General features: G+C 38.6%; 6 protein-coding genes and 1 long non-coding RNA gene across 16 annotated transcripts in view; 3 read left to right on the top strand and 4 right to left on the bottom strand.

Moving 5' to 3' along the window:
• Positions 1–67513, bottom strand: part of RGS12 (regulator of G protein signaling 12) — a 90141-nt gene extending 22628 nt beyond the window's left edge. Inside the window, exons 1-13 of one of the 2 annotated variants that reach the window (XM_085059696.1) lie at positions 67219–67513; positions 59604–61554; positions 46103–46222; positions 26192–26213; positions 17724–17893; positions 14439–14531; positions 13185–13328; positions 8772–8951; positions 7375–7528; positions 6086–6162; positions 4074–4274; positions 3183–3256; positions 846–972 (exon numbers count right to left, since the gene is read on the bottom strand). In XM_085059696.1, the coding sequence (XP_084915822.1) occupies positions 846–972; positions 3183–3256; positions 4074–4274; positions 6086–6162; positions 7375–7528; positions 8772–8951; positions 13185–13328; positions 14439–14531; positions 17724–17893; positions 26192–26213; positions 46103–46222; positions 59604–61460 (3219 nt within the window). In that variant the 5' untranslated portion in view covers positions 61461–61554; positions 67219–67513. Of the gene's footprint in view, positions 1–845; positions 973–3182; positions 3257–4073; positions 4275–6085; positions 6163–7374; positions 7529–8771; positions 8952–13184; positions 13329–14438; positions 14532–17723; positions 17916–26191; positions 26214–46102; positions 46223–59603; positions 61555–67218 lie in introns of both variants that reach the window. The other variant, XM_085059697.1, reaches the window with a different exon arrangement.
• Positions 67514–67614: 101 nt separating this feature from the next.
• LOC146438746 (uncharacterized) lies at positions 67615–71388 on the top strand. 2 transcript variants are annotated; one of them, XR_014851913.1, is made up of 3 exons: positions 67615–67857; positions 68162–68295; positions 69184–71388. It is a non-coding gene; the product is annotated as an uncharacterized LOC146438746 (long non-coding RNA). The 2 variants fall into 2 exon arrangements; XR_014851912.1 differs by having other exon boundaries at positions 67616–67851.
• Positions 71389–80356: 8968 nt separating this feature from the next.
• Positions 80357–102301, bottom strand: MSANTD1 (Myb/SANT DNA binding domain containing 1). 2 transcript variants are annotated; one of them, XM_085059695.1, is made up of 4 exons: positions 102218–102301; positions 101531–101795; positions 91442–91726; positions 80357–81412 (listed from the first exon to the last, which is right to left on the bottom strand). In XM_085059695.1, exons 2-4 carry the CDS (start codon positions 101782–101784, stop codon positions 81172–81174), a joined length of 780 nt encoding a protein of 259 aa, XP_084915821.1. In that variant the 5' UTR covers positions 101785–101795; positions 102218–102301; the 3' UTR covers positions 80357–81171. The 2 variants fall into 2 exon arrangements, with proteins under 2 accessions (XP_084915821.1, XP_084915820.1); XM_085059694.1 differs by lacking the exon at positions 102218–102301 and having other exon boundaries at positions 101531–101945.
• Positions 102302–138580: 36279 nt separating this feature from the next.
• HTT (huntingtin) lies at positions 138581–218723 on the bottom strand. 2 transcript variants are annotated; one of them, XM_085059692.1, is made up of 67 exons: positions 218392–218723; positions 212613–212696; positions 212034–212154; positions 208413–208472; positions 206375–206454; positions 205817–205955; positions 205442–205583; positions 203828–204006; positions 203140–203344; positions 202242–202289; positions 198626–198706; positions 197892–198256; positions 195961–196084; positions 195564–195682; positions 194521–194632; positions 193845–193985; positions 193046–193204; positions 192868–192965; positions 191190–191329; positions 190294–190357; positions 189793–189893; positions 188125–188271; positions 187004–187124; positions 186685–186761; positions 184371–184522; positions 183769–183971; positions 182813–182939; positions 182028–182155; positions 181244–181354; positions 180608–180685; positions 179729–179952; positions 179091–179169; positions 178796–178957; positions 177832–177887; positions 176908–177056; positions 176108–176244; positions 173979–174095; positions 172447–172569; positions 171685–171923; positions 170215–170357; positions 167183–167390; positions 165513–165654; positions 164081–164260; positions 162468–162644; positions 162145–162221; positions 160761–160899; positions 159230–159352; positions 158168–158381; positions 157822–157967; positions 157170–157347; positions 156787–156882; positions 156153–156340; positions 155400–155526; positions 154903–155003; positions 153014–153168; positions 152510–152649; positions 152259–152341; positions 151854–151984; positions 151539–151668; positions 150603–150758; positions 148074–148264; positions 147522–147636; positions 147086–147299; positions 146837–146942; positions 145339–145501; positions 144541–144701; positions 138581–143606 (listed from the first exon to the last, which is right to left on the bottom strand). In XM_085059692.1, exons 1-67 carry the CDS (start codon positions 218490–218492, stop codon positions 143393–143395), a joined length of 9291 nt encoding a protein of 3096 aa, XP_084915818.1. In that variant the 5' UTR covers positions 218493–218723; the 3' UTR covers positions 138581–143392. The 2 variants fall into 2 exon arrangements, with proteins under 2 accessions (XP_084915818.1, XP_084915819.1); XM_085059693.1 differs by lacking the exon at positions 202242–202289.
• Positions 218724–221305: 2582 nt separating this feature from the next.
• GRK4 (G protein-coupled receptor kinase 4) lies at positions 221306–259627 on the bottom strand. Of its 2 annotated transcripts, XM_085059691.1 has the most exons (16): positions 259354–259625; positions 249185–249271; positions 248510–248622; positions 244190–244267; positions 243010–243110; positions 241565–241657; positions 240134–240197; positions 239257–239397; positions 236777–236967; positions 234216–234253; positions 231622–231711; positions 230873–231081; positions 229940–230077; positions 229202–229339; positions 227157–227279; positions 221306–225739 (listed from the first exon to the last, which is right to left on the bottom strand). In XM_085059691.1, the coding sequence occupies exons 1-16, from the start codon at positions 259403–259405 to the stop codon at positions 225686–225688; spliced, it is 1710 nt and encodes a 569-aa protein (XP_084915817.1). In that variant the 5' UTR covers positions 259406–259625; the 3' UTR covers positions 221306–225685. The 2 variants fall into 2 exon arrangements, 1 of the variants encoding a protein (XP_084915817.1); XR_014851911.1 differs by lacking the exon at positions 221306–225739 and having other exon boundaries at positions 229932–230077; positions 259354–259627.
• Positions 259628–259746: 119 nt separating this feature from the next.
• Positions 259747–282708, top strand: NOP14 (NOP14 nucleolar protein). The gene is made up of 18 exons (XM_085059689.1): positions 259747–260360; positions 262018–262152; positions 262927–263068; positions 263622–263767; positions 264187–264324; positions 265528–265650; positions 266780–266911; positions 268113–268425; positions 269674–269804; positions 270019–270104; positions 271645–271780; positions 273328–273429; positions 274227–274380; positions 278946–279105; positions 279918–280065; positions 280948–281066; positions 281911–282066; positions 282415–282708. The coding sequence occupies exons 1-18, from the start codon at positions 260163–260165 to the stop codon at positions 282512–282514; spliced, it is 2619 nt and encodes an 872-aa protein (XP_084915815.1). The 5' UTR covers positions 259747–260162; the 3' UTR covers positions 282515–282708.
• A 4146-nt stretch (positions 282709–286854) lies between these two features.
• Positions 286855–288358, top strand: part of SLC75A1 (solute carrier family 75 member 1) — a 23064-nt gene continuing 21560 nt past the window's right edge. Inside the window, exon 1 of one of the 5 annotated variants that reach the window (XM_085059686.1) lies at positions 286855–286875. The gene's annotated coding sequence lies outside the window, so the exon portion shown is untranslated. Of the gene's footprint in view, positions 286876–287185; positions 287369–287418; positions 287663–287776 lie in introns of those variants that run through there. The other 4 variants (XM_085059688.1, XM_085059685.1, XM_085059684.1 and 1 more) reach the window with 4 other exon arrangements.

Genomic DNA, 288358 nt, shown 5'->3' with positions numbered 1-288358 from the left:
ATGGGCAATGCATTTTTATGCTTCAGGGTAGCTTCAATATATCCTTCTACCATTCTAAAAATTTTTATTCCATTGGTGTAAAACTACCTTGATTTCAATGAGTGTAACTACCTTGATTTCAATGAGAAAAAAGATACATGGGGAAGAAAAAATCATCCAATTTGTAAGTGTGCTCAAATACTCTAGGACCACTAGTGTCTATGTTCAGCAAATCATGTTTTTCAGAGGACATTTAAGCTTATTTTATATTCTAAATTGATTGTATTTTGTCATTTTTGTAATTTTATTAAATGAAGTTACCTCTATACCAACATGTTTTTCAGTTATCTTAAAAATTTGGACTGATTCAGCTAAGACAGCATACATACTAGAAATACCACAAAATTAACTTTACTTTCATAGATATCCCAGCATAATAGAAAAGAGAACATGCTATCCAAGAGTTTGGTAGTAGAGAAGTTGAATCAGTCTGCTTTCACAAAAACTTTCTGCAAGGGGATTTGTGGCAATTTTCATGATTCCCAGGATAAAGGAACAAAAGCTTTAATCCAACCAACTTTCCCTGGCTAATAATGAGAGTTGAGCTCTGCAAGAAGTTAAATTCAGACTTGCTTACTTAGGATGTTGGATTTATTCTGAAGGAAAATATAAAACAGATGTAGACTGAATATCTGAGGTAACTACTATTTAGCAGAATGGTTATGACTACAACACATTTTATCTCAACATGTAGCTATAGATATTTCAATGCCTAATTGTCAGGAGTGAAATCATTCCAGGGACTATCATACGATCTTCTCCAGACAGAAAATATTGCTGCTTGAATTACATCAAGGAATACTTACTAGTCTTGCCACAAGTTCGTTAAGATTTAAACCATATTTTGCAACCACAGGCCTTAAGACCTCTGTTACTGGTTTGGTGGGTTTTGCCTTCAGACCAACTGAGCGATTGATTGGAACAAGATCCAGCCTGAAACACAGCAATTGTAATTAAGTGTGAAACATTCCAGTAAATAAAGTGTACAAAAATATATAAAATCCAATCTACAGCAAACTCATACCAACTTACAGCTAGTAACTAGCTGGAACTGCAGTAGCACAAATCTATCCTAAACTGAAGTGACAGAGAATTTATTATTTTATTTTTATTTCTTTATTATTACATTTATTATTATTTCTATTTAACACAAATAAAAATTCTACTGTTTCACTTGCCAGAGCTGAGTGCAGGCATGAGTCAATCTATTTCAGACTGATGAAAAGCATTCCACAGCACTTCCATCTTTACAGTGAGATTACTCTGACCAGTCTGGTCCAGGAATGCTTCCAAAGTGACTCCATGCCTGGACTATAGACTTGGATGGAAGAAAAATATTTCTTCTCAATTCCACAGAGAGACTCACAACTTCTTATTCAATTACATGAGCTGGATTTTGACAAATATTTTAATTTTTAGACAGAGGGACAAACATAGTGGAATTCCAGATGATGCTACTTTTTTAGGGTTGGTGACACCACATGATGAAATATGTGGTATCAGAGAAACTTATATAGCAAAGCTGTAAAAGTAATTCACTCACAATTTATGGGCTAAAGACAGCTCTCTATTTTGCATTTTTGCATAACTTTATTAAAACAGCAAAGAATAATGAAATACAAAACTGAAAAAAAAATAATTAACCCAAACAACTAATACATTTGCATCTATTTCCCTGCACAGAGCTTTGCCTAGCTTTGGTTTGGGGTTGTATTTTTTTTAATGCTCTTCATCTGTGTCCTGAATCCTCTATAAGCCTCATTTGACTGTAATGGAACTATAGCATGAAAACAAGGACAGGCTTATGATTAACAAAACAATCAGAAGAAATGTACATCATCATCAGATATTACAATTATCAGTAATTTTGTCAGTCACAATTAAACATAAAGCTCATGTTTTCCATCACAAAAATTACTTACAATACAAGATGTTCAGTCATGTTGACTTTTCCCTTCCACAAAAAAACAGAGTAACTGAAACTTTATGTTTCATATTACCTTTTAATTCAACAGTTACTAAATTGAAATGATCTCTTCTAATCATTAGCTGGTAATTGATACAAAAGTGGCAAACATTCAGGCAACTAAGTATAGCCACATAGTATTTCTCTTATGCCTGAAAATGTTCCAAATATTTGACTATATTTGCTTATATAGCATCTACCCAGAGAAGGGAATAATGGAGAATATTTCTACATTTTAATTAACACACAAATAACATATGGTACTGCCTACTTAAAGTTCCTTTTTAATTTGGAAACTCAACAAGTTCACACCTAATAAAAGACTGCTCAATCTCAATTTCAAAACTGAATATGCTGTGCAGTATTTATTAACCTGAAGTACCCTAAAATAGAAACTAGCCCTGCTTCCTAAGGAAAAGTAATATAGAGCCAAAATGAGGAATGCCTGGCAAAATAAACTATATTCACTTCAAAAGTGTAGCTCAGTAATGTAATACATTTTACTTCATTACCTTTTCCTGAAATAATTATTTCAGGAGTTTTTGTAGCATTAGTTTGGATTCATTTTGGAAAAAAATACAAATGTTATTTGGAAAAAAAGTATGCTATCAAATATATTACATAAAACTAACTTTATAATGCACGGCATTATATTATATCCATACTAATAATTTAACATTGACTTGTTTAAGATTCAGGGCTCATCAGATGAATTTTATTTATACAACTAGTCTCACTGTAATTTTCCAGGTGGGCATATAATTACAGATATACCTGAATGGGAACATGTCATCAATAAATATATCCATTTAATTTTAAGACTAGGAGACTCACAGTTCAATTTCCATTCCTTTCTTGTACTTCTCCAACCTACTAAACACATCTCCTCCTGATGTGGAAGGTCCCTCTGGACCCACAGATCTGCCCAGTGCTTTCACAGCTGCCTCAGCTTGAGCTGTTAGACATCATAATAATATTTAAATGTCCCTGAGCTGGAACTGGCATCAAAAATCCCACTTGGATCCTAGGGAGCCATCCAGAAAGCTCCATCCTGCAGCTGCACAGCCTCCTGTTTTGCTGCACAGGTAACTGGCAACATCTTGCACTGCACTTACAAAAAGCAAAATGGAAAATGGGGTGGCAAATGTCAGAGGAAGTTGTTATTTTTGACTCTTACCGAAATAAAGTGCGTTTTTCTAAGCGCAGGTCCCGAGACTCCAGGATACTGCTGTCTTGGTGCAATACCAGTGGCTACAGAGCACATCAGGAATAAAAGAAGGGAAAGAAAATTAATTTTAAAATATGTAAAAAAGAGCAGCTGTGTTGTCAGTTTTTTTAAAGATAATTCAGAATATTAATAATAGAGGCTGCATGCATTCTAGTGATATTCGTTTACAACATGGAACATGATTTAAAACATGTTTTCTTTTGGCTAGGTGTGAAACAATGACCAAAATTCAATTTCCACTGCAGTCAGCAGGTATTCAGGAACTTGGTTTTTTAAAACAAACCTAGATTCTTCAACTTGCATAAATTACATACAATGATGCATTAGAAAATACAGCCAGCTAACAGTCTTCAAAAGATTTAAAAGCAAAAGCCCATAACTATGAACATTCATTGATTTTTGTCATTGTAATAATCTAGATGGATCAAAAGCATGAGTTTAAGACAATAAATACTTCATGTCCACAGCTTCTCTTTGAATTGGAGATTTTTCTGTTGGACTAAAAGCCATCACACACACACTGCCCCAATCCACATAGACTGTTGTCTTGGAAATTTTCCTCATTATTAAAACCTGTACCTTATTTCTAGCAGTAATGCATCCCATTCGTCTTTGAACAACAGACAGTCACCATGTTTTTGGGTTTTAATGCAGTAGCATCTACTGCCACACATTTGTTTTCTTCATGGATACTTCCAACTCTCCTTCAATTAACCAGCACTGCCAATGTAAAGCTATAGGCAGAACCAGGAGGTACATGCCAGTATTGACAGAACAGAATTCCTTGTTTGTAAAATGGGCATGAAAATGCTTCCAAAAAAGCCCAGGAATATGCAGTACCTTATCACCTCCAACTAAGAACAGGTCCACAGCAGCTATGTTAATGCCATGCTTCTCGCAGACCCCAGAGAGCACCTCTTTGATGGAGAACCCAGACTTCACAGCCATTTTGCTCGAGGAACCATCCGGAAGGTTTACACAGCAGTACTTGGGGGATTTGTCTTTATCTGGTACATATGCAGGCAATCTTGAGGTTTCAGACTTGAAAGGAAAAAGAAAGGTCAGTGCCCAGTGGGAAAATTAGGACTGGGTATAAACTTTTTAGAGTCTGCACAAATCAAACCAAGCCAAGAACCATACTTTCTACTATGCTTTAGAAATCCTTCCAAATACAACAAATATCAGATAAATTTAAATCCTGGGGAAAAAACATTTAGATAAAGATTACAATACTGCACAAATCTAAATTTATTTCAAGGACAGATGCCATTTTAAACAGCGGGTGTGTAAAACAGTTATGAGATTTACTAAAGAACTCCTAATTAAAAAGCATAAAGGTAAATAAAATCTTATTAAGCATCCAAATAGTTAAATGTCTGTGCTCAATAATGTCCTGCTGATGTGAAATTACCATTGGCACACTATGAATCAACATTTAAGTGAGGAGGAATGCTTTTAGACATCAGGTTCCTCAGTATTTCCTCTCAAAATTTCCTCTTCTTTTAACATAGTCTGAATTCTAGGCACAAATACACCACAGACAAATTAAAACTTTAAAATTATTCACTTCATGACCATTAATTGTTTTTATTAAAGGGAACTAGAACTACAATGTTATGGGCTAGGCACTAACCTTTATTCTAGAGTAACAGCAGAATAGTAACACTAAATATCTAATAGTAAAATCTAATAGTAAATCTAATAGTAAATATCTAACACTAAACACTAAATAGTAATACTAAACATCAAGGGCCTTTGAAAATTTAACAAAAAGCTCACTTATAACTTAAAAGAACACTAAAAAACCATTGGCTTTGATAGTCTTTTAGGGTACTCATCATGCTTTTGCTCTTTTCTTTAACTTGATGCTTCTCATTCAAATCACAGTAACTTTCTGACTTAAATCAGGTGGGAGTGGGAGAGAAATGAGGGGTTGTTGCTTTAGGGAGGCTTTGCATTTTCTATATTTTAAGACAAGACTTTTCTGCAACAGAAATAAACATGACTTCACCATGCTTGTTTCCCTGATCAATATTTTTAGCATAGGTAAAATTACCCAGTTATTAGTTAGTAGTTAATTACACAGAATCTAGTCCATTAGAGGGATATCAAAAGCACAAAAAAAATCCTTTAAAATTTCTTTTTTTAGATTCTTCCTCCATATCAACATAGCTAAAATAAAGTATTACATTTATGTTTTATTAATACTGTTTTAATTTTGCGTCTCATTAGTTTTACACTGTGAAGATAGAACATGATGGTTAGAAATCAGTGTCTTCACTTCTCATTTTCTTAGTGTGACAAAGTGCAACAAAATTCCCTACTTCTCAGATTTTTAGAACCAAGTTAAGTCATAATGACAAGAACACACAACTTCAAAAGAAACAAACAGAGAAGAAGCATGACAGACACTGGCACAACAAAAATCAACCTAATGCAACTTGTATTGCTCTTATTGCATAGGCCAAGAAGAGGGAAAGCTTTAACTTGTGGTTCTTCAAAACAGATTCTCTCTCTGGTAGGTGGAACAAACTCTTTATAAACAGCTACAGCCTTTAAAAGGGAAACTTTATTCTTGTAGTTCACTGGTGCTTGATGTTAAGACAGACAAGATGCAAAACATATCATTCTGTTACAAGGACAAAAGAAGAAGTAATATATGAATACAACCTCTATTACATTTCTAACATTCTAAAATTGCTTAATATTATATCTTGTGCTCCAACTGTATCACTTACAAACCCTTTCCCAAGGCATTACATCAAGCAAGCAGCACCACACTACTTAGAAAATCAGTAATTCACTGTTTTATCTGCTCCCCCATTTGTTCTTTAGTTAGAGGCAGCCATTACCAAGTCAAGACTAGCAGTGGATGACATGGAGCCTTGTGATTCCCGTCTGTATGACAATCCATTGGACTGAAAAGAATCTGTTTGTGGAAAGAAACAGCAATCAGTAAGGAGGATTATTTTATTATTTATTGTAATACAGATTAGCTTCTCTGGTCACAGTTTTTTCTTGTTCCATTAAAAGGAAAAAAACCACCAAATCTTCATACTGTGCATGAAAGTATGGAAACCAAAGCAACTTTTGGTCAAGTATTTCTTGGTTATTTAACCCCTGAAAAAAACCAATTGTTTCTACATTCTTAAAAAAAATCCTTTTAAAAAAAAATCTTAGTTTAGTTAATTAGATTCAACAAGACTTCAGTATTTAATCTTAAAAATTACTCTACCTCTTCAGATATTTTGAAAGGAGATAAATGCTTTAAAAGTGCAAGTATGGTGTTAGAAAACTAAAATCTAAGACAATGACTAGTCACTATCAGAAGGCTAAGTCTGTAATCTCAGCAAATGTCTCTGATGTCTTTTCACATATGAATCCTAAAAACACTCAAATTATCCATATGATCAAAGATATCTTGTGGGTCTGGGCATTAACCAGAAGCAAAAACCAGAGTAACAACACGGACCAAAGTTGGTGCTTCACTGGAATTTCTTCATTATTTTTAACTCAATAATTTACTGCAAAAATTTCATCTCTTCTAGAGGCCATGCACAGGTGCTTTCAGGAGGGAACTCTTCCTTAAACTCTCAAACACAATTAAGTAACAAAACAGCAGGTTACAAGGGCTTTCACACTTCTGACTCTTCTTTTTTCTTTTTTGTCAGGTAAGGTGAAAACAGATGGTGACTCTTCAAAAGTGAACTTACCTGTGTGTTACTGATAAAAGAAAGAAAAGTAGGATAATGCAGATGGAGACATTTTTAAATAGCTGTAACTATGACACTATTTGCTGTACTGCTCTTGGACTTTCCTGTAAAGATTTGAAATTATCTTTCTATAAATATCTCTGCTTGAAAAAGCACACAAAAAGGCAGAATGTACCAAAATGTAGAAAACAAATTCTTGTGGAAAGTCAGTAAACACAACTTTAAATATTGTCATACTTTCATCTATTTACTTGTACATCTTCTTCCACAAAACTGCAGCAGTACTAGCCATGCTATGGCCTTCTGCCTTGGCAGTGATTTTCCTCTGTCACTCCCAAGAATGAACTTAGATAGCAACTAATCATGGTGAGATTAGTCACATCTATTGCTGAAACAACCTTGAAACAAAGTGGAATGTGAATACTCACCATTTGGATAATCACCATTTTCTCTTCTCTTCTGTGATTTTCCCAAACTCTTACTTCTTGACCATGAGAAGAATGTTCCCCTCTTTTTCTTCTCAGTGTCCTCCTCTCCTGACTCTTCATTTAAAGATCTTCCTGACTTTGATTTACCACTTAGCTATCACCAAAAGACAATTAAATCACTGGTTGGATCACAGTTGTGAGTATATTGTCTAAAATAAACCTTCCCACACTTCTTCCTAAAACAAGAGTGTGATGGCCAGGTTAGCTGTCTTCTTTACCCCACGCACAAGTCTCTGTGCCAGCATCCCTCTCAGCAGCCATCAAAAAAACCAAAAAAAAACCTCACCAGTGGTAACAAAAAGAAATACATAGATGGAAACGTGCTACTTGGTAGGGAGGACAAAACAGTAGGTGGAAAGAAGCCACAGAGAGCTCCAGCAAATGGGAAAGAACTGTCCCCAGCTCACCAGTAATGCCTAAGCTCATGTGGAAAGGCCATTTGCCTTGCTTTTGAAACACTGAATTTCACTTTGGTAGTTTTCCTAGGCTGGGCTTGAACGTGAACAGCTTTTAAAGACAATGACAAAGTACTGTTTAACATTTACAAGTATAATCAAGTATTTATTAGAGTTGAAGAATACAAATGTCAGGAATGTTTGATATTAAACTAAACTTGCTTTTAACAAGCTAGTATTCTTGTTAGATTATTAGAATATTCCTTAAAATGCTACTTTTTAAAGGCTCCTAGTCATAAGAATGCATAATGGCAGATGGGGTAATCTCTAGTGATTGACATGAAAAATGAAAAGTTATAATTTACCCATACAGTTATGTAATCCTACGGTGGTATTATCTACAAGAAGAAAAAATAAACCCTAAATAATGTCAGGGGATCAGTCAGTAAGACTACTGGTCTAATTTTTAAGTGCACTTATTTAACACAGAATTATCTGAGTTTAGTAAGAGCTAAGAAATTTTAAAAACTACCCTCTGCAAATATGAGTTAGTTTAGGTTAAACCTTCTCCAAAACTTCTGTTAAAATATCTGCTCTCAGCAAAGGTCAAATTATCACATCTTAATTCCAATATTCAACTAAAATAACCTTCTGAACTGATGCACTGAAATAACCCTTACTTTTTATTTGTACACATACATTTAGGCAATAATGAAGATTTAAAATTATATTCAGAAAATCAATATCTAGAAAACTGAGACAAAGGCAAGGATTTAAAAAAAAATAAGTATTTTCCTGAGTACATAAAAATTTTGCAATTGTATTTGCCACCATCTCTAACCACACATTTTAATTTTATTATATAAATTACCTTTTCTTTTCTAAAGCACTTGAAAAACATGATGTAAAAACATGGTTTTCATATAACAATGCAAAGGTCACCTTTTTTGGTGTGGATATGTTGGACTTCTCTGAGCTGACGCTGTGTTTGGAAGTGGGGCTGCTGGGAACACGCTGAGGGTCAGGAAGAGGACGTCCTTCCACTTCAGCCAGGATGCATTCTTGGTAAAGGGGGGATTTGAGGAAGCGAGTGTAGCTATCAAACTTCATCAGGTTAAATATCTGAAATTAAAACGCAATGGATAATGGTTACATGCACTGGACTAACACATCAAGAACATGGAGTCACTTTGCAACAGCCAACTCCCACAAAATGTAGGACATTAGGCTGTAAACAGCAGTAGGTATGGCACTGTTTAAACCTGGTTAAACACACTGCACCCATTTAAAGTGAAACATAATTTGATCTACCTGTTTAGTACAGATTCAAGAAAAAAGGTATGATTTGTGCAAAGTGCCAACCTGAGATGCTGTAGAGTCTTGAGAACACCATCCTGTTTTACTTCATTGATACCATTCTATGTGCAGCATGTAGCAAGCTGGCCATTTAAAATGTTTTTTAAAGATTATTACACCAGCACTCTATGTGACTGAATTAAGTTATGCAAGTGTGTTTTAAGGCAGCTGTGAACTAGGAAAGTTTATGTTCTAAAATGCACAAATATGATACAATCACAATATGCAATAATACCCAATAATACAAGATACACAAAGTTAACTGCAGTGAGGAGAAGCCAAAAATCCTTTACATTATATATAATGTTCAGAGATTCATAGAACCATTTAGGCTGGAAAAAACCTCTAAGATCATCAAATCCAGCCATTAACCCAGAATTGCCAAATCAAACACTAAGCCACCGTCATGTGCCCAATCATAAGGGAAAAAACCATCAATATCTTTGGACAATTCAATAATCAAGGTGCTGCAGATCTTTAAAGAGAACAGTTTACATTAAACTATCAATATCTATCTTTAACCACAGAGGAAGAAAGCAGCTCTATACCAGGCTCTATACCAAAGCTAAACTTATCAAAGTGAAGAAGAGTTTTTTCTTAAATGCTAAATAATGTTTAATTTTTTTGTTCCATTTTTGCAAACCTGCTGTTTCAAGTGAATCCATACATTTAGCTCTGTATCTTCTCCTGTGATTCAGCTGATCTGAGAAAACAGTATGAACAGCTACTTCTTTGGACATGACAAATTCCCCACAAGCAAAGGAAAGTATACACCACCCAACTGGTTATGGCATTCCCAAGATTGTAAAGGAAAGTCAATCACTGAGAGAGAGTGGCCCATTTGCAGAGGGGAATCATGCTTCAGATTGTGCAGAGACCCTCCTCAACAAGCTGCAGCCCAAAACTTATCTTGTAAACAGCAAGATAGTGCAGAGACAACTGGATCCTCTCACAGAAACATAACTCAAATTGAATGCCAACTTCCCCGTTCTTGCCTTTCCCCTCTGTATATTCCCATTCCTGCTTAGGTGCTGCCTGTCACCTTTGTTGGGCCTTCTAATGCACTGTTTTCCACAAGGTAAGCTATGGAAAAATGCTTTTGTATTTGTTAGCTCTGACAGCTTGACATGCTGAAATGGCTCAGGGCAAAGTCCAAAGTGCCCTCAACAGTGTGACAAAGAGATCCTCCAGAATAAAAGATTTCTCACTTGAAACCTTGCTCACAAAGGGGAGTGAATCTCTTACACCATATCCTTCTCTGACCATAGGTACACCAGCAAAACTTAAACAGACAACAAATTTCAGAGCACACATAGTGTTCAGGCCAAGTCTCAGCAGACTATTGAATATGTACAACACACAGAGCTTTGAAACAATTCTTGAGTTCTGTTGAGCTCAAAGCTCTGGTGTATTGCCAAAACAGTGTAAAATCTGGGGGAGCAATTACAAGAAATCAAAATGCCTCAGTCTCAAGGACTCACAGAAGTACCACTAATACAAGATTACTGGGGGAAAAAAGTATAGTCTGCAGACTCCAACACAGACACAAAACCCAAATTAACTGAAAAAATACAAAATACTTCACCTGTCCTTGAGCTTTCTAAGAAAGCGAAACTTACAAAGGTCACACTCCTCAACAAATCACAGTATTTTAAATTGAATGCATTTTGTGCCCCCAGAATAGAGGACATGATTTATGGCACAGCTTACACAAATACCTTAAATTTGACACAGCTTCAGGATGAAAAACAAAGCTTTGCACAAATTGTTATTCCATGCTAGGTGCGAAGAATAAAAGCAAAAATTGCAGCGAACTAAGAGACATAAGAAAAGTTACTGCAGAGACGCATGCAGTCTGAAGATTAAATATACCTAATACAGAAAAAAAATTGCAACCTTTCAACTTTACTGGACAGAGTGATGAGAGCTCAACTAATTTACCTTGATCTGATTATCATCTGCCCTACTATGTTTCTAGCCCACACTACGTCCATGATTTACTATATTTAGCATTATTATCATATTTACATATCTTAATGACTTCTGCTTATTTGAAAAAGGCTAGCAGATGCTAGTTCTTGCTCTTACAAATTACAAATATATATTATAAAAGCATAATTTGAAATTTTCAGATAAACAAGAGTAGAAAAACTTACATCCATGATCAACTCTACATTAAGTACATATTTTATTTTTACTTTAGTATGTTCAAGTGACCTACACTGTCCCCCATTCAGAAACACTCAAAATGCTTGTTTGTATTCAATTTATAAAAAAGAACAACATCCTAACTAGGTATTTTGGCTGCAACCACACTGCCATTACAACTTCTAACAACAAGATAAATTTGTCCTGACAAATTTGTCATGACATGGACAGAAAGCAACTTCCAAGGCTCTTCCTAACAGGCAGTGCATGGGACAGAATGGCCTGAAAGTGTCCCCAAGGCACTTTTCCACACACTTCTGCAACTCCACTGCAGCCTTACAGTAACATTCCCTGTTCCCCACCACCACATTCATCCAACAACCCCCACAGAGCAGCACCCCTGCAGTCTGTGGTCAGTGTTCAAATCCAAAAACTCTCGTGAAAAACCAGAAACGCAGAGCTTTCGCTTTATTAAGGTTGTGTCACCACCGTGAGCTGAACTTTGAGAGTTTGTGGGTGTTTTGCAGTAACTTCACAACACACAGCTGTGTGTTCTCAGGGTGGTGCCATCCACCAAAACCACAAACTGACCTCCTGCAGAACCACTTGGTGAAACCAAGAAATTAAGGGCCTTCAAGCAGCTGATTGCCCAGTACTGACCTCAGCCAGAGGACCTCAGCCACACCCCCAGCACCTCAGACAAGCTCCAGGGCCACATCCTTCAGCAGAAGGAACTCTCATCCTGCTTCACCTCATTTTTCAGTGGTCTGACTGAGGGATCTGACAATTTGAGACAAGCAGGTCAGGCACAGACAGGCCTTGTGGCTGGGACTGGACCCACAGCAGAACTTCACACGAGTGTTTTCTCTTGCATTATGAGCCCTCCAACTAAGGAGATAGCATTTTCAAAGGGAGAAAACCTGCATCAGCCCTGTCTCCCGACTCATCAGGAAACCTTGCACTCTACCAAGCAAATGGGAGAGGATGAGGAGGAATTCAGGCAGAGTCTCCACAACACCAGGATGATAAATGCATGAAAAAATGTCTGGGAAGGTGGTGACTGGTAATTCCCACAGAAGGCTCAGGCTTGGAGGTGCATAAGGAGTAGCTATAATGCTGGGAGCTACCAGACCAGCAGTCAGACTTACCTTTTCACCTCCACTTTGCAGAAGGATGATAGGATAACCCAGCTGCTCAGATTGCCCAAAAGCATGTGGTCTGAGATCGTGTCCTAAGATTGTCACCTGGCTCATTAAAGCTATGGCCCTGATTTCAAAATGAGGATCTCAAAATTACTTCTACTAATAAATTGCTAGGGTAGAAGAAATTACTTAAGAGAAAAAATAGGAAACTTAAACTCTACAGGAAATGTAAAGTGTATCCTGTTGTTGCATAGCTGTTCTGAATATCAATACTTATTTAAAATACATCCACTTCAAAGGTCTTCAGATCCCAACACTTTTAAAATCTCTTTGCCTGACAATACCATTAAAGCATAAGGTAAGTACTCTTTTAACACAACTGACATTTTAAAAACCAAAAGTAGACACTATTTGCATACTCAATGATCCACTAAAGAAAAGAAAACCAGCCATATGCAAACACTCTAAGCAATGGTCCTGCAACACATGAAATTATTTCCTTGCACTAAACCCTCATTTCAATAATAGTACTTCTCAGATTATTTTTAGTTAAATGACAATTTTCTACACATAACAGAAAAACAGTCAAGCAGCCTTTTTCCTACACTTCTAACAGAATTTAAAGTATACAACACATTAAACTATTTTTATAGATTATAAAGGAAAAGATAACAGATAAACATAGAGCGTTCATGTTTGCTCTGGTTACCTGAAGTTGCTGTTCCTTGAACATATCCGGATGGGGAGAATTGAGAATATCATCTGCCAGCTGTGCCTGGCTGTCAATATTAACTGGGGTTGTAGCTTTGCTACACAAGAACTTACTGAAGATCTCCCGAGCTCTGTAAGAAAGCTACAAAAAAGAAATGCTAAATGTGTGTTGTTTTGAAAACCATATTTTTAGCTAGGCACTTCTTACACTGATATATTCCACCCAAAAATATATAGCCACTTCAGAGTCTTTGATATATGTATTTTTCATATATCAGCTTTTGGTTTAGGCACATAAATAGGGTTTTTCATTTAAGATTACAAATATTCATCAAATATTTCTTAAGCAGTAAAAGCTGTCCTCCATATAAAAGTTAAAATAATCAAGCAGTGAAGCACAGCAAGTATTTTTTTTTTAAAGGAGTGTAGATTTTTTTAGACTTGAGACCTTTTACATAACAGTTACTATTTAAATAAATCCTCTAAGATTCAGTTTCTAGAAGTGAGAAAAAGGTAAGTATATGTATGAATATTTACAGTCAAAACCACTCATTTTTAACTTGTTTACTTTGAAGCACCAACATTGCGAAAATAATGAGAAACCCACCAAGCTGAGCCCACAGCCCTTAAGGGTGGTGTTCAGAAAATACATTGTTTGAAGACAGAAGTAGGAGAAAAAAACCTCATTAGTAGACAAAAGAGTAAAGAGAGACTTGGAAGATGAAGCTGTTTCCACCACTAAACCTGACCAGATTTGGCTGTGGTGTAGACAGAAGTGCTGCCAACCTGCACAAAGTTCAGAAATCACCCAAACTGCCTGACCAACCTAGGATTCCCTCAAAAGGGATGAGATGGAGATTCTCATAATTTGTGAACAAACATGAGAGCACTGCACTTAGAGCAGCAGATCATCTAAGTTGTTTAGAAACACACAGTCTTGGTTGGTGGAGGCAGTCTAGCTCAAAAAGTGTAAGAGGCCTCTCCTTGACAGGTTTAATTAACTTGCTCTGCAGTTCCATGCACTGCTGGCCATTTCCAACATCCAAGATATCTTACCTCCTTCTTACAGAGCTACCTCTGCACTTTGCTGCAGTTTAAATATATGCAACATCTTAAATTTAGGTAATCCAACCCTATTTTAGTGATATCACAGTACAAAGACCAAGCACAGCTCCATTAATTTCAATGATCTTGAAGGAGTAATAATTTTTGAAGAAGCAACACGATGTACTGAAATACAGCACTGACTTACCTCTTTTTTATCATGTGCAGGTACATGGTTAAAGTATTCACAGGCCTGCCAAAATAAAATATTTTCTTCGCTAAATTCTTTCCGTAGAAATTCCTAGGGGAAAAAAAAACCAAATAAATAAATGTCTTAGAGAAAAGTTACTTGCCAATTCAAAAAACATATTTACAATGCTTGGAAAGTTTGTATAAAAGCAACTTTTCAATCAGTCTTACAGTCCAGTTTTCTTCTAAAGTAAAAACCAATATATGTCCAATACACACCTAGTTCATCCCCACTATCTCATGTCTTTTTAAATGAATATGACTGAGAAGAATCCATCAAGTTACAATCAAATAATTTGCAAGTACACAGTTTGAAATATCATGCTAAGTAGTGTATAAACTAGTGAATGAACTTTAAATAAAAATTTAAACAATTTATAAACTACATTTTTAAATTACACTGTAAACTGTCTGTCTTTAATTGCAGTTCTACTGACATAAGAGAGTAGGTGTTTATCTAGCAATGCCCATAATCAATTCTGGATTCATTACAATGTCTTTCTGCATTGCATGGCAACTACAAAAGAAAAATCTTTCATCACTGCTTGCTGATGTGGTTACATGGTTTCTCCTTGGAAAGGACTCATATAGAGGAAAAATATGTATCTCTCAGTACAACACACAATAATCAGGACATTTACACTACAGCATCCTCAAGTCCCAATGAACACTAGTACTGATTCAGTTGGAAAACTCTACAAGTTGTCCCATATTCAAATCTATACAATACAATATTCTCTCAGCATCTTAAAATAAAAGCACTGTAACCATCAGGGGAAAAATAAAAATATAAAAAAAAATTTGATCCTCTAAAAAATTATCTAGGCATTTAAGTAATGGGAAAAATGCTTGTTTATATTTTAGAGCCTTTAGCTATCAGTGTTTAATTGGAAATTTTATTCTAAGTCAGCCACAAGACAGACCCTTCACTCAATTGTCACATGAATATCACTGAAGCTTCTTTATTATTCAAGGCAGCCTCAGAAAGCTGTGTAAGAAGAATCTCCACAGAAATAAGTTTATTTATGCTTTTTAGATTTACATAGAGTTTAGGGAGTCAAACTGTAAGAAAGAAATTGAGATAAACTACAATACAGGGAATCTAAATCCCCAAGCAGCCCTCCAATCCAAATTAAAAGTTTTTCAGATACATAACCTGAGACACCAAACATATAAAAGACAATCCAGAGAGTAGTCAGGGGACATTTCTGCATTTTACATTTAATTACATATTAAAAGAGAATCAAATTAGTGAGCAGGAACCGGAACACAACCGCCTACTTCCCACTCAGCACCTTCCCAGTGAATCCAGAGTCCACCTCCCACTGTGGCTCCCTTGTGGCCACAGTGTTTGGGCACAGCTGTCCAACAACTCAGCTCCACCAGGATGGCCAAGTGGTGCCCAGCTGGAACACCAGGCAGCCCAGGAGTTGTCACCCACGGCTGGGAAGCTGCAGAGGTTGGTCTGAACCCCTCAGAGGGAACCTGCAAACAGCTCTCTCACCTCCCAGCTCACTGCTCTAAGCAGCAGCCATTATGCAAAGTGTGAGTATTTGCAAAACATGCAAAATCTCTCCTTCTCAGAGAGTAGTTCCTGCTCTGTGACAAAGCTGTCCCCAGGAAAGGCAGATGCTGGATCCCAAAAGCACCAAGACACTTACTGTGTGACCATGAATTAAATGCTGGTGCCTCAGTGTTCTTGGACACTGGCAGTAATCTGTAACTACACAGTGTAGTGACAACCAGGCTGCAAATAAATCTAAGCAATTGTTCTGAACATCTCCTGGGCCTCAAGAAAATGGTGGTGCAGATGATAAACTTTAACAGCCCCTAATTTTTTTTTTAAGTAGGTATTTCTCTAACACATGTACTTTTGCAGTGTTTATAAAAGGAACTTCTACTTAGAATAAAATGGGGGAGAAAAGTAAAACTTCCAGAATATCTGAGGTTGTCTTTTGCTGAAATGAAATGTACCTTTAACTTTTAATCTGAAAACATATTAAAATGAGCTACCTTTTAGGTTTTTAATGGAAGTTTTAAACAATCATAGCAGTTAAAAATTTAATGCAGCAATTTCCTAAGTGTACATAAGTTTACTGAAGGTTTACAAGTAATTGGAAAAGTCAACTGAACTTCCAGCAGCAGCCCCATGAACTACATCATTTTTCAGACGGACTCTGACACCAGATCAGTATTATAATTTTTCTTCCAGCCTGACAAGAAGTCTCAGTATGAAAGCAGAAGTGCTAATAACTCTCAGGCTACTCTGCTAAACAAAGGAACATAATATCTAGGATGTATTATTTTGCTTTCCTCTTCTTTGTTTCCTCAAACAGATGTTTACTGTTAATGTGGGTTTTGGGTTCCCCCACCAGTTAACACAGAAGTCTGTTAATTAACCATTGTGATATCTTAATACTTTTGTATCAAACAAGAGTCTTTCTGAGTTACTGCAGATTCCAATAATCTACATCTCCTACACTGTATGTTTCCTTATACTATTTTTGTGAAAATTATTTGGGCAGCACAAACTGTCTCTGTATAACACATTCACAATCAGCAACATACTCTCAGTGCAACAAAGCAGAAGTATTTACCCTCAGTTTCCTTGCATGTAAAAGAGAGATGTAAATGCTATTTACAACTTCCTAAATGTGCAGTGAAGAACAGCATTTATGTACTGCAAAGTATGCTTTGTGAATACTCAACATTATTCCTTCAAGTTGCAGCTTTAACCAGTGCTCTTAGCTACCACAACTACTTCCAAAAAGTATTTCTAAAAACCTTCTTCATGAAAATAAGCCACTCTGTCATTGAAAAAATCTTCTATGTGGCTTCCAAAGTTTCAGTAGAGATAGATGTGAATAATGACCCATTCTTAGGAAACCACCAAAAGTACTTCTTTCTTCTTGAACAAAGGCTACAGATACAAAAATAGCATTTTACAAAATGGGGAAGCTTTCTAAAAGCTCCCAGACAAAGCCAAATATAGCTTCCATTTTCACCTGAAACTTCTGCTATGCAGAAATGCATGGCAATCTCTATATTACTATGAACTCTTACTCAACTGTGAACTCGTGTAAATTTAGAAAGATGCTCAGATAACAACGGAGCACAAATTAACTCCTGTTTCTTGTCCTGTGCAAGGATAGCGTCAAGAAAAAAAAGGAAAAAATAATACAAGAAAATTACTGCAGCAGTATCAGGTATTTTGGAAAGCCTCTTATTGTCCCTCAGAACTCACCGAAAAATATTTAACCCCAACAGAATCCTGAAGAAGACGCTCAAAGGAAACAGCCCAGCTTGCAACTCTCCTTTCTCGCAGCCGCCGGCAGCTCTGCACGCTGGGAAGGCTGGCATTGCTACTCAGGCTGTTCTCACTGATGCAGTCTTTCAGTTCAGTGCTGTTCAGCTCTGTTAATAAAGGAAATGAAATCTGTCAATAAAGTAGTATTCACTTTTACTCTTCAACATTGTTGACTGGACTTATCACACCTCCTGATCAAGCTCACGATAGTGCAGACTTCTAAATATCCCTCTCCATTTTTATTAAGAGCACCTGCATAGAAAAAAAACCAACCCAAACCTCTCTCAAGTTTCTCCTGTTCCACTGCAAAGAAAATTAAATGAGTGTCTTAAAAGCAGTTCCCTGACAGAAGCAAAAGGGGCAGGCCAAAACAAAATCTTTTTTCTTGTTCCACAAAGTAAAATACATTCTCCTGCTTATATTTCTCACCCTATGGACTGCACTCCTTCATAAGATTATCCAAGGAAAGTTGACCTTCAAGAAGCCACTGTTCACCAGAATGTGGGCAAAAACCTTTTTGGACAGCAAAATTTCATATACACTTCAATTAGTAGAGACAGAGAATATGAAATTTTATATGGAAATACAAGATTCCTGTTAATACTGAAAATTTAGGAAAAGAGTCAATTGTGGAAAAGAACATTAAGGAATATGAGCTAGTAAGGGATGCCTTCCTTATCCATAGGAAGTAGAGGCATCAAACTATAGATCCTCAATTTATTACGGTTTCTGATAAAAATAGGGATCCCTTACAGACTCTAACCAACATACTGGGATAACCTAGACACCCCAAGATGAGAAATTACCAGATTCTTTAGATCTTGAAAAAAACAGAAGTGATTTTGTACTCTGAGAAACAAATTAACAGGAACCCACAGAAAATTCAGGGAAACACAAAAAAACCCCTTGTGTAGCAGCCTAACAGTTTCAAGTATTAATACCAGATCATCTTTGTCACATGTCAATAAACAAAACAGGCACACAAAAAAAAAATCTTAAAGTGACCATTTGTTCATAGAAGTAGAAAGGGGAAAGAAATGGCTGCTGTAAGTAAGAGAGGGAACTGCTTACAACAGGGTTCTATTCACAGAATTGTCTTTACTTCTTGCACACTCTTTTACAGGATGGTTCCTCCACCTCCTAGTGTACACAAATGTAAAACTGGTAAAGCTGAACTCACAGACAGACACTTCACAGAGGTGATGTAAGGTTCAATTCATTCTGAAGACACAACTAAAGCCTGAGCTCCCTGGTGTGATCTCCCCGCATTGAGCAGGTTGCACACACAGAGATGCCAAACTGAATGAGATTCTGTGATGAAGGGATGGAAAAAATGCAGACTTTCAACTGTTTGAAAAATTTGCAGTAACAGATGTGAGCAAATAATAACTTCAAATTGAATAGATGGTATATTCAGCAATTTTATGCCAAATGGAAAAGGAAGTGTGCAGCTCACGAGAAATGCAAGCTGTTTGAGAAAACTGAATTCACAACCAGGCAGAAATGGGCTATTCTTCACAGGGAGATTTTTATGATTTTCCTCAGTTATTCACTTGGTCTAACTAAAGCAATGAGTAATTTCTCCAAATAAAAAAAACAAACCCTACTTTGCAAGATCTCCCAAGGTCTCCTTTTATGTTAGAAGTACTTGAAAGCACTTTGCATTTCCAAACTTCATGTTACAAAGCATTATTGTTCCTCCCTGGAAATAAGAACTTTGAAAAAAAGGACCATTCAAAAACAGCTACAAGCGTAGGACAAAGTTACGAAGATAGTTGTAAAGATAAGAAAAAAAATTTAAGAAAAGTTCTGAAATTTCATTTTTAAATGTATTCTTAGCTCAGAAACATTCACTAAGATGTAACAGTTAACTACTCTGAGTTTCTGAAAGCAAAACTATATTTTGAGACAAAAATGAAACAAGTAAGGCAAAGATACAGAATTAGATGAGGGAACAACAAAATGTAACTTCATATTTTCAACAAGGATAATATATAAGAACACTAGTAACAAATGAGGTATGTAAATTATTTTCTTCGCCTAATGACCATATTAATCAAAGCTAATTACAAACACTCAGCAAATAATGCCAAATTTTCTTATACAAATATTTATTAACTTTCTCCTTTAAGACATATGAAAGAGCATAACCAAGTCAACTGTTAACTTCATTAGAGAATACCTGTCACCACAGTGAAACTATTGTGAAAGAAGTTAATGTGACTCTGAAGAGAATTATATCTAAATTTATTATCTGAAGTATTTTGCTTTAACTCTGCAGGTGGATATGTTCTATTTTACAGTCCAGGATATAAATAGACACCCACTTCTTGATAGATCTGGAACAGTTTCAGATAGTGCCTCACTCCTGGAGGGTTCAATCCCCAGCGTTCTCCAGTGATGAATGATGACAATTTCCTTGTTCCTTTCAGGCAAAGTCAGAAAGGCAAACTCATCCCACATACCAAACCCCTGAAACCTACTTGGCTGACAGAGAGAAATTCGGAGCAGCCACACCAAGTGCTCAACTCTCCATCCTGGAGTCACAGTGCCTTAGGACTCAGAAGGGACTGGGAAGAGGCAGGCACAGCAGTCATCAGCCAGGCAGCCTCACCTCCCTCCCAGTGGCAGGCATTCAATTTCCCTATGGCAGCAGGGAAACCAAACTGCAATTACAGCCTCCAGTGTTTACACCACTGGGTAACTGCTAACTACCTTTAATTGCTACCAGCTGCCTGCTCTCCCCAGCTCCTCAGAGATACACGCTAAACTACACTGGGTTCTCCCTCCTCTGATATGCTGCTGACTCTGGAGATCCCATGAAAATAAATGAACCAAAATAAGACTCTATTTCCAACCACCAAAGAGCTACTGGCACAGGTCCTCCAACGTGTTAACACAGCATTAAGGGATTACTCATTCCCAGTAAACGGTCTCTGTTCTGGTAGATTTAATTTAGGTAATTCAGACTTTTCTCAAAAAGAACTGTTTTAATTTAAACTTCACCCTGACACAGCTTTGGTTTCCCTTAATGAAAAAAATGCAGTTGGTTTGCTTTTAAAATCTGTACAGCTTTCTGCTGTGGTACCTGTCAACTTCAAAACAACACAAAACAAGGTTGTCTCCCAGAAAAGGCTTGGTTATTCTAGTTTCTTTTACCACCCAGATCATCAATTGCAATTCAAATAGTTACAGCCCAGTGCAGATATACCATTTAGAACTGGAGAAAAAGGAAGTCAGAAGGAAGGAAAAGAAACCTCTCCAACTAACATTAGTACCTAATTTATCCAAATCACACTAAAGAAAGACTGTGTAAGCCATAACTCCTGCTCCACTCCCCTTGCAGAGGAATGTTTCCAATGTAAGGCTTCAGCATCAGGTTTCCTGACTCTCACAGTTCATGCATTCCTAGGTACACACAGCCCACTTCGGAAAGCAGGAATGGAGAAACTTTCCAACCAGCTCACATATTTCATCTAATGAGCCCTCTGTGATGATCATCAGAGGAAACACAGAGCTCTGACTCCCACCCTCAAACGTTCTCACCACAGGGCTCTTGTGCAAAGTGGACTCCTCCTCCTCCTCCTTGCAAAGTATTTTAAAAAAAGAAAACAAGCAATTGGGAATCTCAGGATGCCAGAGGAGTTTAATGTGAAAAATCCCAGCTCTGCATGGACAACATGGACAACAGCAGTGCTGTGAAGTTTCCAAATGTCTGCCTTCCCTCGTCATCACTGTCAGAAGCTACAGCTCATCTTGCAATATCTATAAAAAGAGCCTCCTTGATCAAACATTCCAAATCCCAGGGACCTAACTTTACTTTTGTTCAGCTTGAAAGCAACCACACCTAGTGAGGAAAAACTACTTTCAGTGCAAACTCATTCAGTTTTATTTATTAGCTTTTGGAAATACAGAACTGTCACAGAATACTATCAAAAAAATCCTCAAAACCCAATATTTCATACCTTTTGTGTTTACACATTCCATGAAGGGTCTTGGTTTTATTTATTTTACAAAAACAGCATTGTGTAAGAAAATGCAGGCATTTCATCAACTAAATCTTGAAAGCATTCATGATAAGATGGTTTCAGAAGTTTTGATTTAAATAATACAAAGCCATAAGCCTGAATACAATTAACAAAGGATATTTTGTATGTATTTTGTTTATATTTATTATGCATGCATTCGTATGTATTTTGTATACATTTTTCAGCCTACAAATACATTTTATTGTTGTGAGAAGCTAAGCATACTCCTTGTAATCATCGGAATGCATACAATCATATAATTAAGATATTCTAGCTAATCACTAAATACATTACCTGGATAAAGCTGATAAGAACCACTGTGGTGCCACTTAATCAAATACTTCAAGCTCTTCACTGAAAGCCATCCTTCTGAATCCATACCAAGTTCAGCTGCAAAGTCCCGGAACCCATTGGGTGCTGATTAGTCTGACTGTACAGCACATTGTTCCTCTGCAATTTTGGGATGAGGGAAGCTAACACATTTCCCCACAGCAATTCCTGGTAGCCTCTAACACCATTCTAAACAAATTGATTCCTTACCCTCGTGGCTTCAAGCAGAGGGAAGCAATAGTATACTTAACACAAAGCATTATAAAATGCTACATAAATAATTTAAAGAAAAGACCTTTTGCCACTGCTGCTAAAGGAACTTGAATTATTTATGCTACAGTGGAACACAGCTACAGTGAGCACGCACCACCAGCAGAACTAGCAAATAAGTCATATACCTGTTAGAGGAAATAATCCATCTGTATTTATAATGCAAAAAACATAAACAGTGTTTTGCTTAATTTTATACTTCATTGCGATTTTTTTGCCTCACCTTCTTCAGTTACATTTTAAAATACAGTTTTACATTATTTATTACTGCAAACATCAGATTCCTTTCAAAAGGATCTTTAGGAATGCTTTTCCTCATGGAAATTCTTTCCAAGTGATGAACACTAACAGCAAAAATCAGCAGAAACTACAGCAAAGTAGTATCTTAGCAAAAAAGATGTGCATATAGTATCTGTTAGGCTGAACTATTTGGACTTAACAGACTTCAGCTTTGTGGAACTGATCTCTGCAGGGAATTGCAGGTAAGAACTGACTCAGACATTCTCACTAGCTCAGGTACCTCACCACCTCTGTCTGGGAGATGAATGATGATGGCACTTCTGTTATATATCCTTTGACCTTAAGCTTTTCCCTTTCTAAAGTGCCCCAGGTATAAATAGCAAAGCCAGACGTTAGCTGGGGACTATTGATCATCCCTGTGACAATCTGAGGGCACAGTGCTCAGCACATCAGGCGCAGCCTGCCTGCTGTGTACACAATCCCACTGCTCCCACAGCCAGCAGCAAAGGACACTTTCTGAGGTGGGAAATAAGAGAAACCTGCTAATTACAGGTCGCTGCAGTAACATGAAATGGTTCCTGCTATTCCTAGAGCATAGGTGCTACAGATTAGTTGATCTATAGCAGTAATCTTGCGTCTAAGCATTATTACAGTTTGCATGCTGATTGTCTGCAACTCATTACACAAATCAATTATAGTTAAGAGCTGCTACTGGTCAGCATGTCTGGAAACAACACTAATTTACACATTAGCTATGTCACAATGCCCAAGTGCAGAGTTTTGGCTGATAAAAACATCCCAGCCTTGCACAAGCTGAGACCCACGTAAAATTAACACAACAAGGGGTAGATGGGTTCCAGGGCCAGGCTCTAACATAATAAAAGCTGTATGACATAAAGCTTCATTGACTTTGGAAAGAAAATGTACAGAGAACTTTTGTGCCTCCTACCATACTGAAGGGATGTCTATAAACACATAACTGCTTTTTGCACATGAATTTTCTTCCCAAACTAAAGCTTAACAACAGTGTTTACAGCATCTAGCTATGTGTACAAATACTAATAATAATTAGTAATACAGAGCACAAGAGAAGGTTCTAGAGAGACCTTAGAACACCTTCCAGTACCTAAAGAGGTTGACAAGAGAACTGCAAAGGGACTTCATACAAGGGCATACAAAGAGTAAGGGTTTTAAACTGAAGGAGGGTAGATTTAGATGAGATATAAGAAATTTTTCACTCTGACCGTGATGATAACAGGCTGCCCAGAGAAATTGTAGATGTCCCATTCCTGGAAGTGTCAAGGACAGGTTGGATGGCAGCAGGACTGAAACAAGTTAGCCTTTATGGTCCCTTCCAACCCAAATCATTCTGTGGTTCTATGATGATAAAGATTTAGTCTAGTCTAGGAAGTGAAGCATGCAGCGCTGTACTAACAGTTCCACTGGTGAAAATTTCTCTAAACTAGACATATTCTAAAATGTCTCAGTCTGTGGATCTGTTTATGTATTAGTGAGATTAACGAAAACTGCGAAAATTTCAGTGCTGTGACACACTCAATGAAAGTAAAAGCTAGAAAATGTAACTCACACATGAATCATAACTTTTTACTCAATGCAGCTCAAAATGAAATGAATTAGGAATTTATTTAATTCCACTTTTTCTGGTTGCAGTCTCTCTGGCTCCTATTGTTCCAACCCCCTATCTTGGTATTTAAACATTGATTCAATACTATTCAATATAGTTCAATAACCACTTTTTACACTAATTATACCCCTTCTTAAGTAGCATTTAACAATGAAGAGGGAGTTCATGTAAAATTCTGAACTAGCTGAAAAAACAGAGAACACAACTCAGCAGAAAATTGCACATGTCTCCTCAGCTGCTCTTTCACCTCCACAACCTTACGTGGCCCTTAGATTTCGTGAGCTCAAAAAAGTGTATAAAATTAATTGTGAAAACAGTTACATACAGATTTGGAATAAGATACAAGTCATATTGGAAAGACTGAAAATAAGTGGAATTTTTAAAAGAAATTTTCAGCTGGAAGGATAAAAAGCTTGAAATTGTTATTGTATGAGTACTATCACAGGGATTTCCAAGTCTGGAAAAGCAACAAAACAACTTTCATTAACACAGAACAAGAACTCTCATGGAGACAAGACACTAGTATATTGCATGCTACCTAAAAAAAAAACCAACCAAATTTTTGGTCCTCAGCAACTACATACACAAAGTCTGTGGTCTGTTTTGATTTTTATATCAAGCAGGTAACGTGGGGGGAAAAAATATGTATTTTCTCAGAAAAACACGGGTTACATTTTCGAAATAGAAAGCAGAATAAGCACTATTATTTTCTGGTTTGTTATTTTGTCTCTTTGCAGACAAGACAGATACAACACAGTCTATCTTCTCATCCAGAGAGAAGTACTGCAAAGCAGTAGACTGTGTCAGCAGTAGAGATGAAAAATACCTGACAAAGTCACCACCAGAAAATGGTTCCAGCAAAAGGACCAAAACAGTAATGTTTTTCTCAAGTGCAGTTTCAGTCTTGCAAGGAATCAGAAATAAGGACATGATGAAGTTTAGTAAAGAGTATTGCTAATTTTGCATTTACATTTGCATGTAATATAAAAAAATTATCCTTACCATTCCAAATATTTTTTCCAATTTCACTGCACTGATCACAGCAACACAGCTTGTCCCGTTTCAACCTTGCTATTTAATAAAATTGTCTTGTAATGTTGTCAAAGAACAGCAAATGCAAAAATATGTATGTAAGCGAGTTTCTCTGCAGGATCAACTCCCACCAGAGAAGACAAGGAGAAAAGCCATCTCTTGTATACCCTGCACTATACAAATTTCTTTATTCCATTACGGAAGCATTTTTAAACTGTTTCAATTAACTTCAAAGCTTCAGAGAAATCATCTTTTAATGTTTAACAAAGAGTGGACATCCTTTAAAACATTAAAGGCATGTTAAAATCAAAACAAACAAGCTTATGTGCAATAAAGAGGAGTTTGCTTAGAAGTACTCCATAAGTGCAAAAGCTCCATGCTGGGATTTTACAAATATCAAATTACTTACCCCCTTCTCAAAAAGGATCACACTTAGGAAAGTTCAACCTCAACAAATGCACCCATACAGCTTACAACTTAGAAGGTAGAGCATCTCATCAAAAGCAAATAAGGTATGTAAAGGACAATAAAACAGAAAATGAGATTTTATCTACCATCCAATTACACAGAAGTCTACCAACTCTGCCTCTTTATTATGATGAATGAAGAAGCCTAGTTATAATAAAAACGTGCATATATAAATGTACCATGAAAAAATGCTATGCAAATAAGCCAGTGAAGGTATGTGAACACAATCCTGCAATATTTTCATTGGCACAGCTCCCAAAGCAGTCACAGAGTTCTGCATCACCTTGGACTTACATCTTGTAATATATCACATAATTTACCACATATTATGTTGCTTAATGTGGAAAATTGATTGTTTTTCTTTATAAAAGTAAAAACGAGCTTCAGCTTACCTCCATCAGAAACAGTTGCTGACTGCAATAAGAAAGAAAAAAAAGAAGTGTTACTGAAGTTTCATGGCAAGTATCAGAAATCTTTAAGCTTCACATAGTATTTGTAGTGTTAGCTACTTTTACCACCTTATTAATAACAGTTAACACTAGGGAGAAAAATCTAAAGGAACCAGCTGTTACTTTCTCATAGGTGTTTTCTCTCCACCATGAAATTCACCCCAGACTTTATAATCACAACTGACCAGGGACTTGATCTCACTGATATTTACTGGAAGAAGCATTTTCTGCTATGGTAGCTACACTGCAGAGACAAGCAGTTGGTACTTGTGACAAAGTAGATACCTAAAACTGACCTGCAAAGACTTAAAATGAAAACAATACCTCATGCACTTTAGTTGGCTGCAATATCTGGAGATGTGGCATTAAAACGAAAATTCAGTGTTTTGCCAGTCAGGTGACTCTGAAAACTTCCCCTTCCCCCCGAAGTCAGTCACTTCTGACTGCCACACGCACAAAAGGATGTTTAGAGTGTTTCAAATAAGCTAGGACTTAACTTCTAATAAGTAAGAACTCCTCACCACCTCCACATGTATTGTACATCAAGTTTTCAAGGACAATTAGTTCTCCAGTGAAATGTTGGAGTTTATACGCTTATCTGCCCTAAACCTCTCACCTTTGATCACAAATTACCTCAAGGCAGGTAACATCTCCATAAATCCAAGTAGTAACCATTTCCCAAATAGGTACTCCAATGCCTGAACCTTGGCACTCTGCTGAGTGAAGTCTGGAGGACAAATGCTTTTTAGAGATAAGTTTGCATTGACTTTTTAATGACTATTAGAAAATATTTTTATTTCAGTTTGGGGGATCTTTTCTTGGTCATTGAAAGTGTTCTTGAACCTTTAAGGAACCTTCTAAATAGTTTAAAAGAAACTCTCTTCTTTTGTACTGCTCCTTAAAAAGCTAGGAAAGAACACCTGACAATATCTACAACTTCTTCAACATTGGAAACACACAGAAGAAGAAAAGCACAAATATATACACAGTTCAGGCTAACAGCTACCTCTTCAAAGTTTTTATTTTTCAGCCTTGGCAACAAACTCTTCTTCAAAATCCACAAGAACCTTTAGTAATATCTTCTCCTTTCTTTCTCTATGGCACTGCAGGCTCTCACACTGCTGTTAGCACTCCCTGAAGAACATCACAAGCTGTTGTGGCCTCACCATTCCCATCAGCAGGAGAGGATCTGATCTAGTCTTTGACACAAGTATTCTGGGACTTTCAAAGCCTAAGATAACCTCTATTGACATCATTCCCCTGGTGCTAGTGCAGATATACAAAAATACATCTGTCATGGAAAAAGATTAAGAAAAAAGAAAAAGTGGTGGCACTTCTCCTTAGTTACACAAAAATAAATGCTTCTGGATCTGTGAAGCGTAATAATATAATAACAAGTATATCCAAATATCTCCCTCTAATAACTTTGTTTCAGGTATCAAAAGCACAGCTCTGGTTACAATTCTTCAGTGGGGCTTAGGACATCTTTCCTACTTCTATTTTGCACATAAGTCTAGTAAGTATATTGTGCATTCAGAAGCCATAACATAATTCATGTTTGTAATTTAGAAAATTTAATTTGCATTACTGAAATCTGGTTTATAAATGTGATTGCTTCTAATTTTTTAGTCACATCACAGTACAGTACAGCTAATGAATAAACAACTTCAATGTCATTTCTCAAAGAATGAAGAAAAGGATGACTCAAAGTAAATTAACAGTATCAGTTTACACATTAGGAAAAAAAATACTTTCAAAATATCTGTATTTTAGGAATGGTCATTTACTTTGTCAGCTTTCATTAACCTAGATTCAAACCCCAAGTACAATTCTTCATGTTTTTGAAAGGTATGAAGCAAAATTAATAGGATCTCATAATAATAGAATATTCACAGTACTTTTGTCAAAAACTGAGAAGTTAACAATTATAAAATATCATTTTATGGGAAAATGGTGCAATTTTATTTAAAAGCTCAACCATTAATGAGAGTTTTATCTCAATCCATTTAGCATAAGTTAATGCAGTGAACTTTCTACACACTATGGGTTGGTTTTGAGTGTTTATTTTAAATGTTTTATCTACTGCATGTTACACTACATGTATCAGCATCTTAAAATCTCTCCAAGAAAGGCCTTAGTAATTATTATGCTAAAACATGTTTAAAAAGCACTTATAGGAGGAACTATATTTTACATTACAGTGTCACTAAATCTACCTGTGGTGTTCCAAGCATTAATCATTTATTTCCGTAGATCCCAGAATAAAATCCGTTTTCAGAACATTTCTTTAAATTCATCTGTGTAACTTAATCCACCTAATTCAATAAAACAACCTAGAAACTAAAGCTTGTAATTACTGTGTAAGAATTCACAGTAATATGTTCAAACCATGTTTGTGAGTACTTAAAAATCTCAGTATAAACCTGTCAGAAATTGCATGCAGTCTACATTCAGACAAAGAAGTTTCTCTTCTAAACTGTTCAGCTGAAACTTGTCTAGATTTGTCTTTGAAAGGTATAAGTTGCAAGACCAGATTTTTTTAAATACTATGATGATCTCATTTTAAAAATACACTCCATGTTGGGGGCTGTTTTTCATTCTTCAGCACTCATGTTTCCCACCACTGGAGGCTCTTCAGGACAAAATTTGATCTACTACACATAAAAAGTTTGATTATTTGATGAAATTTAACACCACAGATGTATTAAGAACCACCTATTGAAAAACATATGCCTTAAAAAGCTATAAAATTGAACAGTTCCTGTAGGTAGCCATTTCTGAAAGGGAAGGAAGGACAGGGCATGATTCTGCCAGTAAAGGCTAATGTGAACACTTTTTTGAAAGTATTTAAGCATTTAATTCCAAATGAGAGAACATATATGTTGTGAATGTATATATGAACTATCATCCAGAGATAAAATCTAATTGCGTGAAACCATCAAACCTTTCACAACCAGATAAGAACTGAAATTAGTTCTTCAAATTGCCCCAGTTACCAAATTGGTTTAGGAAAGAACCCATGGTATATGCCAGGAGTCTGACGGCAACACATTACCAAAATTTAAAAAATAAATCTGATGTAGGAAAGCTAAAATGTCTTCCAGTATCTGTTCATGGGAACTCTGCTTGCTCATCTAGCTGGATTGGCAGCTGAGTTACACACACAGTTACACACCCCACAAAGTTGAGGGATGAAACTCTGCTCCAGGGACTTCAGGGCAGAATCTTGATCCCTGTGATTCAAGAGAGAAGCCCAGTGCCAGGGCCAGCAAGCTGAAAAGTGGCTTCCCAGTTATCATACAGCATAAAAGATGCTCTAGGTCTCTGTAAACTGGCAAATGCTTCAGCATATATTTGACAGCATAAAGTTCTGAATGAGAGAAAACATGTTAAATTTCCCTTTGCATCATCCCTCTTTGCTAGGTGGAAAAACCAGACGGGCCCGTGAGCTTTTGATGTTGTGTTTGGGATCTGCTTGCAACAAATCTAAGAGAGTTTTAGCTTACAATAATTATCAGGGAGAAAGCTACTTTGTGAGCAGATATTTTTTTTCCTCAGAATAGAAGCAGACAACATAGTACCTTGCACTGACAAGGTACAAAGGAAGAGAGGGCTTAGAGGAGAATAATTCATAAGGCTGAAAGTTCATAAGGTTGGAACAGGCTGTATCTTCTAGCTTTCATGGCCTATAACAGGCTGGATGTTTGCACCACTGCATGAAGCCTGTCTGATGACATCTTTCAGGTGACAGAAACTCTTAACCACTTAGTTCCATCTTACATGTTCCATTTTACATGGATCAGGTCCCAGGGAAGTGACTAGGTACTGCCAAATTCTGCCACAATAACATCATGCAGAAAACCAAGAAATACCCTACCCATAGCCCAGATATTATACTGAGCAAATAAATCCATGTGTACAGACTACCCAGGTAACACAATTAAAAAAATGTCCTTTTTCTCCACCTCAAGATTTGTCACTCAAGTCAAAGTCATGCTCAAACACTGGAGTAGAACAAAGGGAAAGAGGGGGATACTGGCAGGGGTGACACATAATGGGAAATGCCAGGCCTTAGCAATAAAATGGAGCAAAATGAAATCATCTGTGCTATTACAGTGGGGGTGAGTGCCTTCCTGAGTCAAAAAAGACATCTCTGTTTCCCACTCCTCCTGAGACACAGAGGGTAAAATCTGTAAGGAGAGTGAAGATGTATTTCTCTCTCCTGCTCTAATAATGACAAAATCACAGACTAAACAGAAACATCTATTCCCTTCCTGGGCATCCAGAAGGATTCAGAATAAAAGGGATTAAAAATTACCTCTCTGAGCCTTTCTAAAGCACACTTTCTTCCAATACATGCATCGCCTTCTTGCTGCATCCAAAGAATTCTCTGACTGCTGCCAGAATCTGTTACTTACCCAGTACAGCATCACTTTACACACTCTTTTACTAAAGTCCCTGTTAATAAGCCTTTCAGGTTAGAATAGCACACCTAGCTCCAACAACCTTCTAAACTAATTTTCTCATATGATTTCAATATAGAGAACAACTCTGGGAAATCTGTTGGGTTCTGAAGATTTGCAGGCTGAATGCAAAGAGCCAACTTTCAAACATTGTCACTTGTCTCAGGGAAAGCCTATCACTCAGTTGACCATCTGCTTGCATCTACCTTTGCTCAAACTACTTCTTTAATCACCTGAAGCAACTTCTCATTTTGCCAAGGTATGAATTATAAGCAGATCCCAAGGTCTTCAGTCACATTACTCCAGGATTTACATTATATACACATATTTTTAAATATATTATAGCATCAACATAGTTCATGCCATGAACTCCAGTGATCTCTGTCAGGGAGATCATGTTTCAAAAGATGGCATATAAATTTCTAACATTTTAAATAAAAAATAAAGCTATATTACTTATAAATTATTGCTAGATTTTCCTTCTAATAAATAGTCTTAAATGTACTTCTCACCTAAAAAGCAGCATAACATTACAGGCTTTTTATCCTCATTTCAAAATATTATTGCAATTAATTTCATTATTCAGAATCCTTTGAGAAGAGTGCCCCTTCAGAATGCCACTTAAAGGAGGACTATTACACAATATCACTTTTCAATTCTCTACCAACAAATTGCATTTATAATAGTTAACACAAAAGCATTCTCTATGTAAGAGGTTGAAGAGAAAGATACTGTACAACTACTGTACAATAACTTTACTGAATACATTCAGTATACTTTTGTCAAATATTTGAGTCTATAAAAACATATGAAGAATAAATGATGTGACATTTGGAATTCATTTTAGAGATAAATGTTCAACTTCTCACCCCGAATAAAACCAATCCTATCACATATAAACACAGTGCCTTAAGTGCCAAATTCCTCCCCAGAATTATATTTATAAAGATATATACAAAATATATACAGTCTTACCTAAAGATATAACATTAATATAATGGTACAGAAAGCATATACAAAAGACATTGCACATAATTAAAAAATAGGCACACATTATAAACACATTGGGTTTTTGGCTTTATACATACTAGGCATAGTTCGTAAATACATATCAAAATCTCAGTGTTAGTTGGTATAACAACACTACTTTTCTCTGATAATAAAACTCAACGTTTGCATCTACAAAGGAATTCTAACTCAAATACTTTAAAGTAAAAAAGCTTAAAGGCTAAGCAAAAAGCATTCTGAAGCTGATACCATTCTTCTCTAATTTCTTGCCAATAACAATAGCCTATTCTAATTCCTCACTGCAACGATGCCTTGCTTTAGCTAAATATAATTCATATCACTTACCCGCTCTTCATAAGAAACAGCAGTTATTTTTCCTAGCAGTACTCTTCCTAAATTCATCTTCACTTAATATGGAAAAAGCATTTCCTCAACACGTCGGCTTCTCAAAGATTAAACTAAAAAATTCAACGCTGTTCCATGCCTGTACATGCCAGTAAAGTTTAAAGGCATTTCGTATGAAGTTCTATTTTACTCCCTTTATGTTACCAATAGCAACAGGCCAATGCAGGAAGCTGTGGTTCGTCAGGGATTCAGATTAGATCTCAATTATCTCTCACCAGAAAAGCTCGATCATTTTATATAAATCATGCTGATTGTATTTTAGAACGTTTCCTATAACAAATCAGGAAAATAAAATGACGTTGGACTGTGTGATAGTCCTGTATTCAATAAAACAGATTTCCAAGACAGTTTCCAAAAAACACTACTTAATCACCCTAACATTAGTTATAGAAACATTTACATAGTAAACCACTATTTTCAGAGGTTTACATAATGCAAGCCAGAACAAAATAGGACCTCAGATAGTCCATTCTGCTTAACTTTTCAGTGGTTAACACTATAAACTGCACATAAAAATCCACAGTACAAGGCGACTTGGCATATTTCATTAAACCTAGGAGTAGCTTGTTGTCACTAAAGGTAAAATTCTTCTTTCAGAAACCAACTGCTATTCTGCCCTTCCTCCCTCACAACCTGAACCTGTGCTCAGCTGATGTCAAGAGAGTTCTGTGCACAGAGCCTCAGGAACAGAGAGCAAAATAGGCTCCTTGCAATGTAAGAGGGAAGTGCAATTCACTTGCCTGTGACAGTGGTGTCTTTGAGAGACTCTATATGGAAAGTACAGCATTTCAGGAAGTTTGCTGCTGTCCACAACAGGGATAGCACCTTAATCATTCATTGCTGTTATTTTTAAAGCCATCAGAACACGATTTTCTGCTAAAAATAAACACCAGAATTGCAAACCAGGAGTGATTAGTGGGCATTTTTATGCTAGTGGGATGTCCTTAAACCCTAGGTGGACGCACTAGTAGTCATTATGGAAAAAGGAACTTTCTCCCCTGTTCAGTGTGGCATGTGGAATTCCCCACATCCACACAGGTTCTAGGTTGAGCCCCTAATATAAATACAACCCTGTGAAGAAGGCAGATATTACTTGGAACTTATAATGAGAGAAAATGAGGCAAAAAGAAGAGCCTCTACTCAATACTTCATTGTGAGACTGACTTGCAACAGCCAGCCTGTAAAAGTCTGCACATCTTCCCATTTTGCACCTAGGATGAACAGACCTGGTTAACAGAAAAACTCAATCTTCTCAATTTAATTTAGAGTGATCAGAGAAGAAATTTTAAGCTAATTGCAGATAAAAATGGGGGAAGCATATTTTCACTAGCAGTTTAGAAACGTAAGCCAATTGCCGTGATGAACAGTTAATTTTGTGATTGATTACTTGCTTGAATAGGCACACCACTGCAGTTTTGAATGTTCCTACAAGTATTTAATACCACAACAAAATGCAATGGAAACAAATGGGTGGGTAGGAAGGAAGAAATGTGTTTTAAAAATTAGAGATTACACCCTCCATTATTCTAGGATTTCAGAAGCAAGTGCTCTATGATATTTGCACAGAAGAGCAGTTTTACTGTGTGTGGATAAGTATTAAAAATTTACACCTTTACAAAGAAAAAAATGCCAGACCAGAGCTGTTTAAATAATGCATTTTGACACTAAACCAAGTGGGATGCAGAATGTATTTTCATTGTCAATACTTCAACCAAATAGCAACACCATTACAAATAATCAGGTAACCAAGTGCATAATAATCCTTACAATGGATGAGTAAAAATCACAAATGAATCAGAAATGCCTAAGGAACCTTCCTGTGAACACCCCTCTGGGGTAACACGAAACAGGACTTTTATCAATAGCATTTACTTAACACTCAACCTAAATCTTCTAGGAATCACCTAGAAAGACCAAAAGTATTAGTACACCTTTAACAGGTGAGAACATTACCCATAAGGAGTAAGACAAAAATAACCTCACATGCAATAATGGGATGTAGCTGCAAGACCAGCAGCTCACTGGAACAACTGCAGTGAACATTGCTGGGAACACTGTGGGTGGGCAATGTTTTACACATTCTGGGCACTCACACTTGGTATTATAAACCTAATAATCCCTTCGTTTAAACAGACCTTTAGAACTGTTGATTTTGTTTCACTGAACTAAGCATTGCACATCCACGTTTTCTTCCATACAGCGACTCTACGAACACTGAAAAATAAGCTCTGCCAATTAGACAGCAGCAGTTAATGATCATGGCTATGAAGTGTCATGTGGCACTGAAAGCCCTTTAAAAAATTCATATCCCTCTACATTTTCACAGCTTATTTCAGCAGCTACAGACATAAAATCTTGTGATTTTCTGTAGCATATTTGTAAATCAGGCAGGCAACTCAGAGGTCAAAGGTCAAAAGCAGAAGGAATGTTAATTTGCAAAGCTATTAATGGAAAGTGTTAAAATATGGTACAACAGCTTTAAAAGCCTTATTCAGATACACCAAAGACGACATTTGTAAACCCACATCCATCTGCTTAGAAGCTAAACTGTGGGAAGGGGTAACGACCCCAGATAAGGTTGATCTGGTTTTCTCTCCTACCCTCCCTCTACTTCCTGCTCATATTTTCTTTTGTACATTTGTTTTCAGAGCAGAAAAAGCCGAAGAGAAAGACGGAATGACAGAGAGCCTGGATAAGTTTTAACTTGTCAAAAGATGAATAGGATTTATTGTATCCCTGAGTCCTAAAAGAAGAAAATACACACAAAAACCATCAGGCAACCAGAAAGAGGCAATTCCCTGGACCAGCTCCTCATCACACAGAGTCCTAAACTAAATGTGGCAGTGGCAGAATGCACCACTAAAAATCTTAAATCTCACCAAGTATTGATTTTTGTATGTGATATTAAACTAACAACTGCTTGCATGACAGCCACGTTTTATGAATGTGACTTATCTTGCTGACCCCAGTTACTGAAATAAAAAGCAGAAGCATCAAAAAGCCTACACATAGATTAAGAAAACTGTCATAAAATAAAATGGTTTTTTCCCTAATTCTCCAAATTTTCTGTAATCTGTCTAAATATATTTTTGTCAATGATTTGTCAGCTACTCAACAATAAACAGACCCCATATGTGCTACTGATGAGAAGAGGAAAGATTCTCTCATTTACAACTTTGTGGATTTCCTCTATGAATTCTGAAATAGGAGCCCTTCCTATTCCAGTGCAATATTAACGAAAATATTTTGAAGCCAAACTAGCTGGAATTTGCTCGAGTATAAATAAGTGAATCTCTTGTCAGGCACCGAGACTTCCCCTACAGCAAATCCCGCGAAGCAAAGGGAACGATGCAAACGGCTGTTCCGAGTGCCCTCTGCTGTCTGTGACACTGCTCAGGCTCCTGGGCACGTTCTCAACTGCTAAGTTCAAAGTTTGCCAGCCAGAAATCCACTCTAAAAACAAATATTTGCTTCTACAAGCCGCATGGTAAACTTTGAAAAATAATTCCATAGGACTGCAGAGTGAAAATTTAAAAATATACTTTTTAAAAAATGTTTGTAAACAGTTGATTTTTATATTTTCTCCTTCTGTTGATCAACATTCTAAGACAACTGAATTCTCTCCACTAATAAAAACATGCAGAAACAGCATAATTCGCACATCCAGACAGAAAGTGACTTGCAATCTAATAGTAAACTAGAATGAAAACACATATTAAAGAGGATATGATTAAGTGACAGATGACTGGAACACATTTAGTCACTTCCAAATTTCCTACTACTGCAGATGTTGACTCTAAAAATCAATAGATTTTGAGGAAATCAATGTAAAACTGAGCACGAAAACTACCGTGTTTTAAGTAAGTAATGCTTATAATATCTTCCTACACCTTGCAATTACTTATTTCCCTCCTCATTTTAAAATATTAAAATTTTGCTGCCATACTTTTATCATTTAAGGAAATTTCATTCTGAGATATGTAGACATAAGGAATCAGACTGTAATGTCAAAATTTGATAATACAGCTGGGATGCTTACTTGCAAAATAAGTGTTTTCTGAGCAACAAGAAGCCAAAACTGATCTGAAGTCTCTACACCTCAGAAAATTTGTATTCTATAAATACCTTTCATTTATTTTCTGTTATTAAAATAACTCATACCATCTGGATTCTGTTTAATTGGATAAAAATCCAGCTGGAAGAAGAAAAATCCCTTTAGCTGCACAGCTTTAAAAAAAAGTACTGTAACAATTAAAAGGTAACATATCTGTAACAAGATATTTTTGCTTTACGGAAAAACGTGCAAGTATAATAAAAATTAAATGAAATATTTATAAAAAAACTTAAAGCAATATCTGTATATCTACTACACTCATTTTAAAAACAATACAATGCTGCAAAAGAATTTAAAACATGGCTATGAAAATGGTGTATTCTTAATTTCATAAGAGAGGTTATATAGAAAGTCAACTTAAATACTTATACTTACGAACTTTGTCTCTTTAAAACCTCATTGAATCCTTAGAAGCATAATTTATCCCATTTCACTGCAAGATTTCTTAGCTCGGAAGACTACTCATTAAACCATATTCCTGTTTTCTGCTCGCTTTAGACAAACAAAACTTTATACTTACAGACACTTGACTATCAGTAAAAGTTTTCTCCATGTATAAATGGTTTAATATCTCATTGTTAAGAAACAGTCCCTTCAACTTTATTATTACGCTCTTTCTGAACACATATTTACTTCTTCCAGAGTCCAGTAAAAAAATGAGGCTTCTCTGTGTGTTGCCCTATCAACACCTCTCCCATTCTCCTCCCTCCCCAGCACATTCCCCGCCCTCAATACTGGTTCTGTATCTTCTCATCAAAAGGAACAGGCAGCTTTCAAAATGGTGTTTAGGCAGGTCCTGCGTAACAATAAAGCTTCTGTAAAGACAACAGCACTGCTGAGGAATCTGCTCATGTAAAATACATTCACTGAGGGCCTACAGGACTCTGCCGTAAAGGTTTGTCCAAACTTGTTTAAGCATTGAGTCAACATCTCTTTCTCATCCCAAGTATTCTCTTTTTTAATAAATTCCCCTTTGATGAGCATATTACCTGAACGAACTAGGTCACCAAAATCCACTAAAAATAATTAAAATATAATCTAAAAATACTTTTAAAAAAATACTGTTTAAGCACGTAAGACTCACAGCAAATTTCTCGCAGTTTCTGGCGTGTAGGTACGTGTCTCGGTGTGATTACAATCACATGTATGCATATTGTGCAACCTATCTCGTCCTACCAAAACTCTCCATGTTCCTGTGAGTAAGCAGAGCATTGGCATTTACAAGGATCATGTTCCAAGTGAAACATTACTCTCATAATTTTCAATACCACACCTACTCTCCAGACAGACCTGCAATATCTGTGCATTTTCAGAAAGAAATACATGCACTTTCTGCCCAACAATAATCCTTAAATATCACCCTTCAGCAGTTCCTTGGTCCAGAGGAAGGTTGAGGATGGGCTTTTTACTGTATTTTTTAGGTTTCAGAAGTACTGGTGAAATGTTTTAATGATTTAATAGTGAATAAAAAGCAGTAGTAAATAAATAATAAACATCTAGTAAAAGTTCTAGGTGACTCCTTTTTCTTTCTTTTTTAAGCTTTATTGGACAGAGAAATGCCTGAGGATAGTGAAAATTAAGTGGTACAAACTCCTGTCTAAAATCCCCATAGTATGAGAGAATCAGAAAAAATTTGCTATTATTTGTGGCCTATGTATTCTGTGATTATACTCTAGAAATACCAATTCAGACCATTCAATCAAGGCTTTATTCATCACCTAGGATCAACCAGGTCTCACCAGAGCAAAAATCCCTCCTTAGTTATTATTGTGTCATGTGATGTGACATAAAGACATACCAGGTAACAGGAAGAGCAGCGAGGAAGGACAGGGACAGAGAGGCACCTAACCAGTCCCCCAGATCCTCATTCCCACCCAGGAACTGCCTGGACAATCTCTTCTGCAGCAGCAGCAGCTCTCAGCAGCCAGAGCCATGTCTCACAGCACTGCAGCACAAACAGGGAATCAGTGCTGCCAGTGCCCAGGGCAGGCACCCAGCACAGGAGGTACCACAGCCAGCCCTTCACAGCAGCCTTACAGCTGTGAAAGGGAAAGGCAGCACAGCTTTCTGTGCCAAGAGGACACCCACAGCCAAGGAGAAGCACTGTCCATCCTCGAGTCTACAAACATGATCAGCTCAGAAGATGGGTTTATCAAACCCAGTGTTATATTTCCAGTAGTGGCCACACGTGGAATTCTACCAATGAGCAGCACAGGACAGCACATAAGATGTTTCCCTGATTACACTCTCCCAGACTCCAGGTATTTTTAGTTCAAGAGATTTCCTGAACCTGGCATGGCTTGTCTCCTTAATAATCCCCAGTGGCTCTCTTTTCTAAATACTTGTCCACTTTCCCTCCAGGACATGCAAATTTCTTGCATCTCCAGCACTCAGTGGTGAGGCATCCCACAGACCGACTCACCTCCTACATGAACAGTCGTGTTCTCCTGTTTGTTTTGCTCCTGGCTCCAGCTATCTTTAATTAATGGTGCCGACTTCTTGTCCCGAAGGAGAGAGTGAGCAATCAATCCCAACTACTTTTCCTATGCCACCCACGATTTTCCACTCTTTCTTACACCGTTCTAAATCTTTTCTTCTTCTAATATATCAGAACATTTTAAAATAAAGAGACCAGGTATGGAAAAACAAACCACACTTGTATGCAATGGAATAATCTATTCCTTCTGTAATAATCCATAATAGAGGAGTTTGCTTCTTTGCTACTGTACTGAGCTGTTGTTTACATGCAACTCTCCCTTACAACTCAAAGGCCTCACTTCTAAGAAGAAACAGTCTGCTGACAAACATATATATTGTTTGTTATATGAAGCTAGGACTATTTTTTCCACATTTGCATTACTTTACATTTATCTGCATACATTTTCATCTGCCATTTTGTTGCCCAGTCATTCAGTCTTAGAAAAGCAGCCTGGTCTTCTCTTCAGAGACTGCTCTCTTCCTTATTACCTGGAGTAACTTCACCTCACTGATCACCTTTTTGGGAGGAGTCTAAAAGATGCCCTTGAATCAACTAATGTAATATAAGAAACTGCAGCAAGGATCAGCCTTAAGCAGCAAATAGTTCTGCATTTCAGAATCAGACCCCAGTGCAGCAATAGTATCATTATTCTGCCTTAATGTCACAAGTCTCAGACCCAGCAGAGGGAACAGTTTCAGTTCAAAGAGAGTAAGCCCAATTTTAGAAGAATGCTAGTTTAGGGAGAAAGACACCCCTGAGAGGTTGCCCACCTACCAAGAGCTCCACTTGTGTGAGCACTGACTGTTCTGTCACTGCTCAAGGACACCAGAACCAAAATAACAGAGCCACTGCCAAAGCCCAATACCTCACATTGCTGCACTAAGCAACACAACCCCTCTAGCTTCAGGTGGTTATTTGAACTTGCTCACTCTGGCTGATCCTTGCATTTCCAAAAACTGCAGAGGTGTTTACAGCATGTGAATTCACCTGTGTTCCTTTAATCACATATTTTAGGAATGGCAGTACTGGCTAATACAAGAAGATTTATTTATACAGAATACAAGTTTGTATTTATTCCCTGAAAGCACATATTGTGTCACTGGTTCTGTGGCAGAAATGGGCTTGTGCTGGAGAGCCAAGCCTGGAGGCAATAAGGCTTGGACAGCACTTGAGTGGCAGGGTCAGACAATCTACTGATTGCCTCAAGAAGAAGAAATTTCCCCATACAGTGCCAACTGCCTTTGCACATATGGGGACCTAATTCCCTAAGAAATCCATCCTAGGCAACACTGTTGGTTTCTTCTCAAGCACCACAGCATGGGGTGAGCACTGCCGTGATGAGCACTGCCATATGTACCTCACAGGAAAAACAGAGATGAGATCCAGCTCTCAGCACATTCTCAGACTACTCTGCTTTTTACATGCAAATTTACACAGCAAATTTCTCCAGAATCTGAAGAAAATAACACAAAAGCAGGGAAAACAATAAAGAGTAACACTACTGAAGGACAGTCATTTTACCAATTGCAGTAATGGAAAATAAATCCCATTATTCTCAGTGTCTGGGGAAAAAAATCATACAGTTTAACATTCTGGGTTGTATCTAGGAATAAGTATCTCAAATTCACAATAGAGAGATAGCACACAACTGTATTCATCTGTTGATCAACCCACCTTTGTCAGATACTTTACAAAAGAGTGTGAGGAGCACAAGAACTTTCCATGAAAAAGTCTATAAATGTAAACTTAAGAGCAGATTGTGACAATCTTTTTAAAATTACGATATAGTACAAAGTATCAGCAAAAGCTTAACAGTAGTCCTAGTGCACAATCTGTGAAGAAAAATAAAATGCATACTATTGATGTTTTCTTCTTCAAAGAGATATAAATAAAGTACCTGATAATATCCCACATACCAAAGTAAAAGCCTGAAGATGATCCTCCAGAGAAGGCTGGAGAGTCTGAAATTCTTAATAGAGCAGTCAAGAGAACTAAATGTGAAACCAAATGATGCTGCTGGACAGTGTGGCAGTGCAGACAGTGCAATCCCCTGCGTGCCCCTGTGTCCTGGCAGTGTTTCACTTACCAGCACAGCTATGTGGCCACTGTGCAGCTCAGCAGGTGAACAACTCCAGCCAGGACTGTACCAGCCTGGGGTCTGAACAGAGCAGAAGAATGCCTGGCACAAACCACAGGATGCTTTCAAAGTCTTACTGATCAGCTCCATGATCATAACAGTAATTCAAGGCAAAAAAAACCCCAAAACAACATGTAATTTCATGACTAACTTTCACTATTTAAAGCTAGATATCATGGTTTAGCAAGAGGGTGTGAGCCAGTATAGCAAGGGATTCTGACACCATTAAGCACAGCTCTCATGTTTTGCACTGCTCCCAAAGCTGACCCCTGGTGCAAAGGGAAAAGAGAAACAAGAGCCTCATCTGTGGGCACAGATCCATGAGGCTTCCAAAAGAGCAGTGTCAGGGGTTGGTCAGTATTCACTCACAGACTTCAGAATATCTGTATATGAGAATGGATTAAGCCTTTTAGAACTGTTATCAGCATGCTAAAAATACATTGCTGCCTTTTACATACAAAAATGGACATTTTCTCATGGATGCACTGTTTTTCACAACTGGCCTTTCCTCCACCCTCATGAAAGCTGACAGCAAAACTACTAATTAGTTGGTTATATATTAGATAAAAAGTATGACAAAGTATTGCCAAAGATGCAGTACTTAAAGGGGGTACACAGTAAAATACATATATACTGGCAGCCCATGGCAAGTTGTCATAGCTTCAATAAATTGGTGAAATCTAAGACAAAACTGTACCTTCTTTTCCAATTTTAAATTCACTATTAGAAGCTGAGAATGAAGAGGCCTTTTGATTTAAATCATGTGCTTATACTCGCCATAGCAGTGATGTTGTGGCCATGGTGATGATCTAAGAACATCAGTAAAGCAATCTCTGCAGGGAGAGTTAATACTTTTTATTAGATCATCTGAGAGGGTGGCAAAAGTTTGGAGCACGTTTAGATCTTTTTGTCAGATTTTCCTAGTATACTAGTTGCTCTAATATAAGCTATTATTTCCCTGTGTAAGCTTTGTCTGATTATTTAAATCAGTCAAACAAAAACAGGTACCCACTTAAAAACTCCTTATTAAGTCAAATGAGCATTTAAGGGGTTTTGCCACCCACAGATGCCAGAGCTAATATCCAGCAGAGACATGTCACTCATTAGTATAAAAACCTCATACCAAAAAGATGTGTTGTATGCTTTCAATTAGCAGATGAAATGCAAAAAGAACTTGATTCAGTGGAATTAACAAAACAGAAAAAAAATCAAGCATTATTATCTATAATAACACCTAATAATACTACATTATTAATGGTTATAATTAAGATGGAACATTCTAACAAAAGTCCTCACACTGATTTTTAAAAAGAATACATGATACATTCCAACTTTGAATAGATTACTAAACTCTAGAAATTTGATACAACAAATGTTCTTTTTCATATACGATATGGGTTTCCAAAACAGGATGAGAACAAGACAAAAAGCTGCAACAGCCATCTTTTTTTGTCCTGATATTTAGTTAAAAGAATTAAATCATCTTTATTTTTAAATATTTCTCTACATTAAATTATTATTTAAATACTTAGATCTTGACACTTGTTTTCTTTATGTCTCTCATTATACTACTCTGCCCTATTTTTAACCACCGAGAAATACCAAAAGTACAAGCACCAGAATGATTTTCAGGAAAAAACAGCTTTGAATGTTCTCCTTGGTGAGAAGGAACCTAAATTTTTTGACTTCAAGAAAATACTGCAAGGTTCCCCCATTCTCACAGACTTCAAGAAAAATTAAAATTTTAGTTTAATGGGCTACAGTTGAAAGTGCTATGGAATCTGTTTCCAAAATTGTTGATAAGTAAAAGAATTACAATTACTGTGTTTAAGGTAAATTTTTACATAGGTAATATTCTACTCTCTGCAGTCTCACAGAGACACCTTTAATGTGTTTATAAATTTATAAACATCTTTTCCAGGACAGAATTGTGCAAGAGGATGACTAGTGGCATTTAACTACAGGGAAGAAAAGCGGGAAGAAAGATGGGATCATGCCCTCTCATTAAGCCAAATATTAAATAATCATAAGGTCCTTTTAGCTTAAGTTACACCTTGAAAATATGAAGCAGAAAATATGCTAGAAAGTAAAATTGGTGCAAATCATGAAATTTTAACATGACCATTAATGGATACTATTTCATAACAAAAAATTATTCACACAGGAAAATCTATTGCTAGATAAAAGATAAATATGTTCTTTACAAAAACAGATTTCTTGTTATTTAATAAAGAAAAATTTCTAGATACATTTCTTGTGAAAACATGACAGAGTGACACACTAGACATACTCATTTTCTGAATTCAGTTCTAATTTACACGATAATTAATCATAATCAGCCCTGCTGTGAGCAAGCAGAAAGTCCACAGTTTAGAAATAAAACTGTGCATTTTCTGTTTTGTGAGACATTTTCCCTACCACAATTGTAGCATAAGTGCCCCATTAATTTTGATCCCTGCATATTTAAAATTATCTTGTACACAGGTTCTGTTAGTAAAAACAGCACCTAGACATTGATCCCACAAATTTGTCTGGTTTTTTCTATGTATAATAGAGCTTCTGCAGGTAAGAGGAAAATGCTTAGAGAGGGGCAACTATATAATTAATTCAAACATAATAATAATAATTCTGCATGCATTACTGTGCATGCATAGTAATCTAACAATTTAAAAGAAAAAGTGACATTTTCTCATGAAATCATGTATTTATTTATTAAAATATCTATGAATATTCTCAGACAGATCTTTTTAAAAATAAATAAATAACAAATTACAAAGAAATCACGCCACCTTATGGCAGCAGTCAGCAACACTGACAGCTGGTATTTCACACACTGTTCATGCTTCAACAAAAAATCCAAATACAGCCTTTTTAGACCTGTAAGCAATGAACAGTGTGCAGCAAATGCCATAAAAGAAACTCGATGGAACCTACTTACATGGCTCAGTTTAGAAGATTGATTTGCATGCCAGAAGGAATCAAACCCACAAGCTCAGGGAAGCATATTAACTTCCAAATTTCATGTTTGGAGTATTACCTAATCCATTCTGCTAAGATAACTGGAAAGAACACAAAAGCAAGCAAGTAGCCTATACAATACGGTCATGGTCATTATTCCAAAGGTGGAGTCTCTAAGAATTTCCTGGTATTGTTATTTCCTCTTCCACCAACCCTAAATAGATGCCCCGAAATAAACCAAACATGCACTAACAACATTGTGTTCTACTACACTTAGTGTAAGAGTACTTGGGACAAGTGCTGAAGCAGCAGTGTTAAAGTTTGAACCAAAATTAAAACACCTCAGTGCTATTTTATTTTGACATAGGAAGCTATTGAAATTCTTTTCTGGATTTCCTGGTGGCTGGGGTATCTAGGATATCATTCTCTTACAGCACACAGAGCGAAAAAAAGAGATTTCAAAGTGAGAAGAAGTAGTTGGACATAGAACAGTCCACACCCACATGTAGTAAGGGCATTAATCCAAATACAGATTTTAATATAGATGATTCCTCTGTCCAGTTCATATTGTGACCTAGAATGAAAGTTTCCCCTTCCAAAGTAACTGCTGTAACAATTAGGATGTTGGGACACAGATTGACTCTTAAACTCTCCTGTTGGTGCTACTCAGTTTACATACACTAACAAATACCAACTAGGAGATAATGAGAGAGAAATGGACTTTTTAGGCCAGTAATTATGACATTTTTCTGAAATTAATGGGAAGTCCCAAGCCCCAATTTTAATTAATATTTCTGCAATGTAAAACAGCTCCAACAACAGAAATTAAATTTCATTCTTGATGTTTTAAACACTCAAAACAAGATGTGCAAAAAACCTGCATAAAATTTCAGTCTGGAAGACTGTGGAATGAACCATGTTTTTCCTGTTGCATGTGAATTACTAGCACTAGACTCTTTGGTATTCTGAGAGAATTCGCTCTTACTGCAACAAGAAATTCTGTCAAAACTGGTAATATATAGCAGCAAGCTTTTTCAATTTAGAAGAATCACCATTTTCTGAGTAAGAAAGATGTAGGAAGATGGTTCCCAAACTCCTTTATCCCGAAGTTCTTTCTGTGTTTAAGTTATGCATTTACTGTATTAAAGTTACGAGTGCAAAGAAATTAAGTATTTTCCATTACTAGGAAAAAAACAAAAAAAGCAAGACATTTATAAGCTTCAGATATAATAGAAATAGAACGCTATGAAAAATGACCTTAAAAATATCTGAGAAATAATTACAGTTCCTACCTGCATTCCCTAAGCATGCCAGAGGCTCCTCCATATATTGTGCTCCCTAAAAATCCACTGCACTGAGCTCCCTTCTCCTTTAGTTCAGAGTCAGCAAAATGCCATTCTTCCTACATTTTCCCACAGCACCAAACTCAGAGTGTCTCCTTCTTTCCTCCTCCAAACTCAAATGTTTTTTAAACACCTCCTTCCCATTTAGAGGGCTCAGTGTGCCACATCCCCTCCCATGCTGGAGAGTGGTGTAGCATGTATTCCATGGCTCTTGTGCCAAGAGCTCAGCACAGATTTTTGTTTCTTCCCAACTTCCTCCAGATAAGCATGGTAAAGGGGTAAGGGAAGAATCTCTCCATTCACCTTCACAGCACTGTGGTCAGGTTTTCCTGAGGAGACATGCTAGGAGAGAAGGTATAATGGAGCAATATTCCTACAGGTGGCTCCTACAGCAGAACAAGAGGATGGATTTTCATTCCTTGTTTTCAACAAAATCAATATGGTTTGGCCACTGAGACCCAGATATTTGCTGATGTTACAGCAGATATAAAACAGCATAATGTTGCACTTAAAAGGACCCAAAATAATCAAGTTGATGAGGAACTTATTATTCTCAACTCCTGTCAAAATTCATTAGCTGAACAAAGACCAGAATATGATGAACATTCGATTTTTCTATATATCATGATAAATTAATTTCTGAAACATTATGAACATTTTGATCAGCAAAAATGTATTGTTTGTATTTACACAGGACCAGGAAAAATAGGAAAAATAAAGTCAGAATTCGCCACAGAAAGAATGGCCACTGCTGGCACCAATGTAACCTATTAAAGAAATATTGAAAGAACCAGTTTGATAGCTGAAATCTGTATTCCTCTCACAAAATTTATAATAAGTAACTCTATTACAGTAATACATTACTGACTTTCTTTCAACAATTATCAGCATTATCTACTGGAAGCTCTCTAAGACTCACTTCTAAATTTTAAGTGAAAGTTAATTACCTCAAGGTCATCCAAAGAGCGAGTAATACTAAATCGCTTAGATCTTCCAAATGATCTTCGAGCAGAAGAACGTGGGGGAGCAGCCTGATTTAATCCCATAGAATGTCCAAATTTTGCACCCTAAACAAAACAGAAAATGTATATTAATTTACTGCTTTAATTTTAGTGCATGGCTGATCACAGTGACAACATCTGAATTTTAAGGAAATGGATTTGCAAACATGTAACAGGACCATAATTTCAAAACAAGTTGGTCATTTGCCATGCCCCTGGCATGATAAAACTCACATACTAAAATTCATTAAAGTTGGCTTTTCCAGTCTCAAGTCAAATACCCTAAACATTCAGCATTAAGTTACTGTATAAACATGAGTCATCAGTTAGGTTGCAAAAATGTACACATGATACATGTCAGTAATAAAAGCAAGACGATCCTAGCTCTTTAGAGTCTGAACTGGAAACTATTTAACTACAAAATATTTGGGTTTTCTATAGGAAACTACCATCCTAGAAATCATCTCACCCAGCTTCTGTTGGAATGTTTCTCCACATTTTTGAAAATCCTACTTTCGCTGCTCTATTTTTAAAGCCTTGCTGCTGCGAAGTCCAACTTTTTAAATCACACAGTACAAAATTGCAGGAACTTTTGTTCTGAGGAAAGCAACTACCTCTCTTGGATGTTCCATTACTAGAATTGGTGCTGCAGTAATTAAATCTAATGGTTTTCTCTTGCCCCCATAATCACACTCTTTCTCCTTAAGATGTCACCAGATGTTGGTTAAGCTACTCTGTGTGTACATAGCAAGTTTATGCCAAATGGCAAAGTGTAAGCTTAAACCTAAAATTAGGCATATGGTGACTGGTGCTAAGCAGATGTACAGAAACTCACTGCATTACAAAAACTTGCGATTATGTGCCTGAAATTTTGGATTCCTTTCACTGTAACATTCAATGTGGGGAAAATTCCTCCCTGTCTACTGATGCTTTTTTGCTTTAGAAAATAAAAGACTTTGAATCAGAGCAAATTCCCTTCTGTTTCATGTCAGCATCTTTCTTCATTATAGTAAGCTTAAAAACATATTTATTAGTACTTTTATAATTGCTCATTTGGCAGATTTGTAATATTTATTAAATTTTCTATTTGTGTTCATTTCTTCCTTTGGGCAAGTTTCTGTGCTCTGAGTTCTGAAATATTTTGGTCTCCCTTTGATCACTCATTGGAAAGTCTATACACGTCACATTAATCAAAAGAACAACCACAAATTTTTCATCCCCATAACCTCATGCCAACAAGCACTCATACAAAGCAGAGAAGAGCAGCCAGAGCATTATACAGCCTCAGAGATGTCTGCCTGTTTGCTAATTCCCTTGGAGACAACACTGTTCTATAGCAACTGGGCTCTAGCCATCACCAGTTTACCAGATTCTGTTTGCAAGCCCAAAGAATTGTCAAGACATAACAGGAATCTGGATCCAAAGTATGTAGCAGGGTTCAGCCCCTCAACAGGCTTGAGAGTCCAACTTCATTCAGTATTAAAATTGACCCATTTTTCTATTAAATCTCTTTCCCTCCCAGTTTTCAACTTTCTCAGGGTTTGGGTTTTGGGGTTTTTTTTGTTGGTTGAGAAGTAAATTTCTTTGGTTCTGCCAAAGAAAACTGGGAATCTGGTAACTGCAGATTAGCTTCCAAGGGTTTAAAGAGAGCATTTAAAAGTGCAGTATAAACAAGCTGAGATGGCTTTTGCTAAATGATCAAATAAATGTGAAGAGAGGAAAATTGCTCTCTGTAAATATTCACAAATAGCACCCACTGGAATGAGGACAGTTCTTGTCCTTTTGAGCAACTTTTAAAATCATCCATTTATCCAGGCAGGTACTGCTGAGGTGGTTCACACCTCACAGGCACACCAGTCTTTCCTCTATGAATGGAAAGCTTATGCCTAATGCAGTAATCTGTGCCACACAGTGAACTTCACCTCAACCCCTGACTGAATTCAGCAGTGTCCATTGTTATTGCTGCACAGCTGATCAAAACCTCAACCTGCTGTATTAATAGCTTTCTGTTAAAACAACACGAATGTAAGTGTACAACTATTCGGTTGCACCACTAGTCAAGTACAGCCACACTAGTTCTGTAATTTTGAGATTTTTTAATTTTCAATCTGAGAATTAGAGACCAAACTGTGAGGCTGCAACAACTCAGCAAATTAACAGCATCATTAGTGTGAGTACAAGTGGTATTTTGGAACTAAGGAAACAGTTACACAGTATGGATTCTGTTTAATGGTCTTTGATGTGTATCTTAAAAGTAGATGCATCCCTCAGAGAACTTAATCTTTCATTAAAAAAAAATGGTGAAAGGAAAAAAATTTAAAAACTATCAATAGCAGGCATATCTATTCAGAATAATGAATATGTTTTCACTGTTCATTCTATTTCATACCCAAAAAAGAATATAAACTATCCAGTATATATTTAAAGAGTAGAGACTGCCATTTATGATTCTGGGAGATTGAGACAAGCACCTAGAGAGAATGCAAAACATTTCTGAAACAGTAACATTACAAATTGAAGGAAGAGGAACCAACTGCCTAAAGACAAAGCTAATTGGAGTCCACTGAGAAGCAGACTCTAGATAAGATTAATTATCACCAGATGCCCTATTTTGGAAGTAAACTCTGCTTACCTATTTGTGGCCAGAAGCATAAGAAAGAGAAAGAGAGAGAATGGACAAAAACCACTTGCAAATTGTGTGGTATTAGAAAAGAGAAAGTAAATTAGTATCCAATCAAAGTTTTTATTTATGGTTTTTGGCATTCTTATGCAAAACTCACTACTGAGCCCTGGATGGAACAGTAAAGATAAGAGCAGGAAAAAGAAAAGAGACCCTGAGAATGAAACAGTGCTTAAGCAATGATTACAAAATGCAAAAATGCACTGAGCTAACCATTTCCCCAACCCATCTGGATAAAAATTGCAATTAAGAAAATGTTTTTAACTGACAAAAATCTCTTCCTTGCTCTGAAAAATCAAATTAATAATCTAGAAAATTAAAGAAGGCATTAGTAAAAAAAAAAAAAAAAAAAAAAAAAAGAGACTGCAATTCACAGGTATTTAATTTCCCAGGAAATCTCCCTTTTGATTCTGTTCCAGACATCAGACATTCAGACTAGGAAGGCAGACCTCCTTCTCCAGATCAATTAAAAGAATACACACAGTGTATGTGCTGTGCTGTGCTTACACACATGCACACAAATAAGAAAAGAATCACATTTCTTAACAAAAATAGCACCATTGTGGCAAATGTTTATCATGGGACCCTAAAGAGCTGGAAATAAGAGCATCCATGACTTGAACAGAAAACAGCCACTGAAACCAGAATGTATTAATCAGCATGGCTGAAGAAATCCACAGAATTTGAGCACAGAGATTGCTAGTGCAGTGACTGATATTAGTCATTTTTGCAGTCTGTTAGCCATAAGGAAATAACCATACTTCTAAAACCCTTTATTACAGTATTAAACAGATATTAAAAACCACTAAATTATCTACAAACATTTCAGAACAACACATGCAGGACCAACAAAATGGCCAGGTTGGAGCAACCTGGTCTAGTAGGTGTCCCTGTCTGTGGCAGAGCTTGGAACAAGATGATCTCAAGGTCCCTTCCAACCCAAACCATTCTATGAAAAATATGCTGTTTCATTCTCTGTTAGCTGCCAAACTAAAACACTAAAATTTGCCACATGAACATTAGCCTGTAGGGTTGTTTGGGTTTTTTTTTAAATACAGATTGCCTGTAAGCCCTAGAACTCTTTATTATCCTATCTTAAAAGATTCTGTTTTTAAAACAGTCTTGCTAAATACATACAACTCTAAAAATATCTAGATATTCAAGAAAATCTAAGAAATTTTATCAGAGAACAGAATTAGAAACTAAACACCACTTGACATATCACTAAGTACCTGCATTTTAGAAATTTTAGGAATCCAGAAGCCAACTGAAAAGCACAGAAATTTGTGAAAACAAATTGATCAGTTAAAAGCATGTACTACAGCAACACATCCTCTCCTATTTACAATCCAAATACTTACAACCCTGCTACTGCTATCTATCATGGTGAAAGCAAAAAAGAACATATCCCTAAAAGCCTTTATCCTGTTATGATTTGGCAGATGGAGAGGGAAAACAACAAAGGATTAAAGGAATTAAAGTACTGATGATCTAAAAAAATTCATTCCATTTTCTACTTCTATAAAAAAGTAAAAATTATGAACTAGAAAGGATTGAAATACCAGTTAAATGCATAATCACAAAAGAAAAAGGACAATGAATGGGGTCTGTGCATTTTTTTTTTAATAAACTATTAGATCTCCCCTTTTTCTTAGGCTAACAGGAAATGGCAAGTGCAAATGACAAGGAAAGCACTGAAAACAGGTCACCAGGAGAGGACTGATGTCGCTTCATTCTGTGAATGTGTCCAAGTGAGAATGGTTTATGTCTGAGAACAAGAAAGGTGTACAAGAAAGTACAAATGAGAAAGTGGAAAATGTTGCACTTCATGTATTAGCAAGACAGAGGGAGTGAAGAAGGATGTGATTCACGTTAGACTGCAAACAGATGGACAGAAAGAACAAAAAGGATCCCATATAAGATGATTTGCACAACTCTAATTATTTAAAGATAGTATGACAGGGCTCTTAAAAGTATTTTTAACAGATAATCAAGTTAGGCAGCAGTTCCATATAGCGTTTTTGGCAGCTGTGGCAGCTTAAGGGCTTTGCATGTACCTCTGACCACTCATGCAAGCTCACTAACTGCAGCAGGCTGTCCCCTCATCTCCACTAACAGTAACCTAGAGTTTACAAAATGAAATAATCCTGTTTCTAAGGCAGATCCACAGAGAGTCATGCCAGCACAGCTCGTGATATTCCCTGCCAACTCTGGCCTGAGCACGACAGGAACTCTTTTCAGCTGGAACTACTAAAGAAACACAACATGAAACTATGACAGCCAAGATGTGACTGTAACCTGGAGCCTGAGTGCACAGAAGCAAGTCAGTGAAACCTCATCAATTATTCAGAACATGAAGAAACAAAATACCTTTAGAAAACATCTTCAATTAGCTTAAAGGAATTCCCAGCTATAGCACAAGCTGTACCATGCTCCTTCATATTCCAGCAAATGCACTTATCGAGTATTGTAAGAAATTATCATACCCAACAACCTGAAATTTCCATTTTGTGCTAAATAGTCTTTGTGCCTCTCTACAGTTATTGTCTGGATATTACTAATACATTTCCTCTCCTCTGGTACCAGTTCTAAAGCTGAAGGTGCAGGAAGGGAGTAACGAGGAGGAACACAGGCAGCTCTTGGAGTACAAGAGACTAAGGAAGGGGGGAGATTTTTGTCAGGAGTTCAGGCATCCCTGACAACGAAAAAATACAGTGAGCTGGCAGCAGGAATCCAGAAAGGGGAGACAAGAAGAAAGAAAAACTGTGAGGCTTTAGGCCAGCTTTACAACTTCCAGTAAATTTACTCTTTTTGTGGAAAACACATTATAGTTTGTGGATCTTGAGAGGAAACTAAAGGGAATAAATCAGATGGGGCAGAGATTTTGCCTGCTCTATGGAAGAGCAGCAAGAAGGAAAGGTAAAATATGAGAGGAAGCTAATCTAAAAGGTTTAAAAAGCACTGACAACCCTGATCATCTATATTTATAGAATTATGCTTTCAAAACTGTTTCACAACAAAAGTTGATCTCACAAAATTTGTTCACAAGCGTGTGAGTGAAATAGTTTTAAAAGTTTAAATGTTTAATGAAAAAAATGTATAAGAAAGTAATTAAATGTCATGAGCAAAGTTCTAGGAGCTCTAAGACAAAAATATCATTACAGGTATGCACTAATTTTTATAGAAAAATGTTTTTCCTCCTGTTCAAGTGGAACAAGTACGCTATCCTGGCCATTTAAGAGAATACAAAAGGACCATGCACATACTAGAATGGTCACACAGAACTGCTTGCCTCAATTTAAGGAGCTCTCCTATTTATTAAGCAGCTCTACTAACTTATTAAAGAGCTCTACAGAATTTGGTACATTCTGTGTGTCACAGAAGTTAATCATACGAACTATAAAGTCATCAAATTTTAATTTGTCCTACTCCTATTTCCAGCTATTGACGCTTTTAAAAACTCTCACTGTTTTCAGGCTTCATTCTATGACTTTGTATGGTAAAGTGCATAACAATTTGGAACCCAGATACACTGATCTTGTAATTTGAAACTTCTGTGGATATTCAAAATTTGCCAAATTTAATCCCAGCTGTTGAGCCCTTCAGCAGAAGGGTCAGTCTGGACTGGCAGCTCATCTTTTAAAAAAATGCAGTTTAAGACTGCAGAAAGAAAGTTCCTAATTTAGAGCTTTCGGAAAAGGGATGAGAAACAGGGATGCCCCAGTAATGCCAATAAAGCACACAAAATCTCAAAAAATAGCAAAAGGATCACAGAAAAAAACCAGCTGATGCAAATATTATTCTGCCACCAATGTAAGTCTCAAATCCTGCTCTGGACTGTGCAGCTTTATCCTCCTTTCTTGTACACTCCCATCCCTAAGCATCCCTTCTCCTGACCACCAACCACCCGTCTGAAGTACAGCAGAGCAGAGCAGAACAGATCCTGACCCCTCTTTGCCCCTCATCCCACCTGCCAGCATCACATACCCCCCACCCAAAACTGACACTGAAACTGCAGTTCTTGTAAAATGAGGGTCTGTGGAGCCTGAGAACAGGATGGATTGAAATATGGATATGTTGGGTGAGGAATGCTCATATTCTGAAAGAAATGAAGGAATCTGGGGGTGTAGTGGGAAAAGAGCAGGCTGTGGTGCAGTTCCCTGGACCATAACAGGAACAGAAGCAGTCAGTCCTAGGGCAGAGGTATCTGTGCTGATAGAGAGGGCTCCAGATGCTATGGACAAAACCAGAATGAAGGGACACCCTTCAGGCTGCCATCATCATGGAGTGACAGCACCTGACAAAACCAGATTAGGTGAGAGAGGATTAATTTTAAAAAGTCTGTCATCATTCAGACTTTACTGTCAGCTTTTCTGCAGGCTTTCATTACCCTGCAATTCCTGCAATTTTATTTTTTTTTCTGTTGGGCTACACCAGCATGACAAAGACTTCAAATACTATTATTCACCAGTGCTGATCAACAGATTTGATGATTTTTAATAATACTTCTTTACTAATCAGATGATACTGGCACATTTCTTTCTCTTCTAACCATTACAATGGCATTTTGAATGCCAGTCTGGCCCATGATACAATGAAGGATGTTGTAAAATTTCATGTAAGATCTATATGGACTCTAGGAAGATATAGAAAAGAGACTGACCTGACATGAACATCCTAGTAAATTAAATTTAATGCTTGTCTCCTGTATTAAGGATATTAGGCTGATAATATTAGGATATTATGATTAGGATAAAACACTGACCCATCTACACTTCAGTACTATCCGAACCCCTTTTCAAGAAAAAAAAATCCAAGACCAAAAGAAAAAAAACCCCAAACAAACAAAGAAAAAAACCACCTCAAATGTTGAGGTTATTTATGCAGATTAATAAGTAAGATAATTTTCTCAGTATAACTAGATAAAAGTATTTTATATAAATTGGAAGCCTGGTAGTTGGAAATTGCAGAGTAACAGAAAGACCTTACTACACCAGGGGAAAATGTGTAGAAAAATACAAACACAGACATAACAACTGGTTTTAAATCATCTTGAACATTAGGTAGGCATTAGTTGGGAACATTAATTCACTATAGCCCAATAACCAGGAACAATTAAAACTCTGACCAGGAATCATCAGTAAAGCAAAAAAATCAAGAAATAAGCCTTATGAATACATTGCCTGCCCATACATTTTTAACACTGCTTATAACTCTGGTAACCCATCTCAAAAACAATATTACAGCAACCAATTATATTACAAATTAAAAAAAACTTTTGGATGGGAGAAGACTAAGCCAACTTCTGATTGGAAAGTAAGTGATTGGTGGTTGAGGTTTAAAACAAAATAAAGCCACCAAAAGAAAATACAGAGTAAGATTATTAGTATTTCTCATGAAAAATATTAGCAGGCATGAAATGAAACCATATGGAAAGTACAATTAATTAAGGGGTGTTTTCTTTCCACCCTATTGAACTGCAGAATATGTAAGTCAAGTGATATCAGGAACGCCAAAAGTACAAATTCAGGTAAGTTTTAGCAATTCCATATTTATTTCTCTTAATTAAAGATCTTTATTCCATATGGACCTATTTCTTCTCCAGTGAAAAACTGGTATTTTCCAATTGCTTTTCTCCTCTAAATCTTCTCAGCTGCAAGGAATTCATATCTTTCTTTGTACAGACAATAACTTCATGATCTCCCATCTCAAAGCTTTTATGTTTAAAACATAAAAATTAAGCCATTTTTCATTATTTCAGTTCATTCTGTGCTAATTATTTTTCTCCATGCTATTTTCTTTGTAGCACACAAATTTGAAATGAGGACATTTCACTAAAGTCAACATCGCTCTACAGATATTTATTGTCCAGATTTTATCTAATTTCTTTCTCAGAGAAATGCAACCAGCATTATTTGGGCTTTTTATACGCTTTAAATATCCTAGAAAAAAATTGAAAATAATTTTAGAAGACTACAATTCATATGAAAAGGCTGCATGAAATTACTAAATATCTAACTGCTTTACATTTTCTTAAATCAAAATCAGAGGACCTATTTCCCATAGATGCCCCTTTGCAGATTAATTCACATTAGCACATTCTCAGATCTAGTTTGGTGCCTGGGATTTTTCTTGAGCTCTCTTTTACATATATAGGTACACCTCAAATGTGATCAAAGCCTATAATTCCAAAAGTTAATATTAAATTGTACTGCATAAGAATAACAATCCAGCTGCCATTAATTCTGCTTTAAAAACAGCTGTGGTGGAACAATTTAAGCTAGTGAGCAAACAGAATTCTAAAGGAAAGGGAAAAAAACATGTAATTATACAACAAAAAACAAATATGGGAACCACAAAGCTTTGCCAACATTGTCTCTGCATCTAAAATATCTTCTTTGCAGTTAGTTCCCCATCCAGTTACCAACATTAAAAAACTGCAATTCTTGGATCTGAAGCAAATTCCAGATTTTCATTTAAAAAAAAATCATTTTTAACTTGAACAGAGTATCTTTTTCATTAACACTTGCTTTGGAAACAAAGACAACTCTGAAGTAGTTACAGTTAAACTTCTGATCAAAACAGAGTAATACTTACCCAAGAAATAATTAGAAAGGAAAGATGCATTAGTGAACCCCACAGTACTGCTTGTCTGTCTTCTCTCTTCAATATTTGCAATATTTTCAGTAGCTTAACTTATTAACATTACCAAGCAGTTGTTATATTTTATAGCTTAGAAAAATACATACATATTTGCAATACTATTGCCAGTGAGTCTGATACAGTAAGATTTTCTATTTTCTATTTTGTCTTCCTCTAAGATCTACAAATAGGATCCAACTACAAATTCACATTTTTCATTAGCACAAACAATGATGTGATCAAGATAGAAGTATAACAAGTGTGAAACAGTAAAGGATTTCTAAAAGTCAATACCCAAAATTTTTAAAAGCTCCTTAATTACATTTTAATACATTTGTCATATTCACTTGGAATAAACCTAGTACCCAAATGCTAGTTATCAGGCTGAGGTTGTAAAACCTCTTCATCTTCAATGTTATACTCATTACCACAACATTAAAACAGACTTGCTTTTTTTAAAAAAGAGAATGGTGAGAGGTCAATGCCTAGGATTCTGTCCTCGTGGAGAGAGAACTCAAAGACTAAACTGACTGTTATGAAGATTTCCAGTGGAAAAAGGAGTATTTTCCCAGTAAAACTTAATTTAAAACAGCAATGGGTAGACATATTTTTGGCCAGGCACTAGCCTGAAAACAGAGAGTGAGGGTTGAACAAAATCAAACGTATTATATTAATTTAATCTAGAGGGAAAGGAATGCTTCCCTGTTCAGCAATTTCTTAAGTCCATTGCCAATTCTAACATCCCCTGATGCTTTCATATTGCTTATGGTGCTTTTCATTTGCGTCACCCAAAAATCACGCAGAAGAGTGAGTAGGTAAGTGACTAGAACTTAGTGGGATGCTAAAGAAGGTGGAAATAGCAATGCAACAGCAAAGGCAGTACAGTGCAATTGGAATTACAGACAAAAAAGCAGGAATTATACCATTCCCACTGAAACCATAACCAGGTCCTTCACAGACCTCACGAGAGCACACATCCTACCCAGCATCAACCTTAGAGCAATTCAGAAGCTTCTTGTCACCAGAAATCTTCCTCAGTTGTTCTCTGATTGAAAGGCACCTTGCCTTCCGTGATTTGCCTTTTCAGGGAATTTCAGCAACATCAACAGGTCTCTCACTCCTTATTTTAGTCTAAGACCTACAGAAGACATGGATACCACCAAAAAATTCTCATTAGGTCTTTCAATAGAAATCTGTTCACATGGCACTTTGATGAAACACCAGAACTGTGAGGTTCAATACAGGAAATAGTTTGAGAGGTGCACAGGGCCCAAGGTATCTTCCAGTAAATCTCAGTCAGAAGAGGTGAACTAGAACCAAAACTTCCCTGATTTAGTTCTCCTCTTCCCATTTTAAAATGGTTTCTGTAACCTGAAATGCCATATCTATTCCTACTCACAAGAAGCACTTCCCAGGCTCAGTTCTGAAAGTACAATTTTAAATAGATATGTTCACTAACACTGTCTCACATCTGCTCTTGCACGCTGTACAATTCACAAATGTTTGGTAAGTGCAGCTATAAAAATCTGGAAATAGTTTATGCCCATCTTACCCCCTACTAGCACTGTACAGTACAGCATATTTTTCAGAATTACATGCTGTGATCATCCCTGTTTATCTGCACAGCAGCTCTGCTAGAGCAGAATTGCATCCAGGAACTCATGTGTAATGAAAATTCCAAGGAAGACAGTGTTTAATATGGAAGTACAGAGTCCATCACCAAAACCTCTAGCTCTGGTAGCCTTTTCTCCCTCTAGTGGCTTCTACATTCCCACTCCTAGGATGTATTGCCTTCAGTATTTGATCTGAAAGACAAAAAACCCACCTCAGTTAAAAGCAATTTAAGGAGTGTTCTGCCAAATGAAGACTTAGACTTAACCACTAGGTGGTAAAAATATGAATGTATTCCTGTGTGGCAACTTTATATCCTTTATTCCGTGACTGGAATGAGTCTGAGCAAGGTGTGTAAAAGAAGTCCTTTACACTTAAAAAGGTCACAGGAAGCTGAGGACATGTTGTTTTCTAGAACACAGGATCTAACCCACCTGAATAATGGTTTGGAACGGGAAGTTTCACCTCTTCCCTTCATACAAAGCAAAAAGAAAGTCTAAATGTATGAATTTCTCTCTTACGAAAACGAACTAGTGCTCTAAGGTGCAAATACAGATTTTCCCTATTTCTGCAGTACCTGAAGAAGTACAGAGATATATTCATCAGTAACACATCCCCTGCCTATTTTCATTAAAGATGTAAGAGGAGAACATTGTACAACTTCATCTCTATGAATTACTCCAAATAACCTTTATGAGCTTTTCTCACCACTTTTAACAACCTTCAATACTAAAAAATGAAATTAAAATGCAGAAAAGATTCTGTAACCTTAATGAGGAGATTAAATGCTAAAGCCATGCAGGAGCATTCTAAATGTGTCTTGCAAACAAATTTGTTATTAATCAAAGAACAGATTGCCTATTTTATTATCAGATAGACTTAAAGGGAAGATTGAGATACTTAGTGTTGGTTTATGCAGATCTGAGTGATACAGTAGGTGAAATATTATTACCCTTTACCCACAAATAGAATATCTTTCATCTTAAAGTGTAAAATTTTCTGTGAGATTTTAATTAGTATAATCTTGACTTCCATGAAATAAACGTTTCTGGAAAAAAATCTAATCCATATTACCATCACAGACAACACTGCAGACACAAACTTATTACAGAGACCCTGAAGGAATTTCAGCAGTATCCAGTGCAGCTGGTTCAGCTTTCAAAGAGCACTTGGGAGCAACAACATCCATAATGCACCTGCACCAAGTGCTGCATTTAAAGAGGTCTTTTTCTTGGTCCATCAGCAAGGAGATCATGAAGCCTGTAGACTTCAGGGCAGCAGACAGAATTGATTCTTAGGTGGTTTGGGTGGGCAATGTTCACAAATTTAGTGTTTCTGTTTGGCTAACTTCTATTTGGTTTTTAAAAGTGTGGATCATCTTGTATTTAAGAACACTTGAAATTTAATTTTATTGTGGGTCTGGAAGACATTGCTGCCTGTAGCAGTGTTCACCTTAACAATACACTGGTGTGTAATTATTATACATTCTGGTTTTTTTTTTTTTTCAGCACAAAAAGCATAGTATATAGCACAGTTATATACATAGTTATACACTAGTGTATTGTTAAGGTGAACACTAATATAAGCACAGATTGACAAAGCTTCCTGAAGGTTAATTTGGAGAATAAGATTCTGTCTTTCCCTGCAGACAGTAAACATTTCAGATACAAAACTGCTACTAATTCTTTTAGTATCAGACCAATGGCCTCCACTTGAGCAGAATTCCAGTTATCACCAAGACTCCCCCAGGATCAGTTCCCTCAACATCAAAATGTGTATGTCACAAAGGGTATGTAATCATGCTGAATACTCCTCCCACACCTTTTTTTGTTTTTTAAGCCTCCTTGTTTTGTCTAATTGTAGACAAAACAAGTAGAGGAAATAGTGTTTTGGAATAAAATTTTAATTACTGGCAGAATGTTAGAGTTGTGACTTACCACTAACAACTACTTTGTTATGTCACTTTTTAACGCTATTTGTATTCAGAGGTTAGCTGGAGTGAAGTTTTGTAATAAAATAGTCTTATTCAGTTAAAAGTGTATAATCCAGATTTTTGACTAATGATTAGACTACATCTCTATAAAAACAGATACCACTAAAATAACATTTTCAAGCCAGCCTTCTACAAAAAGGAACCAGACTAAAGATGCAGACTGTTTCCGTTCTATTGCAGCTGAAGGTCAGATGAAACTGAAGTTGCTAAAATGTCATGCCTCCTTTTCATTTCAGTGCCACTGCAACATTTGGAAACAATGAAGAGACAAGAAGAAAAGTGAGAAACAGACAACACTTCCAGCAGAAGTACAATTCCAGGGCTGCAATCAATTAAACAGGAATATGCAATGCCTCTGCAAATGAGAAACTTACTATTTTATTCATCTGAAACTTTGTAGATTATATAATGCATGTTTGAATTGCAATAAGCAAATATTATGGTGTAAAAGTACCATAGGTAGTTGGGTTTGGGTGGGGGTTTTTTGGTACTGTTAAGAACCAAAACCAACATATTCTTACCTTTTTATCTTCCTTAGATTTCCTGATACTGTGCGGAGGGCCAAATTTGCTCTGAATGCTAAACATCTTCTTGGACCACTCATTTTTGTGAGACTTCAGCTGCGGCTGCCCAAAGCTGCCATCGACTCTGTATCTGTCAGCTGGAATCTTGCTCATTGGTGGGGGAAGAGTCCCACAGTTCACACTCGACCAGCCATCCGTGGAGTCAGTGTAGGACTCCTGGTCACTGGCATTTCCATGCTGCCACTCTTGTAAAACATGCACAGGCAACCACCTCTGATTGCCCGTGCCTGCTGCATTTTTCTTTGATGGGGGTACTGAATTTCGGGAGGAAACCAGTGGAACTTCAATACGAGCAGAAGGGCTCAAGTGCTTGCTTACATTTTGGGACTTATCATTCTGAATGACTTCTAAAGGGATGCTTCCCTCTTGCTCATGACAGAAGCCATTCCAATGGGAAGCAGGCTGATTTTGTCCCCTTCCTACTGGATTGTCCCATATGCTGCTAGGAATGTGTTTACTTGGATTGGTCCCTAAATCAACCACCAGAACTCTGTTATTCTTTTCTTCTTGGTTGAAATTTCCAATTCCACTGTCACTGTTACTGCTTGTACTATTATTTTGATGAGCATCTGCATCACCATCAAGGAAAGCTCTCGCACGCATTCCCTCAATCAGTTCCCCCATATCCCTATACAGGACAGAAATAAACTGCAGGACAGGTAGAGATGATGTTGGAAACTCCAGACAGCCATTTGTATCTGGATCTGCTGTACATTCCAGTCCAAAACGTCTTGCTATACCCTGGTGAATTTTATGATGAAATAATTCAGGATCCACCATAAAAACATGGCAAGATGTCCTCAGGACCCCTTCATCTTCCTGAGCCAAGCTTGCATCATCATTTGTCTGCATTGTAACTAGTCCAAAGAATCTTCTGTCATCCGGGCAAACAGCACTGAAAGCCAGTTTCTCTGCAGGATATTCAGCTATGACACCTGATTTGTCGCTGCAGAGCTGAATACAGTCATGCATGATCTTCATCATCACCAGGGAGTGGATTTTTTGCTCAGCCCGCAGACGTCTCATGCACCCGCGAATGGCCTGCAAACTCTCCGTTTCCAAATTTGAGGTTGTTGAAGGAAGTTCAATTGAGCCTAGGTAACCTACAATCATGGCAACATTCAAAATGCTTGCATCTAATCCAAAGTCTTCTGCACTCTCCAGTCCAATTCTAAAAACTGAATCATCATTCAGAGCTTTGGCTATTTCTTCCTTTGACAATAGGTTTGGATTGCTTACACTTTCATTGCCAGTTTCATATTTAGTAGCAGCAGAAACTGAAAATGACCTTTGTTTTGGTGCAGAATTATCTGAGTTACCAGCACAAAGAGCAGGATTCTCAAAGATCATGTTGAAAATGCCACCAGACTGCATTTCTTCAACAACTTTCTCTGCTCGGTTTATGCCCAGAGCTTTAGAGTCAGGTTTGGGTTTCAGCCACCCCTTCCCATCATAAAAACCAACTTCTTCATCACTTGAACATGAATCTATATGACTAATCCCTTCAGCAATAACCATGTGCAGGACTCCAGAACATTTCCCTATAAGTTTCACTACATCTTCATGAGAGGCTTTCTTCACATTGATTTCGTTAACCGCAAATATCTGATCTCCTGCTTTAAGTCCAACATAATCTGCAGGGCTTCCTTTCATCACACAACTAAGAACACAAGGAGCTTGTCCAGAAAGGGTAAACCCATAACCTGCTCTTCCCCGAGCAACTTCCACACTTCTTATCCGTGGAGGAGCGTGCATGTTGAGTCGGCGCTTGACCGTTTCTCCTGGTCTATACATTTTGGATTTTTTTTTTTCCTGAAATAGGAAAACTTTTATTTAGTCCAGTTTTTTGTCATGTTTCAAGAGTATCGCTCCTTCATCTGATGAAGATCTAAAGAAAGAAAGAAAAAAAAAAAGACATTTTAATTCTCATCATATTTCAGGTTTTTTAGTAGCCACTATTCCCTTTACTGTTCAGAAAAATTCCTAGTGAACTCTACCAAAAATTATTGCCAGAGAATTAACAAAACACTCAAAACAGCTTGAAAAGAACAGGTACCACAGTCTTAATTTTACTGATGAGAAAAGAGTTGCAAATGCAAATAATGTGGCTGTCCAAACTGACAGTGTGACATAATGGCAAAGAACAGAATCTAAGTCTTTTGATGTACAGAGTTTTTACTGAGCATGTTTTGTCTTCCCCAACTTCCCCACATTACCTACAATTCAGTGACCTTCTGGCTTACTGCACCACAGCACGACCACTGCATTTTGAGCACAGAAAAGTTCCTTTTGATGATGATGAAGCTCATCCATCTTTTCCCAGCAACATAAAAATGACAGCTCGTGCCCATCTGCTCAGCTTCACCTCACCCCCTTTACACTTAGCATACAAAAACAGGTACTACATGTATCATGTAAAAATTATTAATTACCCTTAGAGTTGCCTGTATCTCTCCACTGACTATAAAGGCAGCTTAAAATAAGTATCTCAAACTTTAACTTCCTTACATACATTTCACTTACATATGAAATGACAAATGGGCATTCAGTCATGTATCAGACCAAAGGGATCCAAGATCAGATTTATTGTTACACCCATCAACTAATCAACTCAAAACAATTTGTCAGATAGCAAACACTGCAAAAATGCATTTCAGACCATCATTCCAACATCCATGTGTTTTAGTTTAGCTTAAAAATCTACGAAAAAAAAAAGGAGTGAAAAAGAAGGAACTCCACATGCTGCCCATATTAATCTAGTCATGACTTTACAAATAACATAGAACAGCTTTATATGAACAGAAGAAAGAGTAGATTTCACTGTATTTTGGTGTTGGCACTGAAGTCTGCATGTCTTGCTCTAAATATACTTGGGCAAACTCCATTGTTTTAGAGAGGTTTTCCCCACTAAGCAGGTTAAAATGCATAAAAATGTCTAACACAAATAAAAGAAATGAAAACTTGTTCAACTTTGAAACTATCCCCTTGTTGCATGATATGAACCATCACTTCCATAAGTCTGGAGGATGACTGAGAGAAATAACCATGGGACTAGAGCTACATAAAATTGCAATAAACTCCATCTGAGCAAGTGAGAACTAATCTGACAAGAATTACTCTGAGTTGGTCCACAGGCTTATTCTTAACTCAGTCACATTGTAACATACTAAAGCGTGTAAGGTACTTGAAAGCAAGTATCTTGTGTATGTAGACAAACGCAGGCAACATTTCAGACAAATATATTCATCTAAAGATATATATATACATATACACAGAGACAACCCATTTCTTTATCATACCTAAAGTGCTAAATTGGTGGTGTCCCACCCTCTGCTTGCATGGAAGAAAAATGACCAAGAAATCCTACTGACATTGCTCTCAGCTACAGAAATAACAAAAAATCCTACACTCAGAATGTGATTTAATCCACAGCACACTACTTTCACAGTACTATATTTCACAGTACTATATTAAATACTACTTTCACAGTATTTCTGCCCGGGTTAGAACAAACAAAGCAATACTTCAAAAGTTTTACCAATTAAAAATCAAACCAAAACTAAAATACTATTTAGGATGATAGTCTTAATGACTTAACTACATATGAGGTCTTTGATTATCAAATTTAAGAAACCACTGCTGTTTGTCAAATATTCTGCTAAATACTCAACTGCAGGATGTAATTCCCACAGGACCCTTCCAAACCCAAAATAGGACAGCCTTCAAGATACCAGAAGACCTCCAGTTGGCTTTACTTTTTGGGGTTTAGTTTTGGGTTTTTTTTTTTAACAAAAGGACATCAGGCTTTTACGTCTCCACAGTGCAGCTGTGACTACTCCATGTAGTGTGGTTTTTGCAAATTGTTTTAATATAGCAATTATCCAGCTTCATTAATGATACTTTTCCTATAATTTGAGACAAAAAAAAACAACTTGGCTTTAAGAAGTAATGAAATCTCACACTTAACCTTTGAAAGGAAATCATAACATAAGAAGTGCTTTGCAAACATTTAACCAAACTTAACCCTTACATTGCTGTAAGAAATCCCCATCAACGTGCATCCAGTCTCATATCTCAAACATTTCCTGATGGTGCTAAACTTTGGAATCAAGAGGTCACCATGCATTCAGCTATCCCTAATTAGGTCTGGTACTTTTTGAGAAAAATAATTAAATATTTCAAGATATAGTTTTCCAACAAAAAAAATGCCTAACAGTAAATAGAAATCAGCTATCTAGGAGCATGAATATATACATGTTTCACTTTGCCTTAGAGAGAATATTTCTGTTCCCAGCTGTCTGGAGAATAGCCTAATATGACCCCTGGGTACCCTCCAAAACTGTGCTGTTAACCTGGTTGACATAAAGCCCTGTAGTATCTGGCACCTATAACTGTGCTACTGGCTTGCAAGAGGAAAGGAAACAATTAGAAGAGTATGAGATTACAAATAAACTCATTTTAAAAATATAATAAAAAGCAGTTGTTACTTAAAAACTTAAGATTCTATATTGTAATGTTGAAGTGGCTGATAACAAAAACAAATTTTTCCAGTTATCTCTCCAATCAATAAAAAAATACCCTAAATGCCACTATAAAAAACACACAATGAAAAGGTAGTTAGGCTGCTCTTGGGAAGAGGTAAACCCCAATGCTGCCTCAGCTCACAATTCCACATTTGCCAAGAGAGGTTTTCCTTTTAACTCTATTCACAATTGAATTTACCTACTTGCCTTCCTAACCTATGACCCTTACACATCAAGCATTTATTTTAGATGATAACCACTGATAATGAAATGCCATTCAAAAACCTGACAATTATAAAAACAAAACAGCAGGTTGTTAAGCATGTTACTTTCCTCTAATAATGATGTTCCAGAGGTGTGAAGACTTTCAGCTATTAATATATTTGTGGACTTTTGTAGGTGTAAAGTCAGGAAATAATTCAACATTAAAGGGGTTTTGCTATTAATGTGTCTATACACAAAAAAACCCAAAACAAATTAAAAAATACCAACCAAAGAAAAACAGTATTACTTCACTAGAAAAGTCACCTCTTCTCTCCCTCAGTACCTGAATATTACTGTGCCATTTTCATGCTAATTACACCCATGACAAACAACAGCTCACTAAATTTATCTAAGAAATTTCAACACACAGGACAGATGTTCTTCTGCAAGAACCCTCAGCATCCAAGTATGTTTTACTGCAACAATGGCATGACAGACAAATGGAAAAATGAAGAAAATAGTGTTTCTCATAAGCAGAAATTAGTGGATTGTCAAACTGTTAACAGACTAGTTCAAATCTAAAATATCAAGTTATCTAATTGCTAACTTTTCTTCTAATTTCTTTAGTTCCATTTGAAACATGGAGCTAAAGAGATATGGCACAGAAGTGGCACAAACTTCCACAATTCCAAAGCAATCATGTCTGAATATCCTTTTCCTGAATTAAATTACAAAACGTGTAGCATATGCAGTGAAACAAAAACATCATTTTAGTTGAACCGATATAAAGCTTTGTAGCTTTATAACTGCAAAATATTTCACAAAACATTTCAGGCAAAAACACTAACATATACACATTAAGAGTTGTTCAAGTATGTGAAACAACATAATTTGCCCATACACATCAGCTTTGACACAGAACTGCAAAACAAAACAAAACGTTCAAGTTTTCTGCCAGCATACATTCTGGTCTACCATTTGAATCAATTATTTGTGGGGTATAAACCACCAAAAATACCAGTTACAGTTGAATTGTTCTGTATCCCACAAACACTGCACTTCTGTATGTAATGTTTTCACATATCCATGCTAGCTTTTCATGTCATTTTCAAAACCTCTACTCCAAAGAAAATAACATGTATTTGCTTACTTTCAAGGGAGAGAGGTGGTTTGTTTCCTGCTTCTGCTCTTGTTATCTCGTAGCAACAAAAAGAACAGAAGCAGGAGGCACACTCCTGCCATGGTCTGTGTTAAACTGTAACTCAACAGTTACAGAGGGCAACGAGCACGCCTGTGAAGTTTAAGAGTACATGACTGACCACCAGTTCTTTTCAAAAAGCCTCTGGAAATGAGCTGGTACTCAGCACTCCAGGATCCATGTTAATGTGCAGAGACACAGCAGAGAACTGTCTGGCTTCATTTTGTTTTTCCCAATAGTGGGACTGTAAGAGGATAAAGCATGCAAAGTGGAAGTGCACAGAGGAAAGAGACAGTTCCCTCATCCCTCACACAGGTCTTGATGTCATGCAAAAGACTCTTCAGCATGGATGCCAGTTGTTAAGGCAGAACAGATGCCAAGACACTACAAAGCTCAAATGAAGTTACAACATTTGAATTCCACTAATTATTCAAATGTGTTACATGTTTATAGACAAGTTACACAAGAAATGTAACAGCACAACCTGTAGAAGACAGCTACCAGTTGCTTGAGAACTCGGGCAGGACAATATTTTAATAAAAAAATCCCATCAGCATTTCACAATTGGCAAGACACACCATTATGTTCCCTTTAGTGTACCTAGTGTGATCATTTAAAAAATTCTGACTGTAATTAGTAGCAGCAGGATAAACAGTAGTTGTTAATAAAAACTCTTCTCCCACTGAAAACAGTGTATAAAGCTGTGTAAGGAACACAAATAGGGCATTTGCTGCTTTGCCCGACAAGACTCATGCGAGTGAGGACAAAGTTTTCTAAAGCTATTGTACAGACAGTCATGCGTCTACAATTCACACTAATTTATCTGCTGTATTTAAGAAGGTGAAAAGGTTTTGTTGGCAGTTCGGCATTTTTTCCCCCTTTCTTTTCTTGCAAATCCGTTCCAGAGCTGTTGGGACACCGAGCAGAAAGGGCGGCAGCAGCGACACCCCGGCGGGATGGCTCAGGGACAGCCGGCAGGGCTCGGGGCACTCCGCCGGGGAGCAGGAGGGGCACGGCGGGCTGGCTGCAGCTCTGCACAGCCGCTCACAGCCCAGCCGCCGCTGCCCCGCTCCCGGGAGGCTCCCGGCGCTGCGCTCGGCCGGAGCGGGGCATCCCGCGGGCACAGGGGCGACCGGAGCGAGGGGCGTGCGGCGGGTCCGCGGCTGGAGCAGCGCCCCGCGGGGTTACCACTGACCGCCCGGCTCCCGGGGCAGCCGCTTCCCGGGGGGTGGAGCTGCGGGGAGGGGAGAAGCGGCACCTGAGCCCGCAGGCACGGTTTGAAAAATCAAGCGGTAAAAGACGGGAGGGCACGGAGCGCCCGCGACCCCCCCGCAGGCAGAGCCGCCTCCCTCTCAACGCTGCGCGCCGGGGGTCGCGGGCAGCGCCGCAGCCCGAGGGGCGCGCAGAGGGGCGGCCAGGGGCTGCCGGGGGCTCCCGTCTCCCCCTCCCTCCCCTCGGCCCCTGCCGTCGCGCTCCCCTCCCCCCTCGCCCCCCTCCCGCCGTCCATCTGCCGTCTCCGCTCCTCCCGCCGCATCCCAGCGGGGTCCCGGGCCGGCCGCTCGGCTGCGAGGGGGATGGGAGAGCCGGGCGGGCTGCGGTGGGCGCTGCCCCGCTCGGACCCACTCACCTCTGTCCCCCGGGACTCCGACTACTCCGTCGAGGCAGCGGCTGCCCCGGTCACCGGGGAGACGGCGCCGGGCTCGGCCGCACGGCGCTGCGGCCACTGGCTGCCCGGCGCTGTCAGTCACCGCGCTCGCCCGGCGGGGTGGCGGTCGGGTTCCCGGACAGAGAAAGGGGAGAGACAATACCCCGCGCCGGAGGACTACAGGTCCCGGCGTGCCCTGCGAGAGGCCCGCTCGCTCTGGCCGCAGGGAGCGAACCGCGCGGGGCATGACGGGGCGCGTAGTTCGCTAGTCTCCCCGAGCCGCCTCGCCTCGCCCTGGGCTCCGGCGGGGCGGGCAGTGCGCAGGCGCGGGCTGTCGGCGGCCGTTCGAACGGGGCTGGGAGCGGGCCGGGAGCGGGAGCGGATCCCGGAGCCCGGGGATCGGAGCTCGGGGCTCAGCCTCGCCCAGCGGGCACGGCCCGTCCGGCCCCCGAGCCGGGGAGCAGAGCACTGCCGGGCCCCACCCGGACAGTGTGAGGGAAGGGACTGGCAAGCCGCGGCTCGGGAGCGCAGGTGGGTCAGGGAGGCGCTTGGAGGTGCCTCAGACAGGTGTGCCGCGCCTTTGAAGGCCGGGAGTAAAGCGAGACAGAGCGCCAGGTACAGGTACGAGTGGGAGGGAGCAGAGTGGCACTGCCTTTATCCGGGGAGGGCGAGGAGGTGGGTGAGGCACTTGGGAGTAATTAAGCACCCGAAGGGGAAGTTTTGCTGCCCGGATGGAGCAGGGCACAGGCAGTAAGTGCTCAAAGTGCACCGGGGACAGCTCTTCGCTTCAGAAGGGCAACGCTGGTAACCTTTATTTTAAATAGAAATAGGAAGGGGGGGGCAGTTAACAGCAGTTAAGAAATTTGTAAGGAACATGAGTCAGGAAAAGGGAAGAATTAACCAACTGTCTTTGACTTTCCTACAGAACCTGAAAAGATTTTGTGCTCTCAGCAGAAGAATGGGCTCGTTAATGTGCTTGCAAAAATCCTTTGTGTGTGGGAAATTTGATTTCATTTCTCTGTGCACAGGAAACCTAACACTGAACCTACCAGGTACAAGGTGAAGGAGAATTCTTACCTTTTTCTGGGGTTTTGTTGGGTTTTTTCCCAAGTCTCCAGAGTGGGATATCTATCCCACAACTCACTGTTGCTGTTATGTCTGTAAGACTACTTCTAAATTGTAATAGTGTGGCTTAATGGTTTGACTTCAGTAAGTTGTATAATTTTTATCCAGTCTAGGAAAATGTTTCTTAATAACTCCTTCATGAGCTGAAATGTTTACAGTATACCAGAATCTTCAGGAAAAACAAAAACATGGGGCAAAGGATAAAGCTCTTTAGAAAAGCAGAGCATCCTGCTCCTCTACTCTGGCCTTCACCTTCTCATTCTGCTGGTTTTTTTCTTTGTCAATCCATCCCAAGGAGATTTCTATCAGTCTGAGATATTTCAGATTGACCTAGATCCCAGTTTTGTTATCTCTCTCACCCAGTTTTATGGGAAAAGCTTCTGAAAGGAAAATAACCAGATAAAATAAGCATTATTTTCATCCTCAATGAAGAAATCATGGCAGATCAGTGTTACAGACATCCAAACTTTTTCAGACACACTGTGTCCTATAAAAGTAATTATTAATTCCTTAGGGAGGCTAAAAATTCAAAACATAAGGAAGAAAATTGAGTGGTTGTTTTTAAACCTCACAGTTGATTCTTTCAGATGAGGTACAGCAATTTTTAAAAATACTCTAGAGATTTAAATTTGCCCAAAGAAGCCATAATTCTTTGTCCTTTCGACTGGGAAGATGTCACAGGCAAAGAATTGCATTCCACAAACCAAAGGTGTTGTTTTGGGTTGCCATCCTTTAACAGCCCAATTATTTACAGCTTCCACATGAGGTTGTCAAGACTATATGTCTTTTGCCACTATTTCAGTTTCCATGTTACCTCAACAGATCTAGGACTAACTTGCAAGACCTTCTTGGCTGGAAGATTAATCAGCCGTGTATTTCAAACAGTCTGACCTTGTAAACAGCTGTAACTGAAGAAAATAATTTGGAAAGTGATAAGTGAAGTGGAATTTTAACTATTCCACAGAGCTATCTGCAGGTCTCCCACTGTGTCTTTATTGAGTTATTTCAAAGGAATTATGGCTTGTTTCAAAGAGGAGGGATGCTAAAAACTGCCATCAGCATAATTATAAACTAATTGCTCCATGGCAGTGTCAAATTACCCCTTCCAAATGTACTGAACCTGTTGTATTTGTGATAGCTAACAGAATTGCTTGGACTTCTGTAATAGCACAGGAGTATGTAATTAGTCTGACTTCACAGAAGGCTATTTTGTACTACAGCAGAATTTCCTATGTAAGTAATACTCAGGAAGGAAGAAGTGAGACCTGAAGGCTGACATGCCAACAGGTGTGCTCACACACTCTGCTGGCAGTCAGAAAAATCCCACTCATCCGGAATGAATTTAGTGCTTTGCTTCAGTGCTTTCAGAACTGGTGATTAAGACTTCATGTTGTAATCTGCAACAAGTTGATTAATGGCCCCTCAAAAATCCACACAAGGTCTCAGCTGTACCTTACTGTTTTCACCACTGTTGGAGACAATAAAGGAAGAAAGAGTGTGAAACAAAGTGATAAGGATTTGTGGCTTTGGGGCTGGAAAAGCTTTGGCTTATAAGCCTAAGTAGCTTAATGTTGGGCATACAGACATCTCAATCACACCGAGGGTGGCTGTCACAAAACAGCTTGTCAGGCTTCATCTGGAGAGGTTTACAATGCATCCTGTAATGGAGTGTGATTATTGCTGTCACAAACACCAGATGAGAAGTCAGAAAATAAACATAGTCCAGCATCTGATGCAAAGTCTGTGGTTTTAATTACCATTGTTTAATTACTTTAGTTAAAGGAATGGAAGTGTTGCTTGTTCCAAAAAGGTTTTTAGACATAGAGAAAAATCCTCACGTAAGTGTTACTTTCATCATTTAATGTTTTCAACCTGTTTAAAATAATAAAATTGTACATGATTGTCAGTATCAAATGCTTGTTCAGTTTACAAATGTGATTCCAGCTTTTCTAGCTTGACTTTGTTCTGAACAGCAGGAAAGTTTATGTATCATACACTGTAGTTAGCTTGCGTTGTCCAGTTAATATATAGCTGGGAGCAAAATCATCATTATAGGACTTACTTTTTAAATTTCAGAAGTCTTGTCTGCCTTCTAACCATTCAGTTCAAAAGATCAGCAGAGATCATGTTTTTGGCACTGAGGACTGGATGAACATACAGCCATCAGGATCTACTTAGGTTTACTAGTTTATCTAATATTTACAAATACTTTCCCTTTATTTTAAACATAGTTTTCTACTTGATGTGAAACACTCTTTGCAGTGGGAAATGGAAGAAAATATTTTTGTATAAATGCATTTGGTGTGGATGATGGTGTTTCCCACCTTTGCATGCCAATGTACAGAAAACCCTTACAAAGAGCTGTGAGGTAGTAGAAATAAAGGGGGATGGATACTGATCCTGTTAAATCTGGACTGGCCAATAGAGGACATATCCTCTCAAATCCTATTTAGGATTAAAAGGATTGATCCTTGTGCATTTACTTGGCTTTGTAATTGTGTCCTTACCTACTATGATATTTAATTAAATATTAAAATATAGTTAAATAGTTTTTTTGTTGAAAGGTTCTTGTGTGCACTTAAATACGTGAAGGATGCCACTTACAAAATTGAAAGTTTAGATGGTAACCTGTCTGGAACATTTTTTGTGTGTGAAAACAGGCACAACCAGGCTATGGTCCTGACTGTGCCTTTGGAAAGCACTGCAATATAAATATAATTATTTAATGTCTTTAAAACAATTAATTCCCCTATAATAGAATGTGCTGTATTTCTTTTCCCAAATTCACTAACAGAATTCAAATTAAACATTTTGCTGTAGCAAAACCTGAAAACACAAATTATTGCATATTGACATCAATTTTTCTTTCCTTAACTATGGCTACATGTTGTTAAAGCTGATGTCATGTTAAACCTTCAGTGCTGATGAACAAGCCTAATATATAGAATCAAAACATCTGCTAAAACATCTACTTCAAGGACACAGGCATACTTAATACACTTCTGTCAGGAACTGGAAACCCAGGAACTGAGTTTGGTCTTACTTGTACAGAAACCTCTACCCCCCTATTTCTTGTGAGTACAGTTTATACCCAAAATTCCTCAGTCCTGATAAACACTTTGCTTAGCCTAAATGAGTGTAAATTTTTAATTTACATCATGTCATGGATATCTTCTAATACTGTTAAAATACATACATCAAAATACAAAAATATTTCTAGTGTATTTCCCTTTTGTTTTTTTTTTTTTGCTAAAGAGATTGTTGGTTTTGTTGGTTTATTTGATCTTTAAGCCTTGAAGCCTTAATTTTCTGATTCAAAATTGCCTGAGTAATTAACCTGCCATGGCTTTGTGCTCCATTGGAGCCGTGTCCCCTGTCCCACTGGGCTCATTTAAGCAGAGTGTCTTTAGTCCCATTTGGCTTAAAAATGTGTATCATCCAGCAGCTGAATTTACATGTTCTGAAGAAGCACTATGTATTTTCGGTGCTGTAAGGAAACAGGATGTCTCAGGGAGGCATTCCTTCTGGCTCCAAGTACCATGCCAAAAAAGTCATTATTGTCTTTTTCTGCAGTACTCGCAGAGTGAGCAAGCTTTATCCTTGCATCTAAGCAGCAAGCTAAATTAGGATCCTGCATTATATCCTCCAGTGTTCTGCTCCTTTCTTCCTCTTTGAAACCATTTCCAGTGTGACTCTTAGGTTATACACCATACAAAGGTGACACATCAGGACTCTGCTGGCTGAGTAGTCACTGAGCACCTGTCCTAAGTGATGAGTGGAAATGCCTGTCTAAAAATGCCCCTCATATCCCTAAACCTCAGGAAAAACATGCTGAGAGTTCTTCATATTCACATATGATTCCATGAAAAGAAACTGAGTGAAAATATGACCCTGAGGCACTGAAGAGGTGACATGAGTAATAGACAGAGAAATTGACTTTGCATATTCCTGTTTAACACAATTCCCCTGATAAAAGACCCTGGCTCCAGGACAAACTATGCAGCATTAAAGTGAGGAGGCATGCTCTACTCTCAGCAGTTAGCCCAGGAATCAGAGAACACATTTTACCTTGCTTGAGTCATTATGTGACAATGTCGAGTCCAAGCATTTTTCCTTTTCCTCGTCCAAGCTTTTTACCTCCAAACTTTGGAGAAGACAGAAGGTCTTTTTGGACCAAGTTCAGTTTGTTTTTAGATACCTGCCAGAGACACAGCTCTGCTTGTGGTAATCTCTTCTCCTGAATTTCAGCTGACAAGGCATGACATGACTGCTGTGACACTTTGGTCCACCCTGGCAAATGCGGTTTTGGTATAAACAGCACCCATTCCTAATATCACAGAATGATGGAATTCTGCCTTGGCTCTCAAATTTGCTTTTCCTCAGGTTGACCTCATCTTCTCCCACCTCATAACTAGATTCTGAATGGCTTTTAAATTTAGAAGATACTTGGCTTTCCAGGTAAAAACCATCATGATTATTAGTATAACTTCATCAGTTAAAACTCATATAAAGTGCACTGAGATATACTTACATAAAAGAGGATAATTTTTTGTGCACAACCAGAACTTTGGTTTCATTTAAGACTAGACTTGCAGTTATTCTAAATGACCTTCTGAAATGACAGTTCATTTGTTAAGGGTCATTTTGGCCTTGACAACATGGGTGGAATTCTTCTCAGTACCTTCACCATTGCTTCTTAAGTTCCTCTCAGAACTAGGTTAAGGTCCTTCCTCCTACTAAAATTTCAGTTCCACGGTAAAAGTTGAATGTTGATGGATTATTTATTTGGACCTTTGGCAGCCAACTTCCTCTTCCACCTTTTTAAGGATACAACATCTCTGGTGACGTACATGAGCCAGGTGATCCAGGCAGTTCCTGCTGAGGTCTTGGTGATGATAGCTGGTCTTCCATAAGCATTCTTACATTTTTTCCTCAATAACTGGCATCCTCCAAGTTATTGCCTACCATAACATCCTAATTTCATCTGAAATAGAAAATCAGCCTATGCTTTTTTTCATAAGATATATTTTTCTTAATAGTGGACTTCAGCCACATACCTTACACATCAAATGTACTTTCTTTTCATTTGGAGTGGGCAAGGCAAGATGACAGCACTGCTGTGTCTCCAGCTAAGAGATGCAGAGGCACAGCTGGAGGCTGATGGCTGCATATAAGGTTTATCAGAGAGGACTTTTCTTCTAGTTCTGAGGAACACTGCACCAGTGTTCAGGCAGTTTAAACTTTCACCAGGCACCCTGCTGTTCCTGCTGTTTCAGCACAGGACTGTAAGCTGAAGATGCTGATACCCTTCTGCAAGCAAACCACGATGCATGTGGGATGTTGCATGGAGTTCACTGCATGAATGAACACATATACATAATCTTGCAGAAGGAAAGTCTGCTTAAGAATAAAGTTCTTCAATGTACATTGTACCTGTTTTAACCAGCTGCCTAAAGTAAGGCATGGATTATTCTCATGAGAATGCACAAACCAAATCACAAGAACTTCTTGGTGGCAAGGAGACACAAAACAAGCGCATCATTTCTGGTATAATCTTATTATGCCATTTCAGATGTGGTGAAATTCAGTCTCATTTTTTACTGAATGTTAACCAATGTGAACTAGCTCTAAATAGGCTTAAATCCTTGAGTAGATGAGCTGTTGATTTAAACTCTGTGTGGACAGTTAGTTTTGTTAAAGATTTAACACTGATGTATTTCATCTTCATTTAGTGAAGTTCCAAGTTAAGTTAAATGAAAAGGAAATATATAAAACCTTGTTCATAGAAGTTTAAAGAAAGCATAGACATTATAGTTAACATAAGTTCATGTGGGCAAGGTTTTATGCATTCATAAAAGAGATTGCATTTGATCTGATTATATTGAATTAAAGATAAATTATAGCTAAATCTCTAGGGAGAAGAATGAGGATCATGGAGAGTTTTTTAAGTAGTTTTAATTAAATTTCTAAATATGTTTACTTTGCAGTTCATAGAAAATTTATATTCCTATAGCTTCTCTCAGTGAAACAAGCCTTCCTCAAGCTGTGATAAGTGCTTCTCAACATTTAAATCTGTTGGAAATTTTATACCTTTAATGGTATGCACCAATTCATTTTTTTTTTCTTGCAGTACATAGCAATCCAGAATTTACTCTGAAGGTAACACCATACAGTCAGGAATTTTAGCAAGCTCAGAGCTCAGTCAGGTTTGATTCCCTGGGAAGCTTCCATGGAAGATGAAGGAACTTGTGAGGGCTGTCAGTGTTTCAAGGATGCTCTCCTGGAAGCACAAAACCAGTTCATGCCCTTTAAAGGTAAAGAAGGTAGGTGGAATACAAGACTCCCTTGGCTTAAATGTGAGTTTCTGAGTCTGCTCAAAACTGAAAGAGAAGCATACCAGAGATGGAAAACCCATGGAGAACTACTAGGGCATTGCCGGGGTGAGCAGATGGAGTTGGAAAAGCTAAAGCCCAGCTCAAATTGAAATTGGCTAGAGAGGTCCAAAAAGATAAGAAAGGGTTCTTCAGGTACATAAACAACAAACAGAAGGAAATACTGGCCCACTGTTAAGCAGCAGAGGTAAATTAGTCACCCACAATGCTGAAAAGGCAGAGATTCTCTACATATTATTCACCTCTGTCTTCACCAGGTCTGTTGGGCTGCAGGTCCTGGGACCAAAAATCCAGGTTTATACAAACACCAACACCATGAGTGAAAGAAGAGTTGATCTGTGAATGATTACAGGAGCCTCATGGCTACAAATTGATAGGTCCTGATGTCACACACCCAAGGGTTTTAGGAGAGCTGGCTGATGTCATTCCAAGGTTGCTCTCCATGATCTCAGAGAAGTGGAGATCAGGGGACATCCCTGCAGACTGCAAGAGGGCTAATGTCGCCCCATCTACAAGAAAGGCTTAAAAGAGGATACAGGAAATTTCAGGCCTATCAGTTTTACTCCACTCCCTGGGAAAGTTGGGGAACAAATTCTCCTGGGGGTATCACAAGTCAAATGAACCACATGATAAGGAAAAGCCAGCAGGGATTCACCAAAGGCAAGTCTTGCTTGACAAACCTGATCACCTGACAACACAATGGCATGCTCTGTTGATGTGGGGTGAGCAATGGATGTTGTCTCCAAGGCTTTCAATATGTTTTCCCAGAGACTCCTCCTAAAGAAATGGATGCATTAGGATCTTGACAAGTGATCTATGCAGTGCATGGGGAACTGGCTGCCCAGAGGATGGTGGTTAATATCTCCTTTTCAAACTGGCAGCCTGTCACAAATGAGGTGCCCCAGAGATAGAGTTTGGGCTCATGTCTGTTTAATATCTTCATAAGTGATTCTGAAGGATGAGATCAAGTGTATTCTTATGAAGTTTGCTGATAATACCAAGCTGAGGGGGAAAGTGGACACTTTGGAAGGGAGAGCCACCCTGCAGGAAGACCTGGATAGGCTGGAAGAGTGGGCTTACAAAAACTTTATGAAGTTCAGCAGGGACAACATTTTGCACCTGGGAAAATACAATCCAGGAGTGCAGCATAGGTTGGGATTTATCCAGCTGGGGAGCAGCTCCGTGGCAAGGGACCTGAGGGTCCTGGCAGAAAACAAGCTCAGTATGAGTGAGTAGGTTGCAGCAAAGAAAGCCAAGAGGGTGCTGGGTTTCACCAACAAGGGCATCACCAGTAAAGATGTCATTATCCCACTTGTCAGGCCACACCTGGAATATAATGTTCAGTTTTGGTCCCCACTATGCAAAAAGATGTGGACAGGCTGGAGAGGGTCCAGAGAAGGGTCAGAAAGGTGATCAGAGGATTGGGAAGCCAGCCATAACAGAAAAGGCTGGGAGAGCTGGGTTTGTACAGCCTTGGGGAAAAGAAGCCTTAGGGGAGAGCTTATTGCCATGTCCCAGTATTTAAAGGGTGGCTACAAAGAGGATGGAGATTTTGTCCTGAGACTGGACAAAAGAGGACATTTTTTTACAATGAAAACAGTCAGTTGGTGGATGATCTCCCCAGGGAACTGGTGGATTCCCCAACACTGGACAATTTTAATACTCAGCTGGACAGAGTGCTGGGTCATCTTGACTAGGTCATGCTTTTGCCAAGAAAGGCTGGGCCAGGGTCCCTTCCAACCTGCTACTATGTGATTTTATGACATCACTTTTAACTAGGATCAAACTGAGATCTTACAGGTAGTGATTAGTCAGCCCTAGATAATTGGATGTCATTCACTGACTGGGTGGGTGACTGGTCTGTTTTTTTAAAGAACATACCTGAAATTATTCATCCTTATTAGAAATGTGGTTCAATGAACACCTTCAAGTAAGCTGTAGCAGAATGAAAAATTTCCATCCAGAAAAATTATGCATAGGAAGAAAATTTCACACCCAAAATGGCAAAGTATTTCAAATGTTTCTGTTAAAACACTAAAAAAGATCAACACAAAAGTTTAATGATGTAGTCTCAAGCTTGCAGACACAGGAAGCATGCTACCATAAAATCAGGGGAAATAGATTAGCAATCTAGAGACCAGATGGCTAGTATTTACTTGCTGACATAACACCACCAAATGTTCCTAAATTTCTGTTTTAAATTTGTCTTTCACATTACATTATCAGCATAGGAACTGATCTTGCAAACATATACATAAAGATTTCAGTATATTTATTCATTTGAGTAGTCCCATTTACTTTAGAACAAAAGACTGTTTACAGAACCAGGCTGTCAACTTAGGGTAAGTCTACAGAGTTGTAAACTCTGCCTACACTGAATTGGGCAGGCTAAGCCTGGAAAATAATTAAAATCCTGTATTCATGTTTTTGTTCTGGTTTTGTTCTTTGCAAGAGAGGGCTGTTTATGGAGAATATGATCAAAGACATTCCCCATCCATAAATATATCTCCTGGTCTGGTGGATAACTGTTAAAGGTGACAGGGTCTGAAATAAACTGAAGTCTTAAAATGCTTCTCCAGTCTAAAGTCAAGGGGTAAAAAAAAAATTACATTTTTACCCAGCAAATAGTTAAAACCAGCATGAGGAAATGCTGTTTAATTATAAAAGGATCCTCCTACAAATTACTTAACCTCTCTCCTTTGTGAAAAATGCCCTTGCTTCCACATATTTGTTCAGAGGCTTATTTTACTCTGGTGGGAAAAAAATGTCACTCCTTGCTCTACACTGTTTATAACTTGTTTAAGTTACCTGTAGGAGCTCTCTATTCAAAATATATAGAATTTCACTAGTGTTAGTTTTTCATACTCTTACTTTTCTCTTTCAACTTTATGTTTTTTCTTTCATTTTTGCTTTCTAAAATGTTGTGTTCCCTCATCCCTGTCATTACTGGTGTTGTTTGGAGGCATTTACATTGCCCCTTTTCCCAACGTGTTTTTTCCCATCTTTCATCCAAATCTGCTTCTCAATTGCTTGCATGTTTCTCCATGTCTCATTTTCTTATCTGCCTCCTCAGGTTCCTTTTCCATTATTTTTACATCACTTACAAAGTCACCTGCCTCAGGCAGTGTATTTCCTCCCCTATTTAACTTTTCTATTTGCACCATGTGTGTGTGTATATGTAATACAAGCCCTTCATTTGGTGAAAGTGATATCAAACTGAGTTGACCCCATTACTGCCCTGAAAATAAGAAATTTTTTTTTCTATGCTATCATTTCTTTGCTGATCACACGTCTAGAAACTGTGAGGGAGTTCCTTTAATGTCACACTTAAAATTATAAACTTGGATAACCCCTCATGTGCTCCCCTTGAATACTTATGATACTCAACTCCCTCGTCACAGAAGCAGTGTCTGTGTTTTGCAAAACTAGGAATTCTACCAAGAATTTTAATTCTAGGCAGGTCTTTCAAGTTATAATTTGTCTGAATATCACAAACATTCAAATATCTGTACCTGCAGCTAACTGTCCCATTCAGATGAGAAAGCTGTGACTACCTTAAACAAAAAAAACAAAAACAAAAACACCAACTCCCCCAGAAAACGCTCAATATATTTGTTTAAGCAAATGTTCAGTCTTTACAGGAATAAAAGGAGCAGAAGCAAAAAGAAACTATGTGTAGGTGGGGAATTTTCAACCTATTGTCAAAAAGCATTAGAAAAATTCTGTCATACATGAAACTACTAATATTTGTCTTCAGCTTTGCTGTGTTCACTCTCTAGGCAAAAACAGGGCTAGAACACAGGTAATCTGCATGGATAGGAATAACGCCTTTTGTTGAAGAAATGATGATTTAAAGTTGAACTTCTAAATTTAACTACTAAAAGTGATGTTTTGTGTAGAAAAAAAATCTCACAGCCACCAGAAAACACCATTTCCTTTAATGCGGTTATGGAAGACAATGTTCAGAGTCTCATCTGGAATGCTGTGTATCTTTCTTGTAACTCACCTTTAAAATGGATGAACTTAAAATAGCAAAATTAGCGAAACAGTGATCAAAATCCTTCCTTATAAAAGAGTATTATCCACCAGAAGAAGGGTAGCATGGGACACAACCTCTGGTGCTCAAGAATAAATGCTACATAAAGCAGCAAAATCAGTGTTGATACAAGAAGAAATTGGTATAATTTAATCAGGAATAATCCCAGAAGCAATCTTATAAACTGCATTTACCTGTCTGTAATGCAGCTCTTCATATAATTCTGGGGACAGAACACCTAACTCATTTTAAGACACAGGTCCACATACTTACAAAAGGGACTATATGACATGGTTCCTTGGGGTAGCAGGCAAGGAATAAGATGATTTTCTCCATTCTTGTGTTCCTATAGATCTGGAGCTGTAATAACATGGAAGGAGAGGGGCTACCTACTCTACAGTACAAGGTTCAGCTGTGCTGTCATTGTTATTGCTCATTAATTGGATTTAATTGCTATGTGATTCAAGTAGATAGTAACAGTAAATACTATTAATTCCTGTGGAGTCAGGGGAGGGTTTCTTTATATCTTGCTCTAAACAAGTCAAACTGTCAGGAAACACTGAACATGTAAGCTACCTGAATCTGTGACAGATCTACATTTGCCATGTATAAAACTACCTTTGCAGAATCAGAACAGACACTTGCCATTTTTCCAGTCATGAAATCACTGTAGTAGAGGTGGAGTGAGGGAAAGTTACTTCATTTATATTTCAGCAGCCACCATTTTCTCCAAGTTCTTTCTTCTATTACATTTGCCTTATCCTGTTATCATTAATTAAACTTTGTAGGAATGGGCCACATTTAGATATTTAATAATTCCTAATCTTCATACCTGCAGGATTGTCTAAGAAATATTTCCACATATTATTAATTCGCTTGGTGAGTATAACCTTGATCCTGTTCAGCAAGTATAATTAGAGATTAATTTGTTGTGTCTGGGTTTTAAAATATTTTAGCTCACCTTACATAGGCAAAAACACATTAAGTTATATGGGAGAATGAAAACACTTTCAAAGACGAAGTTTTGAGAGGAGACATTATTCAATAGCAAGAATGGAAACTGACCTGAGTTCCTTGTACTAATTCTATAGTTTCTATACTGGAATCCAACCTTTGCTCTTGCCTATAGTAAAATCAGCAGAAATATGTTTTGTAAGGAGAACACAAAAGGAAGTGGCACATAGGGAATTCTGCCGGCCAATTTTCCAATTAAGTGAAAGGTTATTTCAATGTCATGTTTCATGGAAAAGCCAAGCAAGTGCTGGTGCTTCATCACCAGTGCCTGGATACAATCCATCCTCTGTGCCTGCGGCTCCCTCGTGTGGTGCATCCCTGTGGATCTGCCTGGCAGAGCCCCATCCAGGCGTGAACTGCTCACCAAGCTGTGCCCCAGGCTGATGCTGCTGGGGAGCTGCTCAGTGCTCGCCTTGACTGCCAGCTCTGCATTCTGGGCATCAGCACCGCGGATCCTTACACTGCAATTAATAACTCTCCACCTCTGGCTGTGGTTATCATTCCCAGTATTCTTTGCTGTCCCAAAGCATGCTATCTGCCCAGCAATAAGGAGTAGGTTTCTTCTTTCTCTTTATTTCATTTGATAGACATTATATATATGTATATACACACAGTACAATATTTTTCTTTTGGGATAGAGAATAAATGGAAGTTTTCATTGCTGGTCGTTTGTCAAGTCAACAGATTCCAGTTAATAATGAAAAAAAATTAAATGTTTAATATCAAAAGCAACTTCAAGTATCTTCTATACATTTTAGTATTCAGTATATAGTAAGGTGGTCTGGGGGGGGTTCTTTTTATATCAAAAAATGTATTTGAATAGACTATTTTTACCCTCACACTTTTGAGTACTATTCATATCAGGCATGGAGTTTAAAATTATGTATCTCATGGTCCCAACTAGCTCTTCACAAGAACCATAGGTCACTTATACAATCAGGCATATGTTCCAAAACAGGGTTTAATCATCAGCAAAGTCAAGGTGCAATTACCATGTTTAGAAATGCACTATTTCATCCTCCTAAAACAGATTAAGCAGCAGTCAGTCCTTGATGTGAAGCAATATACAACACCACTGTTTGCAAAACAATACCTGACCTAGGCATAAATAGTACTTCAGTTCCCCGAGCTATTTATCCCTTAACTTTTCCATATAAAAATAATTCAACTTAGGCATATATTGCACTAATTTTATCATACTGGATAGCTCTCGCCCTGCATTATCTGTTTTCTTTGCTGAACTAGGATCACACAAGGGTTTTAATTTCCATGGAAAACCTGGGAATAGGGCAACAGACACACATATGGTGTGCAATAAATGATTATCTATAATAGCAATAATAATCTCAGAGGCATTCACAGAGGAAACTACACATTAGACTTGGAGATCATTTTCTCCAGTAGATTCATCATTCTCTCCTGTAGCTGTAAGCTTTGAACTTGAATGATGTTCTGCTGATCCAGAATCCTGCGCACTTCTCTACAGGTTTCTTCCATAGCTCTACTCAACTTCTTTTGTTCTTCCAACATAGCTTCCATTAATTTTAGCTTCTTCTTTTGGAAACTGCAGGTTTGCATTTTTCTTTTCTTAACTGGTCTTTCTTCAGCTCTGAAATGGGAATATTTGTTAAAAATTAAACTCATATTTATTTAAAAAAAAAGTTAACCTAAAATTCTATAGCATATTCTTGGCAAAGCTACAACCCAGTCATATTTTTAAACGCCTGTGTTCTCAAAAAAATTTCCTCTCAAGTTTTTATCAAGACATAAGTATTTAATGTATTATTGCATAGTATTACAGATTGTTTAAAAAAAAAAAGTTTTACATCTTATTGTTTTTAATAAGAATTTAGTATCTACTTTTAGAACCATATGCCGGTTGTGCTTGTATGATTTTGTTTTTAATTAAAAGTATTTGTCACAAATGCAGGATCCTATGGCTACCTTCTTCTCATATTTAGGTTAATGACAGGTTTAATCAAGTAGGAGCTAACAAAACAAACCACTTTCCCCTTCAAACACCTTCCATTTCAGCAGACATTTCAAGCACACTATAATATTCAGCCTATAAATTTGTTTTCACCATAATATAAAGGCAAGACTGTGTATTAAATACAATAATTAATTGCTATTGGATTAAAGTTCTGAGATTCAAAAAGAGCATTTGTAGCCCTCGCAGAACACTAGATTGTTGTTTCCAAGTCTGTCTATGTAGCCAATATGTTGATATTCCTGTAGCAGGATGTCTCTGGCTCTCTCAGAATATAGACATGAGACAAGCCTGTATCAAATTGTACATCCTCATCTGAAATATGCAGAACTGCCCTGTGGAATCTGGGGACTATTTTAAGAATTTCCTCTATGCCTTATCCTGCTGAGTTTCTGTTTTGGAAGAGAGCTATCCATGACAATAAAGAGAGTGCTCTCAAGGTGCATTGTTCACATGGCTGTTCTAACTTGGGGTGACAGTGCAACACAGTTAAAACCCCCATGGCATACAAGTGAGAACACACACACAAATCTGTGTCCCTTAACCTGTCATCTAAGAAGGAATCATGTTAAAATGTGAAAGAGGAAGAAAGGCAAGTAGAAGGCATATGTGTAAGTGTACTACACATCTGAGAAACCTCCAGATAGAGCTGGAGAACTCCTTTCCTAACTTAAAGTGATAGTCCATGTCTTCATTTACTCTTTTTGTAGCTCCAGACTGGAGTCCCCAACATCAAAGTTACCTGATGATGTGTCTTGAAGTCCCTTGACACAAACAGCAATCTCAGTCGTGTTCTGCCAAATGCAGTATCCTTCCTAAGTGAAATGCAGTAATGAGGTAGTACAGTTGTGACTAGCATGCCATGTCAACATGCTGCAGATTTTAAGAGATCCTTGAATAAGGATAACTTGAACTCTTGAGGAATGTGTTTTTATTAATGTGAAGAAGGGTAGTGGGGGTGAGGTCACTCAGCTGTGGCAGCTTTGTATCATAATTTGATTTATGTTCTTATCCTACTTGACAGGCTTTGTGCAGCAGTGACTGTGACATTCAGATCTGTCAGCAAGAGAGATAAACAATCCTTAGCACCTGAAAGGCTTAATGCAAATATAAGAAAAAGACACAAGCTCCTTGACATTTAAGAGTGCAGTGACCCAAAAAGGGTGAGATCTATGGAAAGAAACAAGTAGATTAAAATATATGCTATTAAATTTACAGAAAAAAAAAATTAGAATTGGTCATGAGGGAAAGAGAGTGCTGTCTAGTCATCTGAATGTGCCATCCCCCTGTGCACAGGCAAGAAGGAAAAACAGTCTTCCTTCAAAAATGTACACTAACAGGGCAAACCAAAACCACTGGCTTTCAGAATATCCAAGGCTTTAAGGATACTTTCACAATTCAAAGGACTTCATGATCATTATACTGGTACAGTGATGCTAAGGCAAATGAGAACTCATCAACTTTATGCTAAATAAAACTTTGGAAGGTATACAATAAACTCAGCTTTGCAGATTCTATATAACATAATTGATTTGGGGCATCAAATAAATGTGCATAAAATAAATACATGCTGCTCTGCTCAAACTGTGCATCAAGCTTGCTGCTGATCACCAAAATTATCAGTCTCACAATCTTGTGTGAATGGGTCTTGGCTGACACAAAATTCTGTTTGTCCCCATCAACTCTAAGGGCCAGAATTACTTCAAATGTGGTTCTCAAAGAGGTCAAGCAGTCTAAGGACAACACTGAATCTGTCATTCCAAGGTTCCCATCACTGCACTCACATTCACAAAGAATGCACGCTTTCTGGTAGGCAGAGCAAGACACTTTCTGGAATGGTGGTATTATTTTAGCCAAAGCCACCTTTGGAATTTAAAGTTGTCTTCACAGAGGATTTAAATGTTGAAAACCTGATGAATCTCTATTTTCTTCCCTATACAATGTTAGAAAGTAGCTGTGGTAAGACGTCTTGAAACCAGTATGAGCTCACTCCACAAGAGGGCTTGTGTGTTGTCAAAATAAGCACTGGTGAGAATGGTCCACAATAAGGAATGAGAGGGAATATCTGAGGCTTGTCAGTGATACTGAGATACACTGAGTATTGTGTGGCTTCCTTGGTAACAGTAGACACCATTAGGTTTTTAATTTCAACTGAGACAATAACAACAAAACATAAAAACCAGAAATGAAGTGATTTAGATTGAAATATCTAAAATAAGCCTTATTTTTAAGAGAGAAGAAACTTTGAAGTGTTTTCCTAGAGTCTGTAAAGGATTTTACCTGTTTTTCAGTTAAATCCATCAAAAGACTGTAAGACATGAAAACATGCATCCAAGACAGCAACTGTCTTGCACAGCTTCAGAGAGAAAAAAGCAGCAAATTCTTACTGTGTCAGCAGTATCTGCAGTCTGCTAATAACTAAAAAATACTCACTGAAGAGTGCTAGCTCAGAATTGTGTTTCAGCACAGAGAAGGGCCCCCAAAAGCAACACCACAAGGATTCTTCAAGGTCTCCCAAGTACTCTCTACATTTGTTTACAATAACAAACACAACGTGGTAATTAGCCTTCATTGAAAAGAAAGACTTATTTCAGAAATTTTCAGAAACCCCTAGCTTTGATGGTGGTCCCAATCTCCTTTTCTTTCCACTGACTGACAGTGAAAGGGTTCTGTGGTCACTCACAAGTTCACACTAAGGACTCAACTCTCACAATCCTCTCCTCTCCTCTTGCAGAATAGCTCCTGAAAGGGAGCTCTTGAGAAGAGCTCTACAAAAGAAAGCTCTAAAGAATCTAATTTACAAGCAAAGAACACTCACAACACAAAACCATGTAAAATACCCAGTGATGCCTGAAGGAGTTATTTGAATCCTGAAGTGTTTCCTCAGGTACTGAGCCATCTTTCTTGAGAAGTTCTAGGTGTCCTGGGCAGCATGTCTTCTGTCAATCCTCTCTTTCAATGACTTTTTATAGCAAAGTCCTATACAAAAGGGGGAAGCAGGGATAGGAATACAGCTTCACCACCCAGATACCCACCAGCATCAGTATCCTCAAACATTTTCAGCCAAGAGCATGCCTAGTTTGCCAATGCATAGGCACGAGCACAAGAAATGACTGACAATTGCTGTAGCATCAATAGATTTCTGTTGCCCATTCTCCATGTTGCATTCCTGTGCAGCCAACAGCTCTGTGACAACAGAGGTGCAACAGATCCTGGCAGCATCCACAGCCTCTGCTGAAGAAGCACATCCCTCTTTGCCAAGCCTAGTCTCTGAAGGTAGATTTTGAGGAAAATCGCAGGAAAAAGGGGTCTAGGGAATTAATTACCTCAAATACAATCTGCTGGTACTCTGTGTAAGATAGGAAAAGGCTGCAGGCAACTTAGACCTTAGTGAGCTACAGCTGTGCCCCTAAACAAGCCAGATAAGCAACTTTGACAGAGAATGGAGCAGTGAACCGAAGGTGTATGACTGATTAGAGAAGGCACCCATGGATAATTTGCTACCTAACTGTAGTGTAATAAGAAACACCTGCTATGCATGTGGAAAAAAAAGAAAAAAAAAAAAGGGTATAAAAAGGTGCACCAGGAACTAGGAAGAGGCTAATGCCTGCTACTGTGGTGGGTATTAGCCATGAGTCCACTATCAAATGGCAACTCTGATGTGATGAGCGTCAAGATGGTGGATTAGAAAGCAACTGGTGGTAGAGCCTAGCCAAGCAAACAGGCAGAGTGAAAGCCTGAAGAAGTATGGATGATTTAAGGAAGAAAAAAATAAAAGAGACATCTGACCCCAGGTGAGCATCTGAAAACATAGAAATACAGATTCAAATGTCAGCAGAAGAAAACTTTATTTTGGACATTCTGCTGTGATTTTTTTTTTTAAATGTTATTTGTGCGAGGTGTGAAAGGGCAAGTAGAAAGAGGCAATAGAAAAATGTTCTGTATGTAAAAAAGAGGAATGCAATTTATAGTTCAGTAAACTGAACCTGGCATGGTGCAGCAAATCCAAACTGTGTGTCCAAAATGCAAAGACCAAAATGAAAGAACAAATTCAAAGGACAGATGTGATAACTGCAATGACTGAAAAGTTGCAAGAGAGAAAAAAATCGTAGCAGTCCTGTCTACAAATCTCCAATGGACTAAAACAGCCTGATTATCCAAATTTTGGTTCAGTTTCCAGAGCGCTACTAGCTTCCAAGAGAGAAACTGGTGGAAATAAATGTCATTTGTGGTTAAAAAGCAAAAAGGAGGAATTGTGGTAAGATAGGAAGAGGCTGCAGGCAACCTTCACCTTAATAAGCTACAGCTGTGCCCCTAAACAAGAGAGATAAATAACTTTTTAGAGCATGGAGCAGTGAATGAGAACATGCATGACTGATTAGAGAAGGCACCTGTGGATATTTTGCTACCTAACTGTAAAGTAATAAGAAATACCTGTTATGCACATGAAGAAAGGGTATAAAAAGGTGCACCAGGCACTAGGAAGGGGCTGATGCCTGCCACTGTGGTGGGTGTTAGCCCTGAGTCCACTGTCAGTGCTCTTGGGCTTCCAGTGTCTACAGCAGGGAGCCTCCAACGAGTGGCACTGGTATCCCCTGACCACATGAATGAAGTAGGGAAGAGCTTTGGCATTGGGACCAGTGGAGTTCCAAGGAGAACCCCCCAAAGCTGTTTCCATGCTATGCTCTAAAACAGACACAGCTTTCCAAGGAAGCAAAGCAAGGGAAATAAATTGTTCCATCTCATCTAGGAGACTGAGCAGAAATGACAATGTGTAATGGACATGAGGGGGAACAAAGCAAAACCTCCCAGTATAATCAGGCAACATATTAGGCAAGTCTCAAATGCATTTGCTGTCTGCCTACCTAATATCAGTTTAATTCACTGTTCAATTAAAAGTTCCTTGATTGATTGCTTACACTTATCCAATCCAGCTTTTTTCAGGGATGTGTGTGAATAATTAATGAAGCAGGAGTTGAATACTAAGAGTAATCAAAATGTATTATCTCCACAAAACCATAACAACAGTTCCTCATTTCTGACTATTTCACAGCAAACAGGTCTCCAGTACCATCAGTTCCTGGAATTTATGGCTTTCAACACCAAACAGCTGCTTCGCACTGGTTTGTGCTTTTTTTAGCTACATACAAATCTAAGCAGACCTCCATAACCCATGTCTTTATGAAAAATAATTAACAATGATCTAGAAATAAGCACTATTAATATTAGAGATGATACCAAGATCTTCAGAGCATAAGGACTGAGGATGAGGCAACCTGGATCTTCGGGTGAATTAGGCTCATTCAATCATTCAAATGCATTCAGGAATTAACGAGGCTCATCCTTGAAGTGAAGCACAGAAAAGAACCACAAAAATGGCTTGGAGCCTGGGCAAAGCACCTTGCTAGGATAACAAGTCTGCATAATGAGTTAAGATGCACTACATAATGCACATAGCCTAAAGCTCAAACTTCTTTGTAGATGATGCCCATTCAGATTTAAATAGCCGTGGCATAATTTTAGAAATAGTAAAGGCTTTGCCAGAGCTGCTGTTTCCCAAATTAGCATCATCACCAAGTTTTAATGGACTTCTTTTAATTCATATCTTGGCTAATTCATGTTACCAATTCTTATTCTTTCTCCCTGTGTAAAGCCTCTGTACCAAATTAATTAATCTATATTGAAAAAAATTAAAAATACCAAAGACATTGCAATCATGGCACACAACCACCTTGCCAGAAAGCAAAAAATACTGAAAGGTTCACCAGTATACTGAAAAGAAAGGTAAGAAGTAGCATCTGAAAGTTTCATTCACTAAATTCACATAAGCAAACTCTTGTTTAAACCAGTCCCTTGTTTCTAATCACTAGAAAGAAGAGTGAATTTTCTGTCTTCAGAATTTACCAGATCTAAACCAGGCATGTAGTAAAACATCTCCCAGGGTCAAACAAATCATAGAAACAAAGGAGTGGAGGACAGCAGAGACAGGGGGCTTCTGAGTGCAGCAGTGCCCTGCTGAGGGAAAGATGTCACAGAACCTCCTCCAGAACATTTCTGGACTCCACATCAGCATAACCTAATTCAAATGGTATCTAAACAAGGAGTCAGATTAGGTGACACAGTGGTTTTATTATGGTCTTTTAATCTATGAAAGTAAGTCTTTCACCCCTATTTTCAGTACAATAGAAATGGCAGAACATGTGAAATCTGAGCCACATTCACAGCCTGTATAATAATGTTCTGTCATTGCTTTACAATGAAAACAAAGACCATAAATTAATCCACAGGATGAAAAAGCACTGTTTTCAATTAGATAAAAAGTCATAGTGGTGTCAGGAATCTGGGTTTTAAAAGTTTAAGCTGCAGTAGAAGACTCCACCACAGTGCATTATATTTTATGACCACAATAGAATAATTCTATTATTGTCAGATGTTTTGTACAGTAGAATAGTGTTGGAGCAGTGTTAGAACAATACTAAACAAATAGCAGGAACCCCTTTAAATGGATTCCAAATGTTTTCTTCAGCTACACATTTGAAACAAAAATTAAAATTAATTTTATCTTACATTAATTCTATGATCACTAACAAGCAAAATCTGGGTTTTGTAAGAAGGTCCCAAACTCAAAATTTTTCAAACAGAATGCAAAGAAAACCAGTTTCAACTATTTTTAGCTTGAGAATATGTATGTACTGATTGAAGCATAAAACTTGACATTTTTTGCTATCATGAAAGCTTAACATTCAATTGAATTTTTTAAAGTTATAATTTATATAGCCAAGTAGCCTCCTGCTATGTTCAAAGATACTGTGGCAAACACAAAGCTGGCACTCTAAAGCTGTGTTGGAGAGTTTAAAGGAATAACAGGAAAGTTTTCAGAAGTTTAAAAGTTGACTTAGAACTACTGTTTGAAAGTTTTTTTTTTCACTATCCATTGTTGCCATAACATTAGGATTTTTATTACTGGAGAAAAAATTCCCTTAGTGTAAGTTGTAAAATATACAGTTGCAGAAGGCATCTGCATTTTACATATAGATGTGTGTATATTTTTCAAAATGTTTCAAAGTGATTGTTTTGCATAGCAGTAAAGTACAAAAATAGAAAAATTGAAGGCCTAAAATGTTCTTTTGACTTCAATACCCAGAATTGTCTTTAGTTCCTTTGTGGAATCTGTTGGATCAACCATCTACTGTTTAGAGGCAAGGGCATTGACAAAAAAAGCCAAGATGGACCCAATTTTTTAACGCTGATTCTTTTCTCTCTTGTTGGCTATTTCAAAGTGTTTTTCAAATACAGGATGACACAGTAATTGCTTAAGCTGGAAATTGCTTCCTCAGTTCATAATTTTCCATTAGTAACTCTAAAAGAATTAACTTCCTTGTCTAACCATGGCACCTCTAAGTGATTTTAACCCACCTGGTATCATTAGCAAGCACTGCATTTTCTTCTGGCCAAGAAAGGGTTCCCTGCTCTCCTCTCACTCATCAGGCTAAATTAAACAGATCAAAGCTGGACAAGCTTTTCAAACCCCCTATGACTAAAGGAATAACATTTTTTCTCCTTCCAGACACATGCCCCATTATCATAAGTGCCTTCTAATTTTTAATCCAATCACAATGCTCACCTGTAATATTACAATCATCTCTCATGTGGTATTTACTGCTCAACTTTTTTAAACGCAGTGGAACTGTGTTTTAACTTGTGAAAGTGTACCTGTATTGCTGTTAGATGATATGCACAATATTCTATTGCACAAAATTCTTCTCCAATAATGGAGACTGCGAGAGCATGGCTGCATTCCTAAGCTGGGGAACAGTTTTATGGAGGTCTCACCACCCTGAGAGCTGCCCTGCCCTTCCCTCCAGCTCCCAGACCACCCTCAGCCATGCAGAACAGCCACCCCAGCAGGCAACAGCAGCACTGCAAGGGCTAAGTGGCATTATCTGCCTCAGACCTGCAGCCAGCCTGTGCCACCAGAGGCTGGATTTAAATGAGCTGCAGTCTCTACACTGGCCAAGTAAAGTTAAAATAGTTTTTACCTGAACAGGTTAGGTAATTTCCTTGGACAAAGTTGAGGAAAAATAAACCATTAAAGCTGGCTAAAATGCATCATAGCCTAAATTTTCCAGAGTTTATCACTATAGCAATAATAATAATTATTGCTATAGTTTGGTTTGAGTGATTTAAGTCCACTCTAGCTGTAAATGAAAGCATCTACATGAGAGTGAGGGTCCATCTGCAAACAGCAGGCACAACAGATGTGGGTTTGGCATTGATTAACTTGATTTTTGTGAGGGTGTCTATGTTCTGCAGTGAAACCTGGTGTGGTGACCTCTGTCCTCCCAACACAAAACCTGTGTTGTCCTGGAGTTGTCCCTAAGCTGAAAAAAGTTAACATCCAGCACTTTTAAAAAGCCTGATGTTATCAAATAGTTGAGTGAATAAACTCCATGACATTTGCCAAAATGTGACCTTCTAATTAATATTAAATAATGTTATTGTAAATCCAGTTGGGAATAAAGTTATTGCATCTGAAATGTGACTGTGGAGTTTGCAAATCCTGAAGTCAAGCGAGCATTGTATCAGGAATATCAACTACTCACTGTGAACGAGGATGAAAAAAATTGTTGCTTGTGAACAAAAAGGTTGTTACAGTTCAAAAGTTATACACACTAATAAATATTTGGTTGCCAAAAAAGAGAAAAAGTTTTAAAAAATAATCAGCTATTCAAGGACTCTTTGCTTGAATGATTGAATGAATTTATGCTAGCTTTATTCATCCAAGAGTGGGTCTGGAAACAATAATTCAAACTTGTTAGGTTGGTTCCTCTTCCAGCTCAACATCTTTACAGTTCCATGACTGACAGGTAATTTCACTGTTACAGTTAAAGCCTCACAGACTCATGATAAGGATCTCTAGGATCAACTTTTTTCCTGCCAGAAAACTGTAATCAACTCTTATTTCACACCACTCTGGATGAAAAATGAGACCAGTAAAGTCTAAAGTATGTATCAAGAGTACAACCCTGCCTTTTGTTAAACTGCTGCCTTCCAGGGAACTCCAATCATATTTAAAAAAAAGGAATCACATGTTTGTATCTTAAACTAGCATTTACTTTGAAAAAAATTACATTCTCAATTGTATCTAAAATGTTGCAATGTACTTCCAAATTGCATGAGCAGCTTTTCAGTGTCCATAGAAATACTTATTTTGCATCTTTTCACCATTTTAATAATAACTGAAGCCAGAGAAATTTCATACTCATATCAAAAGCAAAATGAGAGCAAGCCAAAAATCATCTAAGCAGTATGTTATATCTCTGATTGCACCGCAGGACTCTCTTGAACATGCCTGTACTCTTTTTATGAACACTCTCCCTGATGTGAGCCGTGACATGCATGCTGAGTTTTGGCAATAATATACAACTTTTTGCCCAGTTCTCCTACTCCCTTCCAGTCTTTCATAAGGGAATAAAGAAAATGCCCTAATTCAGCAAAGTGGCTGAGATTGGGGAACAGATCTCATTTGTGATTTACAGGAAAAAAAATACAAGAGCTGTTAGGCAAATATGTGTGAGGGTGTTCCCTTTCCATAGCAAATCTGGTTCATTCTGTAAAACACTAAAAAGAGGGAAAAATAGATGCTACCTCAGCTTGTAAGAAAGTAAGCTTGATGAGCTCTCTGAATGTTCATCTTCAAAGCATTCTTCCCTTCCTTCATATGTAAACTGGTTATATGGCAAATACAGAGGTGTAGACTTAGCTGAAGGAGACTGTGAGGCCTCTGTCTGTGATGTAGAAGGACCTGGCTGCTGGTTTTCATGCATTTTCACATCGCTGTGGTCTGTCACTTTGGATAAGATCCTATCAATGGTTTTGTAGTAAGGCCAGTCAGGTGCCACAGTTTCACTGTCAGTCATGCATTTTAATTTCCTGTAAGAAAAGGCACACAACATTAAAGCTTGTTTTCCTACAAAAAGGACTTTTCATGCAGATCTATCTCAACACATTTGTTCTGGTCACATTTAGGAGTCGAACTGAATGCTTTTAATGAGAATAAAATTAGACACTTTTCTTCTTTAACCTCCAGTGAAGCCTTTCAGGTTCTTTTCCTAGGTTTGACCTGTGATAAAAAGTTGCATGTAAACCCCAAATGAAATTCAATACAAATAAAGAACAGTACAACTTCTGATGGGAACAGGACTATGTTGGTGGTTGAATAATTTTCTTCCCCTTACAGAATGCCCAACTAACCAATCTGACAGTAGTTCCTGACAATTGCAGTAGGCAAAACACCACAGCCTTTACTAAACTGTGGGCAGCCCTGTCCTTCCACACTTTGAAGAATGAATATTTATTTTCTATAATGAATACAAGTGGCTATAAATATAATGCATATCCTTTTTTTAATATTGCCTAAAAGCTCTGAATTGCCTTGGTAAACATCCTTGTAACAACCATGAGATACAGACATCTGTTCATTTGTTACAGAATAAAGATCAGTGTAGGCAAAAGTACAGAATATCATTAATTTACAAAAAAAAAGACACCAACTAAAACAGTTATTAATGCATTAGAAACAGCATGCACAAAAAAATTACAGTGGACTATCAACCATGACCTTGTCTTTCATATGTATCTTATTATGAGATTTATTATTCAGTCCTCAGACAAGTTCACTGCTATCCCAGTAGGTACTCAGTGTTATTTTATTTTCTTTAACTGAGAAATATAAAACTGAGGTATATAGATGAAGTATACCTCTCAAAGAAGTTCAAAAGCCCAACTAGAGTCCCAAACTTTCTCTTCATTTGCCTTTCCCAGTTCAGATCTTGTTACTCTAAATCAAAATGCAGGAAGGGAACACAACAGGAAAAGCAAGACCAATGACAAATGTTCAATTTTCATAAACCAGATTTCATTCAAATTAACAAAAAGCTGAATCAAATCTGATTCTCACAGCTAGAGGTTTGCATTTGCAGGAAAAAAAAAAAGATAAAAACTATTCCTGGACACCTGGCCCACCCTCTTTTCATTGAAGCCTTTCAGGTTTTTCCGTCTCAGAATCCATCCTGCCCACACCAGTCCTGCAAGGGATAGAATTAAATAACATGTAAACATGAAGAAATGGTGCCAAACTTAAAAGTGAGAACCTGAAGTTCTTCCTTTTAAACCGCTCTCAGCCCAGAGTAAGGGGAAATCCACTAGTGAGAAAAGAAGGCAGTACGATTTGCTTAGCTTTCAAAGCCATTTAAGGATTCTTTTTTCCCTGCCCTTGCAAAGTCTGATGAGCTTTTCCAGCTATTTAGAAATGCACATCATAGTCCTGCAAAGCACAGCCTTACAGCCATCCATACTTTTTATGCCCTCTATGCATTCAAAATTTTAATTTCATACATATTTCACAACCTACTGCTGCAATTTCATAGTCAGAGAACATCGAGCACAGCCTACAAATACATGCATATCCATCTCAGACAGAAAATAGCTAAACACAGGCCTGACAACAACCATCAATTAATACTGATTATTTTTAGTTCAATTGTTTAGGCCATTTGCATGAAAAAACATATCAACTATGACTCTAAGCTAGTAGCCAAGTCTACATGCCACATTTGTTTGCCTGTTTTGAAACCCCCAATGTGTTCAAGCTATGGGGGTTGAAACTGCATTTCAATTATGCAGTGCATTCACCGTGGTCAGTCATCCCCATGGGTGAGATGGCAAAAGCCAAGGGTGACACACCTCAGCCACTGCCAGGTCCAGCAGCTGCATTAAGACTTCACAGGACATGGTTTGAGCCTTCAGGACTGCAAAACGTTGTGTCAAAAAGGGCAGGAAGAGCTCAGAGCTGATATTCTGCTGACTCTGCTCTGGGGACAGGCTTGTATTTTGCCAAATGTCAGCCAAGAGCCCCAAGTGCCCATCAGAGAGCTGCTGCCCAGCCAGGCCATCCCCTGCCATACCAGCGCTGGGCATTCGGCCATCCCAGCAGGAGGACTTTGCACTTGTCCTTGCTGAATTTGATGGGGTCTCTATCAGCCTATTTCTCCAGCCTGTCTAGGTCCCTCAGAGTGGCAGTCCTGCTCTCACAGGTACAGACTGCAGCCCCCCAGTTTGGCATCATCTGCAAAACAGGCAACATGCACTCCACCTTCTCCTTTGGAACGCTGATATTAAAAACAGGGCATGTCGCTGTACAAAATCCCTGCAGTCCTCCACTGGGAATGAGTCTCTAGGCAGAATACAAGCCATTAACAGCTACTCTCTGTGCCCAGAGATCCAGACAGCCTTCTACCCAGCTGGGAGTCCTTCCATTTGGAATAAAACAACCCAGCTTGGATACAAGGTTGTTCTTGGGGACTGTGTCAAAAGGGTTTGTACTGTCAAGGTAGACAATGCTTTGCCCTACCCTCATCCACAGATCTAGGCTTTTAATCACAGGAAGCAAGCAGGTCAGTCAGATGGGATTCAGTGCTGGTAAATCCCATTCTGGCTATTCCCAGTCACCACCTTCTCCTTTACATGACTGGAAATTGCTTCCAGGATTGCTTACTCAATGATCTTCCAAGGAGTGGAAGGGAAGAATTTTTCACTCCTGTTCCTGTCTTTTCTGAAGATTCAACAGCTTTTCCTCAGTCCCCAGGGACCTCCCTCAATCTTCACAAACTTTCAGAGAAGATTCCTGACTCAGTCCTTTTCTGTGCTGGTATTTCTGATAATTCTGCAGCAGGCACACCCAACTAAAACATGTGGGCAGTGAAGGCTGAAATAAAGATATCAAGCATCCTCAGCCTCATTTGTATCTCCTTTCATTAAATCACCCATTCCTGTGGTGATTTTGGGGCAACCCAGAAATAAATATAGGCTGGGGGATGAAGAGATTGAGAGCAGTTCTACAGGGAAGGAGCTGGGGGTGCTGGTGAATGAGAGGCTGGACATGGCCCAGCAATGTGCTGGTAGCCACAAAGCCAACCACTGCCCTGGGCTGCACCAAAAGCAGCATGGCTAGCAGGTTGAGGGAGGGGATTCTGCCCCTCTGCTTTGCTCTCCTGAGACCCCACCTGGAGAGCTACAAAAATACTCAGAGTGCCTAAGCACCTCAGCCATGGAGACAGCTGAGAGAGCTGGGCTTGTTCAGCCTGGAGAAGGCTCTGGGGAAACTTTATTGTAGATTCGGACTAGATATAAGGGAGAAATTTTTAATAAGGGTGGTGAGCCACTGAAACAGGTCACCCAGGGAAGCTGTGGGTGCTCCATCCTGGCAGTGTTCAAGGCCAGTTTGAACTGTCTGGGCTTTGAGCAGTCTGGTTTAGTGAAGGTGTCTCTGCCCATGGGAGGGGGTTGGAATGAGATGGTCTTTAAAGATCCCTTCCAACCACAACCACTCTGTGATTCAATGGAAAGTTTCCAGGAGTAGGAATTTGCTCGAGTACCTTGTTCTTGTTGTTTGAGCTCAGCTGTGCACCCAGACCCCCTCTTTTTACCAAACTATGACAATTTTGAAGGAAGAGCTGTTGCTCATTGTCTGCTCACAGAGCTGTAGAGTTGCAGTTATACAAACCCAGGTATTTCTCTGGCTCTCAATGCATTGAATGGATACTAATTCTTCTACCTCTGACTGCTTACCATAGCTCTGAGCTAAATAAAAGGGATCACTACCAGGAGGTAGACAAGAGAACTGTGTTAGCTTAAAAGCAGCACCAGCAGCAGTCAACTACCTGTATGGAGTCTGGCTCAAACACACAGGAAAAAGGATGAAACAGAGGAAGAGATGAGAAGATAAGGGGAAAGGGAGTGTCAGTCTTTTGGAAGAGAAATAGAAATGCTGCAGGTGGAGGTAAATAGGGAGAACATTCACTGGAACAGGGTTGATGGTTTAGCTTTCTGGTAAAAACAAACTAAATAGCTACCTTCATAATACTAATATCAAGTTCCAGGAGTTACTGACTTCTAAGTATTTTTTCTACAACTGCCAGAAGTCCAGAAAATCTGGTGAGACAGTTGAGAGCTTTTGTCTGCATTGAGGTAAATGTAACCCTGGAAAAACTGGAGCCTAAAGCAGAGATTAATCTACTGCCGTCAGTCATTAGTGTAATTCATCACAGCAATCTTAGTTGCTTCCAAGAGGTAGGGTTGGGGTTTTGTTTGTTTTAATGAAACATGAGGATGTTAAAAGAAACAGGACAATATGAAGGCTGGGATGCAATAGTCCAGAAATGTGAGAGCAAGATGAGCCAAACATTAACACTTTGAAACTGGGGAAATCACTGCCTTACTGAGCAAGCCAGGCAGAAAAAATGATGTAAGAAACAGAGGTAAGTGAGAAAGTCAGCAGAGTTTGCAAAATAAATTCACACTGAGTTTATCTAGACCTGTTGCTGTTTCATGAGGCTCTATTAAAATCCAGCTGAGTGCAGAGGCAACTGAGAACTCTCTCCAAAAACTCAGGGATCAAAGTTAGATTTCCAGTGGACAAATACCCAAAGCATGCCAACCCAGTTAATTTGAAAGGTGATTGCTTGTCTTATTCCAGAGAAGTGAACAAATTAATGGACTTTGAGATCCCACTGCCAAAATGCTCCAATGAATAGACTGAGACAACTGTTGAGTCATTTGTGCTGCCATTGACCTTTTTCAGACTTTATTCTCTGTGCCTATTAATCCACCTTCTAAAATAAAATTATTACATTATTATGTTCTAAAGAAGGGTGTTTTAAAATCATCCTTATTTAGTCAGCAAAAAGCAAGCAATCTATAACTTGCTTCATTTTTTAGGCTTTGCTCAAAGCAGTATTGCTTTTTTATTATTATTATTGCAGCATTTGATATTACTATTTGCCTTAAGGGATGGATACAAGATCCATCTCCTGGGGTTTCTAGGAAAAGCTTTCAAAATAAATAATAAATAGCAACTGTTTATGAACCAATGAATGGTGAGGAAAAGAAAGATGTATGAAAATACAACACTAAGTTGTGCATCTGCTATAAATTATTGAGATTAATGAGAAAGAGAGTAAAATATTCAAATTCAACTTTTTGCAGTAATTTGGCTGCACTCATATTTTATCATTTGCTGTAACAGAGGTCAAATATTCCAGTTGCATAATGTCATAGAGTATAGCAACGGATTACACAAGCAAAAATGTTTAATTGCTATCATGTACACATGAAAATAAAAAATTAGACTACTCTTTCATTCAAATCATGAGACTGATTCAAATTTACCAATCATTAACATTAATTGACTGCAATTCAAATCAAAGAGCAACAGCTGCATCCTGTTTTCTAGGCTTTGGGGAGGGTGGTGTTTTTGAAAATAATAAATTTGCATTCACACAGTTCTTATTTTTAAACATCAGAAGGAATCAGTCAAAACTGTGGACCACTGTGCAAGCTGTGCAAACCCAGCTTCCTTTTATAATCCAGTGTGTACTGTGTCAGTGGCAATATTATAACAGCAGTTACAGAGCACTGTTCCACAGTGAGATCAGCACATTAGCAGTGACAGGACAGGGCTTTCTTTAGAGGGAATAATTACAGGTTCACATGAGCTGATAGCCCTGAGGAGGCTATGTAACACAAAGAACTGGGCAATACTCTCAGTGATGCTAAACCTCAAGAGCTAGCTCGCTAATCTCAGGAAAATTTTTGATGACCAGCACATCTGAAAGCTTAACTTTGAATTCCAGGAAGCTTGACTCAGCCCTTCCTCCTTCCAAGATGGATAAATGGGGAGGTTCATGCAGCTCACCACACGGGTGTCTTTGAAGTGGAACATTAAAAACCTGGTGGCTGATCTATCCACAGCAGATATTTCAGATTTCACAGCACATCCTAAAAGCAGAACTTTACTCAAATACACCTGCAAAAAGAATTTTCCTTCCACCTATGGTGCTGTGCAGAATTTTCCACCCAGTCAATTTCCACAGTGGATGAAATGGTCCCTTAATATACTGAGACTCCAGTAAGAATTACTTCAGGTCATGGTATATTTTTTTCCCTGATTAGTTTCCTCCAAATCACTTGGACTACAGTAATGCAGAGGAATACAGGAACCACTGCCAGATCAGTCCATCGTCTTGGTGACTCTCTTCTGACAAAGGTCAGTGCTAAATATTTCAAGAATGATTTTGACAGACAGCTTTTGAGGTCACATTCACCCATAAATATACATGATTATTTTTCCATCAACAGCCAGTAATATCCTGAAACCCAATGTCTTTCATAACTCTACCTAACTGGAAGACAAACGACATCTGTATTTTTATTTAATAAATTTAATCTTCAGTAAAAATAATAATACTAAAACAACCTGCTGCTCTCTAGGTGTCAATGATTTTCAGTGGCAATGAGTTCCACGTGCTTATTATGCTGTGCAATACAGATTTATATGACTTTAACTAGTTTTACATTTCTTGCCTTGCAATTCTAATAAATAAATTCTCGTATTATGGCAAAAAAAAATCTGCTTTACATCCTGAATAACAGTGCATATTTTTATGTACCTCTAAAACTCCTTTAGCATTCACAAACTTTTCCAGTTCTCTTAATAAAGATAGCTTTCCACATCTCAGCCTAACTGTTCTCTAAACATGTTCTCATTCTCTTTTCACCTCTCTGAAATATAGGGCAGGCAGAAATAAACACAAGAATCTGAGGAGGAAATAATGAGATAAAATAGATTTCTACATGGCATTTTAACACTTGCATAATGTTTTCACCTCAGATGTGGAGGAATGGGATATGATCACCCAAAATTGCTTTTGTGATTGATGCTCATGTGCCCTGAACTAAACCTGAACTTACTTTATCCAGCAGGACAAGACCCCACATAGGATCCAAACACACCCAGAACCGGGGTGAATACTTGGGGTAGGAGCTCCTTCTGAGCCCCCTGCCACTGCACACACCCACGGAGGCTGCATTGCTGCAGAAACTGCAATAATGATTGGCCAAGAAACACTCCTTCCCTACTTGGGCATATGTGTGTCTGACTTTGACACCTTCTACTCATAGTTAATGGCTTTCAGTGAGCAGAATAAAGAAAACAATATTTACTGAACTGCCCTTTAGAATCTCATGGGCTCCTCGAACTGGAGATCACCGTTATAAACATGTTCAGTGCTCTCTATTTCAGATCCTTATATATTTCAGATCATCAGTATTTGTTTCAACAGATGTCCCAGGGTAAGTTATGCCAGTGATAGCACTTTTAAAAATCAACTTGGTTAAAAAGACTAGTAGAAATATTCAAGTGCTGCTTTTTCCTTTTATGGAAAAAATATACTTTTTTTTTCATCCATATATGTATGTGTAGTAATTTGTAAGACAGAGGTTTTATGTTCCTTTATGAAATTGTGGCACATAGCTAAATAATATGATCTGATTAAATATTTGAATGCAGTTCATTTCTGACTGTTAAAGGAAGATGAGAGGCCACTCCACCTCTGCAGCACTGTTAAGAGTTGCCTAAAGAAGTAAAGGATCTTGAAGTGGGGGAAGAAATAAGCACTCAGGTACAGAACAGCCTCCTCCTCACTCCTGCCACTGGTGCTACGTTCTCCTGTGTCACACTCACTAACCCAATGTAATCATTACAAAGTATTATCTCAAAATAGAGCATTTTCCTGCTCTCAGGATCTTCTTTTCCAGTTTGTGCCACAGTGCAGCAATGATGCCCAGAAATACAGTGATGTAATGCATCTTCCTCAAGTGTCCTGCAGGCACCCAAATGTGGATTTAAACTCAGCTGCCTCACAGCAAAGCCAGCAGTCGGTGGCCACTCACATCATTTACAGTTTAACCACAACATTCCTTATCCTCACACACCACCAAAAAGTAACCCAAAATCTAGAAACTGTAAGTAATAGCTTCTGCTTGTCCCTGTTCTCCGTGGCACCTCACCTTGACAGCACTGCACACAGGCGTGTGAACAAACAATAAGATGCATTTCATATTCCAGAGCACAGAATGAAACAGCTCTGTGACAGCACAAGGCAGTTTTTAACTCTCCTAAATTAGCATCTCAATCAATAAGCAGGGAGCTGCAAAGCACTGCAAAATAGAAAAGCAGAGTGACAACATGCGAAAGAAGCAACCTTAGAAGTTCACAGAAATAGAAGGATATTTCTTAAAAGTGCAGTTCCTCACACACACACACACAGTGCATGTATGCGAGTGATTTTATTTCTTCCCTTCCCCCAATGCAACTTTAAAGTAAAAACATTAATTAGGGAAAAATGAGACTCTCTGATTGATGACAACACTGTAAATTTAGAACAAAGGCTGACAGAAATAACCTATTCCACTTGGCAATTACGGCACTTAACTATCGTGCAGCGCTGCTGCTACAGACACCTGTAAAATCTCAGTGCTGCGAGATGCAATTCCCAGCAGGGAGGACTGCAGATTTAGCAGACTAAGCAAAAGCCTGGTAGCCAGCAACTCCCGACTTCCAAATCTGCATCCGACTGCGAATTGCTGGGTGATGCTGGACGAAAATTTATCCTGCTTCCAGCTTGCTCATCTACAGTCTGGGTGAAGGAAACTGTAGGGATTACAGCAGGGTTGGTGAAACATTTTGGAGACGTGTTTGCTACATAACGTAAGGTTTAGTATTACGGCAAATGATGTTAAACATTATGCTTGTGGATCATAGAAATGTAGAAGGACATTCAAAGTTAAGGGGTTTACAAGATTTTCCCTAGTTTTCTATTTGATGAGCAGCCTCTGCATTAAATAGAGTAAGGGTGCCTTACAGAAAAGCGAGCAGTTTTAACATGGTTGCCTGCTGTAATAACCTTTTTTATTATTAATATGAGCTTTGAGGAGAGATTAAATAAAAGAGTCACATATTTGATTTTCTTGCATTACAAGCACATAGCTCAAATCACCACTCAGAATTTCCAGTATGAGGCAGTTTGTGCTTCAGACAGATAAGAATTAAAAAAAAAAAAAAAAAAAAGATACAAAAATATTTCTAAGTTCTAATTATTTTTCTCCCTGCAAACAACAAATGCACAAATGCCTCTCATTTTCTGAAGCCAACTTCCCCTCCTGACTGCTTGCCTGTTCTTTATCATCCCCTTGTAGACACCTCCGCCCTCCCCCCGACTCCTTCGGAGCAGTATTGACGGTGCACATTGATTCTCTCTGCAGATATAATAGTTCTTTCACTGCTGCTGCTTATAATTATAGCAATGTGTGTCACTCAGTAATAAGACATTCAATTATTCTTGGCCCCGTGAAGTGTAACCCTTCAACTCACGAGACCAAAATCCAGGAGCATCAGCCCCCCCAAACATCATCCTGTTCTAGTTTTCTTTTTTTCTCTTTAACTTTGCCTTGCAATTCCATTCCTCAGTGGCCACTTGAAGCTGCAGGAGTTTCACTGCAAGGAACTGGCTGCCAAGCTAACACAAGCAGTCCCCTCAGCAAAGAGCAAAAAAAAAATAAATCTCTTTTCCCCATTAAATACATTTCCATCCCTCTGCATCATAACAACGCCGGCTAAATTTAAAGAAACAAAGTTGTCCCAGAGTTTGACATTAAATGGGGGGAAAAAATTAACAATGACGTAACAGCACTGGCAAGAGAGAATTTTAAAAGCGATATGAACAATCTTTAATCTTTTATCGACAGATTTCCTCTAGGAGACTTCTTTCTGAAAGGCAAAAATCACTGCGCCATCCCTGCTAAAATCTCTTAAAATAAAAAGAATTAACTGAAGCTTACCTGTACTGGAATGTCATATTTGTAATTTTTATCTTTATTTCCTCTCCGTGGCGAATTTCTCCAGTCATTTCAAAGAGTTTGTTAGCCATTTTCTCATAAACTTTGGCATTCCTTTTAGTTTGTTTCAGCTCATCAAAAAATTCTTCCCAAACCAGCATTAAACCTCTCATTTCTGCATCAGTCCAGTTTCTGGCCCTCCTGTGTTTCTCAGTCTGAGAAGAGACAATGTAACTGGGAATTTCTGCTGCAGCCATTGCTGACTGACCTAAAAGGGTTTTAAAAGAGGACACTTAATATAGATTGAGTTTTTAGTTGAGGTTTTTTTGTAGTGCAAGACATGCATATGTGGATAAAGAATTTGAATGACAACAGAACATATGAAACCTTTTTGCAACAGCTTGAAGCTTGAGTGCACAAAATGGGGCCTACATCTGACAGGCAGGAATTTAGTTAAAAGCTTTTAAACAGAGAAACGTCATTTTGATGTCACGTTTCCATAGCAACAGAGCAACTGCATAAGCTACAACAACAAAAACCTTTTAACTGAAAGCCAAAGAATCAGGACAAAGTTGACAGGCCATCAATATTAAAGCTTTTAAACACTTTAGGTTTAACAAAAAAAAAAGATCTATGCAGCCTTTGAGAAGCTACTTTTAAGTTTCTACTTCTTTTTTAGCTTTCCCTTACCTTTTAGGCAGACAATCTGCTAGCAGGGGGTCATGGTCGCCTGAACGAGCTTTTAAGTTGTGCCTTGACAGACTCTCTAGGAGGTTGCAAGGACTGAGGCCATGTACACAAAAAAAAAAAAAAGCTTTTTTTTTTTTGCAAAGATATTCTGCAAAAAGAATCAGCCAGCTTTATGAAAACTATACATCTCTAAGCTAATAAATGTTTAAGCAGGCAGGCTCATTAAAAAGGAGCCTGCATCTGGGCTTTAGAACATGCAAAAAAATAGTATTTAAGTGTTTATATAGAGAGAAATATATACAAAATTTCAATATAAAGCCACTTTTTTTTTCCCCGAGATGTTTTGCTGCTGATAAGCACACACTGCAGTCCTGTCAGTATGAATTTGCCTTTGTAGGTATGTATTACTGTATGTGTATTTTGTATTCCTGGTAATTTAGATGCTATTTATGCAGTCTGTGTTCTGCCTTAGGACTGCAGCAGAAGCATTTCACCTGCTTTATGGGCAACCTAAAAGGATTATTCAATGAGTTAAAAAAAGGCTGTGAGATGCTTAGAACTGTGAATAAATTGCTTTGCTGTAAAACAAGCATTTTGAGCTGGTTTTTGTATAGGGCTAAATTGTGCCAGCAGTTATATCAGAGAAGCAGGGCTTATTCATTATATTAAACACTGCAATACAAGCAGTGGGCCAAATCCTGCCCCACTTACACTCCTGCAATCTGACAATAATCTTCCACAGGAGAGTGAGATGCAGGAACTGCATTAATTCCAGCAGTACGACCAGCTGAAGGGAAAGATGTTCATTTCCTACAGTCCCAATAGAATCGTGTTATGTAAAATATAAATAAATAATCCACGGACCTTCCTTATTATTATTTTTCTGTTTCAGCATATAACAGCAATAACGACCTCACTGCAGGGCATTTCCTGAAGATTAATGGCAGGCAGGGGTTAATGGCCTGAGGCTCACCCAGTCAGTCGTTAATCCCCAGGAAATGTTCTGTGCCTCAATCCTTAATGCTTAAGTATCCTATAAATTGTAAGTCTTCTCATAACCACATCCTTGATCTTAACAATAGTTTAAAAATGCTCGGCTTGGTTTGCATCCTGGAGATGGCAAAGAGAGCACAGAACGTTCCTAAAAGGTACACTGGTGACATTTGTGGTACCATTGCCTTCTTTCTGTTTTATTTATTCTACTGCATGTTACGAAAGGCACAACAGCATACCACAGAACAAGGTGGGGGTGTGGGGGGGTAGAATTACATATACTGCACACAGGAACTTCCACTGATCCAGCCCTGAACATGTCTCTGTCAGAAATATACCTGCTGAGTCACTGCCTTCCTAAGGGGAAAAAAAAAAAGATAGAAATAAAGAAAAAATCCCCTAGCTTCCAAATAACTGCTTTTAACTACTAATATGACAGCCTAGCAACTATTACCTTTAAAAATGTGTAAATAGCAGCATATGTTGTGATGATGATCTTGCATGGTTTGTCTCTTGGGTGGCCAGCTGGGAGACATCACATGATCAGGGGACAGATGGTGGTCAGAAGAGGATCAGCTGATGACACATTCATTTTATTAATTTATTGTTTTGTTTTGAAATTCCCGTCACTTAACCTTGGGCTTCAGGCAGCTCTGTTAATAAAACCATACAACCTTGGCTGCCTGTGGGCACAGCCAGGGGCTGGGGATCACCAGGACAAGTTTAAGGAAGCAATGCAGTGTCCAAGAGGAAACTATCATCACTCTGGGTCCAGCCTGAGACTAACACACACTGCTGCAAAGCCAGGCTTCCTTTTCAACCTTTAATCATCCATTAGAACTTTGTTTTTCTCCTCCAGACTTTAAACCACCTACGTTGTGAAAATGCCAATTAGCACCACTGAAATCCATACCATGATACACACAACTTGTCAAAACCCAAAGATATGTGTGGTCTCTGCTTTAAGGATATTTTTAATCCAGTTTCAAGTACAACAACCAGGACAGGGTGGGAGAAAACCTTTCCAGCTGCACCAAGTTCTTTCTGCCATAGTCCACAACTATTCCTTCCCCTCTCCATCCACATGTGCCTGGCATATGTGCTCCTGCTCCTTGTGCTCCACGCTGGCCCCCAGGCTCTGGGATCCTGCAGAAGGGGGGTGGCTGTTTCCCTGTGAAATTCACATCTCAACTATTCTATATGCTGTTTCCTATTAGTGTGCTTGACAGATTGATATAGTGGTATAGCGCTATTTAACATCTGTTAAATAAAAGAAATGCTTTCTAATAATGCCTCCCTTATTCCCCTCCTCTCAGCACCTGAAGGGAATCTAAGTTTCAAGGACCCAGGTTCTACCCCCTCCTCTGAGAAAGCTGTTGATATTAATTATGGAGACCCCACATGCCTCCTCTGCCTCGCCAAAGCACATGTGCCAAGCGGTTGATAAAGTGACTGTTTTCCTACGCGGAGCTGAAAGCAAGGAAAGTTTTTTATGCCCAAATCATTCTTCACTAGAGCCAGAGGAGGGAAAATACATTTCTCCAGGCTCTGCCTGTCTCTGCTGATGTTCAGCAGATCTGTGCAGTCCCTAGGAGTCACTAAGCCCTTGTCCTGGTCCCTGAGTTGGGACAAAGGGCTAAAACAGGAGCAGCAAACCTTCTAGGGGAAGAGCAGCTCTGTGGCAGCAAGGGCAGACCCTGCCCAGGACAAGGGCCTTGGGAGGAGAAGATCCATTAGCACTCAGCTGCATCTTGCCCCTCTCAAGTTAGAGGCCAGTCCAGATTTGTCATCTGCCTCACAGACTGGCTGGTCACCAAACCCAGAATAACTGCTGACACAACAAGCTGCAGCTCTGTCCAGCTGAAGGCACTGACAGCCTCCTGCACTGCCCTCTGAGGCAGGATGGCAGCAGCCTCCAGCACCAGCCTCCTCTGGATCGAACACCCCACAAACAACTGAAGCTGCAGCTGTTCTCATCAACAAAATAAGGTCATTAAAGTCTTGGACAGCACTGATAAACATAACAGGGCTACTGAGTACACCTTTGTGCATGGCTTCCCTCTGTAGGAGAAAGTTGTTCTCCTCCACTCTCCTGCTCACTCCAGCCCCTCCTCTGATGGGCACTGCTTTACAAGTCCAGAAGATATTCTTGTGAACACCCCACTGTGCTTGAGTATCTCACTCGTGTCTTTCCTCTCAATGCACCCCAGCTCAGAGGAACATGAATCTAATGATCCTCTTGCAAATCTGTTCTTCATATCATCTGTCTAAACACCCTACCTTTTTTGCAATCATTATATATCAGCTTGAACAATAGCTCTCACAGCTGTTCCACTTCTCATGGTGATCTCTAAAGACACCAAACCTCAAACAGTGCATAGGGTTTATAATTTGCAGATGTGGATCTAATGAAGTTCCCCTATAAATGCTGCTATCACAGAGATCAGACAACTCCATTAATCCCAACATATCTGTTGACTATACCTCAGGTGATCTGTGCTAACTGACTGTGTATACAGCCTTCAGCCTTGCAAGGGAGGGAGAATGCATGCCAAACAAAACTTCCTTTAGCCAAGTCTTACGGAATGGTGTTTTCCCCTGTGCCTGCAGGGGAATAACGGCTCCAGTCACTCCAGCACCAGAGCCCAACCCACAAATTGTGAGCTATTACTTTGTGATTACAGAAGAGCATGTCCAATCCTGCTGATGGGGACTGTGGTAGAAGTCAGGCAGAAACCTCTGGGCAAATCAGAGGAAATTTCTGCAGCTTCTCCTAAATGTACTTCTGTGTCAGAAATCCACATGGGAGCTGTCTACAGCGATGCTGACACACAAGTCACTGCCTACTGGGACTTCAGAAATGGAAGAACATTAGCTTTGGTTCAGGAAAGTCTTGATACCAATTGGCAGCAAACACCCTTTTAGGCAAGAACTTGGAGCAGTGACACCAGGAGGAGTTTCCTGCTGTAGGAGCATCACCCCTCAGAGACACAGGTCCAACTCTACAACACATGGGTATCTCAGCACACCATTTTGTAATGACTTGATTACATAAAACTAAAAAAAAAAAACCAAAACCCCACCATCCAAAAAAGCTTTCACCCTTTGTGTTTGGGGCAAACTGTTGAAAGCAAGATCATCCAAAGCACAGGCTGGTCACTGCTTGTTGAAATCCTCTGGTCTGGCCCACCAGGAGCATCACACATGTGGGTAATGACAAATCTTGCAGCTGGACAGTGACTGAAGAGCATGTGGTCATTCTCTGGGAATTTCAGTGCAGACACACCTTGATAACTCTGCTTAAAAGGGTCCAATACTGTGTTTGTGTTTGTGTTAAAACAAAGCATTTGAAGTTTGCATTGCAGTGGGATGCTATGCTAGAAGTTCAAAAAGGCTGCACGTGTTGGGATGCTGTCTTCCACCCCACTTTTAGCCATCCACTGGGCTGAAAGGCTCACTCTCTAAAGCCTTACTGAAAATTATGGGGTTTGTATCTCGGATTGCTGCCGACTGCAGTTTGCAAAGATGGTTCAATGCAGTGCAGTTCCCCAGTACACACAGGCTGGAGAATGAGACACTGGAAGCAGCAGCTGTGGAAAAGGCCCTGGGAATCCTGGTCAGTGGTGAGCTGAATATGAGGCAGCAGTGCCCTGGCAGCCAGGAGGGACATCCATGTCCTGGGGTGCATCCTTGTGGATCCCTTCCAACTCAGGATCCTCTATGACACAATGATCCTCCATAAGAGAAGGAACACTCTATGAAATACTCTGTGGGAGAGGAAAGTTTCCTCCTCTACTTCTGAAAAGCTTGGCCAGAGAAGATAGGCAGGGACAGATGATGAGGAGGAGAAGCTGCCTTTTTGTGTCCTCCATTAAACCAACAATGAAGCTGCTGTGCTCATCAGAGTGCTGGGGATGAGGAGCTCACCCAGAGGTAGGGAAGCACCTTGCAGGCAGTGGTGCCTGGCTTAGGATCTCCAGCAAGGTCCCTGCACTGTTCAGTCTCTGTGGGTGATGGAGTCATGTGGGTTTGTAAAGGCTCAGAAGCGACAGAAAACTAAGGCTGTGAACACAGAGCCACCAGGTCAGCGTTGTGGAGCTGCACACAGCTTGTGCACACAGACATCTCGTGCCATCCTTCTGCTTGTGAGGGAATTTTAACAATACAGCAGCATTTGCAAAGGAAGCCCAAAGCTATCCAAACTGCAGGAGGGACTATTACAAATACAAAATTTAAAAAAAAAAAAAATTCAGGCTGAGGAAAAACAGTAGGTGTCTCAAGATACATAAAAAAGGGCAATCCCTTTCCTCAGAGGGCCTGCAACTTAACTGGGACATGCCACAAGGGACACAAACAGGAGAGACCAGAAAGGACAAGTGACAGCAACACATCACTGAGCAAAGGACATTGCATGGTTGAATAGATTTTATGTACATCTAAAATAAATAAAACCTGCAAAGAAGTCTGACAACAGAAATGGGTACTGTGGAAGAGGCTGGCTGAAAGGAAGGCATCCTGGCTGACATGGGGCAGAGCAGATTTTCATATGACAATGCTTAGAACAAAAACAACAAGAAAAATAAAGGTTTCCACACAAAAGCCCTGCCACAGGGCTGTCTGAGTGTCTCCCTGATGGTCAGGCCACTGGGCAGCCTGGGGGGACTGAGGGTGCAGGTGAGCTGGAGAGGATTTTTTATTTCATTTTGCAACACAACATCCTCCTTAAATTTCACTGTATTCAGAACATTTCCCAAAAGCATTTTGATCTTGCTGAACTGGCAGATTCTGACCAAAAATATCTCCTTTGCCTATTTTAGTAGTAACCATGGAAGCCAGCTTTGCACCGACATTCAGTTGGAGAGAGGATGGCGAGAGACAGCGAGGTGAATGCAGACAAGCTGGGAAATGAGGCTTCAGCAGTTTTTGTGGTCAGATCAGGAAGCATTAGCAGGCAAGGGGGAGAACTGGAATTACATGGGGCTTTAGAAGAAGGAGCTCCTGGGCTGCAGGGAACCCAGAGAATTCACTGTTTGGAGAAACCAGCTTTAGACTGGTACATCGATAGTAATTAGAATAAAAATTACAATACTGAGAGAGTTTTTTAAATTACTTTATTTTTTTAAGTGTAGCAGAAACATGCACACTCATGCTACAGACCCTAGTTTAGCATATTGGAGGGGGAAAAAATTCCCTTACATCCAGAAGGTACAAATAATCATTGCCCAAATGTCTGGCACTTACAATATTATGCAGGCAGGATGCCAAACTAGATGGACTTTGAGTCCCACATGTTCCTAAATTTTCAGGCATACAGGGATAGACAGGCCAAATTTTTTAAACTTTAATTATATGATATTGAAAGCAAAGCACATCAGTTCTACGTGTCGTACTCCCAGTTCAATTTAAAACAAACAGAGAATTTCCTAGATTTCCTTACTCTTAAGAAATAATTTGCAGGTCCTTAGCATATGGAACAACTCTGCAGTACATAGTATCAGACATACTCCTTTTCTGGCAAGCAAGCAACAAATCATATTACAATGAAAATCACTCCGTTCCCAATGAATAGTTTCCCAAATCCCACTTGAAAGACATTATTTTGGCCCTGCTTACTTATTGGGGTTAGTCAATAAGTCCTTCTGCCCTTGTTTGGTTTTTAGCACATTTGAGCAAGTTACATGCTGAAAAGTGTCTAATTCATTAAAAACTGCTCCTACAATGCTGTGCAAATATTGCTTTTCCAGAAGTGAATTCCTCTGAGAACCTGTTCTAAACACTTTGCTTTAGACATAAACCACGAGTTAATCCAGTTTGGATTTGAGATGTATCACAAAAGAAGAAAAATAATCCCCACTGTGCACAAGTCTGCCCTGTGCCTTGTGCTGAATGACATTCCCATGACTCAGCAGGGCAGGAGGAAAAAGCTGTGTCACAAAAAACAGATGACAGCAGCTGGTTTGAGCCTGGCACTGCTGCTGCACACAGCATTGCTTGTGCCCCAGCAGGAATTAATGCTGCTGGTGTCCTCCTTGCTAACTGCAGCGTGAGAGGCAGTGGTGTTGCAATAAATGCTAGGAGGAGGTTATTGATTCATTGATCCTTTAGAGAGGAGCCATCCCTCAGGTGCAAGCAGAGAGGGAGCAGAGTGCAGGGAGCTCAGCACTGACACAGGGCTCCAGCTTTGCTCCAGCTGAGCCCCTCTGGGCAGCCTTGTGGCAGCAAAGCATCAGAGCTGCATGGATTAAGTGGCTTCTAGCTCGCTGCTCTTCCAGAAAGAAGAGCACTGTGGGCCCTTTTCCAGCAGCCTCAGAGGAGCTGCAGTGCAAGTTGCTGGCAATTCACTTCCAGAAGCCCAGCCTCGCTGCTGAGAGGCTGCTACTGGCTTGGCAGCCTGCTGCATCCACCTCACAGCTGTTTGCATCCCCACTCTGTCTCTCCCTGACTCCCTGCCAGGGCTGGCAATGGACACGGGAAGGTCGGATCAGCCCCTTGTCATCCCTGCCCTGAACCCACAGCCACGCTCCAGGTGAGCCCAGGAACACCAGGGAACACCTCACACCAGCTCATCTCCATGGGGGACAGCAGTGGGATTGGCTCCTGCTGTTCTGCAGTTAAATCACCCACAGGTTTTCAAAATAAAAGAGCATTAAAACCCAAAGGTGTCTGCCAAGTGGAGAAAGGCAGGAGCTTCTCTGACTATCCTGCACTTCTGCTTGGGGACCCCAGCCTAGCCCCAGCTGCAGCCCTCTCCCCTCACAAGGGCTCACTCAGCTCTCGAGCCCCTCAGAGGAAAATTTAAAGGTTTAAAAAAAATATTTCAGATAAAATATTTAGGGCACTGGAGATTTTCATATCAGTTCATAAAAGATTTAAATACTAAAATGTAAATGGTGTTTTGGGTATTACTGCGAGGCAGCCTCAGGAATGGAAATTCAAGAAAAGTGTTGCAACCTATAAAGTTCAGACAGTGCTTTTAAAAGTATTCTTAAAAGCCTGCCTCATCTGGGAGTTGCCAAAAAGGCAAGTAAAACCAAATTCATCAGCACCCTCATGCTGTGATAGCCAAAGAGCTTATCTGCTTAAGTGGTTGCTAATGGAAGTTGAGACCATAAGAGGCAGATGCCATTTCTGGGATTGGCTGACAGCAATGTCACCAATCCCACAGCATCCATGTCCTTACACTGGGAACATACACATCTTCCAAGGCACTGAACTACACTTTATTCCCAATGCCATGCTCATAGTGTTTCAGGGGAGTTGAGCTCCCCTGACAGATACTGATGGGGCCTGTGAAGTCCTGTGTGGTCTGTGTTTGCAAATCCTTCCCCCAGAAGGATGGCTTCTGCCTTTGTGCAGATGATCCACACAAATTCTTCAGCTACCACAACACTGGGTAGCATCTCCAAGACAAAGACAGGATTGGGAACTCAAGCATCAGCTCTCAAGTCTCTTGATAGGCAGGAGGATGACCTATCTCAACGCAGAAAGGTTTGTTGCAGTATGTACGTGTAACATTGCCCCTTTTAACACAGTAGTTTGCAGTATTTGGGGTCCTGTGATCCCTCTTGGTTAAAGGATACACAGTCTTGTTCACTGGACATCCCAGGGGCATCCAGGAGGGTCATCTACCCCTCTCACATCCAAGTGTGCCCCTCCAGCCCAGCCTTCTGCCTCAGGACCCAACATCTCCCCTCATTCCCTTCACCGTAAGCCTGGACTGCAATTGCTGTTACATTTCTCATTGACTCCTGGCTTCTTCCAGCTGTTTTCCCTTCCCATTGTCTCTCCACTGTTTATCCCACATTACTCTTCTCCAATCACTCTCCACCCACCAGGATTCAGTTTATATTCCAGCCTTAGTGTGGTGCTCTGATTCAGGCATTATCTTCCACTCTTCTGGCTAAAACTAAACCAAGGAGAGTGTCTTCACTTCTCCTCTTGGCTGCAGTGCCATGCTGCCAGCAAATCCATCAGCCCACGGGCCAAGGACACATTTCTGAGCTGCCCCAGGAGCATGCTGGCCAGCCTGAGGCAGCCCATCCACCTCCTTTCATAAGCTCTCCTCAACTAATGCACACCCACAAACCACATTTGGATGCAAACTTCTCCAGGTCCAAGACTAGTTGTCCAGCAGCACCAGTGGTTTTAAAATCCTGCCTGGTGCTTTTCATTCAAGGTGGCATTCAGTGTTGTAACACAGAGGATTTGCCCCAAGTGCAGGGAAAACATCATCATTTGCTTGGCTGTCAATACCCCCTTCAATGTGGTTATTCATGGCATCACAGAGTATCTCAAGTGGGAAAGGATCTTCAGGCAATCTTCATCTTTATCCATCAGTTGAAAACCCATCAGGATCTTCAACTCCCTGCTACTCACAGGACTACTAAAAACCAAACCATATAACCAAGAGCAGAGTCCAGACACTCCTTGAACTTGGCCAGGTTTAGTGCCATGACCACTTCCCCAGGAGCCTGTCCAGTGACTGACCACCCTCTCAGCAAAGAATCCCTTTCTGATGTCCAATCTGAACTTCCCCTGCTGAAAACAAAGCTAAGACACCAAAAAGAGTAACAGAGTACCTGCCACCATCCATTTCTCAGCTGAGTCAATCACGCAAGTGCAATCAACAAGATTAATTTAAATTATGGATTAACTGGCTTCAGTTCACTTGTGGCAGATTAGCAAGCACTCAAATGATTTTTTTTGGCAGAAAAGCTGCCTACAGTAGGTCAGCAAAGATTTTTCTGAAGAGTAACAAAACTGAAGAGCAACAAAACTGAAGAGCTATGGACCAGATTTTCAGTACTGGAGAGCTGAACCTATTTCTAGCCCAATTCCACAGGGACCAGGCATATGCAGTTTAAATAAGAAACCTAACCAGGATGTTTGAGGGGGAAGTGCAGACCTGAAGTGTAGGGAACCTAAAACCACACAGATGCAGGAGACATGCAGTGTGAAGATGCAAGTACAGACAAGCTGTCTGAAGGGAGTCCATGGCAGATGTGAATGGCAACAGGGAATTCTTATTTTGTTTCATCCCTTAACATTCAGTTGACAGATTTCTGCACAGCCAGATGGAGCACTTCTGGATCCCCATGTTCTTAGCAAGTCTTCAATTGCTCAGAAGGTTGGAATTCCTTAGTTATAAAATACAGCTTTAATGACTGCAGGACAAGGGACCTAAACAAGGAAACAAGGGACCACCATCTAATTGCAGAGAAACAAGACTAAACAATTTACAGAAAACCAAACCAGTTCTCAGCACAGTGTCTCAGTCTCTTTTAGTGGCCAGGGTTTTCCATTCTCTGTTCAAACAGAAGGACATGGTGTGTTTCCCAGAGGAGGCACTCTTGTGCAACTGCTATTAGAGGCAATTGGCCAACTCCAAAGGACTTGAAAGGTCAACCCTCTTCTCCCCCCACCTCATTCCCCTTATTATAAAAACTACTTGGGCTGGCTTTAGCTCCTGTTTTGCTGTGGTTTCAAAAGAGCTCAACAGCCTGATCCTGCCAAGCAAGGGCAGAAAAAGTACAATTGCCTCTTGTCAGCACCTCACCAGCCATACAGAAGAAAATATTCCCCAGGCTGACTTTAATGCCTGGTGGCAATGTCCCAGTGGCTGAAGCCACTCAAGCAGATCAACAATGCATCACAGGCAGCAGCCTAAAACATTCAATGCTTGTGTCATGGTTTTCTCCATTTGCAACTTCTTTCCTCTCTGTACACTGCGCTTCATGATAACTGGACAGGCCGATTATATTAAAGCTCATGCCTACTCTGTCAAATGATTTCTCATCAAGTCTCAGCAGGAACTAATTGAAGATTAAACTAATCATTCCTTAAGGCCTCTTCTGGAGTGTTTTATCACTTTTTGCGAAGCCATTAAGGAGAACTTCAGTGAAGTGCTGATCTGGCAGGACCATTGAACACACAAGCTGGAGTGACTGGACAGCCCAACACACATCTGAGAAACGAGGGCTTCAGACATTCTCTATAAATGGGACAAGACAAACCCTTATCCCTTTCTTCTGGCTGTGAAAACCAGCCTAGCAAAATGGTGATAAATGTTTTCCAAAATATCATTCCTGAAAACAAAGGAGCAAGTCTGACAACATCTGCTTGATGTTACATGAAATATTCCCGTGGAATTCTCTGATCTTCTCTGCCTCCTGAAATCTGGAGAATACCACAAGCAGCCACCAATTACCAGCCAGTGTAGCTTGTGCTGATCCCTGCTTTAACCTGCTTCCACAATAGCCAAATTCTTTCATCGATCTGTAGCTTCATCCCTGACCTCTGATCCGCCCAGCGCCTCTCTGGGTATTGTACACAGCTATCAGATAACAGCAATTGACATCCAGGCTTCCCCCAGCCTCGGGGTAAAAGCCATAACCACTGGGGCATGGCAGACCCCCAGATGAAAAAATTAATGTACTTTTTCTGCAGTGCCTTGCAGGGTTAAAGGAGTCATTTAACCAGAGATGAAAGCTGAAAGAAAGGTCTAAAAAGCTTTTTTAGTTTTGAAACAGCAGAAAACACCCCCTAGAATGGCAGAACCAGATGCTTCACTCAGTAATAAAATTCATGGTCCCAAAAGCAGGATCAGACTTCCTAGTGTTTGGTTTGAAAGGAATACACATTTTCAAGCCTCTTCTGCTGTAAAAGCAGAAGAGAAACCTGGATATCAGTCACCACAAATATAAGGAATATTTTGAGAGTATTTTATACATCTCATTACTGTAAATGTTTTAGAAACATTATTGTGCTATATTTTACTCTGCCTCCCTATGTTGTTTTTAATCTTACAAATGAGAACTCTGTAATGCAGGCATCACATGCAAGTTCCCATCTAAGCATTTAAAATACTACAGGTGGTGTGAGTTACCAAAGTTTCTGGAATCACTCTCACTTTTAAGACAATTTAGATGCCTCTCAATACTTTCAACATGCTACAATATGGGAAAGCGAGATCAGCTTTGGTTTAGATTATTAACATAATGATTGCACTGCACTCAGAAATGGTAAAAAAATCAACTCTCTTTCATTCCCAATTGCTCAATTCAGTGTGAAACCACAGTAAAATAGTAAGCAAATCTTGTGAATAAAGTTTTCATTTACACTTGACAGAGAGCCAACATCTGTGTTGCTATTTATTTATACACACACACACACACATAAATACACACAGTTTTATACTTTTATATATATATGCATGCACATTATTTTGCCTAGTTACTTTCTGAGAGTAACTATTCCAACATAAGTCTTAGAAGAGGAAAGAACAGCTGAAGCAAAACTGGGCCATGGCCTCACCACAGAGCCCAGGGAAAGGTCTCTACATGCACATTAAACCTGAGAAAGTGGAACAGAACTGTATTTTCCCTCCAAAAATTCAGAAATGTATTGCATGTCCTTACAGACTGCACCATTTCAGGACAAAGCCAAGACTACTAAAAGCCAAAACCATGCTTGGATGCCACAAGTTGTTCTTCTGTGTCCTGTAATGTTACATAAGAATCACCAAAAAGAGAAATTACTTTGTCTTTAAGCAATTTTCTCATCAGGGAATTCTGCAGGTAAAAGCTTGGGGAAATGGTAAATCCAATATGGAGTTGCAAGAAGGCATGTACTCCATGAGACACAAAAAGCTGTTGGACTCTTAAAACCATGGAAAAAAAAAAAAAACCAAAACATTAAATTCAACTCATTTTAAAATGCACCCCTCCAGCCTACATAAAATCCCCAAAATGGTCCATCCACAGAGCACCCTCAGAGCCAGAGCATCAGGAGGAATCAAAGGGGTTCAAGGACAAAGCACTGACCAGTCAAACCCTGTGAAAACCCAGCTCAGTGATCACCATGGAGAGCAGATGTCACCAGGGGCTCCTCTGCCCACAAGGTACCAACCTGTGAAGTGACTCCCTACAAGGGACTCAAAGAGTGACCCACTTGACATCCTCTGGCTTGAAGAGAAGACAACACAGCACCTTCTAAACACTCAGAAATTGCAGTCCTGAACCACTTGGCTCCATTGCCTTCCCCAGCTTTTCAGAGGAGGAGCAGAAGGAAAGCACACAATGCACAAACACACACTTTTTGTAGGAGTTTTGTGGTGTGGAAGAAAAGCTTCAGTACCTGCTGTCCTAGGAACAGAAGATCCTCCATGAGCCTTAAAGTCAACGCAGGACTCTGCAGAGCAGATCAACCCAGAGCAGAACTTTGTGTCTGGGGAGAGAGAGTTTGGCAGGACAAGGCACCATGTGGGGAGGACAGTGAGGAGACATTTCCTACCAGTCCATGGGAAAAGTCACCCAGGCTCTGCCAGGGGTATCTTGCAAAGGTCTAGTGAGGTGGGTTTGGTTTAGTTTTCAAACTCTAGCCTTTCAAACTGCACTGAAAAATGTCCTCCCCATGCTATACAGTCCCATTGTAAATATCCTGGATCAGCCCATAAGCCTTCAAGAGCCTCATTGCTGTGTGCTGAAAGCTGCTCACTTTAAGCCTAAAGAACATGACAGACATTCTCATCTGCACATCTTACCATTGCCAGCAAGGGGTGTCTCTTTAAAGAAATTCCAGTCTCACCCAGGGCACCAGCAGGTGTAATTTTCCCTGACTTTTCTCATCTGCCCAACTTTTCCATTAGCAAGTTAACACTCAATGCTCAGCCTGCTGTCCTTCAGAGGATCACAAATCTTTCTTTAACATATGGTGGGTCCTGAAGGTACTGTTATCTCTATTTTACACAAGAAGGCAGAGACAAGCAAAGGGGGAAATTTCTAAAGCTTCTAAATGACTGTGAAACTGAAGTAATTTTCAAAAGAGAATTGGATGCTCCAGAGCTGAAGTTAACCTTGCATGTCCTTCAGTCACATCTCACAATGAAATGCCCTCAATTCACTTCAGGCAATGTCCTCAAAGCCACACTGGGACCTGAAGGGTATTGCAACAGACATTTCCAAGTCTAAAATGCAGAGCTAAATGAGCCAGGACTTCTCCCCTCCTCCAACCTAACAGTCCACAGGAACCCCTCTTTTCCACCAAAAGAAGCTATTTGGGTACCTCAGGTTTTCTTTGCTCCATGCTGAGATCCAAACATTGTGGCCAAGCTGAAGCTCTCAGCCCTGCTGGCCCTGAAGCCCCCTCGGGAGTGGGGAGCTGTGAGCACAGCCAGCACTCCTCAGCTGGCTCTGGTGGCACTGGGAGGGAGCAGCCACCCCCAGCTCCATTTAAAGATGTGGCTGGAGGAGGAGGGTGGGGTTGGGGTGGCATCAAAATCCCACCCGCAGCCAGGGCAAGGTGGTTGCAGACTCTCCCTGAGGATAGAGGCACTGGCTTTGGACTCTGCCTCCAGGGCTGGTTTTGATTTTTATCCAGAGATGTTTTAATGCAAATTTTACAGTAAGCAGCCTTGGGAATGCCGCCAGATACCTGCTCCCCACCTCCCTCTAGGGAGGCAGCAGTCAGGCCCCCACTTGCTTCTCCTCTGCAGGTCTGAAAATCCTTCCCTGCGCCATGGCACAACTTCAATAGGAAGGGCTGAGAGGTTGCCTACAGCCTGGGAAGGGACAGGTGGATTTGAATATCCCTTGGGAGAAGGAGGACCCAAACCCGAGTTCGACCACTTCTGAGATGAGTATTAAAACCATTAAGTCATTATGTGAAAACCACCACACCAATCATTTGTATCTCAAGCAGCAAGTGCAAGGCTGTGAGCTGAGACCTCAGCAGCAGGGGCAGGTTTGACTCCCCTGTCTGGGTTTGGAGCTGGTAGAGTGTGGGAGCTGACTGTGGGACTCTGTGAGAGCTGCCATGGGGTACAGGTGGGAAAAGGGTCTCCAGGAGGCTCAGCAGATACCAAGGGAAGGACTGTGGAGAGCAGCAGCTCCTGCAAACAACTCCTCTGGAAATCACCAGATACACACTGTTCCCACCATTTGAAGTCCTCATCTTACTTAAGGGTTAAAATGTCAAACTAAAATCTCTCTTTATCACCACCAAAGTGCTTTTACCTTGAATTATTAAGCATTTGTTTAAGCTGAGGTTAAAAAGAGTCTAGGCTCCTTAACTGCTGAGCAGATCACAAAACTCTCTGGACTACAGGAGGCTATAGAAAGTTTCTGTAGTTTTCCCAATGATTACGTGCCTGCTTAGCTTCCTGCACCTTCTTCATCCTCAACCTGAAAGAGCTTAGCTGCAAAAGTTTAACTAAAGGCATTTCTTAAAGCAATTTTTAGAGCAGCTGTTAGCCAATGTGTTTTTATCACAACCCAACACAATAAAGTGTCAACTAGCTCTACATTTTATTGTTAGGGAAAAGGCTGTAATTAAAGAGCAAGTCTACACATGTGTTTTAAAATACTGTGAGACTGATTTTCTTCAAATTCGTTGTTTCTTCCAAATCTTTAAATATGCATTTGAAAGAAAAGAAGGGCAAGGAGCACTATTTGAAAGTTGCAAATAAGTATTTTGAGAAAATAAGAACATTTTAATCTCACAGAAACAGACTAACCACAAAAATAGGAGGTAAGAGGTAGAAAAGTGGCACTTTTTGACACAACAGAGGAGGTATCCCTCTAAATAGGGATAGATTAATAGGTTGAGTAAATGGAAATATTTGCAATTCAGTTTAGATATTTACCAAGATGATTTTGTAGGTAGATGTGTGCAAAACCTCCAGAATTTGTTTCAGGCCCATTCAGAAACAAAATCTGACACAAGACTTTGATTTAGGTTTCAGACTCATCTCAGTGACACAGTCACTAGTTAATCCAGCAGCACTAAAAGTGAACAGCAAGTGCCCTAAACCTCCTCCCACAGAATAAGAAAGTGAGAGGTAAAATTCTCTGTCATTCCACGCTGATGATTTTTAGACAGCAATTCCCACTCACCCTAGCAAGGTGATAATTAAAAAATCTCTGCCAAGGAACACAACCTCCTCACTGGACCCCCGCAGCTCTGAACACACCTGCTGCTGGAGGTTGATATTATCCTGTATGTGGAGAATCACAAAGCCTTAGGGAGACTTGCGTTAGGAAAAAGGACACACTTGCACAGAGATTAAATTCCTTGGAGTTCCCTTTTTTTTTTTTCTTTTTTTCTTTTTTTTTTTTTTTACTCTAAGGAAAAAGAAGAGAGAATCGTGCATTTTGCTAAGTCTGAACATGAGGACACAAACACAGCTTGTGTTCCTTCCAGCCAAGCACCTGATGGCTACAGAAGAAATACCACACACAAGTTGTGTCTCCACTGGCTTGCTACAGCTATTTTTTCAGCCTTTGCAGTGGTGTGGGAGCATTACAAAGTTTAATATTGGTTTTGTCTTTTGGAGAACAATGCCAGCCAATCCTCCTTGCACCATCACATTATTTCATTAAACATCCAAAAATTAATTACACCACCTGCCAATACAGAGAGAAGTCTTACCAGCATTACATCAGGGTCAGGTTTATGCTGTTGTAACTATTACCTCTCTAAATATGCTCAGCTTGACTGAGCTGTACCCTGTGCCTGTAGAGAAGGATTTCCCACGTGCACTCCACAGGATGGATCCACACCCCACAGGGGATAGCTGAGCTCAGGCTTTTGTTTTCCCAACACAACACCAAGGTGCAGATCAGAGCTTGCCTGATATCCACAGCAGTTGCTGTATTATCTATCAGTGTGTGTTCTGCACCACAAAGAAAGAGAATCCAGACTGCAGGAAAACCTGCTGCTCACACCATCACCCTTATCTGAATCCCACTGTGCAGAATGGCTTTGTGCCCACTGTGTCACTCTCCCAGCATGGGCTGCCACCCAAACCCACAGCTGGCACTGCCACCCCCTTGCTCTGGGGCAAGCAGGATCTCCAGGCTCTGTATCCTTCCTCCTCTTTATCATCTCAGTCAAGACTTTTCCCTCTTGGCACTGGAGCTCAGCATTGATTTCAATCCTCACACTTTGGCAGTGTTTGTTTCCTCAGACAGACTGCCACCTTTCTCCCAAAGCAAAGAAGGAAGCAAAGGTCACACAAGAAAATCCTACACTCCCATGTAGCCCTGCAGAGCTCTCCTACAGCACTCACCAGCCTGTTCTTCATGCCAGCCTGCAACATCTTCAAACCCTTGAGCCTCAGCTGCTGGCAGATATTCTTGGTGAGATGGACATTTCCTGCACAGCTTCATCAGTGACACAGTTGCTTCTCTGGTTGCAAAATGCAGCCAAAATCTGAAAAAAATATCCTGTCTGTTTCACACTTCTGTCTAGGTCAGTCACCAGAGATGCTCCACATAAGCTAGAGATTTGTTGGTGCAGTGCTCAGTGGCCCTAAGATGCATAAACTCCAAATTAATGCTAAAAAAGACAGCTTCTGGTCAGATTTAAGCTATGTCCCCAGACAGCAAGAGGGTGGGTCATCAGGAGACTGGTCTGGCCTCTGAAACAAATGCATCAAATTCTAAATATTATTTCATTTGTTTTGGTCCAAATGGATGCCTTTTGTGGGCCTGGCACTAACCAAGACAAACTTGTGTGCTTCAAACAAGCAGCAGCACCAGAATTGCAAATGTCTTTTCCATGGACCAGGGCAGTACCTCACCCCTTCTGCCATATTCCTAGTTTCACAGTCAGAGGCTAACCAGAGCCTTCCCAGTTCCCCTGACTCCCAGAGAACAGTCTCTAGGATGTACTGTGGTAGTACAGATGTAAAATGGTTATGTGGATCACTGAAGGCCTCTTCCACTGATTTGTGATGCATTTCAAGAACTTTACAGGCAAGCAAATAGCATCAAGCAATGAAAATGAAGGATCTTTTTTCCTGTGTAGATTAAATAAAAAAATTTGGCCCACTTAAAACAGACATCCTCAATTAAAATTGTGTCTGGCTATAATGAGGTAGTGGTTTTGTTATGACTGATTCATTGTTGAACAGACTTGATTTTTACTATGGAAAAAAGGGGGTTCAGTGGTGTGGAATTGTTTGTGAAATAAAGTAAGGAAAACTAACATAACAAAAGGGAAAATTCCTGTAACTATAGCCATTTGAGGGATTTTGTCTGCCTAATTATTCTGCAACAGAAACAACCATTAACTCTTCCCTCTCAGTGATTGTCTCATAACCTTCTCTCTGAACAGTACAAGGAAAAAAATCCTCTATACCTTCCTTCCTTTAATGAGGCTATGGGAAACAGCAGACATCAGACATTTTACATGCTTACCTCTCCCCATATGTCCCACAGATGCCAAAACTCAAAAATTTCCCTTCCCTGATGTCAAAATAAATATGAGAAAGGATTTTCACAAACATAAAAGAGACAGGGAAGGGAAAATTGGGCAGCTTTTCAGATGATATGATACCTAATTTAGATGTGACCCAAAAAAAAATTAGTTTTAGACTCTAGCTCAGTTTTCAAGATGAGTGACACTGCTGAACAAGGGGGGAATGCACAATAGGTGGTGTAACAAGAGTAGGACAGCTGTCTTCTGACATGTAGGCAGAGCTGAACAAGCTTTGTGCATTCAGGGACCAGACAACTCTCTGGCAGCGTTTGAGAAACACATGAAACACATGAAGAAGCTGTGTGCTGTGGTGCCAGCAGGAATAGAGTCTGGACACAGTGATCCCAGGGTCCATTCCAACCTGAGTTTAAATCTCTTGGCAGGGAAACCCTTCTGTGCCTATGACCATTCTTGCAGCTTTCATGTGTCCCATTTCTTCTTCTGCTCTACTCAAGACACAGTTATCCCACTGTGCAACACTTGGGCACATTGTGGATTTACACACAGACCTTTTTTTGGTTTTACTTTAGGTCTTCTTCAAATTCTTTTACATCCCATTTATCATCCTGATCACTACTAAGGATTAGCTGATACCTTCCAAGAGCTACTCACAATGACACCAAGATATTTTTCTGAATGCTGAAATATCTGGGGATGCATATGTATGGTTCTTTTCCCTTTCTTCATTACTTTGCAGATGTCTAGATTAGATGAGAAAATGGAGAATATTCACAGCCAGTTTTAATTTTAACCTACCTTGAATATGTCTTATTGGTGAGTTTGTCAACTCTCCTTTTTTTCCCTAAAGCATTAGTAGGTTATTTAACAATAGAGAAACCAACAGAGATTCTTGCCACCTGCTGATGTCCTGCAACTGGAAAAAGGATGACTCAATCCCTACCCTCTGTTTTATTATCTTTAACTAATTAGAACCATAACCAGTTCAAAACTACAGGAACACATTCCCTTTTATTTCTTGATTGTTAGGGGGTTTGATGACTATTGATAAGGGACCTTGCAAGTCCAGCTATGCCTTATCAGCTGAATTACCTCTTCACAAGGGCTGCTAGGCTTCAAAGCACACGGTTATGTGACAGCTTCCTTCTATAAAATTCATTTCTGCCTTTACCCAATATTTACATATATTTAAATATTATTCATAGTTACAAGTATTCTTTTTTTTTTTCCATAAATTTGACCAAGGCAGGCTCGATTTACCAGTATACACAGCCCTTCATACATCAGTTGCATTTGCCACCTTCACTTGCCACATCAATTATTTAGCTCATATCAAAGGAAACCATTAATTTAAGAACTCCACATTTGGGACTCTTGGGTGGCTACCATGGCTACCACCTATTTTTATCAATAGTATTACGCATTTATCCAATTGTTCTAAACCTGTTCTGCTGACACTTCAGTTTAAAACACACTTTGAGATGCTTTCAGGTACCAAAATGCTCCAGAAAAGTGAGCTCCCCGAGATGTGTTATAATGAACAGCAAAGCAAAGATTTATTTAGCCTTGCTGTAACAGCCCTGTGTACTCTGGGTGTTCTTATTGCACTGCAATTGCCTATCAAGCCTGCTGATGGACAGACTCCCTACCCTTTAGGTGTTTGAAGGGTTTTTCTCATTGTTTCTATGAGTTTAGCAAGCTGCTCCTCAAAATTGATTTTACCTGCCTTGTTTAACTTGCCTTATTTAACTTGCCTGTATGCTCTTTTCTATTTTCCCTGTTCAAACACAAGCTCCACTCTCTGGAAGATGTCTTTTTACTCCTAACATCATTCTGCTCTTCTGCTGAGCAACACCAGCTTTTCAGAGAGTCCTCCTCAATCCTTTGCTAGAAGAGGATACACACTTCTTGGAGCTCTTATTATAAAGTCTTCTCACCAGCTGCTTGTTCTCTGCAAGTATCTTACCCCTTTAGCTGCTCCTTTGAACAACAAAATTCATAGAATCATTAATATATTTATCTATTCCACCTCTTAAAAATTGTGCTGTTTGCACAGGGACAAGAGAACTGAATTTGTCATGGTCATTGCACATTGCTCTGGGTTAAAATCAGCGTTGTCTTTTCCTCATTACATTAAATCACAGAATCATAGAACAATTTTATATTGTTTCACATCCCTGGATTGCTTTCCCTGTTGTCTCTCACATCAAGGTCCTTCTCCTTTTCTGATCCTGTGTTCAGTGTCTTTGGTATTTCTCCATTTACCTCTGCAGAGAAAGGCTCTTTCTTCCCTTGTACTTCACAGATCTCTCGGGGTAACAAGCATCTCAAGCAAATACCAGTCTCTCCTGCAAATTAAATTGCTCCACTTGCCAAGGCAAGGGCAGCCCATACTTCCAAAACAGAGTGCTCATATTTTCTCAGCCAGCATTTTGATGGAGAATTTTCCCAACAGCTTCATGACTATCACTTCAGTCATCACTGTGCAATGACACCAATTACAAACACAATCAACATCAATACTGCCACCTCTACACCTCCCCGAGATAAGAAATGTATTCCTCTAGCCTTATTTTTCTTTGTTTCCCACAAGAGAACTGAAGTTCCCTGGAAGGGCAGTTTCTTCACACCTCCAGGATAGTTTGGATGACAAGCCTAAGAAGATTAGCTTCTGTAATGTTTTCTAAAAACCACTGTAAGGAGGATCACTGACATGGATGACTGATTTTCATCCAGGAGATTCTAGCATTGTTCCACTATCTCATGCATTTATTAGGATTTCATTTCCTTCTGGAGCCCCAAGGGAAATTTCATAATCAGCACACCTGGTATGTGTAGTATAAATAATTAAGGGGATGCCCTCTCTAACGATCTATGCAGAAAGGCTGTTCTGCTGTAAGAAACGGCCTGGATCAGCCTTATTAGAAAAAAGAACTAGGATTGTAACATCCTTTCCATTTTCAGACTCAAAAAGCCTCACAAATGTTTACTGAACCAAATGGAGTCAAGGTAGAGGAACCTACTCAATCAGTATGTTTATGAGTTGTTCCAACATTATTCTTTCTACACTGTCAGCATAAATGGCACTGTGTCACCATTTTTCTGTACCACAATCTAATTTACTGCTTGCCTTAAGAAAAAAGATCTTGACACCAATTTAGCTTATAATCACATCAAGAAAAACGCTTCATGTGACAAATTTGGCAATAAGCCAGCATTGCATTAACTGGTTTGATGACAAAAATACTAAGGGCAGATCATGTTGAAAAGGACAGAGATCATGAGATGCCCTCCACTATTGGCTTTACCTATTCAGCAATTTGCAAGGGCAGTAGTTGTTGCAGCCCAAGCTCTGGTGGTCTTTGGTGGTTTCCCCCCGAGAGAGTAAAAAGCACTAAAGTCCTCAAAAAGTGGACATTACTAGAAAAAGGAATTACTTTATTATCACAAATGGATAAAATATGCAGGACATACTAATTCATATCTGACAGCTCACACTGACATGTTGGTAGCATCTGCACAATTTTGATCTGAAAGGGCTCTTTTGATTGTTTTGGGGTTTTTTTTCCTGAGAATAAAGCCCCTCAATAGCTGGACACAAATTGTATATCTGGAAACTTTCACTTAAGTGCTTTGTGCCTTTCTGTGCCTTATCAACAGAACCCTTTGTTCTGAATTCTTCTTTCTGCTACCTTTGATCAATGCCTTGTCTTAATCTGTATTTAGTACTTCCTCTACAGATCTCTCATTGGAAATACACTTTTTTTTCTTTCCCTAAACCCAAACTCAAGTTTTACTTTAAAGCTTCTAAAAAAAGTTTTATCATATCATGTGCTTCCCTTTATGCTGGCATCTGTAACTAAAGTACTGCACAGTAAATGACATATTTGTGATTTGGAATCCAGTTTTGCACATAAAAGAGGTTAAGCAGTTCATTTAAATATGCCTCTTTGATACATAACTGAAATACATTCAAACACTGAGATTTGTTTACCATCATTACTCCCTTTTTCCAACACATTAATTGGATAGAGGCAGTCAAATCAAGAAGATCAGCTTCTCATCAAGGACTGTGTTCTAAATTCTGAATTTTTTTACAGCTGAAAGAATACTAATGAATCATTTGTGACCAGAATATTAGATCTGATATGAACAGCACCAGATATGCAACATTGTGTAAACATACTCTCACCCCTTCAACTTGCCCAGTTACCTCAGCTCCATCTAAAGCCCTTACACATTTTTCTAAATCAGATTTGAAAGACCTATGACTAATTAAATCTATTGCTATTACTGTGAGTAGGCCATACTTAAATTAAATTTTTAATGTGTTATGAACTGTAAGCACATTCATTACCAGGATTTCTCTTTTTCTAAAATATAATTGGAGATTGTAATTGGGCTGATGGGGCACATCCTCACACCTGTGTTGCTTCAGGGGGACTCTGGGTGCAAGGGTCCCTTAGAACCTCCAGTCACAGCCTGATAAAGTACCACAGGATTATAGTCATTCTGCCAAGACAAATAGAGACTCACCTTTATCTAACTTTGTCTTGGTAACATCAATACCTGACCCCTAAATTTAGAGAAAGGAAGAAGTTACCAAGGAAGAAGGATCCAGCCAGCCCATGATAAAATTCAGTATTTGGGTTCAGTGCAGCCTCTTCTCATCCTGCCCAGAGCAGCAGGGTGCACAGGGTGTGCTAAACCCATCTCAGAAGGTTCAGCAAAAAGTGGGTTTCAGTTTAGGAAGAGGTAACAGGTGGGCTCTGGGCATGTCTGGAGTGAAAAAACCCACTAGTAAATCTTCACAAGCTGAGCAATATTTCCCTCCCTTTGAGAAGTAAATGTGTGATTTGAAAAGGCACAGAATGGATTTCCTTCCACAGAACAAGCACTTGACAGCTTCAGGCACTGTGTGAAACTCAAGACTCACCTTTCTCCCCTGCAGGCTCCACACTGCCCCAGTGGGATCCCAATCCCCTGACCTGCTCCCCTCAGCCCCATTCCCAGAGCTGTCTGAGCCCCCTGACCCCACCGTGCTGTAAGTGCTCCCAGGCCGCGGGCACTAAGGGGTTAATCCAGCTCGCAGGCATCCATCAAACCGTGCTAAGAGCATTCCAGAGAAATACCATCCCGAGCCAGCAGCCAGAAGGAATAGCCAGCCTGACACACTCTGTGTCCGGGCAACAGACACATGCACTGCCTTTGGGGAGCAGAAGCACCAGGGCATTTTGTGGGGCACTCGTGGAAGCTTAGAAACCTGTGGGCATGGAAAATTAGCCATTGTATGGACAGCTGCATGGGGAAAAAAAACAAACTGGAAAGCCATTTGTGCAGCATTAGCTGGGAAAGTTGTACTTTGCTTTAAGCTGATTCCTTTCGAGTTCTACCACCTGTTTAAAAGGCAAAATACTTCCTCATTAATTTTAAAAGCTGTGGCTCTGTCCCCCCGTCTCTTTGCATAAAGATGTGCTAGAGACACACACTTGGAGAAGAATAAAGAACCTGTAGCTGTAAGTATCCCAGATATTGATCTCTATCAGGCTATATAAACCAGAGCTTTAGCTGTCTCTCAGGAGTTTGCTGTAAAAGCAATTGGAACTGCAATTAACAACAGCACATCTTAGGATAGGGAAAGACTTCTAACTAGAAGCTAATTAGGAGGGCAAACACTGAAGCTTGTTAGCTGAGATGCTAATGAGAATTACACTTGAGTGGCAGCAGACTAGCTATTCAGAGTTAATTAGAAACCTCGGCTGATAGTATATTGCTCTTAAGAGCTTTCAAAACAAACAAATGGAAAAACTGTCCTGCAGCTAAGGATCCAGCATGCCATGTTGAGTAATTCATGGGCACAGGAACAGCCAGAAGATTACACTCAGGCATCAGGGTAATTTAACAGCGTGTGGAAAAGGTAGAGAGGAGGTTTTTTAGGAGGTTCATGCTCTCTTGGGTTTTCTGCAAAGGATCTGCTCATCCGTGGGTGGCAACCCTGACTCTGCACTGCACACACAGCGCTGGTGAACACAGCATCCAGCTGCTCCACAGGGTGAGCAGGGGAGCTGCCACATGCCCAAAGTACCCTCACCAGCCTTGCAGGAGCAGGACAAGGACCTGGGCTGGCTCAACAGCCCCTGGCAGCTTTCCTATCCCATCCCCAGCCTCTCCCACCCCTGCCCTGAGCTCACAGGAGAGCTGCTGGTGGGAGCTGCACCAGGCAAAGCTGCAGCTGTGTGCAAGTTGCTCTCCCCATACCTTTGCATTCTGGGGCACAGGAGGGCTTTACTCTCCCCCTCTCTGTGCAAAGTGAGGGGGCAAAGAGTAAATCAGGGTACTTAGAGGGGAAAAACCTGTTAAATGTAACACAGCTGCAGTGGGGATGGTGAAGTGTGGCCTTACCTGGGCTGAGTTGCATGGCTGATTCCTGCTCTGAGCAGAGCCAGGGAGGCTAAGCAAAGGGGCTGAGTGTTTAAATGTTTCCTCTGTGCCTGATTGGAAGCACAAGAGCCAGTCAGGGGCAGGGGAGAGGCTGCTCAACTCAAAGTAGGCTGCTTGTTTCAGGAAAAGGTTGGATACTGGAGAACCTCCACACTGTGCACATGAAAACGTTTGGTGTCACGGGGAGAGAAATGCTCCAGAATAATCAGGGGATTTTCAGTTTTGTCGAGGTCCTGTTTGCATTAAAACTTGCAGCAATTTAAGCAAAACCTGGTTTTAATTCTATTTATTGAAACCAATTGCAAACCCATGTGGATACTCTTAAACAGACTCAGCTTTCCAAAAGAAAAACCACTGCAAAGCAGATTTCAATTAAAGCACAGAGTAGCATCCATGAACAGTTTTACACCAGTGTAATTAAACAGATTTCAAAGTTTAACTTTAGTTTAACTAAAGATTTCAAAGTTTAACTTAAAACAAATGTGACTTTTAATGCAGATGTGACCTGGCAGTCACTGGCTGTTAGATATGGGAGGGTAGGCAACTTTGCATACTGAAACCTCCCTGTGAGAGTCCTGGGAGTGAATAGGTGTAAATACACCTTTCACACAAGCCTTTTAGTATCTGCAGTGCAAAGTGTGTGAAAGTATAAAAATTAAGAGTAGACAGTAACACTGTCAGCTATAATCCATACATCCATTTCTTTCTTAAAGGAAAAAAATTCATTGTGCATAAGCCATATTCTGAAGAGACAAAATTACTTCACAAGAGCGTTGGGAACCCTCATTCTCACCCGATGTTTTTGAAGCAAGAGTCCTGGATTGTGGTTATTCAGGTTTAACAAGGCTTGGAAGTGCTGACTGAAGCTAGAGGCAAAATTCCCCCCACAGCAGAGTGATGTAGCTCTGGGGTTGACCATGCTGCAGCTCCCTGGAGATCATCCCAGCCACAGCCACATGGCTGGGCTCAGCAGACAGCAGTCCTTTGGTGACCAGGACGTGATGGTGGCTTTGGCAAACCATTTCACAAATCCAAACTCTCCAGTGGCTGCTGCCTGCCATCCCAGGGCTGGAAGCATGGGCTGAAGGTCACCTTACACAGCTGCTCTGGGTTTAGTGCAAAGTATAATAAGCTGCTCAGCAACTCAAACCAGGCTAAATAAAAGTAACAGAAGAGATTTAAATGCAAGTAACTTGTATTAATGCTTCAGAGAAGATTTACTAGTGGGAAACTAAGGGTAGGGATAGCACTGTAGGCAGTGCTAGCAAACTGCTCTCCAGCTGGTGCAGAGCCTGGACACAATCCAGCCAGCACAGCACAGCAATGAAAGGCAGCTGCTGTCCTCTCCTCCCCTCAGCACTTAGGGCTTCTGGTAGATTTTCTCTGTATGAAAGGCTGTGAAAGCCTTCCCAGAGCTGCAGCCCAGCTTGGAAGCAAACCAGGGCAAGGCTCTAGGTGTTTCCAGGGTTTGTGTTGCCAACAGCAAGCAGGTACAGCCATAGGAACAGGTGGGCAGAGCTTGGATTTGGCCATAGACTCGTTTGTGTCAACGTTCCCTTTGTGACCATCCCAGTGCCTGCAGTGGAAGGACACTGGTAGCAGACACAGCATCATCCCCAGGGTATGGATATGGATCTCCAAGGAGTACTGGACAGTAATTCCAGTGCCTGACTGTAAAAATGTGTACCTGTAAACTGACCCTTAAAAGTCAGTTTAGCTAAGACTGATCCTTTTCTCATAGCTAAAAATTGAGTTCTCTGGATATTTTATGTTACCTTACTAAGCAATCTCCTTGCTCCTCAGGCACCCTGAACTCAGCAATTTTCCCCCATGGATTCAGGAGGATGAGAAAAAGTCTTCACAGCCTAGCAAGTATATGCTAAGAACTCTTAACTTCCTCATTTGTTACATGTGCTTGTTGCCATCTTTCCTCTGCAGAGATAAATGTGCAGCTCTAACCTTGAATTTCATCTGTTTACTGTCTCCAGACTGTGAATCCCTTTCAGAATTGCTAACTTCACACTGGCTTGCACACAGCATCCAACTCCACAAGAGCCCAATTTTCCTTTCAGGCTGATGATCTCCTGCTGCAGCAGCATCAGCTCCCCCTGCCAAGGAGCCCTCCTTGCCAGCCCTCCTCGCCTGGCCCACGCTGTACACCTGCAGCAAAATGACACAATCCGTGGCAGATTTTACCTCTTTTTCTCCCCCAGAACTAGGCTGCTGCTTGGCTTGCATTGCAGCTCCCTAGGGATCAGCATTTTAGCTCTGCAGGACATACTACCCCAGGTCTCTCTCTTGTAATGGTTTTAATTTTTTATCATGCTCAGAGCACTGCCTGCTGCCTCTTAAGCTTTCATATGCACTGGGGAATTTCCCTTGCTTGGCAAATATTCCTGGGTTTATCAAAGATTATGTCTGGGTTTTCTAATAATGGGGTTTCTAGTAATGCCTCTGAATTGACTTTTTTTTTCCTAATTCGCAGTCTGATCTCTCACAACTGACATAATGCCCCAAAATTGCAACACTGCACCTTTAATCTTAGATCACTCACCAGTCCTCTTTTTCTTCAGGGAAGAAAAGAGAGGGAAAAAAAGGTAGTATCAGGAGCAGAAGTCTCTTCTTTGTTGAAGTCTTTGGCCTCAGGTCAAGAAGGCTTTTCATGGGAAAGCCCTGCCGTTCCCTGGAGAACTTGCATAAAACCCCATTCTCTGCAGCTGCCTTCACCTCTGTGCCCTCCAAAGGCAGGGGCTGTATCTGTTTTCCTGTGCTGGTTACTTCCCTACACATCTATTTTTTGGTAATCAAGTACAGCTATTGCATCACGTGGGAGGTGACTAAAGGAACTTTCAGCCTAAAGAAACTAGTGGATTGGTGATGCTGTTTTCACTGTTCTATGAACTATTTGTATCTGTTTTGTCTGGCTATGTATTATTAAAACAATTTCCCCACAGTTTAATATAGGTAGGTTTCTACTTTCACGTGTGTTAAGCAGTGCTGTATTTTCAGCATGACCTGTTATCCCAGCTAGATTTCCAAAACACCCTGTATGCCACTTATTTTATCTTTACCACACAACAGTCCCACTGTTGTTCAAATTTCACTTGGCCTCCTGCATGTTTCTTTTCTTTCACATGAGTCAGAGGAAGTCCCTGGACCCCACATGTCCATCTCTGCATCCCTGCCCACTGTGCTGATAGCAGCAGTGCTGCTGTCCCCAAGCACAGGGCACTGCTCTGCACTTCATTAATCATTTCTGCTGCTTTGCACTACTCAGACCTGTACAATCTCATTCTCCAAGCCACCACTTGTGTCTCAGTGCATTTCTCTTGTCCACTGACTATATTCATTGCATTTTACTTGCTCCTCTTGGCATCTTTGTGTCTTGCCTTTGCACAAACACAGGAGCACTATTCAAAGCGCTTTTCATTATGTCTCTGAGCTATCTCATAAATTTCTTTGCTTGCATACTTCCTTCCCAGAAGTTCTACATAGGTCCTGCAGGATGTGGGAGTTGGACAGGAGACTCCACATGTCATATTCTGGGCAGAGGAAAGTTTATTGTATCCATGCCCCATCAAACCACGGCACCAGTACAATGCTGGGGCAGAACTAACACATCCTGCTCCTCACTGGGACTTCTTATCCTGGCCTTGATTCCACAAGGAGGGCAGCACTTGCAGTGATCACTGGGCTCACATCTGCCCAGATTAGACTTGTACAAACATCATCATCAAGGATCACAGATATTAGTGAGCTAACAACAAGTTCAAGTACTCTCCAGCATTTTTGCTCAAATTTTTATTCCCATTAACCACTGCTGAGTTAATCTTTGAAGATTTGTGAACATCTTGCACAGCTTGGCCATTTAACTGTGACTTTTCCTGATTCTTGGTACTACTTGTCAATTTTCCTATCAAAACTCATTAAAGGATTTTTTCCTTCATTTTTCAAAAATAGGATTTTCCCTTAGCTTGGCAAGTCTATTCCTGTTACCATTCTAATCCTGCTAGAGAATATGCATTGTTCATTACCCTTAACAATGCATCTACTCTTTTTCTTGCTTTTCCTTTTTCTGCAAGTCTGGCAGTTCTGCAGCTTCCTTCTTATGAGCTGAGTAAAGCTCAGTTTCTGCACCCATTTCTTTTCCTACAAGTGCAGCTGAGGCAGAAAGCCTAGGAGTCTTCCCCAGCACAGGCTGGGATTTACCTGCTGGGCAGCAGCTCTGCAGAGAAGGACCTGGGGGTGCTGGTGGACAACAAGCTGTCCCTGAGCCAGCAGTGCCCTGGGGACCAAAAAGGCCAATGGGGCCCTGGGGGGCATTAGGAAGAGCATTGCCAGCAGGTCAGGGAGGTGATGCTGCCCCTCTGCTCAGCCCTGAGGCACATCTGGAGTGCTGTGGCCAGTTCTGGGCTCTGCAGGACAAGAGAGACATGGAGCTCCTGGAGCAGGTCCAGCAGGGTGTGACAAAGATGATGAAGGGACAGGAGAGTCTCTCTTATGGGGAAAGGCTGAGGGGGCTGAGCCTGTTCAGCCTCAAGAAGAAACAATGAGAGGAGAGCTCAGCAGTGTTTATAAATATCCAAAGGGAGGCTGACAGAGGGTGGAGCAGGCTCTGCTCAGTGGTGCTGAGCAACAGAACACAAGGCAATGGGCAGAAACTGATGCACAGCAAGTTCCACCTGAATATGAGGAAGAACTTCTTTACTGTCCTGAGCCCTGGAACAGGCTGCTCAGAGAGGGTGTGGAGTCTCCCTCACTGGAGATGTTCAAGAACCATCTGGACACAATTCTGTGCCATGTGCTCTAGGATGACCCTGCTTGAGCAGAGACCCAGATGCCACTCTGTGGTCCCAATTTCCAACCTCACCCATCCCGTGATTCTGTGAGTGTCCTCAACCATATCCTGAAAGGAATGTTCTCCCTCTCCAGTGTATAATCCTGTTGCAGCACTCCCTGTCAGGGTATTGTCATGAAAATGTCTACGTTTTGCCTGTAAGTTACCACATACTGCAAAAACCCCACTAAAGTTTGTACAGGATTAGCCCCAGAATGAAAGGCTCTGTATAAATTTGATAATAAAATGCCCAGTTCGTTTTTAGAATCAGATGAAAGGACAGATAAGAGCAATTGGAAACAGCTTGGCTATTGCAGCTTTAGCCTCATAAGACTATGCTTTTACCCTACTATTCTAAATATGCCTATTTTCAAAACAAAAATATTTGATAAGGAGTTTTATATAAGTGGGAGAGCTTTCATGTCCCATCTGAAAGGGCTCCTTGAAACAGATTTAAAAAGAAAACATCAAGGAAGACATTAGGACTGTACCTCACTCTTTCATCAGTATATATAGTTCATAATGCACATCAGGTGCCACGGGAACTGCTGTTCAAGGTTAAAGCAAGGTCCTTATGAAAGGGACAATTACTCTCTAGTCACAGATAAGGAGAAGAAAGTCAAAGCTAAACCATGTGAGTGGAAAGGCTGGAGTGCTCAAAGTTAACTGGAAAAGCTACAAAAGCCTTTAGCTCGGGAAGAGACCACTTCAGCAGCCAGCTGTGAATTCAGGTTTTAATCTGCCACCAATAGCCCCCAACAGGCTCTCTCTCCCCACAGCTCAAAGGTGGCTGGCACAAGCCCCAGCATGGAGCAGACCTGTCCCAGGATGGGAGGCCTGTGGGGCTGGAGGGCACCGTGGGGAGCAGTGGGACATGGAGCCACTGCTGCCCTGAGGGGCTGTGCCTGCTGTGCCTGCACTCCACTGGGCTGCTGTGAAAACAGCCTGGATTCAGCATTCTTGTAAAGTATGAAAAGCATAATAAAAACATGGTTTTGAAAGGAAAATGAAAACCAAAGCTCATGTCTAACAGCACCAAATTTGGTGGAGGATTCCAGGAATCCCAGTCACCCCCATGGGAAGGGCTGGAGCTACGAAGGCTCACCCTCAATGGAAGAGGATGAAATTGTGGAACATTTTGACAAGATGGGCATACACAGGTCCCCAGGATGTGGTGGGATGCATCCATGGGGCTGAGCAATCTGGCTGATGTCAGAGAGGCTGTGGCTGTCATTTGAGGTTCCTGAGGACTCGAAACAGGCATCACTTCTGTCTTCCAGGAGGAGGATCTGGGAAACTACAGGCTTAGTCGATGTCTGAGTAGGTGATGGAGCAAATAATTCTGGAAATCACTTCCAAACATATTAAGAAGGCAGTTGACAGTAATCAGTATGGATTTGGGAAAGGGTAATCACACCTAAGCTGAGAGCTTTGTTTGATGAAACAACCAGGTAGTGGACAAAGGGAGGGAAGTGCAACTCATCTATCTTGACTTCAGCAAGGCTTGAGGCACTGTCTCAGAAAAGCCTCACAGACAAACTGAGCAGGTGTGGCTCAGCAAGTGGGCAGAGATGAGGTGCACTGGAACGTGGCAAACTGCTGGGCTGCAGGGTTGGGCTGTGGCACTGAGTGGATTGTGGTTGCTCAGAAATAACCCAGGGTTAGCACTGTGCCCAGCTGTAGCAGGGTGCTCTGCCTAGAGCAAGGATAACAGAACTCAACCAACACTCTATTTCTCAAGCTATCAGTGATGAATAAGAAGAGGTTCTCATGCTGTTTTTGGTGTTAGAAGAATGCTGAAACCTTCCTCACTCATAAACCCCAGTTCAACATCCTGGGGAAGAGCAGTGCCTCCTGAACAATACTGGCACTGGTGGGGATGTGGCAGAGAAAGGAACTGATAAAGGAACCAACAGGTGATAGATAGTGCTGGTAATTTATCTGAAGCTGCTGAGCTAACACAGCCAACCTGCAGACGTGAGTGACAGTCTTGGTGAACAAATGAAACAGGAGCCAGCAGCCAGCTCTACTTGAGCTGCACACAGTGAGGGAAGAGCAGGGACAGCACTGCACAGATACAGCAAATGCTGCAGGACTGTGTGCACACAGGGCTGAGATGGAAAAGCTCAAAGATGGGACAAGATCAAATTGAATCACAGAAATAAGAAACCATCCCTTTCCCAAAAAGAATTTTGGGTAGGAGCCATCTTCACTTTACCAAAACCATTTTCCTGATGGTTTCCTTGACAGCAGCACTGCTAAGCATTACCCAGCATTTAAAAAATTTGTAATAAGCTGTGTCATACCAAGTTTCTATAAATGATCTCCAGTCAAGCTTTTTTTCTTTTTTACATCATTATGTCAAGAGGTTAGTTTACAAAACCAAAAACCAACCAGTTTCTGATAAGTCTTAATGTTACAATGAACATTGGTGCATCATGAAAACTGTAACTTAAAAGTAACATCTTTTCAAAGAAGAAACTTTCTGGAATGTGATCAAGAAACCAAATAAGGCAAGAATATTACCTGTGAAAATTCAAAACATCAGACTCTCACTAGAGAAAAATGCAGCAATATGAGGAGATGCAACTACAACAAGAAAAAGCAGAGAACTTTTAGTATTTTTGACTTTCAGGAGAGGGAAAAAAAGCACATTTGCTTTCCACAAGTGGATGAAAGGCATCTGCATAAAAAGAAGAAAGACAGTTCTGGCTGACTCTGGAATAGTAATTTACAGGGAAAATTGTAGTTCAAAGCACAAATAAAGTATTTATTATTTTCATAATCAAATACAAAGGAACACTCAAGTTAAGGTCTAAGTTTGAGGATAAAGAACACTACCAAGAAGTAGTTTCAAGTTCTGCAACCTTCCTTCAACTCACTATCACAGCTTCTTTTCCTTGCTGCTCTGTACACACCCATGGTGCAAGAGAAAACTAAACACAAAAACTAGGAGCAACCTAAAAAATTCTCTCACACCTTTAACAACAGGAACCTTTAACATTTTCAAGCATAATATGGTGAAGTAGGCACTGCCATTGAAGATGAAGAATGAGAAGATGGTGTTTCCTACCACTCCTTTGTCCCTGGGCTGTATCTTGCAGCCACATTACACAGCCTGGTTCTGTCCTGCAATGTCCTTAAAATGTCATAGGTGCTTCTCTATCCTTGGGTGCACCACACCTGTTTGGCCTCCAAGGAGAAGATAATCTCGATATGTCCAGGTGATAATATATCATATATTTGTTTGCTTATATATTTGCACAGAGAAAAAGTAATGATCTGCAACAGGCAGCAATGAACCATCCAACTGCTTGCAGTTAGGAATATTTTTTTTAACAATCATGGATACTTCTTCCTGTCCATAACTGGCCCTCAGCAGAGAAAAAGTCTTTTACTCATATATAGCACACACCAGGCTGCTGCACAAATCCTATCCTTCCTTTCTGCATCACATCCTGGAGCTCTAGAGCAGAAAAGCACAAGGGAAAAACCATGTCAGACAACCCTCATCACTACCCCTTTTTGGGCCCTGCTAAAATGTCAACTTGTAATTATTTTCTTTTGAATGAATGCCCATCTCGTGACAGGCTTTGACACTCTCTTCAAAATATGGAATTTAGGGCTAAATTCTTGTTTGTACCACCCAGCTTCTAAAGTTATCCTGTCTACATGAGATTCTATAGCCAGTAAAACATGACTGATTACACATGAAATAATAAATTTGATCTCCTGTCCTGATTTTTTTTTCATTAAGCTACACAGAACAATACAGTTTAATCATTGTTAGTTTGGGACAGGCATTTATATTTCATCCAGAGTTAATGCAGTCAAACTGAGAACAAAAGCAGCACAAAGAAGAGCCAGACCTCACTAAGTTAATAATTAATAACCACTCTGACGATATTTAACCCATCAGCAAAAGCACAAAAGAACTTTAAGCACTGTAAGTCTCACAGCAACAAACTGAGCACCTCATACTTCTACCAGTACATATGGTGCAGCAATCTTTTCAAGTGTAACACTATAACTCAACAGGACTTCTTACAACACTCCATCATCACCACTGGATTCATCATTATTTTCAAAGGTATAATACACAGTTTGGATCTTTACGGCTCTAAGAAATACAGGTTTGCTTAATCCTGTCATCTGAGACAACTCAAATCAGACCAAGTTTGGTGTATCTTTCCCATGCAGGGATACTCTCAAACCCCACAGCAGGCCAGTGGGAGAGTTGGAAAATTAACCTGTCAGCATAATACAAGCCTCTGTTTACCATTGATAATGTAACTTGGTTCCAGATAATGTTTTCTGAAGCCACAGGTCCTTTCACTATTACTGTTAGTGCTGCCTGCAAGTTTCCCAGCTGCCAGATCATGTTTCTCACTTTTTTTTTTTTAATATCATCAGATCACACTGCAATGGGAACACGTATTATCCAAAACGTAACATATAAGTTACATATAAGTAACTGCAGTATATAAATATGCTGCTTCAATGAGCACAGATAGAACCACAAAAGCAGTAAAGCAGCAAAAGTACAGACTGAAATGTCATTTGTGAAAGCATTTGATTTTGGTACTGATGAAGACAAACATATGAATAATATTCTTAGATTGCTACATTAAGTAGCAAAAAAGTTGCAGATTTATTTGGTCCCTGCCTTAAGATTCACTTCTTCAGGACTCACAATCAATTAATAAACTCCAGGCACTTTGGATCACTCACTCTTATCGTCTGTTACTTAGTCCCATACCAATCTATTGATGACATACAGTTTTTATTTTAAAGCATTCCACAGGTGAAATATTTACTCTGGCAGCCCAGGCAGAGGAAAGAAGGCAAGAGGAGAAGGAATGAGCTTAAGCCACATTACCAAGAGATGGAAGGATCAGAAGCCTCGAAAGCACTTAAAAATACCTCCCAGCTCTGCAGCTTCCAGTGTTCATTTACAACTGTGGTAGTTTGAAGCAGTTATGAAGGCAAAGAAAAATGACTATGAACAAAGTGTAATTAAAAGAGTATCTGCCCAAACTTGCCCGTAATAAAAGTTAAACAATGAATTGTGTTATTTTCATAGATGTTAAATCAAATGCCAAAGATGGTATTTGAAATGTCAACGTTAACAAGACACACCAAGAAAAGTTAAGTTAGCAAGCTTTACACTTGAATTTCATTGGACAAGAAAAAAGATGCTTGAATCCTAGAGCCATTTAAAAGCAAGACAGGGATGAAAACCTAGTGCATGCTAGATGCACCTAGTGCATGCTCCTCAAGGCAAGAAAGAGGTAGAAAAGACCATGATTTTAATTTCGAGATGTTATTTCAACATGAAGTTTTACAGTGCACGTAATTCAAGATGAGCTAGATTAGCAAAAACCTTTTATTTAAATGGTCTGACTTAACCTGGCTCCGAGCTCTGTGGGCATCTGGTGTATGGTCAAACCCAGCCCTCAGGGATGCATTTTGCTTGGAGCCCAAACACTGCAGCCTGGCTGAAAGAACTCCAAAATGTAAATAATGAGGTAAAACAATCAGGTTGCACTTGATCAAAATCTACCCATGACATTTGCAGCTTGAAGGATATGAAAACAGCACCTGGGGTAAGGACTGCTCTGCCATAATTGGATGAGTACACCATGGGAAAGATCAGAAACAAAATTAAGGCAGAATTACGGCTGCAATAGAAGAGCAGAAGGTTTGGCTCACTCAGAAGATAACATTCTATATAAACTGTATTAATTTTTCATGTTCTTACTTCCAACTTTTTAACAAACCTACAAGTTACAAATCTTTTCATCTCTTCAAACAGTTATGCAAAACTTATGGTATAATTATGTGTAATTCTACAGGCAGACAAAGCTTTTTGTCTTGTAAGTGGGGTGGAGCCATGCCAATTTCCAAATGATGGCTGCAATACTCTTACAGCTGCACTGCCTAAAAAGCAGGAAAGAAAGCCCAACACCTATGCAGGACAGGAGAGGCAGAGGGGAAAGCAGAAACATCACAGTAAATTAAAAAGTTCTAGTCTACAAAGTGCCATGCTTCATCTCCCTGTGCCTGGCAATTCATCTTCGGGGATAATATTTCCAGAAAATTAAATGGGTATTCTTCTCTGAGTGACAGAAAGATGAAGACTTTATTACTCAAGCAAGTCTCCAGCTCTGAAGACAAAGGCACTTACCACAGCACAGTCCTGTCCCTCGGCTCCACGGCTACACTAAAAGGTGACACAGTGGCTGATCAGTCGCCACCAACGCCGACAAGGAAAAACAAGATGTAAAAGAAGTTATTTTGACTAAGGACAAAACCAGCACGTGCTTTCTACATTAAGCTAAGACTTTAAACCTTATGCCAGAGTTTCCAGAGAACAGCCAAGTGCTGCAAAGTTAATCAAAACAAGATGTCTCCGAGCTGTTGAGTACTGCAAGAGATCCTCCAGTGTTCAGCAGCAGGACCACCCAGAAATTTCTTTTAAGATGCAAACCCAACAGCTGGGAAACCAAGCTTCGGCAAGTTAAACCATTTCTTCTCCTGTGTAACATTATCCCTCCCCAGGACTGCTGTGGATAAATACCCTCTCATTCACAAATACAGATGTACACTTAAATTTTGCCTTTTCTGATCTCATCTAGAATCCCAGAGAAGTTTTGGCAAGCATGACTATTAGATACAATTAAAAGCTCAACTGTGATAGTTCTTGGTTAATTGCAAATAGCACTGTGATTGTGCAGTGTAGCTACATTTGCAGAGTTCAAGTATTCTTACGTATCTTAATAATACTCAGTATTTGATGGTTGCTGAAGAGATATTGGGGAAAAACTAGTAAGAATGCATCAAGACCTTTTTTTAAATAACCAGAGGAAAATCACTTACAGTAATAGTTGCATTTTATTTTCTCTTTTAGTTTCAATGTGCAGTATTTTCAGCATTTCTTTTTTTAAACTTAAACATACATCTAAAATTATATGCTTTCCTTTTCCCTTGAGTACAATTGCTTTTCAGGTTGGGGCTCCAAGCTTTTGCTCATCATTGCCCTCAAACTATATACCCCACCACAGGGTGCATTACCTTATCCTTGTCAAGTTTATCCAACTGGATGGTGTGTATACATGGACTAATGGGAATGATAAGCTCACACAAAATGCACATGACAAAAAGCAGCACATGCTTCACAAATGCTCTGCAGCATTTATACCCAGTTACCTGAATACAGCTAAAAACTTGACATACAGTTGAAGCTCTCCTGGGTATGACTGTGGAATTCTCAAGATTTTTAAATGGATATTTAGGTAGCATGCACAGAGTTCACCCAAAATCTCAGTATTAGGTAAAATTAAAATAATTAAGTTCTCCAAAATTTTGCTACATTGCTTACCCTAGTTTCTACAGCAGCTTGTTTTCACTTTAAAATACTTAAATTACCTAAAAATTAGCAAAGTACTTTGCCCTCTTGTAACTTTCCTCAATTGTATCCTTATAATCAAAATTATTTTAAAAAAGCAAAGCACGTACCATTGTCACTTAGTTGATTTCTACCTTTAGCAGAAAGTTTGGTTGGGATTGTATATTGAAAAAGTCTGATTTATGCAATGAATGTACTCAGTTGGTCTCCCGTCTTCTCCCATCCCTTTAAACCACCAGGTAAGATCCTGAATGACTGAATTTAATTAAACTGCTTATTGCTATTATTTATTGCTCATTATACCCTAAAATTTCTTTTATTTAGGAAGCATAAATTCTCAGCCCTGACAGCTCCACAAAATCTGAAGAAAAACCAGGTCTGCTGCTCTTGGAAAACTGTCTTTGCAGTGTTTCTGACACAACCTCCTTATCTGCTATATAGTTAACAGCCATTGAAAAAGGAAAATGGCAAGACAGAATGCTCTTAAGGCAAATCTACTAAATATCAACAAATTACTTTTAACCCAAAAGGTTTCACTTGTTCCCCCCTTCATTTGACCTAAATCTGTTCAGTCATTACTCAGTGCTTTGGGAATGCTGCTGGTGGTTAAGAAACAAGCAATGTCTCGGTGCTAAGAAGGCATTCCTACCGAAGCAAAAGTAACACACAATCATTTACTAGATGCTTTAGGCAAGAAACAACATCTGAGTATACACTTTAGAGAAGATTTAAATAAATTCACATTCAATTGCAACTAGATAACAATATAAATAGTAAAGAAAGTACTTTGAATCCCGCAAATAAGAACTGGTTTACAATAGGTTATATTTTCCAACTCCTCAATCTTGCACTCAGTGCAAGGGAGGGGGCATGCTGAAATGAAACACAAAGCAAACTTTATTTAATGGGCCCATGGGTAGCTGGTCCAAAAGCTATTTATAACAAGTTGGCTGGCTTACAGTATTCTTAGGGGAGGGCCACGCTATAGATTTGGTAAAATAGGTTCTTTGACAATTGAACTGTAAATGAAATTTAAAACATGAATCTGTCCCAAGTATGCTCCCAGTCATGCCATACCTCTCATCTTGTAAGGCTGCAAAGAAGCCACTTTCACTGCAAAGCACGTTAGAGATGCTGTTTGCTTTGTTCAGCCAGGACACCAAATGTATGTCTTAAGACCAAACACATTTCTACCCTGTTCTCAATGAAAAAATGAACAGCCTGATTTTCAGAATTAGCTTTCTGTTTACAGCAAGTTACAAACACTCTGTGAAATATAATCTTGCATCAAGTCAATCTCAAAGGACAAGCAGTATTTTCATTTCTTTTAAATCCAACATCAGAATCCCTCAGTGGCCATTGTTCTGCTGTTGCTGCCCCTATGGCACACCTCGTGGCTTGTGTCACTAAAAGCAGACAGGAGTGATTTTGAGTACAATTTCACTCCAAAAGAAATGAGGGTGTGGAAAGAATGTCTAGGAAGAAGACAGGAAAGTGTGCTGCAGTGAAATGTCAGAACTGAAGCACCACTGGAGTATGTTCCCACACTAGGAAGACCCTTGAGCTACAATCCCTTCAGGTCACAGAGAACTTCCTAAGAGGAGGTGGTGCCCTTCTTTGGACACTTAGGACACGTTACAGGAGGTATATACACTACAACAAATCTCCAAGAGAGGTTAAAACAGATGAAGTTATTACTACCAGTGAATCTGTGTCAGGTGAGAACTGAGTGCATCAGCTCTAGAGCTTGTCTCTAAACAGGTAATGCAAATATTTGCTCTATGGCTGGCAAGAGGCATTTGAGGAATGGGAGTCTGTCACATCTAATGTTTTTCATCCAGCTGTGCTGACTGCTTAATTCAATATATTTCTTCACTGGCTGGAAAGATTCTACAGATTCTACAAGTCCCAAGCTGGTTTGGAAAGTTTCATAAAGGGTCCAGCTCCTGTGAATCCAAGGTAAAGTAACCAGCTAGTCTGTGTTAATCATGAGGAGCTTAAAATTATGAAGAATTTAACAGTTTCATAACACAACAGATACTATTATATGGTGAGAATTTGACTAACCTGATGCTTAAAAAATATATTAAAATCTATTTTAAATTCTGGAAAATAGCTTACAAAAATATCTTCACTTAAACTATATATCATACAAAAACTGACTGGTGTGTGGGTTTACAGTACAAAACGATTATTGGTGATTACAAAAGGGAAGAGTGATCTATACTACCCCTTAATGCAAACACAGGGTATTATATCTCACTGCCTGAAATTAGACTTTTATCAGAATTAAGATAATTTCCAATATAACCCAAAAACTTTCAAACAGTATCTATTTTATTAAACCTTTTTCTGAAATCCTGTTCAGTTTCTTTTAAAAACCACCACAGTGCTGTGGCCCAAGGAAGAAGAGTAACCCAACTAAGGACAGAAATAATTGCTCTAGATAATAAGACCTGTAGAGAGCTAAATACAGCAACATCTACAGTTGTTTCTACTGCCCATACTATCAATTTCCTCCACCAGTTTCTAAAAGGAAGTGACACCAGCGGACAATTCCTTTGTAATCCATTTATGGGCAGAAGCAACAATTTTTGGTCTAGATTGGAATTAGTTTAAATACATGGGTTTAATAAATACAAATATACACATCTGTATACATTAAATGTTGTCACATGTGTATAATTTCAACATATACATTATATACAGAAATACATACAGTACATGCTCCTCCTGACAACACTATCTCATTTTTCCAAGTGTCACCAAAAGGTGTGATAACAAAATGAAGAAAGGTTAAATGTAGGCTCTGACTGAGAATCAAGGTATCTTTTCTCTATAATGAAAGACTTATAACAAATACAACCAAAGACAAATGCTGTGCTAGATTTCCTCATGTAAAGCTTAGGAATCAATGGCATTCCCTGGGTGGTGAGTAAAAGCTAAATCTGGCCCTGTGTTGTGTCCTGAAAGTCATGGATATTTGTATTGTGTTTGTGTCTAAAGCATTATGGATACAACAGGTAATAAAAGAGGTTGTGTAATCTAACACTTTAGCCAGTCCCAAAGTAGACCACAGCAGCCTTCTGATTCTTTACTGCTACCATAAATTTGTTTACATGAGAATGGTCCAGATGACTCCATGGTCTCAGTTAGGAAAGGTCAAATGGTTGTTGATTACTGGGGAGCTTGCACCATTTTGTCTCTTAAAATGCTGTGCAGCAAATAAGAGCAGTTTCTTAAGTAGCTTAAGTTAGATCCAGAGTAACTAGTCCTCTTTTTTACCATTATGTCTCAAAATTCAAAAGAAGCTACAGTAAGGTGGTTCACAAGAATGCCTCCTTAGTACAGTTTCTCAAGACAAATTAATCAACATATTCCAGTTTTAAAGCACTTTAAGAAAAAGTGAGATGCAAAACAAGATGTAATCTGTACATTAAGATGGATTTCCAAAAGGAACATGAATTCAAGCACAAGGAAAAAAAATGAGGACAATACAGATGTCAAGACATTCAGTAGCATGGCTTTTGTTCATCTCCAATTACAGCACAGCTCATGCACCACACATCTTACAATTTTACATACTGTACATAATATAGAAATATTTAAGTTAAAATTTCTTTCACTGATATACCGTACTCAAATTTGAAATCCTGAGAAGAAAAAAGAAAAACGTGTGGTTACGTATGTGCACTATATCTCTGGTATCACCAACACATACACCACTGGGTATCAGAAAGTCCAGAGAGAAAAATTACATGCTGGAAGTGTAAATCGTAAAAGCCATTTTCTCTTTTCCTTGTTTGGGAGAGACATTAGGAAACAAACTCTATTCTGTACTACACAACAGTATATACAGGTACATAAAACTATGAAGTTGGCTAATGACTGCAGGTTGCAATAACAGTCTGTCAGTGTCTCACTGGCTGCACCACCGTGGCTTCAGCTGCACATTGGCAAGAAAAGGAACACCAGCTACCTTGCCTGTGGTACTTGCTCATATTTTACAGCTAGGACGTGTGGCTCATGTCAGTCCCAACACCACTTGAAAAACACTGACATACTTCTTTCCACTTAGAGGTGCCTGGTGTCAACAACAACTACACTTGACTTCTCAGGTGATTTCCAGTGCTGCAGAGCACTTGTCCATGTGTGCTGGAAGGAAAACTGACAGATCCGTATTTATCACAAATGCAACCCCAGGTATTTTCTTGATCTTGCATTCCCAGTAACTCATATTCCAACACTACTCATGCAGTTCCACTACACATCAGGATGTTCAACATGCTGTGACCTTGTGGACATTTTGCAAACAAGTCAGTAGGCGATGGTATGGGGTTCCTGGAGATGCTACCACCTCAAACACCGACTGGAAGGCCCTGCGATCCAATTCTTCATCGATCTGGTGTCGGTAGAAGTCTATGGCCACCAAACAGAAAATGTTAACATCCACTTGCTCTGATTTGCCCATTCTGCTGATAATATGTGGAAGACTGAAATATAAGTTAAGGTCATAAAATGACAGATGTTGCTCCTGTTTTGGTTTAGCAGTTTTAAACGGTTTATTCTAGAGTTCACCAACAATGTTCCAGTGCCAAATACTGTCATCTGGCAATTAACTGCTACTACATAAATCCTATTTCTTCATTAATGTCACATAATTTCTTATCCTCAGAAATTAATTTCAAGCTAGCAGTGGTTTTCTTTATCCATTGGCGCAAACAATGCAATCAGCAACCACTGAGAGCCAAAGAGCACTGCTGCGCTTGAGAGTCATTAGGATGTTTCAAACACAGCAAATGGCCACTTTTTTAGCTGGTCACAAAATGCAACAGTTATTTTTCTGTTTGTTTGAGGGGTTTGTTTGTTTGTTTTTAAATAAACCCAGCACTAATAGCACCTATAAGTATGTATCTTCTGTCTGTTCCAATTTATTTGGCTGATGCCATTCCATTGCCAAAGCTCAGTATTACCGCAGTGCACAGCCAGGGGGATAACTGCAAAATACAGTTTGTATGTAGAGGATAATTCTCTTGATTTTGAGTTTGTTGGCTTTTGTCATTTTTTCAATATATTTTATCTTGCAGAAGGAATATAGAGCAAAGCTTTTAAAGGTCTCAGCAGTGCTATTTTGGTGAAGCTTTTATAAAGTCCTTCAAAGTAAGGACTTTCCCAATCATCTTGCATAGTCAAAAGGAACAGATCTTAAAGCAGTAGTTTTAGATAACTTTGTTCTCATAATGTGTTTAGAGGTTCTTTTTTTTTCCCCACAAATCTGAGGTACCAACAGCACAAAGCAATATCTATCTATCTATCCCTATCTGCAGTAAAACTGCCTTTTTTGTGCGTTACACTTGTATTCTTATCCTTCATGGCTTTACACTATAATTACCCAGAAATGACACACATTCAGGCTTTTTAGGATACATTGCTGAAATCCATTGACTGGTGGAAGCACTGACAAAAAAACAGGAAAGACTCCACATTGCCATTGCCACAGGTGTTCTTTGTGTGAAATTAGAGAGAGAGAGCATCACCCAGTCACGGACCATCGAGGACTGCCCAGTGCTATGCAGTGTCTGGAATACCTGCAAAATATTGTACACAGGAATAAAGACAGGATAGATGAACATGGGAAAAAGTTCACTTTCTCTTGGAAAGGTTCTCTCCAGCTACAAAGCTCTGAGGGTCACAAACTGGATTCCTGGAGACAAGTCTGAGTCTAAAGAATTAGTGAACTGGGCTCATGACATATGTGCCAAACTGAAGTAATCTTATAGAAATGTAAGACTTGTCTGGTGTCTCTTTTTACAGATCACATGTGCTGTGCACATGCACTCTCCAGGGATACACAAGTCCAGTAGGTGCTGAAGAGCCAAAAACCCAGAAGCCTAACTGGGTCCACAGGGGATTGACTGTTGGGTTCACAAGGTGATGGCTCCATCAGATCTAGTCTGAGCACCAGGATCACAACTACTAATTTTCTTTTTATTTTCCCATTATCAGTGATTGAACTGTGCTGCTGTGAGCTTTGGCTTCCAAGTAACATGGCAATTCTAGCCCTCAATGCTGCCTGGAAGCCAAAGCTCACAGCAGGACAGCTCAATCACAGCAACTGGTTTGTTAGATCTATTTAACAAAAGTGGGACACTGCTCTTCAGCTGAGCTGTCGATTATTTAGAAATCTTCTGAAACATTTAAGAAAAATAAATGTATCAATACTACCTTATAAACTACTGTTGCCATGAATTGTGGGTATGGCTGCTGATTGGATAGAAATTCCCCAATGACTTTGTTCATTACATCTTGTGGGGGAAAGAAATCATCAAGGAACTGTGGAAGAATCCGAGCCACTACTCGAGCTTCAAAAGGAAATCCCTTCCTGATCCTGAAAGCAATAAAAAATAAAATATTTTATGATTGAATTCCAATACATATCTTGTTCTTTTCCAATTTAATTGACAATAGAAGGAACATTTTACTTTCATCTCTGAATAAGGAAGTTCTCAACAATGATGAATCCAAATCTTCATGTAATCTTAATAACAGACTACCCAAAGAGGTTACAGGTGAGTCCTTAGCCCCACACTCTCCCCTCTTCTTTTTTAAATAGTGACATTTTTTGAAGATCTGGAATTTCATCAGAGAGGAGACTTACCAACAGGAATGCTGAAAAAACTAAACAAGACCAAAAAAGGACAGGGATATCACTCCTAGTTATCAGAGAAAAGACCATTTATAAGCAGAACGTTAACTTCCATTCATGACATCTTTGTGGTTTTTATTCAAGATCAGAATGACCAACACACCAAACAAGAAAAGCAAGTTGCACTGCTCTGTAAAGAGAGGAAAAGGTACTCCAGCTTACAGACAATTTTGTTTAAATAACACTGATTGGAAAGTCTAATAAAGGCTGCATCTGTTGATGTGTCAAGATCAAGTTACCATCATGTGATTCTTCCCTGCGAAAGTTATTTTTTGCTTGTAGTATGCACATTTGTTTTGCTAACTCTTCAGAGTGATATATTCAAAAGCACTCAAGCACTGCTCTAGTTCTGTTCTCACCAAGTGCATAAGTGAAACCCTCCTCCAGTTTTATGGAAAAACCACTGAACACTTTAAAAAATGTAAACCATTACCCACAAACTACTAGACAAAATCTAACATGCTATACTCACTTAAGACAGCTTGAGATTGTCAGATCAAAACAGGAGTTTTAAAATGTTTCCATTAATGAGTTCCATGTGAATACAGAAGTTTTACTGTATCCTTCCACTGCAATTACTTAACAGCCTCAGAAAGAGCAACTCTTGGGGGCAGGGGGGGAGAAGGGGAGAAAACGTTTTAAACTCTTAGGGTGGTTTGAAAGATTATTTCCTGTAAACTGGATTTATATCCATGATTATGTAGGAGACATCCTGAAAAGCACTTAAGAGTTTGACCTGAAGGGAGCTGGAAATACATTTATGAAGTATTAAGGTTTGTGCAACACACAGTATCAGTTAGGACATGTCTGGTTTTCATTTACATTCCTGTACATTTGTGCTGCCTTCAGCAATTCCACCAGTTACTGTGTATACCAGGAGTGTAACTTTTAAGCAATAGTTAAGCAGAGAAACATCATTAATTACCTATAAGAACAGTCAGACACAGGAGTGACCACACAGTGACAAACAGAATAATTTCCCTCCCAGAGCCCCATTTACACATTTTGTCCTCTTACCTATCGAAAAGGACAGATACTCGTTCCATAGCTACAATCACAGATTCACTGTCAGGAGCACCAGGATTTGCATCAGTGATACGGCTGGGGCTGATTTTTTCCTTTCCTAAACCAAAATAATTTGTTACAAGTTTGCTGGGGATATTAAAATACACTTCTTTTACTCTCGGTAGCAAAAATAAATTAAGAAAATCATCACTGCTAGTAAGCCAGTCTGTCAGCATATCAGAAATATAAAAAAGTGAATACCTGTGTACATGCAAGTCAGCATTAATCCAAGGGCTGCCATTGCTCTGTGGGGGCTCTGCACATTCACCCTGTCAACACTCAGTTTAACCAGCGACTCACTATCCAGCCTGGAAAGCTGCTCTGAAAGAAGGAGTCGCTCCAATCCTCTCAGGACACAGTGGTAGATAATGGATGGTGTTGATTCATCACTTCCAGACACCATGACTCCACACATCTGAAATAAAGCAAAAAGACAACTGCCTGGTTTTGAGGTGTATATAGGTCAGCTTCTAGCACCACACCACAATAGTATGGAACGACATCAGTTATTGACAAAAACTGATGAAACTAAACCCAAAGCATACCTACACTGCAGTAATCAAGTCAAGTGTTAAAGAAAGCTGTGTGGTGATCCCAAGTTACATGACCACCCCTGACTGGAGGCATCACAACTTACCTGTATAATTCCTGCAGAGAATTCAGGCCCTACATCAAGTGGGTAATTCTCGATCAAATAGAAAGCAGCTGCACACATTACCAAGATGTGCTGTTGGTTATGGATATTCACACAACTGCAAATGAGCAAAAACACTCATGGTCACATCAAAGATGTCTAAGTCACTAACAGAGACACTATAAACAACTCTTAGAAACACAAAGTCTTTTTGCACGTGAAATGTAAGCCCTTTTTAAAATCACAGAAAGTATTGCCAAGATGCCATAAGAGAACACTGATTATCATGAAAACGACAGAAAAATGAGGTTTAAGTAATAGTTTACCAAAGACACAAAAACCTGTACTATCAAACAGTTTTCTCACCCTCAAATATCATTTCACTCCGTAAATTAAACCTAAAATTGGATGATATTTTCAATGAAAATGCCAAAACCTGCTTGATACAACAGCCTGCTTGAAAATATACTGGCAACTGTACACAACAGAAAGCCCTTTTGTTCACACATAAACATGCAACAGTTTGGAGCTGGGGGAAAGGGGGAAGAGTCTTACTGTGCTACTCCTCTCAAATTGGAGAGCAGATACTCGCTGATAATTGGAATGAGTTGCTTTGCTGTCTCATCAAGCAAGTCACACTCAAGGATATAAAGAATTCCATGCAGAGCTCCAATCCGACTTGGCATATGGGTGCTTCTTAGGGTTGATTCCAGCAGTCGACTTACTGGTTCAGCCACAGCTTTATCCTAATACATCCAACAAGAGTAGTCATTAGAAGTCAACACTGGTTTAAAATACTGGCAAGTCCTGTCATTTGGAAATACTTGGAACAAATTGAAGAGCAGAAAATAGGGAATGAACCACAGTCTAGTATAAAACTACTTTGAATCAAATGTCACAAGACTAATACAATCAGATAAGAGATGAGCTGCAGATTAACTAGTAAACTGATGCTACTTTGTTTTATTTGTACAAAGTTATGTCATGATTTCAAGTAAAAAAAACATAAACAAGGGTTAGTTCAGTAAACAGTATGTGCTATTAAGAATACAGGACTTGAATGATTGAAATTATCTGTCTTTCCAGCTAAGCACAAAGGATTGCTTCCATCTGAAACAGACTGGTACCAGACACCTATACTCTGCCATCTAGTATTTATCTACTCAGCTCATAGCACATTGCTCTATTTATTTGTTCTCTATTTTATTGTTCACTGGCACTCAGATTTACACATCTCCCTCCACCAATTCCATGAGCTGGATGAGGGGATCAAGGGCACTCTCAGATGGACAGGAAGGTTGATCTGCTGGAAGACAGGAAGGCTCTACAGAGGGATCTGGACAGGCTGGATCAATGGGCCAAGGCCAGTGGTCTGAGGTTCAACAAGGCCAAGTGCTGAGTCCTACCCTTGCATCAGAACAACTCCTGCAGTGCTACAGGCTGGGGAAGAGTGGCTGGAAAACAGCCTGGCAAAAAAGGCCCTGGGGGTGCTGATTGACAGTGACTGAACATGAGCCAGGTGTGCCCAGATAGCCAAGAAGGCCAAGGGCACCTGGCCTGGATCAGCAGTAGTGTGACCAGCAGGATCAGGGCAGTGACTGTCACCCTGTACTTCATAGAATCATTAAGGTTGGAAAGGACCTCCAAGATCACAGAGTCCAACCTTTGACCAAGCACCACCATCAGCTAAACCACAGCACTACTAAGTGCCACATTCAGTTGTTTCTTGAACACCTCCAAGGATCGTGGCTCCACCACTTCCCTGGGGAGCCTGTTCCAATGCTTAACCACTCTTTCAGTGAAGAAATTCTTCCTAATAGCCAACCTAAACCTCCCCTGGCAAAGCCTGAGGCCATTTCCTCTTGTCCTGTCACTTATCACCTGGGAGAAGAGACTGACCCCCACTTTGCTATCATCTCCTTTCAAGAAGTCATAGAGAGTGATAAAGTCACCTCTGAGCTTCCTTAGGCTCCATCCTTAGGGGGTTGGTTTAGTTAGGTCAGTGGTTAGACTCAATGATCTTAAGGGTCTTTTCCAACCTAAATGATTACACAATTTTATGTTTAGTATTCACAGGTCAAGCTGGTATCAGATACTTCATTCTCTGTTATCAAATACCACAAGTTACTGGAATATGTAAAATATATTCTAAATCTTAGTAAGGAAAAGACTTTCTGAAACTAAGTTAATTAGTAGAAATTACTTGCTTTACCTTGTCCCTTTACTCATAACGTATTTACGATACAGGCCAGTTTGACAGTGTCTGCTCTCTAGCTGCTCTCTTTAAGCAGATTTTCTACATAACTGAGCACAGAACAACAAGCCACTGCTGATGGAATCAACTTCTTGTTTTTTAACTCCTACCAATCTGTTATATTCAGCTGTTTGCCTGTGAGAAAGTGTTATTTAGTTCACTGAGTGAGAAATGACAGCACAGTCAGAATAAGCTTAAGTCTAAAACGGTTTCTGTATGTTTGCCATCACCTTTCCAGCCTTCCCTTGCACAGTTGCTGCTACAATAGCTACTGGAAGCCTCATCCTATAATGCCATTCTGAAATGCAAACTGGAAAATACTTCTGGTCTATGCATTTCAAGATAGAATGATGGAGTGGACGGAAGAGTGAGGGAAAGAAAAGGGATGCCTGACTATCTGGGGCTGTGTATTCATCACATCCACTGTCCCAACCTCCCATGAGATTACAGCCATTCACCAGTAATACAAATCTAGCAAAAGCTGTTCCATAAGTTGTTATTTCTGGCCTGAAATGTAACAAACGAGGAGTCCAGGGTAAAGGCAACACCACATTTGAGTAAGACACACCAAGAAGCACATTAAATTATGCTAAAATATCAAAAAAAAAAAAGGTCAAAATGTCTGTTTGTATACAGGGTAATTGGAGATAATGTCTGCAAACTCTGAAATCCCAGACTACATATCCTATTACTTCTTACAGCCATGCAGGTCAGCTAAAGGATATTTTAAGAGACAAACCAACCTTACCAAGTACACCAGGTTTTGCAGCAGAAGATGAGTTAGCCTAGACACTCATTAATTTGCAATAAACTTTCTGAGAATTTCTTACCATTCCAAGAACAGCAGCAGCTTTACAAGTAGCTGGTACCAAATACTGTACAAGAATCTCATCTTCTGATGGATGCACCTTTCGCAACTCTGTCAGTGTTGTGTACATCATCTCAAACTGATTCCTTTCTGTAAATAAGTCTGATACTGCCAGAAGCTGTACAGAAATAAAAATTGAATATAAAACAATCCCATTAGTAGACAGAAAAATAATTGACTCTCCCTTCTGTTAAAGTTGTGAGCAAAAGATTCCTCAATTGATCTATTAAATGTGTAAACATTTACTCAAGGGTCTGAAGTAATTATTAACTATTGTTGTCCAGAATTAATTCCACCATTCATCTCGGATAATAATGACCTCCAAGAGGTCCTTTTTACCAAAAGGTTTACAAAATCAAAGCCACTACAGTAAGTAACTCTGAGACATGAACAAACATTGCTATTTAAAATGTATTTAACTACCCCAAAACACACAACACATACTTCTCTTGCAAGGACAGTTTCATATTAAGTCTCTTATGATAGTGAATAATGCCTATCAAGACACATTCCACACCTGTATTCTTTAGTTTTGCTTCTACACTTAATAATCAATTTAATTCTCTAATACATTATTGTTCCATCTTCATTTTCTTACAAAGGGATAGGATAAGCAAATCTTGTTTTAGCAAGCAGTCAAGTAAAATATCAATTGTCATAAGTAACAATAAAGTATTTGTAATGGAGCAGCAGAATACACAATCCAGATGCTTATATAGCTTCAGTCAGCATAATGTTGTAGCTGCTCAAGTTATATTTCTGTACTGCCCATAGAATAGCACTGCCAAGGAAATTCAGTGTGTTCCATATAATAAGAGATGCTTTACAAATGCTGCTCAGCTCTGAACACTTGGTAACAGATACTCAATTATGACTCTGAATAATAATTCAGACTTACTGATCGCACCACTTCACTGATCAAGATGACTGGTGTTCTCTTGCTAGGGTTGGATGGCAATATCCACTGACTGTACAGTTCAAGCAAGAACTGAGAACAGGAATGGATATCTACGCCAGCCCGGTGTTTCCTGAAAGGAACAGTAAGTAAGTGTTAAAATGGCTATTCTTAAGCCCAGCTAAAATGCTTGATTTGAAATAACACAGTTATTTACCAGCATCCAATTTGTAAACCCACCTTATTGAACTCAACATGAAAAGATAAAAACTTAATCTTATCTAGTTTTTTGTCTTAAGAGACGAAAAAATAAGATACCTGGTATTTATAGGAGAAGTAGGAGGTGAGGAAGGAGCTGGTACATCATTCTCATCTTCTTCATCTTCACCCCACTCTTCTTCTCTCAATGGAGTGATATTATTTCCTAGCCATATGGAGTGTATAGAGACCTTGCAATGCACACAGAAGAGAAAAACAAATAGCAAGGAAGTGCATTTAACACCCCCACAGCCAGCCTAGAAAAATCTTAGAAGCCAAAAACATTTTTCATTTAAATGACAGGCACACAGTATTCTGGCTGAGGAGACACCCAGTTATGATCTACCCCACACCACTCAGAGATTTCAGTTTCTATTTGATGGCAAGCAGTGCTTCTTAACTCATTTTTCGGAAACTGGAAGAAATGTAATAAAAATCAAGTTTAAAGCTGAACTTTAAACAAACCTGTCCCAGTTTATAATCCATATCTCCTATTTCTCGTTCAGTATTGATCTGCAGTAAGAGTTTTTCATGGCTGATCAGAGCACCTATAATAAAAAACAGGATGAATTTTTTAAAAGTGCATAACAGAGCACACGTGAAAATGGCTTCATTTCGTGCAAACTGGATTTCAAATTTTCCTGAGAGTACCCTTCTTGCTTTTTAAATGTAAAAGAAATTCACTCTTCCCTTCTCCCCCACAAACAAGTACTTACCTGTAGTAGCAGGAGACAGTGATGGAACAGGGTCCCAAGCTTGGTATAAGTGATGAGTAGTAATATTATCTCTCTTAGACACCATTGCCTGGATTTCCTGTTCAACAATTCCCCTGATAACACTTAGCTTCCTCCCAAACCTGAAAGACCAAGAGAAATCAATTTTAGCAGATTTTTCCTTTACCAGCTTTGTTCAAGTCTGTCTGGCTTACCCTGCAATGTTATGTGTCTATGCTTATTTTCATTACTGGGGAAACGAAAATGTTGAAAAATACATTCTGCACACTGTTTCCTACATTTTATTAAGATGTTATCTTTTTCACTTAATCTTTTAACTCAGCAGGTTCACAATGCTAAATCCATGTAACTTCCATGCAAACAGATTCATCCATATATACTCAGAAAATACAATCTACACATATTTTTGCTACAGCTAGACTAAGCAACTGTCATTATGTATTAACCACAAGCATTATGCATTTGAAAACAAGTAGAAACAAATACCTTGTGTCCAGAGCTTTTAAAGCTTTGTTGCGGGGCTGCTGCTCCAGACAGCTAACAGCTGGATTGCCTGCAACAGGTATGGTCATTGCACTCAGCACCAGGGAGGTTATGGCTTGTACTGCAAGAACATTAATTTGGGTCCTCTCTGTATCTTCCTGTAAAATGAACTCACTGTAATTTGAACTGTTAAAGAAAAAAATCCCGAAAGTCCCGAATATCAGTTTGTCACCTTTCACTTAATTATCATTCAGAAGCCTGACATCTAGTCTTCTTCCCACCCAGAAACCTATCTGACATAAACAATGCACACAAACTACTGACTGCAGCAGCAACACATTATTCCTTCTCATCAGCCATTCTGCATGTATCCTCTCTTGTCCCAACAGCATTAAAACCTCAAGATGTCCACTTTAGAACCTTTAAAAAAGTGTTTAGCTTCCTCCTTTGCAGCTACCCATTAGTTAATTGTTGAAAAAGAGCATCAGACCATGAAAGAGACTGAGACTTTTTAGAAAGTGTAAGATGGTAACAAACGTTCAACTTAAAGAAAATTTGTATTTTTATTTTAGACAATATTGACAAACTGAAATTTGTAACAATGCTTAAAATATTTGCAATTTTGAACATATTGGTTTGCCTTGGAAGGCAAGAGAGCAGTATTATTCTTGTTCCACAAATACTCTCTACACGACAAATAACGAACAACCAATAGCTAGATTGCCCTAAGTCTGACCCAACATGGCCATTATGCAGAAAACATTTAAGTCAAGGTGTCCAAGCCTGTGTAACTAATAGAAAATGCTAACCCAGGGAAGAGGGATGATGATTCCCTATTCCTTTTTGCAGTCTGACACCTAGGAAGTAAGGGAAGCAAACCCCTTGGTCTGCTACCCAGGATCCACAGTTTGTAGGCATCTGCTCCCTGAATTCTTCAAACTGCTTTAGGCTCTGCACCTACCATGAGGACCATGAACAAGCCTAGGAAAATAACCTTTCAGGTCAACGAACCAGAACCTAGTAAAATCAGTTTGCTAGCAGGTTAAGACAGCTAAAGAGGGAAAATTTCTTTCATGATGGCCAAGTTCACTCTCATTTTGACTTTTCACAGAATCATCAAGTTTGGAAGAGACCTTCAAGATCGTCCAGTCCAACCGTCAACCTAGCACCACCATATTCACCCCTAAACCACATCCCTAAGTGCCACATCCAGACCCACCTTGAATACTTTCTGAGACAGGGACTCCATCACCACCCTGGGAAACTTATTCCAATGCCTAACCCCTCTTTCAGAGAAAATTCTTTTCCTAATATCCAATCTGAACCTCCCCTGGTGAAACTTACGGCCTTCCACTTGAGACAAGGCAGGAGAGACTGACCCCCACCTGGCCAAATCCTCCTTTCAGGTAGTTGTGGAGAGTGCCCAGGTTCCCCCAAGCCTCCTCTTCTTGAGATAAAAACCTCCAGCTCTGCTGCCCTTCTTTGGACAGAAATCTTTTGGTATAGGTATTGGTATATAAATACGTGTATTTTGGTATATGAATTGGTATATAAATTGGATGCAAATTTTGCTATAAATTTCTTCAGCTCTGATCCCCACATGTTGTCCACTTAATTTTGAACATTTACCTAAGCTAGATATCTGATATACAGTCTACAAGTGGGAGCAAGACACATGAACATGAGTCTTCAGGTCAATTAATTTCTAGTCAAGAATCCTACAAAACCAAAAAATCTGTGTTGAGTGATGTACTAATATAGAGTTGAAACAGCTTCATTAATTTTTATCCATACTATTTACATGCTTGCAGAGGCTCTAAGCCAGAAGATGAATGTGTCTGAAGTCAGCAGGATATGAAAAAAAGGAAATACAAAATTAAAAAAAACATTACCTCCTGCTGGTTCTCCTCTTGGTCCATTACAATGGGCTGAGTTACAAGCACACCAAGCAAAGTAGCCCAAGTCTCTTCAAACTGAGTACGGCTGATCCATCCTATGGAAATACTCAGAGATAGCCATTTATGTCTTCACACAAAGTTAAACAAGGAGCAGAATTCAAAAAATGGTACATTGTTTCCCTAGACTTCATTTCATACCATTTCCTATTCAATTTGGCTTTTTTTTTTGGAAAACAAGTGGTCATTCTGCAAGAGCACACTGAAATTTCCCTGAGTTGGAATAATTTTTGGCTTTATTTCCGTAACATATTCTCTTCATTGAACAAAATATAAGACTGCCACACAATTAGTAACCTGCTCTGAAATATTATCTTTCTTCCACATAAGCAACAAAAGTAAGCAAACAGTTCCAGATACAGTTATTCAATAATTTCAAAACATGGGTAAATGCCCGGTAACAACCAAGTATATTCATTTAATTTTGTACATACCGAGTGTATTAATGCGATAGATGAACTCCTTGAAGATTTCCTTTTCTTGAAGGAATTCTACTGGAATTTCAGGAAAAACTGTACCAAAGTCACCTAAAGGCTTTGGTGACCAGCCTAATTTCCAGACCTGAAGACATATAATGAAAGTTTAATTATCCAAACCAGATACAGATGACAGCTCTAAATATACAGGCACTATTCAAAGGCAACAAGACACCAGCAAATAAAGTAGCTCTCCAAATAAAAAATACTCAAAGAAAGATGGAACATCTAATACAACTTATATACAATGTACACTGTGTTTCTAATTTTAGGGCTTTTGCCATCAAAATTCCCACTGTTAATTAATTAATCAGTTTTATGATCCAAGTTTAGATGTAGAAGCAAGTAAGTTTCTGTCACATATTTCAGTTTAGAGATTGTGCAGAAATGATACTGAAACAGAATTCAAGAAACACAGTTCACATACTATTGATGTCTGAAAAAGAACACTGATACATCAGAGAGGGGGCAAAAAAGTTTTCAAGGAAAAAAAATTACTGTGTTTTGACATCTCCTCAAAAACAGAGTGCAGAGAAACAGAAATGGCCTTACATATGACGTTACTCAGTGTTCAAAAAGAGAAACTGATTGATCAAACCAGCCTAAGGTTGAAGTCCTACTGATACAGAACTTAAGATGCAGCACCATGTTTGGTTTTCAAAAATTTTCAATAATTTTTTAAGTCCTGAAAGCAAAGCATAATAAACATACCAAGGGAGGTACTCTTGTGTAACTGTTCACTAGAGGCAGCCTTGCTAAACTGATGATGATGTTCTTGAGGACAGGAGTGAGAAATGCAGGGATGCTGCTGTTCCTTTGGTGCCCCAGTGACAAGACAGTCTGTAAGCATTCCACCATCTCAGCTATCATTTCACATGCTGCAATAATGTGCTTTGTTTCTTTGTTGGGAGAGAAAGAAACTCAGTTTTATAAATCCATTCAAAAGGCAAATAATTTAAAAAGATAGAAACACGAAAAATTTTAAACAAAAGAATATGTCAACTAAAAAGGACAAAAACCACAATAAGGACACATACAAAGAAATTTAAAACATTTTAAATCCCTCAACATTTTAAAAAGCTCAGTTTGTAGCATGCTGCACAACTAAGAGAATCTCCCAAAAGAAAAATCTGCATTAATGTATAACTTTCAAGAAAAAACAACTATACCTGCCAAAAATATATCAACCTAGATTCGATAGACATACCAAATAAGGTCAAATGACCTTACCAAATAAAGTCACAGATGAACTTTTGTTGTTAAAAATAATAGTAATGGAAAGGATACCTAAAAGTATTACTTCAGTGAAATTTTAGGACAAAAGTGAAATTCACTGTTTACTTACTCTGTACATTTGAATCACCTTCTCCCTCACTCAAAGGGTTTGAAGTATTCTTCTTTCTTTCGGGACTAAGAAGTTGATTACCAGGTTCCACAGCAACTGAATTGGAGAAAAATATTTGCAAGATACAGCTATTACATATTTCATATTCCATTTTTTAAATCAACACCACATAGTAGTCATATGTTTGACATATCCGAGGCATTTGCCAAGTTCAAAAGCAAATGCTAAATTTTAAACGGGAAATTAAATTAGTAAAAAATGAATTTGTCAAACAAATAATTAATAAGGACTCAAAGGAAATATTCCAGACACACAGCATTTGATCAACGATGACTGGCAAGCTATTAGCCAAATTTTCTGCTAGTTGTTCAAACTGCACTCACCTGCTTCTATGATAAATCTAATGCAGTTAATTAAGGAGCAAGCATATGTCACATGAGCCGCAGAAGACAGCAAATTCCAGAGACTAGGCTGCTGTAGTGTCAGACAGCAACAATCCAGACCAGCTTGAAGATCTACACTTAATGGAATCTGGTCATGCACTAAATGCCATGATAGTGCCTGTACAAGAAGAGAAGTTTCCCATTAACAGCAAATTATCACAACAGAAAAATATCTAACCAAGGGTGATTTTTTTTCTTTTTTTGTTAATTTAGCAAAATGTAAAGTTTTAGTAACAAGTAGTATGGATGTTTTCCTCAGAGAACACAATTTATTTGAAGTACAAGAAAATTATGACCTTTATACACTGTTTATTAAGTGTCCCAAAAATCAGTGCAGGACCCACTCTCCCAAATGCCAGCACCATTCTGTCAGTCAATCAACCTCTCCTCGTATAAAGCTGTCCTTTTCCCACAGCCCAAATCTGATTTACTAGCACAGGTCAAAACACAAAAAACACTGAAGAAATTTCTACAGTTAAGAGAAAAAATTGCCCAGATTAAAAGTTAGTTACTCAGTGGTGTTCAGTTTAAGATAGAGCTGTTCCCTCTCCCAACATTTCATGACATCTTTAATTATGCCATAGTTTCTTACCTCTACTGACATCACTACGAATTTCAGGATATCATCCTCTTTGTCAGGAGGAACACGGAGACCAACTGGTAGTTTTGAGAGTAACAACAAATACTGAGCCAGTGCACGACAAAGTGTCATCATAGACTGATACATCACCTCATCTCCTATAAAATAAGACTGGATGAAATCTAGCAGTTTGAATTTTTTTCCCTTCAATAAATGTTTTTTCAGAACTATTTCATAAGCACTTTTATGCCAGGTATCTTGATTTTTTTTAAATAGTAAGTTCATGTATTCACAAGATATCTGTAAAGTATCTTTGCAGAGGAGAGAATAAACTTTAAAAGACCATTATTTCTATTACCAAAGATATCGCTTAGTTTTTTCCAGTAGGCTGATGGCTCAGTTGGCAATAGTGGTTGAAAAACCTGGTGGTTGGCTGGAAGGTTTTGTACAGCAGAAGACACATGATCCAGAGTTACCCTCCGAGCTGTTTCAAAGAGGCTGCTCTTCTGCTCCCTTGAGATCTCATTCATGCCAAGGCTTAAACAAGGTGCTAACAAGCTCAGGTTGAATTCCTGAAATCAAATAGTAAACAAAAAGAGATTGCTTTTAAAGAGAAACTAAGTAGCTGGTACTATTCTGGCATACTAATGTGGTGCTAAATTTACAGTTTATTGATTAACTTATTATTAGCACCTCTGCTCTGTAGTGTAACAATATGATTAAGCCCACACTGGCTCTACATTTAAATTCCAACCAGTACCATACTGAAAAGAAAAATCAATATGCTTATTGCTAATTTAGGACAATGTGTGAATAAAGCTTAAAGATGACATATACACACGGAGTCTTCAAATAATGAGTTTTCAAATAAACAAGGCAAATGCCTTTTTTAAAACAGCTTCCCCACTATTATTTCTGCATACCAGCAGCAAATACCATGATGAGAATTTGAACAAAAGACGTTCTTAGATACAGGTTGTCCCTCATGCCAGATTTACTGTCTGAGGCCTGTTATTGGCTTACTGCAAGTTATCTAGCACAGATATTGAAAGGTTACAGAAACAGCTGTCCTTGGAAGAGACTGCATGGCAAAACAAGATTATGTAAAATGGCAAAACTGAATTATTCTGATTGCCAGTATATAAATAAACCTTCGCTCCCACTCTATATGCTCCACCTGTACTACAAGAAAGTTAATATGAGTAATGTTGCTAGACACAGATATCCACTGTTTTAGACAAATATGTACTATTTTAGTTTCTAAAATTAAGTGAATTAGCATTATCAGTACATATTATCAGTACCAATATTATGTATATTTGAAGTGTTTACGTTTAAACACTTCAGAATGTAATCTATTAATACTACCAACAGGAACACTTGAACTAATTAGATCCTCATCCTCTGATAAAGAAGTTACCTTGCTGGTCATGAAGGAGTTCAGGTCAGGCTGAGGAATCCTATTTACCAGCTCTGCTCCTTCTAGCAGCGCTGAGTCAGACTTGATGTAACACTGTGACCGCACTAGTGACACATACCAGTCCTTCAACAATCAAAAAAAGGAAACTTATTACATACTTGTTTGCAGAAAACAACACAGTTATATGGGGGGCAGAGAGAGAACTGCTCATTGGCGTTGAATGTCTAAAATATCTGCAGGCTACATTAATATTGAAAAAACCCCTCAAATTAAAAAGCAAAGCAAAAAAAAATAAAAAAAATGGTGAATGGGAATGATACATTTTAAACTAGACCAATGGATGTTCACTGACAAGTTGTCTTTTTCCATAAAGTCTGGACAGAAAATGAGGAAAAAATGAATCTTTATAGTGCAGGTACTTGTATTAGGATCCTAAAGCTGAGTGCACTGTCTAGGAAAAAAACCAATACTATAACCAAGGAAGAAAAATCTTCAGATTCAAATAAATTTGCTGACATTAATTAGAACACAACTAAACCTGTCAGAGCTCAAGGAGCATCTGGACAATGCGCTTAGTCACAGGATTTATTTTTAGGTAGCCCTGTAAGAAGCAGGGAGTTGGATTCATTGATCCTTATGAGTCCCTTCCAACTTAAGATATTCTATGATTCTATGAATTATGCAGAAGTAGTAGAGGAAGCATACAAAAGCTACTTCCTTTGTTTAGAATTTACAGTGACAGATGAAGGAGATTTTTGAGGCAATTTGAAGACATGAAGCTATGAGTAAATGGTTTCTGGGCACAGCAATTTCTCCTGCTGTCCAGGTAGCTCTCAGTGTCTCCCCTAAGCCAAGGACAGCTCAGACTCATCCAAACTGTCAGCTAATAAAATAATTTTTGACATCTCAGTTACGTAAGTTTCCTTTAATGTGTTCCACTGTAGAACATGAAGGAATGAAAAGGAGAAATTATCTGTGCCATGGAACAAGCTAGAAAAAAGGAAGACACAGAAGGCCCCAAGACTTGCTCTTAGCCTTCCACTTTACTTGGAAATACACACATCTAAGTCCATGAAAAACAGAAATAATTTTCTTGATTGTTCTCTGGAAGTAATTTAAAGCTGAGAAGGGAAAACTGGACAAGCAATGCTTAATTTCCAAGAGACAGCCAACAACTTTCAGTAAATGAATAAAACTAATAACTGCAGTCAACACATCAAGAAAACAAGATTATTTATCTGTCTCTATTGAACCATAGATCTTTCCATTAAAGTTGAGCAAAGAAACCAAACATAGATTTTTCACAGCACTGTCAATATAACAAACATCTATGACTGTGCTAATTATCCATCCTAAGTTCAACAGTCAGCCAACCCACATGAAATTAATCACTGATCTACACTTGAGATACATAAACAATCCTGAGAACCTTATCTGCATAGTAAAAATAAGCTGCATTTAAGTATTTTGCAAAGAGCAAAGCTTGTTTATAGCCAAGGCACTTTTACTGACTCTCTAAAGATAATCTTACTTTGTCTAGAATCACATTCTCTAAAGGAGGTTGGTCTTCTCCATCTAGAGGGTGTGAGGTAACCAGAGGTGAAGGACTAGTTGTGTCTGGTGCTACCATAAGACGAAACCTATCCAAGAGTGAGTAAAGTCTTTGGTGTCTGAAAACAGAAGAACACAACAACAAAGCTTAGTTTTCTAAACAAATTAAAAATAGAAAGATATCCAGTGAGTCAATTCCAATCCCATGACAGAAAAGTAGTAGGGTCTTCAGGGTTTTTTTTTATATATGCAGTCATATGATGCAAAGTTTCTCCAGGTATCAGTGGCCAAAATTAATTAAGTCAGCACCACCAATCAATAAAGATTTAAATTTAATTTACTTTTAAAATTTGTATATACTTTAACACAAAATACAGGCTGTTCAGTTTTATTTATGCAGCAAATCTTTTAATGAGTAAGAACAATCAAAGTTAGTGTACAGACTGATTGCAAAAAACCACATTCTAACAGATGCTAATCATGAATCCACTAGAACTATACTTCTGTTTAAAAAAATACTATCCCTCATTATACTAAGAACTCCAGTTTCTGGATTTATGTCAGTGTCAGATTTTTACTTTTTTGGTACAGGTTATTTTGTTTGGTTGGGGCTTTTTTAAGTTCCACTACTGCTATCAAGAACTTGTACAAAGTAATTTCTTGGAATTTTAAAAAAAAATTAAATGGAACACTGCCTATGTAGGCACATTACTACTGATCCACTGCAGTCTTGGGTTTTATGTTCTTTTCCCTACTTATTTCTTATTTCAGTCAACAGGTATTAACCTCAAACAGCAATGATAAGAGGAGTCAATAAGGATCTTTCCAATATCAAATGAAAGTTTTTCCAAAATTAGTCATTTGCTCCTTTTTATAACAACAGTTTAAACAGACAGGAGACTAAACAGTTAAAACTTTTAACATAGTTGTCTGGGAAAAAAAAATAAATTAAAAACTCTCAAGCTCACTTAGCTAGAACTAACAATATTTTGCAAGTTTGAGGAAAATAAAGTTGGTTTTAGTAACACAGATTTTGTCAAGAAACTAATTTGCAGCTGCTGTCTCTTAAAAGTTAAATACTGAGTGGGATGCAGGAGAGAGAATTTGATGCAACCCTCCAGAGCTTGCTTTAGTTCTTAAGTAGTTCTTATTGCAAATTTAACAGAGCCAACACAACTGTCCCTTGTGCCAGGCTGTGCCAGCATCTTAGCAGAGGCTTTACTCCTTTTTTTGGTTTACCTCCAAAAAACAACCCACTATCTCACCTCTAAGAGAAAAGCCAAATTGTAGGAAAACACAGTTAACACAATTTGTATTAGAACATTGCTTAGTTTGACATTTTAATATATATTGGTATTATTTACCTTGCTGCTAATCCACTGTTTTGAAGGTACTCCTGAATTCTATCCAGTTCTTCAACTGGTAACTGAGCAATGCTGTTCTATAGGAAAGAGTCACAAGAAATTTACAGCACAGAAGTATGTAAAATCCCCAAAGATACTTTTAAGAGATGGACAAAGTTATAGGCAGACACAGTGAAATGCAAACATTCACACATCTACATATTAAATAAAAAGATTCGTCAAATGAAATCGCTTAATCACATTTTGATGTACTTTAAATCATCGCTCCTGGTTACACTGCTGGCCCTAGCCAGTGTGATTTGCATGCATGGGTTTCTCTGTACCTGCAGAGTTGCTGCCAGCAGCATCTCCACCCGGCGGCACGCCAGGGTGTCAACCATGCGAGCCAGCACTCGGAAGGGAGTGCACAGCAGCTTGTCCACATACAGGGTCAGCACAGCCCCAGACTGGCTCAGGTGGATTCCCTCCAAGCACTGCAATGTCTTCTTCAGAGTCGTGGGCTAGATGTTGAAAAAAAAGGAAACAGAGAAACAGACAAAAATTACAATCAATTGGAATACAAAGATCTTGTGGCTAAAGGGAAAGGCATTTAGAAAAAACTGTAGCAGACAACTAGCTGGTCAATATAATCATCTATATGTGAATAGGTTTGAGTTACTGGGTTATTCAATTAATATGAACACTAAGTTGTTTGATGTGTAACTGTAAAAGCTTACTCTTGCGAAGAGTAAGCAAAACATACAGAACAAAACTTTTAGGAGAAAAAAGCTACAGACCTAAGTGAAATTGCAAAAAGCTTTGAAAATAGTGAGAAGCTTCAACTCTTCCTGGAAGAAGGCAGGAATGCGTGCATAGCCAAGACAAGTGACAGTAGAGAAATCCAGACAATCACTGGGGATTCTCTGAGCATATGTTCAGAAACAGCAGTAGCAACTGAGGATTAAAAGGGTGTGCAAATAATTGTTTTCATTTATTTTTTTGAATATGAGCACCAATTCAGCACTAATACTCTAAACGGAGAAACACAAGAATAAATTCGTTTGACTCATGAAACCAATCTAGGTTTAGAGATCTCTGTCAATACCAGGTATTTTATTTTTGCTTTCCTCATAATCACCAAGCATTTCACACAGTCACTACATCTTCCATTAAAACACATTAAATTTAGTCTATTCCACTGATTATCAGCTACTGAAGCTCAGATTAATCCCATGTAACTTTAAAGCTGCCCTAGATTTGCACAGAGACAATGGAAAAGACACGAAACACTACTGAAGCTACTCAGGGTGCAGGTGGCATCTGCCACAATTATATCTAGAGAAAGTCCAGCAACTGACATTTCCCACCTGGTGAGTTCCCTAGATTAAGAGAAATGCATATAACTGTACATCCCTATAAAACATCATCCACTCATTTTAATTTGAACACTAAAATAACCAAGAGAAATAATACCCTGAATTCCTTGGTGATTTTCCCTCACCAAGTGGCGACAAATTTTGGAACAGATCAGTGAGGAAGGCATGAGCTCACAAATCATTTTCATATTGCCAGAGCCTATGAAGATGGAGTGGTTCCTATTCCTGCCTCTGCAGTTAGTAGTTTGCTATTTATACTGCCAAGGCACTGAAATCAAAGTTGAAAGTTACAGCTTTAATTTACCCTTCAGATATTGATTATGTGGATAATATCCATAAAGGAAGAAAAGCAGCTTAACCATCTCCACCTGAATTCATAGATTTGATGGACTGGAACACATCCAATACTGAAGTTGCTAATATAAGGTTCACTGTTTGCATTTTCAAGTAAATGACTTTAAAAATAAAATTGGAAGTTGACAAATGACCCAGAAATGTCAAACTTTGCATATTTATCAGTTAAACTTATGCTGAAATTAAGTGACGTTATTCTTTACAAGAAGTCAAAAAATTAAACTTACAGCTGCAAGATTCTCACACCGTGACTGAATGGCCTGGATGAAGAGACCACTGGCTGCTGAATTTCTGTGAACAGCACTGATAAAGTCTTGTACTGGAGGCTCATGGGACAGATTAATCAAGTCTTGAACGTGATTCACAATAAGCCAGGTCAGGTGTTCTGAATCATGTAGGTTTTGACACTAAAGGGGGAAAAATTAAAATTTGATTGCAGTAACACCAATGTTAAGATTTTAATTACTAAACATGATACAACATGAAGCCTCTCATATATAATTCTGGTAGCTACTTTGAAATAATGGCATAGAGAGTCCGTATCTTAATACATCCATCATTATTTTCACATGACAAATTTTCCAAATGTTTTTATCTTGTTGCAAATTAAGGTATTTATCGTGAACATGCAACTTATTTTTCTAAAAATATGAAAAACCAGGTTAGACACAAGTAAACGGAACAGGTTGATTCAAACAAGCTGCTTTTAATGAAATAAACTGTTTGAAATAAACATGCACATACAGAGTTGTAAAATATGATTTTCATTTAGGCATCTTAAAGATTTCTTATTACTGCTAGCCTTTAACACAAAATGCAGAATTTCTGGAAAGCAAATCCAAAGAGACCTGTCAATAATTAATGTCAAACCTCTAGAGGCTTGTGTATATCAACAAGCAGTGGAATGCAACACAAAAATATCTGTAAAGTTAACCAGGGACTGCTGAGAGGTTGTTACTCCCCAGTAAAGAGGTTTTGGAGGATTTTACCTTGGACCACCTCTAATCTGACTCTAGTGACTGAATGTCCATCAGTACTTAAAATGCTTCTTAAATAAAGCTTTTTGTTCAGTTGAACCTGAAAGGAATGCAGTTTGCCTGCCTCAAAACTGATCTGAGGTGCAAACCCAAGTGCAATACCAGACACTACTGAAGATTCACTTCAGAAGTTCCCAATGAACTAAACCTCTAACACTGAGGCAGCAAAAGGCCAAAGCCACAGAAATTGCTCACACTAGAAAACCAAAATGGAATTTCAAATGTTAATGTAAAACCTCTCTTAAGGTGTAGAGACAGAAATTCATTGGCTCCTGGACACTGTGCATTGCTACTGATGTTGGGAACTTAGTGTGCTTAGAACTACTTAGTGTGCTCCAAGCACCTCCCAAGTAAGGGATGTGATACCCAGAAGGTAATTCTATTGCCCACCAGGTAACCTTTACAAGCCAAGAGAACTCTCCATTTCGAATAGAAAAAAGTGCCAAATGAGGTCATCTCTAAGCTTATGGAAGCACCACCTGAAAATAAAATTAGTAGCTTCACAAGTCTTCATTTTTCACTTAACACACTTCATATTTCAGTTAACACATATCAGTAGTGACTGTTAGCATCATAAAACAACTCTAAACCGTAGTTATAAAAGTCATAATTCAAAACTTACAACATAGTCACAAAAGAGAATGAGTGCTCCTCTTCTCACTATCTCACGATTGCACATGCCACGCTTAGACTCCAAATCTGATTCATCACTGTCTCCAGATATATGAGGGCTAAGCAATTTAGTAGTAGAAAGGCTGTGTCGCCTGCAAAAAGTATATTATATTTTGTTAATATTTCCTTAGTGTGGCTACTGAAACATGAACAACCAAAGTTCCTGGAGTATCCTACCAATGTCCTTAAACAACATGCATTTTCCTATAAATTTCATTTATAAAGTGCATACATATATATATATAGAGAGAGAGAGACACTTTACTTTCCCTCAGATATTTGTTTTTTAATAATTGCAGTATTGCTTATTACTTCTTTGGACAGTCTAAAGAACTCAATGAGTTAATTAAAAGAAAAACATGGGCTGCTGCATCTCTGGTAGGATAACAGAACCTACAGCTGTATTTTCTTCTCAAACCAAACCAGTGCTCTTGAGCACTTCGTTTAGTGTCACATTAAAAGTGATGCCCAACCCAGAAAAAATACTGGTAAAAAAAAAAACCACCAAAAAAACGCTGCTATTTTAGTTCCTAGATAATCAAGGTTGCCTGTAAGATCATGAAATCCAACCTTCAGCCTGGCACCACATCATGGCTCGCCACTAAGCCACATGCTCAAGTGTCACATCCACATCCCTTTTCAACACTTCCAGGGATGGTGATTCCACCACTTCCCCAGGCAGCCTATTCCAAACACTAAAATTCCAAAGGCTGAGTAGTTGCCCTGCTTTGCTCATAATCCTGGTAACTCCATGTTTACACAAATTAGAATAATGTATTTTCAACTTGTAAGGTTGAACTGAAGCAACAATCTCAGATTTGAGAAAGTATTGGTGCACTTCAGCTGTACAGCAAGACAAGTCTGCGCCAACACTCACTGCACAAGCACTGTTCCCCCCTCTCTACAGCAAGCACAGAGGGTTACCCACCCTCATAGGAGGTACCTTCCTTATCCACTGAGGACAAATAATTCCAATGCCTGACAAGTGGGATAAATTCATTTCAGACCAAGAGAATACTCATTTTAGAACAAATCTCCAAATTTCAGAGAACTAATTTTAATTGATGTTATATCGGTGCTCAATGCTAATGAACCAGCATGGTGCTAATACCATGTTTTGACAGCACTTAGCAATAGACCCACTAAGAACAGATAATCTTGTAGCTACAGTCAGAGTTATACTGATCAGATTGTATTGTCACAAACACAACAGGGTCCATCCTCTCCACTGGCTGGTTATTTGCTAGAAGGTGAAATGTGAGTTCTCCACAGAAACATGAAACACTGAATATTTTACTAAAGTTATTTCCATAGTTCTAATAAAAAGAAGTACACAAAGGAAGTTTTCTTGCCTTAGAAGTGGAGAGATTACCTGGCTGTTCTTCTGAGGAACAACTGAGTGCAGGACACACTTCCTTAATTTGAAAGTCACACCAATATCAGAACAGACAATATGTACACATGTAAAGCAAATGCAGAACTACATTTCAGAATCCAAACAGTACCATTCAACAGGCTGACAGGCTTGGCAGAAAGCAGCTGGATTATTTTAACACAATTTTAGCAAATGTAATTATATGAAACACACTACTACTACTAGAGAACAAAACCAAAACTTACTTCGGGGTTTGATGCACTTCTGACCACCAGTTGTAGTTGGTGTAATTGACAAGAAGCAGGATTTGACACCAGAGGAGAACTAAAGAAGGATGAGTGGGAATCATGGACTGGACAAGGTTGCTCAGACTTTCAAGGGTGTAGAAACTACCATCAGATCCATCTCCTGTAAAAAGTCTGGTGGCTGCAGCTGTGATTCTTCTAAACATCCCTGGAAACAATAAAAGCACATTAGAGTAACAAAGCTCTAGTCTAAATTAAGTTTTTAAATTATTCAGGATAGAATTCCTGCAAGAAAGGTATATCCTAAGCAGTTTTACAAATTTAAGGCAAGTCATGAAGTTTGCCCAAGGGCAGTGTGTAAACCAGAAATTACCAGCTCTCAGACTCAATGTTTTAGATAGGTTTCATTATAATTCTAATTAATTTGATACCTGAAAACCTTCATTAAACTTAAAATTTTCACCTGTGGACCAGGACTAGTGTGTTTGTTTATAAATTAAGACACAGATGTTCTGCTTAAGAATCGTGAGGTAACTACTACTCTGCATGTTAGGGAAGAACAATTACAAGTATCCTACTCCAGAGGATGGCTTTCCAAATACATTTAAACTTAATTTATTCTCTTTCATCTGATTTCCAAAGTGCAAAAATTAAGTGTTTCTGCCATTACTCTGCATAGGGAACACTCAGCAAAAAAAAAGCAGAATTTTGCTTTCTGACTTGCTGATTCTGTGTTTGTATGCCAAAACAAAGGCTGGGAAAACAAGAAATATGGAAAGGGTGAGAAAACAAGAAAAATTGTCTGAAGGTTTAGGAGTTTTTGGGTTTCTGTGAGAAGATAAGAGCAGGGGGAAAAAAGGGTTTCTTCAGAGTCAGTTAGAAACCGAAAGCTAATCAGAATAATGAAGGAAATCTGCAGTTACTTGCTTTCCTTGCCAGATATACAAAAGAATGAAGCTGTAAATTCCACAGCCATGTGGACCAATTTAAGCTGCCCCCAGGGCTGATAAATACATAGTGCAAATAGCAAAGAATGGGGAAAATAACTGAGTCTCAGAACTCTGGTTTCATTTATCAGCAAACCAGTGCTAGCATCATCCCAGGTCCCTGCATGTGCAGCAACTACACCATCTAGTGACTTCCTGCAGTCATAAAAGCCACTGCGTGCTCATCTTTTTAACTTTGTCCATGCCTTTTATTTCTAACTTCAAAGGAGCACATTGAAAATGTTCACTTATAATCTAGTAGCTTCCTACAAGTGGAAACACAGGAGTCAGCAATGCTCACATTTTGAAAAAACTGGAATGGGTGAGAAAACAAAACATCGAAGTAGAACAGTGGTTAAAAATGACAGAATACAGCCTGGGTTTCCCCAAACTGCTATAAGTTACACCCATAGTTGGGAGAATGTAACTTAAAGAGAAAATAATTATGGAGGTTTTAACTGAACAAAAGAAAATTATTACAAATTCAGGCATTTAGTTAATTCTCAACCTGAATATGTTATGATGAGAAAATACAGCCCAGATGTCTGAACAACTCTGCTTTTACTCTGTTACACCATACAGGTACTAATCAGTCATAATATACCCGAAGTTACCTGCAGTTTTATATTAAATGAATTCCTAGAGATCATGCAATACACATACACCAATGCTCTGCAGGAGTATTTTAATATTTAATTTTTATTTTGCATGAAAATTTCTACATAGTTCCTGGCAAGACTCCCAGTGTAGCCTGAAAGTCAGTCAGCAGCTGAGCCTTCCCCTCAATGGTCCCTAGCTCCCACTGTGGAATTTCAATCACCTGATTCAATCACCTGATTCAATGCTGATTTCAATCACCAGCTTCATTTTCCCATTTCATCACTCCTGGCTTGACACTATTTAATCATTTATGCCAAAACACCTCGCCATAAGTTATTTGCTACAATATTTGTTTCAAATGTTTCTCCTAAACAGAAATTAATAATTAAAATATATATTACAATGATATAATTTTATAAAATAAAATTTTATTAACATGTATAAAAATCATTACTGTAACAGACACACAGGAGAGAACTGTCCCTCTCTACATCCAGAGTTCTGTGCCCTAAAGCACATCTATAACAGAAAGATTAATTTTGTGCTTCTTCACACACACTCCTGGAGTCTTTGCACCAAGAATCTCAGTTTGGAGGACTCCCATTTTACAGACCAAAGTAACAGAACACATGTTCCTTATCCCATGTCTGCAAGGAAGCCTATGAAGAACCAGGGACTTGTGCCAAGACCTTTTTTAAACTGCAGACAACCAACAGGAAGCCAAGGGTGCATTTCAGCTGCAAGCTGAAAGCAAAAAGGGCAATCATAGCAAAGAAAGAATGAAAGAAAGGGAAGATAGCACCACTATTCTGAAAATAAGACCAAGGAGCCAAGCTAAAGACTAAGGAATTAATGAAGGGCTACAGATTGGGTATCCAGTAGAAGAAACCTAAGGCAAAATTTTTCATACCTGGAGAAAGGAGCTCAAGACCAGCTAGCTGGAACAGTGCTACTTTTCCTGTTTTTCTGGGATGTTTTTTGTTTGGTTTTTTTTTGTTGGTTTGTTGGGGGTTTGCTTGATATATTTTTATGAATTATGGCAAAACCCAGGAGCCTTGCTTGTCATCAGTCTGAACTAGTGGTCTATAACTCAGTATTTTAAGCCTGGACACACCCACCAACCTCCAAACTGGGAAAAAACATGAGAAGCATAGCCACAAATTTGGAATGTTTTGTGCCTTTTGGACTTAAAAATTTTAAACAGTTAAAATTAGCAATAAAGAGTCACTACTTACATTTTGTTCCACAAAGACAGAAGAAATGTGAAAAATGGGTCTTGCATGCATGAGCACTGTGTTTGGGAAGTTCTTTATATGAAGTAAGATATAACATCTTCAGCACTTACAAATTCCTTTTCATTAGTTCAATGCATTCAAGAGTTGTCCTGGAACTTAAAAACCACTCTGCCACTGCATGCTATGACATGGGCAACATTTCAAGTATTACCTGATTTGAAGATATGTATCAAGCACATAAGCAATGTGCCCAGCTCCTGGCAGTAGAAGGTATGTTGCTGCTCATTCATGTCCACTTTTAATTGCTTGGTAACAATATCTTCCAGTAGAATGCCAACCAGTTGTAGTAAGAACCTTGAAAAAAACATGTATACAATCAATGGGAAAACTATCAATGCAACATCTTTCAGAACAAGATGAGCTTAGCCTATGAAACTTAGGTTTGAAAAATAAAATACAAAGTTCTTGTCTATTCATTCTAAATAACATACTTAGTGAAACTCTACAGAACAGGTTAACCTAAAACAAGTAAGCTGTTATATGATCACAAACACTTCAATAATTACATATTAAACCCAGATTATCTACTCATCAGCTACAGTCCCAATAGCATTCATACACTGGCCCAACTCACTTACAAAGCAAATACTAAGAATGCTGTGGTGTCTTTATAGCGATTTTTTAAAAGCAATCGAGCTAAAAACAAACTGACAGTTACCACAGCTCAGGTGAGTGGGGGTAACTCAGCAAGTCACAGTAATTCACCTGTTTACAGCCTCATCTATCCACACTCTACTACACAGGTTTATCAAACCTCCAGCTGGGACAACATGTGGTGTCAAAAGAAGCACCAAAAGAGGGCACTTGAGGAAAGCCTTCCTTGCTCCTGGCAAGTAATAACCATTACTCCATTACTTACATCACTGCTGTTGGACATAAGGTCCCAGTGTGGGAGTCCAGAACACCCTCTTCCCTCTACCCATCACCCTCACAGTGAGCTGAATGATATGAAACAGCATTCTATTCTTATCTGAAGGTCCCCACTTGAGTAAAATGTTCTTATTTTCTTAAACAAAGAGCTATTTCAAATGCATCCCACAACATTAAAACATACTGCCTTAATGACAAACATGTCAAAATAATACTGCTGCCATCTCTCCACACTTCTTTTGCCTTAAGTTTGTCACTCTCCAAGGACATCAACATGGGAAGCCAATTAGACAAAGCTGAGTCTTAAAAATAGGAAAAAAAGAGCAGGAGTAACTTAATAGATTTGAATCCCACTGCTGCCAAGTTTTTAATACAGAACCTGGGCTTCCATTTAAAGGGATGTCTCATCTTTTAGTTCCCACATGGAAAGGAAGGAAAGGGTTAAGCAGTTAAATTCCTGGACCTGATTTACTAAGTCCAGGAGTCACCCATTTTAACAGCTCCATTAGGTCCTCCACTTGGCCTGAGAAGAGGTACCAGAACTGTCCAAAGTCCTACTAAAATCTGCTCAACTTCTCCATCCCTGTCCATCTCAATATTCCTTCCTCCACATACTCTTGTCCCATATCAACTTACTAACAGACTTGATACCCATCAGACAGAAGCTTTATACATGTTAAATATTGCCCAATGTATTTGTGATTTCTCAGAACTCTTTACCTTTCCCCAAGTTATGCAAAAGACAATGTACCTGGAAAATGTCTCTTCAGGTGAGTATTTCACCTGTTTGGCTTCAGTGCGATCCTCTGGTGTGGACACACTGTTTTCTCCACATCTTAGTCTGTTGATTGCTTGACATGAAATCAAATATGGTGAGAAGGAAAGCTCCTGTATACGGGATAGAACGATGTCTTCTGTTGACTGTGAAATCAGAACCCTAAGGATAGCTAGAATGCCAGAAATCCACAGCTGGACAGTGCTCACTGATGCCTATACAAACACAAAAATACAGGAGATTGAATAATTTTAAAGTTAAATGACATAGAAATGTATTAAAAAATTAACATTTTCATTATCTTGTAAAAATCACACCATTTTAAGAACAGAGCAAACCAGAAATAAATTTTAAGTTCAGAGCTTACAAACTGCTACTCCTGTGGTAACTGTGAAGCTTATATTCATTCCATTAAACGAACTCTCAGCTTTAGAAACAGTACTAATAGTTGTATAAGAAAAATGTGATTTATCTATCAAATTGCATTCCAGATTTTATCATAACAGTACTTTCATTCCTGATCATCAAAATACAAAATAAAGGAACATAATTCATAAGCAGAATATTCCAGTATCAAGTGCTCCCAGTTGGTAAATCACATTAGTTCTAGACAATTTGTTCCCAAAAACTGCTCCAGGTACTTAAACACCATTCAGCAAATTAATAAAGAGAAACACATTCTCTTTTGTCTTGCATGAAAGACAGCAGATTCTCTTTTCCTTGGAAACAATAGCTTACCATTGTTTTAGGAGTAACAAACATACTCCTTAAAAGCATGTCCACAGGGCGAAGGGATGAAGGAGCCAAAATTTCAAACAAAGTATTCAATACTCCCAGAGCATCGTGAGAGTCTATATGCATCTGTAAAAAAAAAACCCACAAAACTAATTGCTAACTATCCACTAGAGGTAACTTCAACACAAAATGAACACTCCATGTTTTAAACATCTCTCTAACAACCTGCGTGTAATAAAGCTATTCTTTACAGTACAAAGTTCAGAGCAACCAAAACCTATGAAAGATAAATTGAGGTTTCATTGCAGGCCTTCCTAGACATGAGTTTTGAGAACATGGACAAAAATCTGTCTTATGAAATCTAATGTGCATATGGCATGTATTTCATTAGAAGAAACAGGCCTTATTCGAAGAATAAGACCAAAAGACTGACTTGTCATAAAATTTAAAGACTTTTCTCCTCCCTGCACAGCCTACCAGGTTTATTTATAGAGAGCAATGCTGGTCACGACTAAACTTAAGGAGGAAAAAAAGCCTCATCATCAGAAAAATGAACAGCTACAGTGGTATTAATGCAACAGAGGTAGGACAGCTTACTTGAACAGTTTTTTAGATAAATTATAAAACAATCAACAGCAAAAAGCAAAGAACTGGACTAGAAATCTAGATTACCCTATCCTGCTAAAGTAATTTAGAAGATGAGCATGTGCAGTCACACAACACATCAGCAATTTCACTTCACCAGCACTTTAGCTCTGCTCTAAAACTGCTGTCTGTTCCTGCCCACACTCCCCAACCATGACATCTCCTCATGGGATTGGGGAACTGCCATCATGGAGCAAAGAATATTTGGGGCAGGAGCACCTCTGTTATGGAAGCTGAGAGAGATGGGGTTGCTCAGCCTGGAGAAGAGAAGCTCCAGGGAGACTTCACAGCACCTTCCAGTACCTAAAGGAGCTACAAGAGAGCTGGACAGAGACTTCTTGCACAGGCAGGTAGTCATAGGACAAGGGGGAATGACTTTACACTGAAAGAGGATGGATTTATATTAAGAAGAAATTCTTTACTGGGATGGTGGTGGGGCACTGGAACAGGCTCCCAGAAAACTGGATGCCCCATCCCTAGAAGTGTTCAAGGCCAGGTTGGATGGGGCTTTGAGTAATGTGGTGTGCAATTAGATCCACTGTAGCCATGAAAAAATAATTTTGACATTCTGTCAACATGGGACAATCTTGACACCATTTAGCAAGCGTTCTGATTTAATCATGTATTCAAGAGAAACAGAATGAGCTTCCTCTGGAGACAGTCTTGATCACACTGCATAAACTTCGTGCATTTAAATATGAACTTCGTCACTTCAAAGGCTTAAGTCTACCTTGCAGTAATTGTTTTTTTCCAGATATGGCAACCACAATTTCAAGAAAACTTGTCTTCATATAAAAAAAGTAAAAATCAAATACCTAAAGCCACTACTGATATATACATTACAGCAGTTATTTAAAGTGTTTATGGAATTAAAGCAATCATATAACCACCTGTTGTTTCGCAAGCATTGGGAGAATGATGTCAGCTATTTGCCGAGACAATCTCTTCCATTTGTCTTCATTTTCTTTATGACACTGTTGCAATACTAAGATGAACATTTCTAACACCTAAAGGAAAGTCAAAAAGAATTTAAGTAAACACACTACCCATACTAACAGAAAACATTCAAGCAACACCATAGTAGGAAATATATTCATTTCAATCATCTACCAAAAAGATAAAACGTTAAAAAAACCCACATGAGAAATCACACAACGTTTTAAAACCCCATTTTCAGGTTAGAAGCCTGTTTTCAGTTATGAGGTTATTTTGTGGTGGTGATTTTGCAAGAATTTTTCAGATATTTTTATAAACTAGGAAAAAAAAAGTTTGCTTTGCACTTTTTAAATGGTACTTGTGAAAAGACTAACAACTGGAGAAAGAAACATAAATCTAAATATCACATCACTTATTCAACAAAAAGGGGAGGAAGAAAGACAACAATTTTCCAACATATGTACACTCTGTCTTGACTCTAGCTCCAATGAAGTTTAAATTTGGTCACGGAAACAAAACAGACATTTTCATGGAGCTCATTCACCTGGGATATGTTGCTTTCATACAAAAGTTTGTAAGAGACTTCATAATGGAGCACACCAAGCAAGGATGACTTCTGGTAGCTGGGATGTGTTACAGGTTTGAGGGTTACAGAGACCACACTTTAGGGGATAGGCACACCAAAGACACAGAAGCAAGAATGTTAATAATATATGGACTGGGAAGTGAGACAATCTGTTTCAGGAAACAAGTTAGAGCACTTGTAAAGAAGTTCAGGTAGCTCAGATTAGAAAGAGGGACATTCCCAGGTGACTTTCTTCCCAAAAGATTTTCTTATGAGAGAGGAGAGAGGAGCCATTCCAGGCTGAATGACTTAACTCTGGAGCTTTGCGGGCAGCAGCTACAGTTGTAACAGAAAAAAGTTTAAGGCTCCAGCACTTGAAACATCTCAAATGTACAGGGAAATCACTGCAGACCATTCCAGCCACAGCCAGGGAACAAAAAACAGCCCAAGGTTAGTTTATATGTATTGCACCAGCAGAACAGGGCAGAATAAGAACTACAAATGGGGTGGTGTGGGAAGAGCAGTGCATGGGTGGTCTTTAATAGGTTAAGTGTGTCAGAAGGGGATCTGCCAGCAATTGCAGTACCTTATGTAACACAAAGTTATTCACTATTTCACATCATGTGTCTACAGAGTGTCATTTCATATAGTTATATTAGTCATTTTATGATTATAAAACTACAAATTCAAAAGAAAATGTGGATACACAAAATTACCCCAATCTGAACACGCAGTTCTAACAAATTATTTTGACAAGATGTACTGACTTTTTTCAGAAAATACAGTGCTTACATTAGCATACACTAGAACTGCATTTTCACATTATGAAAGAAAGGCACATTAGGTTTGTTAAGCACCTGAATAAGCAGTAAGATCCCATGTTGATCATGTCACTTCTCTTAAAATTACTTTTATGTTTTTCTTTAAAACAAAGTGTATTGAAGAAAGTCATTGTTATACTCCTACAAAGCAGAAACATGTTTTCCAAATCCATGAGGTCTAGGTCAAATTAGTAAGTGATAACAAATACCTAATTATCAGTGTCATTACCTTCTTCAAGTAAGTGTTCTTCAATAAACTGTTACTGTACAACAATACCTAAATCATCTCTGTGCAGCATCTTTCCTAATTTTAAACTTGTCTCCTCTTCCATTTTACTCCCATTCTTTTAAGTTTCTTCTCTTCCACCAACCAATAAACAGAAGTTTATTCTGTCTGCAACACAGCCAAGATCATGATTCTGACTGGAGCTTTTTTATAGCTTTGTTTTCTAGGCTTGACTACAAAATTCTTCAGACGTGTTACTTGACTTGAAATACTGATTTGTAGTGCAGTACTTTTGCCATTTTCTTAAAAATATTTTCATAATCTCTCTATAAGGAAAGATACCACACAGAGTCCAGCTACTCCAGTTTTGTATAGAAAATTATTAATATTGTCTGAAGCACTATTAGCAGTCACAGCAATGTTACCTCTTTGATAGACCACAAAGAGGAACCCTTCATCCTCCTCTCCTACCTGATGGTACTGGATAAGTCTCAGCAGCATTGACACTACAACCTCCTTCTGAGTTTCCAGCTCTTTTCCAGCATCAGCTTTATTTGTTCCTCTTAAAACAAAGAGATCATGAACGATGGGCTGCAGAGCTGGTATTGCTGAAATGAGATGTATTTGGTTTGGTATGAGACAAGTCACTCCTGAACAGAGAATTCTTGAACTAACAGCTCAGTTACTAAAAGTAAACTAGGCTCTAGTTCATTAAAGGTTTTACCCATACCTAAAACCCCACGAACACCACATTTATAATGCATAATGACGGCTATATTTTACTTCTTGTAGAAAATTTAAATTAGGGACACATTTGCCCATTCTCATGGAGCTAAAAAAAGTTATTTTTATAAAGTATTTCTCAGCAGAATCACTGGAAAGTTTGAAAGAGATGCTTCTACTTAAAGGCTGAAAGTAGAAGGAAAGGGAAGTGGACAGAAATTAAAATCAAAGCCTTGAACATACTGCTAAGTTGTGAACTTGTTACTGAATAAAGTTTCAAATAAAAGCTTTGTTGCAATTATGCACAATGCAAAATGTGGGGCAGCAGTGTTAGTATGACATAATAAACTTCCCAAAGGAATTAAGTGAGAAGTATTTCACTTAAAAATTTAAAAGCTGGTGTCTTTTGTAACACTCAATATGATTACAGTTTTCTATAGCTTAGTAGTTAATATTGGTTTTATTGCCGAACTATTACTAATAAGTGTTGATGCCTTTTTTCTTTCTCTTCTTTTTCTTTTAGTTTGGTTTTTTTATTTTAGAATTACCATGTGTAACAGCTTTCCTCCCACTGGCCATGATGCCATCACACAGCTGAATGATCTTGGGAATTCCAATTATCTGTTTGGAGTGATATCGCTCGTAAGACAGCAGCACCAGGAAAAAGAAGATATTAGGAATAATTGCTTCAGACTCTCTGAAAACAAAACAAAAAACCAAAGTGTCACGTTTGAATTGCACCGTTTTTTTCAGTAAAACTCATCTTTTTACTGTCGGTTTTTTTAAGAACGTGTTGTTCTGGTTTCATACAGTATTTCTATAATTTTTGTGCCCTATTCGTTACTATGGGGTGTTTTCCCCAGGGATTTCTTTCAAGCTTTGATCATTACAGTTCCTAATATTGTAACATATTGTCTAATGCACATTGGATTCTTTCTGTAGAAGATCCATAGAGCAAAAGAACAACTTATCTCTTCATTTAAACTCAAGTATGGGAAAAACCAGAAATAACTGACAATAAAAATTTTACTGCCTTGCAGATGATCTATTAGGTCCTATACATGTGTACCAGATGAGCAGAGCACCTATGGATTCACTCCAAATCCACAATAGGAAGAAGCTGCTCTCCCTTAACCAACTGAATCTAGCAATGAAATGATGACTTTTGTAAGCATAGCTTTGGCAGGGGGTCCCAAAGGAATGGGTTTACAACAGAAAAATGGAAAAATGGAACCACACAGTTGCAGATTACTATTATTTTCCATGCTACTTCCTGACTTCTTTGGTCACATGGAACCTAAAACCCCTGAAAGGGTTACCACTGGAGCCAGAGAATAAACAAGCACATTGCTCAGAAGGGAACTCTGCCTTTCTGATAAGGCAGAAATAAGCAGCAAATCTAATCACTACTTGTTTCAGAACAAGACAGTTGCAAACTCTCACTGTACAAAAGATCTTTGCTAATTTCATACCTGAACTGTCCTACTTCAATGTATTCAAACTGCTTTAGTACAAATCCAATAAACACCTAAGGAGAGAATAAAGTGTGCATCAGAACAGAGACATTAATTCCCATTTGAAACCATTTTGACAGTTACAGACAGGCACTGAAATTCATTTGCACTACATTACAAAATGTTCCCTCTGCAGATACAGAAGATGGAGAATGCTGTCAATGTTACAGCTTATTACAGTTTGCATAAACTTATGCCACGTTTTACCTATAGACTGTATATTTGCAACTTCATCTTTCACTCATGGAAGATACTACTTGATGTATTACAGTCGAGAAGTTTAGAATCAGCCAAAAATCCAGCTCTAAACCAAGATAAAAGTACTTCTGCGAGTAAAAACTATCTCTGTATGAACTCACAAGAAAGTTCAAGTATTGCAAGTCACACTAGTCTATAAACCCAAAAACAACAGTAGTAAATAAAACACCTGTAAGCAAACCACTTAAATTTTATGTTACAAATCCACTGCTTATATGGACAACCACACAGACTACTCTATTTGCCACTAGCTCCCCTCACTGCTATTAACATCAAACAATAGTTGTCAACCATCATGTTGTTCATGATCAGTCATAAGGAAGTCCATACTGTCAGTATGGAAAGAAGGGATTTCCATTTGTAAATGAAATTTTATTTAATAAAACTGATCGTATTGTCCACATCATTTTATTCCTAAAGTCGATCTCACAAGCAGTTCTTAAATAGTAGTTACAGAACTCAGAAAGTAATTCACATGCAAAAACCCCAGAAGTCTGAAGCCATTTGTGGCAGGGGGGAAATTAAGCCTCACTCTCCTATAAGTCTTTGTTTTCCCCTATAGTACAATGCATGGACAGCCGGAAATATTTTTACAGCACCATGTTATTTGAGCTTGCAGCTGAGATCCCTACATGACAATTTGCAAATGTAGTGAGGTACCAACCTGATCTGAATCCAGCAGACAGTAGTTAACTCGCAGTTGAACCAGTTGAGCAAGCAAGTCTAGAACTTGTCTCTGCAGCTGTACCGACGTTGTTGTTGTGTATTGTTTCAATGCTTTTATGACAAGGGGTTCAAATAAACGAATGTGATTGTGAATAGCATTCTGTAATAGAGAGATTTTAAAGTAATCTAACATCTGAACGGGTCTCTGATTCAAAGCCAAATTAGTTTTAAAAGGAGGAAAAGTGTTTCAAATCTAAGGTACAGCTCTTTCAGGAGAACACAGATACAAGTACCTTATCAGCACGATGTTTTGCTGCACTGGAAATGCTAGTTTTCAGCTGTGTAGAAACTTTCTGCAGCACATCAAACCATCTGTTACAAAAAAAACCACAAAAAAAAATCCAAACACATTAAAAAAAATAACAAATATACTGTCCTTAGATGCATTTTATTTTGCCAATGCCAACTTCTCTTAACCTACTTGACTGCTTTCAGAATCTTAGTAAAACCAAAGATCAGAGACAACCTACAGTACACTTTGATCAGATCACATGGATCTGAAGACAAACATGAAGTAGAGAAAGATTTTTCTGGTCTTTGCTTAACCATCCTTCTACCTTTCCCTTAATACTATAGGCTATTTACTGTATTTAGAAATTAATTAAATACTTCGGAATACAAGCATTTAAAACCACTACACTTTTGAAAATCTTTAATGATTTAAGCAAATTCAATAAGCAATTTTAATGACAACTTTGCGTTGGAAAACACATTAGTGATAATTGCGTTCAGGATGTCCTCACCAAGACAAGTTACTCTGCTTAAGCCTGCATCTCCAAGTCACACAGCACCCAGTGATACTCCAATTTATGAAAAACACTAAAGAGACTCTAGCTCAAGTTAACCTTATAACAAAAGGGAAGAAAATTACCCTGAAGCATCATGTTCCTGCTCAGCCTGAACCATGTTCCTTAGACTGGCATCAGCAAGGGCCTGTGTAAAGTGTGTGTAGGGTGCCATGAAGCAGTAGTGGTAGAGACCAGGCCTCAGACTGGAGGAACCCAAGCGCTGAGCTTTGCCTTGAGCTTTGCTGGGGTTTGAAGACAAGCCGTCGTACTGAGAAGCCAGATTTGTCCCAAACAATGTTTTCAATAACTAGAGATGAAAATTGCAAGGAAAAGAAGAAAGTTTACATTTCAGGACAAAAAAACCAAAAACCCCTTGACTTCCCATTCTCTCAAAGGACTTTAGTGGGAAGGTTAAAATGCGAGCTGTGGATCAGGTAGCCTAAATACATGAAGACAGAAAAAAGAAACAATCCATACCTCACCCAAAAAGATATTATTAGTTTTGCAACTGAAGCTATTTACATGTGACAACTCAAAATAATCTACTGAAGCTTGCCTCTCACCATAAGTAACCTTTGAGGACTTGAACCTAAATATTTAATTGAAAGTCTGCAAGAAATCTACCACTAAGGCAGTCAGTTCTTTGCTTTCTAGAGTTTTTTGATGCAGTTAACTGGCTAAAGAACACTTGCAGTAAGGTAGAAAACAAGGTTGTTTTCTGAACATTAGCTAAAATAGTTCTGTGAATTGGAAGCAGTTCAAGAAGAAACCATATTAATCAGATATAGTATCAATTTGCAGAATGAAGAATGAAAATGAAAGAAAATATGCTCTGTTTGCTCTACCTGAGCCAAGGTTTCCTCATACCATTTCCCTTAAAAGCATGGCCAGTCTTATCCAATTCACATCCAAAGGACACCAGGATTAACAATCAAGTAACAAATAAAAAAATACCTCCTTACCTGCTGTACACACACTGTTGCCATTGTCGGTTCTCTGTTGAAACATGATTTTAGATATCCCAAAATTTCTTCTACACACTAGAAAATCAGAAAAACAAGTGCACTTAACTGCATTTTTCTTAATTATATAAAACATTACAGTGAAAACTGGTCAGTAGCACAGGTTTTTGTACTAATTAAAACTACACTAATTTAAGGGAAATCATGGAAGCAGGTAATTCTAAAAAAATTTCAACATTTGCTTCCTAATATTAAAATACTACGTCTCACACCACAGTTAAGGAGAAAAAAATACCAAGCTACAGGAGAGGGAGGAGGGCAATACATCTTCTGACAATTTGTATATTTAAATATATATACATAGGAATACAGGGGATGACTGAAGGTGAACCATTTGGCTGGAAAGAAAAATCCCCATGTAAAATTTAAAAAGTAAAAAATTATTTCACTTTTCAATGGCAGAAATTTAACCTGGAAAATCTGCTTTAGCACTTTACTCAACTTTGTGGAAGCACAACACTTCCAGGTCTACTGGCCCTTTGAAGAGCAGAAATCAGTGATATGTGCTATCTCCTAGTAAGGACCATGGATATCGGACAAGTTAACTACAAAAGAAAAAACAAACAAGTCTTATACCTTTCCAATGTCCTGAAGAGTAGCAAGTTCCAAGATTTGAGACAGAACATCTAAGGCAGACCGTAAGAAACATCCAAACTTCTCATTAGTGTTCTGGAGATCCAAAGTAACCTGTTCCGAGAAAACAAAATCACATTTTTTCTTAACAATTACTTGACAAGGAGATACAAATTACTGGAAGTGAGTATTGACAAAAAATGAGCTTTTGTATAAAATTTAAGTGTATTTCAATCAACATCACTGACAGCTTAGACTGCCTCATGAATTGCTGGAAAGGCAGGACTTCATTTTGACTAAGAAAAAGGAAGGGATCTTCTAGCTTGAGGAAGGCCTAGGATGTTGAGAAGCAATGGAGTTGGATACTGCACTTCTCAGAAACACAGTAGGGGTAATAAGAACACAGTCCTTGAAGTGTACATGTACCAACTCTCTAGGGAATGCATCATCTGTCACCTGAACTAATGAGGAAAAAGCTTCCCCATCCTGGAATAAAGCACAGAGACAACACACATGGCGATCTAATTGGCATTGCCAAGAAGCAAAGAGTCATTTGGTAGCAGTAGCAGTGACAGCAGAGAAACAAGCACTAGGGTGACAATGCCTATCACAGGCTCTTGTTTGGCTTTTATCGGTGGTAGCTGTGATCTTTCTTTAAATTTTTTTTCTGTGTGTATAAACTGCTTGCACAGGTAAACAATGAGTTGACAGAGGAAGAGCCTGTTTAAAAGAAACAAAGTGATTATCCAGCCCCATTGCAGTTCAATCAAACAATATCATGCAGTACCTTATAATTAGCATGGGTTGCTTTCAAGACATCATATAACTTCAGGTATGATGGAAGATGATAAAAGCTTCCTACTGAAGATGATTTACTTGTTGGAACAGGCCCTGTAGCATCAGTTTGCCTAGAAGCTTAAAAGAATATCATAGATTAGCACAATATGCCTTTTCTAGGTTGCTCATGACATGTACACTCAGCATAATTTACCACATCTGCATTATTAAACAGCATGATTTTTTCAATCCACACACATGTTCCAAACTGCAGAAACACACTGTGCATGACGAGAAAATGAACAGCACCCCAACAATCCAGCCTGCTGGGGTAAGAGAAATTAACCCAGAGGGCTTAGTACTGAAGTGCATGTACAATTTACAAAACAGAATTAACACGTGGTACCTTCATTCATTACTAAGAAAAGATTTCAAGATTCAGAATCTCAATTCCACAAGCAATGTCAGCCACTCCTGTCAAAAGCTGGAAGGCAACTTTCAAAGTTCTAAGTGCACACACACGTGCAAAAATTACTTTGGTCAATAGCTTTAGTCAATAGCTGAGTAGATTCAGAAAAAATAAGGAAAAAGCAGTGCTTTAGTTCTGATAAGCACAGTTAATTTTCATAAAAACCAAAACAGTAAAGAAGCCCCTTCCCACCAACACAGTACCCTGCCAGTCTCTTCAACAGCCTCCAGAAAGAAGGTTATTCATTTTTATTTCTCCTCCTTCTGCCATAACCACACGGTGTAGGGCTGGCAGATGGAAGGTTTAACAGGAGTGATTGTGCCTACCTGGACTTGCTTCACCACTCTTTTTAGGGCTCATTGGCACAGATGCCTGTTCCACAGACTCTCTCTCTTTCCCCTTTCTCCGAATCGGACTAAGAGAAGGTGGGTTTGTTAGAGAAGGTAGTGCTGCCTAGAATTAAAAGAAGCCTTATTAGTTTTGCAAGCACAAGTAGTTTTTCTTCTTCTACACAAATACTAACATATTCTTCTTATGTTTAAACTCCCCTTCATTTGACTGTTAGTTGAAGTACAATGTTTCAAGCTCAGGACATGAATTTCCTGTGCAAAAAGGAAATAATTTAATACACTCCCTACTTTATTTTCAACTTCAGCATACACCAATGAGATGAAATTGGAGCTCAATAACTACAGTTTCTCTTCATTCCAGATAAAGGAGTGTCAAAATTATATTCACACCTTTTTAAAATGTGAAGAAATTGCTGATCCTAATAATACTGTCTTAGACTTTCTAAATCAGTCTCTAAATGTATATGCTTCAAAAAAACCTCAAAAACCCCCAAACCTGGAAGTACTTCATACAAGCTGTTTCAGAAGTCAAAATATTTTACAGGATATTCAGAAGATAAAAGAGCTATTTTTAGTCCCAAAAGGAACTCAGTGCATTACAACCAGCCCAAAAGTCAACACATTTCCCAGAGCATGCAATCCAATACTCCACTTACTCTATATACTCCTCACTGAATTAATGTTTCAAGTGAAGTCAGCAGGAATAAAAGGTTCAAATTTTAAGGTAATATTTTAAACACTGCAGAATTAAAGGAAAACCTGTTACGTGGAAGAAAAATATGCAAGCTTTTCTCATGCTACTTTCTTTACTACCCAGAGTGGAGTCACATTATTAAGGAATTAGATACTGTATCAAGTCTAAAACATGGAGAGTTCTATCACACAACAGTATTTAAGTCACATAATTTTATTTATTTGTTTTTAATACATACCTTTACAGCTGGACCAGGAGTAACATCATCCATCACATGTGCACAAATATTAATAACCTTCAGCAGATGAGAAAAGAGCTGTTCTACTAATGTGACAAGAGTTCGATCTGCCAGAGCTGGCCAGGGCTCCTCCTGCTTTGCAGCTCCTTGGTTTGAATCTTCCTCAGCACTCCAGGGATTCTTTAAGCACTTAGGAGCACTTGCTGCGATTTTGGGAAATACAAGACAAAACTATGAAATCAGCACCAGAAAATTTTAGAGGAATATATGGTTATCATTTCTGTATGAACAGAAAATCAAACAGAATTTCAAAGCCAGGAGTAGCTGCACAGTTCTAAACCAAAAAAAACAAAAATTGAGCTCTTTGCACCTAGCCTGTACTGAGCATGCTGCACATGACCTTTAGCAACTGGAGGAAATTTGCAACTTTGCAACAGAGGCAGTTTCTTTTCAAACCTCCTGGATGCAAGTTCCTTCTTTATTTCTTCTGCCTAACCTTGCAAGTATTTCATTGCATACAATCAGAAAAGAGTGAGATATGGGCCTTCTAAAGCTAATGGCAAAAATATTAGGACAATTGTACTTTTTTTGTCCTGCCTTACCTGCAAGCAAGTTTCCAGTCAAAATCAAAGCATCCTGATGTGCTGAGAGGTCCAGTGGGAACCATGCTGATGAAAGGAGAGACAGGACCAAGCCAGCCATACCAATGGTGCAGCCCTTCTGAGCTTCATCTGAAGAACTTGGCTGGGAAACACTGGAAGTTTAATTTTGGAATGTCATGACTTTTTATTCCCTTTTGGCAAATTAAAAGTCTTAGGAAAAACAACAGTCAAGAAGATGGCTAATCTAATGAAATCTGTGCTACAGAAACATTCAAATACAACTTTAAAATCAATTTGCAGCAGAGAGCTGACAATACCCTGGTTTCTTTAAGAGCTATTACCTTTTTTTCAATAGCAAATATCAAGGCTATAGTGACATCTACTGATAAGCTGAAGAATTATGTATTTATTTGCTAACCACTAGATAGTGCTGAACTATCTTCAGTTAAGTCTTGTGCCTATGCAAGGGAGATGGGAGACATTAGTTGCGGAATTGCAATGTAACAAGATATTGCTTTAAAGTGACAAGAAATTAATTAAACAATTTCATTTCATGAAATTATCTATATTTTTTGAGTAAACACTATCCAAGATGGTAATTTTCTGCTGCACTGTGTTTTCTTTGACAATAATTATAAAACCAGATTTTTGCACAGAAGCCAAGTTTAAGAATGAGCAGGCAGAGATCACCAGAACATGACTGGCAGAACATGTGAATTACACATATCACTTCAAAGCTGTAACACTTAAATACTTCAGTTCCTTCATAAAAAGACCACTAAATAAAGGGAATCTTTCAAGACATCTTTTTATTTAAAAAAATTTAAAATCTTCTAATATAGTCACTCTGATCTAACATAACTAGAGGAATTTCAGAAAATTAAATTTACACTAACTATAGCTATTATTTTGATAAAGGTCCAGAGGTAATTACAGTGCTTTCCTTTGGTTTTTTTAGAAGTATTTTCATAGGCAAGTGTTATTAACTTCACATACAGTCAGAAATCAATTACTTAATCCGTGTTGATCTGTACAGAACTGGAATGCAGCAATTCCAATAACTTCTTAATCATAAGAACAACAATACTTAAACTAGGAAGGAATTTTGGCAAAATTCTCATGTTACTATCCATGTTATTATATTCTTATTATCCAGAATGATACATGTCCATATAATTCCACAAAAAACAAAATTCCAATCCAACTTTGTGCCAAAAATTTGTTAAGAAGGGATCAGAGGAAAGGGCAAAGGCTATGTCATTGCATCGCTCAAAAATATTAGATACATCTCAAAAAACACATTTTTTTGAGCTGGGAAGAAGAGAAGATATATTGAATTATTTTCCAGCTAAGTACTGCTCACATCCTGAATTACTTCACTTGTTACCACTGGACCTATTGTTCAAGACACCTTTTATACACATACAGAGCACACTACACTTAGGGTCAGCAAAGGAAGCAAGGGCTTGCTGACAAGAAAAACAGCTGAGGGAGGGTTGGTTTTTGGTGTTTGGGTTTTATTTTGTTTTTAAAATAAGACAAAATTTAGCAATCGAATAAGACACAATGACAGCAACAAAGAAAATCAACACAAATTATGTAATATCTATTTAAAAACCAAATAGCTCCACATGTGCACATCTCCAGCAGCTACTTTTACAGCTCATGTGGCACAGCACTAATAATCAGAGGCACAATCAAAGCTTTTAGTCTGCCACCTGTGCAGTTTCATCCTGAAGAAAGTCTTCAGAATGAAAGTACTTTGGACTATCATGTATTACCTACATTAACACTTCAGTATTACAGATATCCCATTTGCTGCTCCCACTCAGTGTGCCAAATGAGAACAATTTAAATGCATCTGACACTATTACAGAAGCCAAGTCGAACCAGGTTCCTTGACCTACCCTTTTTCAACATAAGCACGAAATCAAGATGAAAATTATAATGTTCAGATCTTAAAGAGATACTCCAAGACACAATATCCCAAAGATAAACACCCTTTGAAAAGCATGGAATATTTTCTCCTATAACTTATTTTGTAGATGCTGACTATATCTATCTTTCTGTTAGAGCAGTTGCAGCCAATCCCTGTGACAGACACTGTGGTTCCAGGGATGACAAAGTGCTGGCACTTCATATCCTGAACCCCTGAAGTTATATTCTTCTGTATTCTGCATAAAGTTCTAATAGAACTGCTAAGATAAGGTCAACAACATATACCTAAACCAGGACTTCCAAGGCCTAAGTAAGTACACTTCTGCTTCAAAAAACATGATTTACGGAAACTTGATTAACAAAAGAGGGAACATACCCACAGTGCCATCCCACACTCCAGGTGCAGACTGGAAATGTTGTGGAGAGAAGACACAAAGCTTCACAGCAGCCAAACTGGAAAGTCAACACCAAGAATTGAATTAGTTTCACCACAGGAAGGGTTAGCAACATGGTATCTGAAGAGTGAGAATTAAATCTATTACTGCTGCTATTGTCACAGTATAAAAGCTGCAGAGACAAATATAGCCAGGAAATAATAAAAAATAAAACAAGCATGAAAAAAAAGAAAAAGCCACCATAGCAAGAAAACTCAAAGAAACTCATATGTAAGAAGACTCACATATAAGAAAACTCACCGTAAGTGCTCTTGTAGTGGATATTGTCAATGCATGGGAAATTGCTGCAATAACCCTTGAAAGGTTGTTTTCCATAGTGACATCTGTTGGACTTTGCAGCATATTGTAACCTCTGTATGTCCTGAAATAAAAATATTTATACCCACTAAAACATGTACTTAAAAAGCCTCATCACAATCAAAAATTATTATGGCTTAAGTTACTATTATGTATTTCACAGACTGCTTATAACATACAAAGCCAGAGAACAGTCTAAATACCATCTTATATTGTAGTATTTTTGGGGTTACATTAACAAATGCTATTTAGTTTATAAATAAAACCCCTTTCTTAGCAAACAGAAATAGTAGATCAACTGTCAATATCAAACTAGATATATGAGAAATAACCACCAATTTACTATTAGTCTTTGCTTTTCCTCAAATCCATCCAACATTTTTGCATGTTCAAAAACCTTGGATTATTGCTGTAGAAAAAGTCTATTTTCTATCCAGAATAACATTCCACAAAGTTCTATTGCTTCCATATTACAGCATATAAATCCTAAGTTATATGATCATGTATCAAAAAAGCATAGATTTAAAAACTTGTATGACCAACTGATAAAAGCAAAGAGCTCCTATAAATATACACAACTCATACTGTCTGTTAGAGAGAACAAGTACAGGTGACATCAAAAATACAAGATCACACTATCAAAATCAGAATTTATTTTTAAATTATAAAGGGAGTACAGACTTCAACCACAATCATAAAAAAGGATGTGAAGAGTTATGAATCTGGATCAACATACCTGAAGAACAATAACATACATACAATTAGTTTGAAAAGCTATACCTAGTTGTGCAATTTAATGGATAAGTAGGGTGACTTCAGGATGGAGAGAAGAAACTATCTCAAAACAATGACTCTCAGTGTGTGAGCACATCACCAGTAACTCACACACAGTGTATTCTTTAAACAGGAGTCTGTCTGTGGAGCTTAAAACTACCACACTCCTGGAGACTAGAAAAAGAACTCACAACCACATGAATGTGAAGGATTTAACTATGATTCTAGGCATTACAAAGTGCAATTTGAGTCTCCATTCCTTTTGAAGCAAGGCCAGACAGATCACATACCTGGTGATGGTGCTCACTGCAAAGTGAGATGGGGGCTGTGTTTCATGCATGAGGAGTTTCAGGTAGACACTGCTTTGGTCTCGTGCTACTGCCACAACTGGGTCAGCCTGTCCTTGATCACAGTTATAAAACAGCTTTGGAACAAGCCTGAAAGAAAATTAAATGTCAAAAAGAAAAAATATTATTCAGACATTATTTAACACCTAATTTAAAGTACATTTCATATATTGTTCAGCAAGCTATATATGCTAATTAGACACATCAAATTGTAAATAAAAGCTGTTATCAAAATTCATTAAGCTGAATTCATCTTTATATAACTGCTCTTCATTACAATCAAGGAGCTCAAGTCAGGACAAAGGAACTGCTCCAAACATATGGTAATTAAAAAAAAAAAAAAATCTTTTTTGGAGATACCTCCTGATACATATTACAACAAACACTTACCTAGAGTACTTCTCTCTTGCTGTTCCCTTATCTCCCCACTCATTGTCCCCATGAATATCTGTATCAACTGAAAACTAATTTTTACCTGAAAAGAATAATTTTTCACCCTCTGATTTCTATGCGGCAAAACCTAAACATAAAACGAAATCCAGTCGTCTTGAATAATGATATTTTTAACTTATGTAAAAGTGAAAAACTGCTGTACACATGTTTTTGTAATTTCATTGAGAGTACTTCCAACGAATGCCCATACTGGGTGCTTCAAGGGGTTTTCTGCAAGCTTGTAGTAGCTTTATTGGGCAAGTATGTCTTTTCCAACCTCAACACATCTCCTGTCAGTCAGCCAGTAAGAAGATTGAAAAAAAACTTCAATTTGTTACCACTCAGTTAATAAAATAACTCAATTTCAAAATCAAGTCCGTTAGTAAAAGCAACAAGCTCTACGATGCAACAGTTCATGGTTCCTCTGCTGAGCTGCTTTGGCAAATTAAATACTTTCAAATGTCAGAACTTTATATGTTTTGTTGTCCTTTATTTGTTATTAGGAATGGACAGCAATAAATAGTATGAAAAAACTAGGAAAGAGACTCCTCTGATAAAAAAGTATACCAGGAATTTAGTATTACATGCTTCCAACTTCTTTAAACAAAAATTTACGTCTTTGAATTCTAGTAAAACTACCAACTAATCCTTACACTTTGGTGTATTTATCTCTGCAGCAGCTGTAATTGTAGTAGGTTACAGCAAACATCTGCTTTTTAAATAAAATTAGCTGCTGCACTATAATCACTGAGCACAAAAGTTTTAAGATCCACTATGCATGACCATGTGAAAACTACAACAGTTGGGAGTTAGGACAAATCTGTACAACTGCAACATTTTAAGTCAATCAGCCACTGTCAGGATACTGAACAAACTGCTTCAGCATGCAAAAAATATTCTGAAGAAGTTGACACTGACCCTCTGAATGTAATACAGTTAAATGTAATTGGATTGCTAATAGAAAGTAAAGTACAATTGCCTGATGAGTCACAATGATGCCTGCTCCAGGTACCATAAAGATACATTTGTTCCCCAACCCTCATTTAAACATATATATATATATCTACATAAAAAAATACATGTAACACCTAAGTGATTATTTTAGTTATAGGTACACATCAATACGCAAATATCTTTCCAAACTACTTTCTTTTCTATAAATAAAAATGCCACACATACCTCATTAATGAAGCTGCAGCCACGTGTCTCACTCTTGGATCTTCATCTCCAAGCAGACTTATTACAACATTTTCAAGTACTCTCTCCTGAAGTTTTAATAGCTAGAAAAGAAGTTAGCACAGTAAATAAAGTTCACTGAACATTTTTATCATTTGAGCATATTGCTAAGAGTTAACAAGTGAGATTTCACCTGTCATGCAAGTCTGTAAAAGACATCTTTACCTTAACATTGACAATCACACTAACTACACAATGCCAAATTTTTTTAAGTTAAAAAAAACAAAACCAAACCACAAAACATACACACCAGAGAACACTAAGATATCTGAACCCCCACAGTAAGGATATTCCCAATTGTAGTAAGTTTTGGAACATGAGTCTATTCACACAAAAAATACTTACAACAGCTACCAGTGTTGAAAGAATTTAAAAACAAAGTGATGACACTGCACTGGTACCTTAATCCAGAAACACAATAAACTGATTGAATTATTTACTTACACCAGTATAATGATGACTACCTCTGTGTAAGCTCTCAGTTTTTGCTTCCAAGAAGCTGACTAGCCTATGATAAAACAGAATTTAGAGTACATTAGTTAACATTGTGTGTTATTTCTCCCTTCAGTGCTTGAAGGGTTCTTTTTGTTTATTTTTAAAAAACATCACTGTAAGGGAAATCTAAATAGTAAACACTTTTTGCAACCTTTAGTAAGCAATTTGCTAAACAACTATCTGGCTAGTGTAACTGAACAAAAGTAGTCCTTCTGTTAAAAAAAACCCCATTATTTACAGACTGTGATCATAATTGTATTTTTTGCTCCATGCACAGAATAATCAGACTATTTTGAAAAGGTAGTAAAACATTCCAAACATCACTAGTCACAAAGAGTCCACTTCTGTATGACTAAAGATAACTCAAAGAATTTTCATATAAACATCTTTTGCCTTTCATCTTGAAAGAACCTACAGAGATAGAGGGAATCCAAGAAAAGGAACTCAAGTCACATTTATTTCAGTATTAACAGAACTGAGGAACTACAGAGAGCTGACAATAGAGAACAAGTCAGGGACTTTCTCTTTAAAAACACAAATGACAGAAAAACTAAGTTAGATTCCAAATTATGTGCTCCCTCTCTGATCACACATTCACAGAAGACTTAAAACAACAGACCAATGAACTAAAAACTCCTATACAGTGTTGCTAGGATTGGGCTTGGTTGTGAAGTCAGCAGTAACTTGACCACAGAAATTTGTACATTCTATATAGGACTGACTGGTCTGAATCAGTTTTTTGAAACCCATTAATGCTTCAGAAGAAATTGCACCATTACAGTTCCAGTTCCCTATACACCCCTGCACTTCAGCTTCTACACCCATGGAAAAATATAAACACTCACCGAAAATCTACCTCTGCCAGTGTTTCCAGAAGTTCTGTCCTTACAAGCCAGTATGAGCTGTTCTTCAGAGTAAGGAGGTCAACAATCAATTGCAAACCTAGTTCACTGTAACTGCTACTGCATAAGCTCATGATGCAATGCTGAGAAGAAAAAACGACTTTCAGTTACATTACAGAAGAGGTTTTCCAAGTAGAAGAATGAAAGCAATCAAAAAACTCACCTGTTTTATTTAGAATACCAAAAAAAGTTATTGCCTAAGAGCTAGGAGAAAGTACCAGAGCTAGGAGAAAGTACCAGAGCTAGGGACCTTGCAAGGCCAGAACAGCATCTCCATGTGAATTCTTAAAACCTGATGCTGAAATTAAACTCTGGAGAGGAATGCATGCCTCACAGACCACAAGGCAATCCTCCAAAGGAGGGCTCACAGGGCTTGAACACCACAAGCACTGTGTTCTCATCTGTTCAAAAACAACATCCAAATTCCCACAGGGTATATTTAGACACCTGGTCTGATTTCCAAAGTTTTTCAAAAAGTCATACCTCCATATTTGAACATTCACACACTATAGGCACAATGTGTGATCTCTGGAAAAAGTCATAGAACTCCCCACTTCTAAGTCTTTTTTCACTACACAAAATGTACTTTCTTGTTTGAGGATTAACAACCCAAAAGGCGTAGAACATTTCTGCCAAAATGTGTAAAGTCAGGCTACATTATATACCAAGAAAAAGCAACAGCCAAAGTTGACTAATATTGAGTTGCCTGAACAATTCTGGTGAAGTCATCTAAAAGGCCATTATCACAAGTGTAATCACACATGAAATCACTATAAACAAACATGAAGACTGCTGAACAAAAGGTTAAAAAGACAGCCTTATTTACCTAACAAGATTTCCTTCCCTCAGCTGTATCACAAGCCCCTCTTTTTTGCATATAAAATTGTAATTTCCATACACAAACTATTTACATTTTACTAAAAGCTATGCTTTGCCTCACTGGTCTTTAAGCTGCAATAGTCAGCCACCCTGTGCCTCTCCTTGATAAAATAATTTACCTTGGCATCCAATTTGTTCATGTCCTACTTTATGGGAAAAACCCTCAAAGAAAGCTCACTCCTTCACCGCTAATGCTTTTTCACCAAACACCATCCACAGATTTTATTATAGAAATAAAATTCACATGCTCTAAGTTCCACTCACCAATTCAGCTGCCATCTCTATTTCAACAATTGCCTGAGGGCTCTTTCAACCAATTTGAACTGCTTAGTTTCCTGAGACTTTTCCCACTTTTAAAAATTATTTCAGAAAATAATCACTATTTTACTTGTAGTTTCTCACACTTAATTTTTGTTCTCCAAATAGAGGTGTTACATGTTCACACTTTACTGTTTAGCCTAGATATCCTTTTTATCTAATGCACTCATCCTACTGTTGGTTAATGTAACATTACAGCTCATACCAGTGTATTTCTCACAAGAAATATCACAATTCAGCTATAATGCTACATGATCTAACCATGTAATTATTTTCCGTTTGTTCCTCTATTTCTGTGCCAATAAGGTTTTTGGGGAAGAAATCATTGTTTGCCCCATGTTTACAAATCTGTGCATAGCAGGATCCCAGTAATGAGTCACAACCATGTGATTTGTGGTGGTGCAAATGAATTGCTACTGCTTACCCTCACTGCTGTACAAGCCAGCTTGCATGTAACAGAGGACTCATCTTTCAATGTTTTCTGTAACAGAGGTATGCAGTCTATCAAGGAAAAGAGATTTCCTAAAAAAAGAAAAAAAATTTTTGAGCTATGCACATTGCAATGTTACATTAAGACAAAGAGATATCCTTAAAATAGTTACCTGTTGAGCTTCTGACATTTATTAGCCATTTTTCCACATCAAAGCGGGACTTAATTAGAATGGAGTTGACAATTGTTCCACACAAAATGGCAGTAGCTCCTCTAATCTGGGGATCTCCATGGTCAATATAGTTCAGAATGTCCGATACATACTGCTCCTCTAAGAAAATAAGTTACAACTACTTTATTTTAAAAATACTAGTATTAGACTTTACTGATTCCTAAAAATCTTACAGTGGAGGTCTCAACTATTGGACAATCCTATTGGACTATCGGCACATCCAAAACATGCCCACCTTAGTCTCCCTTTCTGAGATCCCTTTCTGTGCATGCAAAGATCAATCCCACCACTCAGACCAGTGATCACGTACATAAAAACTCTACTGATTTATTTCAATTCTACATAAAATGCTCTGGGGAAATCCAAGAAGCAAACCAGCTGCACACTCTAGGTCCCTGCGATTCATTAGTAAAAATGAAACTAATGGCTTAGAAACCATCTATAAGATGGACTGAATTAAATTAGAAGAAAACATTTGTAAAATAAACAAATTCCTTCCACATACTCATTGTATTAAAACAGCTTCAACTTGTCAGAAGCTCTACAAGCTCATCCACTGAAACTTAAATCTTACTACAAAAAATAAACCTCACCACACATACAGCACGTTCATTCCAATTTGTGCAGTATTTGTTTCATAAATACTAAATTAGGTTTGGAGTTTCCAGCACAAATGCTGCCTCCCTTATTTGAAAACCCAAACACACTATTAAAATGGAATATGTGAACTGCAACATACCATACTCTTCTCCCATTGCCTCCAGGGGTGCTTTATACAGTTTGCTGAAGAAAGACTCAGGGTGAAGTGCAACGGCTGCTCCAACACAACTTACTGCCAAGGCTTTTACACTGACTCTCACATCTCTATCAGGAACTAAAGCTGTGGGGAAGAAATAAAAACAAATAAAAGGAGGGTATTTAAAAGCTTCCTGAATTGTTTTTAATTTAATTAATAACACTGTAGAAAAGAAATATCTTAGCCTGGATGAAAATATGAAGCAAGCAGTTCTACTTTATCAGAGGCAGCAGTGATAAATGACTGCTTTCTTGTTTTCCTCATATAAACTGTATTTGAAATATATCTGAAATACTCTAATATAGCAGTAAAATGCTTCCAGCTCACTTCCTTCCAAAAACAATACATTATCTGGGCACATGAGCAAGTAATAGTTTAGAAAAGAGAAAAAGAACAAATATTTTAAATCAGTCATATATAATGACAGGAGAGTGGTTGAGTCCTCATCCCTGAGGGCATATAAAAAACATGCAGATGTGGTGCTTAGGGACTGCCACAGAAAAACCTCCAAAACTTCCAATAAAGCGAGATCAAAACCAAGACAGAACAAACTGACCACATTTCCAACTTTGTACACTGAGAGACAGAGAGAACCAATGAATCTCTAAGACAAACATACCTCCTTTGTCCCCAGTAAGCAGGAAGGAAGCTGACAGCAGCCTGACACAGTGCACCAAAGGAGCACAGTCTCTGTCAGTATAGTGCCCAATGTCTCCCTTTACCCTGGATGGCTATTGAAGGCAAATCACAATGTTTATACAGAGAAAAATTAATCTTCAATTTAAATAAAATATTAAGCACAACCAAACCTAGAAATGCTGCACATCCTCAAATGTATAAAGGTTTAATACAAAACAAATACATAATATTAATAGTTCAATATATACATATTCCAAAAAAGGCCTCAAAATTTAATGCTTTTGGGAAATTTATACCTATTATCAGAACTGGTTCACTTTTACTACAGAAACATTATCCTGTAGATTTTTCTAAACTACCTAGACTTGCTGTTTGCATCTGAAGAGTATGACAAACCACTTGTTGCCATCAAATTTTGGAAACTTTGTATGAAAAGCCAATTATTTCTAAGTTGTTTTCAAAGTTTGACAGTTTTCTGTAGCTTCACATTTAGAATTCCTCAATAGTCCAAGCTGATGTAATTCTGCCTGCCACAAATGAAACTTCTTTTGTCCCAGCTCAGAACAAAGTCCAAAGGGGAAGCAAAAAAAATGTAAGAGGAAATCAGTAGCCTGTGGTTGGAATGATACAAGGCCCAAAAACTAAGGCATACTAACGTGTGAGGAGATCATGAAGTTACCCACACAGCTAGCAACCAGCACAAAGATATTTCAAGTAATAATGTATCAGTGTGGCCTACTAATGCACAGGCAGAAAGGGTTTGTGATCTCAGCAGTGTGTTCTGCTATGGCTTTGCTTGTGATTGCACTCCAGATATCAACACTTATTTATTCCCCTTACGTTAAATAAAATTCAGGCTATAATTCAGATTGCCCATGCAACCTTAGTTACTTTGACCTATGATGAGGAACAACATGTAACACAGGCTTCCCACACTGACTAATTTATTTCACCATAAGTCTAATTTTTTTTAAAACTTCATTGTTTTAAACTTTAAAACTGACCACTGTGACTACGTCTCACCTTGTTTTCGTGATCACCAGCATCTGCTGCATCTTCTTTTGATGTAAATCGATCCACACTGCTATCAGAGGGCTGCCTACTATGGCTCATGGTTTTTAACAGGTGAGGCTGCTGAAGAGCTTTAGAAAAAAAGGCAATTCATGAAATATCATTTCAGATGCAATCTAAAAGCACTTTAATTAAACTTAATTATACAAAGATGAAAAATAAATTAGCAGTGATCAAAACAAGTGATTGATTGCAAGTGTTGAAATATATTCTTTATTTTACATATCAATCTAGCTGTTTGTTTTTCATATCCATTACATGAGTCTTCACTCCCTTGGAAGTGCAGATGCACCTGAACACCTAAGACAGGTGTCACCAGTCTGCCCCACCCCTGAATGTATCAACATACCAAGAGAAGAATTTCTGAAAGACTCTGATGAATCATCTTGGAGAATATTTGCAGCTTCATCTTCCTCATCTTGTAGCTGCCCAATTTGCATTCCAGAATACTGTCCTTCAGCACCCTCCAAAACCTACACAGTGCAAGGACAGGGCTTAACATAAATGAGCTTTACACAGAGTACTAAATCTAAAACGTGCAGTGTTAGTAATCTAGAAACAATCTGAAAGCAAATATGAGCCTGAAAAATATTAGTGTCCAGCTGTGTGCAAGCCCCAGAGCACTGCCCCTCCTCCTGCAGCACTGGGGCTGTTGGAGGCCAGAGCTGCACCTGACAGTCTCCAGCTGAGCCATGAACTCGGCTAGGAACAGGAGCCAAGTGGAACACTCGTCCACTGCTCCCCTGCAGCTCCCCTTGCTCATCACAAATGTCTCTTTCTCAGCAGTTACAAATCACAACCAACACCTTTACTGCCAAACTGAACTAGGCCCTTGCTGTCAAACTCCCCCATAACTTCACTTGTCCTGGATATGCGAAGTCAAACTGAGACAACACTGTGTAGGACAGGAAAGGACAAGTTTAGATGCATTTCAATTTCTTCATTCCAAACCAGACTATTAAAATGGACTCATCTGGAAGAGAGTTTGACCTTTAGAACCAATGCAATATATAGGCAGAAGGTATATTGAAAAATAACCATAAAAATTAATTGTAACGATTGTTTTTAAAAAAAGCAATTTCACTAATTTTATCAGAAAACAGGACACTTCTTCAGTTACTTCCTGTCTCCATAAGCACTTGGAAATTGTTCATTAAAAAGCTTGTCTGTCAGTAACTTGGACAACCTCTTAGTCTGTCAATTATGAAGAACTAATTTTACATGTAATTATTGCTTGTAAACAGTATGCAAACTGGCATATGGAACAGTCTGACAAGAATTTGCATAAACACATTGTGCCAATAAACATACCTTGTCAATGAATGCCTGCTCACTTTGGCCTCTGCACTGCCTTCATTTAATTCAGACAGCAATTATCATCACTCCTCTGGTTCTTGAATCCTCACACTTGCAGAAGTATTTTGCTTACCATAATTATAAATTTATTATTTTTTGTAGTGCTAAGAGACTATTACTCTTCCAAAGTTGCTATCAGAAAACTGGTCAAAAGTTTGGTAATGTTTGAAAAAGTCTTAAGAAGTTTTAAATTTTCCCCCTTTCGCATTTTCTCTCTGGCTCCCAGTAATTGTATTTTTGCTGTTTTTATTCAACCTCACAATACACTTGCCCAAGAGAGACAAATGTCTTAAAATAGCTATATTGTATGTACATTTCAGGTGTTTATTAGATATGTAACTGCTTCATTAGTAAATCATGCAGTATTTGCCCATTATAGGAGAAATCCTTATGATGGAATATAAAGGAAAAAAAAACAGATGAGCTGTGTTGCCAAGTGAAAAAGCACAGGCAGAAGGCAGTGTGAAGCATTATGTTCCAAAAGAATTATTTTATCATTCCAAATAAACTGTTCACCCTTTAACACTTCCATTAACCCTCCTGCACCAAAACAATTATTAACATATCTTTACAAAATTAAGGATGTACTAGTAAGAGGCTATATTAATGTCAAGACTTTGATATTGCCACTCTTTCAGTGAGCAAAATCCGTTAATGCAATGCCTTCACGTGACCTACCCAAGAAAACACCCTGATTACATATTCCTAGTTCTTCATTATTGCTGAAGTGAAAGTGTTAAAAGGAGGCCAAGCTCTCCAATAGAGGTGTGAGCTGCTGACCTTTCCACTGTTACTAGCTGAGGATTGAAAAGCAGAAGACGAGTAAGGAGACGAATCCAAGTCTGGGCCCTCCAAGGAAGAGCTCTGAGACATGTCGGGCCCCTCAGTGGAAGGAGATCCCCCCTCTGCCCGCTGCACACTTACAATTTCAGAACTGTCCGAAGGGGTTACAGCAGAGTCTGGACCTTCTGTAGTAGTCTGAGAGCTATCACTAATTGGTGAGGAAGCCTGTGTACCATCATTCAAATCCATAGTGGCATCTGACTGGACAGCACTGATCTGGCTGGAGCTTCGACTGAGCACTTCATCATCTTCCCCTTCAGTAGCTGTACTTGTCAAATCACAGCTGGCCAGGTCTACAGAGTCTGACTGCAGCGTGTGCTGGGAGCGCGGCTGCTCCGTGATGATGTCGTGTCCCGTGGGGTCAGCAGCTGAGCTCCCCACCGATCCAGCTGTTGACACACCTGATGAAGAAGCCAGTTCACTGGTTATCTCACCCTTCACAGAAGCTGCAAAACACAGGCATTTATGAGTCAATCCAGTGTCTGAATTTGTGTTTCAACATCGGCCCACAGACTAAGCCACATATTAAACTAGGCTAAGGAAAGTGTGTAACTGAACAGTTTATATACAGGTAGGAAAATGGGCCTCTTTGAAGATGCCACCCCATCTTGACCAGTAACTCCCATTAAAATCGGAATGCAGTCAATTTCATTGCAAGTCAGTTTTGCACTCAGCAGTATTTATGGTTTGTTTTGTTACCATCTCTTTTGAATGCCCATGCACGTGCTCATCACCATAATACATCACTTACACATCTTACATAAAGCAATAACACTGTATTTGCTGACTGCACTGTTACAGAGAAAGGCAGGTACCTGCAAATGATGCAGCACTGACATCAGATCGGGTTTCAGAATCATCATCCAAGCCTTCTTCTTCACCAAGAAGTACTTTACCTGAGATATAAGAAAAACCTTTAGTTTCCAAGAATTATAGTCAGCTTGAAATGTTGAACAGCTGAAGTCAGTTAAACGTGAAATTTATTTTTTAAAAAAAATCTGTTTGTTTATCCAAAGTTTATCCAAATAATTTTTCACAACTATGACAGGCAACAAATGAAAAAAAGAAGGGAAGGAAATGAATAAAGTGCACATCCAGTACCTCACTAATTCATCAAGAAAGAAACAGGCAGTACTGACAAGGAAACAGAGTTAAGTAATTTTATTTACCAGTGTAACCATTCAGGAAACTACCTATAACCTTATTACTTCTAGTTTATTTTTGTGGACTACATTTAAGATTCCACTAATTTCATCATGTATGTGCTGTTACTTAAGAACTGGATACCTGGCATCTGGATGTTTGCCCTCAACTCTGAAGGGCATTAATGCACCACAAGTAATAGAATAAATAACTTCTTCCTCCTTAAGGCTACAAAAATTATTAAAGGCTGCTTGGAACTCCAAAGATAACAGAATGGAAAATGCCCCAGGGGAAGAGCAGCACAGACTAGAAGCACAAGACAACACAAGTGGGACAGGGTGATGAACCATGGACAACAACCATTAAGAGGTAAGGATTACTAAGGCAAAAAATCTTCAGAAAGGCTTTTGCCATAAGAAACTTGAGAACCACTTCTAAAATAACCCAACCACCACAGAGTTCTCTTACTCACAGAGCATTATCTATTTAATTACAGGCAGTGGAAAGAAAGATACCTGCAAGTGCACACTGCCTGGAAGCCAACCAAGGACACATCTGCACTGAAAAGCGTCCATGGGACAAAATGCAAAGGGAGCTGCTGAGCCTAGACTTCTAGATGTTGCAAGTCCCTTGCTGAGATAGAGGGATTCACAGTAACTGCTGTGAGAAGGACCATTTTGCTTAGGCTACCAAGATGCACTGGTAGTCTAAAATTCACAATGCAAGATACTAATGTTTGGATAGCTATGGGTGAATTCCTTTGTAACTTATCCAAGTTATCTGGGGGTAAAAAAAGGCATTAATACACTTTTGTATGAATTTGTTTTTCTCAGCTGCTTTCATACGTAGCAGTACCACTGTAGAATAATCTTCCTCTAAAAAGCATGTTTTATGATACTCAAAACTGTAAGTAAGGCAGAAAAGTAACCATGGCATTTCCATATACTTTCTATATAAAATAACAGTAATTGAGAACTACACACTACTATGAATGAATGAGTAAAATCCTGCTAGGAGTTCCAAACAAAAAACATGAAATATAATATATTCTTCTCTATTGTTTCTCACATTTACATCCATTTCACTGACACAAACCAGGATGTTCTTCTGCTTTCCACAGGTGACCACCTCTAAAAGTAAGTGAAAGAGTAAGACTACTGAAAAATAGTCATTAGCATGTTAGGCTTTGTATGCTTAAATGAGTAAATAACACAAGCAGCAGGATACTTTCCCACTATTTGATAAGAAAAAAAATCCAGTTAAGTTGCTTTCAAAACATAGGCTTTGATTTCAAAAGGAGTTTTCAGCCTTTTTTGCAAATAATCTTCTGAAGCTGAAACATAAACAAAACAGTGCAGGCCAGCTGCTCAGAACTGAAGTTGGTCTGATGCAGTAAGATTGCAAAGACGTGGAAAATACACATTTCTGTAGATCAGCCTCACTTTACAACCCTACACACAAAGGAGCATTACAGCTTGAAAAGTTTCACCCATTGCCCACTACTCTATATGACAGCAGACTGTAAAATTTCTTCAAGAAGGAACTGGGAATAGGATTGGGTTTCCCCTCCTTTCTACAATGGAGAGCAGCAGGAAATTAACAACTCACAATCTGAAAATAAACCTGTACAAAGCACAAAATTGTGAAGTGATTTCTTCAAGTTAGTTTAGGCCATTGTTTTAGACCACAAAATCTTCATACCATAGTCTTGAAAAAGGATAAAAGCTGATGACTCATACATGTTTCCTCACCAAGTGAAGGAATGATTAGTGTTTTAACAAATACTTTAATTGAATTTACACTGTTATTAATACCTCAAAGTTACACTGAAGACTACTAACAAGACAAAAGTACCAAAATGATAATTTACCATTTTTTCATTTACATGATATGCATTTTTATTCTGATTTGTTGCATTCTGTCTCATCTTTTGTCGCTGTTGAGCCGCTAGCAGAGAAAGGCCCGAGTTCTCAGTGTGGCCAGAAAGAGAGAGTTTATTATTTTGATTTCAATATACATAGACTTTTCAGAGGTCGCCCAGATTGGTCAGCCAGAAACCTCCCCCTAGGCCTGATTGGCCAGGCCTGAACTGTCCAAATCTCGAGACGCTGTTTAAAAAACATCCAAATTTTATCTTTGTTTATAAAACACAGCGGAATGTTCTCATGAGAAAGACCTGTGCTAGCCACAATCTTTGGATGCTGCAACATCTACTTTCAGATATCCATTCTTTCAATCTGTCCTTTCTAAACTAGAAAGGATCACCGCATCCATAAGCACTATTTCATTCAGCTTTAACCACTACTTCACATTTTGGTGTGCTCTTAAAGCATACAAATAAGGTTATTTAAGCACTATGAGATTCCTTGCACATAAAGATTGAAGGACATGTTTGGAAAAACTGTAAGCTATAATCGTTCTTCAAGTTCATATAATCTTATTTAGTTTTAACCTACCTTTCCTTGAAGTTTTTCTTTTCAGCATTGCACATCTCATAGCTTACTAATGCTTGTAATGCTGCACTACACTCACACAGTTTCACTGCAGTAGCAACATTTTGCTTACCTAATGTAGGTGATGAAAGTGCTACACAGTTGTACCTAGATTGATTCTGTCATAATGATATGACTGGTTTTAATCAAAGTGTGAGCGTATAACTAAATATAAAGTACTTTCATGCACAAACTGGGGAAAGAATACTTCAGAGCAAAATGTATTCTTTAAAGTCCTGCTAAATGAATCACCTATTGAAGAAAAAATGAAAACATACACAGCAAGATAAAAAATGTATAGAATTAATCATCAAGAACAGAAAAAGAAATAAAAAAGCATCATATTGAAGCATGCAAACATACACATGCATTAGTGAACTACAGAGAAAAAAACAGGCCTAAAAAACCAGGAAAGTTAACTATTTTGCAAGTTACATTAATGGCTAAGTGTTACCATGAAAAAGAAGAATGCCCTGTTCAGAGAGATTATTTTTTCATGTGCTCTATAGAAGTTAAAACTGCATCAATAATCATCAACATAACTTTGCCAGTGAACTACAGCAAAAATAAAATTATATTGCTTTAAAATATTTTAGAATGTCTTGATCGCAACATCACAAATTGCATCAGAATTCTTTCATTATTTATAATGATTAAGCTCAGTTGATAACAAAGGCAGTTGTGAATGAAGACCCAAGTTCAGCAAGACAATGAAGTGGGGAGGGGGAAGAAAAAAAAACAACCCCAAAAAATCAGGAAGGAATGCAATTAAAGATTTGTTTTCAAAAATAATCACCTTTATGCTTTCTTGCAAGAACAGGGCTGCATGAAGACCCCCCTCCAGCTGCAAATCACAGAAAGTAACACATCAGGGCAAAGACAGAGCTAATGAAATCATGAAGGAATTCTAATAGCCATGAATGGGAAACAAAAAGAAAAAAGAAAAACCCAAACAAAAACCAAAGCCAGGAAGAAATATCAAACTTGTTGTTTTTGAAGTCCAAGTTTTTTTGACCATTCACCACCAAATGACTTTTAATATTCTATGCCACTTGTGCAAAGTTTGCTTTCAAAAACATTTGCTAAATTTCCCTGCCAGGATTGCTTTCAGCTAATAATTTACCTTTCAATGGCAGCAATATCAAATGATCCTTAGTTCAATACAGAATTCTTACAGAAATCTAATCAGACACTAGTTCTTTTGAAACAGGTAAGTAGCAGTTAAGAGAATTTTAGAAACATGCACTCCACAGACAAGAAAGCTAATAGCTGATTTTAACAGTTATCCATATAAGCTTAAGTCATGCTTTAATTTCATGCTGGTTTTGGTATTCAGCAAGGAGCTCTCAGTTAATAAAAATTCTGATTAAATCTGCTTTTATTAATCGCAGTTGTCAGATGATTCGTAAGAACGTTAATTTTGTGGATGAAAAAAGTCACCATATTTAACTTGCTTTGTGTAACGAAAAGAACACAAACTGTAAAAAAACCCTGAAGTTTATCCTTAATGAATGAATGTATACCCACTTAAAGAAAGGAGGGAAAAAACTTCCACTGCACCTGGGAAAAAAAGAATGCCATGCATAGCTTGATACATTTCATTTCAACCTTCATGCTTTTGGCTAACACTGAGAACTAGAGTTGATGATGTACATTCATTTCCTCTTACTCAAACTACCAAAAGCAGAGCTTACCTATAAGTTCCACTATGCTCCCACTGCGGCTCCTGCTGGCAGGTTCATCTTTGGATACACTGACCTGAGCAATGCCCCCGGAGGCAGTCAGGGCATGGAGCAGTTCAGGGGGGGGTGTTCTAAAGAGCTGCTGTAGCAATTCTAAAGCTCCAGTCACAACATTATGGTCCTGATGCTGGGTGTAGTGCAGAGTCAGTTCATAAACCTGAAAGCCAGCAGAGTACTGGAGTAAGTCTCTATGAAGACAGAACATGCTACGTGTGTTGTCCTATACCACCACAAATTTCAACAGTGAATTAAAAATAACTGGTGCTTGATATATCTGATCTTCACCACAGTCTTCCCAAGGGGAAAATGTCAATCAACTGGAGCCATTTAACTGCCTTTTTGGTAGAAGTCTGTTGTTTCTTTTTATTGTTATAGAAGGAAGGATCACATCAAAAGCACCATAAGAAGTTTTTGGCTCCTTTGGGCACACCTATCAAGTACTGCTGATTCATTTTTCTGCAATTTCTGGTCATTACTTATCAATAATTCCAGTAACTGGACCAACTATCATTTATCAAGATGAACAGCAATTTGAGAAGAGAATTCAGAATGTTCCGTATCAGACTAATACTGGATCAAGACTTATTTACTTTCCTCCCAATTAGTAGTCTTCAGGTATGGGTTATTATTCATATTTTACCTGTATAAGTTGTTCTGGTGAAGGTGAAATCTCTGTTTCTTTCCTTGTTACACCAAAACTGCCTTTCAGGCTGGTATCTTTTACTTGTTGTTGCAATAAAGGTATGAGATATCTTAGCGTAAGTAAAACACCCAGAATTAAAAGAGTAGGACGATCATCTTCGACAGGAACCAACAAGCCTGAGGGGGAAAAATGAAGTGGCCAAATAATTTACTGACACTGGTTAGTTTCAACACATGTGTTATTTCATGTAGTCCATACAATAGCTTCTTTAAATTAAAAAAAAACCAAACAAAACAAAAAAAAAAAAAAACCCAGAACATCCAAAACCTATCAGCAACTGGAGTGCTTTCTAAATGTAGAAACATTTTAAAATATGTATTTTATATTCCTAACAATCAATTAAGCAATGTGGGAGAACGATCAGAGGACCCTGTCTCACCTTTCCTGTTTCCTACCTCTTTTTATTCCAAAAAACCAAAAAGTTGTCTTTTTTTTTTTTTAATAGCTGATGCTTTTACCAAGCGATCTAGACTCTCTTGCTCCTCTCACCTGCCTCCTCTCTCCATTTTGCAGCTTACACCCAAATGTAATTCCCTTGCTCACAGATGCACTACTCTCCTAATGACAGATATTCACACTTTGCCCTCTTCCTCAACTATTGGGAACCTTGTTCCACATACCTAATTAACCCCACAGCACATTACCAACAAATATAGGTTATGGAAGAAAACACAACCTTCTGTCCAGGGAGGGAAAAAAAAATCAGAATCAATTTATGGAGCTCCTGTTAGTGCTTCTCTTTGAACTCTGCATCATTGCCAAGGATGTTATATATCATTTTAGAGGGAGGAAAGTCACAATGTGGTATTTGAATTTTTCACACTTCTTGAAAAAAGCAAGGCTAACATGATAATACCTTATGTATCTGTTGGTTTTCCTTGTCTCTTCCTTTGCAATACAGTCTACATAGTAAATACAGACTACATAGTAAATAACAAAACTGAAGCAAATTGCACTGAAATCCAGAGAAGCCTCTCATCATGAGTTGCAAAACAACCCAAAGACCATGTGAACTTCCCAGCTGAAGAAATATGGAAGCAATACCTGATACAAAGTCGTATGCTTTTAAATAAAAAAGCCCTTCTATTTCTGGTCTAGGAATCTATGTGGTGGTTCTTCTAAAAAAAGTTTACAGGGTATGTGATCATGGCCCAGAGCACAGCAGTCATACCCTCCACCTCAGACCTGCTGCACTAGTAACCAAGCAGATGAACCATGCAAGTCTTCACATTCCTAATGCTGCACAAGTTCTCCCAGAATCCTTAGATCTCCTTATCTTTCAACGAGGTACTTCCTTCCCAAGCCTCAGCTACTTCTATTCAGTATTACTTACTAGCATTGCAGCAGAGAAAGACACAAAGAGTTTTAGAACTATCTTCCTCTAACTTTAAACAAAATAGAGAAAGCCTCAGCAGTCTAACTGGTAGTCTAAGTATCTGTCCCTTTACCGGAAAACCTTTCACATATGTGAAGTGATACATATGCCTACCTGGAAAAAAATGCAACGTTATTTAGGCATAAAGCAAATTAATTTTTTCTCCCCAGTCTTACCTAAAAGTACATTCAATAACCAGGCATAAAAATACTGTGTTCTTCGGGAATGCTGACAGATGCTTACTGCTGATCCTGCTGCCGTTCGACGGATAGTGGGGGAACTGGATTTAAGATTAGCTATGAAAGCCTTCAACAAAACCTAAAAACAAGGACACCTTACTTAACTTTTTATCAGAAGTGAACTAAGAAGCCAGCAAATGCATTTTTCATTTATTCAAAGCATTACTTCATGTACATCAAGCAAGGGCAACTTCTGCCTTAAATCAGACTTGCAGCCGTAACACTGCTTTCTGTACCATCTGACTGATAATGCTGATAGCTTATCATGCTTTGGGATATAACAGGGAGCACTATCAGGGTAAAGAAAGGTACCTTAATCTCATTGTCGTTTGCAAAATTGCCAAACGCTGCCATGATTTTCGGTATTGCTGCAGCCAGTGTCTCTTGTACCGATTCCTCAGGTCTCTTACTTATCCGTGTTAGACAGGGCAACAGGTTCACTAAGTAGGGCCTAAGTATGGCACAGGAGGAAAACTAATTTGAGATCAGAACAACTGTACCCTTCAAATTATTTTTAATTCATACTCAAGTTCTGTGGTGTTATTAAATCATACAAAAATATACCTGTTAGCTACATAGAATGTAGGAAAAAAAGAAGAGTCTTCTGAATGTAAGAGAAGAGCATACTTTAAAAATATAAGTCATTATCTTCACAAGTTTTTCTCTCTTATAGTCATGTACACACAGAACTAAAGCTCCATTAAAAAAAACACACTAATCAAATAAAGCTACTTCAGAAAGAATAAGGGATAGGAATTGCTCCAACCTCCTAACCACAAATTTTAAACTTCTGAACAGTAACATTCTGTTAACATCTTTAAAGATTTCTTTAAAGATTCTCTGAAAAGTTCATTATTAGGACGTGTTTACCTGCACTTTTGAGGCCGAACTAGATGGGCAAGCTCAGCAAATCTCCAGAGTGCAGCACGCAGACTTCTTGAAGCACCATTCTAGACAGAGTATATAACTATCACATTTCATCATGCAAAACCACTTCCTACAAAAAACTGCCTATAATATACAATATACAATACGTATACAATAGCATAAATTTACTTTACCAGATAAAAATGTAAAGTGTTGGGAAACCATAAATTTCCTTTTGCCAAAAGGAAATCAAGTCAGTTCCATGACTACCTTCATTTTTCTAGCTCGTATTACAAATTTTCTGAGTAACTCAAAACAAATAATAAGGAACACCACAAAAAAAAGGAAGTATCTGAGATCTCCACTCTGCTGAAATCTGCTTGAAATACCACAGAGAAAGGCATCAGCCAACAAAGAAACACTGATGATATGAGAGTCTAAAAATCACTGGAACACTTGCAGAGATATAAATATGGCATAGAACTGACAGCAGTGAAGATATGCAAATAAACAACATTCAGCTTCTGAGCGCACCAAGGGAAAAACCAACATATTGATCTGTAGCACTTCATAAATGCTTGACTGCTGAAGTTTAGTATCCATTTGCCTGGATTGACACCTTCAGTTGAGTAACTGACTTGAGCCAGGATGTCCTTACATTAGTGTCTAGGGATATAGTACAATTCCTTAGCATTGCTGGAAATACAGAAAACTAAGGAAGTCAATAGATGCCTAGGAGGGTGTCTACTTCATGTAGTTCAAACCCAACCAAAATGCTTCTCAAATTGAGTACCTCTGAAGACAAAGCTGAGATGTTAAAAAACTGACATTTCTTTATTACTTTCTTTAGCTAGTGTATCAAAGGCTTGTGGCCTTGTTAGCATGACAAGTAAAAAATACTTGCATCTGAATTACAAAATATGCATTTCTTAGGTTCACAGCCGAACAACAGATTCTGGCATGGCTTCTAAAGTGATCCTGATGCACAAACAAAATTCAGTCTGCTGGGTGCTCCTGTTGTACATGCTACTTCTGTCTCACCTATCATGAATCCGAGAGCACCTTTCAAGATGCACACGCCAACTGAACAACAAAATATTTCCTCCCACACTTGGTCATAATGTGCAGAAACTTCAGAGCAATTTATATGTTGGTTGTTTTCTGTTAATTAGGTAGATGTCCATTTCCACAGCCTCAAAAATATTGCATGACGTTAAGGTACAGCAGTACAGTAAGATTTCCATACATGGCCCTACCCCTAACAGAAGAAAAGCTGTGCACATTGGTTTTGTGACATATCTTCTACAGTTCTATAATTCCCTCCAAAAAAACAGTATCATTTCTGTCTGACAAATAACATCTGTATTTTCTGTCTATACACTTATAGATGCAAGAAACATAATTTCAGTGATACTGTGCTAAACATAGCATTTCTCTTCTGCAGTTACAAACTTCAAAAAGATTATTACTGAATTTCTTCCTCTGGACATTAACTAAATTGTGGCTTTAATTAAATTGTGGCTTTTGGTGCGTAGAGAGATGCTTCAGTATTTTCCCTATACCTCTGTAAGAAGCTATATATACATATCACAGATTCATAAAGTAGTTGTATCAAATTACTTCAAGTTTTGATCCTCCACACAGTTGTGTCAATTAAGAATGTCGCTGTCCTCCAACTACTTTTCACCACCCTTTTAGTTCAAGTTATTCTTTCCAGCTTACTCAGTGGAGCAAACATCATGAACATGTCTTATTCCTTTGGGTAGGGAGTCAATAAGGTTAATTCAAACTGCTGTTCACACCAAATGCTCACACATTTTCTGCCAGATAAGCTTTCAGGAGTGTTAAATCTAAACAATGGGGCCAATAGTGAGGAATCCAGTAGAATAACACATTAAACAGTCACAAATCCTTCTAAAATGAAGCCTTGACCTTCATCTTAGAGGACAAACTATTAATTTAAACTAATGCTACATTCCTGTATACTAGAACACATACTAAATACCACATTTCAGAAGGACATGAAAGAAAAATCACTCACCTTTTTAATCTCTTTATAAAGTTCTAACTGTAACCTGGGAAGATTGGAATCCATCAAAGCCTGCAGTAAAATGCATTGAGAACATACTGTATCAAAGGGGAGGTGCTTCACAGGAACAATGTTACACTTGCAGTAAAACAGCTTCAAATAAGGCACAGAACTATCTAACAGTTCCTATATTTGATGTACAACTAAACAAGGGATAAAAATTGAGAAGAGACGCCTTTATCTTTCACACAAATGCAGACAAACTCCACAAACTCAATCAGTTATTTGCAGTTAATATTGACTGTTTTACCCACTCTGCCTGCAAAAGGCCATATGGGATCAGACTACAAGCAGAGCAAACCTATCGTGCTTTCTGGCAATCACCAGGAACAGGTATTCATAAATAGAATATTAAAACACAAGAGTAGTATTCATAAGCAGCAAGAGATATTCCCTGCTATACTCCCCCACTGTCAAGTAGGCTCCTACTATTTCTTAAACTGAAGGGGTATTTGTACCATTACCTTTCACAGCCCCTGAAAACCCTTTGTTTCATGAATGAGCCTATTCTCTGCATCCAGTTAGCACCACAAGGTGTTCTGCATACCAGAACTGTCACATCTCAGGATCCAATCAAGCATACAGTGACAGAGCATGCACCGTAGCTCAGACCTGCAGCCTGGCTAAAAAACAGTGTACATGAAATCAAAATAAACACAGAAAAGTAGTAATTTTCTGTTCACCTCAACCTGATCATTCTTTATCTTTAAAGTATTGGAGAGTAAGAAAATATGAAAATATAATCTCTTCATACAGAGTAACTTGTATATATGTGGTTACCCTTCCTCCTCCACTTCTTTTTCTAGTGTGTACTACAATTTATGAACATTTCCACCAGCTCTTCCTCTGATCAGATGAGACCTTCAGACAATGTGAAAGTGCCTACACTGAGGATTCAAGCAGTGCTATACTGTTTAGTACTTGATTTTTCACTCCTTGCCCAATAATTTATTAATTTCTAATTTTCTAACTGCCTTCCTAACTGACCACCAACCATTAAACTCACATCTTCACAGGATTACTCATGCTGACTACCAGATCTGATGGCACATACTGAGCCAGAGGCCAAAACTGCTTAAGCACAGTCAGTGAAATACCTGTGGCTCCTCCAGAGCATAATTTTCCCAGCCTAAAATTGTATGCTCTGAAATGTCATTCACCCCAATTTCACCAGTTGTTACAATACAATGGCATTGCTTTCCCCAGAAAAATTTTATCTGGGTTGTATCTTTATATTAACATATGCACCCCAACTACAGACTGCAGGTGCCTAGATGACAGCAGGCAGGATTTACTTCACACAACTTAGCTTTTATGAGAAATTCATTGTCCCTACATGTAGGGATATCAATCAACACAAAAAGGCACCAGCTACTATCTGGCTTCAAGGCTAGATTGTCCTTACAACACACCCAACTGGAGGAAATCTTTTTGCTTGTGTATACCTAGATTTTTAGCAGGCTAGAACCTATGATGTCATCCCGACTGGAAAAAAGCATAGTCAGCTCTAAATGACTATAATAATTCATGCCAGTTACTGAGACCAACTGTACTGCAATCTGTGTGAACAGTCCCACCAGTTTCATTAGCACAGAGAATACTACAACATTGTGCATCAGCTTCAGAGACAAGACAGCTTGACCTCACCCACAGAAACCTGCAAAGTCCCAACTTTGTATTTTTTCTTTTAATGGTATCACCAAGGTTATTTAAATTTTGAGCCATTTGTCTATGTGTAGTAAGTGGTAGTGATGCTAGGTCAGTGTAGTGATGCTTAAAGATGATTTAGAGAGTGTTTATCTAAAGTTATGTGCTCAGCCTTGTCTGCACAGAAGTGTTAGTTTTTTTGGTTATAGTAATGAGCATAAACTCCAGACAGACACACACATGGTTACACAAGTAATGCTTACATCTATAGTCTTTTATTTCAAGAGAAGCTACAAATCATCACACTAGCAAAAGAAGTAGCCCCTAAAAATGCCTGAGATATTAAAAAAGGCTGAACTTTGACTAAAATGCAAGCTTAGGGGCCCAACACCTCTGTTCTACTTACCACAAGCATCACTGGTACTTGCACAACCAAAAATAAAACTGCATATCTTTTTGTCTCTGCATTTATACACAAGTGTCTGCCTAAGTTGCTAAATTGCTCCCACACAACATAAAGCACAGAAACAGAATACAAACTACAACCAAGCTTCCACAACAGTCTGATACATCCATGTGTATGGAATATCACAAGTGTTACCATTTCAGAGCTGTGACCAACTGGCAAGCTTAATGATGATAGAAAACTCCATCATTTAAAAATCACTTAAATCTTTAAAACAAAACAAACTACCATACAAACATTTGGGGGAAAAAAATAGATTTTTCAAGTTACCCTGAAACATGCCAGAGAGCAACAATACTAAATAGATTTTTTTAATTATTAGAGAATTTATGAACTAAATTTTATACCAAGCCTACATAAGCATTTCATGGAAAGTAGGAAATAAGCTTGCATCCTCTAGAACTGTCTCAGAGCAGCTTTTAAAGCAAACTGAGCTAAATAATAATGTATGCATTTCATAGAGTGCTCTCCCACAAACAGAGAAATATTTAAATCAAAGTGAAAAGAGCAAAGTGCTACTAGGCAAAACAAAAAAGCAAGGAACTCACACTTTCTCATTCCCTATCTATGGAATACACTACACAATCTGTAAGCTTTCTCCATATACCTTTCAGGCACAAGCTCAATCCCCAAAACTTCATTCAGACATTAATGTTTAGTTTGCTTGCTTCTACACATCCCTTCATGTTAAAGAAAATTATTATCTGCTCACTTCTAAAGCACTTCAACTTTGCATCAACTAGATTATTTATGCAGGTACATAATAGTGTCTAAAAGTTCAAGTTATTTCAGAAAAAAAACAAACACAAGAAAAGGCAAGTGAAGACAAGCCTGTTCTGGAAGCAGCAGCTGCCACAAATTATTCAAAAGGTTCCCTTTAAGATACTTTGAATCAAGACTTAGACCTTGCCTGACCTCCTATGAATGCCCATCTGCTCCTCTCCAACAAGCTCTTCATTCTGGATCACAGCAAGGGAATAAACAATCTCCAGAAAAACATATTTATTCTAATTACTGCCTGACATCTCCTCCTCCAAGTCTCAGCAAATCACACTACCTTTCAATGAGCTTTTTAATAATATTTTTACCCTTCCTCATGCTAAGTGCCTTTATGTTTACAGAACAATAATAGTATTCCTCCCACACAAGATAATTTCAGAAAAGCCCACATTTCTGTTATGGTTAACTTGAAGAGAACAAAGTTAATGAACAATTGAAGACAAGAATAGATTAGAAGATGAATTACAAAGGACAAGTTAAAGTTAAATATGTTGATCTGGGCATAAAAAGCTCTCCTAAGAGAGAAAGACCACATACAGAATTCAGTAAAGAAGTTTACTTAGCCTCTTACATTATGAGTTATTATCAACATTAAGAAAAGCAACTAAAAGAATATCAGTGTGAATTCAGACAGGACACTGCATCAAGAAGAGACAAAATCTGATAGTAAAAGCTCTTACTTTAATAACTTTATTAAGGCATTCATCTGCAACCATCCGGACATCAGATTCTGCATCCTCGCTGCAGAGGAGAAAGAGTTCCATAGCAATGCCCAGCAGTTTCTGAAATTCTGGAGAATTTCTAAATAAACAAACATTAGAAAATTACTACATGCACTGTGAAAAGGAAACATCAATGCTGTTTTTGAAGGGGTTTTATAATCCAACTACATATATATTATACACACATATACAAGACGAGAAGACATTTAGTGTATTCAAGCACTTCATTAGGAGTTGGGAGATCATTTCCTTACTCTTTCCTACATCACCTGCTAAGGTATTTGACCTGTGACTAAATTTCTCTGTCTGCAATAGAAGGATAGTGCCTACTCCACCAACAGGTAAACAAAAGTCCTTCTTAGATTTTGAGTTGGTTAAAAAAAAAAAAAAAAGCCATTTCAATTTTCAATAGAAGCTCAGCATTTAAAACAACCAATTATAAGGAATACTCCAACAGCCAACACTCCAAAGTTATTATTCATCCTAATAAATTAGAGACATTAATAAACAATTAATAAATTCAAGACAGTGACTTACCTTAGTGACTGAGCAACTATGTTTTCACATATTGTTAGACAATGATTCACTCGATCTTTCTTGGTAGCTGCAAGTTCTTTCTTTCTAAAGGAAGAACACAATGATAATGAGTCTGAAACAAGGGTTCAAAAGTGACCATTTAAACACACTTGCTAGAGTAGTGTCTAATCATTATACAAGAAAAAGATGTACTTTCTGGTCACTACGTAAACAGCTGTATACCAACTACCTGTAGACCCAGGACTTCATCTGCCAGCTGCTGCTGAGAGCACACAGGCACACAAGTAAAGGAGAAATACAAACTTAGAAAAAATAATGAAGAATGAATCATTTAACAGAGAATAGCACATTAGCTCTGTAACTTTCACTGAGAAAATACTTGGGAAAGAAAACAGAAGAATGAAAAAGAGTAAAGGGAAAGGATGGAAAAAATGAGACAGTCCTAGAACAAAGTGAAAATAAAAGAAACTGACAGAAAGAAAAAGGTTGGAGAAGATAAGCCATGAGAACAAAAAATACCACTTTTAAAAAGACCCTCCTCCCTCGTAATACCACCTTAGACTTTTTGTCTGCCAATGTCTTGAAACTTCAAGTTCTATTAAATGGACCATTTTGCATCTGAACTGCAAAGGATGACAAAGCAATGCTATCACACACTACCTTCCTCCAAAGGTCATTACAAAAACAGCAAAGCCCTAGGCACAGTCCCTGCCCATTGAGAATAACATCCCTACAGTAACACTTGGTATAGCCCAGGAAAGGCCAAGCTGAGCGTACAACGAGAACAAAATGCACAAAACCAAAGAATGTGTATCTACAAAAAATGCAGGGCACAATATGAAAAGCTTCTACTTCACAAAATGTGTTTAACTTCAACATGATACAAGCTCTTGGAACAGCAGCTCTTCCCTGCTCCACCCCCAATCAAGGAACTGAAAAAAGAGAGCGAGACAGACTCCCAACCATGACTGTGAAATTTTATTTCAGCGTGCAGTCTCTCCTACTCCTAACTTTACTGACACAGAATCACTTCTAGGAAAACAGATGCAGATGTTACTTTTAAATAATTAACCAGGAGCAACACCAGTGCAAAACCATACACCCAAAGGTATCTCTCCTGAGCCTGTTTCACGATAAGGAATTACTAGCTTCCTCACGCACATTCAAAGAGAATCTTCCCTTTTGTTTTCCAAGTGAAAATTGATCAACTGTATTTTTAGTGTTCAATTCTCTGTCTAAGCAAAAAACAGTAAAAATCATGAAATAGCAAACCAGTGTTTCTGAACTAGAAGTTGGAAAACAATGTGAACAGCCTTCAGTTACATTAATACCAATAACACAACATTGAGGGCCAACAGCAAGTAGCCAATAAGTACATTAAATTCAGCTAACTCAAAACGCAGTATTAGACAAGTGTTTTTAAAGAATTACACTGCGTTATTTAGGAACTCCAGCTCAAATAATAGTAGATGTTGAGGAAAAAGTCATTGTCTGCCAGTAACCCTGTCCTTTTTTTTCCATCAGGCTGGAAGTGCGGGGTTCAAAAGTCTGTGTTCCCAAGATTTCAGTTTTTCTCACAAAGATCCTGTCATCTCACCCCAGAAATACTTTCTACTTTTAGAAGTTTAAGGAACAGCTCTAACCAAAGCCCTTTTTTTTGGTTATAGTTTGGCAGCATTTCATTTAGGCAAACTTCAGCACCCCTTAAAGAGGATCTCTTCTTGGACTTAGGACATCAGCAGAATACAAGCAGACAACCTGAATTTGTTCAAGATACACAATGTCTTTCTCTCCATCTTGAAAAAGTGTCAGAGTCTTTAGCAGCATTCCAGATCATCTCTAACAAATACTCCCCAAGATATCCAGCTGATTTTGCAAAGTCAGCACCACCAATGGGAGGAGGCATCTCAGAAAATTCTTAAATCATTTCAACTTTCATGATAATTTTACCCAGCATTCCAAATCTCTTATGAGCACCTATTGCACTATACATTCAACCCAAAAATAGAACAGGCACATCTGAACTTGCCCATAAGCTCACTATTTCAGATACAAGACACATTAAAAATATTGCTGACAAAGGCTACTTTTAGAATAAAGTTCTTTATTATCTACACATAAGATAGCCCTGAGCAAGGCAGGTACTGGTGTTCAATACTGCTCAGACTAGTAGAGATCAATCTCTCAGGCAAATTTCTGTAAACAGAGAGCTCAACTAATACATAATGTACACCTTCCTGAAAAAAGGAACTTAAAAGGCTAGAGAAAATACAACTTCCAAAACCATAATTTAAATAAATGAAAGGTGGAAGGAAAACGCTTAACATACATTATGTACATCCACACATTTTCTGTGCCTACAGAGAAGGCTAGCAGAACAGTATCTAGAGAGAAAACACATGATTTTTTTAGTTTAAAAAACCAAACAAAGCTCTATTCATAAGTATCATGAAGTCCACAGGCAAACTGCTGGTGAGCATACCCAGGGGGGCAACAACAGCATCACACATTTAATGAATCAATCACACATATCTGATGAGTAACAGAAGGCAGGAGATACTGGGAGCAGCAGTTATCTACAGCAAAGCTCCACCTCACGTACAGAGGAGTTCAGTCTCCTACATACTTCTACAGACCAAGAAGATTAATAAACAACATAAGAAAACCAGCAAGCCCAGATAATTTTGCCCTCTGAGTCCTGATGAGCTGACTACAAGGAGATGCAGCTCATCGATGGTAATTTTTGTTAGACCTTGAAATTAAGAATACGTGAAGAGTATCGAAGTGCTAAAGCTGAGCAAGTGATAAGAAAAGGGCCAAACCAAACGGCTTGACATTAATCTTGAGAAAAATAACAGCAAACGAAAAACTATTCTTTTAATAACAAACTGAAATATGAGTGGATCAAGAAATAAACAAAGTCCAAATAGGGGGACGTGGAAACAAGATGTAGTAATGCAGGATTGCCACATTAATTAGAACTGGTCTACTATACACCCTAGACATGGTAACTCATGTTACAAAAAAACATCAAGGAACCACCACTGACAAGCAGGGCAAATAGGTATTATCCATCCAGTTTATGTGTCTTCAGTGAAGAAAAAAAATTAATGCTAGGCCTCCATACAGCACCAATCAAACTGATCTATGACCAAATGTTTGCTTCAGCCAAACATAAAAGACCCAGAAAAATTAAAGAGTGTAGAAAAAAGCATGTTGCTGGAGAGTACTTGGGCTTTGGCTGTACCTCTTGTTGCAAAAGTAATGGTTAGAATCAAATGTAAAAAAAAAAAAAATTAAGAACAATTACAAGTGACTGTTAGAATAAATTGACAACAGAAAAGTTAAAGAATCCACCTTTGGATTCACAAATCAAACTATAAATTCTTACTTCATACCATTAAAATTTTAAGTTAGTGGGAGCTTTGTGATCCAAAAGAAAACATCCAACTTCAATAAAAATTTAAGAGTCAAGAAAAGCTAAAAATATATAAGGAAGAAAATTTGTTGCCTCAGCAGAAGTGTATAGAAGCAGTATGACAGAGAGCTCAAATTAAATTTACATAGAAGGGAAAAAAAACCCCAACAAGAGATAAGAGAGAGGGAACCAGAGACTGACATCTGACTGCAAGGCACAATATAAGCATAACACATGATTATTGCTGATTAAAATCTCTTGAAACAGAAAAAGCTCTGACCTTCTTGGTAAAAGCCTGGATTTGATTAATATTTTAAAGAAAAAAGACAGGGTAACAGTATTATCAAAAGTTCTGGAGTAATTGCCTTACAGTTAAGTGAAGAAAGATACAGATATATGCTGTGTAAACAATTAATTCTTCTCTACCCCAATCTCTCTGATCTTAAAACATTTTATAGCAGGAGACAGTCCTCAGTATGATGATAGGAACTTACCACACAGAACTACAAGATATTTAAGTGTTACTTACAAAGAACCACAACAAAGATGAACACTTCTCCCCAAACACAGAGACAATTTTCCTTTCCATTCTACTACAAGCAAGAAAAAAATAAATGCAGATAGTATTGTGAATTACACTCAAGATGTCACCTGCTATTTCACTAAAAGTTTGGGAAGCCTCAGCAAAGGCTGCCACAATAGCTTTTCACTGGCTTTTATGAGGCTCAGTGCTGTCACTGAATTTGCACAGCTCCTGGGGGCATGCAATCCCATCAGCTTTCTGGAAACAGCCTATTTTTAAACACAAAGCAAAGTCAACAAGGACAACTATAACACTAATTTTTTAATGTTTACTATAAAATATGCCTAAATTTAGACTGTCAAACCAAGCACACTATCTCTCAGCAAGAGTCACAAATGGTTTTGAGGATTTTCTCTTAAAATACCATGATTTCTCTCTCATCAGTAACATTCAAGATGGGATTTTTCAATTGCACATAGGAAAGACTGGAAATAGATGGTCATCCACATCACACAAAGTATTAGCACACAAAAATGCACAAAACAGAGCAATTAGTCCCTGCAGACAGTGAGGTACCTAAAAGCAAGTAGCTCATGAAGACGTGCTTTTTTTACCTATTATGCACCAAAAGTGTGAAAATGCACTGAGATTGTTTGAGACAACATTCTCCAAAGAGAAACAGCACCAACCGTGATAATCGAGTTGGCAACCATGTCAGAATGTGCAGTGGGAGCAGGTGGCCAAGAGCCCAGTGCCACTGCTTCGCTTCCTCTGCCAACGCCGGAGCAAACTGCCAAGCTAGAAGTTACCTGCTCCTCAACCCTTCTGCTTCTCCCATCTCACCGACAGCAGGAGAAAAAGCAAGAGTGTGACTCATGTCTTTATCCCTCAAAAACCTTACAGCCTTCACACCTGCTCAATGAAAGCTGTTTTCAGAGGATGCAAAAGCAAGGGGCAGCACTGTGGTACAGAACAGCTCCTTGCCCTGGCCCTCCAGTAATGCCTCCCAATGGGAAACTTGAGTATCTCGTGGATCTAATGCATTTGTCCCTTACATCTAAGAAAGCAAAAGGATATTAAGAATATTTAAACTAACCCCTCCTAGGTCTCTGTGCAGCAAGTCACAGCACAAGACTTTAAATGAAATTTGTCACAAACAGACAGCCACAACAACTCCTTCCAAAAGCATCAGAGCTCAGACTTCAACTCTATCTAAATTTTCAACCCATAAACACCCAAACTTGTTTTAACTTCAACATGAACTTACAGGGTGCTGTTCTGAAAAGAAAGAAGAAAACCACCCGAACAAAAATTAACACTTAGAACATGGAAACTGAATTACAGAGCAGAATAAATTTCTCGTTTAGCCTTGAATCCTCATTTCAAGAACACTGTACAATCAGCTGGACAGAGTTCAGAGAAAAGATACTCATATAGAAAGAGTCAAGCACAGAAAAACAGAGTCTCACAGAAAGCGCTTCAGGAGTTATCAGAAAATACTAAAAGTAGCGCTTCATTCAAGTTATGCCTAAGGGGTTTCGTCTTTTTTGCAGCAGTGTACTGTGTGAAAATAAGGTTTTCCTTCCTAGAACCAGCCTGTGAAACCTCCCGTTCACTTCCCGCACTGGTGAATTTTCAAACGCACTTGCCCCAGAAGTTACTTCGCGTCTGAACTTCGGCAGAGCCCCGAGAGCAGCACCCCGCCGCATCCCCGGGAGCAGCGTGCCGCCAGGGGCAGGGCAGGGCGGGCCCGGCTCGGGCTGCCCGCGGGAGCACAGCCGGCCGGGTGTCGGACACGCGTGTCGGGAGCCCCCCAGCCCCGGGCGCGGCTCACTCACGGTCTCTGCAGCGGCTCCTCGGGGAGGGCGGCCGGGCCCTGCTGCTGCTGGAAGGAGCGCAGCGACTCGAAGGCCTTCGTCAGCTTCTCCATGGTGGCCATGTCCGCTCCGCCCGCGCCGGCGGCACCGGCCCGCGCCGCGACCCGCCCTGTCACGGGCGCCCGGCGGGTCCGAGCGCTGTCCCGCTGCCCCTGGCGCTGCCGGCGGGCTCGCTCCCGGCGCTGTGCGGGCGCTCTGGCGGGCCCGGGCCCGTCACAGCCGCGATGAATGGGGCGGGTGCCGCTCGGGGCCGCGGGCGCCTCCCCTCCGCCCCGCCGCCATCTTGGATCAGTCCCGTCGGCCCCCGCGCCCCGCCCCGCCCCCGGCGCTGCCCCGCCCCCAAGTGGGGCCCCGGCACGAAGCCCGGCCGCGCGTGCGCACAGCGTACCGCCGGTCCGGCGTCACGCGCGCCTTTCCCTGCCTACGCACAGGGCACGCGGCGGCCGAAGGGGCGGGGCGGCAGCGACAGACACGCGCGCTCTGCCCAATCAGAACAAGGCTCCGCCCCTCGCCGCGTGCTGGGGCCGCCGAGCGCTGCTCCGCGGCGCCCTCTGCCGGCAGCGGCAGTCGCGCCCCGTCGGCCGCAGAGCCGCGCTGGGCTCCGGGCAGTGCAGGGCCGGGCAAGGCCGGGAAGTGCCAGCGCTGCCCCGGGCGGGAGCGGGCCGGCAGCCCAGGCACCGCGGCTCTTCCCTGGGAGCCCCTGGCGCTGCCCCGCGGAGAGCCGCCTTGTCAGCCGCACCGCACCGGCCGCCCCAGCAGGGCGAGAGCAGGCGCTGTGTGCCGCGTGTCGGCGGCGCGCAGCAGGTAACGCGGCAGCCCCGCAGCACTAGCGCCGGCCAAAGGCGCTACCGGCACTCCAGGTTTATTTTAGGCTGCAGAGACACTTACAGGAACAGGACACTTAAAACTTGGCAGCGTACGTGCTGGCCTTTCAGTACTCCTCTCCTGAGTGTGGACTTGCTTTATCAGAGGATACTTTTTGCCACTCCCAAAGCACATACTAGACATACAGGATACAAGAGAGACATTATAGAATATTTAAATCATCGATAGGATTACTAAACACTTAGGAAAAAAAAAAACAACAGTATTGTGAAGTTTCTAATTACAAACACTGATCTTAATACATCTACTTGCTAATGCTATTTTAAATGACAGCTGATAAGAACTGGCAATTGAACTTACCTCGCACACATGAAACTGATTCCAGTAATAAAAATTGAGAACAGCTCTTGGAACTTCTAAGAAAATAAATTGCCAGTAATCCAATTTGGTTGTTGTTAGCAGATATAAACAAATGAAGCAAAGCTCATGTCTGAATATTCAGGCCAACAGAAGTCATAGATCACATTCTTGCCAAATATTCAGTAGAACAGTGTTCTGCCAATTAACTTTGTTAATAAATGCTCATAAAAGACAAACCACTTGAAACAGTCCTCTGAAAGTAAACTTATCCTTAGTCCTGAAAGCAATTGAACTTGGAGCAAAACCTAATTTCACCGTAGAAATGCTACAAAGTGTGAGCATTTAAGGTAAAAACTGTATTTTGCCCGATTATTTTATGACAAAGCTTGCAGAAACGGTCTGTGGAACATGTGGATGATCATGAATTTTTTATTTAGCAAATGATACATGATAGAAGATGACAGCAGAGCTGGAATGCTGCACACACTGTCCGTGTGCCACTCCACACTGCTGAAATAAACAGAAGCCCATTAAAAAGAGCATAAGCTCTTATCAAAGATTAAAGAAGCCACAACCAAGGCAGCCCTCGCAAGGCTGTTTTGAAGCTTTAGATCAAATGCTTGCCAGTCCCTCATGGGCTGCTGACTCACCGGCAGGAGCGCCAAGGCAGTGCCTGCCCACAAGCTCACTGCTCTTTGTTCTCCTTATCCTTCAGAGCTCTATCGGCACGGTGACGCTCATGAACTGTGAGCTAACTGCAAGATAACTCAGGGGTATCAGGTTTTGCTTTGCTGAGGACCTTATCAGAAGGTTCTTCCAGTCGAAATCGGCTGATCTGCAGTTTTGCATGTATGGTGTCACCGATCTGCCCCACAAACACCCGCAGTGGCAAAAATAAAGTGGTGTAAACCAGGCAAGGGGCAAGAAAAAGCAAGGCAGGGTTAGAGAACAGGCATTTTTGTAAAGTCGGCATTACCTCAAAGAAAAATGAAGTCACAATTAACTGCATACCTAAAAGATTATCTGAAACTAATTAATCTCAGCCTCCAGGAGAAAAAGTAAAGAATCATGCTCTTACCTTGTCTCTAAGGTTAGCTCTTGATTTAATGTTTTTAAGAACAGGTTGGATGAGTATGTCAAGAATATTTTTGACCCTATCCTGAAGTCCCTCTTTGGCCAGCATTTCTGCATTTCCATGAACAGTTCAGCAGGTAATTGGTACTACTCCATGAGACTGCTGGCCCATGTGGTTTGGCATATGCACAGATAATCTGCAATATGTCACAGCACGGTTGTATCCTTGTTAAGGTCATTTAATTTGAAGCTCTTTTGTAGAGCATTTGGGGGCCTTTGTCCTTAAACTCATGTCATAAAACCACAATAAATGTGAAATAAAAAACAGCCCATCCCAATATTCTGTCTTTTCACATGGAAATTTATGCAGAAATCTAGTTCCAGACCATAAGACAAGGTATCAGTCGAGCCAGGACAACAGAACTAGGGCACTTTTTCCTGGATTCAACTCTCTTCTTGGTAAAAAAGATTGGTAAAAAACTTAAAGTGTGCAGTAGACAGCTTCTGCTTCAAGAAATTGCACAATTTTTTTTTTAACTACAATTTTTCTTTTTCTTTTTTTTATCCCAGCTACCATGATAGACATGGTAAATAAATCACATTAGACAGTAATACATGTGGTTGAAATATGTGGCAGTGTTTTGCTTTTATTTCAGGAATTACAATGCTAGAACATCCAGGAAAATAGCTCACACAAGAACAGTCAGTGGTTTGGAGATGCTGGAACTAACACATCACATTTAATAGTCAGCTTCCTATGGTTGGAAAGAATTCTGGTGTTTCGGACACAACTGGATCATGACAAAAATGTTAGGTACATCTCATGTGCAAAACTTAAGTTACACCACAAGAACAATTATGAAATAAAAAAGAATTGTTCATTCAGCAGAAGAGACATCATCATCACCAAAATAAGCAAGGCAGGTAATTCAAATCAAAGTAAATATGACTTCAGCTTAAAGATGCTTTCCAATAATTCAAATTTCACTGGATGATAATTCACATGGATGATAATTCCAATGTTAAATTCATATAATGCTAAATTGTAAACCATAGAAAAATATTACTTCAATATTATTGACTTATTTTAGTAACTCATAAACCAGAATTCTTTTTTTGTACAAATGGCAATGAAATAATTCTTACATCAGTGTAGTTTGAAAAATAATTGAAGTGCATTCTAAAAATTGATTGTTAGTTGGTTTTAATAGCTTCTATCATTGATTTATAAGGACAATTTTGTCCTTATATGGAGATAATTCTCTTTCATACTAAAAAACATTCAGGACTACAGTTTTAAGAATGATTTGGGGGAAAAAAAAAAGAGACAACAGCTCTTAAAGGCTAAGGTGTGTCAATAACGCTATTGTTGTTACAGGAATACCACAGGTTTTTTCCTACTTAATAGTAAGTGCTCATTTTTTTAGCTGAGACTGTTTTATTGTTGTTATAATCCAGAAACAACACCATTTTTATTATGAACACATCACAGGGGGAAGCTGACAGCTTTTTTAATAGAAAAAAACAACCCTGAGGCATGAAGTTTCTATTCTGTTGGTCACAACATAGAGAAGCATTAAGTAAACCAGTAAGATCCTGGTACATTGTTTCACAGTTTCTGAATTTTGAGCTAAATAGATTTATGAGGTACACACAAGCAGACATTAAGATTTACATACAGAAATGCCTGGAAACACATGCCACAGAAAAGGGCGGTTGATCTCATGCAAATAACTCCAAGGAATTCCATAGGTCTTTCCAAATCTTGCACCAGTAGAACAAGCAATTGAGCTGTTGGATTGTCTCGCTGCTATTAAAGCCTTCTAACACATAGGTCTAGAGAATGAAGTCATGCTGAATTACAAGAAGTTATGTTGGTTTCCCCCATCCCACCCCAAACAGTTTCGTGGAAGTAAAAGGCTACATAACAAGTAAACACAACCTGCTACTTTCCTCTTTCTTTGTCCCAGTTGTGACCTAAAAAAATCAAGAGCTGAGTTCATATTAAATTTATTGCACCATGATATTTTGCTTTCAGGTGTTCTCCCATCTCCTTAGCCTTTCCTTGCTTTCAAGATGCATCTCCAAGCTCCCAATAGTCCAGTAAAGACATTTAACCAATGTTAGTTACCTTAGATTAAACAGCAAAACACCTTCACCTCCATGTAAGGAGAGTTGTGATGATCCTCTTAGTCCCTTGTTTTTTCTAATTCTTTAGGGAATTCACATTAGATAAGGACTAGTCATTATTATGTGCTTGTATTTCTAGTCAAAAAGGATAAGTTTTTAGTAGAAAAATGTCATCTTGAGCCTACTGGGGAAAAACCAACCAACCTACCAACCAACAAACCTACCAACCAACGAAAAGAAAACCCCAAACCCAATGGAATTTAGGTCCTAATCCTGCAAACATGTACTCATTCAAAAAATAATTCAATAGTACTAATCTGAATTTAAGAAAGAACTTGGGAAATTAAACTAAGTAAAACTTCAAAAAAACAAATTCTCACTTTTTTACAAGGAGTTCCTTTGTCCAAAGAAGCAGACATGTAAATAACCACTTTTTAGGAACAATTTCCCTTTTCCCTTCATCTAGCCTTCCTTCTTCACAGATCCCTGGAGAATATGTGTTAAGCCTCAACACTCCAAAATACAGAAGTTGATTTTTTTTTTAAGATTCCTCTCCATCCAATACTGAAAGAAAACTTGAAATACATGATAAATAGACTTTCAGATTTTTTTTTAAAATTTGTTAAAGCCAGTTCCTCTGTTTTCTTCATAAAATTTTCTCAGCTTATATCCATGGTACTCTTGCCCAAATTTCAAATTACTCTACACAGACATAAATCCAGACTGTCACCCTGTATGTCAGGTGTTTATATAGACACACAAGGGTTTATCACCTTTGCCTCAGAGCAGCACGCCTAAGATCTCAAAAATTCAAACCTCTTTATCAGAGAAACGATGACTTCTCCAACCATGTAGGTATTTATAAAACACTTTTGTTACTCCCCCATTTTTCCATTCTCATTTTGAGTCCTTCTATTGCTGTGGTACAAAATAAAGAGGGTCAGGTCAGACTGCCAGCTCATTGTCTCACACATAATGACTCTAGCCAACACTCTTACTTCAGATATTTCTGTCAAGCCTCCCATCCCTTTGCTATTACATCAGACCATCTTCCAGTAATTCATTCAAACTCTCTGTCTCTCTGTGCCACTTTCTCCTTTTGTACTCTCTAAAAGAGTAATTTTGCTGTCTTGTGTGCTGTTTTAGACTGGAGGAAAAATGCACTGAAAACACAGGAAAACAGTCTCATTCCTCATTTCTGTGGCACAGTAGCCAAGAGGAACAATTTCAGAGACACGAGATGAGCCCCAGTAGGGTTCTGCAACTCAACACACTGGTTTTCCATTTTTTTCAAATTCTAATTCATTGAAACATTTGTCTTTAGAGACCAAATACTGTGAATTAAAACCTGATGATAGGCTTGAATGTCAAATATATCTTGTGAGTTTCTCAGATGCAGTTTCTTCCAGTGGGTCTGCAGATCACAAGCAGAGACCTTTTTGAGGTGGGAGGCTATTCAGTTGCTTTGTGTGTACAATATCTGTGTGGTCTGCTTGGTGTCCCAGAGATTTGAAAGAAAAAATTGCATGCACAGTTGAGACAAATCTTCAGAATACAGAACAAACTGTGCTACTAAAATCATGTCTCCAACTCCAAGGGCATTTCATTATATTTCAAGTAGCTAATTCAAATTTTGAAAACAGAAGAGGCTCTTCATAAAATGTGCTCTGTAAATTGACTCTCATATCCAGATTCATAGTTTTACTGGAAACTACAAAATAAAAAGTCTGACATACTGTGAGTCCTGACGAATGGAAGTTTGACTAGCTTTCAAGCAGCTTTTGTCTGTTTTACTAATGAACATCAGGTAAACATAACAAACTTCAATACCAGCTCCACATCTGTGTTAAGCAATCATTAAAGGCATGTTTTAATGTTTCTGTTTTAAAAGGCTGTAAGAAAAAAAATATTTACATAATCGAGTTCAATACTTAATGCTACCTTGCCCTTCCCCCAGTGGCAGTGATTGCTGTCAACCCTAAAACATCACATATTACAACATAAGCAGAGAAGAGGTTAGAAGGAAGAGCCCATGCTTTGCTTTTTAACCCATTATAAAACTATAACATCCTACATGGAGTTAAAAACAATTTCATTTACAGAAAATAAAAAAAGGTGTCCCCACAGGTAAAAAGAAGTTGTTTCAGTAAAGACAGCAAGGTTTTCAAAATATAGTTATAAAATTTTGGCATAGATCTATTTGCATGGCTCATGCCAAGAAACTGTATGGAGAGGATGCATAAGATGGGTGGAAAAGAGAAGAATGGGATATGCAGCTTGTTACAGGATAATGCTAAATGTTCAAAGTTCTCTTTATACAGAAATACAGAAAGAGATTCTACAGAGCCAGATAGTAAAGAACAATTCCTAATAGCTGGCTACAGTGCACTGAATTCCTTTTTTTTCCTTAGCAGTTGCTTGAGTGATACATTAGGTAATAGCACTGCCATGCTGCTGGATAATACCAGAATTATTAAATTTATCAGTACAGCAATTTTACAGTTAAGAAAACTGCTAATAATGATCCTAATGATAAAGAAATTTTACCAGGAGCATACAAAGTCAAGTTACATTGATGCCATAGATATTATCTCTGTGCTTCAAAATCCATTTAGTATTTCTAGATTTGTTCCACTGGGAAAAAATAATCAAGATAAATCAAATACATACAGAAACACACTCACTCAAATGGCACTCATTGCTTTTTGTACAATTAAGCTTTAGTGAAAATATACATCTTAAAACAAATGAAGTACAAATGTACAAAAATCCTTGAACTCAGATAAAAAATATATATAATACAATTTGCTACAGAGATATAAAACATTTAACATTTGCTCATCCTTTCTGATGAGCATAAAATGATTTAAAGTCTGGAGGACTCCTGCTCATCATCACTGCAATCAGATTTAAAGCAGACCTGCAAGAGAAGACAAACAGACAACTCAGCTGCAGAGCTGATGCTATTGTTTATTAGTGTATTTTATGGGGCACAGGAAGGCTGGGCAGTGGGTCTTTTTCCAGCACCTTTTACTCCATCCTAACTAAATGCTTTGGGAAAATCAAAGGAAACCACAATCTCAACCCCAAATCTCAAGTCATTAAAGTTTAATTTAACATTAAGTTCTTTCCTTCTTTTAACTTCACAAGACAATTAACTGTAGTCCTATTAGTTCAAAACCAACTGAAAACTCTCAAATCATATTAATTTTTTGGGACTTTTTCTCAATAGAACCATATCTTGGGACAGTATGAATCCTGCTGATTTTTCGCTGGAAAAGACTACAGGAAGACACAAGCTTTAACTTTAGCAATGTGAGATTATCTGTACACTCAACCATCCCTTCTATTCCATTATTTTAAGTGGGGGAAAAGTGAATTTGAAACGGTGAACTAAAAATGACAGTACTATTATACATTCCATTAGCATTGTACCATTTTAGAAAGGTGAATTGTCAGCTGAAGACAAAAAATCTCTTCATGCAATTTTAATACATGGCCCTGCTGTGGCTACTTACTGATATGCTCCTAGCAATTTCAATATTCCATTTCTGCTTGAAAGGAAAAGTAATTTCTACCCAAGTGTTTGCTACTGGAATATACTCAAGTTCCTCAAGATAATTCCTCTCTAAGTGCAAGCACATTGAGCAAGCAGAATTGTATAGAACATCTACAACTGCAAATCTTTACAAACAGTCCATTTCTTACATCCTACAGACAATTACAATACATGATGTGTCTTCTAGGTGGTAAATACTCCATTCCCTGAACAAGAGATTCTTCTACTAAAGAGTAGAAGTCTGTGTGTAAGAAAAGGCTGTGCATTATCAGCTATGTAAAGATATATTATGTTGTTGTTTTGGTAAAGGCATTAAACTGCCTAAGATATATTAAAATATGTTTTGTGATGGTTTGTTTCATTCATTTACTTATTTGCTAGATATATAGTTAATTTAGTTTATTTATTTATTACTAGTTTTTACAACTCAATTATCTCTGATGACATATCCAGTTTTCATTAAAAAATAGCAAAATATATAAGAAGCAAGACCCAAATTAACATCTTCAGCAAAGGAAGGTCTAGAGCACAGCTTTTAACAGAACTCACTACCTTTTTCTCAGGTAACTAGAGGAGGAAATGCTGAGGGAGGAAAACTTCCCATAGTTATAGGGTTTGCCATCATTTCTGAAATGCAGTGGAGGGGCAAAGCCATAACAAAACAGATTTCATTAATTTCAGTATTCAGTGAAAAACTTGTTTTTCTTTTCACAAATTAGTATTAAAAAAAAATGGAAGTTAAGGTAATTTTCATATGAAAGGAAAGAAATACTCTTACCTCTCCACTAAAAAGTCTGTGAAAGAAGCCTCTCTTTGGTTTAGGAGACTTCTCTCTGTCTGGTGACACAGTACCATCAGTTTCATATGCATTGATATCTTCAAAGCATCCCGTTTCAATCATCTTTGAAACATATGAAATATAAATTAAATATCCATAAAAGCATCTCAAACAAGTTCCAAGTATTATCTATTTACTCTGGCTGGCTACTCCTAAAACTTAAAAATTCATCAGTCAAACTCCACCACTCAAAGAACTCCAAAAAGAGGCACAAAGCTGACATTGACTTCTCCTCATGCATTCAACAAAATAAGGAAGAGCAATGAGAGCACTATCACATGGGTGTCAGGTTCTCCCTTGCTTTTTCTGCATTCTTGCCTTTCTTCTGTCTATGATGCATTAAGAAGAAGTTTTTAGAACCAGAAACAGATTTTCCTTTCAGGTATTCTGCTCATTTCAGAGCAGTCTAGCCTAAAAAATGTAATATCTCTATACCCTGGACTGAACTTAATTAATAAAATATTACATGGAAGGAAAAAAAACATATAATGAAGATGGGTTTCTGGAGAGATGCAAGGAATTTTTAAATAATCTTTGTCTGTGTACACAGAAACAAAAGAAATAAAACCACAATTACTGGTTTTTGGGTGCAGAAAGGACAGCAGGAAGAGTGAATGCCAAAACATAACCAACAGGCAGGGTCAGAAGGGGGGAGTGGCTAATGCCCAAATTTAGTTGGCATTTACCAGTAAGGGCCACCAGTACACATCTGTGACAGCAGAAGGCAGACAAATGAATACACCTTGTAGAAGGAGAGAAGGCATAAAGAGGAGTAAGAAGAAATGCAGCCTGCTTTTGTTGTAAACCATGACTTGGTAAATTATGGAATGGCAAGAGGAATTTTTGGGAGGCAAAAATTTGAGGGACAGTTCAGTAACATGAATTAAAAGAAAAAATAAGCACAAATGTACAATGGAATCTGCAGTTGTTCCTTGAAGAAAAGGAATTGCCATTATCAGAATTCCACAACTACTTCCAACTTCATCCTTCTATGCAGGATTAGTTATTAAGCTGCAGTGCATTTTTCAATTACTAGATCATATTGTGAAATTCAGAATTACAACGCAGCATAGGAAATATTTATTTCCCCAAGGTTTCTCAGTGAAAACTTTCTATGTCAAATGACACCTTTTCAAATACCCTTCTTAATGTAATGCAAAAAAGTGAAAGGAAAACAAAAGGGAATGTACTTTTTCTTCCGGATTGTGCAGAAATTGCTCATCTTTTGTGTTCAAGCTTTAAATAAAATGCAATCATACTGGGAAAGAAACTACACTAGTAGAATTCAAGACAATAGTAATTTCAGAAAGTCACAAACACCTTATAATGGGGGGAAGGCATTCATAACAAGAACTACAATTTTAAGTAATTGTTACTGAGTGCTCTTACTGAAACAGTAAAGAGGATTTGAATTACATGTAGAGGCAGCAAAATTCTATTCTGTATGCAGAATACTAGAATACTCATTCACTAGGCACATGAAAAAACTTGCAAGAGAAAGTCTGACTCAACTGATACTGAACCTTTTGTTTTGAAACCTTGAAAAAGGTGAGTCTGCAATTCTGTATTACTGTCACTTGGATACTCTATTGATACACAGGCTATACACAAACAGCTTGCACTGCACCTATTTGCTTTTGAACACTTGGAATGGCATTCCCTCCCTCTCCTGTGAACAGCAATATTGAATAACATGTGACAGAAGAACAAGGAAAAGGTGGTCCTACTGATACTAATATTGTTCTGTAAGCTGTGCCTATGATGACGAGATGCCAGACTCCATTTAAGCAAATTTATGATAGATCTCAGTTTTTAGCAAGTTGTTTATGTTTACAGGAAAAAAATTTTCTGAAGCCTCTCAGCAAAGAAGTCTAAAGCATAAACTTCTTTACATCTCCTGGTGAAAATCAGTATAATTATATCTTTTGTTAAATATTCTATACTGCTGTGCTAAAGAAAATAATTTTCTATGAAATGGACATTACCTCATTTTGCCAAGGGATTGAGACACAACCCGTCACAAATTTGGAATAGAAGTCATCATCTGTAGTATCCAGGTTCACTCCTTTTACTGTTGAGAACTGCTCAATGTCCAGGACATCTTTACAATAAACGGCACGTGGCTGCAGTACAATATAAGATTGCTTCATTAAAGTTTTAGATTTGGGGACTTTTTGTTTGGGTTACTTTTTCTCTAGATGAGCAAAAGGGAGCAAAACATCTGCAATTTTATATTTCACACTGCTGATCACCAAATTACTATTCTATAAAACAGAAATACAAAGACTCTCTTTATAAGGCACCTGAGCAATACCATCCATCCTGCAAGTAAGATAAAAGAAATATCAAAACCAGAAATAGCTTGTCTGGATCTCTTAATGGTTGTCATAATTCACTTATCTTCTGTCACCTTTCTTTCAGCTCTGGAGTATTTTCTTCAAAGCTATTCCTCATTTGTTCTGCATCTGCACTATGGAAGTGGACTTTTAAAGGCTAGGAAATCAGCTACAAAGCTCCCTAGAGAAATGCCACTAATGTAAATTGTTTTGTGATCTCAAATGAAATGCCACAAACCAATTAGTTATCATCATTAGCCACAATAGCATTCTCCTACCAATGTAACTAACTTCAAAGGTTTCTCTGGAGTTCATATGATTGCTGACATAGAATTATGACAGTTCTTGCCTTTGTAGATACTAATCAAATCTGTCTCACCTACTTACATCTGGCAAGAATGGAGGTTCTAACATGTTGGCTTCCAGCCTCTTGAAGTTGATGTTCTTGAAAATAGGATGTTGCTTTACAGCAGCAGCTCCTCCTTCAGTGCAACCTAGTCGCTCCCCTGGATTTTTAGCAAGTAACTGCAAATACAGGGAGAAAAAAGGTGATCCATGATATAATCCCACAATTAAAAAAAAAATCTACATACAATGTCTTTCAATCAGTTAATTTTGCTACGTGGCCTCTTATTAGGTAAAATTCATCATGTATCAAAATTAATTTGAAACCTAACAACATTTGGGGAACAAATATATTTTCAGTAGACAAAAGAATCCCTGAAAGCAGATCATTTGAAGATTATATCCAAAGTTATATGAAAATATTTGAATTGATGCTATATTGAACAGACTTTACAGTACGGACTTTGCAGTAGGCTTTCCTTTCAGGAAATACAGACTTTTTTTTCCTATGGGCTTAAGTAATGCACACAGTTTGCACAAACTACTAAAGAGAACTTGGGAAGCTTTCTGTATAAATTTAAGATCAGGCAAAATAGAAAAAAAAAAAGAGCAATTGTCTTGTAGCTACTGTTTTAAGTAAGGAAACTTGTGTAGTATTCTGCCACTATTTCCCCTGCAGTACCCAAGCTGAGCATGCTATTGTACTCCATCTATAATTACAAGTGGTCCAAGCAGTACTGGACCATTTCATTCATGTCATGAAAATCAATTTATGCAGCTTTCCTTCTTCTTCTTGAAAAAAGTTCTGAATTCTTGAACTTTGATAATTGAACAATTCATGAATAATCACATTCATGTGAACCAAATAAAGGTTTAAGAAACTCAGTTTTGAAAAATTTTCAAGATATTAAAGTGGCTGCTTTCTTTAAAAGGATTAGAATTTTAATTTTCAAACCTCTACGTCTCTTCACCCACCATCCTGCAGATGGATTTTGCCTCCTCTGAAAACTTGTCTGAGTACGTTTCCTGGTCTTCCTTTACCCTCCGGTCAATTTCATCCCGTTTAACCCTTTCCTTATGCTTCCTGAATGGAGACTGTCCTTCAATCATTTCATAAATCAAACAGCCAAGACCCCACCAATCCGGACTGAACGTATACTTTTCATTTTTGAGCACTTCTGGAGCTACAAAACAAAAACAAACACACACCTATGACATTTCACTTTAAATTGACTACTTATGTATTGGAAAAACTCTCAGACACTCTCTTTGGGCTATGTGGAAAGATGTTTGTGTGACTCCTCTGTACTTTGAAGAAACTTTAATTTCTACAGCAAGAACTCTGTTTATATCCAAGAGAAAAGCCTAATTCCTTTAATGCTTAAAAGCAGTATTGTTTACAAACTGAGAATGAAGTTTCCTAAGGCATGGAAAGAAACGTATTGTCACAGTAATTTGTCTGTCTACCCGTGACCCTAGACATCTTTGAATCTCAGAAAAAAAATAGGTGCTTTCCTAAAGTTCTGCCTAAAGCTAGAATTTTCAGTTCAGTTTTCAAGTTTATCAATAGGCTTGTCATTAACTACTAACACCTACAAATGCATATTATAACCTTTTTTCTCCCTATAATATGTCTAGTAACTAATCCAAGTCCAATATAGTTCTCATATTCGCAAAAGCAAATTTTGTGGTAAAATGTAACTAGCAAAGGATGCTTTACATACCCATGTAACCAACAGTCCCAACACGTCCTCGTACAGTTTCACCTTCAGGAATCTGCACAGCTAATCCAAGATCTGAAATTCTGATATGTCCTATTTATGTTAAATTATACATAGTCAGCAAAAATAATAAAGTATTATCACTTTTAAAACAAAACATGTCTATTGCACACCTCATAAAAAACCCCACTGCAAAGTATCAAAACATTCATATGCTCATAGCACTAAGTTTATTTAACTTTACAAAAAAGGAGTGTTTTATTGCTATTCAGCTCCTCCCTAAAAACGTGAAGAAAGAGAGGCACAGATATAACTGATTTTCTCAAGGTCATACAAAAAATATTTTCTCTTAAGCACTCTAATTCCTAGCTTTGGCATAGGCAGCTGTTCTTGGACAGATAGAAATTATAATTTCAGAATCTGCATCAAAACCTTGTGTTTTTCCATTCTGCATACCCACACAAGCACTTAGCTTTCTGACTTCCTAATAAAACTTCAAAATTTACTTTATTTGCTCCAAATGTGAGAAAACTGTAGCCTGTACTGAGAGAGCATGTTTTCCTGTAATGAAGTACCCCAGTAATGCCAAACACGAGTACTTGGAATTGCTATCCCCACTCCCACCCCAAACCAAGAGCCTCCCAGTCAATAGCCTGCTCAGAATTATTTATATTGTAACGTGTCAGTTCAATTCTAGGATTTCCCCTTCTCATTAATCACTCCTAAGTGGATAACAGCTTCTGCTGCACTTTATCAGCCAAACTTCTCAAGCTGATGACCTTCCCCTATCACGCGCAGCCTTTACACCAGTATCTCTAAGACAGAAATCATCTGGCAGAAGACTGATTTGTCATGCACTGCTCAGTGGGGAACCAGTCCAAGCAGGGCAATGGCAATAAATTCACTGCACTCTCCCATACATTCCCATGCACAGATACAGTTCCTTGTCAGATTGACTCATGAACTGTTTCAAGCTCATTCAAGGCACTTCAAGACAAGATTTGTATTGATATTTTAATTTAAAAATATGTAAGGTACTTTCTTAATAAAAAAATAAAAGTCTAGACAAAAGAAAGGACAATTACATTTTTCAATTCAATTCAATTTTAAATGAAAAATTTTTGTAGAAAGATTCATTGCGGAAAAAAAAAGAGCAAACCCCACACATTTCTAATACTGGTTATAAGGACAGGGATACTGTTGTTTAAAGAAACACCACAGATTCACAGCACGATTCAGGCTGGAAGATCTCTACTGCAACCTTCTGAGCAAGCAGGCAGCCCAAAGTGTCCAAGACTTTTTAAATACTTATTTAGAAAGCCTCCAAGAGTGGACACTGCATCACCTCTGTGGGTAGCCCATTCCAGTGCCCAAGTCACCTGTGTGCCTATATGGTCTGGCATTCAAAAAGCTCTACAGCATCAATATTAGTTAACAGCATACTAATTTCTTATGTACTTGTGTTAGATAGTCAGGGGATGAAGAGAGAAAGAGAGTGAAGAAAGTCAAGTGCCACTCTATATACTGGTTGGAAATAACTAAACGCTCTGGAGCAGCAAATGCTATTTTAAATACATTCAGATACTCTTGTATTCCCTAACATCTGATGAACCCTTTTTCAAGTGCAAGATCTGAGCTCCTGAAGCGATTTTCTAATTAGTCCCCTGTGCTCTCTGGAAGTAGATCAAAATATCCCTGGCAGAGAGGAAGCATTCTAGTGCAGTCCTGCAAGGCTACATTTTTCCTCAAAGAAGCCTCCAGCTTTTCCAAGACATTGCTGGAGAGAAAAATTAAAGAATGCATTTGATGTCTAGCAAAGCTTTAGCTCTTGGAAAATGACTTCTCCAAAGCATCATCTTTTTTGAAATTTATCAGTCAGAACATGCTGACTTAAAAAAAAATACTGTGCTAATGACTTCAAAAACAGTTCTTCCTCAACTAAAATGCTCAGCAGTTACAAGAACGAACTTGTAATATTCATCCACAGCTCAGAAGAGAATTCTTGCACATGTTCTACAGTCAATTCAAAAGGTTCTGGTAATGACTTGCATACAAAGTCATTAAAGAAAATTCATTTGACTTTTGACAAACAAAAGACTACAAACATTTCTTCATATTGTTTGTACTTCCTTGATTTTTTCCAGCCATGTATGCATCAGGGAACATCAGACCTCTTGTAGTTGAAATTTTAAAATCAAAATACTTCAGTTTTCTTCTGTCTTAAACATTCTGGTTTACTAAGTAAAATTTTGGCCCCACATCTAAAAAAATCATGTTTCCATAACTGAAGAAAAGACAAACAAAACAAATCCATATAAAAGTTTTAGCTATCATAAATCAAGAGGAGAGGGAGATGGAGAAGAAGTAAAAGGGAAAAGATGGCCATTTTCAGGTAGAAAATTGACCCTTCAAACATCATCATGATTGACTCCCAAACTTTTCCCCTGCTTTTTAGAAAGCAAGGGCAGTATTTTGTTTGCTAAATTAAGATTCATCAATTAGGTCTCTTTTATCATGAATAAATCCCTTACATTTCTAGCATGGTATGAATTAGAGTGTAATTCCTGATTTCAAAATTAATTTTTATTTTCACTTACCACAGTCATCAAGAAGTATATTCTCAGGCTTCAAGTCTCTACAAATTAAACAACAGAAATGTGAATTAAACAAGGGCAAAATTATTAGCCCTCAAGTGCAACAGACACAACAGAAGACTTCTCGGTTTTGGCTGAAGCAATTTTTTCCAGTTCCACCTACATACAATAAAAAAAGCTGTGATGTTGATGGCCTATAATACAAATAATTTAAGGAGAGAACTCAAGATCCACTTTCCCCAAACTCTCTCATCCACCTACACTAACAAGAGCAACACTAAATTCTTGATATAAGGAACCACAATTTACACCCAAGTTTTTGCTCATAAGCAAAAATTGTTTCTCCCGAGGAGTATAGCTATACAATGGTAAAACACAAGTGCTTGCTGCAGTTTGATGCTGACCCCTTGCTATTCTTCACCCCAGGGCATCAGAATATCAACGTAGAGCAATATTCCCAAGAATAAGCACAGGCTAAATATCCTCCATTCACAGTCCATTTCTTTAAATTGGACATGCAACTACTAAAGCTTACTAGACACTTCATCTAGTTAGGATTCTTTGGAATAACTTTCTTAAAGTTTCCTATTACTTTTCTATAAACATCAAAGTTTCACAAGCAACATTTTTCAGCTATTAAATGATAGCAAGACTTAGGAAACACTAAAAGGGCAATTAATTCAGCATTCTAATTTTGCACCTTGAGCATTTTTACTTTGAGAACACAGGAAAATATCGAATGGAATGTTTGGATTCTCCTCTGTCCAAGGAAAATTTGGGGAGTCATTGAAGCTGAATCAGTTGTTGTTCTAGGATTCATCCCCTAGCAGGTTCTACTGAGAATACACATATATATATATAGGCATGAAATACATATATAAAATAGATAATGTACATTAATATTTATAATAGTGCATATAATTAATTACAATGTATATTGTTAATGTATATTTTATACACATATTTGTGGCATACATCTGTAAGAATGTGGACTGAGACACAGTCTCTTAGATTTATTCCACCATAAATTTAAGGCCAGAAATAGACAAGTAAAACCCAGTAGTTAGCTAAAGAATCAGTTATTATTGGAATAGGAATTATGCATAGCCAAATCAATATGTATATATACAGGTATACATACAGTTGTGACAAGCAGTAGAGACAGAATAACATGCAAGAAAAAGTTTTAGGAAGAATTACTCTAGAGGTGACATTCTAAACAAGAGACAATTGTTCACCAATAAAGCTAAGCAGGCTTTTTTCCCCCCCAAATATTGATAAATTAATGTTCTGTAGTATGTCTATTCATGCTAAAGTTCCATTATCTTATGAGATAACTGTTTAAAAAAGTTATCAGAAAGATGCTCTGCTTCTCATGCTTTTAATTCTCAACAATCACCATAATGTTAAAAAACTGACATTAAATATGAGATTGCAATATCAGAGAAACCAGGAGAGATCAAAGTTAAAAACCCAAAGAACACTAGATTTGACATACGTCGTTGAAGGTCTTCTTGTAGGCAAATAGCAAACAAATTGGGCCTAAACACAGGGCTGTGGTTTGGGGTCTTTTGTTTTGTTTGGGGTTTTCTGGTATTGTTTTGTTTTTTAAACAATCAGTTTCATTTTCACTTGGGCAATGTGAAATGACCGACTTGTAGCTGCTGAAATCTCTCATCCCTGCTTCCCTCCTACATGAATGCCAAAACACACTGTGTAATGTTGCAAGATTAGCCAAATTCTCTAGAGAACCACATCCAACCAGTAGCATAAGCCTGATTCACTCTGATTCTGCCACTCCCCACCCTGTGTGTCTGTGTGTGTGTGTTGGTCGTCTACACTGGGAAAGGAAAAGCCTAAGACTCATTATATTAAAGTTATACTTTAAATATTCTTTGTAAAAAGTGGTACTTGGTGTTACACAGAAGTATAAAAAAAGCATTCTTGGTCCACAACTAAGTTTGTTTTGCTTGTTCTGTAATATTAATGCACACCAGAGGTTACATTATGTATGCAGAGAGGCAAAACAGCATTAAAATCATACAATCTCAATTGCAATGCATAAAGCCTCTGATAGTTTAATTAATTCAAAAGCAATAATTTGTTTATTGGAGGAATCTGAAATAAAAAGAGACAAAACAGACTATGGACTATGACTATCCTGTTACACCCTTGTGAGCATAACATGCAATGCAGCCAGGGACTTCTACAGCACTCTGTGAACTACTTTAGAGTGAGCAGGAATACAACCCCATACTCCTAAAACGTTACTTGAATTAGAAGTTACTTTGTTTTGTAAATTGTAGTGTACTCTCATTTCACAAACAAACCTTGAATCAACTTTATACTGCTTTAAAATATACCAAGCATCTAGACCTAAATTAACAGTAAGAAGACAGATGAGATGAGCAATTCCAAAGGATATGCCATGAAAAGGACAACTAAACAATTTTTTTGGTTCTTTTACTACAAAATTAAAATATAAACTTGTTTCAGTAGAAAACAAAATATGTTCAGTGTTGAACAGACATGGAAAAGTACAAGTAACTGTAGATGACACTCACCTGTAAACAATTCTCTCTCTTTGCAAATCCTCCAGACCACAGCACAGTTCTGCAGCATAGAAAATAGCCCTTTCTTCATCAAAGCCAGGATTTCCCATATTATATATGTGAAACTTCAGATCCCCTCCATTCATTATGGTTAATACTAAACACAGGGCATCTTTCGTCTCGTATGTATAGGATAAACTAACCTAAAAATGGGCAGGGTGAGAACAAATCCATTATTAATTCATAAATTCATAAACCCCAAAACAATTCACAGATCTTTTTTCCAATACAATGAACTTACGAATCCTTTTTTTTCAAAACCAAAAGAACAAAACATGCAAGTAGAAAATCATTCCTGCAGAGTACTGGAAGACACAAAGGAATTCAGACTAATTTGCCTGTGTACACTCAACACAAAAGCTTAGTGGCAGATCTGTTTAGATACCATAGAGCTCCACCCAGAAAATATAGTTATTGATGATGCCTCTCAGCTGCGTGGTACCTGTATTAGTACCTCAGGAATTATGCATAGCCAAATCATTTTCCTGAACTTCTACAAGACTCAAAACTGCCCTAAATGAAAGAAACTCAAGAAATTATTTTAAATCAAATGTGTAGTTTCTATTCCTACCCCTACCTCCCCCTCAAGTAACTGCATATTTCCCTGATTTAGAACTTGCCAACAGTAAAGACTCAGTACAACTCTTTAGAGTCTTTCTTCTCACTGTACTTGAAATGTGGTGCTGATAGGCAAGAACAAAGCGTGATTTTTTTTTTTTTTTAAGGTTTTAGGTAAAAGTTTTAAAATGCATTTAAAGTTTTAAAGTAGACTTGTAAATTAAAAAACCCACTCCATTAAACACAATGTAATACCCTACAAAATTTAACTGTCTAAGTTACAAATTCATTTTCAGTAGACAAAGCTATGCTATGAAGATGATCATCTGGTAGGATCTCCAAAATTACCTACAAAGATTACCTAACTTGTACTAAGAGCAATGGAATTCAAACATATACTTAGCTTACATTAGGTAAGCAAACTAGTAAAAAAATCAGCAGGAGTTTTTTTCCTCAATAAATGTATTTTTAAAGTTACAACAAGTAAATAATGGCCCTAATTCAGTAATAGGTCTAAACCCTACCTTCAGAAGCATAAATCCAATAATAAATTATAAAATTAAATAAATATAGAAATCAGCTACTCGAGGAGAAGATTCCCATTTGGTGGTTTTAACTGCTGTGTCCAGCTATTTATGACTTTACTTGTGACAGAGGCATGACAAGTTATCTACACACTTCAAAACCAGTACGATTGCAAATCTTAGACCTAGATCTTCTCGGTTGCATAAAAAACCCACAATTGGATAGCAAGAGGAAAATAACTCATGCTCAATTTTATAAAGTTATTTCAAATTCAACTTGGATCAATTATTGATTTATAGTATGTATATATGCTGAAAAATATGTTACTCAAAAAAAGGAGTTTCACTGTTATAGAAATTTATGGATCAATTCAGGTACTGTCTGGATTCAGTTTCAATCAATTCAAGCCCAGAAGCCTTGTGCAAAAATAACATTAGCATATTTATATAAAACCATAATTTACAATAGTTTCAAATATTAATGTATTTGGCCAGCAGGTTCTTCATTTTTCTTTTAGCTAGCAGTATTCTACAGGGCTTTTTTTAATACATAAAACTTATCAGAAAACACATACATACATACATATTTTGTATATATATATTTATAAATTACTTTCCTCTAAAACAGGTACTTTAAAATCCTCTCTGAACAGCAATATAAAGTTAATAAGTAAATGGATTTTAAGTCAAAGCAACATGCATTTAAAATTAACATTTAATTGACAATATTCCAATTAAAAAGTAAACATTATCTGGGGAAACTTTTATTTGGTATATTTTTGATCATTCTAACTTTTTTCACTGCTTAGTAATTAGAGCTACTAAAAGACCTTAATTTACATAATAGCATCAGGTTTAAGTATTAAAACTAAGATATTCATTACATGGAAGTTCCATTAAAAAATTAATTGTTTTACATCTAAGACACCTCTTTAGGCCTTGGTACACAGCAAAGCAACATTACCTGAATTGATACACTATTAAAATGTCATGTTTATCTTGAAATATATCAACAACAGACTAACAAATGCTATGAAAATACCTAAGGATATAAAAACTTAACTATTAAAGAAAGATAAAGATTCAGGGGCATCAGCACACTGAAACACAGCCTCATGTTCTGGGTGAAAGTGAGAAATAAAGCAGGTGCATCAAAAAAAGCTCTCTGCACAGAACTATTCACAATCACACACAAAACATACTTATTGTATCTATCATTTCTCTCTACAGTCATGAACTTTCTAAATCAATTTTAAAAAGCCTTGTGCCCACAAGTTCCTGGAAGAGACTGAAATGAAGTAAAGAAAGCAAGATAAATTTTTGAGAATAAGATCAGAAGTAGATACTTACTACAAACCTACTATTCACTTTTTCTAGAATTCTTTTCTCATTTAGAGCCATTGATTCTCCTTTCCTCTTCTTTATTCTCTTTTTTTCTAGCTTTTTGCAAGCATACATTTTTCCTGTTGCCCGTACTTGACAGGCACACACCTACAAAAAGGAGGATAGTGTGTCAGAGATGCTACAGGCTTTTTAGAATTTTTATTTTAAAGAAGATAAAATTTCATTTTCTTTTCAAACTCTTTAATACTCTCAGAAAATGAGGGTCTGTAAGCATCAATACTGAGTCTTCACTCATGAACAAACTTTAATGGTTAACAAAAATTGTAAAAGAAGTAGAAAAAGTGATTATACAGAGGCAAACGCATTTCTGTTGGGATTGGAATAGTTTAGCAAAACTGTAGATCTTGTGTTAGTGAAACAAGTGACTAAGGTAACAGTATGTGTTGACGACAAATATTCACCTTGCAATTACCTAATGGTAATTTAGTAGCACTCCTTCCCTTCAATATAGAGCTCTGGTTGAAATACGTGAGGGGGGCAAAATTTCAATGAATTATAAACAGAATTAATAAAATATATGGATTTTATTTTAGGTTCATGAATATTCTACATAATTAGCAATTAGAAACTAAATTCTCATTGCCAAAATAGAAGCAACTTTCAAAATAGAAGCAACTGCTGTCATTCATTAGAAGTTTTCTGCAGCTTTGTGCATGAGCTACAATTCTTTAACTAACACATTGAAACACTTTGTATCAACAACAGTTTGCCAGGTGATGTGTCAAATGTAGACCGATGGAGACAAGAGTTAAACAGCCTCTATTCTGTATTAAACTTTTTTTTTATAAAGAACTGCCTTGCAGAAAGATACTTCTATACTCACCTCTCCAAATCCACCTTTGCCTAGTACTCGGTAATGCCTAAATGTGTGTTTGGTTACTGGCTGCCTGATTAATAGAAAGAAACAGTTATTGCAACAAGAATAACAAATACCAGTAATCCCTCCCCACCCCGAGGTCTGTCTTCATTTTCTCCGTTCTGTCATACTTCTGAACAAATGTTGCCTTAATCCCATGTAGAAGTGCTATGATAAGCTGAATTTCAAATGAAAGGGGTGCTCTGCTCAGAAACATGGGCTCCCTCATGTGGTCACCAGGCATTCCCAATAGCAGCAAGAAAAGCGGGTCAATGAGGTCCTTTGCTGTCCACATTAAAATTTCTGTGTTCTCATCACAGTCAATTTATCAATTTTTTATTAAAGGAGACTTGTTGTCTCCCTTAACTGACAAGCTGACATGCAGACTGCATTTCAGCGGGATCATGCTTGCAACGCAGCATTCAAAAGGTAAACCATTTCTGATTTCACTTTGCTCATTCAAAAAAGTAAGAGCTGTGGTATGCAAGAGCAGTTCAAGAGCCAAATTGTTAAGGTATTGATGCAGTGGAAGAGGAGCAGATAACTGGAGGCAGTAGAGCCCATTCTATGCTAAAACTCCTAAATGTGTCAGCGCAGGGCTATTACAAGGTAGTGGTGTTTCCTGTGTTTTGCTTTTAATGAGCATTCACTGTTAATGTAGCTTTGTTCTCAGGACAACACGTGCCAGTTTGTTTAGTAGAAAATTTGAGTAATTTCCCTAGTCTTCTTACTGGCTTTTGCCACCAATTCAGTAAAATAAAGACATCGGATAACTGAAATTTACAACAAAATCAGTGCCCAAGCACCTTAATGTTTAAATATGTGACTGTGATACCCAAGGGGGCTGAATATGAATCTATTTGTAACAATTTCAGCCTTCTGAAAGAGTCTGGACACTCATTTAGTATTGATTTGAAAGTTCAAATTAGATTCTGATATTTACATATGTAGATCTTGCTATCTTGTAATTACAAGATCTGTATCTGTACAACCCTAAAAAACTTACTAGTTATCCAACCACCCAGTGGGTTATAATACTAATCTGCTTATTAACCACTAATTAGACCAACTTTGAAACTAAAGGATGATAGTATTCCCTAGAAAGATTGGCATTCCACTGCACACCTGACAGCCAAACATTTCTGAATTTGCATTTACCGAATACCACTTAAAGACTTAAGGTTTACCGCTTAAAGACTACAGATAGACAGTTCCATTGGAATATTGGCTCTCTTGCTGTTCCATCAACATCATCCTTTACATCTTGTCTTTCAGATCATAATTTCTTAGACAGGCATTCTCATCCAGCATTCAGCTCTACAGCATTTCTAGCATAAAAATCAAAATTCATCACAAAGCAAAGCTACATTGGAATGCAAAAAATAGAAATAAACTTACTTTTCCAGCCATTTCCACTGTAAAAATCGGGAAAAATACACACTTTCTTGGTAAGCTTCAAAAGGTCTTTTGCTTAGGTATTCATGGACAATTCTAGCAGGAAAATAAACAGAAAAATAAAATCCATCTGGTTCTGAAAAAGGCTGATGAAGCAGGAGGTGCTATCAATCTACCAACATATTTTTAACATATTGATGAAGATGTAGGCAGAAAAACATTGTCAGTGTGCTCTATGATGGTTTTAACCTAAATGTCTCACAACGTGAGTGCCTGTCATAGAAAACTGCTCTTGTCAAAACACTTGTGAAGGCCAAACTACTGCTACTTATAGTAACTAGACATTTTGACCTCTGCACTTTTATTGTCTTCAAACCCACCTAAACATCAGCCTCTCAGCAGCTATTTTACACATGTATGACCCTGCAAATATGACCTCTGAAAATATCTACAAGGTCTCACACATTCTTTGGAGACTGGCAAATAAAACTTTATTCTAGGATTTGAAATTGAAGTACTAAGTGCCATATCCAAACCTTAAACACCAGGTACCTTATCACTCCCTTATATGAAAACACACCAAGATGGAGGTGGGGAGGGAAACAAGTCATTCAAACTGTGTTCAGACATTTATTGGACAGAGGAAAGGGAATGACCTACATAAGACACTCCATTTGAGACATGTTTTACTAGGTGTTCTCACACAGCCTTTCAATCTTATAATCTCAGGTTGTTACAAAGCATGCTTATTTTTGTTGCCAGGGAGATGACCCAAGCAGTGACAAAACCACTAGTCATCCTTCAGACATGATCAAGCATGCCTTGAAGAACCAGAAATATTGCAAACCTAAAGGATTTAGAAAGACATGTAACACTCATAAACATGTACCATCCCTCCAAGAAAAGCCTCCCCTGCTACTACTGTGTGCAATATCACTTTGTGGCTGCAGAACAAAACCTAGTTGTACTGTTTTGTGTTAACTATCACAAGTGATCCTCTGATCAGCCATCTTAATGGAATACAAGCATTGGCCTCAGGGAAACCTGTTCTCAAGAATGTTAAACTGCGTAAAATTGTTCAGAAACCTTTCAAGTTCCAACTTATAACTTCATATTTTTCTGAGTACCTTCATCATGGAAGAGAAGTAATTCAAAAAATAATAATACAATGAAGAGAAATACTATTTAACTTACAGAATTCTTTCAGCAGACAACAGTGTGATTTTATGCAAAAGTAGCATTAAAGAAAAAGCTCTGCAAAAGTCAAACATCTCGATCACATCTGCAGGAAATCTAGTCCTTTAATAAATCTGTTCCGAATTTCTTACCTATGCTCATTTCAGAGACCAAATACTTATGTGTATAACAACTTCACCTTTCACTTTTCTTAGAAACACATTAATTTCTCTCGTAATGCTCAAAATTAGCACTAGGCATTTTTAACTTACCTAGTACAGTCCATAAAAAGATCCTTAGAAGGGTTTTTTTCCAGTCTTGCTTTACATTCATTTACTGTTTCCTGAGGTATTTCCGGCAAGTGCGCTGCAGACTTAACATAATAAAAAAAAAAAAAAGGAAAGCAACAATTAATGCAATTTTGTAAATCAATCAAAAAGTAAAAAATTTGTATTCAAAGTGAAATTAAATCTTTTTATACAGGAAAATTAATGATTTGATTAAAGAGAAAATCGAGAACATCATATTATAGCAAAATTTTTATTTATTCCCTGTTATGGAACAATGCATTGAAAGTTATTACAGTTACTTACTATTTCAGTATCTGGGGAAACAAACTTGGCAATAAGTCAAATTTCTTTTTTTTTTTTTCCATAAATCTACCACCACAAAAGCAAGTTACCTGTTTGCCTTGGCAGGACGAAAAGAAGGAGAGAGTTTCCCAGCCTGTGTTTGTGTTTCTATTTCAAACCAGACCAAAGAAATTTGTGGGGTTTTTTTGAAAAAAAAAAAAAAATGTACATGACTTATGGTAGTTCCAAAGGAATTCTCAAAAGACATGCGGCAAATTTAGATTCTATCTGCTTTTAAGGCATCTTCAGGACCTTTTGTATAAGATGACCAAAGCAAGAGAAGCAGAAGGAGCATCTATTCATAAAAAGCAAAGGTCCAATTTTTTACCCACAGAAAAGCTTCCACTGGATACCAAAAAAGAGACTCTGGGTAAACGCAAAAAATCAGCTATTAAGGATCACCATGAAAAACAGGAAAAAAAAAGAATACTCCAGAAGAAAACAGAACTTCACTGTATGAAAACCTGCAGCAATTCTGAAAATTTACAGCAAAACAACCAAGGCCACAAAGAAATCTGAAAGACTTCAGACTTCTTCAGAGTACAACACTCTGAGTTAATTTGTTTTTAAGTTTTCTTTAGGTGTTAAATGGAGAATAAATTGTAATTATAGTAGTTACAAAAGCAGAGATCAATCAAGTTTTCTGCTCAAGTTGATTGAGCGGAATTTTAGAAGGCAGCAGACCTCTCAGAAAAACAAAAAAGGGACTAATGAAGTTTGAAAGTCAATTTACTAAAAACAATGCAACCACTTAGATCTCTCTATTTATCTGACACGTACAAAACACTTGAATAAATACTTTGCAATATAATATATTTACCCCATTAGTGAAGTATGTCTCTAAAACTTTGAGGCCACAGTCTATACGCTTTTCATCTGAAGATACCTCATATTCTGCCTAGGGGAATGGAATTGAAAATTATATTATGTTCACAGACATCTGGCATTTATGCTTTTTACATGATGATAGGTAAATTTTATCATGAATAACACAATACTCCTAATATAAAAGGAACAAAAGGTTACATAGTAAAACATGTATGAAGAACAGTCCTAAGGAAAAAAACCCATATGGAATTTAATCTTTGGAAAACATACAAAACCTAACAATTAGTCTAAATGTAATTACAGAAACTGCATCCTAGAGGTTAAATTAGATCAATTACAACAAAATAGTATTTACATAAACCAAACCGTATTTCATTCTTTGAAAAAAAAAACTGAGTAGATACAAATTTTTAAGTTTTTCACTTAGTAACATCTAATACTGACATGTAGGAAAAGAGAATTGTGCAATACAGTGTGTTTCACAGATAAACAACTGGCAGCTGAACAGAGCTCCAGAAGTAGCTACTTATGGGAAAAGAAACCTACAATGAACAAATCATCACACAGATACTACTATTGAAAAACTCAAGGACTACTTGCTATTAATAATTTAGGAATTCTAAATTTCTAGGAATTATCTAGAAGCAGACATCAAAAGTTGCAACATTTAAAAACAAAACAATATCTGGGGAAAGATTAATTAGAAATCTCAAACAGCAATGTGTATTGGGTCCATAAGCTGGGCCAACTCAATCAAAGCTGTTTTCACATTTCAGAATGTAAATATATGCACTTAGGAACAAAGAATACATGGCAGACTTCAGACTGGAGGACTGTATCACACAAAACAGTTGGGCATATTGGGGCAACAACCATTAGGAACCTCATTGGAAGTTCCAAGTAATTGATCTAATCAGAAGTTATTTACCTTTATAAAGAAAACCAGAACACTAAAAAATGGCAGTTCAAGAATCACACACACACAGAGTACTGGAAATAACAGAATTCCTGATTTCCAGTTCTGCAAGTAATCACAACTAATCCACACTGACTCACTACTAAGTCATCGACATCTTTTTCTGCTGAGACTTTATGGTATCACCCACTGCAGCACAGCACATTTTATCTATCAATCCAAATGCAAGCCATCATTTTTGCTAGCTCGATTCCACAACAAGAAGTCTAATGGCAAGGAATTCTTCTGCAGCTACTAATCAACCTGAGAAGGTCAGAAAGTTCATCAACCTAAAGTTCAGCAGTGCACTTAGCACATTTAACACTAATTTCATACAAATAGTTAGGCACACTGTTTCAAGCAGATACTGTAATTTGAAAGGAAGTTTGAGAGATAGTCTTTCCAAGTAATTCTATTACTTCCTGAGCATAAGAGTGAAGTTTGAGCCACCACCCATTCTTTGTCATATGTGAGTAACCCTGTCCCCAGCTAGTGAAATAATCACTAGATTGGATAACTGTAATTCCTCACTTTCATTTCTGTCACTTATATTCAGTTATTTCACAACTCTTCTTTCTGTAAAGCCAAGCTGACTCCAGAGTTTTAGGTCACACCTTCCTAAAAATTGGAGCTTACCAGTCTTAGTATTCAGTACAGGTAAACAACACAGTACTGTACTGCCTTGATTTTGGACTTCTGAAATAGTCACATTGCTGCAATCACATCATTTCATGTACAAGAGTCAGAAAACGCTATTAAGATGAGAGTTTTTTAAGGCCGTGACATTTAACATCAGAAAGCTTGTTTTCCAAAACATTAAGTCTCCAATTTGTTTAACATTTCAAAAAGCTAAAATGGGTAAAACCCAAAGAAAAACCCCACAACCTCAGGTTTTCCCTCCTGTATTGCCTTACAAAGAATACTGAGAAAAAATACCCTCAACCCCCAAAAAAACTTGAACAAGCTTGCTGAAGTTTCCTGCTGAAGTCCACAAAAGGGAATCAGGCTCACTCAAGAATCATCTATAAGAGATAGTAGGTATTTTGCTTCACATCCTTGATCAACACAGCATGTTAGTTTCAGCTCATGAGAGTCACCAATTAGATGTTATCTTGTTTCAATGATTTCCAAGCATAATTCTTCACCATGATTTTTCAAAAGGAAGTTAAACAATAAATTTAAAAAAAAAGAAAAGTAAATTGTGAAACCATCCCTTACATCAGATTATCTCAGCTATGCCTGTCTTTGTTAATTCACTGAAGTGTTGCAATCCACACATTATAGGCCGCATATTTCAAAACAACTCAAATTTTTCAGTTTGTGTAAAACAGTTACTTCTTACAGACAATTTCACCTAAAAAATGACATCTGTAGAGTAAAAACACACCTGCCTTACAGTAATGCCTAAGATTTTTTCTCTTTTGTGCAGCCTCAAAGATTCTGCTACCCCTCATTTAGGCTTTTAAGGATTAAAATGTGTACAGAAGGGTACATCCACATTAAGGGTACATCCACAGCTGTCAGTGCTCTCCCCACTGTGTGGCACTCATTAAGGACTCTGGTTTACATTCACTTTGGGATATTAGCTCCACTTTTCTGGATTTCCATTCAATCCATTCCGTCTCCAACTGTCAAACTGGTCTCTGGAATTTGGCGCTAGAACAGTTCCTGGGAGTCACAAAAATTAAACACACCTGGGGAATAAGCCAAACTGCACACAGATTCATTGACAAATATAAAGCAATTCCACTTATTTGACGCTCAAATTCCTTTCTAGCTGATCCAGTGCCCCAGTTAATTCTCCCACGGGGGAAGGAAGATACAGTGAAATGGGGGGCACAGCAATAATTCCATGCACATCCTTACACCCTGCCTCTTTCAGAGCCATCTTGCATTCTGATGTTGTATTTTGGGATCCATGCAAGCAGCAGCACTAACCTACTTCTGTCTTCTTTGGTCATTTGTTCTCTAAATGTAAGAACAAAAATGGCTGGAATGAGAAGAACTGTTCTTTCAGCAGCAATCTCAGTTCAAGACTGTATCTTATTGCTCTTGGATTAACTGTGAGGGACAAAGAATCAAAAGCTCTGAGCTATTATTCTCTCCTCTTAAGGGCTCTTTTATGTCTGCCTAATCTTCTCATTACCTTCCCCCTCCCTAAGAGGGTTTTGGGCTGAGGATTTTTTACAAAATATAGCTGTGGGCACACTTCCTTCCTCCCCTCATTCTTCAGCATTAGATACCAATATGTAAATATATCAAGATTTTTTTCCCCTTAGTCTCTAAAAATCTGTTTTTTCTCCTTCCCTAGATGGTTGCTAAATCTCTGTCTCCATTGTATTATTTTTAATTAGCACATGCTGTCTAGCCTAGGGCTTCCGTGCAAGTTGCAACATTTCTAAGTCTATGTTTATAACATTTTGAAGCCTGAGTATAGCAAGTAATATTCATTATACAGACATCCTTTGAGGATCTAGAAGCCAAGCAGCGCGTCTTCCTAAAATTACTTCTCTCTTTCCCATCATTCCCGTTTCTGTAGCTCTGGCCATACCAAGATGGCAGAGATTTTATAGTAAACATTAAACATCTTCCTTTAAGGAACAGAGACTTTTTTTTGACACCCATCAGAAGTTAGAGCATTACAGTTGAGAAAGAGGAGATCACACTATGTTTTCAGCTATGCAGCACTTGGAAACAGAGGTGTATAGAGAAAATTAATAAAATGGTCGTGTGCTAACCCCAGCAGGCAGCTAAACCTCACACAGGTGCTCACTTGCTTCCCTCCACTAATAACCAGAAGGCCAGAAGTGAGACATCTTGCAGCTTGAAATAAAGACAGTTTGATAAAGCAAAGCTGCACATACAAGCAAAGCAAAGTAAGAAATTAATTCATTTCTTCCCATTGGTAGGGAGACATTTGGCGATTCCCAGGAAAGAAGGGCTTCGTCATCATGGATAACAGCTAGTTGGCAAATTTTAACTTCCCCCCTTCCTCTTTCTTTCCCCCAGCTCTTATTGCTGAGCACAGCACCAAATGGGATGGGATTATCCCTTGGGGTCAGCAGTCCTGGCTGTGTCCACTCCCAACTTCTTGTGCACCATCAGCCTCCTCACTTCTCAGGCAGCATGACAAAAACCAAAGACCTTGCCACTGTGTAATCACTGTTCATCAAGAACTAAAATGTCCTTGTTATCAATATTGCTTTGGTCTAAAATCCAAAATATAGCACAGCATGAGCTACAATGAAGAAACTTAACTCAATTGCAGTCAAAACCAGCACAAAAATCAAATATTCACATACAAGAATGTACAAGCAACTGCCTACTGATAGCCATCATCCATTTCTCATTGCTTACCACTGCATCCAGAAATTCAATGCATCTTTTCAACTCTGGTCTGGAATCACAAAACTGTCTGAAGAGAAGTCTTCCTATTGGCTGTTTGTCACAAAGCTGGTTATAGTCTCTTTCTGGGAAAAAAAATAATATGTAAATATCTTTCTTTTTTTAATTTTTGTAATAGAATGGTCATTACTCCCATTTGAGGTCAGAAAAACATGACTAAAAAGTGAAGATTTTACATTAACATATTAATCAAAGACACCATAAATACACAATGATCCCAAGGAATAGTGAAACACTCTTCAGTCACATCTGTGTCTTATAGACTACCCCATTTACTAAAAACACATTGAATTGTATGTTTGAGATTTATTTAGGTTAGGGTGCAGAAAGAGTGTGAAACAGCAGTAACAAAACAAACAAGACTGTTTGGAAAGAGGGAATTACAAGATAATAACATAAAAGGTTAAAAAAACTATTACAAGACACTAAGGAAAAGGGTAAAATATCATCAATTCATAACAAGCTTTTATCTTGTCATAAATTCTCCATCAAATTAGAAGTGCAATAGCTTATTTTTGCTAATTAGCATTTAGAAGCAAGAGAGAATCCTTTCCATTATCAACACCAAACTCTTACCCTTCTCACTCCAAAGAGTCAGACAGAGCATTCATTCTATGGAACACTCACCAATGGAGCACCGAATACCCTCACAGTGACTGACAGGGGGCAACTTCAGCATCTCTTTCCATTTTTTACTACGCCCACTCCGTTTGCCTAGAAGAAAAATATGAACAATGTAAAACAAAATATTATGTCATAATAAAATTAACCATAACATTGCCAGCATAAAATTAGGTCAGTTCTACACAGATGTGCCAAATTACTTTTCATGCCTAGAAAGAAATTCATCTACGAGGATATCCAAACTGATAACAAACATGATATAAAAGAACTTCTATGCAACTTTTGTGTTTCATGTAAAGTCTTTTCCAAGACAAATATTTCACTTTTTGGTGGTGTATGTAGAATATTTCTGCAGAGAAAAGGCAAATATCTAGGTATTTTGAAAATCACAAAACTGGAACATCAAAGATGGAACCAAAAAAAAAATTGAGAATTTTCTCTCAACCATGGTAAAGAATAGAAGAAAATAAAGTTGAGCAACAAAACACCAAGAACAAAGTTCTTAAGCACATTTTTGGATAATAAAGTTGTACATAAATATTCTCTCTTTAAGGGCAGTACTAGTAGTAAGAGTAGACCCCACTAATAAATGAGAAGGCATAGCTCAAATACGCACCATTTATTCTAGACCATACAAGGATACCAGGAGGAATTTAGCTGTTGCAGAATTTAGATATTTTCAATGCTTCTGATTTCACAGCACTGGTATTGAATTAGCATTGATTTTCAGAAACTACTACAGTATTTTTCTCAGTTTCTCAACAAATACATCTGTGCTACATTTTCTATGTTATATTGGACTTTCAGCACATTACCCTGGCCAATTTCATTTACACAAGATAGGCATACTTATCAACAAAGCAAAGACAGACACAGAAACACATACACAGTTTAAGATGCAAAACATTTCTGCAGAAGAATAATTTTGTATTGCAAAATATTTTAAAAGAAGATTTTGCTAAGTGATATAATCAGATGCATTTCTACATGACAGAGCAGTAGCAAATCTGCAGAGAGGCTTTCAAATCATACCAAGGCAGCACGTAGTGTTAACCACAACGGAAGAAAAAGGAAGGGAGTTACCCAATGTAACCTGAATAGAAACTAAGCAGCAAAAGGTACCAAACCCTTTCAGAATTAAATCGTTAGGGTGAAAGAAACTAACATCTTCAGAAATACAAAATATACATTTAAAAAGCCTCTCTTTACTCAAATATACAGCTTCTTGAACCATTCCACTGCTGCAGTTAGAGCAGTCCCAGTTCAGTGTACCTTGGTTCATTTTAAATTATATGATCCTTACTAACAGGAATATTGACATCTTACTGTGCTGCTGCAACAAAACTTTCTCAACTCTAGTATCCCTAGAAAGGTAAATGAATAAGGAAGAAAACACCTATAAATGTTGGCTTGTGGGCATTCTTTGAACTGACATCTACTGTCTTAAAAAAAAACCCAAATTTGTTCTGCATTTGATTTTGTTATAATCACTTTGCAGGTAATTTGCCTTCCATAAAGTTTTAGAAAACAAAATATTGAATCTAGTTCCCATCCCATATTTCACACAGTACCAGAACTGATAATGAAACTGTAAATATCAGCATCATTAAAAAAACCTGACTACTTTAGCAAAATATTTTGATCTTAAAAAGAAGATGAATATATGCTAGAAGAAAGTCAAAACAGACAAAGCATAGAGCCTTTCTAAGAGAACTGAACAAAAGAAAATCAAGGAATATTAACACGGATAACCTATACACAGACATTGAATAACCAGGCCTGGGTATGGATTATGTGATCATGAAAAACAATGGATAGAAGTGTCAGTTTTAGACTGGTAATGCAAAAATACACTAAGCTGCAAGGCCCACAGAAGTTAAATTTCTTCTGTTAGAAACTGCCCAGAAAGACTCAATTGTGCATGACCATACAATCAGTACTGATCAAGAATGATAAACTGACCCCAAACTCATATCACAATGCTGTTTGGAAAATGTAAAATGAACTGTGACATGTATCAAGAATACCATCTTCTGCAGCACTGTAAAAGAAAAAAACCCAACCCATCCCAATGCAAGAAAAAAAAAAAAGAGAGGATCACTGGTGCATTATACTTCAAGTCCAACACAAAAAAATCTCTATTTTACCCAAATATTTGGACAGATACTTACAATGTGACCATTATGAACTTCATTTTACAAAAAGAGACCACATGCTAGAATGCAACTGAATTCACCATCCTACAGAAGTCAACAAAGGCTACATATAATTTATTAATGATACACAAGAATCAAGTGCTTAGCAGTATCAACTAAATCAACATGCTCTCACTTTTCCCTGAACTGAATGTTCTTGTACTTACAGCAAATGCACTGAAAAAGTCTGTAGGTCCCAATAATGTAAAGAGCCATTTCTGGTAAAAGTTATGGCAGGAGGCCAATTTGATTGTCACATTATTCCCTAATTGCAAAATCCTTTTCCATTTCTGAGGCAGTTTAAAAGAAGTATCAAATCAAATTATAACAGTTGTGGTTAGAAAGTGTCTTAATATTGATTTCGGAGCTTCTATTCTGGATCTCATTCTAAACCACTTCAGACAAAGTTCTTCCAGAAAGACCAACAGCTCATTTTCCAACAGAAAAGCCAAAAAGCCATTAGGTTAAGGTGCTGTCTGGTTGACCTCTGTGGCTCAGATGAATTACTGCTTTTGCCTCTTTCAGATGTAATCATGGCTAAGAACTGTCCAGCTTGAAGTGACCCATCTCGTACAAAGAGAAGGGTGGATGCACCAATACACCATTACAGTGAGGAGAAACTTCAATTACATTTTCAGGTACACAAGAACCTTACCTTTTCCTCCTCCCCAAATTACTTCTTAGAGCTACAATTTCAACATTTAAGTCTTTTCCCCTTTTTGCTCCTTAGAAGATACGTACTAAATTCAGTTAGATCACCGCACTAGAATACAGTATGGGCAAAATGTTTAGATGTTTTATTGCAACTTACATTTTTAAATTTCAGATAAATATTTGAAAAACATATGTAAGGCAATGTAGTTGGCTTATTCATCAGTGAAACCACAGCTAGCTACAAAAAAAGAAACTGCTGTGGCCACAACCTATCTCAAGAAATACGAATATGTTTCAAGTCCTCAGATGCACTTCTCATAGCCTCAGAGATCTTCCTTGCAGACCTGATCTGCAGACTGACTCCCATTTCAGTGAGCACAATGTTCAGCGAACATTATTAAGTCAGTTTTGCTTGAGACAAAATATTTGGATTCTATCACGGAGAATCCTACTTTACTGGCTACTACACTGACACTGAGATTGCGGCATGGAGTTTTTTGGGGACCTCTGTGCTTCAGCTCTCCTGCCTGTGCAGGGCAAGCACTGTGTATCTGAGGCTGAGAAGCTCACAGCTCTACAGCACTGAGGTGACGATTGCTACAACTTCATCCTTGCAAAACTGATTCTACAAACCAGATTGTCCGATACCAGCTGAGAATTTCATACTAGGCCACACCCAGATAAGCTCTGAAAGCCTAAGACTGCAACAAGATGACAACTCACAGCACTCCTTTAGCTGTATAAATCAAATCAATTGGTTCAATGAAAAAAATGCAAAACAATTGATGCAGGAGCTCTACATCATCTACACTGAGATGCATGAAAATAAGCCAGGTACATAGACTGCTTAAAATTAAAATTTAAAAAATCTCCTTCCCACAGCAGAGGCAGTTGCAGGCAAGTTTCATAACAGATTTAAAACTCACAAGAATTCAAATCTTCTCCTACTCTCAGACACATCTTCCTTCACACCACTCACAATAAGGATTAAAACTATTCACTAAAAAAAAATCAAAACATTCCTGTTTTACTGTGGTCTTATACTATACAGACATTTATAAACACTGCCCATTAAGTAACAAATTTTGATGTTATGCTCTTACTGGGCAAGATCCACCTTCAAGACAAAAAACGGTGTGGAATTAATACCTCAGCTCCTCAAATCAGACCATAACACTGGTGTAGCACCAAGTTCAGGCTAAAAGATAAGCTCATACATAGCACTTGAGAAAAGCTATCACATTTCCAGTTCAAGAGACAGCTCATAAGGTAGTGCTTTGGGGGGTCACCACAACCTTCTCCATTCTGCAGGTCAGATATATTTTTGACAGCTCTGCTCCTTCAAAAACAAGCCCGGCCACAGCTTAACAACTACATTAAACAGACTGACAATGCTTTTCTATGGAGAAAGATTTTTTTTCCCCCCAGACATACAATAAATATAATCTGGCTGGTTCTCAGTAAGCTTACAAGAATCACCTGGCTGAAAATTCAGGTTCCAGCGCAAGGTTAGCACCTAACTTGCCAGCATTACAAAGGCCAAGGTACTTCTGAATGCAAACAGAAGCAAAAGTGCAAGTAGTACAATAAATAAACAAAAGATATCTATAGATTAGAGATCATTATGGCATGTATAAGATAAAAGCCTCACAATCCTGGATTCAAGTACATGAAGTTGGACTTCAGCAAGGTAATACTCGAGTGTTCTTGCTCATCTGACTGTCAAGGCAGTAACACTGCAAGCAGTTAATAGCCCAGCTCTCTACGTGAACATTTGTGCCGTTTGTTTATGTGCACAATCATTTATTGTTCCCGCAGCTATAACCACTCGAACAACTGGTTCTTCACATGGGCTCTCTATCCAGCTCCAGTGATCATGTGCACATGTAGGAATGCCAGTACACACACGCTGCACAGCCTCTGCACTTCACAGCAATTAGGTGCGGAATGGAAAGCTTGTATCACCTCAAGTAAATGTAACCGATCTAAACCTATGGTTATTAATTCATTTTTGCAGTCAAACAATGTAACATCTCTGTATACATTTCAAGATGCCTGATAACACATCAATTAATAGGGTTTACTCCAGGAGAAAATAAACACCAAGAACACCACAATTTTACAGTCAACTCAACAAACAAAGATTTTTTTAGCATGATAGTACACCAGGAGTGCAACAGATACTAAAGAAATAAAATTCCTTTAAGCTGATTGTGAAACCTCTCTTGTAATTGCCACATTTCAAATAAGCAAAGCAGCAGTGTGTATCAATAACCAGACCTCTCATGTTGTGTTTACTTAGTAAATGTAATTATTTAAGATCCCAAAATGCCTACATGCATTCTTCTTACAGTTCATTAAATAAAGGACAAAAAGGCAGACATTGTGCATAATTCTGTACAAACACAGGAAGACATGTTTCCTGCCACAATGAGTTTACAGCAATTTAAAGCACAATGCAATAAGAGTCCAATAGAACATAGGAGGCAAACGAGGGAAGAACTGACAACAATTGAAAGCAACTACAAAATCTCGGCACTCTTGTGTTAAAATACGTATTTGCTGCTGGTGGACTTTCTGGGTATGCATGTACCTTGCTTTCCCCCTTGTCCATAGCCCTGAAATAATTAAAGAAATTAGTTCCATTCAATAGCTAACCTACAGTGATCTGAGCAACTGCCACAGAATTATCTTCCTAGTTACAAACATATACAGAATAGGATACCTTCCTTGTACCATCAACACTATACTGAATTATTACCTTATACTGCAAGCAAAAGCAGAATTTATTTTGCTTGCATAATTATTCCAACTGCTTTTATGCCTAGACAGATAAAACTCGCTATTTGAGTGGACTGCTTATTTCCTGTGAAGAGCACTTCATTAAGACAATTTCAATTCTGAAACAAGTATCTTGCAGGATTCACTTAAGCCAAACTGTGATCACATTCTGCTACTGCAAGGTTCCTTCCTTCTAAATCCATCCTTGGACTGCACCTAGCAATTATCAAATCTGCAGGATCTTCTTGATCCATCTGAAAACTAATTTTGGGAAGAAAACCCCAAACCCAAACACCCAGCAACATAAGAATAAAACCACCTCAAAAACCCACACACCCTAGACTGGTTTATGGATCCAGCTGGAAACCTCACCCATTCTGCAACCACAGGCTAGAACCGTACAACCAAGAGCTGGGGGAAAATTTGCTTGAGGAATGACCTTAATTTAGCCAAAATCAATCATGACACAGAGGATATTTTATGCCTAACAGCAGATCCAAGTCTCATTCCCAAACTGCTCCTGCCATAGGAGTACAAATGAATTTTAAAGTGGATGCAAATGGACCAGGCATGTTTAAAATGTATTCTTGGCATGGATCCTCACCTGGAGTAAACTGCCACTGCTTCAAAGGACTGACATATCTACCCTTTGGGTGTATTTTTTGAGACTATTACTTTAGGCAATGAAAAAAGAAAGGCTCCTAAGCAGTTTAAAGCATACAGGGATTAATTTCTTTCCTTCCCAACATCACAGACTATGTGTGGGATGCTGAAATGAATTTGGGGCTTACATATGCTCAAAGGATTTACTGAGAGTGACTGAAATAAAAACAGAAGATATGAATACAAAGAGAAAAGTGAATATAAAATAAAAATGGGGGGGGGGGGAATGTCCTTTTTTTCAGAATAACCTTCTTTATATTTATTATGTCTCTCCATTTATGGGACGTTTATGGGACAAATTCTTCAATGTCCTTCAAGAGATACTAATTTCAAAGATATTTCTGCTGGGAAAAAATGTATATGTGAATTCCTCTGCTCTTGTACGCAACTAGAAAACATATTGTACACTACTGTACTGTAAACTACTCTTTTACACATAAAGACCTGAGTAAGGAGAACATGGAATAGCTGGTGTGAAAGCTTGCAATCTCAGTTCATACATCACTACCACTTAACACTTACCTGGTTTTCTATCTCAGTTCCTGCACTTCAGCACTCCTAAGATCAACTTTGAGTTTGCTTTTTAATCTCTTGTTTTTCTACTGAGTCACTTGTGCTTGTTCCTCCATTGGGTTCACCTCAAGAGGAAGTTTTCCCTTTTTCTTTCCCACATACAGGTTTCTCTCAAAAAGTAATGTACACGCAAGAGGAAAGAGGTGGATTGACACAGAGGACCACTAACCCAGGAAACTAGAACACAGAATCCCAAAACACCTTGCACTGCAATTGCACTGCAATTTTTAAGGAATCCTGATGGCTTCTTCACAAGAAGTGTTGCGGTTGCTACAGAGACATTGCAAGTCTTTAATGAAAAGAGACAGGCTTCTTAATATGATGTTTTATTAAAAGCTACAAGCATCCTCTTACAGACAAAATTTAAAGTTTTGAGGCTGGGGGAAAACTGGGGCTTCGTATGCCCTGAACTAGTAAACTCCTATAAACAGATGTTATCCTCATGCAAATTGAATTAGAAGATTCACACCTCTAAAGAAATAAATCAACAGTAAGACTGTTAGTGAGAAGGACAAAGGTAGGTAGTCTAGAAACAGACAGCAAAAGTACTTTATTTTTATTGTATAGAAGAAAGTAGCAGGAAAAGATTCATTTTACCTGAGTTCCTCACTCTCTAATAACATAGATCAAATTTACTTTCTACATATCAAATCAGATGTAAATGGAAGACATGAACTTGGCAGTTCAAGGCGTGCTGATTCTGCACACCTACAAATGTAAAACCCAAATGATATTCACATCCTAACAATGTTCACATCCAAAAGTATTAGAGTACCTAAAATTAGAGGAAAATTATGTGTACAAATCTGGGATCATGACTTTGATTGTTAAGTCTGGTTTATGTGCTCAGGTAAGATTTGGTGTTATTTACTGGGGATTTCTGAATTCTCATTAGGCATCTGCCATACTCCTTCACCAGAACTGGACAGGTACACAACATCTTTTATTCAGTTTCTATATTTGCAAAATGAAAATTACATATCTCCGGGGTTAAGAGACTTTGTAAAATGTATTCAAGGGTACAACCTTTTACTACTCTCATGTTCATCAGAAAACAGTCTCAAGTTAGACTGAGACTGATCCGTGCAAGCCATAATTAAGTTTCACTGATTTCTTTCGGCATGCACTGCAAACAAAAAATAAGAGCACAGTAGTTTACATGCTATTTTATTCGCTTTTACAACTGATATATTTATCCAGGTGAACACCTCTTAGCCACACTAAAGAGAAGGGTTACTGACGTGGTTCAAGCCTACACATGAAAATAAGTGAAACTGCTATTTTATATTAGCTCTGGATTTGACTTTCTTCCACAAGAAACATTCTGCACTTTTCCATGCTATCCCATCTCTCCATACACTACACAGTGAGATAACAGAAAGGTGGGAAGGAAAGGGATTTGAAAGTCTGCTCTTCTGTCCCACTTGTGAGGCCATTTTAGCAAAGAATATTTCAGCAAAACATCTGTCTCATACATGAACTTTGCAAATTTCATTGCCTCGCAGTCTATAGAGCACATAAGAATGGAACTGGGACAGGGATTTTATGGAATGGTCTTGACAGATGGAGTAAAACAGACATTTCCAGACCAGCCAGAGCATGCAACAGACTGAAAAGACTTTCATTTCAAGGAGTGCTTTGAAAAATGTGACATAAAAAGTACCCCATGCACAGGGATTGAGACCTGAAAAGGTAAAAGACCTTCCACCAATCGATCAATGGAGTTCTAGAGTTTCAAAGCCAGAATTCACATTTTTTGTGCATGCTTACACAACAGAACTCAGGCCAATTGAAGGTACACAGAGAGTAACAGATTATTACCATTACTTTTATAAGTTTCGCATCAGGTAGAACTGATCTTCACATCAGCTGCTCTCAGACTTTCATTTAGTTCATTAAAATATCTTGTTTGGTCAGTTCTACCACTATAATTTATTTTAAACATAGTGAAACCTTAACTAAAGAGGCAGCCTGACATTAAGCAGCCACTTAAAAGCTTCTGCAGATTACCACTCCACTCTTTGTGGTGAGGGTTTGGGCACAGTAAAGTTTTGAGCCAGATTCCACTTTCCCTTCATTTCTCAGATCACTTCAATGCAAATTCCAAATTCAGGCAGCACCACCACAGACATGTTACCGTCAGTGAAACCAGCCAAAACATGTCCTCTAGTTTTAGGTGGTCTCTTCAGCTAACGCTGGAAAATGGCCCAAAATTGTGATCACTGTTCTGGTTTTTAAACCCCACTTCAAAGTCAAAAAGCTGATTTTCCTCTCTCCCTGCTTAAGGCAAATTTAACTGGATACACATATGGCGTAAGTGCCAAACCCATTTAGAGTTGGAGGAACTTGCAAAACATAAAGAGGCAGATTCTGCTGTTCTTACTCACTTTAAACAGCTCCAGCTTAACTAATGAGGCTTCTCAACACAATTAAGACTAGCAGGATCCAGTCCAAAAAGAATATGCACATTTCATAGTTGAACAACATACTCTACACAAAGTACACTGGTAATCCGGGGAGACTTTCAAGTGGCCTTTTAATGGACAGTTATATACACGAAAAAGCAGTAGGACAATCTTAGTTCAGGATGTTTTTTTTAACAGCAACCGAGTGCTATACTAAAACTAATTATCTACCCAAAACGTTTCTTAGTTGAGGGAAGGAATCTCCAGCTCAAGGTGTTCTGGGGAGTCAAACTGTAAGTGTTAATCTAATGGGAAATGCCACACTTTTGTATTAGGGGAATACAAAATATTCGTCTGCAAAGTACAGGTCGCATTCACCAGCTACGTTTTTCACAGGCAGAAATTTCAGCAAGATGGAGTGCAATGTTTTTCCAGAGAAGATTTATGCCACTTTATCCTTTCTATCCATATGCATTTATATTTATAAACGAACTGAGAACTACAGATTAACGATCTCTTTAAAACATCCGGTAAAAACACTAGTAGAACCAAGGGGGAAGGAGGAAGGGGTGTTTTTTTCAGCAGCAAAGCCACAAGGCAGTAACTCCAAACAGATCCCGCGGGAGGAGCAGGGCAGGTGCCTCGGGGCACTGTCCGGGACTCACTGCCCGCCCCGGAGGGCTCCTGCCGCCACCCGAGGGGTCCCCGCCCCGCCCGGACCCCTGCCCGGCAGCCTCTCCTCCCTCCCAGCCTCTCCTCCTCCATCACTTCCTCTCCCCCTCCTCGCGGGCCCCTTTCCCCCTCACCTCAGACCCTTTTCCTCCCCCGGCATACGTCCTCAGCCCGCCCCGCCTCGCTCTCCCGCTTCGCCTCCCTCTCCGCCTCGCCCCGCGGCTCTCACCCTCCCGGGCTTTCAGCAGCACCGTGTTGGCCACGATGTTCTCGATTTCCATGGTCGGGGGCTCCTTCCCCTCAGGGCAGCCGGAGCGGGGGCCGCCCCTACAGCCTCCTTCGCCCCCTCCTCCAGCCCCGCCACCGCCGCGGCGCCAAGCCTCGGCTCATCCGGCCCCGGAGGACCTCAGCACTGCGCTCGCCTCTTCCCCATCACCCGCTGCTCGCCCCGGCACCGCGCTCCCCCTCCCCGAGGGCGGAGACGGGGAGCGGGCAGCGCCCGCCCGCCCCGGCCATGACTCCTCCGCCCGCCTCAGGCAGCACCGCCCCTGCGCCACCACCCCCTCACCGTAACCGGGACTACAAATCCCAGCAGGCAGAGCGCGGTGTGCGCTGAGGATAGGTGCGCGATGCCCCGTGGGCCTGCTGGGACATGTAGTGCGCCAAACCTACCCGCCCTCGTCCCGAAGCAGGCGGGGAGAAGCGCGGTAAACATCGCGGTGCTTGGGCTGACCTCGCGCGAGAGGTGCCAAGCTGCCGGTGCGCATGTGGTAGCGCCGGGCACGGCGGGTTGAGGGGTGCTGGGGCTGCGCTCGCTTTCTTTTCCCTCTTCTCCTGTGCTCTCTCCTCCGCTCCGCGCCCCTCCGGCTCTCACGGAGCTGTGTCGGGGGGCAGGGGTCAAGCCAAGGGGCAGTTCGGGGGGATTTGCCCCCCCCGGGCGCCATTTTGCTCTCCCCGTTCGCACCGCAGTCTCGGCCCCGCGCACTGAGGGCTCACCGCTGCCTCCCCGCCGCGTCCCCTCGGGCAGCCCGAGCAGAGATGGGCAAGGCGGCGAAGCGGAAGAAAAAGGTGTCAGTGCCCTCCGCAGCAAGGGGCCCTGTGAAGTCGGCCATGGCCGTGGTCAAGAGCAACCCCTTTGAGGTGAAAGTCAACAGGCAGAAGTTTGACATCCTGGGGAGGAAGACCAAAAATGATGTGGGGCTGCCTGGTGTCTCACGGTCCAAGGCTATCAAGAAGGTAAGAGGACATCCAAGGGAGGGAGGAAGGGTGGTATCTGTGGGTTTGGGGAGATGATAAAGCTGGAGCCCTCTCAGGTGATCTAAGCGAGCACAGGGGGAGTGGCAAGAGCCACATGTCAGTGCTCAGGTGGTGATGGAGAGCTCGGGGAATGGCTCCCGCCAGTGCATCCCGCAGGAATGGTTCTTTTTTCAAGTTACCGAGCTCCGGAATACAATGGCACGTGTTGTCGGCAAGTAAATACCGGACCGGAGTCAGTGTTCATTACACTGGTCCGTTTTGGTGATCCCAGGATGTTAAGCTTCTTGATTATGTTTTAACGTGTAAAAGTGTGAGATTGAAAGGGCACTAAGGTAGGGATGCAGTGGAAAATGTGTACCTGACATAAAAAAAACTGTCATTCATTTGGAAATCAAATGCAGGTGATTTTTTGCACACTGTTTAAATGGTCGAGTTGTGGAAGTATGTTGGGATATAGTGATCTGTCCTCAACTGTCATAAGAATGACCCTACAACTTAAGAATAATAATTTTTTTATCTTTCACCTTTGTACCATTTTCAAAATCCCTCTTTTCCTTTCTCTGTTGCCATCAGTAGCTACCTGACCAAAATCTGTAATGCGTAAGGGAGAGTGTATCATACTCTGCGTCTGGGATTCCAGCAGCCTACCTTATTCTTGGGGGAAACCCTGGACTTTTTAGTGGGCTGTCACTTCAAACAAACCAGCGAAGAAGTTAAAACCTTTGCAGATCAAATTAAAGCTGAAAAAAGTGTAATTTGAAAGTATGCCGCTGAGATTCTCTGACATGTTACATACATGCTGTTGCTGAACAGAATTTAAAGCACTGACTAAAAGAGCAAGTGCAGCAAAAGCAAACAGTTTATCATTTTACATGTATTGTAAAAGGTCATGCATGAAATAATTTCTTTTTATCAATAAGAGATGTAATCAAATAATTGAGTACAAAAAAAAAGCAGAAACGCTCTTTGGCACCCAAGGTTTTAAGAGATATTATGTTCACATACAGTGTCTCAGCTGCATGATAATTTATATCTTTACTGCAAAAACTAAATAGAAGGTAGAACTGGCCCAACAGTAGGTGAAACCTGAGTTTTAGTGTCATTTACAGCAGCATCTGAAAATTGTGAATGCTCAATATGGTTGCAGAGGTCTGATGTGGGAAACTCAGCCTTTGCCTTTAGTGCAGCACTTTATGGGGTCCTGGACCCACTTGAAGCTTTTATGTCTTAGATGAAATAACAAAAAGAAGTTTAGCTGACTTTTGCTGGCTTTTTTTGCTTTCTTTAATATGTTATTCTTAGTTTACTAAGCTTCAGACAAATCAGAATTCTTCAGTGGAAATGCACGGGGGTTGTATGTGATAACATAAAGGTGAGATATGATATAACATTTTATCTTCACATGGGAGCTTGTAAGAGAACTTAATGAATCTGAATGTGTTGCAGGAGCTTCCCGTCTTTTTTTTTATGTTAATTTTTCCTTCTCTTTCATTGCATTCTGGTAAATTATTATTTATGGTATGATGGCAATATAAAGATTATTATGTTGATGGGATACCATGGAGTCTTTTTTCCATTAACTTTGAAAGTAGTTGCTCTCTGTTCATTTCATCTCCTTTTGTCTTTCTCCTTCTAGCGCAATCAAACGTTACTGAAAGAATATAAAGAGAGAGAAAAGACAAATGTGTTTAAAGATAAACGTTTTGGTGAATATAACACCAAAATAAGTCCTGAGGAAAAGATGATCAGACGATTTGCTCTGGAAAGACAGGTAAATGATTTAAAATAAAAAACCAAAACCAACAAAACCACAATATACACCTGAATTTTTAGGTTGGAACCGCCTTGTTACTACAGGGTTTTGCAAGGTAATGCTATATTTTTTATATGTTTGGAATTTATGAAAAAGGTATTTTTAGTGGAAATAGAAGCTTTGTCATTAACTCTTTCTGGTTTGCAAGACAGTTTTTTGAAGCAGAGATATCTTTGAGCACTGACATGCAAGGAAGCTAGTTATAAGCAGATTCATTGATTACTTGGATTTCTTTGACTGCCCTGATTTAGGAGTTAAATTATGAAAAGGCAATCAGCATCAGGTATGTTCAGTAGCTGCACAGAACTCTGTAACTTACGGTCATTCTGTACAGAGAGTTGAATGTGCAGTGCTCTCCTCTCTGCCTCATTGTACTCAGTCTCCAGAACTGAGTAGTGTAATTTTTAGAGGTTGGAGTCTGTTTCATTAGGCCTGAAATGCAGTAATTAAAAATTGACGTTACTGATATGTAGATAAAACTTAAGCTTCTCTAGGTTTCCTGAGTTAGTCCATTTGTACATTAGTATAAGAAAGACATGACACTCATTCACTTAACAGTTATTGTATTTTAATGAAAATATTGGTCTGGCAGTACTGTTATTCCATTGTTGAGTTCCAGCAGAGCACTGGAATGAGAATATCAACCAGCACTAAAAATAAGGGCTGTGTTAATTTATTGCCTGGGAACTCAAGATCTTTCAATATTTCATTGGTTTGTTTAATTGTTCTTAGCAAAATTATGGAAAGAAGAATATCTATAATCTCAATGAAGATGAGGAATTGACTCACTATGGCCAATCTTTGGCAGAAATTGAAAAACTAAATGATATTGTCGATAGTGACAGTGACACAGAAGAAAGAGGAACACTGTCAGGTAAGAAGTGTCAGCTGGTGTCCCACTACTGGTTTTATTAGTGAGAAGTGTGTACATCATTTGTTCAGTAATGTCTCTCAGTGAGAAAGAATATAATGTAGTAGGTTGGAATGTTTAAGCCAGATTTGATTACTTCTTAGCCATACACAGACCAACTCTGGATTTTAGCAGGGGTTAAGTTGGACATACCTACTGGCAAGCTTCTTTATTTTGGGAACTTTTCAGCATAAACAGGGACATGGATTTTGAGCCTTTTGGCCAGAATCTGTAGTGTGTTTTCTGGTTGCTTTCTTGCACCTTTGGACCTACCTCTTTGATAAATACTGCAAAAAAACATGTCCCTACCTCATACCAAGTATTTGTCAGTGTAAATTATGTGTCTAACATAATCTTTTTTGGTATGGCCATTCCCATAAGGATGGGAATAATGCCTGGTTGGTTCAGTAGTTAAAATTACTCCCACTCTCAAAGAACAGAGAGATACTGTCCCAGGAGCAGTACTCTTGCAGTCATGTGGATTTGAAAGACTCACATTCTACTTTTTTTTTCCCAGCTGAATTAACTGCTGCACATTTTGGAGGGGGTGGAGGCCTCCTTCGTAAAAAAATACCAAGTGAGCAGCAAGATGAAGAAGAGGAAAAACCTAAGTCTAGGAAAGAACTCATAGAAGAAATGATAGCCAAATCTAAACAAGAAAAGGTGAGTTTTTAGCCCTGAAGTATAAGTGAGCATGGTTAAGAAGCTGTCACCATTCCCGTATTTGTGGAATAGAATAGTAGTTGCATAGAAAACAAAGAAGGAAGCTGTCTAAGAGAAGAGTCCAAGCTCCATGAATAAAGTCTGACTTTGTAGGCATTTTAGATATAACCTGTATATCTGTCATTCTTATATATCCCCAAATCTCCGTTCTGTTCACACCTAACTTGTTTTCTGTATGCAGCCCTTGTACCATTCAGCATAGCTGTATACTGCTTCTTCCACAAAGAATATTTGCAGCTTCAAAATGTTAAATATTTGAAATTATTCATTTAAGACAGCATTTTGGTTTAATGTTGTAAATGCTGTATCATGTCCATCTGAACATAACTGCTGCATTTGTTTTTGTTGTATTTTTCTAGCAAGAGAGACAAACTCGGCGAGAAAGTGCATTAGAACTGACAGAAAAACTTGACAAAGACTGGAAGGAAATCCAAACCCTTATGGCCCGCAAAACCCCAAAGTCAGAGAGGAAGGACAAAGAAGTAGAAAAACCCAAGGTAAGGTTTTGATTAGATTAATGTCCTTGGTTCTAGGAAGTTGTAGTTTTGACTTGTAGTGGCTGAAGTATAAGGCCAAGTTCATCACTTCATAAAATAAAATGTTTCCTGCTGTTCACATTGAAGGAGTGCTACAGTGTCAAGACTGTCTGATCAGTTGGAATATAGGATTTTGTATGATTTCTCTGATTTTAATGAGTTATTGTTTTTCTTTAGTTTTCAAGTGAGAGAGGTTGCAGGCTGAACAACACTCTTACACTACAGCTTATTTTATGACTAATACATTTTCTTGAAGAATTAAAATCGTTGGTAGTGTTGACTTATTTTGAATGTCTTTGGAGTGTTCCTTGGATAAAACAACTTGCACTTGATAACAGACATTTCCTTGTTGAAATTGGGTTCTGTCCCTTTTTGAAAGGGAATGAAAATAATTTACATTTGAATAGATAACTTATGGTCTCGTGCCTTTTTTGTCATTTGTATTCAATACTAAGGGAAATAAACTTAAATCTAAGAATAGGTATTGTATTGTGTTGAGCTTTTCTTTTTCTTCTAGAAATTTCTATTATGTTGCAGAACATCATGAATTTCCATTCATTGTTTTGCAGTAGAATTCAGCTTTTATAAGATCAGTTAATTAGTTCAGTCTTGCATTAAAACTGATCTCAAAGTGCGACAGAACATACTGGATCAACAGTTCATATTTTGGTGTATGGGATTTTGGGTTTGTTTTGTAGCATGCTGAAACTCACTGAATATCAGCATTCCTTTTTATTCTCTTTAAGCTCGACTTCTTTGTAATGGAAATAGCAAAGGCTTATCTCATGTCTGACAGTATAAAGGGAAATGTAAATTATACTTCTATTAATTTATTAATTCTAGTTGTGCTGTGTTAATAAACAATGTTTTAAAGTTTTTTTCATGTAACAAATGAGCCTGTTATTCAAGATACTGTTTTTGAGTTTCTGAGTTGTGAGTAACTTAAGTAAGGGAGGGGGAAATTCCAGGATAATTTCTATTCAAGTGTTCATTGCATTCCTTGTCTTAATACTGAGTTGAGTGTTCTTGTAGCTTGCTTTGGAAGCAGTCTTTTCCTCTTATCTTAATAGTCTGATTTCTTAGCTGTTAGTCTGGCAGAGGGATGGCTGCAAAGCAGAATAATGAAACTTAAGATAATAAACAATTGCATAAATATTTCTTTAGCCTGATGAATACGATATGATTGTTCGAGAACTTGGATTCGAGATGAAAGCAAAACCTTCAGAAAGGCTGAAGACAGAAGAAGAATTGGCCAAAGAGGAGCAGGCACGACTCCAGAAGCTCGAGGTATACCATTTATGGTTGAGATTGTTTGGGGCCTGTCTTTTGGGAGTGACTGGTTATATTCATTGCTTGACCTTCGATTGTAAATGGCTGTACTAAACTGCAGTTCGTCAGAGGAGGAATTCAGGAAATCTTCTGTTTGTGTTTGTAATCTGATATTAAAACAAACCCCCATAGGCCTAGTATGTGACTGTGAAGATTTATGAAATGAGTCAATCTTCCTTCAATAAAAATGTAATGTTACTTTGATTTGCCTTTAAATGTATTAAATTATTCAGAGTTGAGAGGTGCTTCTAAGTCAGTGGACTATCATGTTGCACAGCAGTTGAATTAATACACTGGACAAATCTTTTATTGTTTTCTTCTGATGTTGCAAGAGCCTTCCAGTGGTAGCATGTATTTAGCTTTGCTTTGGAGAGGAGTGGGATTGTCTTGGGAAATGTTGCATACTGCTTCTGTTACATGGAGCTCTGAGTCTTACAGGAAGATGGAATAATTTGGTAAATGTTTCATTCCTTTTTTTTTTGTTGTTGTTGTTTGGTTGGTTTGGTATACTAGGAACACATTTAAGGCTATAGGGAATTCAGTACCTTCAGATTACCTCAGAGCAGCTCAGTATCTAATAGAACAGAGATTTTTTTTTTTCTTTTCTGCTCTTACCATCTTGTTTGATGTTCAGTCTGTATCCCAAAAATATTGGGATATGGCTGTGCTTACTACGAGCTTGTTACACATAGAGGAAACAAGTAAACACTGCAAAACCCTGAAACACTGTAGAAGCTATTATTTTCTAGTAATGATGTCCCATAAACAAGAGATAAATTTTAAAATAAGAACACAATGCTTCTGGTTAACCCAGTTTTAAAGCCTTTTAAATAAGTTAATCTACTTGACTGTGTACTCTTATCAGATTATACTCCCTACAGACAAATAGGGTATTGTCAGCTTTTGCCTGTAATTTCCCAAGTTGCTATTTTTTTCTTTTCAACAACTTTTTGAGTAATCCAAATTAGCTGGTTTTTTTTTCTTGGGTTTTTTAGCTGTAGTACTTGAGGGATCTTTCATTTTGGTGTAGTTAGCTGATTGATCTAGATGTCTCACATCTGTGTGTGGTATTTCTTGTGAAACACAGGCAGATCGATTACGCCGAATGCATGGGATAGATGAAGAGGCAAATAAAAAGAGACCCAACCACATGTCAGCTGATGATCTTGCTGATGGCTTTATCCTGGATAAAGATGACAGACGTTTATTATCCTACAAGGTAAGGTTTAAAATTTCTGAATTTTCAGAGGTCTGTAAAGGAGATTAGGAAAAACAGTTTGCAAGTGAGCTCTGTGGAGGCATTTAATCCAACCTCCAGCTCAGAGTAGGGTCAACTATGAAATCACCAGTTTACTCAGATCCAGTCTGTTGGAAAACCTCCAAGAATGGAGGCTGCTCAGAGCGATGTGCACTGACTGCCCTTACTGTGAAGAGTTTTTTTTCATATCCAGGCTGCATAAGCCCAGGTCTGCCTCTCCTCACAGGGCAGGTGCCCCAGCCCCTGGGAGTCTCAGTGGCTTTCTGCTGAACTTGCTGCAGAGAAAGATACCTTTATTGTATCTGAAGGCCCAAAACTGGATACTGTGTTCTGTGTGATCTTACAAGTGTCAAGTAAATAGTTGTTTCCTTCTGTTTACTGACTGTATTCCTGCTTTTAGAGTAGCCTTCTCTGCTGCTGATGTACTGGGTTGAAGAGGAGGCTCTTCAGCCCTTCTGGTCATTTTTTTTTTTTTTTAAATTTTCGCTGTATTTGATACAGCTTATACCAAACTTCAGAGTTACATGTTCAGACAGATCATCTAAAGATGAGTATATTTCTGGAAGACTCCTTTCCCTCTGAAATAGTTTTGATTAAGGTGGCGGAGCAACATAATCTTAAAGCTGATGCTATGAGTCACCCTGACTGTGGTGTACATGTAGGTACTGATCCTCTCATCTTCTCACAGACAAGTAAAAGGGGAACTGCTGCTCTCCTTGAAGGGGAGAATATCAATTGTGAATGTGAATTTAAACTGATAATTAATAAAATCAGGATGGGACCAAATATTTACCTGATACACTGTTTTAACACATAGAAGGAATATATTTTTTAACCAAGAATGTTTCTGTAAGTGATGTTGAAATTCTTTCCGTATCGTCTGCTAGTTTTTCTTCTGTGTGGTTTCTTTTAGTCCTTTTATACTACCTCTTATTCTTCCAGTTTCTTACAGCCCCTTGAAAATACCCTACTTTTTTTTTATATCTATATGTATGTTCTCTCCCTAGTATCCCTTCTTGGCTGGCACTGCTGGCATTCACTGCCTGGTCAGGGTAGCAAGGCTCAAATTCTCTTCATGCATCTTTAAGATAGCTTTGCATGGTAGTTCTGGTGAGGAGCTGCCACTTTATCAGTTTAACTGGCTTGTTTTCTCTATGGACAGGATGGAAAAATTAATATTGAAAATGAGGAGGAGAAAGAAGAGGAGGAAGGAGAGGCAGAAGAAGAGGAGGAAGGAGGGGAAGAAGATAATGAGAACGAAGAAGAAAGTGAAGAAGAATCTGCAAGTGAAGATGAGGCAGATGATGCTGCAGATAGCCACTCTGATCTTGCATCTGATCTTGAGAGTGAAGAAGAAGCTTCAGGGAATAAAGTAGAGAAGAAACACCTGGTAAATGAAAATGAATCACAGAATGTGGAGAAATTAGATCCAAAGAGAGAAGCTGCCAAATCAGAACTTCCCTACACATTTGCTGGTAAGCAAAGGACTGATCCAGAGATCCCTTGTGAAGAGGGTTCATAACAACCAGTCACTTTCTCTGCCCTATAGGTCTTACATTCATCCATGAAGTTTTGCTTCGTAGTTGTCTTTTACTATTTAAAGAGTAGGCAGTAACTGCTGTTCTTATTGAGCAGCCCTAGTCATGCTTGGAGCAGTAGGAACCAGATCTGTTTCATGCCAGAGCAGTTTCTGCCCCCCTGAGCAGCACCAGAGTTGGAAGATAAACACTGGGGAGTGAAAAATACCCATGCTTGTTTCTGTAGGCAACCAGCACATCCAGTCTGAAGTGCAACTGTTTTACCTAAGAGAAGCCAGAACAGTATTCTGTGATCTATACTTAACAGTTTCTCTGGTGTTTGGACTGACATTTTTGTCAGAAGATGCTTGGAGAGGCAGGATTCTGTAGTTTAATCCCTGTGATGTAATGTTGCAGTATTGTGGAGACACTCAAAGTTTCACTGGTCTGGGTCCACGCCTAGCAGGAAGGAGGAGACCTGTTTCAAGTAGCACACAAAACATTCATTCATATTAAGTATATAATTCATTAACTATTGTCCTAGTGTAGATTTCTCTAACAAAAGTATCTGTTGCAAGATTAAACAACCTTTCAAACAACTTCCTTAAGTGCTTGTGTTTTTCCATCAAAAGAAGATGACTTATTACACAAAGGCTTTTAAATTGCATTCAGGCTTTGCTTTAACCAGAAAGCAGTCGTATTAAAATAACTCAAAAAACACAGCTAGTTAGGATGTCTTCTAGCATGTGGACTTTTGTAAAAAAACTAAATATATGCCAGGGTTTTGGGTTTTTTTGGGGGGGAGTGGTGTTTAAATAATATTCTCTTAGTGGCTATATTGTTACTTTTCTGAATGTTCTTTGCACAAAGCTTATTAGGTGTAAATTAAACATAGAGAGATTTAAACATTTTATTATGGTAAATTTATGGTTGAATGTATGTTTAGGTTTAATTCTGCTTTGTGTCAACACAGTTGTGCTGCTCAGCACAGGTGGTAAATACAGGATTTTAAGCATTGACTTAGGTTTATAGATGTAATGCTACATATAGTTATTAGTGTTTGAAAGGTAATTATTTAAAACGTCTATTGTTTCTTTTTTTCCTGAACAATAGCATTTTCGGATGGGAAATTTGTTGCACATTTGCTTGAATTAAAGAAGCAAAGTTTGAGATTTTGTCTGGTCTGTTTTTGTTTTTATTTTCTAGCTCCTGAGTCCTATGAGACATTTAAGTCTTTATTGGCTGGAAGAACAATAGAACAACAGCTTATTATACTGGAGAGAATTCAGAAATGCAATCATCCAAGCCTTGCAGTGGGAAACAAAGCAAAGTTGGAAGTATGGGGGTTTTGTTGTTTTAAGTTAAAAATTAACTTTTCATTCCAGAGTAAGCTTCAGTAAGTATTTGGGGAGCAGTATAAAATGTATATGCTTCTGTGTTGTGTATAACAGTAGACTTAACATAATCTTCATTTGCTTAGTCTGTGTCACTGTTTAAGAATATTTACAATGAAGGAAAACCAATAATTGTAACATATTATGCTTCTTGCAGAAATTGTTTGGCTTCCTTTTGGAATATATTGGAGAATTAGCAACTCTGGATTTACCAGAGCTCAGAACAATTGACAAACTGGTCCTGTAAGTATTAAATCCTATGGACTTTTGTTCCTTTGGGATTTAAAGAGAAAAACTACCTAAAGTAAAGCATTTAACTTGTTGCTTGTTTCAAGTATCCTGTAGAATTTGTTTTAACGTTGTTTCATGTATTACTTGATCTATTAATTGTACCAAGAGATTTTCAAAACCTCAGAATGTATTTTTTGATCTGCAAAATGGTTTTTGTGGGTAGTGGATACCATATATGCACGAAACTTCTGTATATGAAGTTATTTAGACTGCTGATAAAAGATTTAAGGTTTGCAATGACATTGTGCATTTCTGTTGCAATCTCTGTTTCTTCCACGAGTTTTAGTTCTGTGAATTCACTCAGGGAGCTAGATGAAAATGGAATTGAAAGTGTTCTAGTCAGCTCATGTGGAAGTTCCAACTAAACACTTTGCAGGAAGTTGTCAATTTGGCATTGTTGTCTTCAAGTACCTGACAAGCAGTTAGGCTGTGAGAAGAAGGCCAAGTGTGTCTCAGAGGTATACAGCAAAGGACAAGAGTCAATGGGCAAGGGCTGCAACAAGGCAAATTGCAATTAGATTGAAAGAAAACAATCTTCTCAGCAAAGGTACTGACCATTAAAATGAGTTTCCCAGGGAAACTGTGAAGATACACCAAACTCAACAAAGCCATGAGTAACCTGATCCAGCTTTGAAGGTAGCCATGCTTTGAGCAGTGGGTTGCATGAGATGATCTCCAAAGGTCACTTCCAAACAACATTGGTCTGGGGTTTCTATCTTGACTTTGCAGGCTAGACAGCTTTCTTTCAATGAGTTATTTTTCTGTAGTTTTCTGCATATATTTTGCATTTCATGCTAAAATCAGTTAAGTTTTTGAAAATCTCCTATGTGCAGCATTAGCATTCATTGCTTTGTTGCAATCATCAGCAAGAGCTCTGACCCATTGATACTCTCACACATGGTTTGTACCAAAGGGTAAATATGTTCTGGTTGTCTTTCAGAACTGGGATTTATTATTATCACTACAGACATACTTTAGTGAAAATACTGGAAGAACTCTGACCAAACAGATGCAGGCTCCAGACTGCATATGCCTGTAGGCACAAGCCATAGGCTTAGCTAATCTAACTTTGCGTTTGGGTTTTTTTTCCTTGTTTGCAGTAATAATTTTGCTAACCACGTTGCTGACTTACGTGTTGTTTAATATTGCCTAAGAGTGTTTAGAATAGTGGGCTGTCTAGTATAAGCCAGCATACTTCAGTGCAGTAAAATCTAAGTTAGGAGATTCAGAAGGATATGTCATAACCATAGCAAATGATTTAGGAGTGTACTTTAAAGTTTTTAATTATTTTTTATTTAAGATTTAGAAACCTATAACCCAAGGATTCTCACAAGGCCTAATGAAAAATACATGTCTCTGTAAAGTAAAGTATTACAATAATAATTTATATTCTAAAAAAGGAACATTTGTTGCAGGCAATTTTTTATTGTTATCAATTTTTTACTAACATCCATGGTGTAACTTAATTATGACTTAAATTTCTTGTTAATAGGCCATTGTACAATCTTTGCCAAATGTTTCCTGAGGCAGCCAGTGACAGTATCAAGTTTATCCTTCGAGATGCTGCACATGATCTGGAACAAGTAATTGAAGTCAAAGGCCGTGCAACATTTCCAGGTTTAGACATGGTAACAAATGCATATTGCTGGGATAATCTCTTTACATTAGTACAGAATGCTAATAAGTGCAAGATGACATTATGTAGTGAATTATTAGCATCCATGACTTTCTCGGTTTTTCAGTATTTGAAATTGCCTTTCTGGAGATAAGTTGTAACAAAAACCCCCACAACAACAGAAGAACTCCCCCCTAAGAAACAATCCTCACACACACATTCTTCAGAATAGAAGTGTGACTGTGGAATTAATAAGGGGAAAAGATCTTAAAATTGCCCTTCCAGTCTTCATAGCAGAACACTGTTTGTTTTCCTGATGAAACTTAAATAGGTAGTTTTAGGAAGAAGTGATGTTACCAGCTATGTTGTGATTTCTTTACTTGTGTTAAGTACAAATGTATTTAAAAAGTGCTCCATAGAAGTGCAATAGCTCTACAATATCTCCTAGTTAAAAAAAAAACAAAAAACCCCAAACAAACAAAAAAACAGCCAAGAAAATACTACTATGGATATAAAAATACAACATTTCTTAGTACTTTATGTATGATAATGGCTGAACTGGGGACTTGTAAAGAGTATCTTTCCTTCTTGTATTATTGTAATATCCACATTTAGCATGGCCAGTGAAAATGGAACAGATTCCTTTTACAGTGACTAGGTAAATGGCTGTTAGGGAATTCAAGAATGGAGCATATGGAAATTGAGCATTTCCTAAGTGTAGTAGTGTTCCAAAGGCAAACCATAAATTAATTCAGAGGAGCTACTTGTTTTCTGTCTCAGCTTGATGAATTGCTGCTGCCTAATGGAATAATTAGACTATTGAAAGAAAATAGACTGAAGGATTTGTTTGGAAGGCTTGGTTCTTACAGCTTGGAAGATATATTGAGTTCTTTTGAAGAGTCATTATTCAGGATGTTTCAGATTTTGCAGGAAATATAGTGTAGAGAGCTTTTAACTTCTATTTTTAATTTGTCACTGTCACCCTTATAACACCAGTCACTTTTTTGGCTTTCATTCCCTTCACTGGACTTTTCCAGGTTTCAGGCCATCATTATCTTTCAGGATGGAATCACATCATTGTGTTCTCAAAGCACTTGCTTAAATGAATGTCCTGTAGATCAGTTGTGTTTGTAGACCTTTCATATGCCTGGATTCTGGTCACTTCATTGTGTTGAGGACTGGTTGAAAGGTGTCACAGGTCCTGTGTGGCCACTTGCTCCTGTGTTTGTGGTGTGAGAGTATGTGACTGTGGTGGGCTGAAATGGGTCAGATGTTCTGGTGGAGTAAATGGGGTTGGGAGGCATAGTTGCTTCCTAACTGTTCTTTCAAATGCCTCACTCAATCCAATGTTCCATAATGGGTATTCCCTTCTCTCATCTAACTTAAACAGTTGTTTTAATAGTCATGTATCATATTAGATTTCTCAAAATTGTGTATATTGTAGTATTTTTGACTACTGTGTGGCAGTTACTCATTCAAATTTTACATATGTGTAAAGTCAAGATCCTCGGAATAATGTCTTAACTGTATTTTGCCTTATTCTCTTTTATGTGTAATCAGCTTATTTATTTGAAAATTGTATCTCTGCTGTTTCCAACTTCGGACTTCTGGCACCCAGTTGTAATACCTGCTTTTGTGTACATGAGTCAGCTACTTACCAAGGTACGTCTGTGATGTTGTATCTCAGTATATAACTTCACTTTCTTGTTTCTTCCTAGGACTCCAAACATGTCTGTTAGCATTAATGTGTGTAGTGGAACTGTTCTTGAAAAGGCAGCTTTGTGTTTGGTATAGTCACGATAGTAATTGGAAGAAAGGGTGAAGAGGTAAACACCCTTGCAGGGTATAGTCCAACTCACAAAACCATATCTCTTCAATTTTTCAAGCTGTCAAAAGAATTCCTTCTATGGTAAATTACATGTAAATTACATAGGGCTAATAAGACAGGTTGAGTACAATCTGAAGTAATTCATTAATAGTTTCTTTTTCCATATATTGCATTTCTGCATACTTGAAGGAGGTTATTGACTTAAAAATTGGAAGTATTTGTTTTCCTTGAAAATGTACCTAATGCAGTGCATTGAGTTAAAATATGTCCCTATTTTTATATACTAATATCATGTTTATATGTTTCAAAAGTCTTGAGCTAATTGTTCAATTGCTGCCAAGTTGCTCTGAGCCTTCTATTTCACTGGTTTGCTTATGAAAAATTTATTGTTTGTGGTTTAGCACCTTCTAGTGGCTAAGTGAGTTCTGATAAACCTGTTACTCAGTTCTGCAGATCCTCTTGAGTGAGGACCAGGGAAAACCAGAATGGTTTTCATTGATGATAAAAAGGTGTAGTTTTACAGACCGTAAATACTTAAAATGTAGCTAATATTTCATCTTTTCGGGAGATTCTGCATTTGTGATGTATAGACTTTTAATCAGGAATATTTTGTTAATTTTATTTCTTTTAGTGTCGCATTTCAACATTGCAAGATGTTATTAAAGGGTTATTTATATGCTGTTTGTTCCTGGAATATGTATCTCTCTCCAGAAGATTTGTACCAGAACTCATCAATTTCCTTCTTGGCATACTTCACATCTCTCTACCCAAAAACCAGGCCCAGGGTGAGTTTGTTTAGAGTAAATGAGTATTTAGTTGAGAGTCAGTTTAGAATTGGAGTTTATCTTTTAAATTTCAATACAAATATTTCACACTGATTTCATTGTTTTTAAACAAAAAGCCAAAATAATCTGCTAGAGTAGCCAAACACAATCTTGATTCTTGGGCATCTTGTTATGAACTAGATCCTCTGGTGTCGTTGGCAGGAAGGAAAGGACTGAAGTTATTAAAGGAAATGAAGTCATGTTGGCCACAGTTAAGTATTTTTGCAATATTGTCGTTCTAAACAGTCTGTGTGATTGGATTGTGTTCTGAAATTCAGAGTTCCTAATAGATTCCTGATGAGTACACTGTAACTTCACAGTGAGGCAGCAGCTCATGCTGCAGATACCCTTCATCTTCAGCTAATAGCCATGTCACCAAGCTAAATGAGACAGGTATATCACAAAGCTGGTATTTTTTATTTATGTGACATGGATTTGTTGTAATGTCATTGAGGGCAGCTATCCCCACAACATACATTTACTGATTTACATGTGTCAGTAACATACATTTGTAAGCTTTACAATTTGCATAGACAACAGGGAGAATAAATTTATCTTTTCAGTGTTATCTGTATGTTAGCAATTTTTTTTATTTGCCAGTCTCTCCCTTCAGTTATTTTTATTTTATTTGTTTCTGTCTTTAAAGTTATACTAGTTCTGGGGCTTTTTTTTGTTGGCCAGTTCAGTGACAATTTACTTTTGAGGAGTTTTGTCAGAGCATAGTAACTAATTCATGTGTTAGTATCTCTGTCTGGGCACAGCATGCAGGAAGAGACTCTGCAAGCAGGATATTACCAAGTGAAAAATTCAATTATTTGATAAACTCACAAGATAACTGGGATTTAATGAACTACAGACTATGTATTAGTATGCTCATCACTCTTGACAAGACCCTTAAGAGTCTATTCTCTAAATAGTCATCAGTCTGGTGAGGAAGGTTTAGCTTCTGTCAGGATTCTAGTACATCTTTAGTAAGCAATTCCCTTCCTTTCCCTACAGGACTTTTTTGCCTTTCCATGTTGGCTTTTTTTTGTTTTTCTTTTGACTTTTTTGAGCTACGCCTGATCCCTTTTCTCAACAAACCTAGCACTGCAGCTTCACCTTTATTACAGGGCATGGCTGTACTCTACCGACCTTTCCCCAGCTGCTTCTCACAGCTTAGCAGTTTCCTCTGAAGTGTGAGCCAAGGTTACACAGCTGGGCTGCATCAGAGCTAAGCTGTGGATTCTCAGAATGCAGACAGCTGAACTCTTAGGAGGAGGTGGGAAGAGGTTATGGAGTGGGTGGGTTACGTAGTACTTAAAATATTTTCTCCTTTGTGTACTCTTAGAAATATTTGATCTACAGAAGGTTTTGGTACAGTTAAAATATAGGATTCTGCAAAATTAGATGATAAACTTGAAAATTATTTGGTGGTAATTAATGACCAATGGTTACCTTTTTAAAAATATTTCTTTGTATTTCTCTTAATGGTTTTGCACTAGTTAAATTTGCATGGTGTTGGTTTCTGTTAGCAGTGAGGAAAAGCTCAATAAAAGATACATGAGAGGTACAGTGTTCTCTTTGAGAACTTTCCAGTCAGTGTTGATGTTTTGAAGTTCCTAAGGTATCCAGTTGTGGTTTTAAATATTCATGGTGGAAGTATTGCTGGTAATTGTAATGGTTAAGCTATCAACACAGAGTATTTTAAAATGAGCAGACATGCAGCTCTCTGGAATGCTGATACACTGTCACACCAAAAAAATTCTTGGGGTTCAATTTTGACAGTAAGTAGAGTCAGCAAATAAACTCTTAATGTTTTAATTTTATGATCTTGATCCATAAATTTCTCACATGAGAAAGATATATGGAATACAGCTTCATAAAAGACTGAACTACAGTCTGATTTAGAGTAAAAACTATTACCTTTAAAAAGAAAAGCTGTGGGTGGAGGGAGTGGGAAGGAGTTGTCGTGGTTGATAGCTTTAGCTAATGGAATTGTTAATGAGATCTGCTATCCTCTCACAAGTAAGCAGATAATAAAACTCACATATTATAGTTCCTGATCTTGCATAAGCATAATCTCATAAAACTTTGGGTCTCAAACCTGAAAACCTTTGTTTAAATATACTGTCCTCTGGCCTAACTGTGAAGAGCCACGTACAGACTCTAGAGCATATAAATAACCTGAACTTAGAGTTTGAAAAAGTTTTGAAATAAATTCCACTGCAAGCTTGCAGGACATAGCGAAAATGAAGCGGGGGGTGAGAACCCCAAGGTCCAGCACAGAGACTGCAAATTGTTTTGTCCCTTAGCCATGAAATTCCTCAGATGCTTCTTACATATTGCTGTATAAGTAATTTCACGGATCAGCTTGTGATCAGAAGCATAGGGATTCTTTAGTGTTTTCTGTATGCCCTGCTCCAGTATACTGCATTCCATGCTTTTCCTGTTTTAAAACTCCTAAGATGGAGTGGGTCTGAGGGTCCCTACTGTGAGCTGACAGGAGAGGCTTTGTGGCTGCAGCTTGGGCTCTCCCTGCTCCAGCTCACTGTGCTTCATGACCACCTTCTGGTCAAAGCCTTCTACTTGTGACTCCATGGGAAGGTCCTATGCCTGCCTTATGCTCTTAAGCATATCCAGTGCTCCATCCTGGAGCAAACCTGCAATTTAACTGTGCATCCTGTTTCCCACAGGGCAAATGTGTTACCTGCATGTCTTAACCTTCCCTATAAATGGAGTGAATCAAAGCATCGCAAAACAGTTTGAGTTGGAAGGGACCTCAAAGACCATCTAATTGTAACCCCCCTGCCATGAGCAGGGACACCTTCCACTGGACCAGGTTGCTCAAAGTCCCATCCAGCCTGGTTTTGAATGCTTCCAGGGCCAGGCATCCACAGCTTCTCTGTTCCAATGCCTCACCACTCTCATAGTTAAGAGTTTTTTCTTTATATCTGATGTAAATCTACCCTCTGTCAGTTTAAAACTGTTAACCGTCATCACCACACTTCCTGATAAAGAGTTCCTCCCCATCTCTCCTGCAGGCCTCATTTAAATACTGGAAGGCTGCTGTAAGGTCTCCCCAGAATCTTTGCTTCTCTAACATTCTTTAGGCTGAACAACCCTGGCTCCCCCAGCCTGTCCTCATATGGGAAGTGTTCCAGCCCTCTGGTCATCTTCATGGCCCTCCTCTGAATGCTCTTGAGCAGGCCAGTGTCCTTCTGCTGGGGGCCCAGAGCTGAACACATTCCTTCAGCTGGGATCTCATGAGAATGAAGTAGAAGAGAAGAATCCCCTCCCTTGACGTGCTGCCCACGCTGATTTTGTTGCAGTCCAGGATGCTTTGGCTTTCTGGGCTGCAAGAGCACACTGTCAACTCAGAATTCAGTTTTTCATCCACCAATACCCCAAGTGCTCTACAAAGCTGCTCTCAATCCACCCATTGCCCTGTCTGTATCCATGTGTGGGATTGCCCCAGCTCAGGTGCAAGACCTCATAGTTTGTCTTACTGAACTTCATGAGGTTCACATGGTCCCACCTCTGAAAGCCTGTCAAGGTGCCACCCCGTTCCTCTAGTGTATCAAGCACACCACTTACCTTGATGTCATCTGCAGGCTTGCTGAGGGTGCACTCAATCCCATTGTCTGTGTCCCCAACCAAGATGATCAATAATACTGGTCCCAGGAAAGGCCTCCTGCCAGACCCTACTCATAACCAATCTCCACACAGATAGTGAGCCACTGGCCACAATTCTGAGTGTGGCCATCCAGATAATTGCTTATCTACTGAGTCATACACCTGTCAGATTCATGCCTCTCTGGATTAGAGACCAGGATGTTGCACAGGACAGTGTCAAATGCTTTGTACAAATCCAGGTGGATGACATCAGTTGCTCTTTCCTTGTCCACCAATGCTGTAATCCTGTCATAGAAGCCCAGCAAACCCGTCAGGCACAATTTGCCTTTCATGAAGCCATGTTGACTGACACCAAGCACCTCTGTGTTTTGCATGTATTTTTGTGATGGTTTCCAGGAGGATCTGCTCCATGATCTTGCTGGGCACAGAAGTGAGGCTGAGCAGCCTGTAGTTCCCTGGATCTCTCCTCTTTCCCTTTTTAAAAAAAGGACTGTTTTGGGGACTGTTTTTCTCTTTTTCCAATCACTGGGAACTTTAGCAGTCTGCTACAACTTTTCAAATATGAGAGTGGTTTAGGAGCTTTATCTTGCCAGTTTGCACAGGATCCTCAGATGCCTAAGGTCCCAGGGACTTGAGCACATTCAGGTTCTTTTGTCTCAAGCCTGACCTACAGTGGGCAGTATTTGGTTTTCCCAGTTCCTGCCTTTGGTTTCTGTGACTTGGGCAGTGTGACTAGAGCACTGACCTGTGTCCCCATGCTCCAGTGTTTTCCATTGCTGTAGAAAAATTTAATACTGATAGAAGTATTTTTTAAGGTAGTACAGTTAAAAATGTAAAATGAGTTGGCTGTTTTTCTTCAGAAAGAATGCTTAGAATTGATCTTGTTTGATTGTTGTTCTTGATTTTTTTAGGCTATACTGTGGTGCATCCATTTACACCAGCGGGGAAAAATTTAGAATTGCTCTTGGTGTGTGATAAGGAGGATCTGGAAAGCTGGGAGAAGCAAAATGTGCCATTGAGTATTGTGACTAGATTAAAAGAAACCAGCGGAACAGAGATAAATCATATCAGGTGTGTAAAAAGTGTGAATGGAAAAAATACCAGATCATCTGTTGTGTCATCTCAGTGATGGTGCTCTTTTGAAGTAACAATAAAAGTAGTAGATAGTTCTGCTGTGTTTTTATGATGCTGCTCTGTAGCATAGAACAGGTGCTAGTCTTTTGCCAGAACATTATGCAGAGCACTTGTTGGAGTACTCAGATCTTCCATTCCTGTTCAGTACAGCTCTGAACTGATGAGGATGATGTAGGGACAGAGCAGAACTTTAAACTGCTTGATTCTTTAAACTGTCAAGCTCCTAAGGATCAAATAACTGTATGGATATAGTAGAACAATGAAATTAGAGAAGACCATAATTAAATGGGTTCACTAACCATGTTCAGCCTCATTTTTTATCTTGCACATGTGTTATACTATAACTTTATTTCAGGGATAAGTAAGCCTTTTGTTAAGTTCTAAGGGAACTGAAAACCAAAATTACTAATCCTTTTTAACAAAATTTTAGAACCTCACCACCAGTACCAGAACACTTTTAGAACCAGTATAAAAACTTCCTACTCCTCATAAGTGGCAAAGACACAATACTGGCTTGTGTTCAGTGCACTGACATAAAGTTTTGTTGCTGATGAAATTCTTCTGGTATTTGCTTAGGAGAGTGAAATTTTTAGTCTGAATTAACAACTATTTCTAGTTGTAACTGGTTCTGCCAAGCAGTCCTAATGGATGCCGCTAACAGTCCAAATTTAATTAACTCCGTTAATTTTATTTGTAAATCCACAGCAGTTTTTGCAAGTGAAATTGCTATTTTTTTTGTGCATTAACAGGTTATCATGTCTAGCCCTGTGTTTTGACCTTATTAAAAAATGTGCAGCTCTCTATGAGTCTTTACCATCATTCCATGAAATAATGCATCCTGTCAGAATACTCCTTACAAAACATGTGCCAGTGAATGAATATCCTGAAAAAATGCAGGTATGTATTCCTCAGGAATTAAATAATCAATGTGTTTTATTAGGAAATTCTTTGATCTTCATCAAAGAATTAAACAAAACACATGTAAGCATTAGTGAGATTTTTTTCGAGGATCAGGCATTTTGATGTTTCTGTGGAAAAAACAAGAGAAAATGTTTAGAAAAGGTATTTTCCCATTGTGTAGTGTTTCTTGCCCATCTAAATGAAGAGAACAGCACTTGGCTTGTAATAATGTAGCATTCCATGAGTGACAATTTATAAGAAGAGTAGTTTGGGCATCCGGTTGCTCTTGTACTTTCATAGTGAATCTGTAAGACCTTGGTAAAACAAATACACATAACAAACTGGAGAGGTAAAACTTAGAACTGTATAGGTAAAATGAACATAAATATGCCTGGTCAGTACCTTACCTAGGACAGCTGCTAATTTTCTAGCAATGAGATTCAAACTTTTAATTTTCTGAATGTAGCAAAATTGTCTTCTCCTCAAAGAAGCATCATAAAATGTCCTCAGAGAACAAAGTTTTATTACATAGATGATGCTAAATGGCCTATATTTTTTGCCATCAAAATTTAAAAAAAAAAGTCATTCTTAAAATTGCCATGAGAGAAAGAGTCTCGGTTAAACTGGCTTTAGGTTTGCTTCTTCCTCTGTTAGGTGAAACTACCTGCAGATGTCTTCATAGACTTCCAAAAGCTTTTAAGAATTATCCAGCCTGAATTACAGCATGTCAGTGTTAGCAGTGTCCTAATGAGTAGCTGTGACTTAACCCAGGAAAAAAACATAAGGGGAGGACATTAGTGTTGATTCAGTTTACAACAGCTTGTGATTTATGGTGGTTTTGATATGCTTTTACTATTGTAATTTGTTTTGCATTTTCAGGAATGGTATCACAGTGCTCTGAAAGAGCTGGAGAGCAAAGTAAAACACTACACCCCACTGATATGTGAGAAAAAGAAGCCAGTGCCATTGAAACAGTATACTCCTAAAATTGTGAAAGTGTAAGTAAAGAATGCTGGATGCAAAGGAAAGGTGCATTTAAACCTTAGGATTTTTAGCAAGCTAGAATGGATTTGGAAAGCAGGACAGAGAACAGAACTCTTTTTCTGCTAAATTTTGTGCATAATTCACAAGGGGCCAGCTACTTGGGTGGTAGGGAGGGAAAGAAAAAAGGAAAGAGGAATTTTAAGAGCAAATATTTATTTGTAGGAAAAATAGCACAGAAAGTCAACTCTTGCAGTTGTTATGTATATGAAATATATGAAGGTAAAAGATGGATGGGAAAACCACTAATTTAGTTTTGTAGATAATAGAACAGTGTTCAGATTCAGGAAATCTGCTTTATATTGGCTGCTGATTTATTTAGCCATTTTGGTTAAATATGGCTAAATAAGGGGCACAAATTGTCTATTTATTCTAGTAATTGAAGAGGATGGCTTTGCTCTGCCGTACACACTTATCCCCAAGTAACTGATTAGACTTTTTCTGTAAAATGCATCTAACTGACAGGGTCTGCAAAAATTTAAGGTGTATTGGGAGATTCCATCTTTCTCCAGACATCTTCCATTCTTCTGCTCTAGCTGTTTTAGTCTATTCAAAGTGCAGGCTGCATATGGGACATTGAAGTGTGGTCAATAGCGTGATGATGATGGGCAGTTAGAAGGTCTGGTCTGAGGTCATACTGCTTTTCCAGTATGTTCATTGGGCAGATCCTTATTTTGCAACTTAATCATATAATGTGCAGGAATTAAAATACTGAGATTTTTATACAAAAACTCTCCATATAAATATGAAAAAGTTGTGGGTTTAAGGTGGTCTGTGCTCACACATACATTCTTCTTTCAGCTTAGAGTTTGGAAAGAAGCAGGCAGGCAGCAAGAAGGAGCAAGAAAGAAAGCAGTTGATCCAGAGGCACAAGCGTGAACTTAAAGGAGCCATTCGTGAGATTCGGAAAGATAACCAATATCTGGCTAGAATGCAGCTGTCAGAAATCATGGAGAGGTAATGTAGCCTTTGCTTCAGCACCACTCTGGGGGTTGTTCTGCTGTGTGTTCATTTCTTTGCTGTGTGCCAAGACTGTCATTAATCATCAACCTTCCTGAACTTAAATAAGATGGGACAATTTGAGGAAAACCAAACATCTTCAATAGAGATCATTTAAAGTGTGTTCAGCTTTGCAGTTTCATTTCTTTAGTTTGAGGATGCAAAATATTTTTATTTAAATGTGTGTTGGTGAAATTTAAGAATTGTGGGGCTTTTTATGAATTAATAATTATTCTCTTAAGTATACTTATTTTCTCTAATGTAGTCTGTCTGAAATATTTAATATGTTGATTGTTTGTTTTACAGAGATTCAGCCAGAAAAAGAAAAGTGAAAGAGCTTCTTGGTAGCCTTGCTACACAGGAAGGTGAATGGAAAGCAATGAAAAGGAAAAAATGGCAGAATTAATTGGGACTAACTGCAGCGGGAAGCTTACTGCCATATAAAATTCCCCAACCTTATGCCTTTTGAACAGATTTTAATTGCATTTTTTGGATGTGCTCCTTTTGAAGAGACATCATTGGATCTGTTTGAAAAAATGAACCTGCTTATTAGGAAAATCCACAACTTTTCGTAAGGAAAATAAAAATAACACTTTTGTATGTGGCATGCTTCTGTTTTATTTTCATGAGAACGTTTGGATGAATAATCAGAATTCTAAGTCTAAAACCTGATCACACATGCAAAAAAGTTCTACAGCAGAAACCTTTTGTTAATTCAGGCTGGTGACAGGTCACTAGCAGGGTTCCATTTTAGGGCCAGTTCTCTTCAACACCTTCATCAACGACTTGGACATGGGGCTGGAAGCTATGCTAAGTAGGTTTGCTGAAGACACTGAATTGGGAGGAGCTGCTGATTCCCTCTGAGGCAGAGATGCCATGCAGGGAGATCTTGACAAAGTCACCAACTGTATGAAGTTCAACAAGGGAAAGTGCCAGATTCTGCACCTGGGATGGGGAAACCCTGCATGTACAGACAGACTGGGAAATGAGAGGCTGGAGAGCAGTGCTGTGGAAAGAGACCTGGGGGTCCTGGTTGATGGAAAGTTGGACATGAACCAGCAGTGCCCTGGAACCAGGAGGGACATCCCTGACCTGCGGACATCAGGGACAGCATGGCCAGCTGGGCAAGGGAGGGGATTGTCCTGCTGTGCTCTGGGCTGAGCCAGCCTCACCTCGAGTGCTGGGGGCAGTGTGAGTGCCACAATATAAGCAGGATATAAAGCTACAAGAGTGTCCAAAGGAGGGCAACAAAGCTGGTGAAGGCCTTGAGGGGAAGCTGTGTGAGGAGCTGCTGAGGGCACTTGGTCTGTTCAGCCTGAAGGAGACTGAGGAGAGATCTCATTGCAGTTACAGCTTCCCAGTGAGGGGAAGAGGAGGTTCCTAGATCTGATCTGTGTTTTGACCAATAGGTGAGACATTAAAATGCTCTACCTAGTGTTCATGAAGAAGAACATGCCGTCAGTAAATCTGATTTAACAGTTAGGCTGGTGGTTTTACACTGGCTTAGAATGTTTTCTTTGTTCTGTTTTTCTGGGTTTTTTTTGGTTTGGTGTTAGTTTTTTGGGGGATTTTTTCTTTTAGTGTGGGTTTTTTTTGGGTTTGGGGATGTTTTTGGTTATGTTTTGGGGATTTTTTTGTTTGCTTTCTTTTTTGTTGGTCATGGTGGTTGGTTTGAGTTTTTTTTTCAAATAAAACTTGTAATGGAAGCAGGGCTAAAACTAGGAGCAGATGAGTTGAAACACAGCCTTTACATTTAGTCTCTAATAACAAATCTTTGTTAGGCAAGTCTTATTTCTTAGAAGAGAAAAGCACTTTCTTCAATACAAAGGCTTTTATTACCTGTCAGTGTGTCTAGTAATCCAAGTAATGCGTGATTATCATCAGCTTTTTTGGTTTGCAAAAGCACTTGTAATTAAGTGTTAAAATAGGCTGGATGCTGAGTACATGAGGGGAAGAGACTTTGTGTCATGCAAAAATTAGTAAGACTCATGTTTGAAATCCATTCACACTTCTACAAAACAAATTCAGTTTCAGTTAGCTTTGCCAACTTTGGAAAGGTTATCTTCTGAAACCTCAAAGGAATCTCATAAGATTGGTATACGTCCTGTTTTATTTCCATTTGATACAGTATGATTTTTTGTCTTCAAAACAAAAACTTTTTAAGGCAGGAACTTGAGAGTGAAGCAATGAGGAAGGAGCTAACTTCCTATTTCATGCTATAAATCAGTACTTTCAGTTTGGAGTTTTAGTCACAGTCTATATAGCACAAATAAACTGTTTAAAAGTACTATTATTTATTTATCTGACTGTAGCAGTAGTTTCAGGAGTTTTATCCAGCAGGGTGTTAGAATTACAGAGAGGCTGACAGAGGCACTTTGATCCTGGGACAATGATTTTTGATACCCTTTGCAGCTCCTTTTTATTCCTCAGTAAGGGCAGTAAGAAAGAGAACAGAGACACACTGATAGTGTTTCTGGGACAGGACATTTTCTGGGACAAGAGAATGAACAGAAATATCTTGTGATTCTAATGAACAAAGATGAAGGATGAGGAAATTTCAGCTGCTAAACTTACACAGCTTGTTTTGGAATGCCAGACTGAAAGTAGTTGTGTTTGAAATCCTGTTGAATGAAAATCACTGTGTGCACTTTTACAAGTAGTATTGTCAATGTTTAAAATCAGATTTAATATTGGAAACCTGGGACTAACTGTGATGCTTAACAGACAGTATTTCACATGAGTAGGAGAGCAGGACTGCCTAGTCCTGCCTCAGTTTAATAATCTGGTCTGACATTTTTGCCATTGCTCTATACTACAGTAGCTGGGCAGTGTTGCTGGTGATTTGGACTACAAAGGGCTTGAACATGCTTGAGTATTGGCAGACCCTTTCTCACAGAGCTTCTTGTCTCTGTTTCTTTTAACCCAGGGCTTGTCATAACAGACCTTTTCACACATCAATTATCAATTGTAAATCTGTATTTAATTAGCTAAAAAAGGAAACCATTCTGTAACTAGAATCAAGTCATCAGACACAAAAAAAGGAAAATTACCATTTTGCCTTTAGTTTCAGGTATCTTATCTGTCAACATCAGCTGTCCCAGAGAATAGCTACCCTGAATATGAATATTGTAGAGAATAGGGTGAGAACAAAACTGTTCAGCTAGAAACTGCATAAATTACCTTTTCTTATGACAGCATGAAAAGCTTCCTCAGTAGCTTGGTCTTTTGGTTGTCAGTAGGAAGCTGGTAAGCAGTTTGATATTCTCTGGTGTGCCTTGCAGAATTTACCACCTACCACTCTGTGCAAGGCTTCCCCTCTGGCCATCAGCTGTCTGCTCTGGGGAGGCACTGAGGCTGCTCCCAAGCTCTGCTGGGCAGAGGTGGTGTCAGCCACAGGAGCTAGTGGGACTTCTTTCCTCTTCATGGGCCTTCTAGGCATCTGGAAAAGACAAACAGAAGCTCTGACATAGAACATTTGGCAGCTTTGTCATCACTCTGAGACTGTGAGGTATTATATTTTTAGGGGGTCAAAAGCATTCAATGACTGTGCTCCTCGTGGTCTTCCAGGTTTTTCTGCTAACCTAAGCAGGTATGTTTTCAGTCCTAACTGTATTGGTTATGCCATCTTGCGTAGTTAAAAGGACTGATTATTGGTAAGGATTTGGTAGGGGGAAAGTTGGGGTTGGATTTTTACTTCTTCATTAAATTAGGTCTAGAGTGGAAAACTAAACTCTTTCATGCAGTCTGAGCACTAGCTGAGTCTAAAAAACTATGAGGATGCTGCATGGCATTAAATCCTTTAAAATATTGATGTTAGGGCTGACACTGGTTTTTAGCCATAGAGCGGGGAAGTAAAAGCCAGAGTAAATGAGGCATTACTTCAGTAAAAAAACAAGCCTGATATAAGTAAAAGGCTAGTGTTAATAAATGTAGTCTAGAAACAAAATTTAAGTGATTATCAGTCAGATTTGCAAGGTTTTGGACTGGAAAGGAGAGGGTAATGACCTATCTAGTTCTAGAAACACTGTAATGTGTTTACATGCAGAATTCTATGACATGGTTGACTGCAGTAACACAACTGGGCTCAGTGATCTGCAAAAGCTTTAGGCCAGTATGTTTAACAACAGGAAGAACTGGTTTTTTTGGTGTTTTGTTGTTTCTTTTTTAATGTATCTGAATTCAGATGGTGCCTGATCAGTCATATACAGTGATCAGCAGGCAGAAGAGTACATCTATATATATTTTCCAGGCATTAAAGGACTATACATACTTAGTCTACAGCACCTCAAAACAGAAGTTTGCCTCCGGATGGGCTGCAATCACTGTGTAATCATTCAAGTTTCAGACTATGTGCTGAATCTACCATATTTTCTCACACCAAGCCAAGTACATAAAATTCTCAGGTACACATGAGATTAGCAGCTCACTGAGTTAGCCAGTTAGATAACTATTTGATCTAACTGGCACGTTAATCTGATGTTAGGCTTACATAAGCTCCTCCAAGTCTAATCAGCTGGGAATCCATCAGAGAGATGTCACTGACTGGAAGGTGTGTGTCCAAGTGCTAATAACTACGTCCACCCCGTGGACAGGACTGCATTGCCTTGGAGGGGACCAGAAGTCTTTTAAATACTTGTATTAATTTGCTTTATACATTTTGCTGGCAAGTTCTTACCTATCTAAGCCTGTGGTGATACCTGTGACTAAGTCCACTTGTAACCACATCCTCCCATTTTAATTAGACACTTGGACACCAGACACGCCTGGGTAAGGGAACTGCGCTCGGCGGTGCTTACAATACCAAAGCTATTCATGTTCTCTGGGCTAAAAACTTACTGTTGAGGGAGAAGTTTGGTTTGGGAACAGAGTTACATCTTTTGCAACTACCTTTTTCTGTTTGTCAGAGCGCTTATCAAAGCCGCAGCTAACTGCTGCTGTAGCAACAGCCGGACCATCGCTCTCCTCTCGGAGCGGGTGTTTCAAGAGCTGTGTGCGGGGAGAGGGAAGGGCTGTGCTGTGAGGTGCGGACAGCCCGGGAGGTTCGTTCCCGAGGCGCTGCGCTGGGTGCGGGTTCGGGTTCGGGCTCAGGTTCAGCCCCGCCGCGCTCCGCCGAGCCGCCCGGGCGGGCCGGCTCTGCGCTCGGCCGGGAGAGGCTCCATCCCCGCCGGAACAGGAAGGCGGACGGGCGCCGCGGAGGGCCGGGGAGGAGCCGCCGCCCGCAGCATCCCCGGGGAGGCTCTCGGCACGGCCCGGAGCGGCGGTAGGTGCCCGGGGCGGGGCGGACGGGCGGCGGAGCGGCGGGCAGGGCCGGGCCGGGCTGGGCGCGGCTCCCCGGGCGCCGGGCGGGAGGGACCCCGCGTCCTCCTCATCTCTGCAGGGCCGCCCCTTCCCTTCCCTTCCCTTCCCTGCCCTTCCCTGCCCTGGGGAGCTGAGCTTGTCCCCGTGCCCGGCCGAGCCCTTGGCCGCAGCCCGGGCTAAGGGAGGCAGGGAGGCGGAGGAGCCCTCCTGAGGCAGGAGGTAAAGCCGGGCCCGGGACATCCTAGAGGGGGAGAAGGTGAGGTGAGAAAACCCCAGAAGGATGAAATCCTGGCTGCTGGCAGATGACAAGTCTCAGTCCGTGCCTTAGGGCAGGGCCAGCTTTGGTGCTGATCCCTTCCCGGGAGGCACGGCATCAGCCCCGGCCCTGCGGAAGGGGTTCGGGGACAGAAGGACGAGACACAGCCGGGGAGTGGCGAGGGAAGGGCTGGGGAGAGCCGGGCAGACCCAGCGAGTGCCAGGGACTGCCATGTGCCGGGAAACAGCTTCCCGGAACGCCAGCCCTCTGCTGTCCCTGCGCGCCTCACGCCAGGCAGATGTGCGGCGGAGGCGAAGTGTTCTGTTTTTGCTGTCAGGTTGCCAAGGGCCTGGAAAATGTTGGGTGGTTTCCTGCCTAGCAGAAAATTATGGAGAGCTTGAGCAACAAAACTGATGGAGCACAAAGGCAGAAACATGTAGCACCTTGGGATGTTGCGTAAGGGAAATTGTAAGCACGCAGGCAAAGCCGAGCAGAGGGAAAGGTCAGTGCAGCATCGAGGGGTTCAGGCTGCATGCTGCCAGAAATGTGCGTGACGGAAAGGTGTGAAGAATTTTGTAAATAACCCTGGAATAAAGTTCAGCTTGGTCATACAATTCAGTGGATGAATAAACAGATTGTGAGGACAAACAGGATAGAATCTGCCCCAATGAACCCATCCATCGCTCAGCTGCTAGG

The sequence above is a fragment of the Lichenostomus cassidix genome, chromosome 4, assembly GCF_008360975.1.
Source record: "Lichenostomus cassidix isolate B80296 chromosome 4, HeHo_3.0, whole genome shotgun sequence".
In the NCBI taxonomy this organism is placed as follows: Eukaryota; Metazoa; Chordata; class Aves; order Passeriformes; family Meliphagidae; genus Lichenostomus; species Lichenostomus cassidix.
Note: the sequence above shows the minus strand (reverse complement) of the source record. Positions and strands in the feature narration are given on the sequence as shown.

Coding starts and splice junctions, on each gene's coding strand:
- HTT (XM_085059692.1), bottom strand. CDS start 218,492: ATGGCCACCATGGAGAAGCTGACGAAGGCCTTCGAGTCGCTGCGCTCC. Junction 203,345..203,827: donor CACCAGAACAACTTATACAG/GTAAAATATGAA, acceptor GCTGGCTTTCAG/GTTTATGAACTGACTCTGCA. Junction 143,607..144,540: donor AGTCAATGGATTTCAGCAAT/GTATCCTAAAAA, acceptor CTTATATTTCAG/TCTTCCACATATTATCAGCA.
- MSANTD1 (XM_085059695.1), bottom strand. CDS start 101,784: ATGGCTGCAGCAGAAATTCCCAGTTACATTGTCTCTTCTCAGACTGAG. Junction 91,727..101,530: donor AATATGACATTCCAGTACAG/GTAAGCTTCAGT, acceptor CTTTTCTTACAG/GAAATTAAAATGCATGACTG. Junction 81,413..91,441: donor TTACTTTCTTACAAGCTGAG/GTAGCATCTATT, acceptor TTCCCATTTCAG/AGCTGAAGAAAGACCAGTTA.
- GRK4 (XM_085059691.1), bottom strand. CDS start 259,405: ATGGAAATCGAGAACATCGTGGCCAACACGGTGCTGCTGAAAGCCCGG. Junction 239,398..240,133: donor GCAAAGGTGGATTTGGAGAG/GTGAGTATAGAA, acceptor TCCTTTTTGTAG/GTGTGTGCCTGTCAAGTACG. Junction 231,712..234,215: donor TATACTTCTTGATGACTGTG/GTAAGTGAAAAT, acceptor TAACATAAATAG/GACATATCAGAATTTCAGAT.
- NOP14 (XM_085059689.1), top strand. CDS start 260,163: ATGGGCAAGGCGGCGAAGCGGAAGAAAAAGGTGTCAGTGCCCTCCGCA. Junction 279,106..279,917: donor ACAGAGATAAATCATATCAG/GTGTGTAAAAAG, acceptor GTGCATTAACAG/GTTATCATGTCTAGCCCTGT. Junction 280,066..280,947: donor AATATCCTGAAAAAATGCAG/GTATGTATTCCT, acceptor TTGCATTTTCAG/GAATGGTATCACAGTGCTCT.